Source organism: Macaca fascicularis, chromosome 20 (assembly GCF_037993035.2).
Source record: "Macaca fascicularis isolate 582-1 chromosome 20, T2T-MFA8v1.1".
In the NCBI taxonomy this organism is placed as follows: domain Eukaryota; kingdom Metazoa; phylum Chordata; class Mammalia; order Primates; family Cercopithecidae; genus Macaca; species Macaca fascicularis.
Genome location: NC_088394.1, coordinates 64,333,429 through 64,610,144, shown reverse-complemented (window position 1 = coordinate 64,610,144; position 276,716 = coordinate 64,333,429). Strand labels below are relative to the sequence as shown.

General features: G+C 49.2%; 4 protein-coding genes, 1 long non-coding RNA gene, 3 other non-coding genes and 1 pseudogene across 81 annotated transcripts; 6 read left to right on the top strand and 3 right to left on the bottom strand.

Annotated features, from left to right (window-relative positions):
* Positions 1-38,425: 38,425 nt before the first annotated feature.
* On the bottom strand, positions 38,426-81,756 carry LOC123570520 (uncharacterized). 2 transcript variants are annotated; one of them, XR_012429088.1, is made up of 3 exons: positions 81,388-81,756; positions 60,454-60,657; positions 38,426-43,233 (listed from the first exon to the last, which is right to left on the bottom strand). It is a non-coding gene; the product is annotated as an uncharacterized lncRNA (long non-coding RNA). The 2 variants fall into 2 exon arrangements; XR_010583881.2 differs by having other exon boundaries at positions 81,628-81,756.
* On the top strand, positions 54,234-54,787 carry LOC102140237 (large ribosomal subunit protein eL33 pseudogene; annotated as a pseudogene).
* Positions 81,757-85,399: 3,643 nt separating the features above from the next.
* SMPD3 (sphingomyelin phosphodiesterase 3) lies at positions 85,400-177,184 on the top strand. 2 transcript variants are annotated; one of them, XM_005592346.4, is made up of 9 exons: positions 85,400-85,551; positions 148,592-148,653; positions 163,234-164,769; positions 170,538-170,613; positions 170,723-170,878; positions 171,756-171,845; positions 172,051-172,114; positions 173,841-173,997; positions 174,233-177,184. In XM_005592346.4, exons 3-9 carry the CDS (start codon positions 163,447-163,449, stop codon positions 174,332-174,334), a joined length of 1,968 nt encoding a protein of 655 aa, XP_005592403.3. In that variant the 5' UTR covers positions 85,400-85,551; positions 148,592-148,653; positions 163,234-163,446; the 3' UTR covers positions 174,335-177,184. The 2 variants fall into 2 exon arrangements, with proteins under 2 accessions (XP_005592403.3, XP_045238637.2); XM_045382702.2 differs by lacking the exon at positions 148,592-148,653.
* On the bottom strand, positions 176,935-224,899 carry PRMT7 (protein arginine methyltransferase 7). 20 transcript variants are annotated; one of them, XM_045382700.3, is made up of 20 exons: positions 224,820-224,899; positions 219,679-219,856; positions 214,379-214,415; positions 210,435-210,584; positions 205,839-205,947; positions 198,037-198,149; positions 196,086-196,327; positions 195,681-195,861; positions 189,849-189,976; positions 189,371-189,506; positions 188,370-188,453; positions 187,988-188,035; positions 187,248-187,337; positions 182,994-183,155; positions 181,844-181,918; positions 179,588-179,748; positions 178,670-178,766; positions 178,275-178,423; positions 177,539-177,712; positions 176,935-177,429 (listed from the first exon to the last, which is right to left on the bottom strand). In XM_045382700.3, exons 2-19 carry the CDS (start codon positions 219,771-219,773, stop codon positions 177,628-177,630), a joined length of 2,142 nt encoding a protein of 713 aa, XP_045238635.1. In that variant the 5' UTR covers positions 219,774-219,856; positions 224,820-224,899; the 3' UTR covers positions 176,935-177,429; positions 177,539-177,627. The 20 variants fall into 20 exon arrangements, with proteins under 20 accessions (XP_045238635.1, XP_073883540.1, XP_073883539.1 ...); XM_074027439.1 differs by lacking the exons at positions 176,935-177,429; positions 177,539-177,712 and adding an exon at positions 220,451-220,503 and having other exon boundaries at positions 178,210-178,423; positions 219,679-220,188; XM_074027438.1 differs by lacking the exons at positions 176,935-177,429; positions 177,539-177,712 and adding an exon at positions 220,451-220,503 and having other exon boundaries at positions 178,210-178,423; positions 181,844-182,015; positions 183,088-183,155; positions 219,679-220,188.
* On the top strand, positions 205,484-205,626 carry LOC123570752 (U4 spliceosomal RNA). Its single transcript, XR_006694996.1, has one exon. It is a non-coding gene; the product is annotated as a U4 spliceosomal RNA (small nuclear RNA).
* Positions 222,588-222,690, top strand: LOC123570734 (small nucleolar RNA U13). The gene has a single exon (XR_006694983.1). It is a non-coding gene; the product is annotated as a small nucleolar RNA U13 (small nucleolar RNA).
* Positions 224,900-225,015: 116 nt separating the features above from the next.
* On the top strand, positions 225,016-235,369 carry SLC7A6OS (solute carrier family 7 member 6 opposite strand). 4 transcript variants are annotated; one of them, XR_012429085.1, is made up of 5 exons: positions 225,016-225,227; positions 225,348-225,626; positions 231,777-231,983; positions 233,512-233,640; positions 234,568-235,369. XR_012429085.1 is itself a non-coding variant. In XM_005592345.3 (5 exons), exons 1-5 carry the CDS (start codon positions 225,036-225,038, stop codon positions 234,696-234,698), a joined length of 930 nt encoding a protein of 309 aa, XP_005592402.3. In that variant the 5' UTR covers positions 225,016-225,035; the 3' UTR covers positions 234,699-235,369. The 4 variants fall into 4 exon arrangements, 1 of the variants encoding a protein (XP_005592402.3); XR_012429086.1 differs by having other exon boundaries at positions 225,348-225,805; positions 233,520-233,640; XR_012429087.1 differs by having other exon boundaries at positions 225,348-225,805.
* On the bottom strand, positions 234,178-275,594 carry SLC7A6 (solute carrier family 7 member 6). 50 transcript variants are annotated; one of them, XR_012429055.1, is made up of 15 exons: positions 275,230-275,584; positions 273,379-273,506; positions 269,984-270,057; positions 263,864-263,903; positions 263,687-263,781; positions 262,338-262,896; positions 248,886-249,011; positions 245,883-246,027; positions 245,036-245,159; positions 244,706-244,809; positions 241,168-241,264; positions 239,455-239,604; positions 239,158-239,341; positions 238,490-238,733; positions 234,178-237,738 (listed from the first exon to the last, which is right to left on the bottom strand). XR_012429055.1 is itself a non-coding variant. In XM_065537326.1 (14 exons), the coding sequence occupies exons 2-14, from the start codon at positions 273,398-273,400 to the stop codon at positions 238,639-238,641; spliced, it is 1,833 nt and encodes a 610-aa protein (XP_065393398.1). In that variant the 5' UTR covers positions 273,401-273,506; positions 275,536-275,594; the 3' UTR covers positions 234,178-238,638. The 50 variants fall into 50 exon arrangements, 29 of the variants coding, with proteins under 29 accessions (XP_065393398.1, XP_073883558.1, XP_065393406.1 ...); XR_012429060.1 differs by lacking the exon at positions 263,864-263,903 and having other exon boundaries at positions 234,178-237,473; positions 263,687-263,804; positions 275,536-275,594; XR_012429052.1 differs by lacking the exon at positions 263,864-263,903 and having other exon boundaries at positions 275,536-275,594.
* Positions 252,755-252,858, top strand: LOC123570786 (U6 spliceosomal RNA). Its single transcript, XR_006695026.2, has one exon. It is a non-coding gene; the product is annotated as a U6 spliceosomal RNA (small nuclear RNA).
* Positions 275,595-276,716: the final 1,122 nt, after the last annotated feature.

The window sequence follows — 276,716 nt, the reverse complement described above, 5'->3', positions numbered from 1 at the left end:
GCCTTCCTTGTTGCCTGTTCTAGCTTTCATATCCTCGAGGACCCCATTCTCCATGATGTGCTTATTTCACGTTGCATGTCTGTTATCAAAACCTCTCATAGACCCCATAAATATATACACCTGCTGTGTACCTACAAAAAACAAAAAACAAAAACAAAAACATCCACGAGGGACCGGGCTTGGTGGCTCACACCTGTAATCACAACACTTTGAGAGGCCGAGGCGGGGGAATCGCTTGAGCCCAGGAGTTTGAGACCAGTCTGGGGAACATAGTGAGACTCTCCCGCCCCACCCCTGTCTCTACAACAACAACAACAAAACAAAAACAGAAGCAAACAAAAATTAGCCAGGTGTGGTGGCCCAGCTACTTGTGAGGCTGGGGCAGGAGTATCGCTTGAGTCCAGGAGATCGAGGGTGCAGTGAGCTATGGTCAGAGCGAGACCCTGTCTCTAAAAAAAAACAACAAAAACAAAAAAAACCCCAAAAAACAAAAAACAAAAGAAAACAAAACATTAACATTCACGTGGATTGGACCTCCAGTTCCTCCCTCGGCCCGGAGTGGGTCTCCCCCATAACACAAGAATATCCAACTTTCGGTAACTTAAAACGTTCATTAAAGTGCCCCACCCTCTGGTTTCCATGAAAACCGTGAGAAGAGATGGTACCCGGCGAACGTAGCCAGATCTGCTTCTGTTAAGCCAGAGAACCTGCGATTCCCAGAGCAACAGGGAACCCGGGTGCCCTGACGGGAAAACAGGGCTGAACCGCTAAGTGGGGCCTGGGTAGCTTCTGACCTCCTCTGCGGGGTCTGAGGACGAGATGCGCGCCCACTCACTTTCGACCTCGAGAAAGCGTGTCCCAGCACCCCGGCTACCTTTCCTCTACTGACACCAGGCACCTGCTTTGCCTCGACTTTCTCGGGCGTGCATCTCAAAACTGCTGGGCTCGAGCGCCACCTGCCGTCCTCTGAGACGCAATACTGCTCTAAAGCCAACCGCATAGCAGCAATACCGGCAGGGGACTGGGCGAGGCACTTCACCTGCGTTATCTCAACTGAATTTAACAACCTGTGAGGTAGATATTCTCATCCCCGTTTGACACCTGGGGTAACAGGTTCAGAGAATTTAAGAAACTTGCCAAGCCCACTCTGACACCAAGTGTCACCCAGGATCCAAGAAGCCGCTGTCCTCAGAGCTGTATACCTTCCCATGTCACAGTTGAGCCTCTGTCTTCAAGGGCCCTCCAGGGTCCCTTCTGGCCTGCCTCTGACTCTGTAGGCTCAGCATCGTTCTTCTCCAGGGCTTTCTGCCCCTCTGTGGTTGAGAGGCTGGATGGCGCTGGTCTGATGACCAACACCGTGTGTGCAAGCCACCACACCGGAACCTGAACTGCATTACAAAATAGTTTTTTTGGGTTTTTTTTTGAGACGGAGTCTTGCTCTGTCGCCCAGGCTGGAGTGCAGTGGCGCAATCTCGACTCACTGCAACCTCCGCCTCCTGGGTTCACGCAATTCTCCTGCCTCAGCCTCCCAAGTAGCTGGGACTATAGGCGCTCGCCACTACGCCCGGCTAATTTTTTGTATTCTTTAGTAGAGACGGGGTTTTACCGTGTTAGCCAGGATGGTCTCGATCTCCCGACCTCGTAATCCGCCCGCCTCAGCCTCCTGAAGTGCTGAGATTACAGGCTTGAGCCACCGCGCCCGGCCTGAAAATTGTTTTCTTATAACCAATAGATTTAGGAACTAATTTTCTATTAATCAATATGTACGTTTACCTATTTTATATGTTGTAATGGGATCTCTCCCCTACCCCACCCAGCATCCCTTCCCTCATCTCTCAGTAAGAGCACCCTCTTCCTTTAGGGGCAGTTCTTCCTCCTCCTCTATGAAGTTCTGGTGATGGGGGCAATCACAGACTCCATGTGACCCAAAGCAGGCCAATCAGATGCTTCCCTCTGGATGTTTTATGTAGATGCTCTATAGAAGGAAGCCTTTCCCCCTAGATTGTAGCAGAGCTGTGAGGACTGGAAGCCATTACACAGACAGGAGTCCAGAGTGCAGGCTGAGAGAGACAGAAGGGAGGAAGAGATGAGGGATGGGAGAGGAGATGGGAGAGGGAGATGGGAGGAGGGAAGGGAGAGGAGGCGACAGAGAGAGAGAGAGAGAGGAGTTCTTTTTGTGCCAGTCCCAAGTTAGCTGGCCCTGCGTGCAGCTCTAGCCCTGCTAGTTTGACAGTTTAATTATACGCACCAATAGTTTCTTCCTGTTTTGTTTTGTCCTATGCTAGTTTAAAATGGGTTCTCTGGCCGGGCGTGGTGGCTCACATCTGTAATCCTAGCACTTTGGGAGGCCGAGGCGGGTGGATCACCTGAGGTCAGGAGTTAAGAGACCAGCCTGGCCAACATGGTGAAACCCCATCTCTACTAAAAATACAAAAAATTAGCCGGACATGGTGGTGTGCCCCTGTAATCCCAACTACTCAGGAGGCTGAGGCAGGGGAATCTCTTTGAGAGGCGGAGGCTGCAGTGAGCCGAGATTGTGCCACTGTACTCCAGCCTGGGTGACAGAGGGAGACTCTGTCTTAAATAAATAAATAAATAAATAAAGTCAATAAATAAATAAATAAAGTGGGTTCTTTGCTGCAACCAGAGTCCTAGATAATATTCCATGACACTAGCCACCCCCAAACTCAAAATGTTCAAAACAGAATAAAGCTAGTACAGATTTTGTTACACTTTTGATTTTGAGTTAATGATAGACTCACAAGAAGTGCAAAAGTAGAACGAAGAGGTCCCGTGTACCCATCACCCAGTTTCCTTCCATGGTGGCACCTTACATAGGACATTCTCAAAATCAGGAAATTTATATTGGCACAACATATTTATCTAAAGACCTTACTTGGATTTTTACCTGCTTTGCATATTTTTTTTATGTCTTTGTTTATAATTCTATGGCACCTTATCATATATATATATTAATAGAACCATTGTAAATTTAAGATACAAAACTCCTATTACCACAGAGAGACTCCCTTTGGTCTACTCTCTTTTTTTTTTTTTTTTTTTTTTTTGAGATGGAGTCTTGCCCTGTCGCCCAGGCTGGAGTGCAATGGTGCAATCTTGGCTCACTGCAACCTCTGCCTCCCAGGTTCAAGCGAGTCCCCTGCCTCAGCCTCCCAAATAGGTTGGACTACAGGTGCACGCCACCACGTCTGGCTAATTTTTTGTGTTTTAGTAGAGACGGGGTTTCACCATGTTGGCCAAGATGGTCTCGATCTCTTGACCTCGTGATTTGCCCACCTCAGCCTCCCAAAGTGCTGGGATTACAGGCGTGAGCCACCGTGTCCAGCCTGGGCTACTCTCTTATGGTGATACCCTTTCTAGCTCCTTCTCTAATCCATGACAACCACTGATCTATTCTCCATCTCTACACTTTAAAAATCTCTATTACTTTTAAATGTTATACAAAGGAAATCATGCAGTATATGAGCATTTGAGATTGTATTTACTTTTTACTCAGAATAACGCTCTTGAAATCCATCCAAGTCATCATGCGTATTAATAATTGATTCCCTTTTATTGCTGAAGACTATGCTATTGTATGGAATACAATTGCATTGTATGGAAAACTGTACCACAGTTTGTCATTCGTTCAATCAAATTAAAGTTTCTTATTCAGATATATGTTGGGGAGGGCAGATAACAAAAAAAAACCCGGGCACTCAGTCCCCCAGACCCACACAGTGAGCTGTGAGCATCTGGGGCCTTGTCACAGACACCCTGTGGTGACATCTGATAGGTCTGATCTTAGTCAGGTTACTGACACCTCCACAAGCCCCAGAAAATGACTTTCAGTTCAACAAAAGTTCACCGAGCACCTAGTAGCCCCAGCTGTCTGAGTTCCTCTGGTGTTCTACCACCCTGGACCAATCTGAAGGGCTCTACAAACTCTTTATTTTTTATATATTTTCATTTATATAGAAATGGGGTCTCGTTATGTTGCCCAGGCTTGTCTTGAACTCCTGGGCTCAAGTGATCCTCCGGCCTCTGCCTCCCAAAGTGCTGGGATTACAGGCATGAGTTGCTGTGCCCAACCTTCCACACACTCTTGATTAATCTCAACCGGGGTGACTAAGGCCAGAACCAAGTGGTGTCGTCTCAAGGCGATGTAGTCCCTCCAGGTAACAAGGGTCAGCAGTCAGGAGACCTCACACTGGGCTCCAGTTCAGCCACCTGGCTCTCCCCGAGAGGCCCTGCTCAGGCCAGTCACTTGTCCCTTTGTCAGTTGATGGATGGGCCCCAGGAGTACCCTAGTGAGCGGTGAAGCCAGCTGGACTTCCTGGGTCCAGTGGGGACTTGGAGAACTTTTCTGTCTTACAAGAGGATTGTAAAACACACCAATCAGCACTCTGTAGCTAGGAAGGGGATTGGAAAATGCACCAATCAGTGCTCTGTAGCTAGCAAGAGGATTGTAAAATGCACCAATCAGTACTCTCTAAAATGCACCAATCAGCGCTCTGTAAAATGCACCAATCAGCAGAGTCCTAAAAGTAGCCAATCACAAGGAGGATTGAGAAAAGAGCACTCTGATAGGACAAAAATAGAACATGGGAGAAGACAAATAAGGGACTAAAAGCTGGCCACCCCCTTCAGCCAGCAGCAGCGGTCCCCTTCAACACCATGGAAACTTTGTCCTTTTGCTCTTAACAATAAAGCTTGCTACTGCTCACTCTTTGGGTCCATGCCATCCTTAAGAGCTGTAACACTCACTGTGAAGGTCTGCGGCTCCGTTCTTGAAGTCAGCCAGACCATAAACCCATCAGCAGGAACCAACTCCGAACACCCTAGCATCCCATGTTGGCCCTCACCCTGTGGCCTGGTCTCTTTTACCCCAGGCTTTCCTCATGGACTTGAAGTCATGAATGTCCACCCAGGCAAGGCTTTCCCCAGATACCTCTGCATCCCCAGGACAAGGATATTCAATGACCCTGGGATGTGGCTGGTTGTGGGAAGGGAACTGATCCCACATAGCCATTCAAGATACAGATGGCATCTGAGGGTTTTTGCAGCCAAGCAGAGGACTGTGCTTAGAGACAAGAAAGTGGACAAAGCCGGGCATGGTGGCTTATGTCTGTAATCCCAGCACTTTGAGAAGCCGAGGCGTGCAGATCGCTGAGGCCAGGAGTTCGAGACAAGCCTGGCCAACATGGCGAAAACCCATCTCTACTAAAAATACAAAAAAATAGCCTGCGCTTGTAATCCCAGCACTCTGGGAGGCTGAGGTGGGCGGATCACGAGGTCAGGAGATCGAGACCATCGTGGCTAACATGGTGAAACCCCGTCTTTACTAAAAATACAAAAAATTAGCTGGGCGTGGTGGCGGGCGCCTGTAGTCCCATCTACTCTGGAGGCTGAGGCAGGAGAATGGCGTGAACCTGGGAGGCGGAGCTTGCAGTGAGCCAGGATAGCGCCACTGCACTCCAGCCTGGGTGACAGAGCGAGACTCCGTCTCAAAAAAAAAAAAAAAAAAAAAATAGCCTGGTTCAGTGGCTGTTCGAAATCATGCCACTGCACTCCAGCCTGGGCAACAGAGCAAGACTCCATCGCAAAAAAGAAAGAAAGAAAGTGGACAAAATGAGCCAAGGACAGGATAGAAAAGGAGGGCAGAGAAAGAGTGAGGGACTAGAAATTAAACAAAATTGGGCCAGGTGCAGTGGCTTATGCTTGTAATCCCAGCACTTTGGGAGGCCGAGGCGGGCAGATTGCTTGAGCCCAGGAGTTTGAGATAAACCTGGCCAATATGGTGAAACCCTATCTCTACTAAAACTACAAAAATTAGCCAGGCCTCATGGTATGCACCTGTAGTCCCAGTTACTTGGGAGGCTGAGGCACAAGAATCACTTGAACCTGGGAGGCAGAGGTTGCAGTGAGCTGAGATCGCACCAGTGCACTCCAGCCTGGGCCACAGAGTGAGACCTTGTCTCCAAAAAATAAAAATAAATTAAAAATTAAACAAGATTATTCTTATGCTATATTTATTGAATTATGTTTGTATCTGAATTTATTTATTTATTTCAGGTGGAGTCTTGCTCTGTCGCCAGGCTGGAGTGCAGTGGTGTGATGTGAGCTCACTGCAACCTCCGCTTCCCGGGTTCAATCGATTCCTCTGTCTCAGCCTCCCGAGTAGCTGGGGTGACAGGTGCCCACCACCACAGCTGGCTAATTTTTGTATTTTTAGTAAAGGTGGGGTTTCATCATGTCGGCCAGGTTGGTCTCGAACTCCTGACTTCAAGTAATCCGCCCACCTTGACCTCCCAAAGTGCTGGGATTACAGGCATGAGCCACTGCACCTGTCCTTGTATCTGAATTTTTAAATAAACTTGCAAATTAATTAACTTGCAAATATTATAGCTGAGGTAGTTTTTGTTCATGGCTAATGTCCTCCAACATTACAATCAGATACATGAATCCAAGAACCTGGGTTAGATTGTCCTGAGGCTGGGCCTGCCAGGGGCCCAGTTACAGGGACATTTGACAGTCAAGCAGGTTCTGCCCGTAAGAGGAGCTTATTCACTCGTGTGCCAGGGAATGTGCTGAATTAACTGAGCTAAGCTCATGACGTAAAAGCTTTACTTTATTTATTTATTTATTTAGAGACAGAGTTTTGCTCTTTCACCCAGGTTGGAGTGAAGTGATTCAATCTCAGCTCACTGCAACCTCTGCCTTTTGCTTTCTAGCGATTTTCCTGCCTCAGCCTCCCGAGTAGCTGGAATTACAGGTGCCCACCACCACGCCCAGCTAATTTTTGTATTTTTAGTAGAGATGGGGTTTCACCATGTTGGCGAGGCTGATCTCAAACTCCTGACCTCATGATCCACCCGCCTCGGCCTCCCAAAGTGTAGGACCACAGAAGCCTTTGCTTTATTATAGAGAGTAATGGGTTTTGAGAAGAACTAAGATATCTCCTTCATTGTGTAGATGAAACTAAAGCCCAGAGAGAGAAAGACACTAGTTGGAGGAGGAAGGAAAAGATGCCTGTCATCTGCTGGAGGGATTAAGTTACACTGTAGCATTGTCTTTTTAAATTCAGGTAAAAACTTATGCTTAAAACTATTTAAATTCAAAAGTGGTAATTTAAAAAATAGAATGTCGAGTGAAGTGGCTTGAACCTTTAATCCCAGCACTTTGGGAAGCTGAGTCCGGAGGATCACATGAAGTCAGGAGTTCAAGACCAGCCTGGGCAACAAAGCGAGATCCTGTCTCTACAAAAATACAAAAATTAGCTGGGCATGGTAGCATGAGCCTGTAGTCTCAGCTACAAGAGGAAGGCTAAGGTGAAAGGACAGCTGGAGCCCAGGAGTTTGAGGTTTGAGGCTGCAGTGAGCTGATTGCACCACAGCACTCTAGCCTGGGCGACAGAGTGAGACCCTGTCTCAAAATACTACTACTACTACTAAAGTGAACACATTGCTTGACTGGGCTTTGCTCATTTGCTTTGCTTTCTTCCATTTTGTTCCACTTTCTCTTCGCTGTTTCCAGGTCTGCTGTTGTGTGATCTCCAAGTGCCTTTCCCTCTCTGGGTTGCTATTTTTTTTTTTTTTTTTTTTTTGAGACAGAGTCTTTTTTTTTTTTTGAGACTGTTGCCCAGGCTGGAGTGCAGTGGCCGGATCTCAGCTCACTGCAAGCTCCGCCTCCTGGGTTTACGCCATTCTCCTGCCTCAGCCTCCCGAGTAGCTGGGACTACAGGCGCCCGCCACCTCGCCCGGCTAGTTTTTTGTATTTTTTAGTAGAGACGGGCTTTCACCGTGTTAGCCAGGATGGTCTCGATCTCTTGACCTCGCCTGTCTCGGCCTCCCAAAGTGCTGGGATTACAGGCTTGAGCCACCGCGCCCGGCCTTGGGTTGCTACTTCATCTGTACAATGCAGGAGCTGTTTTGGCTGATCCCAAACACCATTTTAATTTTTTCTCCCACAACTGCTAAGTCCGGTGTGTGAAGGTGTGACCTGACCAGAGGTGAGAAAACACGAAGGTGAAAGTCAGCTGGGTCCTTCCTCTCTGTCTGGACCTGGGTCTGGGCTCACGGCCTGCCTGGGGCTGATGGCCACAGGCCCCTGCCCCCCACTGCCCCAGCGTCTGATACGCTGCGCCTGGGGCGTTCTCGGTACCTCCCCGCCACCTGGGGAGGTGTTGCGCCTGGGGACAACACAGCCGCAGCTCCGCGGTTACCATGGCGACCCAGCTGATGTAGTCTCGGTAGCCCCCTAGCGGACACTTATGGAACCTGAAGTTCTTTCCTTTCCCTCGGACGGCGTATTTCACCTGCAGCCCTGTCCAGAGAGGGGGCGGTTCTCTTACCCGGCCTCTGTATTGCTTCTCACTATCCTGAGCCTGGCCATCGGCCCCTCTCCAGACATTTCGGTTGCTCCGCCAGGGACCAGGTTTCTCTGGCTTTGTCACCCAGACACAACAGCTCTAATTACCCATCCCTTCCAGCTAGGGTCCTGGAGACTTCAGAAGGGCTGTCACCTATGGCACTTCCAAAGTCCCTCTTCAGAGTGTAAAAGTCTGGCTGGGCGCGGTGGCTCACGCCTGTAATCCCAGCACTTTGGGAGGCCGAGGTGGGTGGATCATCTAGCCTGGCCAACATGGTGAAAACCCGTCTCTACTAAAAATACAAAAATTAACCGGGCGTAGTGGCAGGTGCTGTAATACCCGTTACTTGGGAGGCTGAGGCAGGAGAATTGCTTGAACCTAGAAGGCAGAGGCTGCAGTGAGCCGAGACCATGCCACTGCACTCCAGCCTGGGCGACAGAGAGACTCTGTCTCAAAACAAAAACAAAACAAAACGAAAAAAGAAGACAGAGCGGAATTTATTATAATTTTTTTCTGAGACAGAGTCTCGCTCTGTCGCCCAGACTGGAGTGCAGTGGCACTATCTTGGCTCACTGCAACCTCCGCCTCCCGGGTTCAAGCGATTCTCCTGCCTCAGCCTCCACAGTAGCTGGGCTACAGGGGTGCACCAGCAGATCTGGCCAATTTTTGTATTTTCAGTAGAGATGGAGTTTCACCATATTGGCCAGGCTGATCTCGAACTCCTGACCTCAAGTGATCCACCCGCCTCGACCTCCCAAACTGCTGGGATTACAGGCGTGAGCCACTGTGCCTGGCAATGAGTGTAAAAATCTTATGTGATGTGGAATAAAATACACTTCCCTCGGCCAACTCCCCCTGCTCACTCCACCCCCAGCGACCCTCGACTCAGACTCTAGCTTTGGGATCCGCTTTTCTTTATAGGCTTCATGCATCTGCATGATGGAATCCCATAGGCAGCACAGACCGGCCAGAATCCAGGGAGCCATTAGTGCATGGGGTGGGGCAGCATCACCAGAACTGTGCATACAGCCTCAGATGGGAGACTGGCAAGCATACAGACAAGCCAACCCAATACAGGACTGGAGGTGGGCAGTCACAAGGTTGGTGGCACAGTGTGCTGGGAGCACCACATGGAAGGAGGAGGACCGCAGCCTGAGCTGGGCAGAAAGGCTTCCTGGAGGAAGTGATGCATGAGCCTTAAAGGATGAGTAGGCGCTGGGCTGGGGTAGAGATCTCAGTGATGGCTTGAGGGGTAGGGGAGGACTTCTCTTCAGAGTCTGCCTTCCTGAATGTCACTCCTCATCAGGGCCCCTCCTTGCCCTTTTCCTCTTCTTACCCTGGCCCCATTCCCTGGGCAACCTTCCCCAGCCCAACAAATGTAACCAGCATCCCCTTGTTACATGTGATCCTTTTCCCCTTGTTACAGGCAGTCCCTGGATGTACCTCGGACTTACTTGCCTTCCTGGTGAGTTTATTCATCCTTCAAGACCCAGCTAGAAGGCTGGGCGCAGTGGCTTATGTCTATAATCCCAGCAATTTGGGAGGCTGAGGAGGGCAGATCACTTGAGGTCAGGAGTTTTAGACCAGCCTGGCCAACATGGTAAAACCCTGTCTCTACCAAAAATACAAAAATTAGCCAGGTGTGGTGGCGGGTGCCGTAATCCCAGCTACTTGGGAGGCAGAGGCAGGAGAATCACTTGAACCCAGGAGCCGAGGTTGCAGTGAGCAAGATTGTGCCATAGCACTCCAGCCTGAGCAACACAGTGAGGCTCCGTGTCAAAAAGAAAAAGACCCAGCTAGATGTTCACCCTTTCTGGCACCTTCCCAAAACCACCCTTTCAATCCTGTATTTATTCCACAAACTTCTACTGAACACCAGATATTAGGCCCAGGATGTGGCCTTACATTGCAACTTTTTTTTTTTTTTTTTTTTTTTTTTTGAGACAGGGACTTACTCTGTCGCTCAGGCTGTGGTGCAGTAGTGAAATCATAACTCACTGCAGCCTTGAATTCCTGGGCTCGACGAATCCCCTTGCCTCAGCCTCCCACGTAGCTAGGACAACAGGTGTGTCCCACTATGCCTGGTTAATTTTTGTATTTTTTGTAGAGATGGGATCTTGCTTGTTGCCCAGGCTGGTCTTGAACTGGCCTCATATTACCCTCTCACACTGGCCTCCCAAAGTGTTGAGATTACAGATATAAACCACCACATCTGGCCCCTACATTGCAACTGTCTGTTCATTTGTTGGTCTTCTTAGCTGGCCAGTATCTCCTATGAGCCAGGGGAAGCTGAGTTGTGTATTTTATTAATCCTCAGCCTTTAACATTCACGCCCTGAATGAATGGGTTAATGAATGAGTGAATGTAAGTACAGCTTCTCCTTGCAAAAAACAAGTAAGAAACACCTCAGTTCACAGGGCTGGCACTCTCTGATTTCCAGTTCTGTCCCCTGCCACTGTCTCAAAGGTATTTGGTCATATGTTATTAAATTAAAGTGAATTAAAATTTGCTTGAAATAACTACAGACTCCCCCGCTCTCCTGGGCCTGCAATGACCAGATTACATCTCCTCCAGGCACAGAAGTTTGACATTTCATTGCAAAGTCATTTTCTTCTCATTTCCTTATGTTGCTAAAATATTCTATTTCTCTTCACTTCCCCTTTGTGTCCCCATTACTCACGTTTAGTTAAATTTATCTGCTGCCATTTAATCATCTGAGATAATCTTGCTAGTGTGGCTGTTCCTAGGGCACTGCTTCGCCTTCCCAGACCATCTGTCTCCTCCTGGGCCACTTGGAGAATGGGATCCAGACCCCTCCCCCAGGGCACAGGGTGTCTGGGTTACCTTCAGACCCTGGGCTTCTCCCCAAGGCAACTGACTTCAGGGTCCTCCCTGCCCCGAACCCACCCACTGCCTTCCTCCCCAGCCTCCTCCTCTTCTGTTTTCTGGGGTATGGTTTTCATTCTGCCTCCTGATCTGGCACTTCTGTAGCCCCTTTGGTCACACTGAGCAAGTGGCCTCATAACTCTTCTCTCAGTGGGATCAATGAGTAAATCCTTAAAGGGACAAAATACCTAGCAGGGTAGCCAATGTGGGAATCGTTCAGTGCCCGCTTGGGATGCTGCCAGACCTGCCACATTCCCAGGGCTGGCTGGGGCACCTTTCTCCTCTCTGGTCCACCCATTCTCACAATGTAGCCAGGGGAACATTATTCTCCCTGGAGGTAGTTGGTGGAGATCAGAAAGACACATTTTGGCTGGGCGCGGTGGCTCACGCCTGTCATCCCAGCACTTTGGGAGGCTGAGGTGGGCGGATCACTTGAGGTCAGGAGTTCAAGACCAGTCTGGCCAACATGGTGAAATCCTGTCTTTACTAAAAATACAAAAATTAGCCAGGCATTGTGGCAGGCGCCTGTAACCCCAGCTACCTAGGAGGCCGAGGCAGGAAAATTGCTTGAATCCAGAGGCACAGGCTTCAGTGAGCTAACATCGCACCACTACACTCTAGCCTGGGCAATAGAGCAAGAGCAAGACCCTGTCTCCAAAAAAAAAAAAAAAGCCTCCTGGAAGGAACACAAAGACATTGGCAGAAAGAAGTTGAAGGTTACTTCTGGGCCAAGGGGTGAAGAAGAGGTTGTCAGGGGACTTAGCCTAAATTTCACTGTGGGACAAAGGGAAAAGAAACTCCATAGGGTCAGTTTAAAGGACAAAGGGAGACAAATAGAAATTATTTTATAGCTACATTTTATGAGTCATGTTTGTAGGACTATACATATATTATCTCATTTAATTTCTTTCTTTAAATAAATATGCTTTGTTTAATTAATTTATTTTTTGAGACAGGGCCTCACTCTGTTGCCCAGGCTGAGTGAAGTGGCACGATCACAGCTCACTGCAACCCCAGCCTCCTAGGCTCAAGGGATCTTCCCACCTCAGCCTCCTGAGAAGCTGGGACTACAGGTGGGTGCCACCATGCCCAGCTAATCTTTCTTTCTTTCTTTCTCTCTCTTTCTTTCTCTTTCTTTTTCTTTCTTTCTTTTTTTTTTTTTTTTTTTTTGAGACGGAGTCTCGCGCTGTGTCACCCAGGCTGGAGTGCAGTGGCGCGATCTCGGCTCACTGCAAGCTCCGCCTCCCAGGCTCACGCCATTCTCCTGCCTCAGCCTCCGAGTAGCTGGGACTACAGGCGCCCGCCACCACGCCCGGCTAGTTTTTTGTATTTTTAGTAGAGACGGGGTTTCACCATGTTAGCCAGGATGGTCTCGATCTCCTGACCTCGTGATCCACCCGCCTCGGCCTCCCAAAGTGCTGGGATTACAGGCTTGAGCCACCGCGCCTGGCCTTTTTCTTTCTTTCTTTCTTTCTTTTTCTTTTTCTTTTGTTCGTTCATTCTTTCTTTTTTTTTTTTTTTTTTTTTTAAGGTAGAGGGGTGTCCCTCTGTCACCCAGGCTGGAGTGCCGTGGTGCAATCATAGCTCACTGTAGCCTCAAACTCCTGGGCTCAAGTGATCCTCCTGCCTCAGCCTCTTGAGTAGGTGGGACTACGAGTGTGCAACACCACACCTGGCTAATTTTTTAAAAGGATTTTTGTAGAGATGGGATCTCACCATGTTGCCCAGGCTGGTCTTGAACAACTGGTCTCATGTGATCCTCCCACCTCCGCCTCTCAAAGTGTAGGAATTACAGGTGTGAGCCACTGTGCCTGGCCTGAAATATACTTTATTCTTGTGTCAATTCAAAACGTATGCATCTTTCTAGAATAAGATCCTATCTCCAGTCTACATTCATCTATATTTTCTATGATCTCCAATTGCATCTAGGTCAAACAATCTATTATCTTTATCATTTCCCAGTTTATGCTCTTAAACTCTTATTTAATTTAATTTTCACAACAACCCTGAGACAGAAGAGCTCTTGTTCTTTGTGTTCTATGTCTGAGGACCAGAAATTAAGAAAGGGATCCAAAGAGTAAGTGACAGAGTCAAGGTTGATTGGAAAAGTCAGGCCTGGCATTTGGGTGGGGGTGCAGGCACTGGCGGTGCCAATAGGTGGTGTCAAGGGGCTTTAGGAGCAGGCATCAGCAGCTGCCATGGGCTGAACGTCTATGTCCCTCCACAGTTCACCAATGTGATTGTATTAGGAGTGGGTGTCTTTGGGAGGTGATTCAGTCATGCGGTTGGAGCGCGCTCATGATGGGAATTAGCGTCCTTATAAAAAAGGTTCCAGAGAGCTAGCTCACCGCTTCCACCACATGAGGACACAAGGAGAAGTCGTCCTCTATGAACTGGCAAGCAGACCCTCACTAGACACTGACTCTGCTGATACCATGATTGTGGACTTCCCAGCTTCAGAACTATGAGAAATCAATTTTTGTTGCATATAAGCTGCCCAGTTTATGGTATTTTGTTAATAGCAACCAAAACAGACTAAGACAGCAGCCCTCCCTCAGATCTCAGTCACACCTCTATTCTTAAGTACAGACAGTTGCTTAGATGCCCTCTGAGGAGGTTCTGGGTGGGGCCTTTTGATAGATGCCTTTAGGACAGTGGCACTGTGGCAACCAGGACTTCGACAATGGTGCATGAAGCTCTCTGTCTTTCTCTGTGTGTGTGTTTTGTTTGTTTGTTTTGTTTTGCTTTTGTTTGTTTGTTTGTTTTTGAGAGGGGGTCTCGCTCTGTTACCCAGAGGCTGGAGTTGCAATGGTGCGATCTTGGCTCACTGCAACCTTTGCATCCCGGGTTTAAGCAATTTTCCTGCCTCAGCCTCCTGAGTAGCTGGGACTACAGTCACACACCACCATGCCAGGCTAATTTTTGTATTTTTAGTAGAGACAGGGTTTCGCCATGTTGGCCAGGCTGGTCTCAAACTCCTGGCCTCAGGTGATCTACTCACCTTGGTCTCCCAAAGTGCTGGGATTACAGGTGTGTGTGTACCACCACGCCCAGCCTTCTCTCTCTTTTTGAGAAGATTTCTCACTGTGTTGCCCAGGCTGACCTTGAACTCTTGGGTTCAAGTTATTCTCCTGCCTTGGCCTCCTAGGTTAGCTGGGAGTACGGGCATGCACCACACCCAGCTACTCTGTTTCTTGAAGATCCCCACGAACACTGGGTCAAGTGTCATGACCAGAACTGATAAACCCAGAGCCTTGCTTGAGTGAGCTCAAGTTTTGCAGGGAGCAAGAACCAAGAGTCTGTCTGCAGGGAAGAGGGTGCCCAGGCCCAGGAGACAGGTGAGCACTTCCAGGCTCAGTGCCAGGGGGTTGCTACCTGCAACTGGACAGTTCCCAGGAGGCCTGGCAAGGCTCTTACCTCTGATTCCCTCCCAGAGATTCCCCTGGGTCTCTGCAGGGACAGCCTTCCCTTTGTAAACTTGGCTGTGGATGGTTCTGGTTTCACATCAACACATCCCTGACCAAGACAGAAATTCTAAAAACCTAGATTTCTTGAAAAATTTAAAATTTCTTGTATGAACTGGATTCTTCCTTTCTTAATGCCACTTACTTATGGGTACTGTACCTTCAAGAATGCAACAGGCCCCCAAGAAGCCTGGCTTCTGTCCCCAGCCTCCTTTCTACCACTTCGTTCCCTTGGAATAGATGGATGAAAATGGGCAGGCCGGCCTATGAGCACCCGCCTAGTGCAGACACATAGCTGTCGTTTGCAGTAGGGATGGACTGAAGTCCCACGGGGTTTTCTGAGCTCAGCCACAGGTGCCTGGAGGTCAGAAGAGACACCTGCCAGGGGCTTAGATGCAGCTGACATTGGACTATTCCTTTTTTCTTTTTCTTTTTCTTTTTTTTTTGGAGACAGAGTCTTGCTTTGTCACTCAAACTGGAGTGCAGTGGCGCAATCTCGGCTCACTGCAACCCTGCCTCCCGGGTTCAATGTATTCTCCTGCCTCAGCCTCCCAAGTAGCTGGGATTATGGGCATGCACCATCATGCCTGGCTAATTTTTGTAGTTTTAGTAGGGTGGGGTTTTGCCATGTTGGCTAGGCTGGTCTTGAACTCCTGACCTCAAGTGATTCGCTTGCCTCAGCCTCCCAAAGTGCTAGGATTATAGGCATGAGCCACCATGCCCAGCTGACATTGGACTATTTCTGAAGGAAGAGTCTTGCATTTTGCCCTTTAACAAGACTTCACAGGTGATTTAATGTGACTCCAATAGAGGCCACATCTGAGGTGTCCAATGGGTGTTATTTTTTGAAGCTCCTCTTTCATTTTTTCCAGTGAACGAGTTTCAGCAGGTGTTGAGAAGTCTGAGGCGGCACTGGGTGAGCTGCCATGAGACAGTGTATGTCTGGTGTCTAATTTGATTTGACTTGTTTTCATGTCCATGAGAACTTGGAGCCAGGAATAAAAAGCACAAGCGGCAGAGATGACAGCTCCTTGCCACACGTCCTGCCTCTCTCCACTCCAAGGGTTCACTCAGTAGTCACAAAGAGATGGGTCACAAAGGAGTGTGTCAAAGAATTCATGTCAGACACACATAGCATGGGTGATTGTTTTTGATCACTTGTTTTTTTTTTGTGAGACAGAGTCTTGCTCTGTCGCCCAGGTTGAAGTGCAGTGGTGCAATCTCAGCTCACTGCAAGCTCTGCCTCCTGGGTTGAAGCGATTTTCCAGCCTCAGCCTCCCTCGTAGCTGAGATTACAGGTGCGCATTACCACGCCCGGCTAACTTTTGTGCTTTTAGTAGAGACATGGTTCCACCTTGAGGGCCAGGCTTGTCTCGAACTCCTGATCTCAGGTGATCCACCCGCCTCAGCCTCCCAAAGTGCTGGGATTACAGATGCCCGGCCTACTTTTGATTACTTCTGAAAAGCCTCAGAAAAACCTCTTCCCCAAACTAGCCACCATAAGGCAAGAGGGTGATTTATTAAGCATGAGTTGGACTGGCTTAGCTCTCCTGGTTGGCTAAAATTGGCCAGAAAAATAAAGTAATTTGTGGTTGTCAGATTCTAAATTAAATGATTCAAATACTACTGTGGCTGATTAAAAGGCTTTATTCAATTTCCTCCTGACCACATGCTCTCCCGTGAGAGGAGGAGATACAGTTTCTAGAAGAAATGCACTATTTGGAGCCTGTTGATCTAATCTAATGGATGGTGGTTATTAAATACCATCTCCCTACTTTTCTTCTAAATGAAAGGTGAGACTAAAGAAGAAAGAAATGACTTCCTGTTTGTTTAACTATGAATGATTCTCTCTTGCCAGGTTTCTGGGTAGCACCCTCTACAGTGAACCAGGGTGGGTACCTAAGACATTTTTAAGTACGCTTAAAAGACCTCTAGGCAACCATAACAAAGGTCAACAAATGAAACTCAAGCATGAATAAACAGGAAGAAGAGTCTGGGATTGCAGTTGACCATCTAATGGTGCCGTGCATCACCCACGGTACCCGCTGAAGGGACAGTCTCGTGCCAGCCACCTTAGTGCCCTCCCTTCTCGGCCTTGCTGATTAGACCCCGAGGGAACCAGGACCCAAGGCGGCCAATCCAGATGTGTCATGTGCCCTGGCAGAAAACAGATGAGCTGGCTTAGGAACATGAATGAGGAACTCCAGCAATGAGGAGGTTAGCAGCAGCTGATGCAGGCACTGAAAGGGGGAGAGAGAGGTCAGAGAGAGACCGCAGGACTCTGGGAGAGCGCTGGAGTAACCAGATGGCCAGAGTGGGCTTTACTCTGGTCCAGGCTCTGTCCCAGTTTGTTGCACTCATCTTGAAAGCAAGCTCAGCCCTTCTTCTTCTTCTTCTTTTTTTTTTTTTTTGGAGACAGAGTCTCGCTCTGTCGCCCAGGCTGGAGCGCAGTAGCGGGATCTCAGCTCACTGCAAGCTCCGCCTCCCGGGTTCACGCCATTCTCCTGCCTCAGCCTCCCGAGTAGCTGGGACTACAGGCACCCGCCACCTCGCCTGGCTAGCTTTTTGTATTTTTTAGTAGAGACAGGGTTTCACCGTGTTAGCCAGGATGGTCTTGATCTCCTGACCTCACGATCCGCCCGTCTCGGCCTCCCAAAGTGCTGGGATTACAGGCTTGAGCCACCGCACCCAGCCTTTCTTCTTTTTTAAAAAAATTTTATTTACTTATTTTTTTGAGACAGGGTCTTGCTCTGACACTCAGGCTGGAGTGCAGTGGCGCCATCTCCACTCACTGCAACTTCTGCCTCCCAGGCTCAAGTGATTCTCCTGCCTCCCAAGTGAGTAGCTGGAACTTCAGCCACACATGACCACGCCTGGCTAATGTCTGTATTTGTAGTAGAGATGAGGTTTTGCCAAGTTGGCCAGGCTGATCTCAAACTCCTGGTCTCAAGTGATCTTCCCACTTTGGCCTCCCAAAGTGCTAGGATTACAGGTGTGAGCCACCACTCCCAGCCTGCAACCCTTCTTAAGGTGGCCTAAGCAGAACTCAAAGGAGCCCAGCTGAACCCAGGAATCAACAGAAGATTTTCAGCAGGAACCACAGAGCAGTTCACCACCATATGAAACAAAGCGGCTTTTGGAGAGTGAGTTGTGTAATCTACAAGGGATATGATGAGGCCAGACCATGGGGCAGGAAATGGCCCTTTGGCCAAAGCAAGGAGGAGGGTAGCAGGCACTGGGGGAGAATGGGGCTCACCTGCCTGCGGCCACCTCCCACTAACCTCGCCTCTAGGTTTCCGTCTCTGGAGGAAAGGATGCCACAGCCTGGCCCTCCTACCCCAGGCCAACAGACAAGGGGGCTCCCAGAAGGGAAGCTTGCTTTGAACTCCAAGTACCTCCAAGGTCTGGTAAGACAGCATGACCTTGGACCTTGGAAGGGAGCACAAGTGGAAACACACCTAGGCTCTGGCTTGGCCCATCGATAGGTGCAGAATCCCTCATCTGGGATTCCCTCGGTTTACTGGATGAATTTGTTTCCATTTACACTTTGGTTTTTAGCCAATGTATAATTTTCATTATGTTAAGAATTGGTCTCATGTAGTGAATAAGGCCATAGGCCTTGGTGCCAGGCTGTTGGGTGAGCTTCTGGCCCTGCTACTTAATGTGTGGCCTTGACCTAGTCACTTAGCCTCTCTGTGCCTCAGTTTACTCATCTGTAGAATAGGAACAATCTGCCCCTCCCTAGGAGCATTGTCTATGAGATTAAAGGAGCTGTCTGTTCTGTGCCAGGGCTTGTAACAGATCCTGCCAATGTCAATATCAGCTTGACTTTTTTTAATTTTTTTTTTTGGGACAAAGTCTGGCTCTGTTGCCCAGGCTGGAGTGCAGTGGCACGATCTCGGCTCACTGCAACCTCTGCCTCCTGGGTTCACACCATTCTCCTGCCTCAGCCTCCCGAGTAGCTGGGACTACAGGCACCCGCCCCACGCCCGGCTAATTTTTTGTATTTTTGGTAGAAACGGGGTTTCACTGTGTTTGCCAGTATGGTCTCGATCTCCTGACCTTGTGATCCACCCGCCTCGGCCTCCCAAAGTGCTGGGATTACAGGCATGAGCCACTGCGCCCGGCCAGCTTGACATTTTATTGGACATTTGTGTTTCTTTTCTTTCTTTCTTTTTTTTTGTTTTTTTTTTTTTGTTTTTTTTTTTTGAGACTGAGTGTTGCTCTGTCACCCAGGCTGGAGTGCAGTGGCGCGATCTCGGCTCACTGCAAGCTCCGCCTCCCGGGTTCACACCATTCTCCTGCCTCAGCCTCCGGAGTAGCTGGGACTACAGGCGCCCGCCACCTCGCCTGGCTAATTTTTTGTATTTTTAGTAGAGACGGGGTTTCACCGTGTTAGCCAGGATGGTCTCGATCTCCTGACCTCGTGATCCGCCCACCTCGGCCTCCCAAAGTGCTGGGATTACAGGCTTGAGCCACCGCGCCCGGCCTCTTTCTTTTTTTTTTAAGACAGAGTTTTACTATTGTCACCCAGGCTGGAGTGCAATGGTGTGATCTTAGCTCACTGCAACCTCAACCTCCGCCTCCTGGGTTCAAGCGATTCTCCTGCCTCAGTCTCCCGAGTAGCTGGGATTATAGGCTCCCGCCACCACATCCAGCTAATTTTTGTATTTTTAGTAGAGACGGGGTTTTACCATGTTGGCCAGCCTGGTCTCAAACTCCTGACCTCGTGATTTGCCCACCTCAGCTTCTCATAGTACTGGGATTACAGGCATGAGCCACCGCGCCCAGCCCTTGTGTTTCATTTCAAATGCTTCTGTCCTGGCCCTTTGACCGTTTTTTATGGGGGGGTGTTTTTCCAGTTGACCAGCAGGAGTTTTTTTTGTTTTGTTTTTTCGTTTTGTTTTTTGAGGCGCCCGCCACCACGACCAGCTAATTTTTTGTATTTTTAGTAGAGACGGGGTTTCACCGTGTTATCCAGGGTGGTCTCGATTTCCTGACCTCGTGATCCACCCGCCTCGGCTTCCCAAAGTACTGGGATTACAGGTGTGAGCCACCGCGCCCGGCCCAGCAGGAGTTCTTAATAACGCCAGCGCCCTCCTCCGTCTGCGCTGCGTGGCTGAGGCCCATACAACCTCCAGGGGGCGCCCGGGGCTCGCGCTGCCTCGACGCGGTGGCCCGTGGGTGTCCGGTCCGGAGAACTGCAGATCCGAGTGTGTCCTTCCTCTTGGTCCCGGAGCCTCCTCCCTCTCCCTTACCCAAAGACAGTGAGCTGGAGCGCGGGCGGCTGGATGCATAGCGCAGCCTTCGCAACGGGTCTTTTTTCGTCCCACTTTTTATGGGACCTTGGGCTTCCAAACCGACGTTGGATGGTTTGTCAGCGGATACTTTCACCGCCCACCGCAAACTTGCAGAGCCAAGCGGGGCTGCTCTCCGGAGGATCTCGGAGGACGCCCCCTGCCAGCTGCCAGCATCTGGGGGAGAGGGACTGCGTTTGGGGTGGGAAATGAAGTTCTGGTTTTTCACATTTACTGGCCTACACTGGCGTCTCACTGTGACCTAGGAACTGGAGATGGAGGCTAGGGGTGGGAGTTGGGGAGCCACAGGCGGTGGGACGGGGGTTTCCACCGAGATCGGTGGTCACCAGGCAACAGCTCCTCACCAGGCAGAGGCCTTAGACAGCAGCATCATGGGCGACGGATGGAGACCATGGGATTCAGGGGCCTGAGAGGGAGGCAATGGGATGGCCACAGAATCCAGCCAGAAATGAAGGGACAAAAAAATCCTTGGGGCTGCAGACCAGAGGCCTCTGTGGTGGCCAAGGATGAGGGAGACACAGGGTGCTAGGTATGGCAGAGGTGTTACCCTAAAGGCCAAGACTGTACAGGGCTGGACCTGGCAGCTTGGGTGTGGCAGGGAATGGAGAGAGACCAAGGAAGTTTGTGACCTGGACAGTGACATAGGTCGTTGTTACCCATCACAGTTGCCCAAGATGAAGGGAGGTCCTTGAGTTGAGAAAGGGGCTGGGTGCCTGTAATCCCAGTGCTTTGGGGGGGCTGAGGTGGGAGGCCAGGAGTTCAAGACTGCAGTGAGCCATGATCATGCCGCTGTACTCCAGCCTGAGTCACAGAGTGAGACTGTCTCTAAAAAAAAAAAAAAAGAAAAGGAAAAAGACTGGGCGTGGTGGCTCCAGCCTGTAATCCCAACCCTTTGGGAGGCTAAGGCTGGCAGATGGCTTGAGCCCAGGAGTTCAAGATCAGCCTGGGCAACACAGTGAGACTCTGTCTCTACAAAAAATGCAAAAATGAGCCAGGCATAGTGGTGCTCACCTGTGGTCCCAGCTACTTGAGAAGGTGAGGCAGGAGGATGGTTCGAGCCTGTGAGGCAGAGGTTGCAGTGAGCCAAGATCGTGCCATTGCACTCCAGCCTGGGAAAAACGTGGGGAGAGAAAAAGTGAGCCAAGCCCCAAAGCAAGGGCTGGGAAGGGAGAACAGCAAGCAGGAGCCTCAAAAACTGGGGCAGTGGGGACAGGCGGTGTGAAGGGGGTGGGATTGTTCAAAGGCACAGGAGCAATGGTTTCCAGGGATATTGGGGGTTCTGGAGAAGGGACAGCAACTCCCAGGAGATGTGGGGAAGCTGTGGACAGCAGGGGTCACCTGCAAAGCTGGAGATGGAAGGAGAGGCTGAGGTCGTGTCTGTAACAGATGGCCCCGGCTTTCCAGAGCGTGGAGGACAGCACATGGGGAGTGGGTGAGAAGATATGAGACTTCAGTGGGTGGGAGGACAAGATGGGGTGACCAAGAGCATGAGGGTGGGAGTCTGGACAGGACCCTGGGCTCATCACATGGGCTTCTGGGCAGAACCAGGGTAGCAGAGCCTCCACTCACAGCCCGGACACGAGCCTCTCCTTGGAAGGACCCATCTCCTATTAAGAACCCCGTGGCACAGTGGCTCATGTCTGTAATCCCAGCACTTTGGGAGGCTGAGGTGGGCAGATCACCTGAGGTCAGGAGTTCGAAACCAGCCTGGCTAACATGGCAAAACCCCATCTCTACTAAAAATACAAAAATTAGCTGGGTGCGCTGACTCACGCCTGTAATCCCAGCACTTTGGGAGGCCGAGGCGGGCAGATCACGAGGTCAGGAGATCAAGACCATCCTGGCTAACATGGTGAAACCCCATCTCTGCTAAAAAAAATACAAAAAAATTAGCCGGGCGTGGTGGTGGGTGCCTATAGTCCCAGCTACTCTGGAGGCTGAGGCAGGAGAATGGTATGAACCCGTGAGGTGGAGCTTGAAGTGAGCCGGAGCTTGCAGTGAGCTGGAGCTTGCAGTGAGCCGAGATTGTGCCACTGCACTCCAGCCTGGGCAACAGAGCGAGACTCTGTCTCAAAAAAAAAAAAAAAAAATTAGCCAGGCATTGCGGGCGCCTGTAATCCCACCTACACGGGAGGCTGAGGCAGGAGAATCACTTGAACCTGGAACCCGGGAGGTGGAGGTTGCAGTGAGCTAAGATCATTCCATTGCACTCCAGCCTGGTCGACAAGAGCAAAACTCCGTCTCAAAAAAAAAACCCAAAAAACCAAACCAAAACAAAAAACCATGCTGCACCATGACAGGTCCTTAGTGAGTGGGTCATGGGCTCTCACTGCACACCAAGGAGCCCCACATGTAAAAATGCTTCCAGAAACACTGAGTGCTTGTAAAGACCTACTGCTGGGCATATTGGCCCTATTAGAGGGAACATTTTATCACATTGGAGACAGAAGTAGGTTGTTTCGTGGTAATTGCTTTCCTAAACCATAGAGAAAAATGCATCACAAACCCAGCACAATTAACTAAAGTGGTCACATTCCTCTTCTTTGATTTAAAGCTGTTTAGAAATATTAGCAACTGACTTTGCTTCCAGGTTGTTGGTGCTTTTTTTTTTCTCAACTGTAACTTTTTCTTTTGAATCCCATAAAATATCCTGAGGACACCAGGAGGGAGGAATGAAAAGATGCTTGTGTTTCCAGCTCTGCAGCCAACTGCTACTCAGACAATACCCTCAATGTGTAACCTGGGAGTTTAATATTCTCAAATATTTATAATTATGCAGAAATAGCCCTAAGAAATGTTCAGCTTCTTCACAGCTGGATAATTATCTACATTCAACGTTCACAACCTCAGAGCTGCTTCTCAGAGTTTGGGGTGCCTCTCTGCCACTTGGGCATGCAGAGTACATGGGTTCTGTGGGCAGATTCCTAAGGGGGCATAGAGGTGGCATGGGGAGATCCCAGCATGCTCTCTTTCTCAAGAGTCCTGCTCTGTGGCGCACGCTGGAGTGCAGTGGCATGATCATTGCTCACAGTACCTTCGAACTCCTGGGCTCAAGCAGTCCTCCCATCTCAGCCTCCCGAGTAGCTGGGACCACAGACGCATGCCACCACACCTGGTTATTATTATTTTTAAAAACTTCAATAGGTTTTTGGGGAACAGGTAGTGTTTGGTTACAAGGATATGTTCTTTAGTGGTGATTTCTGAGATTTTGACGCAGCCATCACCGAAGCAGTCTACACTGTACCCAATGTATATGTAGTCTTTTATCCCTCACCCCTCTCCTACTGATTTTTTTTTTCTGACTAATTAAAAAAATTTTTTTTTTTTGTTTTTGTAGAGACGGGAATCTCACTTTGTTGCCTAGGCTGGTCTTGAATTCCTGGCCTCAAGCAGTCCTCCCACCTCAGCCTCCCAAAGTGCTGGCATTACAGGGTCAAGACAGGCTCAATCATTCCCAGCAAATCCTGCAGTGGACCCATGAATAAAGTCCTACATTGAAGAGTCCCTGTGGAAGTGTCTCATGGAGCCCCAGGTGCGCCCCACAAAAGGGTGCTGTGGTCAAAGCAGCGCTGCCTCTGTCTGCCTTTGGAGAGGCACCATGCATTCCGCTATTCATACATTTTCTCCTTGCCTGTCATCTCTCCTGCTGCTCCCTCTGTTCCACGCATATTTCCAGAAGAATATCAAGAAAACTATTTTTCCTGCATAATTACCCGCCTCCTCTCCACCCACCTCCACACATCTTTTCAGCTTTGACGTGGCAGCTGCTCTGATTTCTTTAAGTGGACTGCATTCTGCATTTACCAGGCAGGTGGAATTCTATGAAGGGAGCCTCCAGCTGAGCCTGGGAGTGAGGGCCCTGGACGTGATCATCCCTCCCTGCACCAGACCTGCGGCTCCCCTGTCTGCACTGAGGTTCTCCTTCCCACAGCCCCTGGGGCACAAAGCTATTGGTTCCTGAATGAGTGTCACCAACCAACTGCCTGGTCCTCTTTCTCCCAAGCCTAGGCTGCCTCAGTCCTGACCCTGTGACCTGAAAGGAAATTCCTCTATAGTGAGATCAGCTGGCATCTTCTCAGTTGCAGCTTTCTGAACTCTCGACCCAAACTAGCACAAGCTGAAGAGAATGGGCTGTCCCATGGAACCAGTCTTGAAGCCCCAGCTGAGTTTCACTGTCGCTGCTGCTCTGGAATTCTTTCCACCTGCCCGCCTTGGGCTATGGGCTTCATCCCCAGGCTGGCCATGCCCCGCACAGCAAAGGGGTCAAAGGTGTGCCAAACCCTGGTTCACACTCTGACTGCCTGGAAGAGCCAGCAGTTCCTTCTCCAGGTGGCTTCTACAAATTATCAGGAAAGCATCTTCCCTTGCTAGGTGCGGTGGCTCAATCCCAGTATTTTGGGAGGCAGAGGCCGGTGCATCACTTAAGGTCAGGAGTTTGAGACCAGCCTGACCAACATGGCAAAACCCCGTCTCTACTAAACATACACAAATTAGCTAGACTTGGTGGCACGTACCTATAATCCCAGCTACTTGGGAGGCTGAGGCAGGAGAATTGCTTGAACCTGGGAGGTGGAGGTTGCAGTGAGCCGAGATCATGCCACTGCACTCCAGCCTGGGCAACAGAGTGAGACTCTGTCTCTAAATAAATAAATAAATAAATAAGAAAGCATCTTCCCAGGGGCCCATCAAAAGTCCTGTGGGTCCGATTGGTCCCAGTGGGGTCTGGTGCCCGTCCCTTAGCCAACCACTGTGGCCAGGTGGCTGGGACATGCTGATGAGTGTCAGTCTATCAAGGCCTGTCCCTGCAGCTGGGAGAGTGTGAGAAGTCCGTGAGCTGCATGGGGGAAGGACGGACACCCAAGTCAAATGTGGAATACTGGACCAACGAAAGTGGGACTGGATGGCAGAAGATCCCGGAAGTGAATGTTCACTTCTTTGTGTAACTTGCAATTGAGTCTCATCACCTTCTGTCTCTGAGAAGCAAAGACCAACCTCTTTCTTTGTGCACCTCAAGATGTAGTTTTCCAAGCAGGGTCCTTGCCTGTCTCATGGACTTGCTGTGTCCCCAGCACCGAGGACGCTGACTGGCCAATGAGGTGCTCCACCAGGATGAGCAGATGGAAGGAACCCAAGGGAGGAAGAAAGAGGCATGCTTGTGCGCAGGTGGCTTTGGGGCTCTGGATAGATAGAGACAGCCCTGGGATCCATGGAACCGTCTGGATGAGGGGCCCAGGGCCCAGAGTGACGCATCTCTTCTTCCACAGTCCTCACTCTAAGGTGGCCAGGAAGAGAGCTGTTACCAACAGAAGTGTGGATGCCTGTCACTCAAGTGTTTCACTGCACGAGGCTGCGGGAATCATTCAGTAAGATTCTAGAAGCATTCATGGGACATCTATTCATGCCAGGCCCGGGCATAGGCACTGCAGTGCCCACAACAAGTGGACAAGGCACAGCTAGTCTTTGCCCTGCAGGGGCACACTTGGCAAAATCAGGTCCCCACAAAGCCAGGACAAAAACAAAGGGAACCCTGTCATCAGAGGTGGGAAGAGCCACCCCACTGCCCCCTCGGCACCTCTGCCAGCCTTTCTCTCAGCAGCCAGAATGAGCCCCCAGGTGCCGTCACGTAGCTGTGAGGTGTGCCAGACACTTTTCTTTTATATACATATGATTTGTGACAAGTCAACCCCAACTTGCATCATAAGACACTAAAAGGCTTAGAGGGAATTTTTCCCACATGGAAGACTCAGAGATGCCCAGATAGTCTCTCCTTGGTTACCGCTAAGTCTGACATCAGTCATGGTGTTCCATTTGTTTGGTATGTCTATGATAATATGTAAATCATGAGCTTCCCATCACACCAAGGCTTAGAGGGAAGAACCTCTCCCGAATTTTCCTTTTGAGGAAGTTGGTGCCTTGGACACAATGTTCTTCTCCCTTGAGGACTCTTCTTAGTAAGCAGAGTACATTTTTTCTTCACTAAAAAAATCTATTTCTCCAAATTTTTGAAAATTGGTTTAATATCCTGCTTTAACTTCTGTGCCCAATTCCAGAGGCACCAGCCCTCACCAGGACCAGGCTGTGTTTAGCACCCCATGCAGGCGAGCCCCCCAGCAGTGGATGGCACATTCTGGGGGCCTCACCTGAGTGTCGGACACATCTGCAATTTCTCCAGCCACAACGCAGCCTTCGCTGCCTGTGACCCTGAGGTGGTTGCTCGGGTCAGCGTGGTCAGTCTCTCTAGCCACCACCCCTGAGGCCCCTTTCTGGCTTCCAGAAGGGATTCTCTCTGCTTGGGGCCGAGACATCAGTCCTGACAGGGCTTGTTGGCAGATGACAGGGATTTTCAAAGTCAGAGCCCCAGAAATGGCTTGACTTTGGCCACTGTTGTGATCGCCCCTGAGTTGTCACCACCAACCCCTCCCAGCCAACAGCAGCTAACTCTGTTATCTAGTCCCTTGCTCCTTCTGCCTCAGCGTGGACAGCTGGGTCCCCACACTGGAACCACCTGGGTTCCAGTGTAGGGTCGTCCAATGGTCTTGCTTTGCCTGGGTCTGAGCGGTTTCCTGGGATGCAAGACTTTCCATGCTAAAACTTTCAGTGGGGTGGAATCCAGAGGTCTCTCAAGCATCTGCAGAGAGAACAGAAGTCTCTTCCATTACCAGTATCCTCCTTCTGTCCCCAAGAGTAATCACTTCTGAGACAGTTATCTAAGGAAATTATTTGTTTCTGGGGCAACTGCCCCTCAATCATCAAATAATCTGAGAGGAGTCCACATCCTGGCATCTGGGGAACCCCGCTCTGGGCATCACCCTCATTAGAGCTAACGTGAAACCGTCCCTGTTAACAGAGCCTACTGCTGGCAACTCAAGAGGGCGTGAAGTGCCTGGGAAAGACAGGGCGAGGCAGAGCTATTACTGAGCATCTTCTCTGTGTCCAGTGCTGTTCTAGAGCCCACAGGCAAGAGGAGGCTGGTGAACTATGACTCATGCCCTCAGGACTTACAAACCCCAATTCTTGGGAGAGAGTCCCAGTTATTTCCTACTGGGATACCCGGCTTGACTTGAAATCTGAATGTTGGGGTGGATCTTACGAAGGAAGTTAAAACCTAAATTCCACCTGCCCCTTAAGAAGAAGCAACCTTTGTTGCTTCTTCAAGGGAAAGGCTTTCCTGTGAACAACCTCCATTTCTGCATAGAACACTTACTTCCAGAGCCAACTCCTAACCTTATGAAAACACGAGGACATCAGTGAGTGTCAGTTTATCAAGGCCTGTCCCTGCAGCTGGGGAAGAGTGTCTTTGCTTTGCCCCTTAGACCTTGGTTAAAGTTGCCTACAAGCCAAATAAATTCCAGCTCTAGGTCATCAAGATGGACCCATCGAGGTACAAATGAAGTTTCCAATTCAAGCTTCTCCCTGGGCAGGCTGTGTTGCTCGCATATGAGTAGGCTCTGCTTGTCGACACATCCAGCAGGAAAATGCATGCATGGTGCCACCTGCATTCTCACCCTGTGTCCCAGGCTGGAGTGCCGTGGTGTGATCTTGGCTCACTGCAACCTCCGCCTCCAGGGTTCAAGCAATTCTCCTGCCTCAACCTCCTGAGTAGCTGGGACTACAGGCGTGGGTCATCACACCCGCCAATTTTTAGTATTTTTAGTATTTTTAGTAGAGGTGGGGTTTTGCCATGTTGGCCAGGCTGGTCTCAGACACACAGCCTCAAGTGATCCGCCTGCCTCGGCCTCCCAAAGTGCTGGGATTACAGGCGTGAGCCACCGTGCTCGGCCAGAAAACCAAGGTTTAGAGATGTTTGTGACTTGTTTATGGTCTTGTAGCCAGAAAATAGAAGCAGCTTTGGGGACCCAGGAAATTCAACTCCAGAGGCCACCAGCATAACCACCAACTTATAACAGGGACCCTTCCTAAAAGATAAGGAATCTTGCAACATTTGATGTGTGAACAATGTATTTGGGAAACCTTTTTTTTCTGGGAAGAGAGTCTAAAGCACTCAATGGATTTCGAGAACGCACCAGGACACCATACAAGTTGAAGAGAAAGTCTGGGGGTGGTGGACCACCTCCCTTTTACTCTGAAGATAGAAAAGGGCTGAACTGTGACATCAGGACTTGGGTGCAACCCCAGGAACACACGTGGAGGGTGGAACTGTGTGGACTAGAATGGACCCTGAGGAGTTGTGAAATCATCTTCCCTGGAAGCGTTTGTGAAGGGAAGGGTCCCCCACTCGGCTGCGAGGACTCAAGTTTGACCTATGCGAAGCTCTGGGAATGTGACCCCTTGAGGACCCCAACTTAGGGAGGGAGGAAACAGCTTGAGCTTTAGCAGCCCAGCGAGGCCACCTGCTCCCATGCCTGCCTGCCTGATACAGGCCACATACCCAATATCCACTGGGTGCCTACAGTTTGAAGCACTGTGCTTAGTGCTGCATATGAAAGAGCGTCTTCATTTCTCACAATAGCCCCAGGGGATAAATACTATTATCATTCCCATTTTACAGGATGAACTGAGCCTTCAAGACGCTAATGGGCTTGCTGAGGTCACCCAGCTGGTAAGAGCTGGCCCTGGGATTTGAACTCTGGCAATCGGCCAACAGATCCCCTCTATCCAGCACTCGGCTGCTTGCTCCTTCAACCAGGCCAACCTCCGTGGCCTGGATGACTACTCTTGCTCCTTCTTTCGGGCACCAAGGATGTTTGTCTGTGGAGTCCCTCTGGGGACGCTACAGCCATCAGCATGGTGACAGAGATGATCATTCCTACAGTAAGAATGGAAAGTGAGAGGAGAGAGAAGGAAGGAGGCCTCCTCACTCCATACCCTTGTGCCCATCTCCAGGATGAACCTGGCAAGACAAGGATAAAGAGACCACAGCCACCCAGCCCCCTGAGTAGCTGGGATTACAGGTGTGTGCCACCACACCTGCCTAGTTTTTGTAATTTTTTTTAGTAGAGACAGGGTTTCACTATGTTGGCCAGGCTGGTCTCAAACTCCAGACCTCAGGTGATCCGCCCACCTTGGCTTCCCAAAGTGCTGGGTTTACAGGCATGAGCCACCACACCTGGCTCAGAAGTTGCACATCTGCCGTGGAGAAGGCCAGGGTGTCAGATCCCAGCTCCAGTGTCAAGAAAGCCCTTCTCAGGCCCTTGCTTCTCTTTCTCCCTCTCCCCAACTCTAGTCCATCTCTGAAGAGATGGACAGCACTTCAGCTGTCACATGGAGGATGAGTTGCAGCAGGGAAGAAGAGACCCGCCACAACCTCCTGTCGCCACTGCAGGACGTGATTCTTTTTTTTTTTTTTTTTTTTTTTTTTTTTGAGACGGAGTCTCGCTATGTCGCCCAGGGTAGAGTGCAGTGGCCGGATCTCAGCTCACTGCAAGCTCCGCCTCCCGGGTTTTTACGCCATTCTCCTGCCTCAGCCTCCCGAGTAGCCGGGACTACAGGCGCCCACCACCTCGCCCGGCTAGTTTTTTGTATTTTTTAGTAGAGACGGGGTTTCACCGTGTTAGCCAGGATGGTCTCGAACTCCTGACCTCGTGATCCGCCCGTCTCGGCCTCCCAAAGTGCTGGGATTACAGGCTTGAGCCACCGCGCCCGGCCCGTGATTCTAAATAGGATAGATTTTTGATGATGTGATGATGGCTGGAAAAACTATGGAGCCTGCCCGGGAGTTTTTCCAATATGTGGAGATGAGAGTTGGAGGAAGAGCAGGTTTGCAGATGCCAAGCCCAACTTATTCCGTACACTGGGTACAGGAAAGTTGGAGATAGAAGGGTGCAAGGCCTGTCCAAGGAACCAGCCTCTGTGCAGCTCTTAGGTGGAATATGCTGGGGGAGGTTAGAGGGTGATGATGAGTAACTGGCAAGAATGGATCACATTGGCCTTATGGGCCAGGTCAAAGAACCTGGAACTTACCCTGAGGGCAATGGAGAGCCATAGAGGGCTGTAGGCAGGGAGTGTCATGATCCAATTCATGTACTCTAAAAGTTTGTTCCAGCTGTAACTATGGAGAGTGGGGCGGAGAGGCCGGAACAGCCTGGAGAGGCCTGAACTAGGACAGAGGTGACAGAGTTGGCAAAGAGGGGGTGAGCTGGTGCAAAATTAAGGAAATGAAACTGGCAGGCGATGCTATATACTAGTCTCAGGGCCCCTTGCTGCCCCAGTGAGTCACTGAGGCCTAGGGGAGGAGCTGAGCACCTACTGCACACCAGGCCCCATGCTGGGTCTCCCCACTTGTTCTCCCAAATAACCCTCAAATAATCCTTGAGACAGGAATTATCGTCCCCACACAGTCAGTGAGGAGATGGCCTCAGAGAAGCCTAGTTACTTGTCAGAGGCCCCACCCCTCTGGGCAGTGATGCTGCCAGGACTGGAATCCAAGTCTGCCCTGGGGCAGGGGCACAGTCCTGAGTCTACAGACCAACACATCTGCCAATAGCTGGGGCAGCATCTCTTGTGGAGGGCACCGTGTGTGGCTCCATGGTACCCCCTCACCAGGTACACCCTCACCAGGGACGTTCAGAGAAACAGCCAAAGTACCAGAGGATTGCTGGGGGTCCCAAACAACACAGCAGGGCACCAGACATGGTACGCACCGACAAGGACCCTGAGGGCAAAGTCGTGGGGGAAGCTGAGAACTTGGCCAGAGCTCCTTCCTGAGCAGAGGAAAGTGGGCAGGGACGTCAGCAGAAGGTGAGGGGGACTCGAATCCTACACGTGCCCAACACCCTAACCAGGCAGAACCATAGCAGCTGGCAGCCTGCACTGCCTCACTGCCAGTCTCCAGTGCTGGGAGTCTTCCTTCCCTGCCCTTTGTGGTGGAGTTGCAGGTGACTAACTGTCCTTCATCTACTTGCTGAGGAACAGAGCAGGGCCAGCCAGGGCTGGACTACAAGGGGCTGCAAAGTGCCAGGCACGGTTCTGGGCTCATACCTGTAATCCCGGGACTTTGGGAGGCTGAGACATGTGGATTGCTTGAGCCCAGGAGTTTGAGGCCAGCCTGGGCAACATGGTGAACTTTCATACTTAACTCACCCCTCTTAATGATCCTTGGTACAAGTGACTGTTACTATACCCATTTTACAGATGAGCAAATGGAGAAACAGAGAGGTTAAGCAGCCTGCCCAGGGTTATACCACACCTGGGCACTGACCAGGCTGGGGCTTAAACCCAGGCAGTCAGGCTCCAGTATAACCACCGTACACCTGCACCCACCCATTCCTCCCACCTACCCCTCCTCAGCCTTCCCCTCTCTGTACCCCCTCCCCACCTTTCCCATCTCCAGAGATGCTTCCACACCCATGGCACGAGGACCTGGGTACTGACCAGGGCTGAGTGACCTTGACCTAGCCATGGCTTCTGGACGAGACCTTGGCTACTCGCCTAACCCTAGTGTCTGCTCTGCCCTGCCCACCTGGCTTGAGGGGAGTAAGGCCAGATCTCTGGGGTGAAGAATGGGCACCCTGCAGGCACGCTGGCCCACAGGAGGTCAGATGAGGGCTGAGAGCTAGGCCCATGAGTCCCACCCACCACAGCCTCACCATGTGCACAGACCACAAAGACACGGAGCCCTTCCCTTTGTCCCAGCTTAAAATGTCAGGCCACCCTCCTGAAATATGCAAGAAGATCTAGGCATGCAACTTGGTAACCCACTGTGACCACATTAAACCACTTCAGCTGTCCCTCCCTACCTCTCCCGCTACTGGCTTCAGGGTGGCCTCCGTGAGAGGCTTCAGGGTAGCCCCCATCTCAGACACCATTGCTTTTCTCATCTTGGCCTGGTCAGTCCAGGCTCTCCTGCCTCCCAGACCAGTGGTCACTGTTGAACAGAAATGGAAGGAGGGCAGCTGTTCCCTGGACACAAAGAGGCATGAGGATGGGCTCTTGGGCCCAAAGGACAGGCCAGACTGGGTCTCAGCCTCTCCCACTCCTGCTGCTCAACTGTTCTTTGTCATTGCCATGGGGACTCTGCATCCCAGCCCACCAGAGGCTGAGGCAACCCATTCTTCTCGTTTTATTTTATTCTTTATTCATTTTGAGATGAGTCTTGCTCTGTCATTCGTGCTGGAGTGCAGTGGCATGACCATAGCTCACTGCAGCCTCCAACTTCTAAGTTCAAGCAATCCTCCCACCTCAACCTCCTGAGACGTTGGGACTGCAGGTGTGCACCACTACACCTGGCTAATTTTTTGTTATGTCTTTTTTCTTTTCTTTTGAGACAGAGTCTTGCTCTGTCGCCCAGGATGGAGTGCAGTTGCGTGATATCAGCTCACTGCAACCTCCATCTCCCGGGTTCAAGCAATTCTCCTGCCTCAGCCTCCTGAGTAGCTGGGATTACAGGCGCACACCACCATGCCCAGCTAATTTTTGTATTTCTAGTAGAGACCATGTTTAACCATGTTGTTCAGGCTGGCCTCGAACTCCTGACCTCGTGATCCACCTGCCTCAGCCTCCCAAAGTGCTGGGATTACAGGCATGAGCCACCCCATCCAGCCTCATTATTCTCACTTTAAAGACAAGGTTGGTGAAGTCTGGAGAGGTAGGGCCAGCTCAAGGGCACCCAGAGAGCTAGTTGCAAAGCCAGGATTCAGGCTTCAGTCTATTCCTATAGCAGTGGGTGCCCTGCCCTATGAGACCCTCCTAACATGCGCAGGAAAAGCCATTTCAGGTTCCGATGCCCTAGGACACCCTAAACATGCCATCGAAGCAGAGAACACAAAGCCCACTATTCCCCTCGGTAGATTTTCCAAACCACAACACCCATGATTTTCCCTTTCATTTGTTTTCCCACTGATCAACATGAAGACAACATAAAGAAAACATAATGAGAGGCTTCCTGAATTAGAGACGGACCATAATGGCAGAGAAGTTGAACTATAGATAGAAGAATGCTGGCCTTCTCCAAGCTGCCCCCAGGATGGTCTGCTCGGGCAGGGCCAGCACCCTCTCATTAAGCAGCCTCATAGCCCTCCCTTGGGTCCTGGGAGGCAGTTGGGTGGGGTCTGGGGCATGGGTGAGGTTGTTAGCAGGGCTGGATGGGGGGCACTTGCCAGGCACATCACATAAAGTTTTGGGGAGAGAGTTTCAGCATCCTTCTATCGTGGACAACATTTCCTCTGTTGGGGCAGGGGGCAGGGAGCTGGGGGCAGGACTGGGGTCAGGTTGTGGACAGGGGTCACCTGGGCTTTGGCAAAATGCCTGGCTGCCCTCTTAGGACAGATTCTTAGACATGGATGATGGATGTTCTGGGAGATCCAGGGGCAGGCGGTTCAGCATGATCATTAGCTGACCTTAGCTGACCTTCCTTGGCTACTTACTGTACACCAGCCTGATGCTAAGCATTTTCCATCATGGTCCCATTTAATCCTCTTAATAACAATATACAGTAGTATTAGGATTGTCCTTATTGTACAGAGAGGTTAAGCAACTTGCCCAGGGTCACACAGCAGGTAAGAAGCAGAGAGAGACTGAACCTAGAACCTGTCTCTTGTGCCTGTTGGTGTAACCACAACACTACACTGCTTACCCCAGAGGGCTAGGGAAGAGACCTGTGGAGGGAAGTCTCCAGCAGGGAGCCAGCAGGCTCTGGGCTCAGCCCCATCTGGTTTGACAGGTCCTGGATATGGGAAGAGATAGATAATGGCTGGCTATGTTTGAGGAAGACAGGAAGCCAGTAGGGGAAGAGGGAGGGAGGGACAGCTGACATGGAGGACAGTGTTCACGATCTTCAGAGCCTCCTGGCAGAAGTGACTTGTTACATCCACTAAGATGCAGCATACCTAGGGGAAACGGGGACAGCTGGGACTAGTCCCCAGAAACAGGATCCAACATCGGGGAGGCTGCACCGTGTCTTAGCAGTAGTGCACACAACTGGTACCCATCAAAGGGGGTTGGTTAGAAAAGCCAACATACCAGAAGTTGGCCGGGGGGCACAGGCTCCAGGGTCAGTGGGGGTTGGGGACTATGGGTCCCCTGAGTTGAGGACACCCAGAGCCACACATCCTTTGGGCTGCAGATCCTCAAGTTCATGGGCCTCCAGGGTTCCTAAATTGAAGGATCCCCAGGGTTATCGGCCCCAGAGCTGAGGGCACCCAGGGCCACAAATGCTGGCTCCTGGCCCATGTCTCCTTCTAGCTTCTACTCCCCTGGCCAGAGAACCACCCCAGTGGTTACAAATGGGTTTGTGGCTAGTATCCGAGGGCAGCGAGGCTCTGGTTAGAGTGGGAGGGGTTCCACATGGAATCCAGACACTCTTGCCGTCAACAGGGACCCCTGAAGATGGCATGAGATGCTCCTGGGTAGGTGGCTTACAGGATGATGTTGTCTTGTCAGAGGCGTTTGAGCCAGACCAACTCCATTTTGAGTAGGGGCTGGGTAAAATAAGGCTGAGGCCTACTGGGCTGCATTCCCAGATGGTTAAGGCATTCGAAGTCACAGGATGCAGCACAAGATACAGGTCATAAAGACCTTGCTAAAACACGTTGCAGTAAAGAAGTTGGCCAAAACCCACCAAAACCAAGATGGTGACGAGAGTGACCTCTGGCCATCTTTGCTGCTACACTCCCACCAGTGCTATGACAATTTACAAATGCCATGGCAATGTCAGGAAGTTACCCTATTTGGTCTAAAAAGGGGAGACATGAACAATCTACCCCTTGTTTAGCATATCATTAAGAAATAACCATATAAATGGGCAACCAGCCGGAGTCGTCATTCTTTTATTACTTGACTTTCTTTTCTTTTTTTTTTGGATGAAGTGCAGTGGTGCCATCTCGGCTTACTGCAACCTCTGCCTCCCGGGTTCAAGTGATCCTGGTGTCTCAGCCACTGAGGAGCTGGGATTACAGGCATGTGCCACGATGCCTGGCTAATTTTTGTGTTTTTAGTAGAGACAAGGTTTCGCCATATTGGCCAAGCTGGTCTCTAACTCCTGACCTCAGGTGATCCACCCGCCTTGGCGTCCCAAAGTGTTGGGATTACAGGCATGAGCCACCATACCTGGCCATTACTTGCTTTCTGAAAAACTTGCTTTCACTTTACGGACTCGCCCTGAATTCTTTCTTATGTGAGATCCAAGAACCGTCTCTTGGGGTCTGGATCGGGACCCCTTTCCAGGGTCTGAGATGGGGTCTTGGAGGGGTGTCAGAACAAAGGAGAGGGGCTGTGCCCTGTGGCCTGAGGAGAGCAGGATACTTCTGTAGGGGATGTGGGAGAGGGGTGGTTCTTGACCAGAGCAGAAAGGAGGCAGCAGGCAGGAAAGACTGGAGCTCAGGCAAGATGGAACGGCTCCCTGCCCCAGATTGCCCTAGGCTGAGGGGCAGTGTCAGTCCTCCCTGCAGGGCTCCAGAGAGCCTGGTGGTGCTTAGTCTAAGGAGGCACATCTAACACAGGAAGGACCGGCCATCTGGGAAGGTGACAGGTACCCTCACTGGGAGTCCTTCTTTAGGCCTGGAGGGACAATCACCAAGATTGCTGCAGGGGTCTGCCCTGTCATCTCTCCAGATCCCCAAAGTGAAGGTCTTCTACTCACTGTCTACTAAGAGTCCGGCCACGCCTGCTACTCAGGGTGGCTGCCCTGGAGCTCCCGACCCTAGGAGTGGCCTGGAAAGCACGAGAAGGGCCACAACAGCCAGTGGCAGCCTGGCCTGGACTCCCTGGGATCAGCCCCTCCAGGGACCTACGTGAATGACAAGAAGGCTAGCTTCTTTCTCCTGCATAATGCACTGGTGTTAATAAGGCCAGCGTTGTACACATTTACAGAACCTTTGATTTCACAATCACCAAGGGCCTTGCAAGTATTAATTAAGCCTCAAAACCCCTGGAGCCTGGAGCAGATTCTCATTAACCTCGTTCGGCAGAGGCTATGACTCTGCTTCCCTGCCAGAGCCTCATGCATGTAGCATGGCTCCAGCCCTGGGAGCCTGGCTGGCAGAGTTCCCTCCCCACGTTATGGGATGGCGGAGGTCAGGAAGGCTTTGGGGCTTCTAATAACTCCGTGGCGCTCATGACAAAGCCCAGTTCAGAACAGACAGATCACAGTCTTCTATTAGAGTAGCCGACACAGGAAGGATTCCCGCTCCCTTTAGGCTTTATTGAGATCTAAGTTACACACCGCACGCTGCACCTATTGAGCGCGTTCCATCCAGTGGCTTTTAGTGTATTCACAGAGCTGTGCATCCGTCCCCACGATCAATTTTAGAACATTTCATTAACCCAGAAAGAAACCCTACATCCCTTGGCCATTTTCCTGGCATCCTCCCCAGCCCTAGGCAGCCACGGATCTACTTTCTGTCTCTAGAGATTTGCCTATTTTGATTTGTTTTTATTTATTTTTGTTGTGGTAAAATATCCTTAACATACAACTTTCCACTTTAACCATTTGCAAGTGTCCAATTCAGAGGCATTAAGTACATTCACCTTATGGTTCGACCGTCATGACCATTCATCTCCAGAGCTTTTTCATCTCCCCCAGCTGAAACTCTGTGGCATTGAACATCAACTCCCCGTTCCCCCTGCCCCTGGCAACCATAATGCTACTTTCTGTCTTTATGAATTTGACTACTCTAGGACCTCATATTAGTGGAATCATATAGTATTTGTTCTTTTGTGTCTGGCTTATTTCACTTGGCATAATGTGTGTGTGTGTGTGTGTGTGTGTGTGTGTGTGTGTGTGTGTGTGTGTGTGTTTTGAGACAGAGTTTTGCTCTTGTTGTCTAGGCTGGAGTGCAATGGCATGATCTCAGCTCACTGCAATCTCTGCCTCCCGGGTTCAAGCAATTCTCTTGCCTCAGCCTCCTGAGTAGCTGGGACTACAGGCATGCACCACCATGCCCAGCTAATTTTTTTTTTTTTTTTTTTTGAGACAGAGTCTTGCTCTGTCGCCCAGGCTGGAGTGCAGTGGCACAATCTCGGCTCACTGCAAGCTCTTCCTTCCAGATTCACACCATTCTCCTGCCTCAGCTTCCCTAGTAGCTGGGACTACAGGCACCCACCACCACGCCTGGCTAAATTTTTTTTTTTTTGTATTTTTTAGTGGAGACAGGGTTTCACCGTGTTAGCCAGGATGGTCTTGATCTCCTGACCTCATGATCCACCCACCTTGGCCTCCCAAAGTGCTAAGATTAACAGGCATGAGCCACCGCGCCCGGCCTAATTTTTGTATTTTTAGTAGAGATGGGGTTTCACCATGTTGGCCAGGCTGGTCTTGAACTCCTGGCCACAGGTGACCCACCCACCTCGGCCTCCCAAAGTGCTGGGATTATAGGCGTGAGCCACTGTGCCCAGCCTTGTTTTGTTTTTTTTTTTATTTTGTGAGACGGAGTTTGGCTCTTGCTGCCCAGGCTGGAGTGCAATGGCATGATCTTGGCTCACTGCAACCTCCGCCTGCTGGGTTCAATCGATTCTCTTGCCTCAGCCTTCCAAGTAGCTGGGATTACACACTTGGCATAATGTTCTTAAGGTTCATTTTGGCCTGTTTTTAAGATATGAAATACTTCAAGCAAAATTACAGAAAACAATACACAACACATCCCCGTAATTTAACTCAGACATCTCGGACTTAACAAGTGTTAACATTTTGCCATAATATTTGCTTTTTGTTTCTTTTTGTTTGTTTGTTTTGCTAATGCCCTCCCCAGAGCTAACCAAGTTCTAAAGTTAGCGTTTATCTTTCTGTTTTCTTTTTTTAAAAAATTTTTTCTTAGCTACCCTATTAACTGAGAAGTTAGTATGTATGTTTCTTGTTCCTGTTTTTTTGTTTTATAACCTAAGTTTATATCCATAATCCCATACAGTACTATTTTGTGTTTTTAAAACATATACAAATGGTGTCATATATGTTCATCTTATCACTTGTTCTCTTAACATTGTATTTTGAGATATGCCCATCTCGACACACATAGCTCTGGTCTATTTGTTTTTTCTGCAGTACGTGATCTGACTATGTGTGATCAATAATTATATGTCCTATGTAACATGGGATTACACATCCTATGTAATGTGGAATTTATCCTGGGATTTCTCACTTCTGAATTCTCACCAGAAAACCATGGTGATATGGTTTGGCTGTGTCCCCACCCAAATCTCATCTTGAATTATAGTTCTCATAATCCCCATGTGTCATAGGAGAGACCCAGTGGGAGGTAATTGAATCATGGGGGCAGGTTTTTCCTGTGCTATTCTCATGATAGTAAATAAGTCTCACGAGATCTGGTGGTTTTATAAAGGGCAGTTCCCCTGCACACGGTCTCTTGCATGCTGCCATGTAAAATGTGCCTTTGCTCCTCCTTTGTCTTTCACCACAATTGTGAGGCCTCACCAGCCATGTGGAACTGTGAGTCCATTAAACCTCTTTTCCTTTATAAATTACCCAGTCTCAGGTATTTCTTCATAGCAGTATGTCTTTATTAACAGCATGAGAACGGACTAATACACAAGGCGACTCGTGTCTCACCTGGGCAGACACAGACACCTCCTGAGCAGAGGAAGAGCCACCTAGCAAGAAGTTGAACACATAAGTGGGCCCAGGACTTCGACTCGTCCACCACTACCCAGCTCTGTGATCAGAGCTGTGAGGGGCACATCTGGTGTAGGGACAGCACTTCATGGTTTTCATTTCAATTTCCCCAATGACTAATGATGTTGAATGGCTGTGTTTTATTACCAGTTAACCCTGTGGCAAATGGCCCAGATACAGATGCCCATTCCCTGGGATGCTGGGAGCTCCCAGACCACCATGAGACCTCTGTGAGGGAAGGCTGCAGGCCCAGGGCTGTCCCAGGACCCCCACTGTGCTCAGCATGATTGGTGCTTACCACCCCTCCATGCTCAGTCCCTCACCTGTGACAGGCCAGCTGCTGGGTGACACCTGGTTCAAGCAGTACCAGGTGCTGAGAATTCCTCTGACCATCCATAGTGGCCCCTCTTGGGGCACAGATCCACTTGTAGTATCAGGAGTGGGCCTTCCTTTATAGTAAGCCATTGGGTGGAGCTGCCAATGCTAAAAGCCCATGCCAAAGGTGGTGTGCTGCCTCCCACGAGCTCCACTCCAAACTTGTCAGGAGAAGGGTGCTGCCCCATTGAATGGCTGGGGCCTCACAAAGAGGGGGAGTGTCTGCCTCTGCACCTAAAGTGGGCTCCCCAGTGACTCACTATCAGGTCCTGTCACCCTGTCCCACCTCCCAGCTCCTGCTGGCAAGAGCCCCAAGGGAGGTTGCAGGCAGTTGGGCCCCAGTCTTCACCCCACCATCCAGAGAGAGCCACACTCAGGTTTCTCACCCCTCCCCCATTGTCCTGTGTCTGACATTGACCACAACCCCAAGTGGTACCCCAATGAGGCCCCAGCTTCACCCAGGTTTGACGCTGGAAGTGCTTGGTGGCCATCGAGAAGGCCAGGGGCAGTGGCTCATTCAATCTGCTGGGGTTCCCTGACACACTGGAACCCCAGGACACCTTCCCTCCCCTGTGGGCCAGCGGAAGCCCCGGGGGCTGAGGGCCCATCTGTCTGGCCACCTTCCTCTGTAGGGGCATGCAGCCAGGGGTATTGCCACTCCTCCATGCAGGGCCCAGGTAGCACCTGAAAGACACGGAGGAAAGCCCAGAGGATCTTTGAGGGAGTGACTGAGCCTCAGGGCAAGGCCACACCACCCCCAGGCCATGCACCTCACAACTGCAACTCCCAGGTGGTGCCAGGGGGCCTGGGGGAGTGTTTGCTGCACAAATACACACAAAGATCACAGCCTCCCTCCTCAGGGCACACCCCACCCGGTTCCCCCACATTCCTCTGCTCCTGAGGCAAGTGGCAGCCATCCCAGGGGACCTCCCAGCAGGGCTGCAGGAGGCATGAGGGGCACCCCGCAGGCTCCACCTGAGTTGCTGGCAGGACTTTGTGCTCCAGGTGCAGGGATCCCCAGCCTGACCATCTGGCCTGTGGCCAAACACCTCCTCACTGAGCCTCTACCCCAGATTCCTCAGGCTGCACCCCCATTCAGTGCCTGGCTCCAGTCTTCACTGTCTAAGCCCCAGGGGAGTGCCCTGGACTGAGAATAGCAGCTACACCCACAGCTCCCCACCCTGTGCCAGGCACAGCCCAGCTCCTCACAAACCTTATCTCCTGGTACTGGGGCAGAGCCAAGGCCTCTGCCTCCACTCTGGCCTTGGACTCCCCGCCTTTGTTATCTGAGCCTGGACCCCTGCACCAGGACAGTTCCCCCCACTCCAACCCTGTGACTGCTACTGCTGCATTAGCCTGGCTAACATGAAACCAGGCCTGACTGGGCAGGTTCTCTTCTCTCAGGGATTTGATGTGCAAGGGGAGGAGGGCCCCACTGGTGGTGCCACAGGGCAAGGAACAGGCCAAGGCGGTGGCAGTGACCAGGGCAGTGACCACTGGGTGTACCCTGCAGTGCAGCCTAGAAGGCTGAAGCGTTGAGGTCCCTGGGAGCCCTCAGAACCCATGCGGACAAGGTTGACCATTTCTAGCCAGGGCCTCGCTGGCTGTTCCTCCCCTTGGGATCTCCATTTCATATTATATCAAATAAAGGGTTCGGTGGATGTGTCTAAATGCCCTCCCAGCTTTTGGAAACACTGAGACTGAAACCCCGGATGGTCCAAAAGACTCGTGAGTGGCTCACAGGCCAGGAGCCATGGCCAAATAATCACATTCCTCACAATCAAATGAAATTCTCCCAGCTGGCCTGTTGTAGATCTCGGGTCGAGATTCATGCACTGTAAACACTTGGTATCAACTGGCTGACAAGTTGCAGCCTGCACCAGAGAAACAAGAGGGAATGGCTTCCATCTATCTTCCCAAAGCCAACTCAGAGGGTCTGTGCCATGTCTCAACCCTGGCAGGCCCAGACTGAAGGCGTGAGAACATGGATTTACAGTCCCTTGTGATCAGGGTCCAGAATCAGCTCAGCAAGGTGGAGTGAGTCTCGTGGGCCTCCAGCAAGTGGCACAGGGGCTTGGGATCCAGGCCTCCAGGCTTCCCCGCACATCCCCGGTGCTGTCCCCTCCACACCACAGAGACCCACAACCCCTGCCCCACTGCTCCTTCGGCCTCTTCTTCTCTGCCCCCTGGCCTCACATAGTGTTTTGAAGGTGAACTCTGCATACAGTGATACAGTGAATGCCATTTTGAGGTCACCTGTGGACGGAGCCTTCTGTAGATCAGTGTAAATGACAGAAACGTGCCTGGCCAGTGCTATACTCGCCATGCGTAACCAGAAAAAGGTTATAGGATGCAAAGGCTCAGTGATCACAGCTGAGACCCAACTCCTCCTTGGCAGGGATCAAGTTCAGACTTTCAACCTCCTCACCGGGCGGTTTCCTCTCCCCTGCCCTCCTGCCCCTGAGGATGGGGGTCTCCATAAACACCTGAGTCCCTTCCTTCCTAGAAGTTCAAAGTTGTGGTCCCAGGGAGTCCACAGCCCGAGGAATTCAGGGCAAGAAGGGATCATGTGCCCTTGTTTCACAGGTGACTAACAGCCTCCCAGAGCCTGTCCAGGCTGAGAGCCGTCAGACATGAGTCAGTGGTTTCCTGCTGGACAGGGGAGGACAAAGCAGTCCCCACCCGCACCTGGCGGTTCCACACTGGCTGTTCCACAATGGCGGTGGACGGGTGGGCGGGGAGATGCATGCCCTGGCCCCACTGCCACCTCACAGTGCTTGTTCCAAGCTTCGCCCCTGAGCCCAAACACCTATCCCCCATCCCTCCCACCATCCCTCCATCTATTTACGCACACAGTGTATGGTGGGAACTAGTGAGAGCAGCATTGCTGAAGCCATGAGAGGAAAGGGTTGGGGGCACAGGATGTGCTGACTGTCCTCTGCCCTCACCCCACATCTGTCCTTCCCTGTCCTCCTGACACACTGCGCTGGTAGACCCTCCCTCAACTCCTCTGAATAAGCTTCCTGGGCTCTAAACCACTCTCCATATTGCCTGCCAGGGATCTTTCTAAAACACAAACCTTGGTGGGTGTAGGTGGTGGCTCACACCTGTAATCCCAGCCCTGTGGGAGGGCGAGGCAGGAGGATTGCTTGAGGCCAGGAGTTCGAGACCAGCCTGGGCAACATAAGACCCTGTCTCTTAAAAAAAAAGAAAAAATCCTGGACAGGATTTAACAAGTGTCCCTCTTGTTAAATACTGTCTAAATCCCTTGGCAGGGAATGGGAGGCTTCACAACTGGATCCAACCTGCCTGAGTCATATCTGGCTCCTAGGAGACATTGATAATGTTGATGAATGAATGGATGGATAAATGCATAGCACACCCCAAACTCTGGAGGGGCTCACACCCTACAGATTGTACCACCTCCTAACATCAGGGATCCTGAGTCACAAGCAGGGCCAGCTGGAAAGGCCAGGCCCCAGCAGTAATGGGTAGGTACATGGGCGTTGACATTGTCCTGTAGTCCTGGGCACTGGCCCATAGCTCCTTCCAGTGGGGAATGGGCCTAGATCAGTATCCTTCCACCCAGGAGGGTCCTCAGGACTCTAGGGCCCTCAGTTCTGCGGGTCCTTCCTGGGAAGTCTGCTGAGGGACACCTCCCTGGAACAGGTCTCTGAGCCAGTGACCATGACTGCTTCTGGGGGCCCTGGCACCAGCTCAGATACTTAGTTATGCAAAAGCGAGTTTCATGAGAGTTGGGCTGTAATATGGGATGGTGGCCTCTTCAGGTGCAGAGGGATTTTTTTCCAATGCTGCGCTAGAGGGTCCCTCGGGCCCTGCTCAATATTTCCCACCCCTGGGGCATTCCTGGGGCCAAGAAGCTTCCTTAGAGAATGCAGATTCCTGACACTGTCTTCAGGAAGTATTTCTAGGACACCCCTCCCTCTTTGTCCTGGGCCCAGGGAGTGCAGGCCTCAGGGCTTTGGTTGTAGTCACCAGCCCGGTAAACCCAATGGGAGACTCAGTTCTGAAGCTTCCGATGCAGTTTGTAGCCAGCGAAGAAATGCTATGTGGAAGCCTCATACATGCTGATGGGAATGGCAAATGGAATGACGGCTTTAGAAGATACTTCAGCAGTTTCTTTAAAAGTTAAATATTTCCCCCGACATGGTGGTGCACACCTGTAATCCCAGCTACTCAGGAGGCTGAGGCAGGAGAATCACTTGAATCCGGGAAGAGGAGGTTGCGGTGAGCCGAGATCGTGCCATTGCACTCCAACCTGGGCGACAGAGCGAGACTCTATCTCAAAAAAAAAAAAAAGTTAAATATTTCTATTCTGCTGTATTGGCCTAAAGAACAACAACAACAAAACATTAAAAATATAACTATTACATGACGCAGCCTTTCCACCCCTAGGTACTGATTGATTGATTAATTGACTGACTGAGACAGGGTCTTGCTCTGCCACCCAGGCTACAATGCAGTGGTGCAATCATAACTTACTACAGCCTCGAACTCCTGGACTCAAGCAATCCTCCTGCCTCAGCCTCCTGAGGAGCTAGGACTACAGGCTCATGCCACCATGCACAGCTAATTTTTAAATATTTTGTAGAGAAGTGGTCTCACTGTGTTGCCCAGGCTGGTCTGGAACTGCTGGCCTTAAGAGATCCTCCCACTTCTGCCTCCCAAAGTGCTGGGATTATAGGCATGAGCCACCGCTCCCAGCCTTCACTTCTAGGTATTTACCCAAGGGAAATAAAAGCATATATTCACACAGAACCTTGCATACGAACATTCATAGCAACTTTATTTGTAATAACCCCAAACTGGAATCAACCCAAATATCCATCAACAAGTGAAGAGTTAACAAATTGTGGTATAATCTATGCAATGGAATACTACTTAGCAATGAGAAGAAATTAACTATTAACATACACAACAAGGATGAATCTCAAAATAATTACACTGAATGAAAGAACAAACAAAAATAGTACATAGTAGATAATTCCATTTATTTAAAATTCAGAAAATGCTAACTCATCTACAGTAACAGAGAGCAGCAGATGGGTGGTTGCCTGGAGACGGTGGAGATGGGAGGCAGAGATCACAAAGGGACAGGAGGAAACTTCTAGAGCTGATGGATGTGTTCATTATCTTGACGGTGGTAGTGGTTTCACAGGTGTATGCATACATATGTTAAAATTCATCAGATTGTACATTTTAAGTATGTGCAGTTTACATATTTCAACTATACCTTAATAAAGTTGTTTTTGTTTTTGTTTTTAGAGACAGGATCTTGTTCTGTTGCCCAGGCTACAGTGCAGTGGTGTGATCATAGCTCACTGCAACCTCAAACTCCTGAGCTCAAGCAATCCTCTCACCTCAGCATCCTGAGTGGCTGGGACTACAGGTGTGTGCCACCATGCCTACTTTTGTGAAGTTTTGTAGAGAAGAAGTCTCATTTCGTTGCCCAGGCTGGTCTGGAACTCCTGGCCTGATCCTCGCCGCTCAGCCTCCCAAAGTGCTGATATTTCACACATATGACACTGTTCAGGGGTTCTGAGCAGGTCTCTGGCCTGATGACTGTGCAAGGGAGACTCGTTCCCTACCCAGCCCCATGGCCTTGTCCTTCCCATTCAGCTCCAGCCTTACATGAGCTGGTCTTTCTTGGGGGAGCTGGTTCATACAGGCAGGTGAGAACTCCTCCCCTGCCTAGATCAATCAGGGAACAGTGCAGAGGGAACAGTGCAGAGGGAACAGTGCAGAGGACAAATATAGGAAGCCCTGGGGGAATCAGTCTTTGGGGATCAAATCTAGGAGAATAATGCCCCAAAATGATGCCCACCAAGCTGCTATGTTGGTAGCTAGAGACACATGTGTACCAAGGGCCAAAAGTCTTTGCACATAGCAGCATATTTGTGGGGAGGAGCAGCCAAGAGCCAGAGGCACTGTCCCAGGGGAATAGGCCTGAGCTGGAGGTAGAAGCGCTGTCCAGTGATGATCAAATGATTTCCTGATGCCACAGGCAGGCAATCATTTATGCAACAACTCTTTCAAAACCCAAGTGACACCCACGGGGGCTGTTTGCCTTGTTCATCCTTGAGCAGAGGCAGCTGTGAGCTGGTTGTTCTCAGATCTCTTCCCAGCTGGGTTAGTAACTTGTTTTCCACCAAAGGGCTCCTCAAAGTTCAGCCTCTTCTAGAAGGTACCTCTTTGCACCTTTTTGGGGGATAGACCCCCTAATGTCACATTGCCTTAAAATTTCTCAAGGTGGCACCCCAAAGTGAAGTCCTAGAAACTCACTTCGAAGCCCACAGATTTTAGCTTAGGAAAATTGCTAAGGCTCTTGGCATCCTCCATCGCAAAGGATCTAAAATAAAGTCCGTTTTCTTTTTGCATTTCACAGTGTGTTTAAGGTAGCTGCTGCATGCGGAGCCCTGTACTAGACGCCTTGGGGAAGGCAGATGAATACCCTACTAGAGGGAGGCTTGCGCACTTGCTCACTGACTGCCACAGCCTTCAGAGCCAAGCCCAGCAAGGGTCCCTGGGGACATGGAGAGTGGGTGGAGTGGGTGTAAGGAGTGGAAGTCTCGGGACTTCTCTCAAAGAACTCACAATCCCATAGAGGCATGAAGAGGCAAACACAATGCAGGGTGCTTTATGCACTGCTGGAAGAATGTTCCAGAACAGGTGTACAGGAAGAAGGTGGGAATAGCACCTGTTTTATCTCATTCTCATTCATAACTGACTCTTCAGCAGAATTCAATGTGCTGGTCTTTCTGTTGGGAGTGCCAAGTGTCAGGGCAGGCTTTGTTGGGAGGTGCCATTTGAACAGTTTCTTGAATAATAAACAAAGCTTTGCCTGGCTGATAAAGGGAGGAGGGGCAGTCCGGGCCAAAGAAACAACATGAGCGAATCTCAGAAAACATCTTATGATGTAAGATAAGAAGTGCCTTAAAAGAAATACTAACTTTGCTATGGGAACTCAAAGAATTCCAGAGAAATTCCCAGATTACAAAAGATGCAGTGATGTTTGCCTCTTGATACCTGAATGTGTGCCTCTGAGTCTGGCACTGGCCTAATTCTCCTCCCTCCGCCACTGTAGGGAGGAGACAGCTCATGCTAAAAGCCCTTAGAAATGTTTTCCTCCGAAGACACACCGATTTCCCACTGGGTAATTAGGATGTAGTTGAAGCTTCCTAGAATGGTTGCGGTCTCTGAAGGATACAACTGCGGCAGGCCAGGGATTGCGACTTGTTAATTGATATATTTAATCCACATTTGAATCTCATTTTTCATTTGGCAAGGGCACATGCCTTTTTTTGCCATCTGGATGAGCTTGTTTAAAAATTCATCTATGCGGCTGAGGAGGGCGGATCACCTGAGGTCAGGAGTTCAGGACCAGCCTGGCCAACATGGTAAAACCCCATCTCTACTAAAATACAAAAATTAGCCGGGCATGGTGGCCTGCACCTGTAATCCCAGCTACTCAGGAGGCTGAGGCAGGAGGAGAATCACTTTAACCGGAGAGGCAGAGGCTGCAGTAAGCCGAGATTACGCCATTGCACCCCAGCCTGGGTGACAGAGTGAGACTCCATCTCAAAAACAAACAAACAAAGAAAACCCTCTGGTGTCAGGGAGGGCTATGGTGACCCTGGCCAGGTGGTGGGTGGCCAGGTGGGGGACTGTAATGGAGGGGATGGAGAGGTTAGAACTGACTCTGTGAAAAGTCTGCACTGCCCCCAGGAGACACTTATTCTAGCTCCCCACAGTGCAGAGGAGCACCCTAGCTTTCTGGTCTGGGAAGCTGGTCCCTCCAAGATAGGCATGTACCACTGGCTTCTAGATCCAAGTGGGAGAGTTTTCCCTAGAGGCCTGGCTCACAAGCCAGAGGCTACCCCAAGCCACTTGCAGTTAAGCCACCCTCACAAGCCAAATGGCAGCACTCCCAGGGATGCTGCGGTGCAGAGGCCATGAGTCCAGGCTCCCCCAGGGGCCTTTCATGCTCCCCGGCACTGGTACTGGGTCATGTGCCTCCCCTGCCATTGGCATCTGGCCCAGCTTGGTTAAGCTACAGGACTCCCATCTCTAGGAGCAAACATTTAGCTGGTACCTCAGGGGTTGAAAAAGGATGAAGAACTCTGGGCATAGGCACACAAAACTCAGCTGCTGCTGTAACCTAGACCTTAGGCCAGATTGGATGACTAGGCTTCTGTTTTATCCCAAGGACCCAGCCCCACCAGGCAGTAAGAGGGAAGAGAACTCATGTGTATTGAGTACCCTACGTGCCGAGCACTGTGCTAGCCCCTTTACCTTCGTGTTCTCATTTAATCCTCCCAATCATGCCATGGGGTAGGCGAGGTTACACAGCAAGATCTGCCAACTTCTGTTTTACAGGATATAATTGTTGAAAACAAGCAAAAATGCTGGATGAAGCATGAAAAACACTTCGTTAAAAGCAATGAAGAACTGGCAAGAGAAAAAGGAATAAGGTCAGAATCTAAGGAGAGGTAAGAACCTAGACAAGTAGGAAGCACTGAAGTCATTTTGGCTCTGTGGGTGTTTGCTGATATATAAGTTTGCTGATATATATATCAGGTTTTGGTTTTTTTGTTTGTTTTGTTTGTTTGTTTGTTTTGTGTGTGTGTGTATGTGTTTTTTTGATATGGAGTCTTGCTCTGTTGCCCAGGCTGGAGTACAGTGGTGTGATCTCGGCTCACTGCAACCTCTGCCTCCCAGGTTCCAACAATTCTCACGCCTCAGCCTCCTGAGTAGCCGGGATTACAGGCACCTGCCACCACGCCCGGCTAAGTTTTGTATTTTTAGTAGAGATAGGGTTTCACCATGTTGCCCAGGCTGGTCTCAAACTCCTGGCCTCAAGTGATCTGCCCCCTCGGCCTCCCAAAGTGCTGGGATTACAGGCGTGAGCCACCACACCTAGCCAAGAACCTCAGTTTTAATGATCTTGTGGGCCAGTGTGACAAATGTCAAATCTCAAGGCCTGTCCCCAGTGGGGAATCTATCAGGAGGCTCTCCTAGATTAAGCTGGCACCCTAACAGGTCTCCCTGCCTTGGGAATGCAAGAGAAGAGGGGAGGAGATGTCACTGAGATGTTGTAACCACAAGCTGGCCATCACTTAGATTGGCGGCCCAAGTTCACATCATTTGGGTGATTCATAAAACCTCTACTCATGAATTTAAAGTACCCCTGGGGCCAGGTGCGGTGGTTCATGCCTGTAATCCTAGCACTTTGGGAGGCCGAGGCAGGCAGATCATTTGAGGCCAGGAGTTCAAGACCAGCCTGGCCAACATGGTAAAACTCCGTCTTTACCAAAAATATAAAAATTAGTCAGGCGTGATGGCACGTGTCTGTAATCCCAGCTACTTAGGAGGCTGAGGTAGAAGAATTGCTTGAACCCAAGAGGCGGAGGCTGCAGTGAGCTGAGATTGTGCCACTGCACTGTGGCCTGGGTGACAGAGAGAGACTCTGTCTCAAAAAATAAAATAAAATAAAATAAAATAAAATAAAATAAAATAATAAGGTACCCCTGGACTGCTAATGCCCCTGGCACCTGGTAGAGGGACCCATCATCCTTTCTGGAGAGAGGCATATTCATCCTAGGCCTCAGTTAAGTACCCACCAATAAGTTTTCAAATATACTCAGTGGTATATAAGCCCCAAATAAGTCAGCTACAAAAGGAAACCTGAGAACCAGAAGAAACAACAGACAGCAGACAGACCTACAACAACTTGAGATCATGGAATTATCTAGCATCGATTAGAAAACATAGTTACCATGTGTAACAAAATAAAAGACAAGCTTGAAAATACCTGTTGGGAGTAGAAAACTATAAAGAGTGACCTAACAGATTTGAGAAGGAAGCAAATTTTCAGCAGTCTTGAGAAAGGGGTATATTTTTCAGAGGTGAAAAAGATATCATAACTGAAATTTTAAAATGCAGTGGAAAGGACAGTTTGTGAGCTGGCAGATGGTTTAGAAAAAAGCAATGGGGGCCAGGCACGGTAGCTCATGCCTGTAATCCCAGCACTTTGGGAGTCTGAGCTAGGCAGATCACTTGAGGTCAGGAGTTCGAGACCAGCCTGGCCAACGTGGTGAAACTCCGTCTCTACTAAAAATACAAAAATTAGCTGGGTGTAGTGTCAGGCACCTGTAATCCCAGCTTCTCGGAAGGCTGAGGCAGGAGAATGACTTGAACCTGGGAGGTGGTGGTTGCAATGAGCTGAGATCGCACCACTGCACTCCAGCCTGGGTGACAGAGACAGACTTTGTCTCAGAAAAAATAAAAAATAGAAAAAAATAAAAATTGGCCAGGCATGGTGGTGTGGGCTTGTAATTCCAGCTACTAGGGAGGCTGAGGCACGAGAATCACCTGAACCTGGGAGGCAGAGGTTGCAGTGAATCGAGATCATGCCACTGCACTCCAGCCTGGGCAACAGAGCAAGACTCTGTCTCAAAAAGAAAAAAGAAAAAAGCAATGGAAAACAGCACAGAGAGACCAAAAGACAAAATATATGGAAGAAAAATTAAGAGACGTGGAAGAGATTAGCCTATGATTAGTAGGAGTTTTAGGAGAAAAGAAGAAGGAGAATGGAGAGAGGCAATATGTGAAGAGATATTGGCTGAGAATTTTTCCAGAATTGATAAGACACACCATTCATAGATGTTAAGAATCCTAAGGAATTCCTACCAGGATTTTTAAAAAACAAGAAAAGAAAGAAATACATATTTAAACGTGTATCGTAAATTGCAGAATACACACACATCACTCACATATGAGAGAGAGAGAGAGAGAGAAAACCAGAGGGAAAATGTCAGTATACCTTAGACTAACAGCTAATTTGTCAACCTCCACATAGAAAGGTAGGGAGGGATGACCTGACACCCTAGAATTCTTTATCCAGTGAAAATATCTTCCAGAATGAGCACCAAACAAACATATTGTCAGAAAAATGAAAACTGAGTATATATAATTAGTGAACTCTTATTAAATGATATTCTAAAGGATGCACATTAGGTGGAAGGAAAGTGATCCCAGATGGAAGATCTAGGACGCAAGAAGGTATGAGGAGCTATGAAAATGGTAAATACGTGGGTAGAGCTAGGCAAACATGGACTATATAATATAATAATCACTCTAAGGTTTTCTGAAGTTACAACAAAACAAGAGATAATGAAAATATGCAGAGTCAAGATGGGGGGAAACAGTTAAAATGCTTTAAGGTCTTGCAATACCGAAGAGGAAGGTAAAGTGATTGACTAACTTTAGACCTTGATAAGTATGCATGTGGTAATTTCCAGGGCAGCCACTAAAAAGAAAAAGAAAAAGAAAAAGAAACACCATGTATAACTTTCAATTTGTAGAGGAGAAAAAAGACAATAACCAAAAAATTAATGCAAAAGAAAAATAAACAAGAAAAAGAGAGAAAAATGGCAGAAAATAAAACAGTGGATTCAGGATCACGTAGTATGTGTGTGACAGAGCTGGGCCTTGTTCCCTGTTCCACGGAGCTTTGGAAAGTTGTCCCCTACCCCTAGAGTACTCCAACTGTCTCCTACCCCTAGAATACCCCAACTGTCTCCTGACACAGCCCCCAGCACTACTTGTCTACTGCACCTGTCTGAGCACCACCAGGCTTCACACCCACCACTTCCTCTGCTCCCCGCTCAATGCTGGGATCCCTGAGGCCAGAGACTCAGACTATGGCAGGGGCTTATCCTGGGCGATGAGCTAATGACTATGTGTGGCCCTCTTAAGTGTCTGTACTTCTGTCACAGTCACCTGGGTTTTGCCTAACCCTGTCTTGAAGTTTGATACCTGCTAGTACTGTTGACCCACCTCCCCTCTCCTCTTTACCCCAGTTCTACTGGTGCCTGGATTCTGAACTTGTAAGCTCTCACCTGGGCCTTTGCAACAGCCTCACAACTGGTCTTCCTGACGCCACCTGACTCTTCTGATCCACCCTTTAAGAATGCTGAGGCCATGCTTCTCTTTGGCTCAGAAATGATCCATCCTATGAGAAGGCCCAGAGTCTGAACAGACAACATTAACAATGATCATCTGTTGGGCACTTACTGTATGCAGGCACCTACTGTGCACATCACAAGCAATATCTTCACTTACTCCTTACAGCTACCCTTTGAGTTGGTTTTACTGATGAGGAAACTGAGGCTTTGAGAGAGGAACCAACTTGCCCAAGGTTGCCCATCTATGAAGCAGTAAAGCTAGATCTACGTGTCTGACTCAGAGAGGTCATGCCCATAAAGCATTAAGTTGGCTTTCAAGGATGTTGATAAATTGATCCCAAGCCAATATCTTAGCCTCATCATCCCTATATTCACCTATATTAGGCAACACAGGCCATTTGTTGTCCCCTGAGCATGCCCTTGTTGATCTCCACTCCCTACCTTTGCTCACACATGTTCCTCCTCCTGAAATTTCCTTCTCTCGTTTCTATCCTTCCAGAAGTCTTGTCCTAAATGTCTCCTCCCCAGGGAAGATCTCCTTCCTTTAATGATTGTCAGAGCCTTGCATTACACTCAAGCATGTTCATGTGTCACCTTCTCTAGTGGGCAGCAAGTTAATTGGTAGCCGAGACCAAGCCTGATTCATTCTCAGCTCCTCAGAAGTGCCCCGTACTGTGCACGGCACGCATGTTTTCTGAATTCTTTCAATCCAGTTCACGCAGACAGGTAGAAGCTGCACACAAGCAGATCCTTTCCCGAGCAGCACAGCTTAGAGGATGTGGCACGTTTTACGGAGCTTGGCACGTGGGGCATTTGTGCATGTGCTGTGTAATCATCCCAGCCACATACCCTTTCTGTGTATGGTGCAAAGGAGACATTCTTGTGGGCAGAGGCGCTCCCGGGAGGTGTAAGCTCTGAGCTTAGGACCTCCTTTCGGTGGACGCTCTTATTTCTCTTACCTTCAGAAATGAATGCCAGCTTTATTAACCCCAAGCCTCCATCCCTGACAGGGGCATGCATCTCACTGTCAGTGTCCTTCCCAGAACTTATAGGAAAACTGTAAACTGCAGCTTGCAAACCTCCCACCTTCTCCTGCCAAAACTTGGACATGGGCAAATCACACTGAGACAATCCATACTGGCCGGGCGCAGTGGCTCACACCTGTAATCCCAGCATTTTGGGAGGTCAAGGTGGGTGGATTGCCTGAGCTCAGGAGTTCGAGATCAGCCTGGGAAACATGGCGAAATCCCATCTGTACTAAAAATACAAAAAAATTAGCCAGGCGTGGTGGTGCTCACCGGTAGTCCCAGCTACTTAGGAGGCTGAGGCATGAGAATCACTTGAACCCGGGAGGCGGAGGTTGCAGTGAGCCAAGATCACATCACTGCACTCCAGCCTGGGCAACAGAGCAAGACTCTGTCTCAAAAACAACAACAATAACAATCCATATAGATTTGGGCGGTGTGGAGGATGCCAGATGAAGAGGAGATATGATGGAATGAGGAAGAGTCAGACTTGTCTGTGCCCAGGAGTTTACAATTTAAGTGGGAAGATAAGACACATGGGAAAGCTATGCAGAGGGAAATGAGATGATGCTTAATTACCAGTTTCAGGTCACAGGTGAAGAGGTTTTGCAAGACTGAGCCTTGCAGACAGGCTTAGCACATGGAAGGGTGGCCAAGCCTGAGGGGTGACAGGGCAGGAAACAGGCCTGCTCACCTCACAGAAACTGGGATCCAAGCTGGGTCTTGGTCTCCTGAGAGGAAGGGCATTCGCGCATGCAGAGCTGAGGGTTAGGAGAAGGGTATGCACCTAGTAAAGGGTGTGGGTGTCCACCCTGGCTGGGTGGACAGAGACCCGAATGAAAAGGCTGGGAAAAAGTTTGGAAATTGGCCAGGTTGAGAAACTTAGGTCCTGAAGGGGTCAGCAAGGCATTGTGGAGGGCCTGCTGCAAGCAGAACTGAAGGAAGGTACATCCAGGCAGCCTTTACTTCCTCTCCTCCACAGCCTTGGTGCTGTGAACTGACACCCAAACCCTCCAGGAGCACTCCCTTTCTAGACCCAACAAAGGGCAGAAGAAAAAAATAAAGCCTGGATCCATTTGAAAAGGGGCCAACCAGCCCCTCCCAAACCTAGTTCTTTGACTTGCACCCAAGACTTAAATACACCCTTTGAAACTCCTCATCCATTGAAGTTCCTTTCCTTTGAAACCATAAAAGAATGTAGGGCTGCATTTTGCCTTGGTGGTAGGAAAATTCCACATGCAACTTGCAGCATTTACAGGGTGGAGACTTCTGTCCTGGGAGCAGGAGGTCTGAGCCCAGGCCTTTCTACAACAGTGACAGCCAGGGGCCTGGCAGTGCAGCCCAGAGGTCGAGGCATGTTCTGGAGTCAGGTCCTGTGTGATAAGCCAGTTAAGTGACCTTAAGCAGGCCACTGGATCTTGTGAAATCCCAGTTTTCTCACTCCTAAAATGAAGACAACATCTGCCCTCACTCTGGAAGGCTGCATACCTTTCATGCACAGGGGTGTATGCATGTGCCAACAAGGGTATCAGGCCAGCTGACATCTGGTTGTTTTTCTCTCCCTGTGGGAACTTCCATATCCTTTGGCAGTCACTGCTGCAGATGAATACATGGGATGGCAAATTGTCACCAGAAATAAACAGCCATCAAGAGTAGAATGGCCTCAAAGGTATGCCATCTAGTCTTTGCCTCTGTGACCAACACCAAATGAGGCTCCATGACATCCAGAGCAGGGTGAGAGGGATCTCTGTCCCCACCAAGTGCTTAAGTGTACAGCAGGAGGTCAGAGGCTGAAGAATGTATTATAGGAGACCTCAGAGACTGGAATAGATGGCAGCTTCATTAAGAGGTGGAGACAGAGGTGTAGTGGGGAGAGGGCAGAATACTGACTCAGAGCACCAGGAATCTTAAAAAGAAAATGGCTGAACCGAGACCCTTACCTCATACCATAGACAACAATTAACCCAAAATGAATCATGGACCTAAATGTAAGAACTAAAACTATAAAACAACCAGAAGAGAACATAGGAGAAATTCTTTGTGGCTTTGGATTTACAAAGATTTCCTAAAAGTACACAAAAAGCACAAGCTGTAAAGATAAACATCAATACCTTGATCTAAAAATCATCATCATGATTTAAAACTTTTGTGGGCCGAGTACAGTGGCTCATGCCTGTAATCTTAGCATTTTGGGTGGCCGAGTGGGCGGATCACTTGAGGTCAGGAGTTCAAGACCAACCTGGCCAACATGGTGAAACCCTGTCTCTACTAAAAATACAAAAATTAGCTGGGTGTGGTGGCATGCACCTGTAATCCCAGCTACACGGGAAGCTGAAGCACAAGAATTACATGAACTCTGGAGCTGAGATCATGCCACTGCACTCCAGCCTAGGCAACAGAGTAAGAGTCCATCTCAAAAAAATAAAAATAAAAATAGCTTCCTGCCATCTTGGATCATGTGGAAGCCTACTGGGAACAGGACTTCTAAAAGAAAATATGTCTGGAAGGCTGTGGTCCAAGGCCATTTTTGCTGGGTATAAGCGGGGTCTCCAGAACCAAAGGGAGCACACAGCTCTTCTTAAAATTAAAGATGATTATGCCCGAGATGAAACAGAATTCTATTTGGACAAGAGACGCACTTATGTATACAAAGCAAAGAACAACACAGTGACTCCTGGCGGCAAACAAAACAAAACCAGAGTAATCTGGGGAAAGGTAACTCAAGCCCATGGAAACAGTGGCATGTTTCATACCAAGTTCCGAAGGAATCATCCTGCTAAGGCAGGAAGCCTGTCATGGGGACACAGAATCCGAGTGATGCTGTACCCCTCAAGGATTTAAACTAATGAAAAGTCAATAAATAAACATGGATTTGTGCTCTTGTAAAAAATAAATAAAATAAAATAAAAATAAAAAAGATTTAAAACTTTTGTGCTTCAAAATGCACTGCTACAAAAATGAAGAAGTATGGGCCAAGTGCAGTGGCTCACACCTGTAGTCCCAGCACTTTGGGAGGCCGAGGTGGGAGGATCAGTTGAGGTCAGGAGTTCAAGGCCAGCCTGGCCAACATGGTGAAACCTCGTCTCTACTAAAAATACAAAAATTAGCCAGGTGTGGTCGTGGGCACCTGTAATCGCAGGTACTTGGGAGGCTGAGGCATGAGAATGTCTTGAACCCAGAGGCAGAGGTTTCAGTGAGCTGAGATGGTGCCACTGCTCTCCAGCCTGGGAGACAGAGCAAAACTGTCTCAAAATACAAAAACAAAACCAATAAAAAGGGTAAAGAATTTGAAGAGACACTTCACCAAACAAGATGTTTGGATGGCAAGTAAGCATATGAAAAGATGCTCAACATCATTAGTCATTAGAGAAGTACAAATTAAAATTACAATGAGATACTACTACACACCCACTAGAATGGCTAAAATTAAAAAGACTGACCATACCTTGTGTTGACAAGGATATAGAGCAGCTGCAACTCTCATAAACAGCTGGTGTGGATAGAAAATGGTTCAACCACTTTGGAAAACAGTTGGCAGTTTCTTTAAAAGTTGAACATACGGCTGGGTGCAGTGGCTCACGCCTGTAATCCTAGCACTTTGGGAGGCCAAGGTGGGTGGATCACGAGGTCAGGAGATCGAGACCATCCTGGCTAACACGGTGAAACCCTGTCTCTACTAAAAATACAAAAGATTAGCCAGGTGTGGTGGCAGGTGCCTATAGTCCCAGCTACTTGGAAGGCTGAGGCAGGAGAACGGCATGAACCCAGGTGGTGGAGCTTCCAGTGAGCTGAGATCGTGCCACTGCACTCCAGCCTGGGCGACAGAGCAAGACTCGGTTTCAAAAAAAAAAAAAAGTTGAACATACGCCAGTTATTCGATTTCTAGGTACTTTGCCAAGAGAAATAAAAGCATATATTCACATAAATACTTGTGAGTGAACAGTCATAGCAACTTTATTCATAATAGCCCCCAAACTAGAAAGAACTCAAAGTCCACTGACTAATGAATGGATAAACAAATTGTGGTATATTCATATAGTGGAATACTACTCAGCAATAGAAAGGAACAAACTGTTTATGCAATGATATGGATGAGTCTTAAAACAATGACATTGAGTGAAAGAAGACAGACCCAAAAAAGTGTACATACTGCATGATTCTACATACATACAATTCTAGAAAATGTGAACTAATCCATAGTGACTGACAGCAGATCAGTGGTTGACTGGGGGCAGGAGGGCAGCAAGCAAGGATTTCCAGGGGTACAAGGAAATGAGTGATGGAGATAGTCATTGTCCACTGTGGTGCTGGTTTCACAGGGCAGACGTATGTCAAAAATCCATCAAAGTGTGCAGTTTACTGTATATCAATTATGCTCAATAAAACTGTGCAAAAGAAGGAGGACGGGAGGGAGGCAGTAGCTCTTGGCCCCAGGGGGACAACCAGTCACTCCTTAGGGTTTATCTACAGAATCTATGAATTCACTCTCCTCTACCACCCAGGGGTTCTTTACCAACTCAGTTACACCTCCCCAACTTGTCCCAGGTTCTTTGAGGGCAGGGACTGTGCCTTCTGTATCAAGTCTCTCCTGTTGAGAAAGTGGATAATGGCAATGATGAGGCAGCTTCCATGGGTGGTAGGAGAGGGGCCGGTCTATCATTAGGACCAGGGCTGATCACATCTGGATCTTGGGGGAGTCTACCCAACTGTGGGGCAATAACACCACTGTCATTTCTACCTTGTTTGTAGAATTCATGGTGACTCACTCCAGGAAGACTCCCAGCACTGCTGAGGAACAGGATAAGGCAGAGGTGAGATGGTGAGCTACACTTGACTGTGAAGGAACTGAACCCCCAGGGCTCACCCTTCAAGTTGGGGCTGTCGGACAAGATGATCCTTATGTAATCTACAGAGAACCATTTACTTCTGGAGCGAGGAAGCCAATGCTGTGTGCAAGGTGCTCCTCCAAACCTGCTGAACCTAGATTCCAATGTTTACCACACTGACCTGATTGAAGTCTCTGTGGTCTTGGTCACCATCATTCTGGTTGAGGCACCCCGAGGCTGACAACCCTTGCTAAGCCAGAGCTGGAGCTCTCCCTTCTAGAAGCCAGGCCAGAATCCTGTATGGCCACCAAGTCTTGACTTTCGGAGGCCAAACACTTGATTCAACATGATGAAGCTCATTTCTGTTGCATTCAAGCACCATGAGGGCCTTCGGTAGTGATGGTTCCCATAGATTTGTGTAAACCAAAGTATGGACTAGCTTACACATGCAATCCTTCACTTTGATGCTGGTCCTGCCAACCTCTATGATCTGCCCTCACCCCTGTGGATTTTCCTTGATAGCGTTACTCTTACTAAAGAAAAGCTTGATTCAAAAATCCAACCACATGGGCTGGTTCGAAGGTAGTGTGTTATCTCAGTTGATTGCTCACTGTCAGTTACAGGTTGAACTCCTTGTTCTACTCTTTCCCCCTTCTTGCCACTGCACTTGACTAGTTTAAAAAAAAAATCCAACCACAAAATGGACATACGTGTTGGGTTATATGACACTTATGTGACAAAGGAATAAGTCATTTGATGAATAAGTGTCCTGGGTGTTCCTTTAAATCAGACACTTGAGCCAGGCACGGTGGCTTAGGTCTGTAATCCCAGCACTTTGGGAGGCCGAGGCAGCTGTATCACCTGAGGTCAAGAGTTTGAGACCAGCCCAGCCAATATGGTGAAACCACGTCTCTACTAAAAATACAAAAATTAGCTGGGTGTGGTAGCAGCGCCTGTAATCCCAGCTACTTGGGAGGCTGAGGCAGGAGAATCGCTTGAACCTGGGAGGCAGAGAGTGCAGTGAGCCAAGATGGTGCCACTGCACTCCAGCCTGGGCGAAAGAGTGAGACTCCATCTCAAAAAATAATTAATTATAATTAATAATTAATTAATAATTAATTAATTAATCACACAGTCTCTCATGGGCATTCACAAAATAATCTGGTCTGTGGAAACTCCCTGCAGGGGGATTTTCAAATGTGCCTGGGAAGTAAGGTGATACGTCTAGTGAGAGCCATCCTTTCCTCTGGGCCCTGCTAGGGCTCCATTTCCTCAGGAAGTTCCCCTGACTTTGAAAGGGGCCAAGCTGCAGAGGGGGGAGAAGGGCGTGTGTGGCGGAGATCTGCACTTCCTCTCTAGGCCATTCTTGGTGCCCCGCTGACCTCCATTGACTCCACAGAACTTGCCCTGCTCTCTAGCCTGGCACAGTGGCTCCGTAGACTTTGAGCTCACCTCCCATGCTCCCAGGCACTCCTAACCGAGCTCAGCTCCTCAAATGGTGGGAAAGGTCTGTTGTTTAGATCTCTCATCCATTAGACATCAGGTGACACCACTTGGCCAAGTAACCTAGCAAATCCTGCTGATGCATTTTAATTGAAACCATATGCCCAGAATGGCCACCCCAGTGAGCAGGGCAAAATGAAGTGGCCTCTCCCCAGGATGAGCACCTACACAAGGCACAGCACATCGCCACAGCACACGTCTCCCCAGTACAAATGCACTTGTATCTTAACAGAAGAGCTCTCCTGGCCACTGCAACTGGGGACACAAGGGTGTGAAAATGAGCAGGGCACTAAGGCTAACTGCAGAGTCAGATGGAGGAGGACATAGGCATCTGAGATCTAAGACCGATCCTTGGAGCCCTGAGGCAAGCTGTGAATCCCACAATGGTGTGTGCATCTAAGTGGCACCAGGTGGAGGGGAATCACGGTTCTGACCCTGAGACCACCCACCTCCTTGATGGGAGCTCAGGCCCCTATCCAAATAGTTACGGTGTGCCCACTAAGTGCTGACACTGTGGACTCAGTGGTAAACAAGGACAAGCCCTCGCCCTCAAGTTTTCACAGCTTCATCTCTGTGGCATCAGCCCTGAGATATCATGAAGCAAGAGCAGGGCTGGCCAGATCGGGTGCCAAAAGTGGCCCAGGTAGAACTGCAGAACTCCATCTCTTAGTGAAGGGAGAGAGAACTCAGGATAGGACAGGGCAGGGCCAGACATTCTCAGCTGAAGCCACTGAGACCTTGGCCAAAACCAAACAGGGACATGTGTGTGAATTCTGGCCGGGATCAGAAAGCAGCCAAGGCTGGCCAAGCTTCAAGAGGGCCTGAACCAAGTCGCAGGTCACATCAGAGCTTCTTCTAAAAGGGCAGCTCCTATAGCAGCCTGGGGCCAGAGGTGCAGCAGCCTGGGCTGGGAGCAAAGGCTGGGCTTGCAGGGAAGAGCAAGAGTGTACAAATGAGTGGAAAGATTCAGAAGGTGGCCTGATAGGTGGCAGAGGAGGAGCAACCCTAGTGGGCATAGAGGTGACAGCTAAGGATGGGGCCATGCTGTGCATCACAGCCCAGAGGGCAGACCCTAGTCAGAACTATGGCTCCACGCTACCTTCCCACAAGTCCCCATCTGAGATGCTCGGAAGCCAGAGCCCCTCAGCTGCTCCAGCTGGCTTCTGGTTTCTGCTTTTCACTCACCACCTCCCTCCTAGCCACCCTTCATAGGCTTCAGCCTTCTTGACTGTGTTACCTGTGTCCCTGCTGTGGACCCCACATCAGGGTTGGGCTTCCTTGGCTTGGCTCTGGGGTAGCCCCATGTCCAGCTGTCTCTCCCATCTTCTGTCTATTGGGGTCCCACCTGACCCAAGTCTGGCCTCAACCCACACCTACCTGACAAAGTATGAGGTTCGCTGGTGGTTCCTGACAAGGCTTTCCATGATCCCACTTTTTAAATTATTATTTTTATTATTATTTTTGAGACAGAGTCTCGCTCTGTGCCCCAGGCTGGAGTGCAGCGGCATGATTTCAACCCCTGGTTTCAAGCGATTCTCCCACCTCAGTCTCTCAAGTAGCTGGGACTACAGGCGTGCGCCATGCCCGGCTAATTTTTGTATTTTTAGCAGAGACAGGGTTTTGCTATGTTGCCCAGACTGGTCTCGAACTCCTGAGCTCAAGCGATCCATCTGCCTTAGCCGAGTGATCCATCACTCAGCTCAAGTGATCCATAGCTCACTACAGCCTCCACCTCCTGGGCTCAAGCAATCCTCCCACCTCAGCTTCCCTAAGTGCTGGGATTACAGGTAAGAGTCATTGCTCTCGGGCCTCGACCCCACTTGACGTGGGATGGTCCAGACAGGAACAAGGAGTATGTGGCTCTAGAGAAGTGGGCCAAATGCAGGAAATCAGAAGGTTGACACTTCGGTAAGAAACCAGGGACCACTCAGGAGCTGGGTCTGGAGGCGCCCCAGGTCTGCTGGGCAGGCATGAACTAGAAGTAGGTTTGGCTCCAGATTCAAGAGACAGAGTTCTGAGGGCAATCAAAGCTGGGGGCTGGGGAGCCTCCTGGAGACCCCAGGAGCTGAATGAGAGGTGTCGAGAGTGTCTAAGCTGAGGTTGGGGCCAGGAATCTGAAAGACTGCAGGGAACTAGGCAAGTGGCTGGGGACAACTGTCAAATCGGCATCTTTCTCACCTGGGCTTACTGTCTTCCTGTCCCTCGGCATCTCAGAAATGCTGCTGGTCCCTGAAGGGTCGGGGCCACGCAAGCCAGAGAGGTGGAAGAGGCTGGCAGGGTGAAGAGCCACAGTGACCGTGGGAGCTCGCCTTGTAGCCCTGGCTGGACAGGATCATCCCCAGGGCATGTCAGCCCTGGGGTCTTCAGAAAGTCCCTTAGCTCCTACAGGCCAGAGAGACATAGTTAGTAAGTCTTGTTCTAAGGAATTTCAGGTGAACTGCTCCCACCTATTCACCCCAAATCTAGAACAAAGTTGGGGTGAGACATGAGACAAATACTCAAGATCCCAAGATCTCAAATATCAGTGAGTGAATTTAGTTTGGGGAAACATATAATCAATTCCCAAGGAAAATGTGGCTCCAAGGCTCCTAACAAACGAGAATGACGCCAAGATACCAACACCCAGCAGTCCTACAAGTGGCATCTACAACCATTTGCAGCTGCATGGCCCATGCTGACTGGAGCAAAGGCTGCCAGAAGCCCAGTGCGGGAGCCACACTCTGCCACACAGTCTGCTGTGGGGTCCTGGGCAGATCACTTCTCCCTGGCCTCAGGTTCCTGATCAGCAGGACACTCGCAGCTCTTGTCAGGCTGCATGGGGGAGCCTCATCCACTGAATACCGCTCACTCCCCGAGGGCTGAGCTCTGGGGACAGGCTGTCAGGGCCATTCACCTTCTTCCATCAGATAAACTGAACTTCCCCTAAAGCTCTGCAGCTGGGGGAGCCTCAGCCCTCACAGAGCACTCAGGGACTGCCTCCAAAAACTGCCAATTCTCTCCACGTGATCAAGTGGAGTGACCAAGGACAACTGAAAGGAGAACAAAGAAAGGAGAACCAGACTAGAGGCATACATGACCTCAGAGAACACGCAGCTTCCTCCCCCAGACCACAGGGCTCAGTAGCACCCAATTCCCTGCTGTTCTCGAGAGGGACAGAGTGGTGTCAGCTGGACGGGCCCTGCAGCTTCTCCACTTGTGGCATTGGCCAAGTGACTATCCTGCCCTGCACCTCAGCTTCCCCATGTGCCAAGTGGCATGGTTGTGAGGATAAAATAAGAATGTGTATTAAACAAAGGTCACATAACACACACCCTGTGAGTGTAACTTCCAGGCTTCCCTTCTGACCACACCATCACTCCACCTCCAAGCAGGGCCAACAACTGCTCTGTCGCTCTCAGTTTATCAAAACACAAATTAGAAGTCTGTCTCCCCAGGCTGTCAGAGGAAATGGTTCAGAACTGTAAACACGTGTAGCTGCATTTCGAATAACAAAAACGTGGGTGTTCCGTGTTGCTTCCTTTACAATCTATTATTTTTTCTGCAAACGCTACCACTAACAGCACAGAACGTAGCATTTTGGAAAGTTTTAGTGGCTAGGAATAGAAAAAAAAAAAAAACAAAAAAACCCCTATGTCAGCCCCAATTACTTTAAAAGATGAAGAAAAGAAAAAGAAAACAAAACTAACCAAATTTATTTTTAGAAATGCCGTTCTTTGGGCAAATATTGATTTTAAAACAGCAAGAATATTTATACACACATTAACAGGATTTCTCTTACAAAATCTTTAGCTGCTGAATCTCAGGAAATCCTGGAGTTATTTTCAAATTTTTCATTCTGACACAAAGCCAATTTCAGTTCTTGTTAAGAAGAGATTCCATCCTGGCTAACATGGTGAAACCCCGTCTCTACTAAAAATACAAAAAAACTAGCCGGGCGAGGTGGCGGGCGCCTGTAGTCCCAGCTACTCGGGAGGCTGAGGCAGGAGAATGGCGTAAACCCGGGAGGCGGAGCTTGCAGTGAGCTGAGGTCCGGCCACTGCACTCCAGCCTGGGCGACAGAGCGAGACTCCGTCTCAAAAAAAAAAAAAAAAGAAGAGATTGCCTTCTACTCATATGAAACAATGTGAAATTGATTTTTCTATTCTCGATAATATTTGTTGAGAAAATAGTCTTATAGTTTTAAAAACAAATCTGGAAATATTTTGAAAGTAACTTTACACTATTTCTTAATATGACATTATTATTTTGATTGGAATATAGTTTCATTAGTCAAAAATCACCTTTACTTTTACTAGTGGTTATCACGTTCACTTCATGTTTCACTACATTAGACAAGGAGCCACACAATGGATCAGCGAAACAGAGCTTTAGCCAGCTTAGTCTGCAGTGGGATTTCTGTACTTTTCCATCAAATCATTTTAAACGTTATTTTGGTACCCGAAGCCTTAGTGACATGACTGTAACCATCACCAACAAAACTATTATTACACTACAGAAACAAAGAGAAGAATTAGGTTAAGTGGCTGAGGCCACTGAGGAGAAAGGGACAAATACAAACTCCAAATAGACACAAACAATTATTTGGGGATCTTTTTGCAGAAACCATGACATCTGTGCCAGTGAAACTCAATATACACGCACCAGGGCCTCCAGTGAATCCAGGCTATGACAGGCGAGGGGGGTCTTGGGCACTGGGTCTGAGGAGTGAATCAGGCAGCTGCACAGGACCCTGAGCTTGAAGTTTAATGCTCTTCAGTCACCATCTCGAAATCCTTAATAATTCTCTCATTGAGTTTGTGTTTTCTAAGTGATATCTGATGGGACAACACCTAGCAAAGAAAAGGAAGTAGGTATCTGAATTGAGGCAGGTGTGACTTGCGCCTTTTCCTTTGGTTAGAAATACGTTGCATGCTGGTACGAATGTACAGCCTTTAGCAGCAACTTGTTATTAACTAGTAAAATTCACGTGCCAGGAGCTGGGAGCCTCCATTCACTTGAGGTCCTACCTCCCTCCACCTCCCCACCTCCCTGGGACAAGTTCTGGGCCACCTGCCCCTCCACCCAGTGACTGCACCCATCCTGGCATGGGTCTGGGTGCAGATACGGGAAGGATTAGGGTTGGGCGTCTGTGTGAAGTGATGCTTCTCAGCCTTCCTGCCCATCAGCTTCCCTCTGTGAGCTTTTTAGTGAGAGGAGGTGTGAATGTGACCAGTGGCTGCTCAGCAGAGGGCAGAGCCTCAGGCACTGAGAGGATCTGCACTTGAGCTGTAAGGATCTCTTGTGCCCGAGGAAGAGCAGCATTAAATAGCAAATTAAAAAAAACAAAAAAAACAAAAAAAAACAAAACAAAAAAAACACCACCATACAAGTAGAGAGAGACTGGGGGAAAAGGAAAAAGCTTTTTCCTGCTTCGTGAACAAGGGGCGTTACATTTTCATTGGCACTGGGTCCCACATATTATGTAGCTGGCCGTGGAAGCAGGCACTTAGAGAGAAAGTGCCAATCCTAGAAAAAGTAGAAATAGCCTCACTGTAGGGTATGGGGACTTCTCCCAGCAGGGCTCAAGCAAGAAGGCTGATAAACAGCACTGAGGGCCCAAGTGAGGGTGGAACCAGGCATAGGGAGTCTGGTATCTTTTCCACATAGTCATGTGGAAGGTTCAACCATCACCTAGCAACCTGGTAGCAAAGAAAAGGAAGTAGGTATCTGAATTGAGGCAGGCAGGGCTTGTGCCTTTTCCTTTGGCTAGAATGTTGGGGACGATGTTGCATGTCAGTAGGAATGTACAGCCTTTGGGAGCAACATGGCATTAACCAGTAAAATTCAAGATGCACATAGACCCTGGAGAAATCCCTGCATGTGTGCGAGAGGAGACCAGCATGAGAGTGTTATGGCAGCAGTATGGGAAATACCTCAAAACTGGAAATAATCTTAATGTTCATCAAGAGAATGGAGATGGGAGCATATCCATGCAGCAGGAAACCATAGAGCTATGAAGACAAATCAATCAGAGCTCCATGTGTCAGCATGGAAGACTCTGGAATGTAATATGGAGCAGACCTGTGGGCACCCAGCCTTTACAGGCCACAGTTCTATGTCCCCCAAGTTGGCTGAGTCTTGGAGCAGGGAAAGGCCTGGCCTCCTGTGGGGTAATATGGGAGTCATCTACAAGACCTACCTACATCCAGTCCACCAAGGGCCCAATGCCTGAGTTTCCACCATTAGTAATCTGTTCCTTTGAGTCAAGGCTATGTGCTCTGTAGGCAATCAGAGAGACCAGTGGTTTCATTCTGCAGAGCTCTGCTGAGCAGCTATGGGTCACACTCATACCTCCTCTCACTAAAAAGCTAACGGAAGAAAGCTGATGGGCAGGAAGGCTGAGCAGCAGGATCAGGCCTAAATTCAAAGCACAATGGTATTTAGGATGGGTCTGATGACAAGAGGTCAGAGGAGGCAGCTAGAAAGCATCAGGAAACAGAAATGCTAATGAAATTATAAGAATTTTAAGAAGGAGTTGCAGAAACTGGTCAAATATCAGGAGGTAGGTCAATTCAGGAGAAGATCAAAAATATGTCATTTAATAATCCAACAAGAAGTCACTGGTAACCTTAGTGGGGACAGTTTCAGTAGACTGATGGGGATGGAATCCAGACTTAGTGGGTAGTAAAAGAAGCTGAGGAAATAGAGGCACAAAATTCGGGCTCCTTTCAAGAAGTTTGTGAAGGGCAGGGTGGGAACTCTGAGGAGAGAGAAGGTAAAGGTTTTCCAGAATGAGAAAGAATTATGCTTGTGGGGTGAAGGAAAGGAACCACACAAGGGAAGGATTAGAGAATCAGAGAAAGAGGGGTAATTTATTGAACTGGATCCTGGGGGAGGCCAGAGAGTGTGGGAGGGAGAGCTTGAGGGAAGACTGGTCTTGGAAATACCATGTGGATCCTGTTAGAAGCAAAGAAAAGAGCAGTGAACCTGATGTGCTTCACTCTCCCAGGGAAGGAGACATTAAGGTCACTGGAGACAGAGATAGGAGTGGGGTGAACAATTTGAGGAGAGTTGGACACACAGGAAACAGTCATCATGGGGGAATGGAATTAGAGTCTAGCCTAAGGTGTATTAGGTGTAAGTAAAAGGACCAGCAAAGAGCTGGCTGAGTTGGAAACCATGTCTCTGTACTGGTGCTAATTTTCCTCTGTCCCAGTAGAACTTCACAGCCCCGAAGCCCCGCAGAGAAGCTGGAAGACTGGATTATTCCTGACTGGGGTAGGCAGGGAAAGTACAGCTGGACATGGGGCTTATGGCCACTGAGAGCTCTGGTTAGACAACAGCAGCTCAGGGACAGCTGGGATTGACAAACAAAAGAGACTTTGCCAGTTCTCTTTTCTAACAGAGATCACTATCTGTTACAACTTTAAAAACGTTAAATAGAAAAGCATTTAGAATGGCTGGAGTTGATGTTTTCAACATTGAAGTAGCAACCTGCACCCCACCTTGCTCTGAGTCACTGACCAGGGTCAAGTGCCTTCTATCAGCACGCGGCCTTGCCAATCTTCAGCTCTTGGCATAGCATCAGGTCTGCCCTACAAACCCAGAGGTCAGTCATAGCGGGATGAGATTCTTATCTACTTCCACCCCAGCCCCTGCAGGCAACTGCTGCTGCAGGTGCTTAAGAAGAAAAGTTTATAAGTTCCTCAAATGTGGCATTTGGGTTAACCTATTGACCTACTGAAAAATTGACTGGATTGAAAACTATTATGTCCAGCGACTGCTTTTTTTTTTTTTTTTTTGAGGCGGGATCTGGCTCTGTCACCCAGACTGGAGTGCAGTGGCACGATCTCGGCTCACTGCAGCCTCAGCCTCCTGGGTTCAAGCAATTCTCCTGTCTCAGCCTCCCAAGTAGCTGGGACTACAGGCACCTGCCACCATACCCAGCTAATTTTGTATTTTTGGTAGAGATGGGGTTTCACCATACTGTCCAGACTGGTCTCAAACTCCTGACCTCAGATGATCCACTCACTTTGGCCTCCCAAAGTGCTGGGATTACAGGCATGAGACACCACGCCCAGCCTTGCCACTGCTTTTTGAATAGGGAACATGCTGCTGGACACCAGCAGTTTTCTAACCCTGGTAAACACCTTTAAGGAATTTTCAGTTTTTCAGAATTTTGTTTATGGGTCTATTTTTAGTTTGTGTGTTTTATAACTTTTAAGTCATTTTTAGCCAATTATTTCTACTTGGCATGGTTTATACTTATAAAAAGAATTATTTAAATATCCAATGATAGGATCTGTTTACAGTTTCCTTTATTTATTTTTATTTATTTATTATATTTTTTGAGACAGAGTCTCGCTCTGTCGCCCAGGCTGGAGTGCAGTGGCCGGATCTCAGCTCACTGCAAGCTCCGCCTCCCAGGTTCACGCCATTCTCCTGCCTCAGCCTCCCGAGTAGCTGGGACTACAGGCGCCTGCCACCTCGCCCGGCTAGTTTTTTGTATTTTTTAGTAGAGACGGGGTTTCACCATGTTAGCCAGGATGGTCTCGATCTCCTGACCTCGTGATCTACCCGTCTCAGCCTTCCAAAGTGCTGGGATTACAGGCTTGAGCCACCGTGCCCGGCCTCCTTTATTTTTTTCTTACTAGAAAAGCAGAATTTTGGCCAGGTGCGGTGGCTCATACCTACAATCCCAGCACTTTGGGAGCTGAAAGCAGGAGGATCTCTTGAAGCCAGGAGTTTGAGACCAGCCTGGGCAACATAGTGAGATCCTGTCTCAACAAAATATTTTGAAGTTAGCCAGGCATGGTGGTGTGTGCCTGTAGTCCCAGCTACTCAGGAGGCTGAGGTGAGAGGATCGCTTGAGCCCAGGAGGTTGAAGCTACACTGAGCCATGTTCATGCCACTGCACTCCAGCCTGGGTGACAGTGAGACCCTGTCTCTAAAAAAAAGAAAAGGAAAGAAATGCGTATTCATGACAAAAAAAATTAAAAGCAGAGAAGTGGCCGGGCGCAGTGGCTCATGTCTGTAATCCCAGCACTTTGAGAGGTTGAGACAGGTGGATCACTTGAAGTCAGGAGTTCAAGATCAGCCTGGCCAACATGGTGAAACCCAGTCTCTACTAAAAATACAAAAATTAGCTGGGTGTGGTGGCAGGTGTCTGTAATCCCAGCTACTTGGGAGGCTGAGGCAGGAGAATCGCTTGAACCTGGGAGGCAAAGGTTGCAGTGAGCCGAGATCATGCACTGCACGCCAGCCTCGGTGACAGAGCAAGACTCCATCTCAAAAGAAAAAAAAAGCAAAGAAGCAAAAGAAGAAATGAAGGATGCATGTATTACTTCTCAGAGATGACCACTGTTAGTTAACACTGAGAAACACATCTTCTAGCTCCTTTGGTAAGCCTGTATATAATGAATTCACACCATATTTACTTTTTGCAACCATTTATAATTGCTTTAAGGAATCCAGCTCTCCAGAGCTGAAAATTCCCCCCACCCACCCACCTGCTCTGTGCCCTAAGTAAGGGGTGTTGGAAGCAAGAGTTGAGGGTGCTGTGAGGATAGCATAAGACAGAGACAGACATCGTGGGCTCCCTTTGGAAGGTGAAGTGGCAACATCTGCTTCAGGGACTGCAATGCTGTCACTGAATTACCAAGCTAACAACCACTCCTGGACATCTGTGAATAATCTGGAACCTTGTAATTTTGTGTTTTTGGAGAGTTTGACAAAGCTATGGTGGCTCCCTCAACCAGGGTCGCTCAACTTATGGCTGAGTGGAGCTAGTGAAACTTGAACTTGAACCATAAACAGACTAAGAGCAAAGTTTGAAAGATAAAACAAGTGAAAATATCAACAACCATACTAAATGGTTGTTATCCTGTAGTAATATGGTAAGGCCATCCCTTTCCTCACACAGCATGCCAAGGTGCCCCCAGCAGTAACAGTATGGGTGTCCAGTTTCCCCTGAAGTTTCTGGGACAAGAATTGGACAAAGGTCAGTGAAGAACATCTAAACCAGCAGCTGCTCAGCCCACAGGGCTGCACTATGAGTGGGCAGCAGTGAGGAAGAACAGAACCAAGGTGGGCATAGTTGTGGCACTGCAGATTGGGGTCAAATCAGCAGACATGTCTCAAGACCAGTGTACCTTAGGGTCCTGCAGCCCGGAAAACACTGTTTGGGGACAAAAAGTCACGTACCCCTTATACAATGAAAAGTCACGGTCTACTTGGGCTTGGGAGGGACAACATTACACTTTATGCCTACATGCCTAGCTGCAAGGCCTGCTGGGGGAGAAGGGTTGGAAAGTTCTCCAGAAGCAAACTGGAGTTTGGGCCAGAAAAGGGCCAAGACAGAGGCCATGGGAAAGCCAGGCCAGAGGGGGCATGCAAACTGCAGACAGGACCTCAGATTTGGCCTCACAAGGTCCTGGGAACTGGACAGCTTGAAAATTTGAGGATAGGGATCTTAAGAGGTTTCAATGAGCTGTGAGTCCTCCAGGAGAATCTGGTCCACAAATGGGCAAGAAAGATGAGATTTGAGACTTGCAGGAATGAGGATGATGCAGCCCCCACCTCTATCCACTCCTTACTCAACAGATGAAGAAACTCATTGCCCAAGAGATTCAGGGAAAAGGGGGCTGAGGGAGCTCCAGGAAGAGGCATGGGTGGCAGTAGAAGGGAGAGAGCTTCAGCTCCACCAGACCATGATGGGGGTAGGCACTTTAATGGTAAGGTAGGGAGTAATGAAGGCACCTTCCAAAGCTCTGGTTTTCAGGGTAGGAGCTGAGCTCATCACCCCTGATTTGCTGGGCCAACTAGGTGGAGGTCTGCATGTGCCTAGGAGCTTAAGATGCACAGCTGGTGTGTATCTAGGCTGACTCCATCATCCGGGCAGTGCTGGAGGCCAAGGCTCAAAGAGGACAGGCTGATTTCCTGACTTGCAAGGCAGAGGACAATCAGGGCAATCTCAGCCCCAATTCCAGCTTCACTTGAGGTTCCAGTCCACTGGCTTAATCTCCAGCCTCTATGCAGAAAACTTCCTGCCTGAGATGGGGACAGGGCTCTGTCTTAGTCCCATTTTCTATTGCTAAAACTGAATACCTGAAAGTATTCAGTTATACTGAATATTTGGTATAACTGAATACCTGAAAGAATACCTGAATACCTGGGTAACTTATAAAGAAAAGAATGTATTTCTTACAGTTCTGGAGGCTGGGAAGTCCAAGAACAGGAAGCCACATCTGGTCACCTTCTGGTGAGGGCCTTGTGCTGTGTCATAACATGGCAGAAGGCATCACAGGGCAAGAGGGGTGCACTGAGAGCCAAACTGGCTTTTATAGCATTAATCCATTAATCTGTTAACCCATTAATCCAGAGCCCTCATGACCCAATCATCCTTAAAGCCTCCACCTCTTAATATTGCTACATTGGAGATTAAGTTTCAACATGAGTTTTGGAGGGACAACCTACTCTTGCTCACCAGAGTTCATTCCTCTTCCTCTGCCTGCTTGGCCCACTTGGGGAATGAGGAGCTGCTCCAGACCCTCCAAGATACTGCCTTCCTGTGCCCACCATCGAGTCCTACAAACCTTGCCCTTTCAGCCTTCAATAAGGAAGACAGACATGAGGAGTTTCTTTCATGTCCCCAGGACACAGAAGTGGGTCATATTCCCCACGCAGTCTCTAAGAAAATGGTGAGTGAACTGGCCTCGGGGGGCTACATGGTATATAAGGAGAGCAGAGCCTCAGACAGATCAGGAAGGATTCCTATCTTGGTTCTATCCTATTCCAGACCTTAAGAAAGTTCCCTAATTTCTATGATTCTCCCATTTCTTGCTTATAAAATAAGCACCCTTGTAGGGTATAAAGATTAAACTGAGGCTATGTAGGTAACACCTGGCACCTTACCTGGTATATAGGTGGGGCCCACTGAATATTAATGTATTTACCTCTCAGCCTAGTGGGCTCACTATGCCTTTTCAGACCTGCTAGGACCTGAGCAAGGGCATCCTGGAGATGGGGGTGAACAACATTCATTCAACCAACATTTTCATAAAGTCCCTGTGCACTGATCACCCTGGACATCAACTTCACTTAAAGATTTTTCTTGAAAATAATTATTTTGATATTAAGATGAATATTCTGGGCCAGACGTGGTGGCTCACACGTGTAATCCCAGCACTTTGGGAGGCCAAGGTAGGTGGATCATCTGTGGTCAGGACTTTGAGACCAGCCTGGCCAACATGATGAAACCCCATTTCTACTAAAAATACAAAAATTAGCCGGGCGTGGTGGCACAGGCCTGTAATCCCAGCTACTCGGGAGGCTGAGGCAGGAGAATCACTTGAACTTGGGAGGCAGAGTTTGCAGTGAACTGAGATCACATCACTGCACTCCAACCTGAGTGACAGAATGAGATTCTGTCTCAAAAAAAAAAAAAAAAAGAAAAAAAAAAGAAAGAAAAGAAAAAAAAAGTATAAAGACGAAGTTCCTCTTGCCTAGCTGTTTCCTAATGATTTTACATTCTGCATTCAAATTAGAAATTCAAAGCAGAAAGTCAGAATGTCTTTCCATAGGATACAAGGCTAGAAAGCCAATACCTCATGCATATTGCTCTTTATCAGGCTGAATCAAATTCAGATTTATACTTAGTGTTACACAATCAGATGAAATTACTTTAGAGAGCCTGGGTGCAGTGGCTCACACCTGTAGTCCTAGCACTTTGGGAGGCCAAGGCAGGTGGATCACCTGAGGTTAGGAAATCGAGACCAGTCTGACCAATATGATGAAACCCCGTCTCGACTAAAAATACAAAAACTAGCCAGGCGTGGTGGTGCACGCCTGTAATCCCAGCTTGTCAGGAGGCTGAGACAACAGAATCACTTGAACCGGGGAGGCAGAGGTTGCAGTGAGATGAGATCGCACCATTGCACTCCAGCCTGGGCAGCAAGAGGAAAACTCTGTCTCAAAAAAAAAAAAGATTGCTGTAGAGGCAGAGTTATTTATTCACTGTACTTTACATATTGTTAAGGCTATCTTCTTATGAGTCAAAATCACACAAAAATTAGAAAAATTGCTAGTAAGATAAGGGAAAACAAAATTCAAAGCATTGGACTTGGGAGATCACATTATTCCCCCCAAACAATTTAATAACACAAGAAAGTAGCACCAGATGTGGAATTGTACTGTTAATGCATTCAACAAATAGTTCAATATTTACTGTTCTCCAGGCACCATTCTAGGCACTGGGAACTCAGAAGTAACCAAAATTAGCAAAACCTGCTCTCAGGAAGCTTTCATTCTAGTCTGAGGAGCAGACAGAATATTCCTGTTCAGTAATACAATTCTTAGTGTAGTAGTAGTGCTGTTTCTGCTGTTTTGTTTTCTTGCCATTTTTCTTGGGGAAAGAGAACGTTCTACCAATCCGCTTCTAAAGTTTGTGGTCATGTTTATGATTTCTTGCCATGCCCCTGCCAGGAGTAAGACAAACTGAATACCAGAACCTTTGGAGTCAAAGTAAACAAAGAACTGGAGAGCTACCTGCAGTGATTCTTCTAAGAACTTAGCTGATACAAAATGGTTCAGAGGTTCCTAGAGGAAGAACTTGAAGTGCCCCCGGGAACAAATGGGGTAGAGAACTGAGCCAGAAGAATGGGAGACCAGGAGCCGCCATGATGGGCTACTAGCATAAGCAGAAACAGGAGTGGGACTGACAGGGAGAAGCAAAGTTCAGTTCCATGTGAGGAAAAGCATTTCAAAAACTAGAGCCTCCCCTCAGTGGAATGGGCTGATGGAAGGGCAGTTCTCAGTCTCTGGGGGTGGGTAAACAGACATTTCATGGCTATGTGACCTTGGGCTAGTCCTGTAAGCCTCTGGGCATCCGTTTCCTTGGCTGTAAAACGGGGAATTCTTATATAATAGTACCTAGTTCATAGTGTTGTGGCTAAGATTAAATAATAGAAAGCATGTAAAATGTTGGAGCACTGCCTGACACAAAGTAACTTAGGCATTGAAAGCTGTCTAGATCAGATGATGCTTAAGAACGTACACTCTATGTTGATTTTGTAATGGATTTTATTTTAATTGGTATCAAAACAATATTATAGTCATATTTGGCAAGAAAATTAAAATCTGTAGTTGTGATCTTAACATAACAAAAACCAATCAGTCACAAAAACCAAACAGAACCTACAGTTCTCTATATGAGGATCCCTCTGAATGATGCTATCATATTTCTGATACGACTATAGTCCAACCCCAATACATGACCCCTGGCTGCTTTGGACACATGTGATCTCAGGCCTCCTTGAAGGTGTGCCAGGCTACTGGGCAAAGACAGGCATCCGGCCATACCAGTGTCCAGTGTACACTGGGATCAGGGAACACCCTAAGGGAGGAATACCCCCCAGCCCAAACACACGCTCTCCAGCAGGACTGACTTGGCGAAAATCTTCATGATAGGAAGACCCCAGCATCGTGACAATGCTACCGAGAGCCCATTACTCTCCTGAACAGAGCAACAGTGCCAGCCTCAGCCCCAGGGCTGATGGACCCAGGTGTCAGTCTGAGGGCAGCAAAGGATGGAATCCCAACTCACTCATGACGGCTTCTGGGTTCCAAGGGCAGAGGCCAAATCCAAGCAGGTGTCCTCTTCCACCCCCTGTGAGAATGCCCCACAGGCAGCTACAAATCCCCAGGTGACCTGCTTATATCCTAGCCCCACTTCCCAGCCCTGACAGTTGGTAATTGTCCAAGGGTCAGAGAGGCAGGCAGTCAATCTGCTTATGTGTGCCCAGCAAGCCCTCTGGTCTCTGCCATCCCTACGTCAAGCTAGTGTGGCTCTGTTCACACCTGCTTTAGGATCAATGACCAGCCTTTAACTGTCAAGCCAATGTCCAGTCCCCAAGTTCTTTCTATCCCACTCTCCCACCGACCAGCTCTCTGGGCATGCTAGACTTGTCTGAACTCTCAGCAGATACGGAGCTCAGGCATATCCCCTCCCAATGCCCTCACCCCCACAACTTAAGAATGAAAATCTCAAACAACAGTATCTTTTACACGTGCGGTGCTTAGCACTTTTCAATGCACTTTTCATATCCTGTATATATTGAGGATTTGTAGTTGCAAGCAAAAGTAACTACCTTTGGCTGTCATGTACAGCAAAGGAATTTATTTAAAAGATAGTGAGTAGGAAAAAAAAAAAGAAAAAAGAGGAAAAAAAGATAGCGAGTAGCTCATAAGATCTCTAGGAGGCTAGGAGAACCAGGCTTGGAAGCACACAGTCAGGAACAACGCCCCAAATCCCAACTCAGCACTAGTCTAAGAAGACATTATTGTGACCACCGAGGCTGGAATACTGTCCCCGACCCCCACCACAGACGGTAACCCCATGCTGGATGCTGCCCATAAAACTCTTGTCACTGGTAACTGAGATCATGCCCATTGAATCACTAAAAGCGCTGCTAAGCAAGCCCTGCCCCTTTGCTGTCTTTTGCTTCCAATTAAAAATTGATGAAGGGAGCCAATAGTGGGTATGGTTTGTCTGGCCAGAGAAGCCTGAGTCTCAGGCCAGTGCTCATGCCCTAGGTGCAAAGGAATATGGCTCTACCTCATGACACATGGAATTCCTCAAGCACAGAAAGGAGGCTCAGACGTCAGGCAACCAAAATGAGTGACATACATCTAACCCTGCATCTCACAGTCAATCATCACACCTACACGTGAAGTTGTCAGGATGATTCTTATTTCCTTTTCAGATAGGAGGAGTGGGACCAGGGCAGCTTCTCTACAAGCAGGTTGAAATAAAACAGGGAGAAAACCAAACTCTTGCTTTCAGGTTTAAAAAAAATATATATATATATATATACACACACATATATATATACACACACACTGCGGGAGTGTAGGATAAGAGGAACTAGGTTTGGCTGCAGGTCATATAAAGATCTCAGCATCTTAGCTTACCATAAGCTTCACATGAACCCAGCTGGAAAGGTTGCTGACTTGGCCACTGTGAAGACTTATGGCCAGGACAGGGTTCTGGCCTCTGGGCCTGCCAGACTTCACCTGGGGTTGAACATTCTGGTCTGGGCACATATTTGCTGAGATAGGCAGTTATGGTGGAGGAAGTTCTATAACACTTGGTGCATGGGCCCTGCTGTTCCTGAGGGCAGAACTGGGTCACATGAAAGCCACAGGGGTAGGCTGGGTACAGTGGCTCACACCTGTAATGCCAGCACTTTGGGAGGCTGAGGCAGGTGGGTGACCTGAGGTCAGAAGTTTGAGACCAGCCTGGCCAACATGGTGAAACCGTGTCTCTACTAAAAATACAAAAATTAGCCAGGCATGGTGGTGCACGCCTGTAATCCCAGCTACTTGGGAGGCTGAGGCGGGAGAATCACTTGAACCTAGGAGGCAGAGATTGCAGTGAGCAGAGATAGCGCCACTGCACTCCAGCCTGGGCGACAGAGTGAGACTCCGTCTCAAAAAAAAAAAAAAAAGAATGAAAGTCACAGGGGGAAAATGCCAGCTCAACACCTGAAGCGCAGGTCAAAAACTGGACAGGCTGTCCCATGAGGTGGCAAGGTCCTCATTACCAGGGATGTGTAAGCAGAGGACAGAAAGCCATCTGTCCGAAATTTTAGTTGAACTAGATGATGAACGCAGTCCCTTCCAACTCTAAGATGCTATGATAAGCTTCCGCTGTGTGCTAAATATTGGGCACCATCTACAAGGCAGGACATTGGCCCTCCAAGAGCCTCCTGGGGACCTACTGAACTAACCAATTACCAAAAAAAAAAAAAAAAAAAAAAAAAGAAAGAAAGAAAAAGAAAAGCAAAAAGGTGCATCCTTACTAGATATTAATTACACGTAAAAATAAAAGGAAGGATCATTTTATACTCTACATTAGTAAAACCTGAAAGTAATGCCTAATGTTGGTAAGGCTGCAATAAAGCTGAAACATTCATTCATATTGGTGTTTAGGTAAAATGGGTACTACCATTTTTAAAAACAATGTAGCGTGCGATGGCTCACACCTGTAATCCCAGCACTTTGGGAGGCTGAGGTGGGCAGATCACCTGAGGTCAGGAGTTTGAGACCAGCCTGGCTAACATGGTGAAACCCCATCTCTACTAAAAATACAAAAATTAGCCGGGTGTGGTGGCATGCGCCTGTAATCCCAGTTGCTCAGGAGGCTGAGGAAGGAGAATCATTTAAACCCAGGAGGCAGAGGCTGCCGTGAGCTGAGATCATGCCACTGCACTCCAGCCTGGGCAACAGAGCGAGACTCCATCTCAAAAAAAATAAAAAAATAAAAGCAATGTGGCAGATGGTATAAAAAAAAACAAAACCATATTTAATCCTACAACCCAAAAACTGCTTGGGAACTCACCTTAAGAATGATTTGTAAAAGGTAATTGCTATAAACTTGAAGATATTCATTACATTATTATTAATAGACAAAAAGTCCTAACTAGGGGAGAAGTTAAGTGTGGTATGGTAGATGATAGAATACTGGGCCATCATTACAAATGGTGTTTATAAAGAACCACTGTTTCTGAAAGGCAAATCCTGCATCTTGTTCACCACTATAGTCCCAGCACTGTCTAGAACATAGAAACGTTTCATTAAATATTTATTGAATGAATAAATGGACAACTGAACAAATGAATCCAAGCAAAGGAAAATGCTTATTATATGTTATATATTTTCTAAAAGAACCAAAAATTATTCCTAAGCTATGATGTCCAGAATATGAAAGATTATATACACATATGTCCTAGATGTGGACTATAATATGGAAAACTTAAAAAATTAAAAATAGGTCAGGCTTGGTGGCTCACGCCTGTAATCCCAGCATTTTGGGAGGTCAAGGTGGGTGGATCACTTGAGATCAGGAGTTCGAGAGCAGTCTGGCCCAAACGGTGAAACCTGTTTCTACTGAAAATACAAAAGTTAGCTGGGTGCGGTAGTGGGCACCTGTAGTCCCAGCTCCTCGGGAGCTATGATTGCACAAGAACCGCTTGAACCCAGGAGGTGGAGGTTGCCGTGAGCCAAGATAGACTGCTGCACTCCAGCCTGGGCAACAGAGGGAGACTCTGTCTCAAAAAAAAAAAAAAAAGAAAAAAAAGAAAAGTTAGGTTTATGTATTAGGGAGGATATGCTGTTATTCTTATTCATTCAAAGCATTTTGCTGAGTACTTATTATGTACCAGATACTGTTCTACATGCTGAGTATAGCAGTGAACAAAATAGACAAAGTCTCTACCCTGATGGAGAGCTTATTCTACTGGGTCACTGGAGAGTTGAGAGTGGGTATACACAGACAAAAAAAAAAAAAGAAAAGAAAAAGAGAGAGAGAGAGAATGTATATGTCACATGGTGATAAGTGCTATTGACAAAAAAAAAAAAAAAAAAATACCAGGCAAGGGTGATAGTAAGTGTCAAGAGAGAAAAGGGTGCCATTTTATAGGACGACCATGAGCATATTTAGGGAAAGAGCTTCCAAGCGAAGAAAACAGCAAGTACAAAGGCTACAAAGCTGCTGAGGCCACAGTGTTTGGTACAATCAAAGAAGATTAAGGTACTGGAGCAGAGAGTCTACGGGAGGGGTCAATGAGGCTACAGGAGTCAAAGTTCATGCTCTATAGGCTACCATAAGGACTTTAGGGTTTGCTCTCAATGACACAGAAAAGCCTCTAAGAGCAGAGGTGTGACATGATCTGACTTGGGTTTTAAAACAGTCACTCCTCTTGTAAAAATATTTTATGAAAGTTTAGGATAAAAAAGAAGAATTTTAAACATTGGCCAGATTATCATAACATTCATGAACTGATTCACAAAATATATTTTGAGCTGCCCCCAACCCCACTTCGAGGGGCTAGAATGCAGGCCTATTTCAAGATTACAAAGACATATCAACCATACGAAAATGTTTTAATATAACATTCTTTTTTTCAAAGATAGGGATTGCTCAAAGCAATTAACTGATTTTGTCCTTTTTTCTTTAGACATTACGGAGATTGTTTTTCTTAATTAACATTTAGATGCACGTTTCATATTCTATACCAAGTCCTGTAATTGCAAACTGAGCTCCTGCTTGGGAAATCCTAAAGTTGGCTGCTTATTTGACTTGTCTTAAATATCCCACGCACAGCACTTTGGCAACATCACTCACAATCCGGCATTATTGATAGGAGACCCTTGTGGGAAGTCTAAATGTGCTGGCAAGATTATTTGAAAAACTAATAAAATCCTTGTAATCCCTTTCAAAGATGCAGAGAGGAATATGGCTGCATTTCAAATTTGTGGCATTTCAAAGGCATGAATTAAGCTCTAAGCTCTACATTTGGAAAAAAATAAATCAACACAAGTTCTCTAATTTATGTTCTAAACTGAGAAAACAAATCGTTGCTAAGAAATAAAATTTGCAAAAAATATTCAAATTTGTTTCCGAAACACATTTTCTAGTTAATATGCACATACTTAAATCTACAAACTATACCAAAACATAAATTACAGGAATCACTACTGTTGAACTTGGTTGATACAACTTCACCATGAAATCTGGAGTCACTTCTTGGTTTGGTTAATTTTATTCTGATAGTCTGCCTTTTAGGGATGTATAAAACTGATCATGTGTATTGATTTTGACACAAGACTTCTGTGAAAATGTATGAGAGGCCAGACGTGGTGGCTCACGCCTGTAATCTCAGCACTTTGGGAAGGCGAGGCAGGTGGATCACCTGAGGTCAGGAGTTCGAGACCAGCCTGGCCAACATGGTGATTCCCTGTCTCTACTAAAAATACAAAAATTCCATATGAACTTTAAAGCAGTTTTTTCCAATTCTGTGAAGAAACTCATTGGTAGCTTGATGGGGATGGCATTGAATCTATAAATAACCTTGGGCAGTATGGCCATTTTCACGATATTGATTCTTCCTATCCATGAGCATGGTATGTTCTTCCATTTGTTTGTGTCCTCTTTTATTTCACTGAGCAGTGGTTTGTAGTTCTCCTATTAATTCAAGATGGATTAGAGACTTAAATGTTAGACCTAATACCATAAAAACCCTAGAAGAAAACCTAGGTAGTACCATTCAGGACATAGGTATGGGCAAAGACTTCATGTCTAAAACACCAAAAGCAACGGCAGCAAAAGCCAAAATTGACAAATGGGATCTAATTAAACTAAAGAGCTTCTGCACAGCAAAAGGAACTACCATCAGAGTGAACAGGGAACCTACAGAATGGGAGAAAATTTTTGCAATCTACTCATCTGACAAAGGGCTAATATCCAGAACCTACAAAGAACTCAAACAAATTTACAAGAAAAAAACAAACAACCCCATCAAAAAGTGGGCAAAGGATATGAACAGACATTTCTCAAAAGAAGACATTCATACAGCCAACAGACACATGAAAAAATGCTCATCATCACTGGCCATCAGAGAAATGCAAATCAAAACCACAATGAGATACCATCTCACACCAGTTAGAATGGCAATCATTAAAAAGTCAGGAAACAACAGGTGCTGGAGAGGATGTGGAGAAATAGGAACACTTTTACACTGTTGGTGGGATTGTAAACTAGTTCAACCATTATGGAAAACAGTATGCCGATTCCTCAAGGATCTAGAACTAGATGTACCATATGACCCAGCCATCCCATTACTGGGTATATACCCAAAGGATTATAAATCATGCTGCTATAAAGACACATGCACACGTATGTTTATTGCGGCACTATTCACAATAGCAAAGACTTGGAATCACCCAAATGTCCATCAGTGACAGACTGGATTAAGAAAATGTGGCACATATACACCATGGAATACTATGCAGCCATAAAAAAGGATGAGTTTGTGTCCTTTGTAGGGACATGGATGCAGCTGGAAACCATCATTCTTAGCAAACTATCACAAGAACAGAAAACCAAACACCGCATGTTCTCACTCATAGGTGGGAACTGAACAATGAGATCACTTGGACTCGGGAAGGGGAACATCACACACCGGGGCCTATCATGGGGAGAGGGGGATTGCACTGCGAGTTATACCTGATGTAAATGACGAGTTGATGGGTGCTGATGAGTTGATGGGTGCAGCACACCAACATGGCACAAGTATACCTATGTAACAAACCTGCACATTATGCACATGTACCCTAGAACTTAAAGTATAATAATAATAATAAATTTAAAAAAAATACAAAAATTAGCCAGGCATGGTGGCACACGCCTGTAATCCCAGTTGCTTGGGAGGCTGAGGTGGGAGGATTGCTTGAACCCAGGAGGCAGAGGCTGCAGTGAGCTGAGATCGTACCACTGCACTCCAGCCTGGGTGACAGAGCGAGACCCCATCTCAAAAAAAAAAAAAAAAAAAGAAAAAAGAAAAAGAAAGAAAGAAAACAAAGTGTATGAGAAAGCTCATTGCCTTACTTCCTCCTCACCCCACCTATCCCGGGCAAGAGGGCTTCTTCTTAGCACCCAATATCTTGGTTTGTGTGAATCTCATGTCAGAGGGCTCTGTACTCCATCTCTCCACCTTGCCATCATCAAACACGCCACTCACTGTACATTGGCATGGAGCTACCAGGGTTCCTGTCTCCTTCAAACTGGTCATCTTTCCAGGAGACTTGCCAATAACCCATATAACAAACTTGCCTTTCTCTCTGTCCACCCCAGCCACCCTGCCCCCTCATTCCTGCCCAGAGCTCCTCCATCTCTGACCAGCATTGTTTGCCCTCCCTGCTCTTCCCTGCCACCCACAGCATCTGTCCTCTCACTCCACCAAGAACCTCACTACCTGCATCTGCCCTATCCATCCAGGCTTCACCTTCCTCTTAGTTGACCACCATTTCCACCTCTCTTGTCAGTATCTCCAAGTCCCTTGCTTTCTTGTTTCCCTTGTCCAGCAAAGCCCAGTCTGGACCAGCCTCACCAAAGCTATCTCAGGGCCAACAAGATGCTGGAGAAAGCCCACAACCGCATGGATTAGTGCTTCCACACCCATGGTCTCCAACTTCAGCAGGCCCCCACCACTACCCTGCAGCCTCTGTGGATTGCCATTAGCTTTCCCTCCTGTTTTCCACAGCAGCCATCTTGAATCTTTTCTTCTTTCTCCAAGTTTCCCACCCCACTCCACCTCCTCACACTGAGCACATATCCTTGCTTCCAGCATTGGAGAAGAAGTAATGGCCATGGAATATGAACTCCCTCAATTTCCAGAGCCCACCTCTCAACTACCTAACTACATGTTTATTATCGTTAGATGTTCTAATTTCTCCCAACTCAAAACATAATTGTTCCTCAACCTATATTCCTTCTGGTTTTCTCTCTGCTCCCTTTCCAAAGCAATCCATTCCCCCCAGTTGTCTACATGTACTCCCATTCACAGAGACTTCTGTCCCTGCTACTCCCCTGCACCCACTCTCTCCCAGGTCACCAGTGACCTTTTTGTTGCTAATTTGGTATTAGTTTTTTCAGACCTTGGCTTATCTGAAGGTACCACGCCACCCCACTTCCTCCCTGTGGCTTCTGTGGCACCCCACCCTATGATTTTCTTCCAGTCTCTCTGACTGGTCCCACCTTTTCCTCTGGGCTCCTCTTTCTCTACTTGTTCCCTAAATGTTGGCATTTCCCAAGAAATTTTGTTCTTTTCTTTGACCCTCTCTACTGAAGGATTTCATTCATTCCCATGGGTTCAATTATGATCTATATGGTGATAATTCGATAATTTATGACTATCCCTTAACCAGATCCCTCTCATAAGCTCTGAACCACCTCCTAGACACCTTGTTTGGACATACTATACCCAATTCAAACTTACCTACTCCTCTTCCTGCCTAAACTTGCTCCTTTACTGTATCACATCTCAGGGGACAGCACTCCCATCCATCCCCCTAGTTACCCGGGGCAGACACCTGAGCATCGTCTTTGACTTTTACCAGTTTCCTCCATGCCCTCAGCTCTCATTCACAAAGTCCTCGAATATTTACCTTCTTAATATCTCTTTGATGAGCTACTTTAAAAAGATGGGAAATTTGATGAACTATTAATACTTAAAAAACAAACAAACAAACAAATAAAAAAATATCTCTCAGATCTACCCCCTCTTTTCCACTCACCGTGCTGGATCACCGCAGCACGTTCCCGATCCACATCCCAGCCTCATCTTCTCCTGGCCATTCTCCAAACAGCCCCTCGACTTTTTCAAAATGCACATCTCCTTAAAAACCTTCATTAGCTTTAGAATAAAATTATATTCTCAGCCTAGAATACTAAGTTCTTCAGGATCCAGCCCTGGTCAATCACTCTAACCTCTCAGTGTCTGAGATTCAGCATTCTAGTTAATCTCCTCTACTTACTGAGAAGACCCATGGAACTTCACTGAGATCTTTTCTTCCCCAAGAAGAAGGGAGAAGGCCAGCACAGTGTTCCCCTGGAACCTTTCACAGCTCTAGCTTCAAAGCACTTAGAATTCCATTCATTCCTTTAGGTTCTGTGCCCTAAAACCACCCCTTAAAAATGACAAAACAAACATATTCAGCATTTTCTCATATGAGTCAGGCCTTTCATCTCATTTAACCCTCACAATTCTGAAGAACACATCATTTTAATTTCACAAATGAGAAAACTGAGACCCAGAACAATTAAATACTAAATAACCTAATCAAAGTCATACAATTAGTAAGAGAGAGAAGGGGGATTCAAACTCAGATTACCCAAGAAATTATCCCCTGTTTATTCATAGTCAAACCAATTTCTGGTAATCCAAGAATAATGTGAAAACAGACTAACATTTGGTAAGTGCTTAATATTTATAAAGTACTTTACATAAGGAATCTCATTTATCCCTTATGACATTTTCAAATAAACAGACTGCAAATCCAAGAAGGTAGTTTAGGCAAGGTCACACAGCTAGTAAGTAGCTTTGAATTTCCCTACCTCTACGCTTAAAAAAAAATTTCTTTTTTTTTTAAAAAGACCAGCCCAAGCTGGTCTCAAATCCCTGGCCTCAAGCAATCCTCCTGCCTTGGCCTGTCAAACTGCTGAAATTACAGGTGTGAGCCACTGCACCCAGTCCCACCTCCATCCTTATTAGCTGCTACCTAACACCAATAAATAGCATTTTACAACTGAAGAAACAGCTCCAGCCCAGGGTCACACATCTAATCAGAGGCAAAGTCAGGATTAGGATCCAGGTTTCCTAACTCTACTTGGCTGGGCAGATGCTGTTATAGTCTCTGAGTGCTGACAGAATTGTGGAACCCTGACTTTTTCCTATTTATAACAATTTGCCAAAACTGAAATTGGATTCCAGTGGTAGATGGATGGTGGTGCACTACTTCTGAAGGGGTAAACTGACCTCCAAAGGGTTTCAGCTCTGGCTCCAGGTGGACTTCTTTGGTATCCCTCTGCAATACTCGGGTGATACTCTGCTGATGCCCACCTGGTGGCATGATCCTCCCCTGATCCACTTTTCCAACAGCCTCTGCTCTCACTGCATCCACTGAACGAGGCACTCTGCTTTAGCACACGTCCCATTTCCCCCTGCCTCTTTACCATTTTCTCTTCAGTAATAAGTCCCCATCTGTTCAACCAGCTCCAGTTGCCTTCCCTGATGGTTTGGCCAGGATCAAAGCCCCTCTGCCATGCCTCTTAAAGTCCTGTTGGTTCTTCCCTAAATGCCATCTGTTTTACTCACTCCCCCACCTTAGCCTTCCCTTCCTGGATGTTACTAACTCAAGGATGACAGAGCTGCTTTCTCTCAGGCTCTCTCTCTTTGGTTTGAATTAGGTTCAGAGTAAAAGTCCCCTTGGTCATTTCCTTGTTGTCCACAAGTTAATTATTCTCATATATTAAGGCATTCTCCCCAGAATGTATCGGCTGACATACACAAAAAAAATCTGGAGAAGGTGATAAAATGAAATGTGTAGATTAACTAGGCCATCTAGCCAACAACGGAATGTTTAGTGGAGAAATATTCAGGAAAGATGCTACCTAGGATGAAGCCTAAGATGCTGAGCAGACGGTAGAAAGAAGAGCAGGAGGCCAGGCATGGTAGCTCACGCCTGTAATGTCAGCACTTTGGGAGACTGAGGTGGGCCTGGGAGGCAGAGGCTGCAGTGAGCTGAGATCACACCATTGCACTCCAGCCTGGGCAACAAGAGCAAAACTCCATCAAAAGAAAAGAAATAAAATAAAAGAAAATAAAAGAAACAGCAGGAATCTTAGGACGTCTTTGCTTTATAACTGACAGGGCAGATCTTTCTCAGAAAAGGAGTGGGAGGTAGGGCATTTAGGCACAGAAAGGAGTAGGGCCAATAGCTAGAAATAGCGGAACATGAAGAACTGATGACATTTCAGGGAGAACTGACAGCAATAATAGGCATGGGTCTATCAGTCTCTAGCATCAAAGGATTAAAAGGGTACTCAAAGCATTCAGGTAAAATCCCAACCCACTGTACAAATGAAATAAACATTTCTTCAAGGGGGCGGCATCCCTCTGATCGAACACTTCCAGCAATGAGAAATGCCCAACTTTAGGAAATCAGAATTTTGGAGGTGTATGTGAATGAGGTTCCTTTATTTTCTTTTTTAAAATTTTATTCTTTGTTTCTTTGTTTCTTTTTTTTTTTTTTTTTTGAGACAGGGTCTCACTCTGTTACCCAGGCTGGAGTGCAGTGGTGCAATCTCAGCTCACTGCAACCTCCGCCTCCAGGGGTTCAAGCGATCCTCTTGCCTCAGCCTCCTGAATAGCTGGGATTACAGGAACGCGCCACCATGCCTGACTAATTTTCATATTTTTAGTAGAGTCAGGGTTTCACCATGTTGGCCAGACTGGTCTTGAACTCCTGGCCTTAGGTGATCGGCCCGCCTCAGCCTTCCAAAGTGCTGGGATTACAGGTGTGAGCCACCACGCCTGGCCCAATTCATTTTCAATTCAACAAATATCTATATTTATATCTAAATAGCTAGTGAGTGCCTACTACGTGCCAGATACTAGACACTGGACTGTAAGTATGAATAGTATAGACATGGCCCCTCCCCTGTGGATCTTATAATGAGGAAGACGAGTACATAAACATGCAAGTAGAACAGGGGAAGTAGAGGGTGCTGCTCAAACACAGGGTGGGGCACTCAACAGAGAGCCCAGCATCTAGATGTCTTCACAAAACAGGTGGTGTCTAGGTTGGGGCTTGCCGAGGAGTTAGCTGAGGGCAAGGTGGAGGGACCCAAGGGAGTAGGAGACTTCTCAGCTTCCAAAGAAGTTAAGAGTGTTGCAAAAAGGTGGAGTCCAGATCTCGAAGGGGAGAGTGGGCTTAAGTCCCGGGGCATGGGAAGCGCCCTCCATCTGCTGCGTTAGGGGAGATGCTGCGGTATCCGGTAGTGGTGTGAAGGAGGCCAGGACCTGCGATGGGAAGACGGAGACGGGAAGGCCCTGGTAGCCCAAGGGATGACCAAAAGTGAAGCGCTCCTCTATGACAAGATTGAGACAAAAATAAAGGAATAAAGTTCTGAATGCGGTGGGAGAGTCTCCTCCGTCCTCCCTCACCTTTGCTGGGCAGGAACCAAAGCGGCTTGCCCTCGGTTTGCCCCATCACTGACGGGTGTGGTGGGGGCACAGCTCTTCGCCCTTCTTCTCAGATAGGAAAACTGAGGCCCCGGGTCCTGAAGCAGAAATCAAGGTTTTCTCCTCGAAATGGCCTCCCAAGAGGCTGCCCGGGGTCTCACACGATCCTTCGAGGGTCCTGCGGCCTGCCCCACTTCTCTGCCAGCCATCCTCGCCTGGTCGTCTTTGCTATGGAAACGGTCCTCCCGCCCTGCTCCGCGCCTCCGTGTCTTCAGTGCACCCTGGGAAATGCAGTCCCTCTCTGTTTGCCTGCCCGCGGCGTGAGCCCACTCCGCGTCCTTAAAGAACTATAAGTCCCAGAAGGCTGTGTGAAACTCCACCCGTCTCTGGGGGATGTGGTCTTGAAGGAGAGACCCAGGAACCAGAGGGCGGGGCCGGAGGGAGAGGGGACGACGCCCCCAATGGGCAGACTCCTGGGCGGGGTCCGGGTCACCATTGGCTACGGCGGCGCGAAGGAGGCGGGGTCAGAGGAATGAAGCGCGGAGCTGTTCGCCGCTCCAGGTGCTGAGTCTGAGGGAGGCTCCGGACCCGAGAGCCGCGAGAGCAGCCGCCGCTGCAGCCGCCGCCAGATCTGCGGCCGGGAGCCCGGGCTGAGGAGCCGGGAGGAGCAGGGTGCGCTGCCGGGCGCTGACCGCCCTCCCGCCCGCCGTCAGAGGTCGGTGCTGCTGAATTCGCTTTTGTTTTCTTGGGGAGGGGGCGAGCCGAGGCGTGAGGGGCTCGGGGAGTTGACGGGACGTGTTCTCGCTGCTCTCAGGACCGTGGGTCCCGGACAGCCATAGACTGACTAGGGGCCTCCTGTGGCCCGGCGCCGGAGGTCGGAGCAGCTTGGGTTAGTTTTTGTTTTATCGTGGAGAAGGCTTTTGAGTATGAGGGTCGAGGGCTGGGGGACACCACCCCCAATCTCTCCTGGGAGAGCGAGGAGGCTTGGACCCTCCTTCCCACTGTGCCTGGCGACCGGACTGCTCGGATTACTGAGGACGGGAGGAGGGGGTGTTGTGGGATGAGGGGACTGGAGGCAGGGGGACCCCTCCCCGCAACACTTCGGCTGCTCGAGGTTACAAAGGAGTCTGGTGGTGATGGATGAGATCGCGGACCGCTATCCCCAGCCCAGACCCTCCCAGGGTTATTAAAGAAAGGCGTCTTGGGATGCCGGGAAGACCCTTCCCCAGACCCCTTCCTCCACACTCGCCCCCTCCCTATCCCCCCTCCTCCCCAGGCCCTAGGGTTTTGTAAAGAGGAGGATCGAGGATGTGGACGAGACAGAGGACTCTTACCCCTTCCGCTTGGACCCTCCTAGGTTATTGGTGAGGGGTGGAATTGGAATGTGGCAGGGAAAGGCTGGGAGACCCCTCCCCATGCTGCTCGGAGTCGCGGGTGGAGGAAAGCACTGACTCTCGGAATCCCCCGCGCTCGGGCCCGCGCCTAGGGTTGGGTGGCCTGGGTGTGGGAGGTGGTGTAGGGGGATGTAAGAGGAGACGAGGGACCCCTCCCCATCTCTCCCCACCCGGGCCTCATCTCCCAGGCCCTCCCTACCTGGATCCAGGCCTGGGGCTCTAAGTCGAGACGACCCTCACTAGCCCACCACGCCCCGGGGACTGAGCCTCTGGCACCTCAGCTGGGGCCCAACCCCAGATGGGCATGTGCAGAGCGGGACGGGGCGGATCTCCTCTCAAGCACTCAAGAGCTCCAGGTAAATGCTACCCCCAACCTCGTGCCCGCGAATCTTTGGGGGCTGCTCCGCTCAGATGCAGGGCGCACCCCAAACCGAGGCTCGGGGACCTGCTTCTAGGACCCGTGGTGGCTGTTCCCAGGCACGGGGCTTTCGCGCTCGGCCCAGGCATCCTCGAGAGGACAAAGCGGCGGTCGCTGCACTGGCAGGCCTGCGCCGCGGGCTGGGCGGGGGGCGCGGCCTCGGAGGGGGGGCTTCGGGCGCGGCGCGGGCAGCTTCCACAGAAACGTGCTGGGAGCGGGGCGGGAGACAAAGCGCACGGGCTTCTAGCGGGCCAGCGCGAGCCGGGATGGAAAATCCCGAGGGAGGAGGCGGCTGAGCCGGGGCAGGGCACTATGCCCCACATCTTTCTCTTTTCCCATACCCCCTACCCTAAGGCCAGCCAGGCACCCAGGATTCTGTGCACACGATGGTAAACAGGGCCCCTTCGGGGGCCGGTACGGGGGGCGTTCAGGACCTGTGACCTGTGACCACTAGGACAGGGACAGGTGAGGGCTCCACCTTGAGCAAGGGGCCTGGAGTTCACGGGGCATGAGTGGACCAGGATCCAGAGGGACATCCTGACTGGACCCTCCCACGCCCCATCAGCCATGTTAGGTCAAATTTGGTTCTGGGGTGGGGATGTGTTTAAATGTGTGAGGGTTTGCATGGATGATGGTGTGGGTCAGAGTGTGGGTGTGAATGTGTGACCGGTTGAATGTACCCATGTGTGTTTCAGTCTTCATGTGTGTGACACGGCCAGAGCTTGTGCTTCTGGCTGTGTGTGTGTGTGTGTGTGTGTGTGTGTGTGTGTGTATGTAGGTGAACCACTTACTCATTTACTGCTGGACTTGGATGTCGTGGGGGTGGGGAGCAGGGTAGTCACATCTTCAACTCTCAAGCCACAGCAATGGCCTAGGGTCTGAGCGGATGCCCTCAGGGTGAAGGCAGCTTCAGGTTGCTTTGTGCCTAGCCTGCCTGGCCTGCGTAAGGCCCAGTAAGTGGGGAGTTCACAAGTATGTGGAGACTTCTTCAGCCCTTCTGAGGTCTCAGGTCTGACCCTAACATACTCACCAGTGCCCTGTCCTTCCCATTTTATCAGAAGCTTTATCCTACTGTAATAGGCTGCTTCAAAGACCAGAATTCTGCCCCCTCACCACCACCATGTGCTTCCAAGTGAGGCTTAGCAGGGGACTCATCAACAGAGTCACTTATGATGTGGGTGCAAGACTACGTGGCAAGACAACTTTTGCCGCTTTGGCCTCCATGTCTGGAAGGGCATGGCAATGATGTTGCTGGTCAGTCACAGGTGGTGTCTCAGAAATACTAGGTACACTCAGACAAAAAACAAGGGTAACACAGACGTACACTACAAGGTGATACCCCTAGAGGATGAGCATGGCCCTCCCAAACTTGCCCTCCCCAATAAGTTACCCTGATCTCACAGCGCTTGTATAGCAAAGGTACTGTGCAGCTTTGAGATAATCTTCACAGAGATCTACTTCCCATAGGATGAGAGACCAGATGATGGCCAGCAGAACAGCAGAAAGAGCAGGTACCACACAATGTAGCCACCATCTATCTAACCCAGGCTGCCTGGTCCAGTTCCCACAAGTATCCACTCCCAGTGTCCACAGCGACCTCTGCTGGAAAGAGGTTAAACCAGACACAATTTGGCAACTAACACTCCCCCACGGTGTAGAGGCTCAGAGTGGGTGTGAGCGTTGTTAGGTAAAATCACAAACCTTTTTACTGGGGGGCTCCCTCCTACCTTCAGAGTGTCAAGTTGATGTTCTTGTCTGAAGTTCTTTCAAGTTAGTTCAAGCCACGGAATTGCTGCTGTCTTCAGCAATGGAAATGTTTAAAGAGGGCTTGAAGGCCTTTGTTCAAGTTTCTGACCAGTGGAAGGTGGGCATCAAACCCATTTATAAGGATAATGCATGGAAAACACTTACCAAGGTCAAAGAGGTTTAGGCATCTCCTGTCTCTCCCTCTACCTCTACTACTCTCTTCTCCTCTTTTCCTGTTCCACATTTATCCTCTTCTTTCCCTCATTATTAAATTAGTCAATAACATTTTTCAAAAGTAAACCCTCTTTTCCTCAAAAACAATGTAGCCCAGAAAATGAAGGCATCTGGAGGCTATTATCAAATGCAAAAAGCTGCAAATACGGCTCTTCCAGGCCTAATGACAGAAGTGGGGGAGAGAGATGAGACATGCTCAATCCTAAATGCCCATCTGGTGACATGTGTCTCTTCTCCTGGAGTCACTCTGAAGGAATTTCGCACAGTTACAAAATCTTAAGAGCTCCTCAAAGGAAAGAAGGTATTTTAATACCTGGTATTGTTCTTACTTTGGCATCCATGTGATTTGCATTGAACTATGTGACTCAGTATCATAAAGTAAAAATAGGACTTTAATCTCTTCCTTGCCTGTTTGGAAGGTGACTGCATATGGTGTGTTGTGTTCTGCATTGGAGAGTGAAAAGCTAAATTGCCTCATAAATTGAACCACCTGCTTATCCTGATTAGAATGGTGCTTAACATCACCTACAGGCAATAACGTTATTTTATGTTTCTTTTAATTTATACCTGAATCTTTGTCTTGTAAAACATTTCCTCATGCTCATACATTATTACTTTCACTTGAAGTTAATCAAGAATGTTTAATCCTTGTACTGAAGCCAAACAAATTAAATATCAGCAGATTCAGGAAGATGTGGGTGGTGTTTCTGTTCTTTTTGGGCTCAAAAAAAAAATTGGAGTTCATAGAAAAGAAGGAAAAGGCCCTAAGATTTGGTAAATCTTGTGAGCATTTCTGAAAGGCTCCTTAGAAATTTCCAGAAGGGCTGGTCATGTTGAAGAATCTGAACATGCATGCAAGTGGCAGCATGCATGCTGGAAATGAGACTGCAGCCCTGGCATTCCTAAATCACTGCACTAATGCAGCCTTTGGAAAATTTCCCAAGACCCTCCTGTTCCCTGGGGCAGCCGGCTCGATCGCTGTGGAGTAGAGCTGTCCAAGGTTCTGGAGTGCTGGCCTCACCCACCTGGTGGGAAGGGAGGACTTCAGGGTGTGGACTAGAAGCAAGAGCTGAGGGCCATGGCCTCCGAGAGGATTCCCCCAAAGCTGATTACAGAATGGAATAGGAGGAAACAGAGCTGTGGAGGGTATTACTGAATTACTTCGAATGAACTCATCAGCAATCCCTGTTTAAAGAATTATGAGCTAATAAGAGGAGACATTTTCTGACTCAGGCTCTTCACATGTAAGAATGTATTTAATCCTCACAGTCCTATGAGGTAGGTGGTGGCATAATTCCCACTTTCAAGGTGAGGAAACAAAGCTTTGAGGGCTTTCCCAGGGTTGCACAGAAAGGGAAGAGTTTAGGTTCCATCCTGGATCTCAAACTCTGGAAGTTCCTCCTTACCACTGTTTTTCCCTATTGCTATTATAGAAATAAAATTGAACTATTGGATTGTCCTATGTAAGGTTATAACCAAATGCCAGAGGAATAGGATTGGGGGCCAACTAGGATTTAGACACAAATCAGTCTTTTCAAGTTCAGCAAGGATAGTGCCACCTACTTTACATCTTATCCAGGTTTGTTAACTGAACTTGTTTACCAAAGAATGGGGAGAGGGCAGTATAATGACCCTCATGACCAATAGCCCAGGGGTTTCTTTCCAGCGTGGAAAATTTTCATAGGAAGCCAAGCGTAGATGGCAACAAAGTGTTGTCATTGTTTTTCCTTTTTAAGAAAGGAAGGAAAATTTAAAAAAATGAGCTGTTATTATTTGACAAAGAGTACACATAGAGCCAAAGAAATAGAGCTTATCTTTATTTCCTAGCATCCTGTTACAAAGCTGAAGACACTCTTATTGTTAAGAGATTCCTTCCACCTATTCCCACTCTCAGATTTTCATAGCAAAGCCTCTAACACCTAAATAAAATTTTCACTGTGTGGGCCTCAGCCAATCTCAGGGAAGCATTACATTCCTGTCCTTATGCCACCCAACCAAAGCTCTACCTCCATATGTGGCTGCAAGACTCTAGAAGGTGGGAAGGTTTGGGGTTTGGTGAATTTCAGACCACAAGTCTGGTCCTCCTAAAGTGGCAGTTCCAACTGCTCCAATCTTGCAACATACACAGGGACTGGTTTCTGAGAACTCCCCTTTCAGTTTGGGTGTCTAAAGAGGGTAGAAAGGAATGAACTTACATTTTTTCTCCTCTCCCAGGGCCTCAGTCTGTACAACACTCAGATAGGGGGTTAGCCTTTTAAGAAAAATGCTTCATATCCAGCTGAGTCTCCATTACATTTTGAGTGATTTCTTCCCCTTCCAAGTTGGGGCTTTGCAGAGCTCTGATGAAAGGAGCAAAGGCTGCTACTGCTTCTTCCGAGGGCACTTGGAAGCCAAGGACCCGGCACCCCGTCTGGGTCTGCTCTGACTCATATGACTGCAGACAGATTTGATTGTTTTCTTATTTAGAGTCATTAATTAACTCTCCTCAGCATCAGAACAGCATGTAATAAGAAGGAGACCATTTGCGGGGGTCTCTAGGCAGCCATGCCTAGGGCTGAGTACCATCTCCTTTGCACACAGGATCAGGAAATGGTTTCTAATCCTGGCTATAACCCTTCAGAAATCTTAGATTGTTAAGATTTTAGGCCAATATGAGAAAGTGCAATTAATTGCTAAGGCGGTTATGATCATTCTGGCAAAAACTGGGAGGCCTAGGAGTCCCTCAAAGGAGGACTGGATTTCCATTCATTCAACAGACGTTTCTTGTGCCTACAGAAATGTGTCAGGCACAGAGCTGGGCACAGGGAACACAACCACAATGTGGGATAAGTCCTTTCTTACAGAAATCTTGAATGGAACAAGGAAACAGGCACAGAAACCCTGAAAGAATGTGTACTGTAAGCAGAAAGAACTTTAGAAATGGGAAGAATCTTAATAATCATAAACCATCATGTATTTTTTAACATGAGGAAAGAGAGTGAGGGAAGTTGAGGGTTGCTCTGGCCACAGCCCTGGTTAGTGGTTCTAAGATGGGGCTTAGAACCCAGATTTTTTAATGCCTAAAGCATGTTCTTTCCACTGTCCTAAACTGTTGCTCTGTTCATTTAATTATACAAAGGGCACATTTCCATTAATATAGGCTTCTTTGATCCAATACCAATGCAAAACCCAATTTTAAAGTTGAAATAGCCCAGGCACAGTTGCTCATGCCTATAATCCCAACACTTTGGGAGGCTGAGGCGGGAGGCTTGCTTGGGGCCAAGACTTCAAGACTAGCCTGGGTAACATAGTGAGACCCTGTCTCTATAAAAAATGAAAACATTAGCTAGGCATGGTGGTGAATGCTTGTAGTCCCAACTACTTGGGAGGCTGAGATGGGAGGGTTGCTTGAGCCTGAGAGTTCAAGGCTGCAATGAGCTATGATTATACCACCACATCCTAGCCTGGGCAACAGAGCAAGATTCTAAAATTTTTTTTAATTTAAAAATGTTAAAAATAAAGTTGAAATAGAAACAAATAATAGAAAAAATAGGAAAAGTAGAATGTCCTTCTATATATCTGTTGTCCAATATGGGGCCATAAGCACTTGAAATATATCTAGCAGCAATTAAGATGTGCTGTAAGTATAAAACATACACCAGCTTTCAAAAAATTAGTATAAAAAATAATGTAAAATGTTGCATTAGTAATGGTAATATTGATTACAGGTTAAAATAATATTTTAGATATATTAAGTAAAATATATTTAAATTAATTTCACCTGTTTCTTTTTACTTTTGTAATGTAGCCACTAGAAAATTTATATTATATATGTGGCTTGCATTTATAACTCATATTATATTTCTACTGGGCAGTGTTGTTCTAGACTGCTTCCATTTAGGAGGATATTTTCTTTATAAACTGAGGCATTTAGCAAAGTAGGTCTGCAATCAATTAGCCTGGAATTTGAATCCTGGCTCTGCTATTTGGGCTGTGTAACCTTGAGCAAGTTGTGCGTTTGTTTCCTCACCTGTAGAATGAGGTGATAATAAAGCCTGCCTCCTAGATTTCGAGCTAAATCACTTAGAACAGTGACTGACAGGTCCAGAGTGAGTGTTCACTTAATATTAACTATTGTTATTACTATTGGAGGAAGCTTATGAAGTGTTACAAGATAAGGGCTGGGAGGCCGAGACAGGTGGATCACGAGGTCAGGAGATCGAGACCATTCTGGCTAACACGGTGAAACCCCGTCTCTACTAAAAAATACAAAAAACTAGCCGGGTGAGGTGGTGGGTGCCTGTAGTCCCAGCTACTCGGGAGGCTGAGGCAGGAGAATGGCGTAAACCCGGGAGGCGGAGCTTGCAGTGAGCTGAGATCTGGCCACTGCACTCCATCCTGGGTGACACAGCAAGACTCCGTCTCAAAAAAAAAAAAAAAAAAAAAAAAGATAAGGGCAACAGGAAGGAGAGCAAGCAGACAATTTTCAGATAAATCAAGCTAAAGATTTATTACTAGTTAAAACGTGATTGAAAACACTTGCTAAGTATGTGGCCCCTATTTTCTGACAGATAATGATGTTGAGGAAAGATTTCAAGCCATTTACATAAGCATACAATGAATAAACAAATTAGCTAACTGCATTATGCACAGGTCTTGACTTCAGCTAATGAGTTGAGGAAGAGGATGATTGTACCAGATGACTCAAGAGCTCTAAGTCTCTTGGACTCCCAGATTCCTCAGGGAATGACAACCTTCTGCTCTGGGAGAAAAATTCTGGACAGGAATCAGACATACCCAAGGTCAAAGCTACTCTGCCACTTACTGGGCTTGGTCAAGACACTGAGTCTCAGTTTTCTCTTTTGTAAAATGGAAGTAGTATCAACTCTCTCGCAGGTTGTAGTGAGGATTAAATTACATAATACAAATAAAACATCAGGTACATAGTAGGCACTCAACAAATGATAGCTGTGACTAAATGGGATTTCAGGTATTCTTTAATAGAGAACTTTAATTCTTTAATATAGAATTTATATTAAATATAGAATTATATTTGTTCTTTAATATAGAATGTTCTTTAATGTTCTTTAATATAGAATTTGCAGTTCAAGCCAAGCACAGTGGCTCATGCCTATAATCCCAGCACTTTGAGAGGTCGAAGCGAATGGATTTCTTTAGTCCAGGAGTTCAAGACCAGCCTGGGCAACATGGTGAAACCCTGTCTCTACTAAAAATACAAAAAATTAGCCAGGCACGGTGTGTGCACCTGTAGTCCCAGCTACTAAGGAGGAGGCTGAGGTGGGAGGATCACCTGAGCATGAAAGGTAGAGGCTGCAGTGAGCCAACATTGCCCCACTGTACTCCAGCCTGGGCTACTGGAATGAGACCATTTCAAAAAAACAATGAAAAACAAGAGAGAGAATTTGCTGTTCAGAATCTTCAGAGCCTTTCCTACAACTCTACCGTGTCATTCCCTATCCTTATTCAGTCCCTGAGGAGATTGAATGGACAGTTTCACCTGATTAAGTGTGTCTACACCAAAACGTAGGATCTCAGGAACTTTGGGCACACTCTACACAATCTTTCATGTTCTTCTCTGTCTGATTAATGCACATGAGGCTCTTTCCTGGGATAATGAAGCAAGTAGCAAAATGGGCATTGTTCTCTATCATGTTTACTCTGAAGTTCTGACCTCAGTGTTTAGAGCACTTTACATGTAGCTTTGCTTTAAAAAAGAGATAACATAAATATGGAAACCAGAGCCCAGAGCCATTTCTCCCGACCCCTAGGGCAGACCATGGGTCCATTCACTGCGTAGCTCTGAGGGAACACATATTGTTGCTGTTCTCAACCATTGCCTCTTCTTCCAAAAGTTTGCCTTCTGGAGGAAGACGGCCGAAGACATATGTATTAAGCTCAGTGAAGGCTTATGTTAACAGAGCATGTTGAACTGTAAAGAAAATACTCAGATTAGTCCTATAGGAAAAGTGAGGATCCCTTCAAATGTTTTAGCAGGAGAGCAACATAGTTTCTTGACTCAAAGAGTGGTGGGTGAATTGAGGTGGAGGGAGGCTCACCTCTGGTTCTGTTGAGAGGCCCCTGACTTCCAGGTACCAAGTACCAGTGATAAGTTATCTGGGGATAGTCTGGAGTTAATATGCACATTTTCCTACTTATTCTTTCTTTTGTTCATTCAACAAATGCCAAATGATGGATAGCTACAGTGGGGTGTTTTGAGAACCTTCCCAGGAGGAGACCAAGGTCTGGCTGGGGAGAGGAGAGACGCTCATATGCAGATTGAACCAAGGAACAGGGGCTGGAGTAACCATAGGAGGCCTGATTAAGGCTATGGCAGTGGAAAAGCTATGGATGCCAACCAAACTTGAGTCTGAATCACACTTTTACCACCAAATGTGTGGCCTTGGGCAAGTGCTTTAACCTTTCCAAACTTCCTCTTTCTCCTCTGGGGCAATAAAACTAACTTTTCCTGGGCTGCCATGGAAATTACATGGCAATATATATGAAAATGGTTAGAGACAATACTAACCCTCATTCAAGTGTTTACAGTGGGTCAGGCATTGTGCTCAGCAACACATATGTGTAAAAGAATACCATTATTATCCCTACTTTATAGCTGAGGAAAGCAATGCTCAGGGACTTTAAGTAACTTGCTCAAGGTCATGCAGATAGTAAGAGGACCAGGACCCTAACCCAGGCAATCTGACTGCAGAGCCTGTTCTTAACCCCTGAGATCACTGCTTCTCTGGTTCAAGATCAGCAAGAACCCAATAACTATTATTTTGAAGGAGAGAGAGGTGATTTGTGGGTCAGCTTGTGGAGAAGTCTTATGCTTGGTCTTCAAGCATGGGTACAATATGGAGAATCTCTGAGGGGTGAGTGGGATGGGGAAGGAAGGCAAGGGAAAGTTGTGATCAAATGAACAGGGGTAGGAATGAGAATGCTATGTTCTGGGAGCACTGAAACGGAGAAGTTTCCACATGAAATAGATGTTTGGCAGGAAGAGTTGAGAAAGCCTTGAATGTCAGACTAACAAGTGTTAGAGAATCAAAAAAGTTCATAGGCAAAGAAAGAGATATGAAATCTGAAGCCTTCAGTTTGAGGCATCTCACTGAATCTGGGTAATTTGTGGCAGTGTTGAGTGTGCTCACCAAGTATCTGAAAGCCAGAGCTTCTGGAGGGTATTGCCAGGTAGCACCACAGTCGAGCATTCCTACCAGTACTATTTAGTTTTCAAAGAATTTACATGGTCTTTTCTCTCATTTGGTCTTCACAAAAGCCCTGGGCAGGTGAAGGGTAGCAGGTCTGCCACAAGGATTCCTGCCTGTGTCAAGTTGCAGGCAGGAAAGTCTGCCACGAAGCACAGATGCCAAGAACAGCTGCAGTGCCCAAACCTAAGCACAAAGCTTAGAAGAGGCTTTCTCTGTGAGGGAAGAGAGAAGATTTGCTCCCTGTGCTCTGGGAGGCAGGAAATAGTATCCTTTGGTTCATGATTCCCAGTGACACCCCTGAGCAGCTGCCTCCCAAGGTGGCTGCTGGGAGGGCCTGAGTTGGGGTCACTGCAAATTCCACAGCCCTTTTTGGTTGCAGCACCATCAGTCACCTGCTCCCATGCAAACAGCTTGTTTCACAAAAGATTTTTTTAGACCTGCCATCTTGAATTCATTCTGCTTATTTCTCTGTAGGCTGCAGGGGCTGAAAACCAAACCCCATCCTTCTTAGGCTGGTTAGAAGGAAAATCTGTCTTTTCTAATGGCTGCAGTCGCACTCTGCGCCAGATTTCTCTCCATGGCTATGCTTCTAATGACAATGGAAAACAAAGGCAGGAAGGGAGAGGGGCACAGATGCAGCACTTCTTCCAAGAGGCACCAGCAGTTCTATGGAGGATGCAAGGCAGTGAGGAGGTAACTTTCACAGCTATGAGAGAGTCTCTTGATGAGTAAAGAGTTTTGATGTGCCCGATGATAGAGGATGAAAGAGATCACTGTGTTTTGTTTGAAAAGTCATGCTAGAATTCCAGATGCTCTCCACAGTTCTGGAAGGGTGAATACAAGGGTGGGCAAGGCCACAACAATTTTGACAAGTTGTCCAGGGATAAGACCTTAGTGATTATAAACATATAACTAATGAGAAATGACAAACACCTGGAAATGAAATGTTAAGGCTCATCTGGCCATTGACCCCAGTAACAATGTGTGTCAGCACATGCTGAACTCAACAGGGTTGAATGGTGACTTCTGGAAAATAAAATCAAGTTGGGAAATCAGAATGATAATAATACAGGCACAGATGTTTGGAATGGCTGTGCATCCGAAAGTAGGGCTGTTTGGTTACGTCAGAGCAACTTCATCAGCCAGGACCAAGTGTTCACGCCTTGCTCACACACCTGGTTCCTACTCTGGGTTGAACCCTGTGCCAGACATTGGAGAGATGGAAGTGAATGAGACACAGTCCCTGTCCTCAGGGAGGTAGTCAATTCTAAAACAGAACAAGAGATGCAGTGTAGAAAATGTACAAACGAACATGGCCACTTCATGAAGTTCCCTTCTAGGTGCTTCCTCATGCCTCTGAAATTAATGTAGCCCAACAGGTGAGGCAAGTTGGGATCTTATAAATACTGCCAACCTTATCTCACATCAGGTCTATGCAGACCTGGTATGTGGAACCTGAGGTAGCAGAGTAAAGGCAAAGGAGGTAAAGGCTGGTGTATTTCAGAAGCTTGTATACAGTCAGTGAGGATGATTTGCCTTTGTATTCTTTATTTGAAAGACAAGCTCTTGAGACCCTTTGCCTGCAATTAGAGCATGCTGTCACAAGGGGTACCATGAATTAGTGTGGTCCAAGCAGCCATGTGTCCCACAGGCATGGTATGCTGAGCAAAGTACAGTTTTTCCATTGTTAACCTTCAGAAGAATATAATTTTAAATTAATTGACTATAATGGGATTGCACATTTAATAAGATCAAGCCATAGTAACCTATATGTAGTGAGTGGAGGGTTGTGAATTCATCAACATTCATTTAACAAAATCCATTGTGTGCCTACTACTATGTACAGAGAAAAGCACAAAGTCCCTGCTTGGTACTCAAGTCCTAGAAGGAAGACAGAGATAGATAATTACAGTGCAGTGAGATAAGTGGTAATATGGAAGGAGGAGCAGAGAGCACTGGGAACATGGAGGAGTGAATAATTCTACCGGGGAAACACACACCACACACACACATGCACACTGTTTTGTGTTGGGTCCAGACAGTAGCACCTGAGTCAGAGGGTTTATATCAACACACACAGAAGGGGAAAAGCCAATGTATTGGAATCCTTTTAGATGCTATAAGGGATTCAGATTGTTCTATTGCATGAACTTGGACATATCACCTCTGTCTCTTGACCTCAGTTTCCTAATCTGGTGCTCTGAGGGTTTGGCAGTGGCTATCTTGACTATGTGGGTAGAGCAGCATGGAGGTTAGAGTAATGACTTTGATCTCCAGTGACCAAGCCTGGGATTGTCCTTGCCCTGAGACCTCCTCAGCACTTGTATGTTGGGACCCTAGTGATGCCACCACTTGATTCCAGCTGAAATGTTCCAAGGAATCATAGAGGATAAGCTAAGATTCTGGTTCCAGAGGAACTTGGTGTTTGTGGGGTACAGACTTTGGTGTAGAGTGGAAATGGTCTAGATCTCCTGAGGTGCCATTGGCTTCACCACCCTCCCCAGTAGCCAGGCTGGCCCTGCCATAGCACTGACCGCTGCACACACTGCCTGCCCCCTTCTCCCCAGTGGTCTTCTGACCTGTGGCCTGTCCCTGAGGCCACTGTTGGGAAAGCCTTGTCCTAGTCAGGCAGAGGATCGCCGACAGCAGGCCAGTCCCACTCCTGCCCCTCCGGCCCCCCAGAAGATGAGGCCCTTCTTGGCCTGGGACTCCCTCTGGAGAACTTGGGCCCTGGCAGGATGTCCCTCCCACCCCAGCCAGCCCCCACCCTGCCTTTCCCAGGCCCCAGCCCTCCCTGTCTGTGGCCCTCAGCAGAACAGGCACCTCTGTGTTAGGGGATACAGAGGAGCAACCAACTTGAGTAAATGAAAAAAAAAAAAAATGCCAGTGTTTAATTTTAAACAAACCATTTAAAGCTGCTAATTGCCCTATAGAGAGTTTTAATATGCAATATATTAGAGCAATACCTGGTTAAGAGAGCAGACAAATGGAGGCACTGAAAAAGCCCTCACTGAAATTCCATTTACAAGTCTTTAAAAGGACTTTTTAGGTGAATGCCCAGGAAACAATTTGTATGCCCAGGAAATTTCACAGCTGAGACCAATAGGCCTTTACCCACCTGTCTAGGCCAGGGCCAGCTCAAGTCCCCTTCCCCCAACCTACCCTCACTCTGGTCCCTCAGCCCTAGAACCCTCTCTCTGCAGAGTTCATCCCTACCAGCAGGGACCAGATCTGCTCAGGCTGCCTTTCTCAAACAAGGGCCAGTGGAGCCAGAAAGAAGGGCTTCCAAACACAGGTGGTAGTGATGACACTTTCTGCCACGCCTCCTACCCACCACTGCCAAACACACACACCCTGTGGCCTGGACAATCCCTTCATCTTGCAGGAAGCACTGGGGCACCTCCCAGGAGTGGCCTGCCACTCTCCTGCTCCAGGCCTGCAGGACTCCCTTCCTGGAGCTAGCAAACAAAGAAAAACCAACATAGGGCCTTTAAAACCACTCTGCAGAGGATGTCGCCTCCACCAAAGATGAGAAGGGCAGGCTGAGATAAGCAGAGCTGCTTAGAAACCGAACACAGAGTCAAATTAAAACATTCATTGGAGGCAATAGAACGCGGATCAGTGGAGTGAGAAACAAGATGTCTCCCTTCCAAATCACTGCAAAAGAGAAAAGAAATCATCAGCTATGGCTCAAAAGTCAGAAAAGAAAGGAAATGCAGAAAACATAAAACAGATGACAGGGGGCCACCTGGAATGGTTATGACGATAAATCTAAGCATTTAACATTCCCTTGTAAGAAGACAAAGGTTCTAGATTAAATTAATACAGGAGACTCACCTAAAATTAAATGGCTCCAGGGTAGGCAAAGCTATCCCAGGTAAATGCAAACAAAAGAAAAAGCGTGAGTGGCTATATCAGACAAAGCACAATTTAAGGCAATAAGCAGTGTCAAGTAGGATAAAAAGGGTAATTTTATATTCATAGGAGCAATTGTGAAAGCATAACTGTTCTGAACATTTGTACACTGAGTACTTTAGCATCGAAATACATGAGGCAAAATTTGTTACCGTTAGAAATACAAGAAGCTGGCCAAATGACAGTTGTGGGCATAAATTTACATTCTTCTCTCAGTACCTGACCTCAAATAACCAAAACATATATGACAACAGAAAGGAGTAATATAATGAAAATTTAATTAAAAGGTGGGTACTGAACTTTGTACCAGTCTGAATGATGCTTGCCATGTTTTAAAAGCCATAAATTGATGCCTGTGACATGTGTTAAATTTAGTACACATTTATGTATACAACATAATTATAATAGCAGTTTTCAAAATCCTAAACCACTGAAAAGCCACTGAAAGAAAATAGACCAAAATGTTAACATATGGTACGTTTAGAAAGGTTGAAATTTAGGCATTTTTAATTTTTATTTTTTTCACCTTTTCTTCCCCTGTTCTTTAATGATCAAATAAGATTCCATGACCTAAAAAAAAAAAAAAAAAAAAAAAAACGAGAAAAAAAAGAGTAAGACTCATTCTCATAGCACAGGGTTTAGAATTTCCAAGATCTGAGACCATATATTCATGGGGTTTGGGTAAAATCTAACAAGCAAGGGCAGCAGACAAGAATCCCAGCAGGCCCCACACAGCCTGGGTTTCTTTGCTCCTCCAGGTCCTCCTAGGTCATTGCCTACTTGAAATCCTTTGTTTTCCCCAGGGCACTGCATTCTCCTAACTCAGTTCCCACTCCTCCTATCTCGTAGCTAAAACGTGGTTGCCCCAAGACATAGCCCGGTCTCCTTGCATACCCCATCTGCCGTGCCCTGGTGACTTCACCCACTCTTGTACAGGGATATAGCTCCCCATTATGTGCTATGGACTCCTGAATTCATCTCTAGCCCAAAACTCAACACAGAACATCAAGGGTGTACATCAGCCTGCTGACTGGACATCACTCCCTACATGTGGGGAAGGAATGGTAGATGCAGGTAGATGTGCCTGCAGTCAGTCCCTGTGAGCACATGAGGGTGGGGCAAAAGGATTGAGTGTGAGGCAGGGATGCCACAGAGGCTGGTGATGAGAGCATTTAAACATCCACAGTCAGATGTAGTAGAAGGTTCTTACGAAAGAATCAGAATAAATCATCACCTTGGGTACGGCCTACTCTATGCCATCCCAAAATAAAACCAATGGCTCTCTCTGACTTACATGATTATGAACTGTGCTTATTGCAGTAATCAAGAAAAGCAACAGCTGAGAAGGGAGGCTCATGCCCGTAATCCCAGCACTTTAGGAGGCCAAGGCAGGAGAGTCATTTGAGCCCGAGAGTTCAAGACCAACCTGGGCAACATAGTGAGACTTCATCTCTACCAGAACCAAAAACATCAGCTGGGCATGGTGGCACACACCTGTAGTCCCAGCTGCTCTGGAGGCTGAGATGAGAGGATCACTTGAGCCTGGGAGATTGAAACTATAGTGAGCCATGATCGCACCACTGCACTTCAGCCTGGGCGACCCTGTCTCGGAAAAAGAGAAAAAAGAAAAGAAAAACAAAGGCAAATTTTTAAAACCAGACCCAGGCTGCCCTAGCACTTGGAATACTCACTTTGGACCCCTCAGATTTTCTTCTGCCCACCTCATACATCTAGCTGCCAGACAGACTCTGCTCCCCCACTGAGATTTGTTGGTCAGTGGTTTCTGGTCTGTTCTCCTTACTTCTCAGGGCAGAGCAGAAAGTCTGTAAGTTCCCTGAAGTTTTTAATCTAGCAGTAAAACAAGTAAGGATGAGATGAGGTTCTTAGCCCACTGATGTGGTATGTTAATTTAAAGGCTTTTATAACTACAAGGTACTGTCTCTTTTGAAAAAGACAAAAATAAACTTAAGTACTTTTTATAAACATATATTCTTATCAATTTCAGCTCTAAGTGCATACTCTCATTGGAAAGTAAATTACTTTAAGAGAGCTTTCTAAAATTATTACATATAATTTCTCTTATATAAGAATCCTAGGTTTGGATTGCTATCCAGTTACCATTTTATTTTAAAAGACAAACATGCATGAGACCACTCTGGAAAGATGGTTCCATGAAACGCTGCAGCTCTCTGGCTTTGGAGACGGAAGTGAGTCCTCTAACAAGTCACATAACTTTTATAATTTGCAATCTCCTCTTTTCAAAAGTGAAGAAAATAATACCTACCATAAAGGATTATTGTAAAGAAAATCCTGTTTCTTTTTTTTTTTTTCTTTTCTTTTTTTTTTTTTTTCTTGTGAGACAGAGTCTCGCTGTGCCACCCAGACCGGAGTGCAGTGGCACAATCTCAGCTCAGTGCATCTCTGCCTTCTGGGTTTAAGTCATTCTCATGCCTCAGCGTCCCAAGTAGTTGGGATTACAGGCCTGCACCACCACACCCAGCTAATTTTTGGTTTTTGGGTTTTTTTTTTTTTTTTTTTTTGGAGACAGCATCTTGCTCTGTTGCCCAGGCTGGAGTACAGTGGTACAATCTCAGCTCACTGCAACCTCCACCTGCCGGGTTGAAGTCATTCTCCTGCCCCAGCCTCCCAAGTAGCTGGGATTACAGGTGCCCACCACTATGCCTGGCTAATTTTTGTATTTTTAGTAGAGAAAAGTTTTCATCTTGTTGACCAGGCTGGTCTCGAACTCCTGACCTCAAGTGATCTGCCTGCCTTGGCCTCCCAAAGTGTTGGGATTACAGTGTGAGCCACCACACCTGGCCAAAATCCTGTTTCTTAAGTGTCTAGTACAGTCTTGCAGTACAAGCTCAGTAAACATAGCAGTTATTATTATTCTCATGTCAAACAGTGGTTTTCAGGCTCCCCACTCCTGCCCCATGTGCATTATAAATGGGAGTCCATGTGGGAAAAAACCTAGGTCTGATACAATTGCCAGCAGGACAGCTTTAACTCCACATCCCTTCTCCTCTCACTCAAGAAACATCAGAAGGCACTGATTCTGACTGCAACTGAAGCTAATACAGAAAAAGTCCCTAGACTCTTTACTTTTATTTTTAAGTAAATTAGTCCTGGACCTTATTGTCTTATCATTAGTAACAAATTAAAGGGCATGCACTAATGTCTACAAGACAAGTTCCAATTATCTGAGAGCCTGTTTTCTCAGAACCAGGCATGTCATCACTTCCCTGGGAGTCGGCAGCCCCCTTTATTATGTGAGACTTGGTGGCCTAGCTCCTTGCCTCAGTTATAATCTCAAGTAACTGAAAATCTAAGGCCACATTTTCTTACTCCCTCAGTCCCTGTCCTCCCACTGGTATGGTGCCTTGCCTTTAGCCAACAGTTCCTAAATGTTTCATAAAGAAATATATCTGAATTCTGCCCCCACTCCCTGCACAGGGACTAGCGAATATGCATTATGGGCCAAAATCAGGTCAGATGACCTGGCTTCCAGCAACAATGTGCACAGAAGGCAAATGATTCAATAGTGCATGTCTATCCACTTGACACGACATTCTGCAGCCACTGGAAATGATGCTCTCGAAGACTCAAAGGCCACGTGGAGATGGATCTAACATTAATTGAATAAATAGACCATAAAGAGAGTGTCCCGGTTCAGCCATCACATGCATGAATCCAGGCAGAAGAGGAAGGCCAAACAGGATTTGTTGCTATGAGAGGGGCGTGATTCTGCATGATGTGTTTCCAAATTCTCTTCCATGTTTTTTGGCTTTTATAATGAACAGTGGGGTGATGGGGCAGTGGGAGGGAGAAGGCCCCAAGACTTGAAATTAGCTCAGGGCTTCTTCATAGGCACGTAGCCAAACTCAGCGGGCTGAACTCAGAATGAAGGGTAAGGAGCCAGACCAGGGGAAAGGATGGGTAAGCTAGAGTCCATTTAGGGATGAAATGTGGACTTGACCCAAAATAGCCGTCATGCTCAGCCTCGGAGTCTAAATTAATCCTCCTCTTAGTTTATTGACATCTATGAAATTGATTCTCACAACAGAATCACAACCCCTGGCCCTAGCATTGCAGTCGATAAAGCATGACTGGGGAGGAGGTAGGAAGCATCTGCACCCAATATTCACAGAGGGGCACCATGGTGGGCTTTTCTAAGGCCTGTGTGTTATCCTATGCATTACTAGGGAGAAAGAGAAACTTTGGTGGAGGGAGGGAGCGTAGAGGGGAGATGGGAGTATGTTAGTGGCTGGGGGAGGCAGGGCAGCTTTTGCTGCTGTCAGGTCAAAGCTGACCTTGGGTACCACCTCCTCTACACTCATGCTGGAAGCCTGGACCCACTTTAATTGAATGTGCTCCTAACCCCACTCCAACCCCACCCTGCAGATTTGGGGGGTAACAGGTGCAGCAGCAGAAGGGCCTGGATGTCTTGCTCCAGAGGGGACTCTTCATCCTAAACTTTCTAAGAGGGGAGTGGGTTTATCCCTTTGTCCTCATACTGTCTTGAGTCTGGACTTCAAAGGGCAGGAGGTAAATAGCAGAACTGGTCTCAGGGAGAAAAGGGCTTTCCAGGAAGTCATGCTGGGAATTGAAACATCTAACCCCTTCCCTTCCTTGCTGCTGACCCAGACTTCACTACCCTCTCCTAAGAAAGGACACAATGCTTGGTCCCAGGAACAGGTCCCTCCCTTCGTCCTCAAGTCCTTCATTTTGAAAAGCACAGAGAAGGGGACAGCCCAAAGGGCTCATACTCATTGCTGACAAGAGTAACTAGGACAGGCCAGTATCAGCCCTGGGCTACACAGCCCCACCTCTCCCCAGCTGGGCTGCAACTGATCACGCTACCCTGCAGGAGTAAGGACCTGTGGTGCCCATTGCATGCACCCCAAGCTCCTTTTTTCTCCCCCAAGCTCTTGCTGAGAGCAGAAACAATTATCCTCCTGGAATCAATACAGGAGCCTTGAAGCCCTGTGCCCCCAAACCTACCCAGATCCCTCTCAGGAAATCCAGCCCAGCCCCAACGTTTCCAGAATAGTCAGAGTGCCCTGATCACTGGGCACAGAGACTAACTGAGATTTTCAGAACAACCCTTCTCAAGCACAGAGCACTAACCAGCCCTCATGCAGCACTGACTGTTGCCTGGCTCTGGCAGCCCCTATTACACCGAGCTTTACAGGATCTGGCAGACAGCTAGACTGGAATGGAGCCCACTGTATCCAGCAAGAAAGCAGGCAGGCCTTGGCTTTGCCCACAATGGAGCCTAGACCACTAGCAATCCATCCCTGGGGCTTCCATGCACCCCACCTCAGGGTACCTGGTAGGCTGGGGCCAACTCTGAGTCTATAACCCTGCAATGGCCTAGCCCATAGCCCATGTCTGCCCTGTCTATGGCACCCAATGTATAGCCAGCAGAGAGGGGTTATCTCCTACAGGGCAGCCAGATATAATTACATCACTGAGATTGACTTTCCTCTGGCTTGACTAGGCCGACCTGCTCTGACCACAGTCACCATTGTCTGCTGGGATTTTTTTATGTGACCATATTTCCTAGACAGCAGAACCCAACTGGGCCTGGTCTCCTCTGGGCTCTCCACACACACTGCTGTGCATGACCATCTGTGTCCAGGTCTGCCTCCCTTCTCTAGGGCAGGGACCAAGTGTGACCTCCTCCAGCCCCTAGTTCAGGTATCAATGGAGGGTTCTGTGATGTGGGGACCTTAGGGACTGTCTCTTGCAAACCTCCCAAGCTCACTTTTTCTCTTTCTTTGTCAGATATGGAAAAGAAGGGGTTAGATATTCCAGTTCCCAGCATGACTTCCTGGGAAGCCCTTTTCTCTCTGTGACCAGTTCTGCTATTTACCTCCTATGTTTTGAAGTCCGGACTCAAGACAGTATGAGAACAAAGGGATAAACCCACCCTCCCCTTCGAAAATCCAGGATGAGGAGTCCCTTCTGGAGCAAGCTGCCCAGGCCCTTCTGCTGCTGCTCCTGCTCCCCGCAAATCTGCAGAATGGGGTGGGAGCAGGGTGAAGGATGCATTCAATTTGTAAACCAGGGTGGAGTGGCTGTTTGAGGCAGCCTGTGTTTCTCCTCTGTTCAAAGCATTGCCTCTGGCACACTAGTCAAGGATTTGTCCTACTCTTTCTGATCATACACCGTTTATTGCCCTCTGCTTCCTAATGTCTTTTTTACCATGGCCAGATCTTCTTGGGAGATGCTCACAGGGCCTTTGAGCTGGAAAATCTTGGGCCGTTAGCCACTGTAAGTGAAGTCAAGTGAGTTTGTCTCCATGACGTTTATTTCCCTGATCCAAGGATGAGGCCTTGGCCTACTCACATACTCCAAAGCAACATAGAAATTGGGCGTGGATGAAGGTGGACATAGCTCATGGGAAGTCTAGGACTCCGACAGAGGCACAGGAAGATGCTTCCCTGTGGGTAGATCCACTAAGTGGCATGGGACCCTCCCCTCTCTGAAGTCTTCATCGTTCCTTTGCATTTCTGGGTCTCAAGCACAGGGAACAAGGGACTGGATCCTCAGGTGAACCTGTCTTGTATCTGCCCCCGCTTGCAAAGCTCCTCCCGTCCCCTCTGTCCTGCCCACTCCCTTCTTCCTTCCTTTCTCTGATTCGATGTCTCAGCTCCCACATTTGGAGGTGACTGCTCACAATGCATCAGCACCCCCCCAGTCATTTTTAACTCCCCATCCCACTCCTGTGACCCAAATGTTAGATGTTACACAGATCTCAACCCAGAATCATCCTGTTGACTTCTGCCCATAGCACTAGGGTTGTGCTGTCCAGTATGGGAGCCTCTAGCAACGTGTAACTATTTAAATATAAATAAATAAGATTAAATTAAAAATTCAGTTTCTCGGTCACCCAAGCCACATTTCAAGTACCTGATAACCATGTGTGGCTACAGGCTACCATATTTGACAATGTCGAAACAAAACATTTCCATCATTGCAGAAAGTTCTATTGGACAGTTGCTACCAGAGCCTCCAGATACCTTAGGGTCCCAATTCTTTCACTAAATGCATTCAGTATTCCTCCCAGTTCTTCTTGCAGTCTGGCAAGTCTGACGATACAGAAAAGTGGAAAGATCATCTTTGAAATCAGATAGACCTTAGTTTAAGGCTGGGCATGGTGGCTCATGCCTTAATCTCAGCACTTTGGGAGGCTGAGGCAGGTGAATCACTTGAGGTCAGGAGTTTGAGACAAGCCTGGCCAACGTGGTGGAACCCTGTCTCTACTGAAAATACAAAAATTAGCCAGGCATGGTGGCACACTCCTGTAATCCCAGCTACTTGGGAGGCTGAGGCAGGAGAATCGCCTGAGCCCTGGAGGTGGAGGTTGCAGTGAGCTGAGATCTCACCACTGCACTCCAGCCTGGGTAACAGAGCAAAACTCTGTCTCAAAAAAAAAAAAAAAAAAAACAAAAACAAAAAACAAAACAAAAAAAACAAAAAACCTCTGATTTTATTTATTTATATTTTAAATCTCTAATTTAAAATAGGCTGTTGAGTGGACCTAGGAAGCCTTAGCCTCCTCGTCTGTGAAATGGGAATAACCATATTGACCTACGTGGATTGATGGGAGGGTTAAATGAGTAAATTTACAGTAGCTGGCAGAAAGAAGCACTCCACAAATGAGGTTATTATTGTTCTTGTTATTAATAAAAAGTTGAAGAGCCCAGTGTGAGGCTGAGTCCGTATGAAATATTTACAAGTGTACACACAGTCAGGGTTGGAAAATGAGTGCAGTAACAGAAACAGCAATGACGAATGTACATCTATCCCTTGGCCTCTTGGGGATATTTCTATTTTGGGTGCTATTTCCACACCATATTGATTTTAAATCAATTGTTAAGAGCTTTTCATTGTTTCACAGTTTTCAGAAGCATGTCTCTCCCTCAGATATTCAGTAGCTCCCCCTGGCAACTTTCATCAATGAGTCACTTGTATGGAGGCCAAGCAGTAGGGACAAGCTAGTAGGTCAGCCAGGAGTCAGCTCCAGGCTGCTGTGGGGAGACCCACAGAAGCTTCTTGACATAGTCATGAACTGGTTGTCAGTGTGACCAGGGTCAGCCAGCTCACCACTCTTTGTTTCCTCTTCTTCCAGTCTCCAGTCCCCAAAATGACATAATAAATGGGGTTGTCAAAGATCAAATAAGGTTATTGAATCAACATTCATTTCCTTGTGGGTACACCTGTGTCTGACATCCGTGGGGCTTGGTTCTGCATTAAGCCTTAGTAGATTCTCTGTTCTAATGTTGACTAGATACCTGATCATATAAATGTTCTATTTAGAACTATGCTATGCATCTTGCAAAAGTGGAACAGGATTATTGATACTGGAGTGGATAAGATGGTCTAAAATAGAGCCTCTATTTTATTTTCACCTTTGTTGTGTCTTAAGTCTGAGGTTTATTTTCCTTGAGGAAAATCTAGCCCATCATCAGCACTAGGGATCCCTGCTTCTTTTTAAGCAAATCCACTGTCAGTGCTCCCTTAGCATCCTCCACATGGAAGCCTCTGTGCTGGGGGTACCTTGTTACTTCAGAGACACACATGTGATTGACTTCCCCGCAGCAGAGTACAAGGGAGGAGGGCTGGCAAACCCAGGTGTCCTTCCTTCTGGGTGGCACACCTCTCCCTCTCTTTCAGCAGAGAGGGCTTGTTCTCCAGATCCTCACCACCCAGCCCCAGCCTGGGCTGGGCCAAGGCCAGATATCTTGCTGAGTATCCCACCAGCCTTCCAGCCTGTAGGTTCATGCATCCTCATTGCCTCACAGTGCTAACAACAATCTGAAGAGCTTAGGGTCAGCATTGATGCATCCCATGGGGCTGCCACCTTCCTGCCCCTGTCACCACAGCCTCCTTGGTTTCTGCCCATCCTTCTTCTGACTCTGGCTCCTTAGGGCCTCCCCCTTGTCCTCATGACATCCAATAGAGTTTGCCTCCCGTGGCTGTCACTCTGCAGAAGCCAAAGACCCTCTCCAAGAGATGAGGAAGCTAGGCTCCTTCGCTCCCTCCCACTGATTATTCATGTGGAACTTTGGAACCATCCAGCTGGAGGAGACCCTCTTGGCATGCAAGCCTCTTGGCCCCCCCTTCACCCACCCCAAGCAGTCTATTTCTTTTGAATAGGAAAGATTCTCCCTCACCAGTTCCAGCCTTGACTTCAGAGCACCTCCAGAGACATCCATGCAGTTCCCTTTTGATTTCCCATATGCACAGAATTGACAATAAAAGGTCTAAAGCCATAGATTCTAATTCTGGCCCTTGTAAGCCCTACTATCTGATAAGCAGGAGTGGGTGCTATGACTACCAACCCACAGGCACCATCCCATCAGCTGAGGCCCAGGCCTCTCTTCCACATCTTCCTGGGAGGAGATTTCTGCATCTTTTATTAGGGACTGTTTTCTTAAGAACGTTCTTCTCGTTTATAATACAGCCAGGCACAGTGGCTCAAACCTGCAATCCCAGCATTTTGGGAGGCCAAGGCGGGCAGATCACTTGAGACCAGGGGTTCGAGACCAGCCTAAGCAACTTGGTGAAACACTGTCTGTACCAAAAATACAAAAAATTAGCCAGGCATGGTGATATGCACCTGTAATCCCAGCTACTCAGGAGGCTGAGGTGGGAGGATCACTTAAGCCCAGGAGGCAGAGGTTGCAGTGAACCGAGATCGTGCCACTGCACTCCAGCCTAGGTCGCAGAGTAAGACCTGATCTCAAAAAAAAGAGAGAACATTCTTCTGGTTTATAATAGAGTCATCAAGACAATAGCTTTGCAGGAGAATGCCACAGCATCTATTGAGCATGCTGATGCCTGGCATGGGGCTGAACCATTCTGTGTGGATTCTCCCATTTCATCCCCTCAGCTGTCGTATGACGCAGCTACTCTGATTACCTCCATTTTACAGATGTGAGAATTGGGGTTCAGAAGTAAAATTACTTTTCCCAGGTCACTGTGGAGTCAGGCCTAACATGACTTGAGGGCCTGACTGTTTGACCATTATCCACAGGCCCTTGCACACAGGACCAAAGCTCTGCAGGCAGTGCCCAGGAGTCACAAGGGTCTCTGCTGATGCTCATTCCCCCTGCGGCACCTGCAGCCCCATTGTGGAGGGACAGGTGAAGAAGGCAGAAAGGCAGACTTAATGCTGGGGCTGGGAGTTCAGGATTCAAAGCTTCAAGATGGTATCTTTAGGATAATTATATCCTGCCATGTATACACAGGAGTAAGGACACGGCAGTACTCCTGGCCAAAGAGAGGATCCAGGAGAGACTGCTGTCCCCACAGCCAATGACCAGGGCAGGCTTAGCCAGGGGGCTTAGGACCCTCTGGCCCCCCTGGCTAAGCCTGCCCTGGCCATTGGCTAACTCCTTGGACTTTGTGCAGGGAGGGCCTAGACTGGGCAGGTGACCTCCCCAGGCCAAGCCTTTGGTCACCTTGGGCCATGTCCACCCTCAGTGTGGACTGCTTACCCCCACTGAGGCCTCCAGACCTTCCATCTCCCGAGCACTGCTCTGCTAGGTGACATCACTCCCTCCTCAGCCACTGCTGGGGTCCAGAACCACCTACATCGGCCTCCATAACTTGCTTCACTTGTGCCAGTCTGTTCTTTCATGCTCAGAGTGCCCCATGGGGTCTGGAATAATGCCAGGCTTAGGAAGTACCTGCTGGTGGGTAAAAAATGAGGTGGTCCTAGGCTACCTGGCTAAGCCTGAAGCAGAGATCTGGGGTGCAGGAACAAGACCACTAGGAAGAAAAAGACTCAACCCAGTCTTAGTTCATTTTCTGTTGCTGTAACAGAACACCTGAGACTGGGTAATTTAGAAAGACAAGAAATGTATTTTTCTTACAGTTCTGGAGGCTGGGAAGTCCAAGGTCAAGGGGTCACATCTGGTGAGGGTCTTCTTGCTGTGTCATAATATGGTGGAAGATGGAGAGAGATGGAGAGTATGCCAGCTCAGATCTCTCTTCCTCTTATAAAGCCGCCAGTCCCATCATGGAGCCCCACCCTAACTACCTTAACTAATCCTAATTACTACCCAAAGGCCTCACCTCCAAATGCCATCAATATATGAATTTGGAGATTAGGTTTCTAACACATGAAATTTGGGGGACACGTTAAAACCATAGCAGCTAGTAAGTCTCTGAGGAATCCCAGGAAGCATCTTCAGCTACTCAGAGCAAGGTCACAAGATGGGAATGATCTCTGAGATCCCTTTTGTGCCATAAAGGAGGTGACAAAGAGTCCAGAAAACCTGGGTCAAAATCCTGACTCTGATGCTAACTTGAACCAATTACTTCACCTCTTTGAGCCTTAGTTTCCTCAACTGTAAAATAAGGTGATACAAGTGCATGTCTCTTAGGTTGTTGTGAAGATCAATGAGCTAATAACTTTGAAAATGACTGTGAAGCCCCCACTGAGGACTGTGTGAAGGTTTACCATTACAACTAAAATCCTCTAAATCAGGTTGGGGCTGTATATATGTACAATGGTTAAGGAAACTGGTGCTTTTCAAGGAGACTCCAACATTTTAGCTGAAAAGGACCTCAGAGATCCTCACATTAACCTCCTCACTTTAACGAAGGAACCAGTGCAGCCCAGCCCAGAATCTCCCAGCAGCCTACACGCCACCTCTTTCTCTGCAGCAGGTACACCCAGGGGAGGCAGAGACTCGCCCACAGTTCCCTGGAGGTTAAAATAAGGAGACTGCATGGGAAGCTATTTGCAGTCATCTCAGATCTGTGGCTAAGGAGAAAATTCCCTCCCCTTTTCTCCAAACCTTCAGCATCATCAAACTAAACAACCCCTCAAGTGGGAGGTGGAATTCTTCACCACCAGTTCTCACCTGACTGGAGGCCTCCAAGCAGCTGGGCCTGTACTTTTTTTATTTCAGCAACAGCAAAATGTTCTTTTCCTCCTCTGAGTGCTTTACTATACTCTGTTTCCTGCACATTCTTCCAGCTCCTTTCTCGGGGGCTTTATACGTCTGTCTTGTCCAAGCACCTGCCCAGATCACAGGTCAAATGAGAACCAGGTCCAACATCCATGACTTTCCCAGTTCTGGGCAAGGGAAGAAGTTAATTCAAATTCTGCGAGGGCCTCTGCCGAATCATAATAGTTCCTCACTTAGGATAAATTCCACTTCTTTCTGAGGATTTCTGCTGTAGTTTGGTGATGCTGAGGAATATGTTTTCTTACAGTTTTGGAGGTCAGAAACCCAAAATCAATTTCACTGAGCTAAAATCAAAGCGTCAGCAGGCTGGCGTTCCTTCGGGAAGCTCTAGGGGAGAATCTGTTTCCTTCTAACTTCTAGAGCCTGCCTATATTCCTTGGCTCCTGGCTCCTTCCTCCATCTTCAAAGCTTCAGCCTCTGCTTCCTTGTCAAACTCTTCCGCCTTCAGCGGTCTTGCTTCCCTCTCATAGGGATCCTTGTTGTTACATTGGGCCCATCTGGATAATCCAGGCTTCTCTCCCCATCTCGAGATGCTTGACCTTATCACACCTGCAAAGTTCCTTTTGCCACATAGAGTAGCATATTCACCAGTTCTGGAGATTAGGGTATGGACATCTTTCAGGATCTAATATCAATCCTACCATAGGCAGGTCACTGGACCCCTAAGCCTTGGTTTCATCAAATACGTAGGGAAGAAAACAATTGCCCACCCCTAGACTCTTTAATGGGTCTAACTCAATGGTGCCCTGGAATGTCAATGGCTAGGAATGGAGGCCGAGCTATGAGTATCAGGCCTCATTCCCTAGTCATGCCAGAGAGATGTGTCTGGGAGGTGGTAGGGTGAAGGAGTGGGGCTTGGACGTAATTGTTTTACCAGACATGGCTTCTTCAGGTATACTGGGGGTGTGGTTTGCACAAACACTACCAGGTTGGTCATAAGTCTGTCCCCCGAGCTCATTGCCATGCCGGCTTTGGCCCCATTGCCTCTGGCCTCTTCATCCCCCACCCCACATACCTATCTTCCTGTGCTGTCATTCCAAAGCACACATATAACCACCACGTCTCTCCCTTTTGTGGCTCCGCTCATCCTTGGGTGGAGGTCCAGTCTCTTTACCTTGAATTACACAGTCTCTGCCATTCCCCACAAGCACCAGACAGAGCCACAGCAAGCAGGTGGCAGATGTGGGAAGGCAGAGCTGGGAATGGGGGTGAAGCAGATGAGGGAGGATGAGGATACTGTGCAGATGGTGTTGCAGGAACGGGCCTGACTCCAGGGGCCCCTGTGTACAGAGGCATTTGGTGCCAACATGCTGGTGGTCTCTGGCTGTGAACCCAGGTGGGCCAGTGAATGAGTATCAGGTAGAGCCCAGCCCATCAGAGCTGTTGGCCTGGTCCTTACTCAAATGGGAGTGGCTTCTGAGTGCTGGTTGTTATTCTGAAGTCTGGAAGGATGAGAGGGGAAGTCTTTTCTCTGCAAATGATTTTGGCCAAACCCCAGGGATGGAGAATGCCCACTAGGACCTGGCTGAGCTGAAGGCCATAGCTTGCTGAGGGAGTAATTTGGTCTCTCTCTGCATTAGCTGAAGACATGTTGAAGTGGGTTCAGGGCCCCCACCTACCTGAATCACCACCATGAAGCTTAATTAATGCTTACAAAGTGCTCTGAGGCCTTGAGTGAGAGGCCTCATGTGAACACAGAATGTCCTTATTAATCACTGTGACAGCACCAAGTGAGGTGGCCTATGGGGCAGCTGCCTCCACACACAGAACAATGGATGCAGCCGAACAGTTAAATTGCGATTTTGAAGAGTAGTCCTGATCAGCTGGTTCAAAAGCAGCTTAGCTGGAGGAGGCAGGCCTGCCTAGGAGCCACTTAACTCACCTGGCCCTTATCTCCCATGCATTCAGTTGAGGCAATAAAACACCCCTCCCTGCTGGGCAGGGATAATAGGAGGACTGTCAGGTAATGGTGAAGCATCCTTTTGAAACCTGGGTAACCAGGCTGTTAGTCTTGCCAGAGGGAGCCAACTGGAAGATCATATAGGCTCTGTACCAGGCTGAGTGTCTTTGGACAAGTCCCTCAACATCTCTGAACCTCAATTTCGTCATCTGCAAAGTGGGACGATAACAATCACACCTTTTTCCTTATAGGATTGCAAGGTTCAAATGAAATGGATATGAAAGGTGCCTATAGTAATGACATCAGTAATAAGAATAATGGCCAGGCATGGTGGCTTACACCTATAATCCCAGCACTTTGGGAGGCTGAGGCGGGTGGATCACTTGAGGTCAGGAATTCGGTACCAGCCTGGCCAACATGGCAAAACCCCATCTCTACTAAAAATACAAAAATTACCCAGAAGCAGTGGCACGTGCCTGTAATCCCAGCTACTCAGGAGACTGAGGCAGGAGAATCACTTGAACCTGGAAGGTGGAGGTTGCAGTGAGCTGCGATCGAGGCACTGCACTCCAGCCTGGGCAACAGAGCTAGACTCTGTCTTAAAAATAAATAATAAATAAATAAAACAGGAAAAGAGAAAAGTAATAATAATAATGGTATCAGTAATAAGAAAAATAATATTAGTAGCAATAGGCTGGGTACAGTGGTGTATACCTGTGGTCTCAGCTACTTGGGAGACAGGTTGGAGGACTGCTTGAGCCCAGGAGGCTGATGCTGCAGTAAGCCAAGATCACACCACTGCACTCCCGGCTGTGTGAAAAGCAAGATCCTGTCTCTTAAAAAAAAAAAAAAAAAAAAAAAGAATAGCTATTCAGGATACTACATGTTCCAATAATCAGTTACTCTGATCCCCATTTTACAGATGAGGAAGCCCAGGAACAAAGTGACCTCCAAGTTCCCACAATTAGCAAGAGGTGGAGCTGGAACTCAGGCAGTCTGGCTTCAAAGTCTGTCTCTCTCCTACTCTCTGATGCTGCCTTTATCATTAGTGTCATTATACTCATTTTAGGAGTAAGGCTTCATTATAGTTGTCATCTTCATCATCATCATTTCATGGGGTTCATGGAAGCTGGGCCCTGGGGCATCTGTGCTATGTTGGAGGTGGGGAGGGTTCTCTCTATTCTCCATAGGAAGGGAAGAAAGTTATTGTTGTCAAGATAGAGGTTAAGTACATGGATTTTCTCACTCACCAAAACTCTGGAAATGCAAGGAAATGTGTAGGTAACAGGATGTGAGGAAAAACAGTCAACAGATCCTGGATGCTCCATCCCCATCCTGCCCCACCCCTCAGGCTAGGCATTGAGGGGGACATTGTCCCCACATGTGATAGACAATGGGCTGCCTGTGGGTGACAGGGCAGTAGATTCCTGGTCACCCAGCCATCACCTGTTTCTCTTGCACTGGCTGATCTCCCAAAGGAAGGTTCCAGAGACCTGACCCAAAATCCTCAGTCTTGTTAATGTGCTCAATCCTTGTTCCAGAACTTCAGCCAGTCCCTGCAGTGGGACCCTGGCTCAAGGGCCATCAACCTTGACTTCTTCCTGTCTCATTGGTGGCCATAGCTGCTCTGGGGCAACTTCCTCCAAGACACACCTGACCCTCCTAAACCAGCCTCAGAGGTTATGGTCCAGCATCCCTCACCCCTCCAGGACTAGACAGCCCAGCCAGATACTAGCTGGGGCTGCTAGCCACTACTTCTTCATCCTTCTCACCCCTCCTGAGGCCTATTTCTACAAATAGATAATACTGGGGCCTGCCCTGTACCCAGCTTTGCCCTCATGCCACACTCTCTACATCCAGCCCTTGTTCCCCTTCCTCAGCATCCTGCATTCACACCATCCCTCTCTCCCCTTTAAGAGGATACACCTAGCAGACCCATTCTAGACCCAGCATACAGAAGGTTCCCTGCTCTGGCCTTCTCATCCCCGAAAAGGACAAGGAAGTCCAGACCCATCTTTAGACAAGCTCAAGACTATGGTTCAGGCCCACCTGACATTTACAAGGAGACAGAGCCAGGGGCAGGCTTACTTTAGAAATGAACAAAAGACTTTCCCAAGCTATCTCCCCTTTGAAATGGGCTTCTCTGTTCTCATATGAGATCCAAACTGGTTTGCAAGGTACGTGTGGTATATGGGGTGCTCGTGTAGACTATAAAATGCACTGAATCCTCCTCTGCTGCCTGCAGGGGGATGTGATGTTAACATGGATGTTGTTCTTTGCCTTCCCCATTTGCCTTTTGGGGAACATGTCCCTATCAGGAAAGTGAGTCTCTCACCCTAGGAAAGCTCTCTACTTTAAAAAATTTAGTGCAATTCTTTTTATATCAGATGGTTATATTTAAAGTATTCAAAGGCCTAGATTTGCATCGTCTTAGTTAAATTACTCATCACCCATCTCTCATCTACAACCTTTTTTTTTTTTTTTTCATTTTATGAAGGCTTCATTTACATAAAGAGTCTAGTTTTCCTCCAGCCAAGTAGGTGCTCATTTCTCTTGTGGGTATTTGAGTCATGTATCTACCTGCATGGAGGAACTCAGTGGGCATCTACATGGGACCTTCTGCTGCTGCACACTGTCTGCTGTGAGCTGCAGGTGCCTGGGTAGGCATCTTTCTCCCATGAGAAAGTGAAACCCAACAAGCCAGAAATGCATCTTGGCTGACAGCCTGCACACAACAGGAAGGGGTGGGGGAGGATCCAGCAACATGATAGGGCACTTTCTTGAGAGCATGTGATTTTATAAAAAGTTGTTATGAATGTGTACCATTTATTGAGCATTTGATATGTACCAGGCATGTGCTTGTTGTATTTTTCTTCAGAATAATTATGTGATGCAGGCATCAGGCCCACTCCTTGGCTGAATAAACTAGGGCTTAGAGAAGTTGTGACTTGGCAAATGTCCCAGAGCTGGTAACCGGCAGACAGGTCTGTCTGACACCACACCCCCATGGCTGTATGCATGTGTTTACTCATTTATACCCTACTTCATTCCACGCAGCATTTGAGGCAGCTCAGAGGGAGCTGTGTGATATAGCAAAACAACACAAAGAACAATAGCAAGGAAGGCATGTTAAGGGAACTCTGAAAGTACCAGCACCTTTGTCTAGTAGCACATAGGTCTAGGACTGGGCTCCAAGCTTCCTCGCAGCCAAAGCAAAGAAAGCCCAATCTCTTCCCCAGTTGTTGGTGTTTGTACCATAAACACAATCCAAACAGACCAAAGGCCTAAAGAAGCACAATGTTTCCTAAATCCAAGTTCAAAAATAAACAAATGTCTCTCAAGTGACTCCTTAGGGAGGCTTGAACGCAATAAAAGAGTAACAGTAGGACAATCGAGGGGGCTTTGTCAGCAGCCCCAGCACAGCAGGGCCAGAGTGGCTCTGGAATGGGGTAAGAGGCTATCAATCAACCCAGCCCCTCTTAGCTGAACCGGGACAGCTGTCATTGCCTGGGTTCCCTGAGTGTATGAAGATTTGTTGATGAGTTCAGGGAAGTGAAGAAGGCAGTATCAGGCAGATGGAGAAACAGACCCAGACTGTGGGTGCAACTGAGGCTTCGGCAGTTCTACAGGGAACTCAGGAGCTGAGATAGCCCCTCAGAGTTGTCCCAGATGGGGGCCAAGGGGCCTGGCCTTGGTACCCCCTTCCCATCTGCCAGTCATTTGGAAACGGCTTAATTTTGAGTGAGGCAGTTTCCCTCGGCTGAGGGCAATGCCCAGGGAGGGACACAGCTGTGAGATGCACTAGGGGATGGGTGCACCAGCCCTGCACCAGCCCTGAAGACAGGGTGTAAGTGGAAACCACAGCAGCCGCCCCAAAGAGCCTTTGGGTACAGCTTTTGTGACTGAGTGCCCTGGCAATCAGGAAGCAGCTTTCCAGCCACAGGGCTTTCCTGGGGACTGAGGCATCCTCCAGCGACACAGGCCTCCCGGACTTGACAGGCCTCGGGACCAGCCAAGTTGCCCCTGGAATATAGCACGGCCTATGCTCTGACACACCTGTGCTCTGACCCACCAGACAGATAGGGCTTGAAGCCCCAGGGTCTGCATGGGTGACAATAACTTCAGCCTGGAAACTATTAAACACTCACCTAAGGCACACCTACCTATATTCACACAACTTCAGAAATAAAAGCGCCACAAAGCACCTGGCTTTTGCAGTATTGTTACTTCCTGGTGAACCTGCCAAGGTAAACTGTTTGCTGAGCATACAAGGACAAGCTAGAATAAGGGGACGAGTTTGATGTTGCTGTTAAGAGGGAAACTGCCAAGGTTAGAAGACAACAACGGCCTTAGATTATGTAAGGTTTGCCAGTAACATTCTGGACAGGAGGGTCAGGAGGGATTAGGGACAAACCCAGCTGGGCGGTGGCAATGATTTGTGGAGGGAAGAGTGGGATGGGGAGTAGAAGCCTGGGACAACGCAGGGTCTGAGGCCCCAGAGAGTGGGATATGGGAAGGGGCTGACAGGGAACAATGGGGAGACTAGGGAAGAGGGCGAGGCCTAGAGCAAGAGAAAGGGTTGGGCTCTGAGCCATGACCCATGTCAGTTTTCATTCACAGGAGTTCTCCCTGACCTGGGCCCAGCAGGAAGTGCTGGCACACACCTGATTATGGGCACAGTGGCAGCAGCAACCTGTTACTGTCCTTCATAGAGGTCTGGTCTCAGAGTCTTGTAGAAGGCAGAATCCACAGTTCCATCCAGGTTCCATTTGGTTCTGCCCGGGTCTCCTAGCAGCCCTTGCAGCACAGATGTTGTCGGTTTGAATCTGATGTGATGAACTCTTTAAATAGCTACCCTAATGGATAATCAATCATTTCAGAGCTTTAATACTAAATCAGGCCGTTGGACACATTTGGGGGCAAAGCTGTTTGTAATGGAGCCAAAAACTGCCCTTACTCTTTTACTTTGTGAAGCAGAGTATGTCACATTAAATACCTAAGGGTCTAGGGCAAGTCTCTTGTGACCTAAAAAAAAAAAAAGCTGAAGAGGTAGACTCTTGAAGAGTCTGCAAATTACATATTTGTAGATCTTTTGAAATTAGATTCTTCATCTGAAGAGTATAATGAATAGTAAAATAGAACCTCATGTTAACATTTAAAATAAGCATCTGCTATATATATTTTTGCTATATTTTTAAAAGTCAATATTAAAATAATACAAACACAGTAGTCATGGTTACACTTTTCAGGTTACCTAAATTAAAAAGGTACTGGAAGAAAGAAATTTTAAGCCGTAGGTTAACGTTTCCGTAGACAGATCTCGTGAAAATGCCTGGGAAGCCTGCTTTGAACCTTCTGTCCAGGAAAACAAACCATCTGCAAAGCTGCAGAGTTGGCTCAAACTGCAGCTAGACCCTCAGCATTGCTGACCGGGCAGAATTCCCCACAGCTTGACCCAGTGATGAGCCCGGCCTCTCAGACATCCCCCTACTGCCTGACCCCTGTGGACTCTTGCCTCAGGGACCCACTCCATGCTCTCTAGCCACCCCTCTGCCGAATCCTTGGGTTTCTCCACAAACCCAAATGTCAGTGACTCCAGGAGCTTCTTCCTGGCCCTCTTTAGGTCTCACTTTGAACTCTCCCCATGGGATTTTATCCACTCTCTGGGCATTAATTACCAACTACCTGTGGGGTGCCCTTGCCTACTTTTCAGTCTCTGGTTTGAGTTTCTTCCTAATGGCACAGTTTATGGCCCATGTTCTCATGGATCCACCTGGATGTTCTCCAGCCACCTTAGTTGTCCCCTGCCCATCTATGACTCATCATAGATGCCCAAACCCACACCACCCATTCCATCTCAAATGAGGCCTCAGCATCCACCCAATGCATAGGCCAGAGGCCTGAAAGACCCCTTGCTAGGCCCACTCCCTCTCACTGTCACTGTCACACAGGTCATTGGTCCATCAGTCTTCCAGATTCATCATCTCCTGCTTTCTGTCATCATGTCCCTGGGTGACCAAGGCCGCCTCCTACCTGGCCCTGCTGCCTCTGAGCCTTCCCCTCCCGGCAGCCCACGTGGCCTGTGTAGAACACAAATCAGAGCATGTCACTCAATCTGATGTCTGCAGGATCTGGCTGCTGCCAGCCTTCCTCATCTCATGCCATACCCTGTTGGCCAGAGCCAAGAGCCAGCACTTTCCCTTACAAGTCTTTGTGCATTTTGCCATTCCTTCTGTTTCTGCTTGGACACAAACCAGGACATGAAGACTGGCTCCTACCTGTGGGGCTTAGAGGCCTCTCAGGCCCAGAGTCTCCCACCAGGAAATCTGACTGCCAGACCTAGCATTAGGACTGACTCCATCTCCCAAACTCCCTCCTCTATCCACCAGTGGGTGGCCCAATGTGGGAGAGACCAGGCTGAGCCTACCCTACAGGTGGGACTGCACATAATTGAGCCTGGGTCAAGTCTTGCTAAAGAAGAGTCACAGACATTTCTTATATTCCCAAAGTTACTTTCACAGATTTCCTCCAAGTTCTGAATTAATAAAGAGGAAAGTGAGGCTTTTACTGACCAGGCTGTTTTCAAAATATTCTATTGTCCTCCCTTTTCTTGTTCACTTCACAAAAGCAGTGAAATTCCAAGTGCCCTTTTAAAATGTCGTCGAAATAGCCATCTTGAAGTTATTTATCTTCCAGCTGGAAGGACTTCACAGGTCACCCAAGCCCATACTCAGCCTAGCCCTGTTAGACTATGGGAACAGAGTTGAGTGGCTGAGGTGGGGACAGAGACCAGAGCAGGGAATCTGTCTCTACGATAGCCTGGCAGCGCCGTCCTCAGATTCTGTATAGCCAGCAGGCCAACCCTTATCTGTCCACACCTCAGGTGGAAAGTCACAGCTAGGATGGTGAGAAGGTTCTGAGGGTCCACCCACCCAGACCTTGACAGGAAGTGCCCCAGGCCCTTCAGGAGAGCACCAGAACAGCACCAGAGCATGCCAGGCTTTATACTTGGTGTGTAGCAGCTGGTCAGGGATTCTGATCCAGGACTCCTGCTCTGCACAGCCCATGCTCTACCCACTAAAAATCACTGACTTTGTGTCCTTGAACATACAAGCAGGAATTTAACACACGGAGGGGAGAGTGGAGAGGGGATTATTATGAGCTGTTTCCAGAGGAGGATTAAACCATTTTTTGGATCCATTTCAATGCACTGCCACGTTTTCATGACTAGCCTGGAGTTCTGAGTCCATGTATCTTTTTATAGTTTGACCTTTACACAGGAAAAAACCTCAATGATTTTCCACTATTTTGAATAAACTGAATGATTTTCTGTGTTTTCTGAATGATTAAGGAATGAAAAAACAGAGCCTCTCATCATCAAAGGCCTTCAGGGATAATTTTCTCTGGAGGACAGAGTTCACAAAACTCCCTTCCAGGTAAGCCAATCCCTTCCTCATGATGGAGACCTCCTGTTGGATAGAGCAGCTATTGGACTATCTTTCAGCTGCAAAGGCTTCACAGCTCATGCTTTCCCATGTGGAGAGCGGAGCTTTATCCTGGAGCAGAGGCAGAAGCAGGGCTGGTCCTTCACCTCTCAGAGTGGCCAAAGCTATGGAGGCCAGGGCAGGAACATCGGTCCCCACAGTGAACTGATGGGACAGTGACAACCATCACCACCACCCTGGAAAGCATCACCCAAACTCAGGCCCTGTGCATCCAGCAAAGCCTCATTCACTTGGTGTCAAAGAGCAGGCATTCCAGATAGGCCCCAGGCCAAGGACTTGAGCCACGCCAAGGGTGAAAAGAAAAAAGCATTAGCAGCATGAGCTGGGATACATCACTTCAGCTCTCTAAGTCTGTTTTCTTTTCCATAAAATGGCATAGATAATAGTTACTTGTAGGATTGTTAGGAGATTAACGTGTTTAAGAAGGTGTGTATGTAGTAGGTACTCAAAAAATGTGCTTTCATCCCCTCTTCAAATGCCTAACTTTTAAAAGCACAGCATATTCCTCTAACATCTACCATACACTACCCTGCCTTCTTAAGCAATGAAGATGGAATATTATTTTACAATGTCTTGATAATTTGGGGAGCCTCATTATGAAAATATGGGAATCATAGAATCTCCAACTTGAGTGGGAATTGGGAGCCTGTCCAGGCTGATTCCTCACTGTGATGATCTCGCACGTTCAAGATTTGCAGAGCCTCATAGTTTTTCTTTTGGGCTTGATTTTCTTTGTAATTGAAACCAGGTACCAATGTCTGTCAGAACTATGTGTTAAATGAAGCAGGTAGGCTCTGAGTGAGGGCCTCTGCCTACAGGTGAGCGTGCAGGGACTGGGGGTGCTGCGGCCACCATTTTGACTCTTCAGAGCTGCTTTCTACTTACTCCTGGATTTATCAGCTATGTTTGGGAAGATAGGTGTGGCTGGAAATCTGTTGGATTTCCTGATCTGAACCCTTTATATGTTTGATGTTAGGTGGTTTGGTCATTTGTGGGTCTTGGGGGCTATCATCCTGGCTGTGGGTTTCCTCCCTGCCCACTCCCAAGGGTTGTATCTGGCAACCAAGAATGGCAGTGTGTGTTGGCACAGGGCTTAGGCCGCTGTGGGCGTACCATGGCAGGCAGTGAGATTTTCTTCTGAGTCCCCACCAACCCCTCATTCTTTGTCATCTTCATGCCCTCCCCTCCTTAGGCTTTTCCTAGGAAGTTGCCCCAGGCCTCCCTCAGCCTCCTCTGGCCTGCTGGGCACAGCTCTGCCTAGCAACTGCCTCTGCTTCCCTGGCCCATGCACTGCACTTTCCCAGAGCACATCCTGCCTCTTTCTTCCTTCTCCCATGCCCTCATTTCTGTTCCAGGCATGCTGGCCTCCCAGACACCATGTCTCAAAACTCCCCAACCCCAGCCTCTCCCCTCTGGCCCAGGGGGTGGCCAGGTGCTGATTCAGACTCCTGGATTTCTCATGTCTATCATTTTCATTCCTGCTCCCAATTCTGAGCTGCCTCCCAGTCTTTGGCACTTTTTGATGCTGTCCCACTGCCCTAGCATCCCCAAGATATCACAGTCACTTCCTCTGGCTGCTACCCGGGCAAGGCAGAGAAGGTATTAGGAGCTCCACTTTACGGACTAAAACATCAAGGTTAATGCATGGGACTTGCTTGAGTGACCCAGCTTGTTCTACAAGGATGCTCTACATGGCTGCTGTTCCTCCACTGCTGGGTGTAGGCCTCATCTTTGATTGTTATCCATTATCACTTCCACCTGCCCAGTCTCAAGTCCTGTGGCAGCCCTGCTGGCCATCAGCTCATGCTCAGTCTCTCCTCCCTCCATCACCCTCCCATCCCTCACTCCCCAGCCTCCACCCACGCCTGCAGTGAGAGGGTGGGAGAGGCCCTAAGCAGGAATCAAGATGGGTAGGTGTTCATTTGGGCCCTGCAAGACCAGGTCTGTAGCCTGAACTATCGTGGTGACCTTGTAGGTGATGGTGGTTGTCCTCAGACACCAGAGAGTTGTCCTCAGATACCAGCTCTGGGCTCCTATCTAACCAGGCAGTGTGGCCGCCACACCTGGAGCTCCCCACTCCAACACTGCAACAGCACCCAGGTGCCAAGAGCCCAAGGAGTTTGTGCCCCCTCTATGGTCACTGGACTGAGGTGGTCCTGGCAGAAGAACAGGCCTGGGCCTGAGGCTGGGGGAGGGCACTGTGCTGACACTCCCCGAAGATCTCTCCTGACCCAGGCCTGCTTTGCCTGGAGGCTGCCCTCCCTCACGCCCACAGGGACATTCTGGTCGTAGAGGAGTGCAGCCACATGGCCTCTTCCTGCTGGCTCCTTAACTCTGGCCTCCTCTCTCACCAAGCTGTGGCCACCCCCACACTCCAACACTGGCAGCTGATGATGCCCGCCCCTCCCTGCTTAGGCAGAACCCACTGGCATCTGCTGTGAAGTCTGAGCGATTCCTGACCTCACTGTGCAGATGCCACAGCCCATCATTAGGAGTCTTCACTCTGCCCGAATTCACAGATGCAGGGTGCCTTAATACTGCAGGCATTCCTATTACTCTTTATTTTACCTAAATGACTTGTAACAGGAACATTGGGCCCTTCAGTTGGCCTACGATTTAAGTCCTTCTCTGTGTCTGGGAAACTTTTGAATTAAAAACAAACAAACCAAAAAACTCAGGGTGCTGGAGTATTTCCATCTGTGATGGTTGAGAAACAGATAAAATGACTCTCAGTCCAACTCTGCAAGAAAGTGAGGATTTATAGTCAGGAAGGCTCTGCGCTTACAGCTTTTTAATGAGCCTTAGGTGTCCAAAGTAGGGCTGATTTAAATCCAGTAGTATCTACTATGATTTTTAACCCCTTGGGTGGCCAGATTTAGCACATATAAATAGAGGACACTCCTAGCCCCACTGCCCAAATAGCCTGAGGCTGGGGGTGACAGTGCTGATGCCTGGCGGAATGGGGAGGAGATTCATGTGTGTTTGTGCCTGGACCTCAGAGTGGCATCCAAGATGACAACACCAACGATGTTCATGTTAGTGGGGCCACCCTAGTCTGTGGATGGCATGGCCCCTTGCCTCTGTCCTCACCTCCTCCCTCCCCCGGGAGCATCTGGGGTCTGAGCCCTGTGCTTCCTGACACCTGCAGGGTAACCACAGTTTGTGACACCAGCCCCAGCACCCACGGTGCACTCGTGTGTGCCGGGTGCTGGCTGCAGGTCCTCTGAGTACTGTCTTCAGTCCTCTTGTGGTGGAGTTGGGGGCAAGGAACTGCCCCACCAGGGCCTGCACTTGATTCTTACAGTCCTCAGGGTACAGGCAGGACTTGTCTCTGCCTCATTAGGGTCAGAGAGGCCACGGAGCTTGCCCACATGGGTGACTAACCTCAGCCTCCTCTCCCATGAGGTATAAAACCTCTGTCAGGTAGGTGACGGTCTGAGGGAGGGAGCTGGTGGCTCTTCCTACCTCCAGGACAGGATAATAACCAATCATCATGACCACGTACCAAGCACGTCTGAGTCGGACACTGGGACAGGATTTTGTGTGCAGTTTATCCTCATGACACCTTCACCTCGTGTTACTTAGGTACTGTTAAAACTCCCACTTCAGAGATGAAAAAAACGGAATCCTAGAGAGGAAACCTGACTTACCCAAATCCCCCCAACTCCAGCAGGCGTTAGAGCTGCTGCCCACAACACAGACCCAACCTGAGTCAGGCATGTAAGACTCACACTACTCTGCCATGACCACAGGTGTGTCCTGCTTACAGATATGCCCCTCCCCTGGGGGCTCCATGTCCAAGCTATGGCCCTCTTCCCTCACTGCACCCCCTCCCCGCATCCCCAACCTCTCAGGAAAGGCATTCTCTGCTGGGGCCAAAGTGAGCCCTCCGGGCAAGGTTTCAAGCAAGATGATGAAACACAAAAGAGCTTTAGAGCCGCAAAGGAATGAGCACTGAGTAACTGAGTACAAAAGGTGACCGAAAAGCAGCTGGGAAAATGCAGTGCCTGCCGGAATTCCACCCTTAAAGCCTGCTGGGAGAACAGATAGAGACAGTTCAGCATTGTCAGCGAGGGCTCTCCCCCGGCCACACACACACCCCAGTCACCTGCAGTGCAGGACCCTTGTGAGACCTAGGTGACCTAGGCAGAGCCTCTTGGTGTGCACTCCATAGCAGCAGGAGTAGGGGTGCAAAACAGATCCTTCTAAAACAAAGCCCACTTTGGGATTGTGCCCACTCATCCAACACTTCATAACTGCCCAGCTGCCACTGGGCAGGCCCACTGAGGTGTTCTCCATGGCGAAAAACTGGCAAGTTTGATTGTTGTCATCAAGAGCTCCAAAAAGTGCCCACTATTGCAAATGACATTTGCCGTTTTATGGACACCTTTCCCTTTTTTTTTTTTTTTTTTTTTTTTGAGGCGGAGTTTTGCTCTTCTCGCCCAGGCTGGAGTGCAGTGGCACAATCTCAGCCCACGGCAACCTCTGCCTCCCGGGTTCAAGCAATTCTCCTGCCTCAGTCTCCTGAGTAGCTGAGATTACAGGCACCCCAGATAATTTTTTGTATTACACCACACCCAGATAATTACACCACACCCAGATAAGTTTTTGTATTTTTAGTAGAGATGGGGTTTCACCATGTTGGCCAGACAGACCTCGGGTGATCTGCCCACCTCAGCCTTCCAAAGTGCTGGGATTACAGGTGTGAGCCACTACACTGGGCCCACCTTTCCTGTTTTTAGTTTGTGAGCTATTATCTTCCAACACTAGCAGTACTGGTGTCAGCTACCAGTACCAGGCAGAAACCTCAGGGATGCTGGGAATGTGTCTTTGCCCTCCTAGAGTTCTCAACCCAGGAGAGACAGAACCATGGTTGAGTTATTTAAGTGCAAAATGTACCAGGCACTGTCTGGGCAGACCAGAGAAATAGAACACAGCCTCTACCTAAGGATAGGCGACAGACTGCCAAATGCCTAGGTCTAGGTCCATGGCCTTGACCTTGGGAAATGATTCATTCAGCAATACGCTGATTGAATGGGAGCCATCCCAGAGTCACCCAGATCTTCGCGGGCATGTCTGTCAGCATTGCCCAGGCTTTGCTTCTCACCAAAAAAATTTCTAAATCAATCTTTTCTTTTCTAAATATTCTTAAAATATTTCCCCCATTTTCCCAGAAGTTGCCCCTGACTCTCTTACTTGTATAAATTCATGAATAATTAAATACCCGTGTGGGCAGAATATTCCTCACAGCTCAAAGGTAACAGTGGTCACATTAATTTCATAGGCAGCTTTATGTGTGGCTACAACAAATTTTACTAGCTTTTTCATTATCTTTCCACGAAATGAAGTTGAGAAAATAATTTTCCCTTTGCAGATTGAAGTTTTGTTTATGCAATTATCTTTTATTTAATAATAAAAATGTTTTAAAAATCCATGAATTGGCATACTTTGTTCATTTTAGTAGCTGGGGCTATGTAATGAATTATGTTTCCCTTTTTCCTTGGATTCTAGGAAGCGCAAAGATAAATTTGGAGCTTAGTCACAGAAGTAAGACAAGCCACTGGTGGTTAGAAAATTTGTATTCTTTTCTGCCTGGGTTCCAATTTCCTGTTTCTATCTTAATAAACTCTCCGTTATATCTTCTGTTGTAAGCTTCACCAATTCTTTTTTGGTAAGAGGGAAATAAATGAAGTTGATTTTTAAAAGAAAGTACTTTTTTAAACACTTCTTTTTCCTCTGCCAGTAGAAACTATTATTTTCACTGTTTTTTATAAGTAGGCAAACACATATTGCAATATTATCAATACCAGAACTTCACATTCAGCAAGTTAGAGTTCGCACACCAGCCCAAACAATAAGGCATAAGAAGTATTTAAGATCACAGGTTAAAAATACAACAATATGCTACACATTCTAAGAGGTGATAATAAAGATTTTAGAATAAAAATTTAAAACAATTTTTAAAAATACAACAAAAGGCTGCTGTAGTAGTTCACACCTGTAATCCCAGCACTTTGGGAGGCTGAAGCGGGAGGATCCTTTGAGGGCTGGAGTTTGAGACCAACTTGGCCAACATAGCAAAGACCCCGTCTCTTAAAAAAAAATAAAATTAAAAATACAACAATAGACTCGAAAGTCAAACATTAAAGTTGAATGTAATTTTGAATACCTACCAATCAGGAATTTTAAATTACATAAAACAAAAAAATACTCTTAAAATAGTATTTCAAAAGAGGTTACTGGTCATTTAATGTATTCTTTTCCAGGAAAGATAGCTTTAATTTATGCCTAAGAGCAGGGTTGTCTGCCCTTCCATGATGCTGTCTCAGACATGAATGTTATAAATTGACGGAGACAGTTCTCCTCGCCTACGTTTGGTTTTCCCTAAATGCCCTTAGCAACCTATGTATAAATCCATGCATCTTGCCAAGCTACACTTATGGTTAAGCAGTAATTATAGTGTGCCTGGACAGAGCCCTCAAATGTTCACCTCAAGCAAGACGAATCTCCCTTCAATATTCTCCTGATCAAGTTTCTGCCCTATTTCTGGCCCCCACGTCCCAATCTTACTGGGCAGGAATCTAAAGACCACATTAATGAGCAAACAGCCCAGAACAGCCATCCGATTTTACAAGACTCCCCCAGGCAAGCATTAAATCCTCTGTCCCTACTGCCCTACCCCCATGCCCTGATGTGCTGCTGAGAGTGGATTTTTCATTCCTGCCAGCTGATTGTGTTCAGCAAATGTTTGTAAATGTCTGTGGCTGTGTCTCCTCCACGCTACGGTGAGCTTCCGCCCCCTGAAACTGTGTTTTCTGAGTCTTTTGTGTCTCCTAATGGTGCCTGGAACATTTTGCACATGATAAAGAACTCAAATAAAATGAACAATAAGCGTCCCCAACCAGCTAGAGCTTTTACGAGCTCTCAGTGAAAACTCTGAACCACATCAGCGTCTGATAAAGGCAAACATCTGGAGATGCCAGTGGCAGATGCCCAATTATGCTGAGTCTGATGAATGGGCACGGAGTTATTTGGGGCTCAGCAGCAATCCTCAGCTGGACCTGTTGGTACTGAGGGCGACAGGCTTCCCTCTTTCCAGCCACCATCCTGGCCTTCAAAGGGCTGGGAACTTCTGCTCATCTACCACCAGCCCCAGCCATCCCAACCAACCACTGCCACAAGATCTGCTGCCCCATCCCCAAGGAAGAGGATGGCCAGGTTAAATTGATTTTTTCATTCACTTTTTTATTTCACAGAAATATCATATTTTCTACAAGAAAGTGTTAATTATACCACAGACACCATCAAATGGTACTAAGTGATAACTAAATGTTCAGAAGGTTGACATGTATATTATTTCAAGTAGCTTCATGATTTATTATCTAATTTAGATAAATGGCAAATAGTGATATCATAATAGCCCCCTTTTATTCTGGTTTATGCCTCATTGTCTCTGGGTATAGAATAAAATGAATCATCAAACAGCCCCACAGGAAAGACTGGCAGACTGGTTAAGAGCATAGGCTCTAGCATCAGACCCTTGGGGGTTCAACTCCCTGCCCTGCTATTGACCAAGGGCAAAAGTAGGCAGTACTAAGGGTGTCTCAGAGGGGACAAGGTTGATGATCAAGTGAGATAAACCACTTGACACTGTTCCGCATCAAGAATGTGCTCCACGTGTGTTAGCTGGAACTAAGTCTGGGGTTGAAGGCAGACTTAGTTGAAGGATTTCCACTCCAGGGCTCAGGCCCAGCTGAGAGGTGCATGCACCCATATCTGTCTCTGAATTGTACCCAGTGAGGATGGGGCTTCACTGTGAAGAGGCAGTAACTGTGGCATGCCATCCTGTGGCCAGGCGGGCATTTCTTCAGGGCCCAAGCTATGTTAACTTACATTTCTGAAAGAGGAAAAGGACTTTCAGACTGAGACTTTTACACCAAGAAGTCACCATTTTCATGAGTGTAGTTAGGCCCATGATGGGGGCAGAACACAAGGCCTCCCAGCCAAAGTTATTCTCTCTTTGTCTTTTTTTTTTTTTTTTTTTTTTTGAGACAGGGTCTTGCTCTGTCACCCAGGCTGGAGTGCAGGGGCACTATCATGGCTTCCTGCAGCCTCAACCCTTAGGGCTCAAGCAATCCTCCTACCTCAGCCTCCTGAGTAGCTGGGACCACAGGTGTGTGCCACCACATGGGCTAATTTTTGAGTATTTTGTAGAGATGGGGTTTTGCTATGTTGCCCAGGCTGGTCCAAACTGCTGGGATTATAGGTGTGAGCCACCACGTCCGGCCTGTGCATATCTCTTAGTGAAACCTGCCAAGGAAGCTGGCAAAGTAACGGAACCGTGTGGTCCAGGCCAGCAGGATGGAAGATACAGAGCAGTCATGAGTCCTGAGGCTGTGACCCCAAGTCCTCATCAAAACATCTGCCTTGGGGGAAGAAACTCTGCTGGTAGAATAGGTGTCTACAAGCAGTCCCAAAAGCTATAGGTCCTAGAGGGCAGATGCCACAAATGACAAGTCCCCAAAGTTAAAAACAAAAACAGCAGAAGAGGAAAAGTTCATTTTCCTCGAGTTACCAAATTCCCAGATAAGAGCCAGGTCCTACATCTGCTAGGCCCACAGGGCCGGGCAAGTGTGTACACATGTGCCTGGGGTTACAGAGAGAAAGTTCAGAACCGCCCCGTTTCTGCTGCTGCCAAGGACAAGTCTCCCACACAGTGTTCCAAGTCACTGGAGTAGATCTGTCAAGCACCAGGGGCTTTTCATTTCCAATTTGGATGGAAAGACTTCTTTTCTATGCTGTGTTCCTGTGTTTCAGCCTGTGTTTCAGGTTGTCCTGATGCCCCCAGCATCTATACAAAGATGACAGCCTCTCCGGTCTAGCACCTCAATGGCAGGCGGGCTGGGGGCACAGGTAACCCCTATTTCCTACCTGGTGAACCCCTGACAAGTCCCTTCAGACCTGCTTCTAAAGGTTGCTTGCCAGCCCGTCCTCAAGCCCCACCCCCTGCACACCCACTCTCAAAATTGCTAAGCTGAGGCCCATGGAGATTCCAGGAGAAAACAGAGCAGCTGGGTGTGGTGGCTCATGCCTGGGAGGCCAAGGCAAACAAGAATCCCTTGAGTCCAGGAGTTCAAGACCAGCCGGGCAACGCGATGAAACCCTGTCCCTACAAAAAATACAAAGGTTAGCCAGGCCGGGCGTGGAGGCTCACGCCTATAATCCCAGCACTTTGGGAGGCTGAGGTGGGCAGATCACTTGAGGTTGGGAGTTCAAGACCAGCCTGACCAACATGGAGAAACCCCATCTCTACTAAAATACAAAATTAGCCGGGCATGGTGGCGCATGCCTGTAATCTCAGCTACTCAGGAGTCTGAGACAGGAGAATCGCTTGAACCCGGAAGGTGGAGGTTGTGGTGAGCTGACATCGTGCCATTGCACTCCAGCCTGGGCAACAAGAGTGAAACTCCGTCTCAAAAAAAAAAGGTTAGCCGGGCGTGATGGTGTGCACAGAGTAGTCCCAGCTACTCAGGAGGCTGAGGTGGGAGGATTGCTTGAGCCCAAGAGGCAGAGGCTGCAGTGAGCCATGATGGTACCACTGCAGAGAATGAGACCCTGTCAAAAAAAAAAAAAAAAAAAGAAAAAAAGAAAACAGAGAAACAATGGCAGGTTGTCATCCTGCCCAGCATCCCAGCTGCACCTCAGCCTCCCTGGGACCTGGTGTTCCTGCAAAAGAAAGTGCATGGGACTTCTGACAGCTGGCCCCTCTGACTCCTGTGTGTGTGGTCACCCCTCTAGTCACAGGCACTCAGTAAGTGCTGTCACACAAGAGTGGGGAGCTGTTCCCCTTCATTATGGAATATTTGTCAGGGTATCCTTCAAGGCATGAGGCCCAGCCCTGGTTTTTAAATGAGCTGGGGTAAAATTATTGTGCAAACAATCAAACCTCAGCAAATCCATTCTAATTCATTTCATTTAAAACTTTTGTTTTCCATAAAGGATTAGGCTAGGAAAGAATTTAATCACATCAAATCCACTTCTAAAATGGTTACAGATCCCGGGATCAAGAGTAATGATTACAAAAAAAGAATAAAAATCCCTGGATATAGAGAACTCATGTTTGGTACTGAATTGGTCAAACCAGCCTTCCTGACGTCAAGAAGTAGCCTTTTTCCGGGACTAGGAAAACTGTATTTGTTGTTTTCAGTCATGAATGAAGGCAGAAATAGAGGTGAGGCCAGGTCAGCTCACTTCTCTCTTTACGCAAAGGTCAGTTCTGACCTGTAACAAATTTGTATTGGCATCTACTCTGAGCCTGGCACTGTTCTGGGTGTCACAGATCCAACAGTGAACACAACAGACAGAATCCCTGTCCTCAGGGAGCTCGTGTTTCAGTGGAAGAAGAAAGACAACATAGAAATGCATAATGAGTTAAGTGGTGATGTTTTGGAAAGAAAAATGAAGCAGGGAAGGGAATAGAGGGGAGGGTGACAGGAGGCATTATTTGTCCGAGATGGTCAGAGAAAGCTATCCCAAGGGGGTGATGTTTGAAACAGGGACCTGAACAAAGTGTAGGAGGGAGCCACATCACATCTAAAATCAGAGCTGTAGGAACAAAGGCCCTGGGGCCAGAGGGAGCATGACACTCTGTGCTGCACCCTGACACAGTGTCTACAAATCCATTCTACATACTCCAGAGGCAAGACTAGCTCATCATCATTATAGAAACAAAGCCTCCCCTCCAGCAAGTCAGCAGAGCACATCTCAGGCCCAACAAGCCCTTCTCAGCATCTTCCTGGAAGTCTCCTAACTCAGCATACACTGGTTTTCCAGGGGAATGACATTCCAGTTGGAGGCTGCATTCCTAAGAATTCCTAACTATTGAATGCATTCCAGCATCCAATCAGGAAAGGCACTGACCTGCCGTCACCTTGAACACTCAGGCATAGCACTCCCCATGCTATATAGCCAATCACTACCGAACAGACCGCTGGAAGGAGTCACCACGCCCTCCACCACCAGCATAAATGTACCCACTGACCTCACGTGGGCCCTGCTCTGTGGGGCTGCTACAGCTTGTGCAAGATGAAAAGCCACACTGAGTTGAGTCATGACTCTGGCTTATTGCTTGTCCTCAGATTATGACGAATATGCACACAGAATCAATCCCTGCCTCCTGGCCCTCAGCACCCAGCTGCAGCCCCCTTCCTAGGGTGGTATGTCACATGTCACATACCATCTCCATTTTATAGAGGAGAGAAATGGAGGCCTGCAGAGGTGAGGTGCTGTATCACTCAGGGTTCAATCAGGGAGGCAGAATACTACAAGTATAATGGAATCAGAGATTTATTCTAAGAATTAGACCTTATTAATTGGAGGAAGAGTCAGGGAAATGACGGTCTAAAAGGGAGAGAGACGTGACTCAGAGGAAGGTCACTAGCCAGCCGTGGCGTGGGTGAAGGAGAGTCAGCGCTTGCAGGGAGGTCCTGCTAAGGAAGGCTGGGTAGGATTCTGTAGCACCTTGTTGCCTTTTTGTGGCTACCGCCTCTTTGAGTTTTCAGAGAATTGGCTGGTGTGGGCCTGGGGTCGCTATTGGTCATCTAGGCTGGCAGACGGGAAAGAGAGCTGAACACAAAGCCATGACAAGTGAGGATAAACTGGAAGCTGCTGTCCTCTTAGCCATTTGGCATGTTGGCCTTGCTGGGATTCTAAAGATCTGAGAGGAAGGCATTTATAAGGTCCTAGGTGCTTTAAGAAGGCTTCCAGGCCAGGCGCGGTGGCTCACGCCTGTAATCCCAGCACCTTGGGAGGCCGAGGCTGGTGGCTCACGAGGTCGGGAGATCGAGACCATCCTGGCTAACACGGTGAAACCCCATCTCTACTAAAAATACAAAAAAAACTAGCCGGGCGTGGTGGCGGGTGCCTGTAGTCCCAGCTACTCGGGAGGCTGAGGCAGGAGAATGGTGTGAACCCAGGAGGCGGAGCTTGCAGTGAGCCGAGATCCCGCCACTGCACTCCAGCCTGGGCGACAGAGCGAGACTCTGTCTCAAAAAAAAAAAAAAAAAAAGAAGGCTTCCAGAAAACTGGTATGACAGCCTGCCTTGTACCTATGAAATTCTCCTGTCCTGGCCAGCACACTGCCCTGAAACTTCCCCTTGCAATAAGAAGACTGAAGTTCCTGGCACCAGGCTACTGGTGTGGGGATCTCAGACAATTACCATTTAGGCGAGGCCAGGATCAGGGAGATTCTTGGACAGATGCCCTATCCCACCTCCACCCTGACTCTAAAGCATGCTCCAAAGACAGGGCCCTGTCTTCAAACTCACCCCCCATAACATCCCACTTACCCCCCAGCCCCTGCTGCCTCCTATACGCCATCACCCCCAATTCCACTTCCAGCCCCAACTGCCCAAACTCAAGTATTGCATTTTCTACTCCCTCCTGGATATCACCACTGAGCCGGGCAGCAAAAACCTGAAAAATTGGCTCAGAAAACCACCACTGCCAGTGACATCAGGTCCAAATGTGTCAGCTACATGTTGAAGTGCTCCCTGCAACAGGATATGGCATGCCGCTCCCCTCAGCCCGTTCTTCCGTCAGGTGGACTGGGACAGAAAAAGGGTGAGACCCAGGGATGCTGTGAAAAATGCCCAGACTTTGGAGCATGACAAATCGGAGCTCAAGTCCCAGTTCTGACACTCACTGATGCTGGCCTGGGTAGTTCATTCAAGACTCTGTACTTCTGTTTCACTGTCTGAGTTCTGAGGCCAGCACCTCACAGAGGGTGGCACTGGCAGTACTCTGAAGGCGATGGGTGGGAGTCAGGAGAAAAAAGTTCAATCCAGTGTAAAACTAACAGATCCAATCACAAGCATCCAATAATCTGATTATTATTTGGCCTCTGTGATCCCACAAACCACCACTTAGAAGAGAAATCCTCTCTCACTCAGAGCTGGCCAGAAGTTGCCATGTACCTGAACCCAGTTACACTCCTCAGCCACAGACGGGGCTGGTATGGCCAGCCCTGCACACTGGGTGATTGCCCAGGTTTGGTTTTGAACAGAGCAGTGTTCCAGGTGTCTAGGCACCTTTGTCGGTGCTTGAGAGGCACAACCATGGTAGATCAAGACTGCAGGGACTCATGGCCAGTCTGAAAGATGCCCCCATCTGTGTGTGGGACATACAAGTCTGCGTACTTATAGCATATAGTACTAAAAAAGTTCATCTCTTCCATTTAATTTTTAGAAAACTGTCAGAAAGTGCAAGTTGAGGATTCTTGTCTGAATCTAATCCAACCACTACTGTAGTCTAACCCATGGGCCAGCTTCTGTCCCTTGATAAATGTGACTTAGAACAACCATATTGAATTAGGAGCTGATTATATCTGATTTGCCCTGTAACAGGGTTAGGTCCATTTCCTGGGATGTAGCAGAAGGGCCTGATGGTCACCAGGCTAATCCATAATTATCGTTTAAAATTACAGACCAAATGGGTCATGCTGGCAAGGTCAGGGGGACACCCTAGCAGAGCTGGGCTGGACTTTCCAGCACCTCCACAAAGCCCTTGACCCTTACCCAGGACCACATCACCCCTGACACGTATTTGAGGTGGTTCCTTCTAGAGAGGCCACTTGGCAGAGGCAGGAGGTGGGACTAGGAGGTTCTGTGGCAGGGTGGATTGAGAAGAGCACTGGTTTTAGAGTCAGACAGACCTGGGTTCAAATCCCAGCTCCTCCACTGTGATCTTGGTAGCATGCTTTACCCCTCTAGGCCTCAGTTTCCTCATCTGTAAAATGGTGACTACAATAGTAGCTACCCTGCTATGGCGTAGAGTGGAGAGGTGTGGTGACATCCACATTGGTGCCTGGGGAGGCATGAGGCTATGGAGAGAAGTTGGGCCCAGGCCAACTTGGCCTTAGCCCTGAGACAAGGCAGGGCTTTGGGTTTATCGTGGATGTCACTGATGTACTGTGTTTATAACAAGGGGCTCCTTTCTGGACATGGTCACTACAAAGCAAAGTCCATACCTGGCCACTGGTGCAGTCTTCCAAATGAAGAGGACAAGGCAACCTGGCAGTCTAGGCAAGCAGCAGCTGATTGGGTTCTAAGTCATCCAGGAAGAATGGCCAGTGGGGGGTCTGACCACCATTCTTCCTTCCTCCCCACCCACCCGCCCCTACATTGTATCAGCTGCCTCTAGGGAGCCTGGGCCTCAAGGCTCCTTCTTTGTGGGTGTCTACAAGATGGGATGGATGGCACTTGGCTCTTAAAGGGGACCCCACAGCCCTAGAAGGGGTTCCTACTTCCCTCCATTCCAGGCAGCAGATGCACTGGGGGCGTGGGGACAGCAGAGTTTTTCTCTTTACATCCAAGGCCTGTGGGACCAGGGGCTGACACTCATAAATGAAGGATAGTGGTGAGTGGACATGCTATGGGGCACCAGACCATGGGGCAGTGGGGTAAGATGGTGGCTCCTCCTTCTCACCTCCTGACCTTCACCTTGAACCCAGAACAGGAGCCAGGTAATAGGAGAAGCCAGAAGTCCCCATGTGGGGAAAATGGGGCCTCACTGCACAGCCTAGCCAGTCTTGATTTTGAATCCTGAAGTGACCTCCCCTCAAGCCCACCCAGAGGGACATTTTCTGGCTTCAGCATTTGAATGAGAGTCTGAGAACCCAGAGGTATAGGCAGAGGCTGGGCGGGCCTGAGGAGGCCAGGAGGATTTGCTCTCTTTGTTCAGAGCCAACAACTACAGGCTCAGTGTTTTTAAACATTTGAATCAACAGAGAGACTGTTTATCACTATTTTAAATAAGAAATGTAATTAGAGGTTAGTGAGCCCCCAGAGCTCCTGGCCACAATGTCAAAGGCTTCCTTGACCCGGAGTGGGGAACAGAATGAAAAGTGACCACAGACACACTCCGCTTCGGCGTGCTCTGCCACAAATCCCGCCTGATGGGTGCTCCCACCAAGGCCCATAAGAGATTCTGTGGCTAATGGAATGGCATTTCACATAGGTCCACGTTTTTCTCATTCCTAGGTGGCTTTTCTTTCTAAACTTGGGAACATGGAGATTCTATTTTAAAAGCATGAATTACTGTCCAATTTTAATGTAACTAATGCCAACCAAAAACCAACTTTGAACTGAGGAAAGGAAACAAAAGCAATTTATGGGATAATTTTGTGTTCACATCCCTCAAGATTACTTGAGAACACTTGTCTGATGCATTTATTTCTGGTCAAGAAAAGTGAATAGCCAGCTTTTTGGTGGTTTCTGGAGAACAAGGTGAAGGTTGGCCACATCAGCCTGGAAGACTCCAGCTCGGCCACCTCAGGCCAGGATCCTCCTCGGGGCTCAAAGAGGTAGTGTCAGGAGGGTAAAAATAGCGCGAGGGATTCGGCACCAGCTTTCTGACACATGGTTTTCTCATCCCAGGGACTGCCACGTAGGGCCCTCCTTTTCCAGCTATTCTAAGTGAAAAAGAAAAAAGTCAGATTATTTGAGAACGAAATAAAAACAGTGCTATATTTTAACCACCTTTTCTGTGATCTGCCTCTTCTCCCAAGTGCTCTTTTTGGCTCTTCTTTCCTCACCAAGCCAAAAATGGGATGAGCCCCAAGCTTCTGTCCTTGACCCTCTTTTTCCCTCCGCCTGTTCTCCCTGAGAACAACATCCACAGCTGCAGCTCCAGCAGGGGCCCAGGTGGTCACAGCCCTAGCACGTTCCGGACGCCCACCCACCTCTTGGACTCCCTTCCTCCCTGACGAAGCCCCAACATCCCAGAACTAGATTCTGCATCTCCCTCTGAAAGGCTGCCTTTGGGGCATATTCCTCCCTATGGTTGTCATCCCCTGGCCTTGCCTGTCTGCAGGAGGCCAGGACTGTTTGACATGTGACCCAGGTCTCAGGCCCTCTAGAGGCCACCTCTGGGGTGGTGCCAGGAGCAATGGGGGCTCACTGTAGGAGGCCCTAAGACGAAGCACTGCCACCAGGGGAGGGGGGAAGGCTTCCTGAAGAGACCCCCCCCGCAAAAGGCAAGAAGATGAGGAGGAGCTAACCAGACGAGGCGTGGAATTCCAGTTTGGGGAAAGGCCCTGCTGGAGAGAGACTGGGACCAAGGAGGAAAGAGGATAGCTCTGAGGACAAGCTTGGCAAGAAGTGTGACAGGAGAGGAGGCAGGCGTGGGGCATGGATTTTATCCTGGGGGCCATGAAAGAGTTCTCAGCTGGGAGGGTGCCCAGATATGTACCTAGAAAGATCACTCTGGCTTCTGTATGGAGAACAAATGGAGGGCACGAGGCTGAAGGACACTAGGGAGAGACAATGGGCTTGACCGGGTGTTCCCCATCATCCCTCAGCCCCAGAGCAGAACACTACCTGGTTCCTGCTGGGTTTGTACCTCCCAATCCCCGCCAGTTTTCTGACCATTCAGATGTCCAGGACAACAGCTGATGGATGAATTCACACTCAAGTGTTAAGAACAAATCGTGGCAGCATCCACCTTGAATCCCTCTGGGACAGAGGAGGAGGCAGGTAAGAGGGGAAGGCGGCGGCTAGCAAGACTTCCCAACCCCTGGGGTGTTCCTCCCTTACCTATGGGTGCTCCTGTCTATTAGAGAGCCCCATTGGTCAAAATGCTAACCAGGATGGGGTCATAGATAAGTCTTGCTCACAGAATCTGTGCCACCCTCTAGCTGTGTGACTGAGCAAGTCACTTATGCCCCTCCGAGCCTGTTTTCATCTCTGAGTACGGGATCGATAAGACCTACCCCCCCCCAGGCTGCTTAGGGGGTGAAACAAGACATTGTGCATGGAATGCTCTGAACACAGTGCCTGGCACACAGTGGGTGCCCCAAAACATTTTTGATATAATCATATTGATGAAGATGATGATTCCAGTAAGCTATAGGCACTCACGACATACACATGAGTTCACACAGTTTTTAGATTTCAAGTCTCCATGTTGCATTTTCGTTTTGTTTTCTTTTGTTTTATGAGAAAGTAGCCTCATTGAGGCACTAATTCAAACAATTGGGAGTAGCTCTCACAGCTCCTGCTGTGCCCCCTGGTGTGTACAAAGGGAATCGAAGCTTCTGGTGATGGACATGCCCGCCTGGCTAGAAATCACTTTATTGATTCCACCAAGGTTCCCGGAAGGCTTCTATCAGGGACTGGGCCCTGTGCTTGGAGCTGAGGGGGCTCTAGGCTGCCTGGAGTACAAAGCCCTGGGGTGTGAGACTGAGGGGAGGGGGTTGGAAGCTTTAAAGCTGAGCCTTGGAGGAGCTGGACCACCAGGGTGTTCCAGACACAGGGTACAGCATGTGCAAAGGCATGGAGGCGTGAAAGAGCATGGTATGTTCCAGGAACAGTGAACGCTAGAGGTCAGGGCCATCAGATCAAATCAGTAGGAGAAAGGGAGGGGCACAAATGAGGCTGGGGAGGGTGGGGCCTGGTCACTGGGGGCCCTCAAGCCAGGCCGGGTAGAAGGATTGATCCTGGGGGTAGAGGGAGATCTGGAGATGCTCGACAAGGGCAGAATGAGCTCAGAGCTGCTGGTGGTAGGGATCACGGACTTCAGCCCGATTGGGAGGGAAGGGGCTCAATGCAGGCAAGACAGGAGGAGGCCCTGGTGGAGATGACAGCCAGGGAAAGGTTGGGAGTAGGGACTAGAAATGGACTCAGGAACTAGGAGTAATTGGCCTTGACTCTGGACAGGACACTTGGGGCTGAGGGAGGGGCCAAGGACAGAGTAGACAACTAGGAGCTGCACCCGCTGAGGCTGGAAGGGCAGGGCTGGGCTGCCCAGGCTAGGCACACTGAGCTGAGGCACCCATGAGACAGGACTCTGCTCCCTGCCTTCCCTCAACCACTTTCAGTCTGTTTGTCTCTCTTCTTTAACTGCCACAATAGGAAACCAAAGTCTTTTTCATTGTTTGATATATTCCTCATTTTTAATTTAAAAAAAAGAGTTAGTGAAATGTTTTCTATTTCCTTCTCAACAGAAAAGCAACATTACCTATATACATAGTCTCTCATATATAGGAATGTCTAGATTTTACTTTTCCCTTGATGTATTTTTTTAAGACAGTTTAGACACTGGGATGAAATTTAGAGCTGTCTGTCACCTTGGTGCTCAGCTAGCTGCCACTCAGGGTCACCCCCTAAGTGGGCCCAGACTAGGGCAGCCACAGGCCTGAGCTCACCTGCCCCATCTCAGGCTCATTGCTCAATGACTTGAGGTAAACTGGGACATGACAGCTATGGGACTCACCTATGGGACTGAGATCTTCCCTCAAAGCCAGAGGGCACACTTTAAACCCTGGAGATGATGACATTTTGATAAAGTTTAAAAAACTATTTAACTTTGCAAGACAAACAGCTAATAAAATAGAATCTTTTTTGGTAACCACCCATACACCAATCAATCTGTCACTCGAAAAACTAGTTCCCAAGAAGTGTGAAATGAGGCCACTCTCGAGTTCTGTGGGAACAGAGAGCCCCTGAAAAGCCTTCCTCTCGACCAGATTACAGTTGCCACCCAACACAAGGAAAATCTCTGATTCTGAGCACAGGAAATACACAGCTAATGAGTAGCTCAATCAATACTGAGTTTTGGAAGGTGAACCATGAGGTTAGGGGTCACTGTTACAGTGTTTATGTGCCCCCAGCCCACATATGACCTATAATCCTGCCTCTTTTTTTTTTTTTTTTTTTCCTTTTCAATTCCGTCCCCCTTGGGAAAGATATATATAAGCATTTCCCACCCCAGGGGGGGCTAGCCAAGGGAGTGATGCCATGGGGGCCTCTTCTGCACTGCAGCCATTCAAGCAAGAATTTAAAACAAAGGGTCATTCAACACCACCAACAAAAATCAATAGGACAAGCCTCAGTCATAAAACACATCTCTGTGCCCACCTGAGGCCACCATTGGAATGAGACTTCACTTCACTCACTCTCTCTGTATCTCTAGCTCTGCCTGATTGCCTCTTGTTTTTTGTTTTCCCTTAGCTCTAATTCCCTATTTAAACAAACAAACAAACAAACAAAGTCTCATACTGTGCATAGGATACAGTTTAAGCTATCTTAAATATTTTGGGGAACAAGAGAAAATGAATTAATTAATCAGAACCTGCCCAAAGCAGCTGTGACTGAAGAATTCTGAATCCTGCTGTACTAAGAAGGAAAGCAGAGTTACAAGTGCTAAATGACGAGCAGCAGTGTCTGCATGCAGTAGGCACCCAATAAATGTCAATTAATTTGTTTTTTAAATGATGGAATCTGAAGGAACAAAGGAGATGAACTGGATTATAACTACTTTGAAAGAAATAAATGACAACAACAACAAAATACTAACAGAAACAGATCAGAAAAAACAATAGCCTTAATTCCATGGTGAAAATGATAAAAGAATTGGAAAACACCTGGAAGTAGTAATTGGCATTAACAGAAACAAATAGAACAAAGAAATTAGTTATGTTGAGGATAAGGTAAGACATGAAACCTAAAATGTAGACAAAGAAAACAGAGGAGCAAATAACTGATTTGGAAAATGGAAAAATTGTATCACAGCCCTAAAGTAGTCCTAGAAAAGAGAGATGAATGGATGAGGAACACATAAAGGAGACATCAGGAAAGAAATAATATAAGTTTCCAGAAATGAAAAAACAGCTCAGCCTAGAACTAAAGAAAACACACTGTGCCTTTCAAGTTCAACTCTGAGGGAAAGAAATAAGCATTTGCTAGTTTAAATTTTGCATTATAAATTATCCAATAAGCTGAAGTGAGAGGAGATATGTTCTTCTGATATTGTGTAAGAATGACAGGAGAACTGACATCACAAATATTGAAGACAAAATGAGCCTCAAAAAAATGTGCAATTCTAACTGCACAAGTAGATTCTAACCACATCAGTTATGCTCCTAAACAAGACTTGTTCTCTACAAGTAGGGGAAAACAAAGTCATGTAAAAATTGGGGAAAGTTGTGCACAACTGTACTTTTTTAAAGCAAAGGAGAATATCTGATTTTTACAAAAATATAAAAGACAAAATCTATCTTACATAACAAGAAATTAGAATTAGAATGGACCAATTGAAGAAGAAAGAAAGAGTAAGTGATCTGATAAAATGTAGTCACTCCCAAGAGTCCACCTACACACGAATAATTCTCAAACCTGCTCCAATCTGGACCTCAACTCTGAGTTCTGGGTCTGAATATCCCACTTCTGTCTGGATATGTCTATGCAAATGTCATTCAACACCACAAACCCTGCCTTCACTCATTCACCCACCCCCACTGCCAGCAAACAACTTCACTAGCCATACAGTTACCTGAACCAGGAGACCTCTGAATAAATTCCTGGTTCATTTTCCTTTTTGTTTTTTTTGTTTTTGTTTTTTTTGTTTATTTGAGACACAGTCTCACGCTCCATCGCCCAGGCTGGAGTGCAGTGGTGCCATCTCAGCTCACTGCAACCTTGACCTCCTGGGTTCAAGCAATTCCCCTGGCTTTGCCTCCCGAATAGCTGGGACTACAGGGTCATACCACCACACCCAGCTAATTTCTATATTTTTACTAGAGATGGGGTTTTACCATGTTGGCCACGGTGGTCTTGAACTCCTGACCTCAAGTGATCTGCCTGCCTCGGCCTCCCAAAGTTCTGGGATTATAAGCATGAGCCACCATGCCCAGCCTCCTGGTCCATTTTCATGTTACCCAGGTACCCCTTGGTCCCCATCCATTTGTATAAGTCTGCTTGGGCTACCATAACAAAATATCACAGACTGGGTGGGTTAAACAACTGAAATTTAATTTCTTACAGGTTAGAGGCTAGAAATCTGAGTTCAATGTTCTGGTTGATTCAGTTTCTGGTAAGGGCTCTCTTCTGGGCTTGTAGACAGCCGCCTTCTCACTAAGTCCACATATGGCTTTTCCTTGGTTCATGTGAGCACTTTGGCATCTCTCTTTTTTTTTTTTTTTTTTTTCCAGACAGCGTCTCATTCTGTCACACAATCTGAGCTCACTGCAACCTCCGCCTCCCATGTTCAAGTGTGCCTCAGCCTCCCAAGTAACTGGGACTACAGGCGCACACCACCATACCCAGCTAATTTTTGTCTTTTTAGTAGAGACAGGGTTTCGTATGTTGGCCAGGCTGGTCTCTAACTCTTGGCCTCAAGTGATCCTCCTACCTTGGCCTCCCAAAGTGCTAGGATTACAGGTGTGAGCCACCGCACCTGGCCTGGCATCTCTTCTTATAAGAACACTAATCTTATCAGATCAGGGGCCCATCCTTATGACCACTTTAAAACTTAATTACAAATACTCCTCAACTTATCATGGGGTTACATCCCTATATACCCATCTTTTGTTGAAAATACAGTTCCTTGAAAATACATTTAATACACCTAAACTAGAAAACATTATAGCTTAACCTAGCCTATATTAAACATGTTCAAAACACTCACATTAGCTTACGGTTGGGCAAAATCATCCAACAAAGTCTATTTTATAATAATAACTAACATTTTATAATAAAAAATTAAAATAATAAAAAGAAAAGGTCAAAATTCAAAGTACAATTTCTATGGAATGTCTCTTACTTTTGCACCATTGAAAAGTTGAAATATCTTGGCCAGGCACAGTGGCTTATGCTTGTAATCCCAGCACTCTGGAAGGCCAAGGTGGGCAGATCACCTGAGGTCAGAAGTTTGAGTCCAGCCTGGACCACATGGTGAAACCCTGTCTCTACTAAAAATACAAAAACTAGCTGGATGTGGTGGTGGGCACCTGTAATCTCAGCTACTTGGGAGGCTAAGGCATGAGAATCACTTGAATCTGGGAGGTGGAGGTTGCAGTGAGCCAAGATGGCACCACTGCACTCCAGTATGGGTAACAGAGTGAGACTCTGTCTCAAAAAAGAAAAAAGGAAAAGTAGAAAATTCTTAAGTCACACCATCGTAAGTCAGAGACCATCTATACTTCCTTAAAGCCTCCATCTGCAAATGCAGCCATGCAGTGGGTTTAGGGCTTCAACATATAAATTTGTTGGGGACACAAACATTCAGTCCATAACACCATTCTATCCTCTTAGATGTCCCCCAGATATGTGACCCTTCTCTCTTCCCACTGCCTTGGCCCTTCCATCTCCCTGCTTTGCCTACTGCACTGGCCTTCCTGCTTGTCTCCCCTCCTGCCTACCCCATGCTCCCTGCAGAATTATCTTTCCAAATGGATAACTGATCACTGAATGCTTACAAAGAGTCGTCACCAATATCATCTCATCTAATTCTCCCAACAGCCTTGCAAAGTAGTAGAAACCCAAGGCTCACAGAGACTAAGCGAAGGCCCAGTGTTGCCCAGGGCCAGGTTTGAACCTAGATGGGTCTCTGAAGTGCACAGTCTTTCCAAGTGTGTCTCTCACCTTTGTAATCCAAACTTCTGAAAGGGTGTCAGGTCCACAATATACATAACAATTAATGACTGGCAGATGAATGGGCTTCATATGTAATCATAACTTCAACTTCATCTTCTTCAGTATTTATAGGCAAGTTGATCTCCCTACTGAGTCCAACTAACAGATCCAGGCCCTCTGTTTTGCTGCTTCTTTGAGGGAAATGAGGGGTTAACATTTTGTTAATCAAAATGAAAATGTGTACTTCTCCTGTTAAAGACAGCTCCCTCATGTGACTTCAATTATTTACTAGCAGATTTATTTGCACCGTTAAAGGCAGACCTTTTTCAAGCATAAAATGACAAACTACTGCTTTGTGTTAATTCCCCATTAGCTTATGTCCTAATCTTTGTTCACTGAGGTGGGGGCACTGTCCCACTCACTGGAAGATCAAGTTGAACAAACCAGGTGAGACACTCCCCACCCTAGAGTGTTACTCGGAGACCTAGGAGGTTTGAAGGGCAGCTCCTCTCACCAACCATCCCTAGCAGCTACTCTGGGATACTTCTACACCTCTCCCCCAGGGTCTCACCCAAATGTAGACAGGATGCCTGACCATACCTGTTCAACCATGCCACCCCCCTTGCCTTGGTGTTGGCGTCAGAGGTGTTTGAACCAGGGCAACTCCATCTTGAATAGGTGCTGGGTAAAATGAGGCTGAGACATACTGGGCTGCATTCCCAGAAGGTTAGGAATTCTTATTCTTTGTTTATTTTGAGACAGGGTCTCACTTTGTCACCCATGCTGGAGTGCACTGGCGCCATCACAGCTCACTGCAGCCTCGAACTCCTGGGCTCCAGCGATCTTCCCACTTCAGCAGTGCAAGTAGCTGGGACTACGGGCACACACCACCACACTCAGCTAGTTTTTGTATATTTTTTAGAAACAGAGTTGCACCGTGTTGCCCGGGCTGGTCTCAAACTCCTGAGCTCAAGAGATCTGTCTGCCTAAGCCTCCAAAGTGCTGTGATTATAGTGTCAGCCACCACATCCAGCCTAGGTTAGGCATTCTTAGTCACCGGATGAGATAGGTCAGCACAAGATACAGGTCACAAAGACTCTGCTGATAAAACAGGATGCAGTAAAGAAGCTAGCCAAAACCTGCCAAAAGCAAGATTGTGACCAAAACCACCTCTGGTTGTCCTCACTGCTCATTATATGCTAATTCTAGTGCATTAGTATGGCAAAAGAGACTCCCACCAGCGCCATGACAGTTTACAAATGCCAGGGCAATGTTCCAGAAGTCATACTTGGTTTTATATGGTCTAAAAAGGAGAGGGGCCGGGCGCGGTGGCTCAAACCTGTAATCCCAGCACTTTGGGAGGCCGAGGCGGGTGGATCACGAGGTCAGGAGATCGAGACCATCCTGGCTAACATGGTGAAACCCCGTCTCTACTAAAAATACAAAAAACTAGCCGGGCGTGGTGGTGGGCGCCTGTAGTCCCAGCTACTCGGAGGCTGAGGCAGGAGAATGGCGTAAAACCCGGGAGGCGGAGCTTGCAGTGAGCTGAGATCCGGCCACTGCACTCCAGCCTGGGTGACACAGCGAGACTCCGTCTCAAAAAAAATAAATAAATAAAAAGGAGAGGAACCCTCAGTTTCAGGAACTGCCCACCCCTTTCCTGGAAGAGTCATAAATAATCCACCCCTCGTTTAACACACTATCAAGAAATAACCACAAAAATAGCCAACCAGCACCCTCAGGGCTGCTCTGTGAAGCAGCCATTCTTTTGTTTCTTCTCTAATGAACTTGCTTTCACTTTACTATGTGGACTCACCCTGAACTCTTTCCTGTGCCAGGTCCCAGAGCCCTTTCTTGAGGTCTGGATCAGGACCCTCTTCCCATAACACTGGGGGCTTAAAAGTAACCCCTTCACTAGGGTTCAATCAAGATTTTTCCCCAAGGTGAGCAGCTGCTCTTCACCCTCACTCACGCCAAACTTCAACTGTAGCATGAGGCTGGGAGGCCCCAGGTCTGTATGAGGTCTGACACTGACAGTCAGATGGAAGGCTGTGTGACTTTGGGTACATTACTAAACCTCTAGGCTCCAGCCTCATCAAAGGTACCTGGCCCCAGTATCACCATGTGGGTAAATAAATCAACCTCCTAGGTGCCAGGCGCTTTGCAAACATTATTTCTGGACCTATAAAGTCAGTGTTATCCTCATTTTAAGAAGGCAGAAACTGAGGCTTGGAGAGAGGCCCTGGGGAACAGGTCCATCCATCTCCACAGCCGGTTCTGCTACAGAGGAGAGGTGGAAGTATCCAGGAACCTGACCAAGCTCAGTGCATCTAGGGACATCTCCCTTGGAGCTGCACATCCATCGGGGTCACCCCAGGTGCTGGTCTGCGGTCTTGGGGCCTGTGGGCTTGAGGCCTCCTGGTGGACAGGCAGGCAGGCAGGCGCGTGCTTGGGACCACTGCTGGCTCCAGACACTGCCTTGCTGTGCTAGGTAAACGGCCCACTTTCCACACCCACCCTCTAGGCCCTCCCTGCTCTGCTCCCACTGCCTATTTAAACCAGAGGCCTGACTCGGCCCAGGCACAAGCCAGCTGCCGGAGCCAGGAGAGCAGCACTGCAGGCCCTGCTCAGCCGGGGTGAAAGGTTCTTCTGTTTCACCATTTCCTACCGGTGCGTTTTGAATGATGATGCTGAGCAGGTTTGGAGCAGGAGCTGATTCTGCTTACCTGGGAGTATATTGAGATGGGTAGCTGGCTAAGGGAGGCTCTGATTGAATTTTTCCCATTTCTAATCCCTACCTTGATGTGATCTTATTTTCAAAGAGGGAAAAAGTCCGTGGTTCGTGAAAGGATAGGGGGAGAGCATATTTCAAAACAAGGCCTGGCTCAGAATATCAATGATCTGACGTGTTTCTCTTTTCTTTGAGAAAAGAGAAGGGCCTATAATTTCAAGGTTGTCGAGATTCCATTTCCCCTCAGGAACCCCTCCCTAAATAGTCAGTTCTTGTTATTTAATTCTATTTTGAAAAAAACATGCAGGGAGTTTTCAGAAGAGTTGGTAGGGCATGGGAGGTGGGGTGGAGAGTGGGGAGGGGCTGTGCAGCTGTGCAGCTGGTGGGGGACAGTTTGGGAAATGTCGGAGGCCAAAGATCCTGCTTGACAAACTTCTCACTCAGGGATGAGAGGTGAGCTCCTCCCCACTTAGAGAGAGGGCAGTGGGGGCTGGGAGTCACACAGGCCCAAATGGCTAGGAGTGGCCTGCCTCCTTTATGTCTAATGCCAGATGCTTGCAAGCCTGTGACCTGGGTCAGGTCAGTCCAGCAAGAGGGTGAAGGACAGAGGTGCATGCAGGTTGTCAGCCAACTGTGAGTAAAGAGGCAGGAGTCCCAGGGACAGAGGACAGACTGGGACAGCAGGTCAGCCTCCGCTTCCCAGCAGGCTGGACTCCCCAGGCTATGGGTGGGGAGGGATCCTGCCAGGTACTTGGCTCTGAAGGCAAAAGCCAGGGTGTCCACATGAACATAAGATCTCCTGGGGAAGCCAGGTCACCACATGCAGAGCGTAGACCTGGGGGGCTCTGGCTTCCTTCTTCCCACTCTGATCTGGCACCAAATGCCGGTGCTCATTTGGTCCTGGCCATGGCCATCCAAGATCTTGTAGTGGCCCCTAATGTTACAGAGGAGGGAGCCTCTGGGGCTCAGAGGTTAAACGACTTGCCCAAGACCAATGGCCTAGACCAGAACCGGGTCTCATTGGAGCCAGAGGCTTTTCTGCGCAAATTCCTAGTCAGAAGGGAGCCAACTGTTTGCCGTGGAGGAGACGCTCCTGCCAGCACTGCTGCAACATCTTCGGCTAGGGGACAGAGAATGGACGGGGCCTCGGCTTTCAGATTCTTCTGAAACACTCAGTTTGGGTGATTTGCAAAATAAGTATACATAAGGGATGGGGTGTGAAGAGTAATGGGTCACCCTACTCTGGATGGAGGGGTGGTAAGAGGGCTTTGGGCCGGGCCATGGGACTGGCTTAAGAAGGTGGAGCACACAAGGACAGCCCTGGCTGCACTAGGCGTTGGGCCGGGGGTGCTGAACTTGAAAGTAGAGACTGGGCCTGAGAAGCGGCAGGCCCTGGAGCCAAGGATTCGGCAGGTTAGTAGGAATGAGGCCTAGAACTGGGCCAGGGCTCAGGGAGCTGCCCGGGGCCAGGGATCAGGGGCGGGACTAGCGGGCAAGGGTGGGGACTACGAACTGGGACTGGGGCCCAAGTGTGGAGGGCAGCGTCCCTAGAGCATAGTGCCAGGATCCTTCACCTCTGTCAGCAAGGGGTGCAGGGAGCCAGTGACATTATGTCCAAAGCCCTAGGGTCACATGAATTCCCTCCTAGCTGTCCCCTTCAAAGACCCCTCTGGGTTCACCAAGTGTCCCGCTGAGCCTCCCTTCCACTGATCTGCTCCCCCTTATCTGCCACCAAATCCCTCTGGTTCCTCTCAGTGTTGCTCTTCCTCCCCTAATCCACCCCATCCCCGTGGCCACTGTCCCTCTTCCCTGGCCTGGGTTCTGCTGTCCCCTACCCTCAGTATCTTAGGGAAACAGAGATTGCACAAAGCTCCCAAAGCTCTGATTGTTCTGGTTCTCCTATTAGATTAAACCTGGGCCCTGAGGCTGGAGCTTTTGAATTCACCTCTTCCCCACCCTCCACCTTCACCCCTGCAACCCCTGGGCCCGGCCTGGGTCCCGGTGTCCACGTGGAGGGCTCATCCATCCCACCCTCAGAGTTCTCTCCTCTTGGCAACCGTCCTCCCTGAAAATCCGTCACACAAACCTCAGGCCCCACCCACTGGGGCTGCACTTCGTCCACTGGAACTGCCGGGCACACACCCGCGCCCTGGCGACGTGGAGGGTGTGGCAGTGCCTCTGGGCGCAGGTGGGGCCCCTTGGTCTTTGTACCTGGCTCACCTGTTCTGGGCTGCTTGGTGGCTGTTAGGGGAGCTCTGGAGATTGTTCCGGGCACCCCTGTGAACTGCTCATCTCCTTTCAGGTCTGCGGTGACAGCTTTTCTTCAGAGAGAAGGACAACGAGGTCCCAGTGGCCCCTCCTCAGGTAAAACCAAGGCTTCTGGAACCAGAGGGGTGGGGTGGGGGTGGGCAAGGGAGGGCTCCAAGCCTTTCCTCACGGGCTACTTGTTAGTGTTTTTATAAAGAGATGCTGTGTGAGATTAAGAAAAGGCTCTCCGTGGCTCAAGCCTGTAATCCCAGCACTTTGGGAGGCCGAGACGGGCGGATCACGAGGTCAGGAGATCGAGACCATCCTGACTAACCCGGTGAAACCCCGTCTCTACTAAAAATATACAAAAAAAAAAAACTAGCCGGGCGGGGTGGCGGGCGCCTGTAGTCCCAGCTACTCGGGAGGCTGAGGCAGGAGAATGGCGTAAACCCAGGAGGCGGAGCTTGCAGTGAGCTGAGATCTGGCTACTGCACTCCAGCCTGGGTGACAGAGCGAGACTCCGTCTCAAAAAAAAAAAAGAAAAAAGAAAAGGCTCTCCTGCTTTTTAAAATGTTTGAAAACCACCACTCTGGGGTAAGTGATTTGGAGCTGACCGTCTGGGTCCCATCCCGAACCTGACTCAAGTGGAGTGCACCCAATCTATGGAGAAAATACTAACTCCTTCAATATATGGGAAAAGGATTTGAAGCAGCACTTCATAAAAGGAATACAAATTAAGCATTCTGAAAAATGTAACCGGATACCACTGCCCACTAAACCATCAAAAAACTTTTTTTTTTTTTTTTTGAGACCTGTCTCACTGTCTCTGGAGCTGGAGTGCAGTGGTGCGATCTCAGCTCACTGCAACCTCTGCTTCCTAGGCTCAAGTGTTCCTCTCACCTTAGCCTCCTGATTAGCTGGAACAACAAGTACATGCCACCACACCTGGCTAATTTTTGCGTTTTTTGCAGAGACTGGGTTTCGCCATGTTGCCTTAGCTGGTCTCCAACTCCTGGGCTCAAGCAGTCTGCCCACCTTGGCCTCCCAATGTGCTAGGATTACAGGCATGAGCCACTGTGCCCGGCCAAAATCACATTTTTTAATGTTAAAACCCAGAGTTGGTAAGGATGTTGTGAAACACATATTCTCAAACAATCAGTAAATTGACAGAACCTTGGTAGAAAGAAGTTTGGCAATATGTATCAGAAGCTTTAAAATTTACTGAGTAATTCTACTCCTGAATCCATCCCAAAGAAGTAATTCAGACTACTGGACCATTCTCAGGAATAAAAGCAGAAACTAGTGACCCCTGACAGTCAGGAACCTCAGACTGGGAGTCAAAACAAGACCACTGTTAAGAACCCACGCTTTCCCAAATATTGACAAATTAAGTGTTTTCAGGGTTGCCAGGGTGGTCACCAGGCTGGGGGCAGGGAGATTTGGGGATCCAAGGTGGTGGTGACTGGATGGAAGAAAAAAAGCGGAAACAGATGACACCAGCAGCTCGCAGGGAGGGAGGAAGATCATTGGAGTTTTCACCAATGGCTCAGTGGGGGTAGGTGACAAATGTAACCTTCAGGGGACTGAAAAAAGAGGCAAAGGTCTTGTTTTGTGGGAATTGAGGGGAAAGGACAAAGACAGTGTAGGGAATGTTACTCTTCCCCCAGAACTTGTCCTGGAAGTAAGGGTGGTGCTTGATGCTGCTCATTTACATGTTTCTGGGTATGTTTACATATCTTTTATATTCAGCCTTGGCAAGAAAAGTAGGGAGAAAAAGGAAATTGGAGTCAGGTGACTTGGCTGCACCTCTCAGGGACTGCCATTTACCTCTCTGAGTCTCCATTTCATCTGTAAGTGGGGCCAGCTGTACCCATTTGGAGTAGTTATGTGGGGTAGTTGTGCAGTGTAGCTGAACCCCCAGTGTGAAAAACATATTCTCTGAGGTATGTGCTGGGCAGCGCCTTCTCCGATGTCCCCAAGAGGCGGCTCCGTTACTCCTGCCTTTCTGATGCTCATGTCTAATCTCCCTCTTGTCTTTTTGCCATGGACTGGTTCATAGCTGTGTCCCCGCTACAGCAGGGAGAGAGAAAGGAAGGCAGGGAGGGAATGAGTTTGAGGTCCCAAGCAGGCCGCAGGTGGCCTCAGATGAGCTCACACTGGCTGCAGCTCCAGGTCAGCAGGGGGCAGGGCTGCCACTTGTTCTCAGTTGGCAGGGGTTCCTATTATCTGCCTACTCTACACACAGCTAGGGTCAGGTGGTGGAATAAAATACTGAGTGCTTGCGGGGGGAGTGGGGGGCACAAGCTTTGTTCTCCTCATGTGGCCTCAGAGTTAGAAAACAGAACCCTCATTTGCTGGGACTGGAAGTTGGGATGGGTGGGCAAGCACCTTGCCCCCCAACCCCAGGGCTCCACATGGGCAGGGTCCCTGGTCCTGTAGAGACAACCCACAGAGCCACACACACAAGGCCGTCCCTCCTTCTGCTTTGAAGGATGGAATTTGCTGACATAGCTTGAGCCTCCTGTCTCTCGGTTCTGTTTCTAGCTTGATAGATCTGAAGGTGTCAGATCTATCAGGGGCTGGTTACCTACCTCTCTAGTATGCAGACTGCAAGCTTGAGCAATACATTCTCAGAAACACTCAGCTATCAAGACAGAAAGGGCCTGTTTGACCTCAGCCTAAGGTCCTCTAGTCATCCCAGGGGCCATGGGATGGCTGGCTGAGTTTTGACAAAGGGATCATCTCTGTGAATCTTGAACCCTGAGCTCCTCGGCTGAGTCCACATTCCTTCACACAGATGACAGCTGTCAGGGAACAGCCCCGACAGAAGTGTGGAGGCCTGGAAGGGCAGAGTTGGGGATTGCTCGTGTCAGGGTCCCTGGAGCTCCAGGAGCAAGAGGAAACAGAGCAATCAGGCCACCTGCCCTTCCCTGCCTAGGTGCCTGGGCAACCTCCTGGAGTCAGCAGGCACTACTGAAGGGCCACAGGTGAACAGTGTGGTATGACGTGTAGTTTAGAAAGACCCCACCAGCTGCCGGGTGGGCCAGACCAGGGAGATCAGGTGGAATCTGTTGCAGTGTCTAGGTTGAAGAGGGCGAGGCCTGAACTGGGATATGGCTATGGGAATGGATCCAGGGGACTAGAGGGCAGAGTTGTAAGCTGGGAAGAGGAGACAGGGTATGGAGGAGATCCAGGGCCCAGAACTACTTGGGAGACAGAACTGTATGTGGGGAAGTGGGGGGAGGAGGAGTAATAAACTTCTAGAGGAAGATGTAGAGTTGTCAATCAAATACATGTGGACAGAGATCAGGAGATACCTGGGCTGGCTGTCCCCTGGAAAGAGGTGACCCACAAGGGATCAGCCAAGAAGGGAGGGAAGAGGCAAGAGAAAGTCCAGCCCCTAAGGAGCGGGCAGGGGAGGGGCTCTGAGGGATCCTCCAAGGGCCCTCAGAAGGAGCAGTCCCATGGTGCGGGGACATATCCAGCCCTTCTGGAGTGCAGGATACAGATGCAGCCGGCATGCTCTGAGCAGAAGGGATGACTTGAGCCAGCTTGCTCTGCACGGTGTAGGTGGGATACTATCCGGACAGGCTAAGCATTTAAGTTAAACAAACCTGGCTGGGCGCAGTGGCTCAAGCCTGTAATCCCAGCACTTTGGGAGGCTGAGACAGGTAGATCACCTGAGGTCAGGAATTCGAGACCAGCCTAACCAACATGGTGAAACCTCATCTCTACTAAAAATACAAAAAAAAAAAAAAAAATTAGCTGACACATGCCTGTAATCACAGATACTTGGGAGGCTGAGGCAGGAGAATCGCTTGAGCCTGGGAGGCAGAGGTTGCAGTGAGCAGAGATTGCACCATTGCACTCCAGCCTGGGTGACAGAGCAAGACTCCCTCTCCAAAACAAAAAACAAAACAAAAAAACAAAACAAAAAAAACCTAACTGGGGGCAAACTAAGTGAATGCAGGGGATCCTCCCCTCGGGCCCATGTTCCCCAGCTGCCCCTCCTGGAGGACGCCTCCTTGTCTGCAGTCAGTGATCCGGTAGTCATTATAGTCCTCAAAGGCATGGCCCTGGCAAGGCAGGATTCCCTAAGTGGCTCCACCTCCCTGAATCCACCCTCAGTTCCCTTTCTGTCCCACCACCACACCTGTTTCTCCCTTGCGCATGGCTTGCTCCACCCAATACCCACAACCTTCCTATCTCCACACCCTCCCTAGGAGACACCCCACCCTCAACTATACACATCTAATAGGCAAAGTCTCTGCTGCCAGAAACCCTAGGCCCTTTCCGTGCAATACTCTGAGCAGCCACGGTGCTGCATCTGACTCGCCCAGTGCCCCCAGCCTCCCTGCTTACCAGCTGCTGCCCAGCACTGCCCCTGCCAGCCCTGGGTACACTGTCAGCCAGTCAGACCTGGCAGTGTCTCGCCAAGCCGGGCCTCTGGGCTCTGACACTATCTGAGCCCACCTCAAAGGACCCCCAGTGCTGCCTCCTGCCCCTTCCCTGCAGGGCTCACTTGGCCCCTGTGACCAACCCATACCCTGACCCCTGGCAGAGGTTTCTGGTGGATTTACTTCTCCACGTCTATGGATTTACTGTGCTACCTGTGTCACCAAAGCAACCGCTTCTCTGAGCAGAAAGAGTTTCCACTACAAATTAAAAGATTAAGACTCAGCTCACCTGATGTTTTGTGGTGCTAGAGGAACTTGGGTAGGTAGGAATGGACTTTTTTAGGCCACATTGTGGGGGTGTGGAGTGAGTCTTCTGCCTGGCCTGGATTCAGGACAAAGGAACATCATTATTGCTTCATTATCCTTGAGAGCAGGAAGAGTTGGATTGGATTGGAGGGTAGATCTGGCTGCATTCTTGGGAAACTGCGAGCTGTCCATAATGAGGCTTGTTTTCAGCATCAAGTAAATTGACTAATTACACAGCCAATCAGAAGCTGTCCTCTGTTGGTCAGGATGGGATGGGTCACGCGGTGGTTATAATCTAAGGTTTTCTTCTTGCCCACATTACATGTGGGTTAGCTAGGGCCCTGCTCGTGTCTCTTCACCCTGGACTGAGGCTGACGGAGCAGCCACCATCTCCAACACTGCAGGTCAATGTGGCAGAGGGAGAGAGCTCTGGAAGTTTCCACATCTACTATTTAAGTACTTAAGCGCAGCAATACCCGATATCACGTTCACTCACAGCTCATTGGTCAGAACTCATCACATGATCCCACCCAACCACCAGGGGACCAGGAAGTGCAGTCCTACCTCTTGGCTGGACATCAGGTTCCAGGTGCTCCAGGGGCCAGAGGAAGTGAGGCAAGAGTCCCGTCCCCGGCTTGGAAGTACAGGTAAACTAAAGGGAAAAGAGCTTTGGCCTCCCCTTTCAGATGTACAGCAGCCCTTGGTTGGGCCTGAGCTGGGGCATCCTCTCTCAAAGGGGAGGGTGTTCTGGCTGGTTCTCTTGGAGCCAAAGGCTTTCATGGTGCCGTGTGCAGAGGGAGGGTCTTTCATGGTGCCATGTGTAGAGCAGTGGCCTGGGGTCAGAGGTCTCCAAAAGGGCTCAGGATGGGGCCTCAACCCTCAGCAGTGAGGCCTTGCTTCAGTTCGGAAAGCCCAGCCGCCTGGGAGGGTGAGTGAAATGCTGACACCTGATTTTATTTACTCATTCTCACTCACTTGCTTTTTAAGCTCTGCATAAATTTTCCTCTAGGACTCAGTTTGTTAAATGTTCTTTGCATAGAAAACTTTAGGCTGAATGTGAAATGATTCTGTTCCGAAGAATGTTAGCCCGTCTGTTCTGTTTTAGGAAGGTTTGTCGTCTTAATCTGTGTTCTCTGGTGCCTTGAAATGCCTACACATCGTGCAGTCGGCCAATCCGTTCCAGAAGGAAATGCTGTACTTGAAATGCAGGCGACACAGGGTCTACCTAAATCCTAGCATTTGTGTGGACTTGTGTTTAAAATTCTACTCCCACAGAAAGTATGCTGTCATTCCCTCTTAAGTATATTCCAAGCCTTGTTTGGCTCATGAACCATTAACATCAGCCTTTGTGTCAGGGAAGTAGGGACTTGACTGGGACAGAAACCTCAACAGCAGAACCTGAGAGAAGCAAGGCCCTCCTGGTCTCCTTCCTGTGAAAGGCAGAGGTGGCGCTGAGGGCAGAGGGCCTCCTGAGGATGGAGGTGGTGCTGGTCAGCCAGGAACAGGTGACGTGACCTGCTTTGGTAGGATCCCTTGCTTTGGCGACTTGCAAGGCCCAGCCCAGGCACAGGCCTCAGCACTCAGGCAGGCCCAGAGCACTTGAGGTTGGAGGCCTTGTCTGGCTAGATGCTCAGCTGTGGCCTGCAGCCTCCTGACTCAGGACTGCTCTAGTTCAGCCCTGGAGCTGCCCCAGTTGGAGGAGGTTCCCCATCTTCATCCTGAAGCAAGCTTTTGCCCCTGGCCTCCTCTCTGTCTTGGGCTCAGCCTCCATGAGGGCATAGGACTGGTGGGAGCCCTGCGGGCTTCTGCCCTTGCAAACACTGGCAGATAAGTCTGGTCACCAGGCGGGTTCGTGAGCAGAACACAGGAATGAGAGGAGGTGCTGCCTGGTGTGGCTCAGATGTGGGTCTAGGTGTCAGCCTCCATCCAGTCATCTCCTTGCTGGCACCCTTTGTGGTCACCAATAGATGACTTTGGAGTGGCAGGTGGTAGAGAGTGGGCAGTCAGGTCTTCAAACTCAGCTGTCCCCCTAGGATGGGGTCCATGCCTTCAGGGCAACTGCCCATGTCACCGTGGCACAAGGTCCTGGACCCAGGGGTACTGCTGTTTGAATCATCACGTTGGCTGTTGCGCCTCTAGGGCATGCACCACACTCACCTGGCTTGAGATTTGCTTTCCAATCACGCCCGAGTTGGCTTCATCTGGGCTTTCTGACTTCACCAGGGAAATGCCGAGGCTGGCTGATTGAAGGAAGGCCCCAGAGCTGCTCACAGCCTGTTCCTATTCTCAGAAATCACACAGTGCAGTAATACCTCCTGTGGGAAGTTTCTTTTTGAAAATTGTATGGCCCCTTTGCCTGCACCTGGCTTCTGCAGAAGCCCGTGCCTCGGGCTTGCACAAGCAGCCCACAACAGATGGCTCTGATCACCTCCTGCGAGGAGATGGAGGCCCTGACGTCGTCCCCCGTACTGTCCTCGCCATGCACCTGGGAAAGCAGAGAACCCTCTTTGTAAGGCAAACCAGCCTCACGAGGAGGAGACTTTGAAGGCTCCGGCTGTATCTTCAGGCCTTTGCAGCAAGGGAATTAACAGTGATAGCAAAATGATAAAAGTAAGCATCCTAGAGATGAGGCAGGCACCACACTCGGTGCTGCATGTGCACCATCTGCAACTACCCTGAGACGGTTATTACCAAGGCTTAACACGTGAGGAAACTAAGGCACAGTCAGTTGAGCAGCCTGTCCAATATCCAGGAGGACGACCTGGCCCTGCTTGTCCAACACCAGAGTTTGCGCTCCCAGTGTCTGCTCCGCTGTGGTCTCCCAAGGGATGCTGATAAGGCACAGGCCAGAGGCACCAGGTTCTGCAGGGCCTCCCGGGACTCAGGGGAGCCTCCACTTTGCCCAGTGGGACGTCAAGGGGGAGCCACAGGAGGTTTGCACAGGAGAGGAGCTGATAGAATCGCATTTCAGAAAGATCACAGAGCTGGCATATCTGAGACAGGATCCCTTCAGTGGGAAATGCCAGAAACCAACTCAAAGGGACTAGAGCAAAGACAAGGGGAACTGCTGAATCATTCATTGGAAAGTGTGCGGGTTGTGCTGGCTTCGGCTGCAGGGAGATCAGAGCTCAATGATGTCTCTAGGACTTGGTCTCTTTCCTTCCAGCCCTAAGGTCTGTTTTCCTCTGAACTAGATTCATTCTCAAAGAAGGTTCCAGAAGCTTCAGGTTCCTAGTCTTCCATCTCAGATAAAATGCAGGCCTCTTTCCTCAAGGGCCCAATAAGAGTTTCAGGGAGAGCTTAGGGTAGTCTAGCTGGGTTTTGTTACCTTCCAGGTCAGGAGGGCTGGTGCTGAGTGGCCTGACTGGCTCACTGCCCTCGCTGTGGAGTGCAGCAGGGTGGGCTTTGGCCTTGTGGTGGTGCCAAGACTTGGAGCTCCATCCAGGACGTGCAAACAGACACGTGCCTGATTAGAGTGACAGACGTTGGGGGTGGGGGCATGGCTGTGTGCACGTGCGTGGGGTGTGCAGGTCACGGAGGACTGCAGGGAGAAGGAGGCAGGTGCTTTGGATCTAGATGGATGAACAGGCATTTACCTGGCACACCTGTGTCTGTAGGAGCCGCTGCCACAGCACACGTGTTCTTGCTGGACCCCAGACCCCAATTCTGCCTGGGATGTGGCTCTCAGGAGTTAGCGTGGATGTGTCCGACCTGCATCACTCAGAAAGGCATCCGCTTCTGTCTTTCTGTCCTCCCAGCCATGAGTTGACTTAAGTTTCAGCAGCTCAGAGCTCATGTTGCCATGCCAACTCCTCTGCAGCAGGCATCCAGGCAGAAATGGCCCGGCCTGAGCTCAGTGCCGCAGGCGGATGCAGGCACCTTGGGTAATTGGATTGGAGCAATCCACGTGGCTTTTCCTGCGGAAACCAGGGGCCTGGCGCAGCTCCTGTTTAGACATGAGCTTGTGGACACAACAGGGACTCAGAGGAGGCCTGTCTGCTCTGGGACTCCCAGCCCTGCTGCCGGGAAGAGCGGTGTCAGCAAGCATACGAGCCAGAGGAAAGGGCAGTGGAGGGGAGACAGGCCTCACCCTAGTGCGAAGGTGGGGCAATTCCCAAACCTCCTCAATTTTCCAGAAGCCCCCCAGACTCAGAGATCCCTAGAAAATGATGTAGGCTTCCTCATAGAGGCCAGGGCTTGCCTTACCAGCAGAACTGGTCTGGTTTGTTCACTTTCCCACCACCAGAGAAATTCAAATTCAAAGCCAAGATCCACCTAGGACCCTTTGCACCACTGTGCAGGCAGAGCCTGTGTGCCATTACACCTGCAAGTCTGTTGCCAGGGAGCTGGCGAGTGGGATGGCTGTCTTGGTGCTGGTGGTATTTGACGTCCAGTAGCAGAGCTCCTGGCCACCATGGCTTGTCCAGACGGGACCAGCCTGGCCAGGCCTTATTCCTGGGATCACCCTTCGCTGGTGATGGCAGATCAGCTGCCCTCTGAGCCCTCAGGCCAGCATCTAGGGAGAGGGGCTCTGGCTCAGTGCAGGCCTCTGAGCAGCCATAGTCTCCCACCGTTCGTGTCGTGATGCCTCAGCTCACATGTCAGCAACAGGGGTCTCAGGGCTGCAGACTGACTGCAGATCATCAGTCGCTCACAGGAGCAGCCGCAGTGTGTGGCTGCCTGCTGTCAATGCCACACACCCACCAGGGGTGGCTGGGGCTGTGGCCTCTTGGGTCCTGCCCAGGACTTGTTCACTTCTTCCCCTCACATATGGACTTGGGGTTGTCTGGGCTCCCAAACTCCCAGGGCAAGTTCCCCTCCTACTTGGGTCAACCTGCAAACCATGGAGTTCTCTGCTCCCTGAAGCCCAGTCCCCTTGTCACAGTCAGGCCCAGTCCAGTCCCCACTGCAGGGAACAGCAACAAGCTAGTGAAGTCCAGCAGCTCCAGCCTCAGCAGTGTGACTGATGTCTCTGAGGCTCCTGAAGGCGCTCTGAGAGTTCTGTGGGTGGGCTCCAGTGACCCCCAGAACCGCGCCCAGGACCACAGGCTGGGGAGAGCAAACAGGGCACACAGGGGCCAACCTCAGGGGAGGAGTGATTGGGAGGTCCTACCAGGAGGGGCACAGCAGGCAGGGAAGGAAGCAGGGCCTGGCCAGGTCACCAGCCTGGTCCCTTTCTGTCCTCATGATCGTCCTGGGAGGTGGGAAGTCCTGACTAGTGCAGGGTTGCACTCAGGTCACCCTGAGTCCCAAGCCCAAGCTAAGCAGTGGCCAGTGAGGCTGAGGGCCAGAGGCAGGTCTAAAGTCTCATTTTCTAGGTCAGGGTTGACTCCCAGGAGCCCGGCCTTGGGGTGCCGTGTGGCCTCCTACACTGACCCCAGGGCTCAAGAGTGACCATGGGGCCTGCCAGGACCCATGACAACCTGGAGGCATCGGGACTCCAACTCAGGCCTGGAGAGCATGGTGTCGGGGATGTCATTCTGGGCAACCTCGGAAGCCACACACACCAGGATTCACAAAGGGGACAAACCCACAGATGACTGTGGACTTCAAAATAAGGAACCCTGGGGGAACAATGCAGTCTGAGGTTGAGCTGCAAAAACTCAGCCCACAAGGCCTTTGGGGGTCCTGCCAGTCCCCTCAGAGGGGTCCACAGTGGACTCTGCTTGGCAAAGTTGCCAGTCCAGGGACATGGAAGCAGAGAGCGGGGGCACGGAGTCCCCCACGTGGAGATAGAACCTGCACCGGGCCCACTCTGTGGCCCAACTAGGCCAAAGGAGTGCAGGCAACAGGGAGGGGACAGGCACCGGTGCGGCTGAGCACCGCCACACAGCGGGCCCGGGCCGGGGAGCGCATCCTGCCTTGGCCACCTCTCTGAGGACTCGGGGTTTCTCTGAAAAGTTGCCAGCCTCTAACGGTTAACTCTAGTTCTCCTCTTTCATGGGAAAGTGTAGATCAGACTAATTAATGTGTTGTTGCTTATTTACCCTCCTTTCATTTCCCTGAGACAAGATAATTAACCACAGAGCCTTAGAAACCAGCTCCAGGGTGGCGATCCCTTTTGTGTCTCCTGCACCAGCAGCTTCTGTGCAGAGGCAGGGGCCACACACAGGAGCAGGGCAGGGGCCAGCAGCTGGGAGGCTGCGAGGGGCTGTGGATGGGGGACCTGGAGTCACTAGAAGGGGCCTGGAAGGGCAGCAGGAAGGGCTGACGTGCTTGGGTCTGCCACTTCCTAGAGGAATGCTCGTGGGCCACTCCTGGCCACCAGCTGCCAGTCACCTCAAATCCCATCAATTCCTGAATAAGGACCAAAGACATTCCTCTGGCCGGCCCAGGAGAAGCATAAAGATCAGGACTGGCCGCTCACTACCATTGCTGGCAGGGCCATGGGGAGCTTGCCCAGAGGGTTTCTGGGGTCACAGCAGGAGAAAGGGGGGCCCAGGGCAGCTGAGGAGAGAGTCTGTCTCTTCTACACACTCCATAGCCCCATCTCAGCCACTAGCAGATCCCAACCCTGATGGACCAGTGTCAGGGATGCGCCACACGGGAGAGCAGGTTTGTGGAATTCCCTTAGGAACCTTTTGATGAAGTGAGTCTGCACCCTCCTCTGACCCATAAGGGAGCTCTGGCCACACTGTGGAATACCAGCCAGTTCTGCCAGGAGGGCAGCATGGTGCAGACAGGATAGACCTTCTCCTCCCAAATCCTTCTGCAAAAGTGTCCTCGGCCGGGCGCGGTAGCTGAAGCCTGTAGTCCCAGCACTTTGGGAGGCCGAGATGGGTGGATCACGAGGTCAGGAGATCAAGACCATCCTGGCTAACACGGTGAAACCCCATCTCTACTAAAAAAAAAAAAAAAATACAAAAAACTAGCCAGGTGAGGTGGCGGGCACCTGTAGTCCCAGCTACTCGGGAGGCTGAAGCAGGCAGGAGAATGGGGTAAACCTGGGAGGCGGAGCTTGCAGTGAGCCGAGATCCAGCCACTGCACTCTAGCCTGGGCGACAGAGCGAGACTCCGTCTCAAAAAAAAAAAAAAAAAGTGTCCTCATGCCAGAGCTCAGCCTGCACAGCCCTTCCTGCTGGTGGAGCCCAGGGTGGGGGTGGATGAGGGAAGAGCTGGTGGGGGCAGAAGCATAAAGGGCCCCTAGACAGAGACTGGGAGACTGGACTTTGTCCCCCAAGACAATGAGACCACCAAGGGGAGAGAGAGGATCAGCTGTGTCTAGGAAGACCCTCTGCACACTGGTGGTGAGCTTGGGGCTGTGGCTGAGGCTGAGGACAGTAGGACAGTAGCAGGAACTCAGGTGAGGATGGTGCTGGCCAGGCTGGGCTGGTGACCTCAGGTCACAGAGATGAGGGAGATTCAGGAACGGCCCTGCTTCATGACACTGGGGTGACTTCCAGGTGGCCCCAAGAATCTGGGCTGGACCCCTACCCTGAGGCCTTAGTGCCAACTACAGGGACTACTGGTGGCTGGAGAGCCTTGGGAGACCCCATCCTACCCCCATTGTCCCCAGAGACAGGACCTGCAAGCTCTCCCTCTGGCCCCAGCTGGTCCAACAGAGACAGGTGCCTGTGGGTGGCTCCGTGTCCCCTCCTGTGGCTGTCAGTCCAGCCAGTGTGAAGGCAGCCAGCTCCACACAATGAGGGCTGCAGGTTTGCAGGGGGGAACCCTCCAGCTTGGTGAGGGAGAGCGAGTGGGCTGTCGCTCCCTCTGCAGGTTTGATTTATCTTGCAGCAATTGCTGGGATTTTAAAGAAAGAATGAGGGAGTACGTCCTGGAGTCTCCCAAGCCAGATGGCAGGTGGGGGCGGACCTGGACACCCACCAGTCCCGCTGAGCACTGAGCCACAAGCACTGGCCGCAGAGTGAGATGCCCATGTCCCAGATTTCACTGAGGCCCAACGTAGAGCTGGTTTCCCAAGGCTCCGGGTTGCCCGGCTGTGGTCTGCATAGACACATGTGCTGTTCCGAACTGCACCCTTCCAGTGTTGGCTTCAAAGGCATTTCCCCTGAGGAGAGTGACAGCCTTGTGAAGCTGCTTATCAGAACCAGATACAGACCCAGCTCAAGTTCACCTTTAGACACTAAGCCCTAGAGATGGTGGCTGCAGGCTTGTCCTGGGCTGACATGCCCCACAGAAACCCCGTCTGCAGGCGGGAAAACAGCTGCCCCCACTCTGGCTGGAGGCATCCAGGTGAACCTCCCCTCATCCCCCATCTCCTGCATACCTGCCAGGGCAAGCCTGGGACTCTAGGGCGCCCCTGTGCAGCCTGTTCTTTCCTGAAGCTTGCGGTCTGCTGGGCAGGTGGCCACATCCCATAGCATTTGTGATATAGAACTGCAGAGACCAGGCCACACGTGGTGGGGATGGGAGCCACCAGTGGAGACACCTAAGCCACCGGGGCAAGGGGTCCAAAGGTCTTCTAGGGAGGGAATTTCTAAGTTGAGTCTTAAAAGAGAAAGGGTGAGTGAGGCGAGGGGCAGAGGGATGGGGAATGGCAGGCAGGGACGGGACACGAGTGAGAGGCAGGCGTCCAGGGGAGGGGGCTGCAGAGACCTGCAGGCCTGACGGAGGGGCTGGGCTCCCCACTAAGGGCTGAGGGAGCTCCAGTAGGTGTGAGGCAGCTGTGACACAGCAGACTACATGGAGAACGTCCCTGCAGCCCTTGTGGAGGCTGATAAAGTTGGGGAACCGTGATGCAGTCCCGGGCCAGCACAGGGGGTTCAGCAGGAGTGGCAGGGACTGATGGGGACTGAAGGAAGGCAGAGTCTGGTGACACCTAGGTCCCTGGCTTGGGTGACCATGGATTCAGGAGGAGGTGAAGGTGTGGGGCCAGGACAGATGGCACCATGGGCTCAGACCCCCCAAAGTGCCAGGGCAGGAGCTGGGCTGAGTCAGCAAGAGAGTGGGTGGAGAAAGAGTGGCCCAACTGCTCTAGTTATGAAAAGTCTGGGTTACACTTCTACAGGCTCCCGGACGGGGTGATGACACGTGGGTCCCTGGAGGCTGGGCAAACACTCCAGATGCTTGTCTTTATTGATTTTACATTCAGCACAATAGATGTACCTGGCAGCCTTGCCCAGGCAGAGCTCTGAGTCTGCTCCGAGACCCACTGTGGCTCCCACAGAGGACCCAGGGTGGGCTTATTCAGGTGGCTATGGGTCTCGACTGGGCTGCATCTTGGAGGACATGAGGGACAGCGGTTAAAGCTTAGGCCAGACCTATACAGCCCCAGGGAGCTTCTCCAAAAGTCACAGGGACTGTCGGGAACTCTGATGGTTCTGGAAGTTGGTAAGACCCAGGCTGTGCTGGGATCGTCATTGCTGGGGGGTTTCTCCCATGTTCAGTGGAGTGGAAACACCAGGCTTGGTGTGATCCTGCAGGCTGGGGCCACAGTGAGAGCCCAGTTGTGCACGGAGGGGGACCGCCCTTCCCTGTGGCCCTGCCAGCCATACTGCCCTCTGCTCCAGGCGTCTCTGGCCCCTTTGCTCTGCCGTTTGTTCCTGCTCTGTCCTTACCTGGCAGGCACTCCGTGACGAGTGGCCATGTTTGTGGCTCCTCTGACCCAAGGTTACTGCTCTCCCGTTCTAAAAACCGCCCTGGCTCCTGAAGGGCTTCCAGCGGCCCCCGGCTAGGGTGGGCCCAGGCGTCCTCTAGGATGCCCTGCCTGCTCCCTTTGCACCCACAGATCTGTACCTCTCTGGAAACCAGGGCTATTTTCAAGCAATTGGGTTACAAGGTCAAGAAGATTAGTTAGGGGCAGTCATGTCACCAAGCTATTCGCTCCAAGAGAACAGCACGGATGGAGGAAGTGGTGTGCTGGGGCTGTCTCCCAGCCACCTGCTGAGCCTGCCGGCTCCAGCCTGGTTCTCAGAACTGTCCTGCTCACACCAGGGGAAGCAGGAGTGGGATGAGCTGGGGCGACGGCCCCATATCTGACCCGCTCCCTTAAGATCACTAAAAACAGTCCCCCTACTTTCTGTTTCTGCAGGGTCTGCAGTAGGTAGGCCTTGGCATGGCCCACCGAGGTGAACCATGACCGACTGGCCAATACTCACCATTGACCAGCCAGAGTTGCATCTCGCCAGGAGGTGACCCCTCCTTCAGCTGCCCCCAACTCCTCGCCCACCCTCGCCCAGGAAAGTGCCCGCGGCTGCCACGGACACCATGTAGTAGGGCCGGCTGCGGCGCCCAGTGAGCTGCGATGGTTTTGTACACGACCCCCTTTCCTAACAGCTGTCTGTCTGCCCTGCACTGTGTGTCCTGGGCCCTCATCTTCCCATGCTACTGGCTGGTGGACCGGCTTGCTGCCTCCTTCATACCCACCACCTACGAGAAGCGCCAGCGGGCGGACGACCCGTGCTGCCTGCAACTGCTCTGCACCGCCCTCTTCACGCCCATCTACCTGGCCCTCCTGGTGGCCTCGCTGCCCTTTGCGTTTCTCGGCTTCCTCTTCTGGTCCCCGCTGCAGTCGGCCCGCCGGCCCTACATCTATTCACGACTGGAAGACAAGGGCCTGGCCGGTGGGGCAGCCCTGCTCAGTGAATGGAAGGGCACAGGGCCTGGCAAAAGCTTCTGCTTCGCCACTGCCAACGTCTGCCTCCTGCCCGACTCACTCGCCAGGATCAACAACCTTTTTAACACCCAAGCGCGGGCCAAGGAGATCGGGCAGAGGATCCGCAATGGGGCCGCCCGGCCCCAGATCAAAATCTACATCGACTCCCCCACCAACACCTCCATCAGCGCCGCTAGCTTCAGCAGCCTGGTGTCACCACAGGGCGGCGATGGGGTGGCCCGCGCCGTCCCCGGGAGCATTAAGAGGACAGCCTCTGTGGAGTACAAGGGTGACGGCGGGCGGCACCCTGGTGATGAGGCTGCCAACGGCCCAGCCTCTGGGGACCCTGTCGACGGCAGCAGCCCGGAGGATGCCTGCATCGTGCGCATCGGTGGCGAGGAGGGCAGCCGGCCACCCGAAGCTGACGACCCTGCGCCCGGGGGCCAGGCCAGGAACGGAGCTGGCGGGGGCCCGAGGGGCCAGACGCCCAATCACAATCAGCAGGACGGGGATTCGGGGAGCCTGGGCAGCCCTTCGGCCTCCAGGGAGTCCCTGGTGAAGGGGCGAGCTGGGCCAGACACCAGTGCCAGCGGGGAACCAGGTGCCAACAGCAAGCTCCTGTACAAGGCCTCGGTGGTGAAGAAGGCGGCCGCGCGTAGGAGGCGGCACCCCGACGAGGCCTTCGACCATGAGGTCTCTGCCTTCTTCCCCGCCAACCTGGACTTCCTGTGCCTGCAGGAGGTGTTTGACAAGCGGGCAGCCACCAAATTGAAAGAGCAGCTGCACGGCTACTTTGAGTACATCCTGTACGACGTTGGGGTCTACGGCTGCCAGGGCTGCTGCAGCTTCAAGTGTCTCAACAGCGGCCTCCTCTTTGCCAGCCGCTACCCCATCATGGACGTGGCCTATCACTGTTACCCCAACAAGTGTAATGACGACGCCCTGGCCTCTAAGGGAGCTCTGTTTCTCAAGGTAGGAGGCCTCGGCCCCGCCCGAGGACCATGCGCCCGCCGGTCCTAGAGCCACGCGGGCAGGGGGGCTGCAGTGGGGAGTCGTCATTGTGGGGGCTGGAGTGGGAGGTTGGAGTGGGAGGCAGACGCGGTCTTTCCTGGAGCTGAACCACAGGGCCCTGGCTCGGGGACACAGTCAACAAGAATGCAGGGATGAGCACCGAGGCTCTGGGCTCAGAAAGACCCATCTGAGTGATCCTGGGCCCGTTCCTCAGATCTCTGAGCCACCATTTCCCCAACTGTAAAGTGAGGAGACGGTGGGAGTGGACCAGAGCAGTAAGACCTGGGAAGGGTTCCAAGCTGGCGCAAGAGTGGCGATGGTGGTCGTGGAGATGGTGGCAGTGATAAAGCGAGGAAGAGCAGGAGGCAGGGCCCCTGTCTGTTCATATGAGGCAGAGAGACCAGCCCAGACCAAGCGCACCAGGCAGGCAGATGGGACCCTCATGTCTCCAGGCCCTGACACCGCCTGGCTCACTGAGGTCACTAGCTTCCCTGGCCTGGACAGCCCTCCCTCCTGGCTGTCGTGCAGCTGCCCTGCCAGGCTGTCTGCCCACCAGCCATGGTTTCGCTTCCATAGTCACTAATTAAAGTGAATCATAATTATTTCTGCTAATTTGGATTCGATTGGAGGAGTTTTTAGGCCGTGGTAATTTGGTCATTATACATTATCTTCCACTGCGCCTGAGACGCTCAGAGTGTTGACTTTTGTTCTCTATCCAAAAGCCGCTCATGGTGCTTCCAGAGTTTTCTGAAGCATCATTTGGCCAGTGGATGCAGCACAGGGCTTTCTGCCCCGAGAGGCAGCAGCCGCTTCAGATGTGGGTTCTGTCCCTTTAGGGTGAGACATGAAAAAGTGGCAGCTCTGCAGGGAGGGCTGTGGCTCAGAGGCCTGCCCAGGGCAGGTTTCCTCACTTCGCAGTTCCCCTCCAAAAGCAACCACGCTCTGCCTGCCCAGGGAAACACTGGTGCACGACCTGGTGCCTGCCAGGAGTGGCGGTGCTTGTCTCCAAGCCCTGAGGGAGCCAGGCAGACAGCAAGGGCCCTGGCCCCCACTTCTGGTTCCTCGATGGCTCTTGTGTGGCTGTGCCAGGCCCAGAGTTTGGGTCCTCTGCTCTTCATTAACTGCAAGGGATGCTGAAATTGAAGCAGCTCCTGACAGATAGATCCAGCGTTCCCATTTTGGCATATGGTTCGTTGGTGTTCTGTTCTCTGGATATATTTTTGTCTCAGCAGCTAGTGTGACTTTCTGGGGAAGAAGGGGATGTGTTGTCAGGCCCAGGGTGGGAGGGTGTGCCCCTCACTCCCACCCTACTACAGGTGGCTCAGAGGCCGGGGCCTCCCCTGCCCCCTACCCCAGCCCACTTCTGCACAGATCAATCCACACATCCTCTCCCCACCTCCCACTTCCCTCCTCCATGGGGCACCCTCACAGTTCCCACCGAGGTCAACAATGTCTCCCTGGGACAGCCCCTCCTCCCAGGTTCTGTCCTGAAAGTTCTTTTCATCTTCCTGTACCTCCTGGGTCTCAAACTGTAACCTGATCTATGACATTCAAAAAATTTTTTGTATTGACCTTTTTTTTTTTTTTTTTTTTTTTTTTTTTTTTTGAGACGGAGTTTCACTCTCATTGCCCAGGCTGGAGTGCAATGGCACAATCTCGGCTCACCACAGCCTCCGCCTCCCGGGTTCAAGCAATTCTCCTGCCTCAGCCTCCCAAGTAGCTGGGATTACAGGCATGCACCACCATGCCCGGCTAATTTTGTATTTTTAGTAGAGATGGGGTTTCACCATGCTGGTCAGGCTGGTCTCAAACTCTCGACCTCAGGTGATCCGCCCGCCTCGGCCTTCCAAAGTGCTGGGATTACAGGCGTTTTCCACCACACCCAACCTTGACCAATATTTTAAAATCAAGATATTTCACAGACTTTGCAGGTTCTCTCAGCAGCCCCAGGCCCGCCACATTCCACACCCCACGTGACTGCAGTGAGCTGGAGCCGTGGTTGGCTGCTCTGCAGTGGGGTTTCCCAGAGACCACCATGGTATCTGCCTGGGAGTGGGACTCTGCAGCTTCCATTTCTGTCCTTTCTAAGGCCCCTCTGCTTTGAACTGGCCCAGACCTCTCCCCCAAGCCCCCAGCCCCACATTTGGCTGCCTCCAGGACACATCTCCATTCACTCGCAAACCAGACTCAGCCTCTGCCCCAGTCTGCCCCTTTTCCAGGTTCTGCCATCCTGAAGCCAGAAGGACCACTTTGGCTGCTCTGTCCTGTGACCGATCCATACATCCCCGGCCCCTAGCTCACTTTCCAGATGGCCCTGGGTGCACCCCACATCTCCAGCTCCCTTGGCCCAGGCCCCCTCCTCTGCATCAGCCCTGCTGTGGTTTCGGTCACCCTCCCCTCCAGCTGTCCCCCGTCCTCCTTGTCCAAGGCCAGGTGTGACTCCTCTTATGCCCTCTACTGCCTCAGGAAAAGTCTGACCTTCACTTTGTACCACCTCCCCACCGCCCACCCCCCCGCCACCCTTAGCTCCAGCCCTGCCCCAGCCACAAACCCCACGAGGGGTCCCTACACTCCTTGCCCCTGCCTGTCTTGGTCCCATACTGGATGTGGCCACACCACCTCATGGAGCTCCCTCAGCGGCCGCCCGCACAATCCACTCTTCCCTTCATGGGCTCCTCTGCCCTCATGCCCAGGGTCTTGTCTGTCCATCAGACAGAGCAGCAGGACAGCAGAGCTGTGGTGTGCCCGCCACACGAGGACCCCAGGGCGGCGAAGTGAAGTACATGGGGCTGCCTCAGGGAGGGGCCCAGCCGGAGAGGGGCCGGGATGCCGGAGGGACTCGCTGCAGAAGCCAGCGGTCCCCTCCTCCCCGGAAGGCCCTCGTGGTTTCCCGTGTGGGACTTCGGAGCCTTCAGGGAAATGTGGCTCTGTGAAGGAAGGGACTGGAATCCCTTTTTCCTCACCTACAATAGAGCCTCATTCTGGATGCCTCTCCTGTTGACAGTCTTTGCCCACCAGGACTCAAAGGCACAGCCCCTCGTGTGATTGTTTGTTTTTGCAAGAGAAACACAAGGCTCTGTGGCTCCCAAGGCCACGGGCCAGGAATCAATAAGGCCCAGCAAATAATCAAGTGGGTCTTGGCAAGATCACATAGCCGATGAGGAGGGAGAAGCGGGGTGGGAGGCAGCAGGGCCTCGCCACTCCTCCCTCCAGTGGGTTCTCGTCGTGCAGGCCAAGTCTGAGGCCTCCCTGCGGGTGTCCGACCCTGCCCGGGATGCAGCATGGGGCAGGTGACACCAAGTGCTGGGTGAGTGAGAGGCTTACGCCTAAGACCAACAAACGGGCTGCTGAGGAGACACCTGGCAAAGACACTAGTCCCTCAGAAAGCAGCGCAGAGCAGCTCCGACCAACAGATCCCACTGGAAGCTGCCTAGACCACGTGAGCCTGTGACCCCGGCCCACGACGCAACTTCTGGCCTCAGTGTGTTCAACGGTAAAAGTGGCATCGCTTTACCACGTGCCTGAGCCGTTATAAGGACCCAGCAAAGTAATATCCATGCGCCGCCCCACCCCAGCACAAGCACGCCCGGCCTGAGATGATCCTCACGGAGGAGGAGCAGTAGTTGCCTGGAGATGGCGCCCCCGTGTGGCCATTTATTTATTTAGAGACTCGTTCTGTCGCCCAGGCCAGAGTGGTCCAACGGGGGATCTTGGCTCACTGCAACCTCCGCCCCGCAGGTCCAAGGGATTCTCTGGCCTCCTCAGCCTCCCGGATAGCTGGGATTACAGGCATGCACGCCCAGCTAATTTTTTTTTTTTTTTTTTTTTGGAGACAGTCTCACTCTGTCGCCCAGGCTAGAGTACAGTAGCATGATCTTGGCTCACTGTAACTTTAACCTCCCAGATTCAAGTGATTCTCCTGCCTCACCCTCCTGAGTAGCTGGGATTACAGGCACGTACCACCACACCTGGCTAATTTTTGTATTTTTAGTAGAGGGTTTCGCCATGTTGGTCAGGCTGGTCTCGAACTCCTGACCTTGTGATCTGCCCGCCTCGGCCTCCCAAAGTGCTGGGATTACAGGCGTGAGCCACTGTGCCTGGCATGCCTGCTAATTTTTGTATTCTTAGTAAAGATGGGGTTTCACCACGTTGGCCAGGCTGGTCTCGAACTCCTGAACTCAGGTGATCCACCCACCTCGGTCTCCCAAATTACTGGGATTACAGGCATGAGCCACCGTGCCCAGCCTCATGTGGGCTTTTGAGCATGGCAGCTTCATAAATATTTTGTTTTTGTAGCAGAACCATCAATGCTGCGTGATCTCACAGCCATTCCGGGGGCAGGGATGCTGTTAGGCTAAGGTTTGGGTCTGTCTGTGAGCAAGAAGTGAATGGTGAACCTATGGGGCCGAACAGCCAGACGTTCCATACCCCTGGGTGCCGGGGAAGGAAGGCTGTGCATGTTAGGGCTGGGAAGGGGATGGAGAGCTGTAGAAGGCCGGGAGCACCTGCTGCTGAGGACCTCCAGAGGGAGGAGATAATACCAGCCCGACTGACCGCAGCAGCAAAGGAAGGACAGAGCCAATCGAAGCTGTCGGAGCAGATAGGCTGTGATGTTCGCGCTGCTGTGAGCTCCACAGATGCGGGGCACCCACCCTGCAGCCCTCAGCCCTCAGCCAACTGGGAGAGGCTGCGTGTCCTGCCCAGCTACCTCCCTGGAGTGCTTTTTGGGTCTGGGGTCTCCTCATCTTGGGAAACCCAGTCTGGAATGGATTTGCACAGCTCGGGGAGGGCACAGAGGCACAAGAGGGAGGCAATCCCAGGGGTAGGGGATGAGGAGCCGGCGAGCAACCTCTCTGTGTGGGGTGTCTCCATGGCCATCCCTCACCTCTCCTGGGCCGGGCACTGACGAGGGTCCCATCTCGCCCCCACCTGGGGTAGGGCAGTTACGAGTTGCCTGTGGGGTACAGTGGAGATGCTCATTTGTATTAAGCCCGTCTTTGGGGGCCTGCCAGGGTCACCAGCCACCTGGCGGGTGGAAGGCTCTGTCTTGGGTAAAGGAGGTAAGCAGGAGGTTGGGGCAGAGGGGAGGCCTGAAGAGGCTGCCACCACAGTGGGCTCAGGATGGAGCCAGGGGTGTGCAGGGGCCAGCCTAGGACACGGACCAGCGAGCTCTCATCCAAGACTGGGGACGACAGGACCACGGCCTATAAAGCAGATGACTCACTATGTAGCCAGAAGGCGACGAGGCCAGGAGGGGCAGGGTCTGGGCCTCTTACCATGTGGGGTGGGCTCTGAGGCCACACCATGGCACAGGGGCAACCCCCTGAGATTTCAGAGGGAGAGAGCACCAGGGTGTGACTGAGGGAGGGAGGAAAGAGCCACAGGCAGGAGTGGACAAGGAACTAAGAGCCGTGGCCATGCTGGTCACTGGGAGATGGCAGGACCTGGGCCTTGGGGGAGCCTTGGTGCGGTTCGGCACTTCCCCCACGCTTTGCACAGATGGCCACCGGCTCTCCCCACGCCACAGGCCGAGAGTTTCAGCATCCGCCTCCAGCCCAGATCCGTAAGCTCTTAGAAGCAGGACGCGTCCTGTCCTTACTCGGGCCCTAGAATCTAGCCAGGAGCCTGGCTTGTGAGGGTCTGACCTCATGGGTGGGCACTGCCAGCGTCCTGTGCTCTCAGGGCCACGGCAACTGGCAGGTGGCAGCACTGACCCCCTCCTCCCCCAGGTGCAGGTGGGAAGCACACCTCAGGACCAAAGAATCGTCGGGTACATCGCCTGCACACACCTGCACGCCCCGCAAGGTAGGGCTGCCACCCGCCTGTGCTTTTCTAGGGATGGGATCAGCGCCTGGTGCCTAGCTGGGGTCTGGGGCCAGCTTCATCATCCAGTCTCTGTACTTCTGCCCTGCAGAGGACAGCGCCATCCGGTGTGGGCAGCTGGACCTGCTTCAGGACTGGCTGGCTGATTTCCGAAAATCTACCTCCTCGTCCAGCACAGCCAACCCCGAGGAGCTGGTGGCATTTGATGTCGTCTGCGGAGATTTCAACTTTGACAACTGCTCCTCTGGTGAGGCTGGGCTCCTCCCCACTCGGGTCTCCAGCTCTGGGGAGGCTGTGGGCTCAGTCACAGCGAGACAGACTTCATTACCAGCTCAGAGAATTCCTGCTCCTCGAGAGCGTGTGGGTGGGGTATTTAGCAAGACTGATTTCTCTGCCCCCTGGAAATCCTAGAACAGGAAGAGCCCACGCTCTGCCTAGAAAGCTGGAAACAGAGATGCCCTAAAAATGAACCTCTGACAAGGAAGGCTGGGGGCCTCTGAAGCAGACGCAGGACGAGTCCACTAGTAACACTCATCAACGGGGTGCCGCGCTCTCACTTTGAGCCAGCTGCCATTCTAATTGCTGTTTCACTTAAGTCTCTTAACAACCCTGAGAGGGAAGCATTGCATGTCTCCATGTGGTGTGGTGGAGAAGCTGAGACTCAGAGAGGCTGCAGAACCAGCCCAAGGTCACACAGCCAGGCAGTGATTGCACAGGGATCTGAACCCTGGGAATTGCACCTTAAACCATTAGGGTAAAAGACTCATCATCAGTGAAACAGCAAACACTTGCTGTAAATAACTGATCTGTGGATCCGATGACCATACGGACCTTGTGGGGACCTTCTTTCCTCTGTCCAAGGATAGTGGTCACTGTCACTGTCCTCAGAGGGAAGGCCGAAGACCAGGGCCTGTGCTCGGGGAGGTGTTCTCAAGGACACAGAAAAGCAGTGACAAATGAAGCATGGGGGCACCTGACTGGGACCGAGATCCCACTCAGGGGCAGTGGCCTAAAGGACGGGGACCTGGCAGCATGTGGGGAGTAACTGATGGGAAGCAGGGGCGCAGGTCGTGTGGGACAGCAAAGCCCCCTGATGCCTCAGTGTTTCCTCCCTCCCCGCACAGACGACAAACTGGAGCAGCAGCACTCCCTGTTCACCCACTACAGGGATCCCTGCCGCCTGGGGCCTGGGGAGGAGAAGCCATGGGCCATCGGTGAGCTGGGACTGGGGGAGGAAGATGGAGACTGGGCACACCACAGGCTTCCCTCAAAGACCACTAGGACCTGCCCCCAAGACCTCACTGCTGGGAAGGGCCCCACTCTGCTGCCCCTGGCTAGCCCGTGCCCACAGAGACCACGCCCTAGAGGCTGCCTGGGCCCCACCTGCAGCAACTGCTGTCGTCCCCTTTTCCCCCACAGGTACTCTGCTGGACACGAATGGCCTGTATGATGAGGACGTGTGCACCCCCGACAACCTGCAGAAGTAAGCACTGCACTCCCAGGCTGGGGACAAGGCACTGACGCCCTGACTCAGGTGGAGACAGGGACTGGGCAGGACCCACTCGGGAGAGCTCAGCTTGGGCTCATGAGGGCTTTTGTTTGGCGGAAACCTGTCCCTCATCCCACCTTTGATAGCTTTTGGGAGCTGGGAGCTGGGCCAGGCAGGTGGATGTCAGGCCCTTACGCCCAGGGGGACTGGCCTTGCTAAATCTCTAGGGGTGTTTCCTAAACCTGTTTTCAGGAGCTGGGCCTCGGCCTGCTGGGTACAGGAGAGGGCCTGGAATTTCTCAGGCCCAGGCCACAGGTCGACTCCTGTGAAAGAGTTGCTGGGTATGGCGTCTGCTGCAGGCAGCCTGGTAGCTTGCAGTGCCAATCAGGCAAATAGACACCAGCAGCAATAACACACCGACCATTTTCAAAGTAGACACAGTTCCATCCCAGCCAACATTCATTCTTGAGCCCAGTGAGATGTCCATAAAGAACACATCTGAGAGGCCAACAGCAGAACCAATTTATAATTCACAGCCTGAGACTGCAGTCATGGCGATGGTTCCTTGCAGCTAATTTAAGCCAATTAATTAGATTATAGACTAAATTTGAAACATCATCCTATGCTGAGAAAATTCTTTTTATGAGATGATGATTTAAAAATGACTACCAGTAACTCTCAGATCATTGACGCTGGAATTAATTATCAAAGGCAAAGGACAGTGACGGATTCCATTTCTGAGCTGGAACAATGTTCTGAATGTCATTAGTGTATTTATCTTAAGGCTGAAAAAAACCTTGTGGAAGCCCATGTTTGCAGGCCCTGCCTCACCGGGTGCCCCTTTTCCATCCGTCCAGGCACTCATCGACCTGGCGGCCTGTGCAGGGTCTCTCACCACTGCACTTCCCATCCCAGGCCCTGGCCCAAGCCTGCCCTCTGCGGTGGGGGCTCCCAGGAGGGGGTCCTAGGTCTCTGGCCCAGTGGTGCTGAGGCCCCAGGGGACAGGCTGACAGGAAGGAGACGGGCACACTGCTTGTCTCAGGGCAACAGTGCCAGAAAGGGATTCCAGATGTCACATCCCCCCGCTCCAGCGTCCTGCCCTCCCTGTGGATCCCCTAGCACCATCATGGGTTTCCTCACTCAGAAGCGGGATGACAGCCTGTTCCCTGAAGTGTCTTGGGGCCCACAGCAACCACTCTCGTTTCAGAGGAGGAAACGGAGGCTTGGAGGCTCGGTGACATAAGCAGAGTCACACAGCCACGTAGGGACAGCCCCACATGAGACTCCTCGGAGGTGCTCTCCTGGTTCCCTCAGCCCAGTCAACCTGGGAACAACAGTCACAGGGGTCCCCAAGATTCACGGCAAAGACCAAGCTCCCCAAAACAGCCCCCCTATTGGCTCAGGGCAGAAGCCCATTCTGCGGAACGGGTGGGATCAGTTTTGTCCGAGTTCAGAAAGGGAAAGGGAGTGCTGGCCAGGCTGGGGTGGACGGGACACCTCGACAGGCTCCGGAGCCCCGATTCAGCCAGGAACCCGCAGGCGACTGGGCCTGCCCCCAGCTGAGGCCCTTTTTGGGCCTGCAGGAGAGACAGATCTTAAACCCAGAGCTTTGGTGCCACCACCCGCTCCCACACTGGGGGAGACCATGGCTCCGCAAACAGCCCCTGCCAGGCCCAGGGGCGGGCATGGGGGCTCACCTGCCTCCTGCGTGTGTGGACAGGGTCCTGGAGAGCGAGGAGGGCCGCAGGGAGTACCTGGCGTTTCCCACCAGCAAGAGCTCGGGCCAGAAGGGGCGGAAGGAGCTGCTGAAGGGCAACGGCCGGCGCATCGACTACATGCTGCACGCAGAGGAGGGGCTGTGCCCGGACTGGAAGGCCGTGAGTAGGGCGGGCCCATGCAAAGACAGAGTGGGGCCTGGGCCCTGCAGCTCTCGACAGCTGACTCCCTGAGACCCCACGCCCCGTCACTCCCTCAAACCCTTACGGCCCCAGGTCCTCCAGGTCCCAGCCCACCCCAGCCAGGGGCCTCACTTCGGGGATCCCCAGCCCGCTCCCTGCAGGATGCCCTCGGAATCTGACCAAGGCTGTTTCTCCCCTCTCCCACTCGCCCCAGGAGGTGGAAGAATTCAGTTTTATCACCCAGCTGTCCGGCCTGACGGACCACCTGCCAGTAGCCATGCGACTGACTGTGTCTTCAGGGGAGGAGGAGGCATAGACCGTCTGGAGCAGCGGGGCCTCTGCCAGCCCTTGGAGCCGCAGCCCATCCCTGGGCCATGTCCCCTCCATCGAGCTCCTGGTGCTTGGGGGAGGAGGACAGGAACAGGGAGGGAGCCACAGTCAGTGCCCGGGAACCTGGAAGCTGCGCTGCTCTGCACCTCTGGGCCTCACCGCAGACAGACAGAGAAGTCAGGCCCGCCCCGGGAGCCTCCAGCTGCCTAACCAGTGCCATTCTTTCACAACGTGATTTTCTACAAATCTACAGCACAACCGAGTTTGTAACCCGTGGGTTAGTATGAGGACCGGGTTCATGTACTCTCTGTATCTCTTCTTAAGCTTCGTCCAGGGTTCTTTATTTTTGTCTGCTGCCAATGTCGTCTCGCATGCCTGCACCCTCGCATGCACGCTGCTTGCATGCCACGTGCCACGCTGTAGCCACAGACCCCTTGCTCGGGCCTCACCCAAGGCCAAACTCCAAACACAATCAGAACCAGCCAAAGAAGCACTTCCTGGGCACGGCCGCCAGCTCTCCCGCCTCCAGTGTGGGCTGGCTCCCGCAGGGTCCCAGGGCTGCGTCTCTACCAGCCAGCCAGGGCTCTTCCCAGGGTCTCCCATTCAAGGGCGATTACATTTTAAAAAGAAAAATAGAAAAAGGTTAATCGCAAAACCAACCCTCACTTCACAGGGTCTGTAAGTCACTCACAGAACTTTGCTCTTCCCGAGACAGGGTCCCTTCGCCAGCCCAGGCACAACAGGGTCCGGCAGGCTCTGGCGCCCCGGGCTTCCTCTGGGGGCCTTCCATCTGGGCAGTGGAGCCATAAACCGGGAATCCGAGAAGACAGCATCCACTTTTTTTTTTTTTTTACAGGAAGAAGGGACTCACAGCATAAAGGGGGGTGGGGGGATCCTGATTTTGAAAATAACCTATTTGTAGCTTCTCTTCTATCAAAACCAACACATCCTCTTCTTTCTGCCAATCCTCTCTCCCCTCCGGACACCTCTCTGGTTCGGGACCAATCCCTCCCTGGGGACGTGCCCCACCCGCGTGCCGGCTGAGCTCAGGAACCCCTGCCTGCCCCCTGGGTCTGCGGTTCTGGTCTCCCAGGCCCATCCTCAACAGCTACCCCAGCCAACACCAAGGCCACAAGGGGACCCCGGCCTAGGAGGCAGGAAGCCAAGGTGCAGACAGCAGCCTGGCCCTCACCAGTGCACGGGCTGGGGCAGCGAGGCTGACAGTTGCCGCATGCCCAGGGCAGGGTGTGGTACTGGCACCCAGGTTCAGCATGGCAGAGCTGGCCAACAGCCTGTGGTCCCCGATCTGCCTCCAGCCCCCAGGCCCCTTCCGCAGCACTGCCTCTGCCCACCTGCCTTTAACAGACGCCAGGGCTGCTCCTGTCATGCCGCGAAGGTTTTGTCTGTTTCATAGTTTGAGACTCAACTTGAGGGACTTTTTGACAATCCCCGCTGACCTCAGCTCCTCGTGGTGCCCTGGCCCTGTACCTAGCCTGGCCCAGGGCTGGCTTTGCCTGGCGAGGCTGGAGGGAGCACCAGGACCTGCTGTCTGTTGTCAGCCCCTCCTGGTGCTGGTGCCCTGATGCTGTGCCTTGTCACCCATTGAGCTGCAAGAGGGACCAAGAGGAGGCCACGCAGCCAGCCAGACACCCAGCCCTCTGCTGGGGCAGACAACGCCGCGGAGCCCGGGGAGCCTGGCGCTAGGACGTGCGTCCTTGTGACACTGGCCTGTCTGAACTCACCTGGCCTGGGAAGCACCGTCTGTGCCCGGATCCAAGCCCTGCCACCTAGAGTCCAGAGCCAGGAAGGGGCTGCTGAGGGAGGGCATCCTGCTGGGCTCTCTACTCGGCCCGCCCCTCCAAGGGTCTGGCCTGTGAGCCTTGACTGGGCTTCATGCTGTGGAGGCCCCCCCACTCCCTGAAGCAGCTGGGACTCTGCTCACACAAGCGACTGGGCTGGCCCTGGACCCTAAACTCCAAGCCCGTGCTGGCTGCCTGCACACAGAGAGCAGCTGAGGCCCAGGCAGGGCCCCCACACCAGACCCCAGCATAGCTTCCCCACCCAGGCACCCCCTTCCCAGGGCAGCAGGTGTGGGAGTCAGGGCCGCACGCTCCTCCCCTCCCACCTCACAGGCAGCCTTAGGCGAGTCATTTTCTGTCATCACAAGGTTGCCTCTGCCTAGTCAGGTCCTGGTGTCCAGAGTAAGGACGTGTGGCCCCCAGGCCCCTGCACACCTCCCTCAGCGCCAAGGCAGGGATCCCCTACCCACGTGTCCCATAGTGGCTGCCTGTGGATTCCCGGGCTTCGTGTACAGGCCAGGCCCTTCCACTGATTAAGTGAAACATTGCTGAATCTCAGATTCTGTGGCATCTAAGGCCTAGCAGGGGTGGGCACACGGGTCACCCGAGGCCCGCACCAAGGCTCTGTGCCTGCCCCAGGCCCAGTCTCAAAGGAAGCCACGAGGCACGGGGGCCGCTGAGGAAGGAAATGTTCATTTTCATTCATCCATAACCACCTTAAGTTTTAAGTATATCAATCTTGATGCTTTTTAACTATTGCTTTTTAACTTGCTGAGATTTAGAAATACTGTTATAAAAAAACTTTTTTAATTTCTGTATTTTTTCTGTATTGTATCTTCACGGGACATTAGGGGTTTTCTATGGTAAGCACACCTACGGTTTTGGTAACATTATCAAATATATATCCAGACGGTTCTTCCCTAGAAGAAAAATCTTTACACCTGATAAGATATTTTGAAAAGAGAGGTGTTCTTTTTCCTTATTGGTGCTGAAAGGAAGGATGGATAACGAGGAGAAAATAAAACTGTGAGGCTCAAGGCTGGTGTTCTCCACTTATTTCAGCGACAAGCTGGGGCCAGGCCTCAGGGGCATGCCTGGGGGCAGGGGATGGAATTCCTGCCTCCAACTGCAGGACAGGAGCTGCCCAAGTCTGCCTAAATCCGAGGACACCGGAACTCTGCTCATACAGGCGGCTCGGCTGGCCTGGCACAAGCCTCACCTCCTGAGCTGGGAGCCAGAGGCCACTGGGTTCTCTCACTTGGTGTCTGCTGTTACCTGAGAGCTGGGACATAACCAAGGGGGGTTAGTGTGTGAGAGAAGCAAGGCCACGGCACCTCTGGCCTCTCAGGTGAAGTGGGGCTGGGCAGGGGCTGCTCCCCGCTGTACCCCACCTGCAGGAGGGGCTTTCCAATCCGAGGGCGGTACAGGGAACAGGGCTGCCTCGCGGCTCCTCTGATAGCCACTTTCCTGGGTCTGCATCTCAGTAACTGCTCTGGAACAGCTGCCTTGTGTCCAGTCTCAGGTCCTGGCAGGCTACCAGCTGGTGCAGCACTGAGGCCAGACACCTATGGATGTGGCTTGAAGTTACCTGGCAGATGAAAGGGCCAGAACCCAGGCCCAGCCAGGGTCTTCAAGCCCCAGAGACCCAGCCACATTCAGTGTCTCCACCCTCCCAGCAGAAGCCAGAGGAGCAGAGACCCGGAGATCCCCGAGCGGGACGGGCAGGACAGGCTGCCATGGGGACTGCTCGCCAAGGGTGGCGTGGACAACCGCACCCGCCAGCCCCACAAGCCCCCTGTGGTTCCACTTCCTCCCCAGCTGGGGAGAGATGTCTCCACACTGGAGCTTTCTCAGCACCTCGGAAGCACAAGCAGGGGGGTCTCCCCCGCCCCTCCAGGGCTCCAAATTCAGTCACCCTCTCATGCTCCCTGCCACAGCTGGAGCCAGAGGCCAGCAGTGCAAAGATACAACATGGCGCAGTCTTTCCCATCCCCGAGGCCGAGCAGCTCCCGGAAAGGAGAGGAGAGCCTTCAGCCTTCCCCACTAGAAAGCCATGAGCCACTCAGAACCCACAGCCCTCAGGCCACTTTATTGCCCAGGAGTGGTGAGTCTGGGGTGTCTGCAAGCCTGAACTCCATGGTGATGTCGCCTGTGCCGGGGTGAAACTCCACCACATAGCTGACCGTCTGCGGGCCACCCAGCGGTGCTCTGGGATCCAGGACAGGGCTGAAGAAGTAGACAGCCTGCTTGCAGTGGGGGTTCCAACAGCAGCCTCCCTGTAGGATGAAGAGCAGGAAGACGGTGAGAGCTCCCTGGCACCGTAGCCTCCTTCCTGGCCAGCCTCCAGCCCAAGCAGCTCGCAGCAGAGAGAAGCTGCGCAGGGGCCAGATGTCCCAGGGGGTCATCATCTGGCCCAAAGAACTTGTGAGACACACCCGGAGCACAGGGGCAGGGAGGCCTCCCCAGGCGGCGCCTGCTCTCAGGGTCTGCACGCACACTGGGGCTCGGCGCGCAGGCACTACCTCGGGGTCTGCAGGCTCCAGGAGGCCAGTGCTGAGCGTGCACTCCGGTGTCAGGTGGTACTCCATCCACAGCACTGCTGCGTGGCTCCTCCCAGGCCTGCCAAGGAGAGGGGGGACCCAGCAGAAGCAGTCACACAAGAGGCAGGGGGGCACGGCTGCAGCTCCTGCTGCTTTCCAGAAACCTGTGGTCTTCCCCATTTCCTTCCTGCCCCTCCGGGAGCTCCTAGTGCCACATCCAACTGAATGTTCCTCAGAAAAACCCCAGCCAGAACAGCCGCAGCCGAGCCCCGACGTGAGCCAACCCGAGCCCTGCAGCCAGGCTACACATGGGGCAGGGCCAGTGTGGTTGCAGGGTCCGGGGGGCTTGAGGCACAGCCTGGCACTGAAGGCTGGAAAGCCCCTCTGATAGCCCAGACAGCAACCCTGGGAGCTCAGGTGGCGGCGCCCACCCTGCCTGGCTGCCTGTCCCAAGTTGGGAGGCGCTTCCGGGGAAGAAGTCACTCCTCGGGCGAGGTGGGGTGAGGGCCGGAGTGGGACAGGGCTGCCCGTGCCTGGACGCCAGCAGCACTCCCTGACCCTGACCTGCTTCAGCTCCCAGGAGGGTTCAGGAAAATGGTGCATCGGTGACCACAGGAACTAAGCTCCCATCTTCCTGAGGTGTGATCCAACAAGAGAGCCTCAGCTGTGGGAAGTGAGCAGCGCCCTCCCTGGCTCCCCCGGCCGACTGGCACACACGGGACCGTGGGAACCACCACACACGTAGGGCCGCTCTGACAGGGAAGGGCAAGGTCATGGGAAGGACGAATACCCCATCCACGTGTCAGCGTCTCCCAGGCCAGCTGTGCTCACCATGGGGGTGAGAACTCCAAGGGCAAGCAGCAGCCCCTCCCTGCCCCCCGGGGCCCTCCCTACACCCACCTCCTGAGCTCCATGGTGCCCTCGGCACACAGGGGCCGTGGGGGCACCAGCTGCCGGAAGTCAAAGGCCAGGATCTGCCGGGGCTCGGAGAGGCTGCGGCACGGGTACTCCCACAGTGGGTGGGGCTCAGCCTCCCTGCTCTCCCTGAAGTCCAGGGCACGCTGCGAACAGAAAGGGGCCTGGGGGCTGCAGAGACAGGCCGGCAGCCAGACAGAGGCACCCCTCCCCGGCTTGGCTCTCACTGACTGCAGTCACAAGGGGTGTGTGTTCTCCCATAAAGATGCTGAGTGCCCAGCAGACCAGCGGCTCCCCAGGCACCGCTGGCTCTGAGCCCTCGCTCTCCGGATTTTTAAGATGGGGTGGTGTCGCCTGTCTCAAGCTGTTCTGAGGACCACATGTCTACGTCACTGGTGAGAACACCCAGCACCTAGAAACCTGGCGACCACGAAAGCTGTGTGGCCCTGACAGGTGGGCCCCAGGCCATGGGGAGGGATAAATGCGTGACAGTACAGCCCCGGTGCCTGGCGGCAGGTTGGGGGCACCTGCATCCAGGAGGGATGCAGAAAGCTGCCTGGAGGAGGGGAGCTGACAGTCAAATGGGAGCCGGCAGAAGGGCCAGAGGGGGCCTTGAGGATAGAGGTAAGCCAGGAGAGCAGGCCAGGGCATCCAGGCCAGCTGGGCCACTCTGCAGGGGTGGCGTGCGGGAGCTATCCAGGGCATTCCTGCAGTGGGGATGTGGCCAGACTCAGATCTACAAGTTCATGTGGGCTCCTTGTGGAGGACGGCCAGAGCAGGAGGGGCTCAAACCAGGACGGCAGCAGTCGGGGGACAGCCTGGGTTGGAGGCTCACTGGGAGCATGAAGACCAATGGCAGGGGACGGGAGGACTCTCGAGGGAGGATGCCCAGGGCCCTGGGCCTGGCTGGTGGTGTGAAGTGGTGCCAGGTCTAAGACAGGGCACTGGAAAGGCCAGGCTGAGGGTGGGGAAGGGCAGGTGGATTTGGAAAGCGTAAAAAAATGCCTGGCGCCCCACTGTGGGATACCCACCACTCTCGGCCATCTGCCTGAGCACACAAGAGACAGACACTGGCCCAGGACCAGAGTGGCAGAACCGTATCAGCAAGAGGGGACAGGGACAGCCAGGGTGGGCAGGCCGAGAGCAGGGGCCCAAGGGAGCACATGGATCCAGAGCATGTAGGGCTCAGCACGAAGGAGATTTCTAGAAGCATGGAACAGTCAGTGATCTGCTGTGAGGGGCAGGCAAGATGCAAACTGAAAATATCCACTAGGTTTAATTTACTTAAAAGTGTTCACACACAGGCAATCCATGTTCACTGTGGGAAAATGTCAACAGAAGGGTGAGCAGAGGCAGAAAAGCCCCACCTCCCGATGCACGGCCGCCACTGCTTCCCGCCAATCTGGTGTCCATGAGATTTTTTTCTTGAGACAGGGTCTTCCTCTCTCACCCAGCCTGGAGGCAGTGGCGCAAACGCAGCTCACTGCAGCCTCGACCTCCCAGGCTAAAGCCATCCTCCCACCTTAGCCTCCTGAGTAGCTGGTAATACAGGTGTACACTACCATGCCTGGCTTTTTTGTAGACACAGGATCTTGCTATATTGCCCAGGCGGGTCTCGAACTTCTGGGCTCAAGCAATCCACCTGCCTCAGCTTCCCAGAGTGCTGGGATGACAAGCAGGAGCCACGTGCATTTCCTTAATACACAGCACGGCCCATGCTCCTCACCCCGCCCCTCTCACATGGATGGAACAGGACTCTCAGCTTCAGTCCCCATGAATCCAAGAACCACTGGCACTGTCAGGACGGCCCATGGTTCTGGGGAACGTGGGCTCAGTTACTACTGTTCAGGGCGCTGCCAACCCCTACACCATGTAAATAACCTGTGGGACACTCCTCAGGTACCCCTCCCTGGGAATGGAGCCCCCACCGTGGAAATGACTAAGAAGGTTCCCAGACTGTTTTTGGAAAGGCTGCCCCAATAGGAAACAAGCTGCGGGCACTGGCGGGGGCAATTCCAATGACGGGACATGTGGGCCCAGTGAAGATTCTGACTCAGGGTGACAGCACGGAGCCAAGAACAGGGCTGGTACCAAGCAATGCTCATGGTGAACCACACAAAATGGCAGCACCTGACCTCACTGCCCCCAACAGAAGAGCCTGTGCTGCCCAAGCCAGGACCCTGTCAGAGGCCTGTGCCACAGGAGCAGGTGGGCGGGACTGCGCAGTGTGGCCCTGCTTACCTTAATCATGTCGTCCATGATGTGCACGTCGAAGCCTTCGCAGTCACCACAGGGGCTCCGGATCCGCCACAGGTCCTGTGAGGAAGGAGCAGCCCCGTCCACACCCGCCCGCCAGGGCACAGGGAAGTGTGGCAGCAAGAACAAGAGGCACATCTTGCTGTTCCCTGCACACCTGAAAGAGACCCCCAAGCATGAAGGGGCTCAGAGAGAACAAAGATCCACAGCGGTTTCTGTAACAGACTGGGCTGGGCGGGAACCTGCAAGCTCTGACATGACACCTGAGTCCTCTCCTATAAGGGACAGTCAGCCAAAGCTACCAGGCTGGGGGCTGCACACTCCTATCCGGGCCATCCTCAACACCATTTCTTCAGGAAGAAATCTGTAAGCCAGTTCTCTCCCCAGCATCACCTCCAGTTCACGAGGATGCCGGGGAAAGAAAAAGGCCCTGCCCAGAGGAATCCAGAGGACACTCAGGCCACACGGCCTTCCCTCCCTTCCTCCTGGTCACACGCATGGATCATGACATCCCCTCTTTGGCCACGAAAACCAGTATTCATGTGGAAATCTGATTAGGTAAACAAGTAACACAGGAGAAACGCCCAGAATGTGTGATGGAGCCACTCAGCTGAGAGAGAAAACCACTCTCATCAAATGAGATGCGCTCTCCATCCAGGGCAAAGCTTTTCGAAATCCTTTTAATAAAACTGCCCTTCCCAAAATGACTTTGTGACTGTGGTTCTGCTTTGATGAGAAAATTAAAAGGAAGCTTTTCCATTTTTTCTTGCATAAAGCAGCTGACTCTCCCATCTCAAAATGCTTTTAACAACTAAAGCCTCGGCTCTTAACGAGAGCAGAGCAGGCCACACGGCGTGGCTTCTGAAACGCTTAATTTATATTTTTTAATTATTCTGATAAGCCACAATTGTAAAATGACAACACTCAGCCATTTCCATTTCGTATGTCAAATTATCGCATTTCTAAAAAGGCAAGCATCTTCTATTCAACCCCACAGTGTGCTGACACAGAAAGAAAACAAGCTCCAATCATCAAGGCCCGAGTTGCTCTACAGGTGCCCAAGGTTCCTGCAAGAAAACAAGGTTCCCCACTCGCCGCCTCTGCTTTTTTCTGCAGCACCCCCTGGGTGGCCTACCCTGAACTCCACAACCACAGCGTGCAGCGAGGCTGCCTGGGGCATCACCACGGCGCCTGGCCCCAGGTGCTGGTCCACAGCGGTCCGCACGTACCAGAAGTAGAGGCTGTGCCACGGCAGCAGGCTGGTAGTGAAGAACGGCTCGCCCAGGAGGAGAGAGACCTGCTGAGCAGGGCGAGAAGCAGGGCCCAGGTGTCAGGAGGTGTCAGGAGCGTTCACAGGAACAGGGAGCAATAGGCCACTCAGTCACTCAAGTTACTCCCTCGCTCCCTCCCTCCCTCAGTCACTCACTCATTCAGTCACTCATTCCCTCCCTCCCTCCTCAGTCCCTCTCTCCCTCAGTCAAAAAGCAAGGCAGCAAGGCACTCTGTACCTGCCCTGGAGGCTTTAAAGACTACAACCAGATACGAGTCCCCTGCTCAGGAGAGCAGAGTGGAAGAGGGAAGCAGACAAAGTGCAGCTGACCCCATGCGACAGAAAAAAGCAAGGAAGGGGGTCATGGCGGGACCCCAGAAATAAATGTGCCAGAGGGGGCTTCCAGAGTGGCATCCTGCCAACCCTCACTGGACACTTTATCTCAGGACTTACTCCATCTCCCTCCCCAGGCTCTGAGCACCACAAGAGCAGGGACTGGCAGCCCAGCATCCCCAGCAGTGGGCCAGTGCCGTGACCAGATGTTCCGTGAACATTTGTGAGTAAATGAACAAATGCATGGCAAGGAGCCTGAACGGCCAAGGGAGGAGCAGCAGAGGCAAGAGTGAGGCCAGGAGACAGCAAGGTCCCCCAAGGTGAGGGTGTGGAGCTGGACAGGAGCCAGGACAAGATAAGGGGCTGGACTCATCCCGGAGGCGGCAGCGGCGGGGGTGGTGGGTGTCACTAAAAGCTTTCAAGAGGGGTTCAAAATCAGAAGGAATGTGATTTAGAAGATCCTGCTGAGGACCATGAAGTGTGGAAGGGAATCTGCAGGTGCTCGGGACGGAGGCGACCTGGGAGAGTGCAGAAACAGTCCAGGCAAGAAATGGAGACTGCAGGGTGGGAGGGGTGGGAGGAGAGGAAGGGGTGGCAGAGGGTGAGGCAGCCGACCCCGGGCAGGCCCAAGCAAACAGGCACCAAAGCGGGGCCAGTCAGAGATGAGGGAGATGCAGCGGGAAATGCTGGGAGACAGAAAGGGCTGCCCTGAGTGCTTCCTGGCCTCCCCCCGACAGCATCAGGAACAAGGCAAGAACGCCCACTCCCACCACTCCAATTCAACATGACCCGGTCTACCGGTACACCACACAATGGCTTTCAGAATCATCTCCTATGCCCTCATCTATGACGGAGAAAAAGGGTGACTTGTGGATGAATATTTATAGCAGCATTACTCACAACAGCCTCAAAGTAGGAGCCACCCAAATGTCCATCAGCTGATGAACAGATAAATAACATGGTCTATCCACACAATGGAATCTTATTGAGCAAGAAAGAGAAATAAGGTATTGATTCAGGCTACAACATGGATGAGCCCTGAAAACATGAAGCCATATGAGAGGCCAGCCACGAAAGACCACACACTGTCTAATTCCACTCACACGAGACGCCCAGAATGGGCGAGCTGAAGACAGAAAGGAGGAGAATGGGTGCCCTGGGCTGGGGACTGCAGACAAATGGTGTGTGACTGCCAATGGGTAACGAAAGGGTTCTTAAACTGATGTGGCGATGGTTACACAACCTTATGAATACACAAAAATCACTGAGTGAATCATAAGGTATGTGAATTATATCTCAATAAAACTGTTATTTTTAAAATGGGCAAAAGGCTTGAATAGACATTTCACCAAGCAAGACAAAAGCACATGAAATTATGCTCACCATCATCAGTCATTAGGCAAACACAAATTAAAACTATGCGGAGATATCACCACACTCCCACTAAAATGGTTATAAACAAGCGAATACCAAGTGCTGGTGAGGATCCGAGAACCTGGACCCTCAGACGTTATCGATGGGGATGTCAAATGGACAGCCACTTCGAACAACAGTTCAGCAGCTTCTTAAAAAGTTGACCGTAACTACCACATGACCCAGCAATCCACACCAAGGCACCTGCGTAAGAGAACTGAGGACTCATATCCTCACTAAGACCGGTGAACCCATGTTCACAGAAGCCTTATTCAAAGTGGCCAGAAACTGGACACAATCCAACTGTCGATAAGCAGGTGAAAGGACAGCCACACCGCGGAATGCCATGCAGCCTTAAAAAGAATGAAATGGGTGAACTTCAAAGACATGATGCTCAGTGAAAGAAGCCAGACTCGCAAGACCACACACTGTGTACCTCACTTTTCAGAAAAGCCAGAAGAGGCACACACTGGAGACAGAAACCAGACCAGTGGCTGCCAGGCCTGGGGCACGAGCATGCTGATTATCAACAGGCTCCCGGGAATTTGGGAGGTAACAGAAATGTTCTCTTTTCATTCCAATTTTTTTTTAGAGACAAGGTATCACTCTGTCAGCCACGCTGTAGTGCTCTGCCATAAGAATGGCTCACTGCGGCCTCCAACTCCTGGGCTCAGGCGATCCTCCCACCTCACCTTCCTGGGACTACAGGCACATGCCACCACTCTGGGTTAATTTTTCTTTCTTTCTTTTTTTTTTTTTTTTCAATAGAGACAGGATCTCCCTATGTTGTCCAGATTGGTCTTGAACTCCTGGGTCCAAGCGATCCTCCCACCTTGGCCTCCCAAAGTTCTGGGATTACAGGCATGTGCCACCATGCCTGGCCTGGAAATGTTCTAAATGAGACTGGGTGATGGTTGTTTAACTCCATACATTTACTTAAAAAATCACTCAACTGTATACTTGAAATGCATTAATTTTGTGGTATGTCAACTACATCTCAATAAAGCGGTTTTTTTGTTTTTTTTGAGACGGAGTCTCACTCTGTCGCCCAGGCTGGAGTGCAGCGGCCGGATCTCAGCTCACTGCAAGCTCTGCCTCCTGGGTTTACGCCATTCTCCTGCCTCAGCCTCCTGAGTAGCTGGGATTATAGGCGCCCACCACCTCGCCCGGCTAGTTTTTTTTTTTTTTTTTTTTTTGTATTTTTTAGTAGAGATGGGGTTTCACCGGGTTAGCCAGGATGGTCTCGATCTCCTGACCTTGTGATCCACCCGTCTCGGCCTCCCAAAGTGCTGGGATTACAGGCTTGAGCCACCGCACCCGGCCTAAAGCTGTTATTTAAAAAAAAGACTGGCAGGAAAGATGAAAGATGACAGCTCTGCTTTGGATAAGTCTGGTTTGTGGGATATCCAAGGAAAGGTGACAGGATAGCAGCTGGACATGAGATTTGAATCCAAAATTGCAACGAGTGAAGGCCGGCTCTTATGGTCACTGACTCACACATGAGAAGGAACAGGATTACCAGAAAGGATGCAGTAGGGAGAAGTGGGGGACACGGGGAGACTGCCACGGAGCAGCGCGAGGGAAGGACAGCCAGGAAGGTGAGCGGAAAGAGACTTCCCCAGCACAGGAAGAAGTCCCAGGTCACAAGGACAAGCGGGTAGAGTAGATGAAGCCTGCAAGGAGACCATGGGAGTAACGACCAGGTTGCTGGCAGAAGCAGTTTCAGGGCCTGGAAGCCTGACTGCAGCAGGAAGCCATGGACGGGGAGTGAAGACAGGAGTGCGGTGGAGAGGAAAGGACACTCTCTGCTCCTAGGAAAGCTAAGAGAGAGGCTCTGTCCTGACCGGAAGGAGCAGAGATGAGGCTGAGCTAAGAGCAGTACAGCCAGGTGTGGTGGCTCACGCCTGTAATCCCAGCACTTTGGGATGCTGAGGCTGGCAGATCGCATGAGCCCAGGAGTTTAAGATCAGCCTGGGCCACATGATGAAACCCTGACTCTACGAAAAATACAAAGATTAGCCGGGCGTAATGGCATATGCCTATAGTCCCAGATTCTCGGGAGAGGTGGGAGGATCGCTTAAGGCTGGAAGGTCAAGGCTGCAGTGAGCCAAGATCGTGCCACTGCGCTCCAGCCTGGGCGATAGTGCCAGACTCCGTTTTCAAAAAAAAAAAAAAGAGCAGTGCAACCATCTGCTCACCAGGCAGCCTCATGAAAGCCTCACTACATCCTTGACAGTGGGAGCTCCTAGGAGGTAAGGTTACATGGAGGATCCACTGTGAGACCCCAAGGATGGGGTGGGGCCTGGGCTACTTCAGTGCCGTGCTGCCTACCCTAACACAGCCCAGCGCAGCCAGAAGGCTCCCGCTACTCACCTTTCTGCTCTTCAGGTCCTCACTTGTTAATAATTCCGGCCGTTTCTCTATGATGTTAATTTTATCTTCCAAGTGGTTAGCCTTGAAGATCTTAGAAAGAAAATCATAAAATTACTGTATTCATACTATTGTTTTCGTCAGGAAAAAAAACCTCTCCAAGTTGCATTCTCCGCTTTGAATTTTCTGGCAAATAGTTCTGGAGCACCACTTTTATCTGCTTTGTGGAAATTCTCTCCTTGGGGGTCATCCTATAGACCACAGACGAGATCAGGAGCAGAATGTGATGAAAGCAGAAGAAATTTCTCCCGTAGGCGCACACCAGGACTCAGTGCGGGCCTGGAGTTCTGGTGACGGGGGTTCCCCTTTGGAGAGGAACTGAAACCAGTTACTGGCCAGGGAGAGAAATGGCGTCTCCCATCAGGCTGTGAGCACTGGCTCCCTCAGCACGGATGTCCCAGAAACACGCCTACACTCGGTTCTACCCCAACAGTAGCTTTATGTGAAGTGAGGAGAAAAGCCTCAACTTCAGACACAAAACAACAAAGCAGAGTGCAAATTCCTGCCTCTACTTCAGTGACAGCCCCCAAGGCCTTTGGCTGCTCTCCAGGCAGCAGCCAAGACAACACAGGGGTGCAAGTGAGCTGCCACTCCTTCGTTCCCCCGGGCCAATGCCACTTCAAAGCCATCAACCCAGACCCCACAGGTCCTCTCCTATTTCAGCAACAACAATTCTCACTTACTTTTCTCAACAGTTTGTGAGAAGCTGCTGAGCTCTCCACTGTGAATACCTAAAGGGAACACCATGCTATTAGTTGTAAGATATTCACTTAACAGAGAAGAAATTAAAGATTAAAATGCGACAAGACCATCCCAAGGCAGAGGACACACCTGAATAACCCTCCCTGCACTCATTCCCTCCCTGGGGCAGCTTGAGCACCAGCTCAGCAGCCTGACGCCTGCCTGCACGCACAGGCAATAAACCCCAGCCCCTAACCCGAGCATGCTGCACCCACGACAGTGGCCCTTGCAAAGAGCCTTGATCACAGAATTGTGCACCCGGACCACACAATGCCCTAACTCACGAGCCCACCTCAGGAGGCTGACAAGGGTGCACGTCTGTACCTGCTCCACCCCCAGGTGATGGGCCAGCACGGAGAGCAGGCTGCCATCGCTGACACACAGGCACACGCTGTCTGGCTTCAGCACCTGCGGGGAACGGGCACCCTCAGCACAGGGCTTCCTCCAGTTTGCCAGAAGATTCCTGCTGGTAAGCTGTCAGAAACGCGACCCTTCTCACCCCGCTTGCCCAGACCTCAGACCATGCCCCTGTGTCCTCATGCAGTAACCACCCCCAGCCTCAAACACGCCCGCCTCGCTCACATCTCCCCACTTGTCCCCACTGTCAGAAAAGACACTCCTCAACCCAGCCTAGAGGCCCCGCTGAAGGCTGCCCCACGTGCAGGCCACCTCCCAGGCCATGACAACAGGCTTCTTCCCTGTCTGGTGACAGTACAGACAGCTAAGGGCCTCCAAGGCTCGAGGGTTCACAACTGACTTCCCAAAGGCAGGGATGCCTTTCTGGGTGACAGATCCCTCTGAGAGAAACTCAGGATGGCTTGGATCCTCCCCCATCCTCCAAAATGCACACGTGCACACTTATTTCTGTACACACCCCCAAGAGCCTCAAGAGACCCTCCCTCTAAGCCCCATCTATAATCCCCAGGCCGAGTCCCCTGCTACAGGTAGCAGGGAGCAAAGGTTTTCAGGCAGGAGAGTCCCATGATCAGATCTACATTTAGAAAACTGGAGAAATGTGGCAACTCATGAAAAGAGGAGAGGGGTGGCCGAATCCACTGCGACCACCCACAGTAACGACTGTGCCTGACAAGGCGAAGGCATCCAGCAGGAGCCCAGCCAGAGGCTCTCCCAGTACAGCAGAGAGTAGCCCCAGGTCTCCAGCTTTCTGCTGCAGTGCCCGCCCCAGAAGGCGCTCGCTGAAGCCATTCAGAGACAAGAGGACACAGGAAAGAAACTTAGCAAATCATAAGCAGAGTGCTGGGGCTCATGGGACAAACTTCTTTTTCCCTTATCCCCTACAACCAGCCAAGGGGCTGGACACTTACGGTGCTCAGAGCCTGGATGTATCGATCAGTTCTGTCCTGATCATTGATCTCTCCAAACCGAGGCCGGTTCCAGAGCAGGTGAGCCTGGCAGTCGCACACGGGGCGCATCTGGTGGACTCTCTCATTCTTTTCAGGGCTAGGCCAGGAGATGAACAAACAGACGTGGGCTGTGAGCGCCTCCACAGGTCTCTAGAGGGCATGAATCTGGACACTGGTCTCCAGCTGGCATGAGAAGTTACAGCACCCGCTAATTCCAGACTTTTCCTACGCATCTGCTCTAAACAGATTCCAGCAACCCATGACAGCCTCTCCTGGGTACACACGAATGGACACTGACACATCGGTCACAAATATTTGTTCTTATATTATTCTGTCCAGACACAAATCAACCCACTGGCGCCTCCAGAGGGTCTGTAAATGGGGACTTTACATTCAAGTTTCAGAGGCTCATCCTCCACCCCGACGACGCTCGGCGTACCTGGTCCTCTGCAGGCTGTACCACACGCAGTAGTCATCGTGGTGGGCTACCAGGCAGAGCGCTGAGCCCTGCACCACAGGCTCCTCTTGTGGTAGGAAGTACACACACTGCATCCAGTGGTCCCGCCACTGAAACGGGGAACAGAGTCAGCTGTCACGAGCAATGCTTCTAATCCAGGAGCCAAATGCCAGAGAACTGCCAGTTTTCAGGCGTCCACAATGTAGACTGCAGCTGGCTATTGTGGCCAAGGAGATAAAGAAACAAACTCTAAACTCAGAGACCAGTGGCCCAAAGTTTGTGGGAACCCTGCTGGCTTTAGGAAGACACAATGTGGCCAAGGGCAGCGATCTGCCAGAGTGGCTCAGGGGAGGGGACAAGTGCAGGCTCCAGTCCCCACCCCATCAGAGGAGCACCAAAGCTCTCTCTTCAACACGCAGGGCTGTGCCAAATGTTTCATTTGAAGGAAAAAACAACGGTTTAAACCTCGTGGTTTGAGGGGAACCTTTTCGGAATAGTCCCATGGCGCACACCCCAAAGGCTTTAACATACTCAGAATTTACAGAACAGTCAAATGCAATGCACTACACCTAACTGGATTGTAGACTGAGGAAACAAAAGCTATCAAGGACTTTTGGAGACAGAGAAATTTTATTTTGAACCATATGTTAGATGATACTATGGAACCACTGTTTTTCTTAGGTGTGATCATGTGTTTCGTTTATGTTGCAGACTGTTTTCATTCTTGGGAGATATGTGTTGAGGTATTTAAAAGTAAAGTGTCAGATGTCTGCAACTTATTTTCAAATGATTTTGCAAAAAACTCCGCGAGCGTGTGCGTGTGTGTGTGTCTGCGTGTGTGTACTGAGAGATGCAGGGAGAGAGGCAGAAGACAGACAAAGCAGGTGTGGCAACGTTAACAACTGGTCAATTTACATTAATAAAGGGACTATCAGTGTTCATTTTCACTTATTCTGTGGATTGATAATTTTTCAAAATAAAAAGTTGGGAAAATACAAAAAGGTTTTGGCTTATTCTTTGAATTAAATTGCAGTATTTAAATAACCGAAGATTCTAAATTGTGAAACATGGTTGACAATGATCCAGAGTCAATTTTTAATAGGCTGTGCTAGTCCTTACTACAAAGCCCACATACAGGATTTTATCCTTAAAAAACCCAAACAACAACAAAAAAAAAAACAAAGAAAAGAGTTATATTCCCATAAAAATGCAAACCACAGAATTATTTATACCAGCAAAAACTGGAACCCACCCAAATGGCCAGGGCTCAGAACGGGATATAAGCCCTCGTGCAGAACACGGACAGACATCTTAAACGCTGCTGCTGAAGGCCCGGAACACAGATGAGCACCGACGACACCCACGCATTTGGAGAGGGACCAAAGAAAGGGAGCTATTTTGAGTGAAAGGGAGGACCATGAGTGATATTTTTATTTTATATAATGAGGTTTATTTCTCTCATAATTGTTAAGCTTCTTTTTGAAAAAGGAAGAACTGTCCTAAAAAGTAGATGCCAGCTGGACGCGGTGGCTCATGCCTGTAAATCCAACACTTTGGGAGGCCAAGACTGGCGAATCGCTTGAGGCCAGGCGTATGGGACCAGCCTGGGTAACATACCGGTGACCCCCACTTCTACAAAAAACATGAAATTAACCAGGCATGGTGGCACATGCCTGTAGTCCCAGTTACTCAGGAGGCTGAGGTGGGAGGATCGCTTGTGCCCAGGAGTTCACAGCTGCAGTGAGCTAAGAGGTGCCACTACAATCCAACCTGAGCAATAGAGCAAGACCCTGTCTCTAACGAACAAAAACAGGAGATGCCTGGCTCGACTCTGATGAGACAACTGCCTGCTCATTCTGTTACCTTCAGGAACTAAGAAAAACTTTGCCCTGTGGGACTCCAAGAGCACAGGTAAGGAACGTACCCACCCGCCTGGTCTTGAATTTAACAAAAAGGCAGAGAATGACATTCCCACACACTTAAGACGCCTACTTGAACATAAAAACTAGAAAATGAAAATCTGACCAGATATGTTCTGGAAAAATAAACAGTAACAGGAATAATACAGGTTCTTTTAAACCTTTTATTCATTCCCACACTATGCAAATGTATGTGAAGAAGACAGGAGAACCCTTTCCCAAGCCCTCCTAGGCTCCCATGGCACTGCCCTGTCATCATGTCCTTCCCATGTTCCCACCACAGGGACCTCCTGGGTCCTAACGCCGAACAGCTGGTGACAGAACCCACTGTGCCAAGGTGGGACAGGCTAAGTATACTTAGGATCAAAGCAGTTTGATGAATTCATGAGGAAGATTCATTAGCAGCTTTCAAATTTCCAATCCAAAAGTCAACGCTGGTAGAGAAACGACACAAGACCCACAGTCAAGAGACCAGGGGCAGGACCCGCTCTACTGCTCCCGGACACAAGGTCCTGCTCTAATCCCTGGAGCCTGCTGAGTCCCGGGCTGGCTACGGTTGTGGTTACCTGGTTTGTCTACTAAGAGGATTCAAGGAGAAAAAATACATAGTAGTGTTCTGAAGATATGCAAACTAAAAGTACTCACTTTTTTTTTTGAGACGGAGTTTCGCTCTTGTTGCCCAGGCTGGAGTGCAATGGTGCAGTCTCAGCTTACTGCAACCTCCACCTCCCGGGTTCAAGCGATTCTCCTGCCTCAGCCTCCCAAGTAGCTGGGATTATAGGTGCCTGTCACCATGCCCAACTAAGTTTTTTGTATTTTTAGTACAGACGGGGTTTCACCATGTTGGCCAGGCTGGTCTTGAACTCCTGACCTCAGATGATCCACCCACCTTGGCCTCCCAAAGTGCTGGGATTACAGGAGCAAGCCACCGGCCAAAAGTCCTAACATTTTAACACTATTCTCATGCTAATTCTGCAACACAGTCTTAGGAAGAATGTGGTGCAGTGCCAATCTCAACTCTGTGGGTGAATTCAGAGTGACACACACATACAGCCTGCAGAGGGAAGCTGGCACGCCCTGGCTGGACGCACGCCCACCTGAGGCCAGGCACCTGGAAGGTGGAGGGGAGACTAAGAAGCTCACATACTTCTAAAGCTCACATACTTCTTAGTCTCACATGCTGCTGTCGGTACGGGTATGCTGATTGACAGCAATCCCCCAGCAGTCACGACCCTTCGGCCTACACAGTAATTCTGGGAATGGGGTAGGGGAAGCTGCTAAAGCCTTCCAGGAAGTCAATGTTGTGGCCACCTAGAACCAGCAGGTGGGCATTTAAAACAAAGCCAGCGGTTAAGGCCAGGCAGGCTGAACCATGAACAAAGGATGGTGCCTAAGGCGCTCCTGGGTAGAGACAGGTTCTATTTCTTGGCCCTGAAACCAAAACTGCCTTTGCAAAAAACAGTGAGAGAATTATGACAGTGAAAGAGATCTCAACCAACCAACCCCATCTCGCTTTAACGTCCAAACTGCCCTTAATCATTCCTGGGTCTGGGCCAAGCTAACTTTGGGAGACATTTGGTTAATAGTTTATTTTTTATTCGTCTCACTCTGCCACCCAGGTATGAGGGCAGTGGCATGATCTCAGCTCACTTCAACCTCCCATCTCATGGGTTCAAGCAATTCTCCTGCCTCAGCCTCCTGAGTAGCTGGGATTATAGCCACGCACCACCACATCTGGCTAATTTTTGTATTTTTAGTAGAAGTGGGGTTTCTCCATGTTGGTCAGGATGGTCTCGAACTCCTGACATCAAATGATCCACCCACCTGGGCCTCCCAAAGTGTTGGGATTACAGGCGTCAGCCACCAAGCCCAGTCGATTAATACTTTAAATGATAACCGTCCTTCCCCAAAATTAAACTAAAACTTAATGAAAGATCATCAGGTTACGAGGATGAGAGGAGGTTGAATTCTGCTAGGGTGAAGCCATTATTAGGTCACAAGATCTGCAACCTTCCCTGACTCCTCCTGCAGATAACACCACCCTTGTAGAACCTAAGATTGACCCTTTGAAATGTCTTTTTGGGTTTTTACATTTCTGTCTGATGACTCCACCCAGAAGTGGACTCCCTGGCCTTCCAAACTGTCCTTGAAAAACCCTAGCCTGGGCCGGGCGCGGTGGCTTACACCTGTAATCCCAGGACCTTGGGAGGCTGGGTGGGGGCGGATCACCTGAGGTCAGGAGTTTGAGACCAGCCTGGCCAACATGGAGAAACCCCATCTCTACTAAAAATACAAAATTAGGCAGGCGTGGTGGCGCATGCCTGTAATTCCAGCTACTTGGAAGGCTGAGGCAGGAGAATCGCTTGAACCCAGGAGGTGGAGGTTGCAGTGAGCTGAGATCGCACCACTGCACTCCAGCCTGGGCGACAAGAATGAAACTCTGTCTCAAAACAAACAAAAAACTCTAGCCTGTGAATTTTCAGGGAGACTGATTTGAGTAATAACTCTGTCTTCCACGTGGTGTGGCTGGCTTCATGTCAGTTAAACTCTTTATTGCAAAGCCATGGTGTCAGCGAATTGGTTTTGTCTAACGGTGGGTGGGAAGAACCCATCAGGCAATGACGACAAATCTTTCCCACTTTCTTCTCCTTTGAGTGTGAGAGGGAGGGAGGGTGGATAGGGGTGTAAATAACACAAGCACATAACAGAAAATTCAAAAGATATACAAGGACGCATAGTGAAAAATATGTTTCCTTTCTACCCCTTAACCTCCAGTCCCCATTCCCAGATGCAGTCAGTTTTACCAATTTCTGGGAATTCTTCCAAAGATATCCTTATATGTACACCAGACAACTAACCACTCATAAACACACATATTCCTAATTTTACCAACACCAGTGCTACCACACGACACACCATTCTGCACCTTTATTTTTGTGCCAGGTAATAATCCACCCTGAAGCTTGTCCCACATCAGTGCACAGAGAGCTACCTCACCCACTGAGAGGATAACAGACTTGATCCCTGCTAGTGGCCTTTAGGTTGGCCTTTTTCTACTAAACCAGGTCTGGACACAACTATTCTGCACAGACGCAAATCCAGCCACAGCCCCACGTTTGGAAGCAGCATTGCTTTCTACCTGAGACATTCTGACGACTGGCTTTCCTGCTTTTTCCCTGAGCTTCACCAACAGTGTGCCTGCAAACTGTTTAAACTTTATTCACTAATAGGTGAAAATGATATATCATTGCAGTTGAAAGTTGCATTTCTCTCTTTTTTTTTTTTTTAGAGACAGGGTCTCATCTTATTGCCCAGGCTGGAGTGCAGTAATGCAATCACGACTCACTGCAGCCTCGACTTTCTGGGTTCAAGCAATCCTCCTGTCTCAGTCTCCTGAGAGGCTGGGAGCACAGGTGCTGTGAACAGCTAATACTGCATTTCTCTTATTATGAGGGAGAGTGGGCAACTATCGCCGTCATCTCTATTTCCTTTTCTGTCTTTCATGTCCTCTGCCTACTTTCTATCGGGGTGGAGAAAGTAGATTTCGAGGCCACAGAAGGTGAGGCCGTAGTTCTCTATTCCAAGCTGATGGGAGCCCCCTGGGACTACTCAGGGGCTGAGCGGTGGTATCTAAGGAGAGCTGCATCATGATGAGGGGGAGAGAACAGCCAACTTCTCTGTTGCCCACTGTGTCCATGGGTGCTGACCATGAGCTCACCCTGGAAAGGCTACCTCACTACAGCTAGCCTTTGCTTGCGTTTTAAAAACTTTTGTCTTTGATTCTGACACAGTCCTCCTGTCTCTAAATTCTCATGGGTCTAAGGTCCAACTGCTACTTTCCCATGAACAGCAGTGGACAAGTTTCCTGACAGGGCACATGCTCGGCTGCTCTTACCTGCATCTCCTCTGGGTCTGAGTGTGCCCAGAAGGGGGCCGTAGTGCACCTGATCTTCCCCTCAGGGTCCATTTCAATGTCCCACCACGAGAGAACCACCTGAGCTCGGCCAGATGTCAGAGGTTCAAATTGCCTGCTATAGCAGGCTGCTGAGCTACTGACTTGCTTGCTGAAGTCTATGCTGAGGAATAATATTCAAGAATGTAAGCAGAGTTTAACCTCACACACTCCCATTTTTTAAGCTTTTACAGTGACCTCACTGGCAATGACATTTGGCTGCAAAGACTCTTGCCTTCGAGGCAGGTGACAGCAGCTAGGTTTCCTTCCCACGCAAAAAGAACTTCCTAAGACCCAACTTCCATCAAATGTCTTAAAGTGCCATCACCTATGGTGGCTCCTTGGTACCTGAACATGGGCAGCACATCGCTGAGGACTGTAAAGTCGGCTGGTGACACCTGGTTCAGCTGAATGTCACAGACAGAGGGTGCGCCAGGGCAGTTCTCCAGGTCCACAGGAGGGACGATGACCTGCTCTCCGAGGCTGGTCTGCAGGTGGATGGGAAACAGCTTGTTCCACGACCACATCCTCCTGGACTCCACCAGCTGTGCATAGATGGTGGCTCTGTGGGGCACGGCCTCACAATTTTCCTAAGTTTGTATTAAAAAACAAAACCAAACAAAAATCAGGTGCTCAGACCCACAGTAATTCCCACTGATCAAAAGAGGTTTATTCCTTAACATGAGGTTGGTTCAGTAATGCCCAACACCTTATACTATTAGAAGAGTGAACTGTTTTCAGCCCTATGCCCTTGGAAAAGGAAAAAAAAAAGGTACTAGATTTCAAAAAGAATACACACTGTGCCTAAAATGACTTATGTCAGCTAAGTTCCTGGCTACCTGGCATTCTTAAATGCTTTAAGTCCTGCTGCTGGCCAGTGATCCTGGCTCTGGGCTCAGCATCCCTTCAGTGCCACTCTTGCCCAGCACCAAAACAAGAGCCTCCTTGTGGCAAAGCCCTATGGACCATGGTGCCCACTCAGCTGCCCAGCCTTCTGGCGCCGCTGGGCATTGCTGTGCACTCAGCCCCCACGGCTGCGGCTCTCGCTCCTTGTCCAGCTTTCCTCCTAGCTCATGCATCCACTCCACATCCTCCATGCACCAGGCAACAGGGATCCGACAAGAGCACACTCACAGCTGCTACCCACGTGGCTTTCACCGCATGACACCACTAGCCTCTTGGACCAAATGATTCTCTGCTGTGGGGGTTGCTCCGGACATGGTAAAAGGTTAGCAGCACAAATGGCCTCCCCGTGAGGCGTCTCCCAACCTTGGTCTGGTAGAGAAATGCCACTCTAACTGGACTCGCTCCCGCCTCCTTCACCAGGCTGTGCTTCCTTTGCCCCACCTCACAAGGGGACTCCCTGGTCTGGACCTTCTCCCTCCACACTCTCCAGTGACCTCAACCACGCCCTCTTCACTGACTAAATCCATGCATCTCTGGGCTTCTTGGGCTTCTCTACTTGGCTGACCTTTAGAGAGCTCAAACTGTCTAAACCATTTAAGAATCGCCCTCACCACTTTCCAACCTTCCCAAGGCTACCCCTCTTCCTGTGCTCTGAGGTGCCCAAACCCTGGCATCAATACCTCTACATCTAAGGGACCACCAACTCCTGGGACCACCCATCAGGCCCTTGGCTGAGGCCCACTGCACCACAGTGTCTGGATGACTCCACAGCCTTTTAACCCACCCGCAACCTCCAGCCCTATACCCCAACTGCCCTGCACATGTCTACCTGCATAAATCTGCTATCAATCCTCTGCTTCAAATCCTCCTACGACGCCACCTCACCTTCTAGATGACAGCTACCCTCTGGGCATGGCCCCCAAGCCCCGCTCCATCTAGCCCCTGCCCAGCTCTCTAACCTCAGTTGCTAAGCCCATCTCTCCTGCCTCCCACACAGCACAAAATCCAAAGCAGGCTCCGGAGCCACCGCACCGATTCAGCCTCACGTCTAGCGCATGCTGCTCTCCTCTACCAGAAATATTCCATCTGCCAGGCCAACACCTGATCACTTCTCAGGATTGACAGCTCAAGCATCGCCTTCCTGAGAATATTTGCTGAACTGAACTGAATTTGAAAATAGTTTCTGGCTTTTCAACTCTAACCTATTAAGATTTGGCATTCAAGGGACATGAAAGTCACAAGTGAGGAGAACCACAGCTCCCCAGGAATAGAGGGGTGTCCCAGGTGCATGAGAGGTGCTGAGAGCTTGGACTGTGTGGAGCACGGTGCATGAGTGAGTGCTGTGTGAGCTGGCTGAGACCAGACACGTCTGAGGAAGCCCTCTGTCCACTACCTCCACGAGATGCCTGTGTGCGTGCTCATAGGAGGGCAGCGCCCCCTCCCCTATCAGCTCTGTGTCAAACAACTCTGTGACCAGGATGTTGGCACGGCACGGCATGTCACCCTCTGAAAAACATAAGAAAACAGAGTCGGACGTAAGCAACAGACTAGGAAAAATATTTACAGCAAATATGGGAAAAATAAGTGGTTAAGGGGTCATCACACTAAAAGCACATACACATGCTGAGGTATTCAGAAGCGTCAGGATGTCTGCGACTGATCTGCCAATGGTTCAGCAAAGAAAAAAAAAAATCCGTATGTAAAATGTATGACCAAATGCTAACTGCTAAATCTAGGGTAAAGGATCATGGGTGTTTACTGTACCGCTCTTTCAACTATTCTGTATGTTTAATATTGGGAGGGAGACCTGGAAAAAATGATAAGAAAACTATAAATACCCAATGGATTGCTTGAGCTCAGGAGTTTGCAATCAGCCTGGGCAACATGACGAAACCCCATTTCCACAAAAGATACAAAAATTGGCCAGGCGCGGTGGCTCACACCTGTAATCCTAGCACTTTGGGAGGCCAAGGCATGAGGATCACTTGAGGCCAGGAGTTCAAGACCAGCTTGGCCATCATGGCGAAACTCCATCTCTACCAAAAATACAAAAATTAGCCAGGTGTGGTGGCACACGCCACCCCAGTTACCCAGGAGGCTAAGGCATAAGAATCACTTGAACCTGGGAGGCAGAGGTTGCAGTGAGCCAAGATCGTGCCACTGTACTTCAGCCTGGGCGACAGAGTGAGACTCTGTCTCAAAGAAAAAAAGAAAAAAATACACACGCAAAAAGAAACCAGGTAAAAATATAAACATACAATTCAAAACAGAAATCAAACATATGGAAATTTTTTCATCCCTATTAGCAATTAGAGAGATATAAATTAACAAACTATTAACCACTAAATTAGAAAAATTATTTGAAAAGCAAAAACCAAATGCTGGTACTTCAAATACTTTTAGGTTGCAGGGAGACGGAGGGAAAGCCAAAGCAAGACAGCAAGTTTCTTTGATGATCTTCCAGCTACTGTGAGTACAGCTCTGGCAGCCAAAATTGAGATCCATGACTTAGAATCCCCAGATCACTATGGTAAATCCCCTTAATGAACTTAGCACCTTGTCACCAAACAATCTCTTAAATAACAGTTGTTTTAGGACAGTAGGATTTTAGAGGAGGGTAGGATTTGGGAGGGTTCTTCTGTTAACTGTTTTCTAAATCTCAGTAACGTACTGCTACTTCTACAATTATAATTTTTAATGAGCCAAGAGCCAAAACAGACTTTGGAAGGGGCTATTCATCAGGAAGAATTAACTGTAAACACTTTTAATGCCTCGTGAATTACAATCTGACAAAGCCCACTCATCTCCCCTGAACAGAGCACAAGTCTCACAGATGACACAAGATAAAGAGAAACATGAAAGCAGCTGACGGGGGCCAGGCACGGTGGCTCCCGCCTGTAATCCCAGCACTTTGGGAGGTCGAGATGGGCAGATCACCTGAGGTCAGAAGTTTGAAACCAGCCTGGCCAACATGGTGAAATGCTGTCTCTACTAAAAATACAAAAATTAACCAGGCGTGGTGATGGGTGCCTATAATCCTAGCTACTTGAGAGGCTGAGGCAGGAGAATCACTTCAACCTGGGAGGCAGAGGTTGCGGTAAGCTGAGATCGCGCCATTGCACTCTAATCTGGGCCAAAGTGAGACTCCATTTCAAAAAAAAAAAAAGAAATGAGCTGATAGAAGAGCACAACAGAGACAGTGTGAACCTCGAGCTCGAGGCTGGAGCCTGGCCTGGATCTCACTTCCTATCCCTGAGCCCTTAGTTCTGACCATCAGTTGCCTCACCAGTCAAGTGGGTGAATGGGCTGTCTCATGTGGTGGTGGTTGGGATGATGAAGATTAAAAAAAACACGCACACTTCCTATGAAGCTCACCTGTGCTCCATGACAGTATCAGTGGAGGAGCTTAAGAAAAAACTTCTGTCTTCTGCCACAGAGACCACCCTCCCGAGTAGCCCTGCCCATCCTCTCTGATGTCATGCCAAACTCCAACTGGAATACACTGTCCAAAACTCATCCAACCCACCCCACCTAACACACCTGCTCATCCCTCCAGGGTTTCTGCCTCAATGAGTCACACAGTCCAGGAACCTAGGCATCATTTACTAGCTCCAGGACAGCAGGACCGCTGACTGCCTGTCCACTACTGTACCCCAGTGCCCACAACAAGGTCTAGTGCCCCGTAAGTGAACACACACTAGATAAATTCTTGATTTCTGTCACCCTACAACCCACTGATCACCTACTCTGCCAATTTTATCTCCTAAATGTTTAAACCAATTATATAACTTAAAATGCTTTACAGTCCAAATTGCTTCATTAAAATAAAAATCAAGAGCCAGGCACAGTGACTCACACCCATAATTCCAGCAGTTTGAGAGGCCAAGGTGGGCAGATCACTTGAGGCCAGGAGTTCGATACCAGCCTGGCCAATGTGGTGAAACCTTGTCTCTACTAAAAATACAAAAATTAGCCAGGTGTGGCAGCACATGCCTGTAGTCCCAGCTACTCAGGAGGCTGAGGCATGAGAATTGCCTGAACCCAGGAGGCAGAAGCTGTACTGAGCTGAGACTGCCCCACCACACTCCATCTTGGGCAATACAGTGAGACTGTCTCAAGAAGCGGGTAGCCACCGCAGGAGCTTCCTAAGCCCTTACCAAATGAATGAAACAGACGGATGAACACACGCTGCTCCCTGGGTTGGCTCTCCGCAAGCCTCAGCACGTAATCCAGCTCTAGGGAACAGGACACTTCAGATGCCACTTTTAAAAAGGGCTGAGAGCAGAACCTTGGAAAGCACACATTTGGAGCAGAAAGAAAGCAACACAGGAGAACCAAGATGAAGAGATGTCACTAAGGTCCAGGGAGAGTTTCAAGAAGGAAGGAATGGCAGAAGTACCAAAGCCACAGTGATTAGAGAGGAAAAGCAGAGGAAAGGCCACCCAACCTGGCAATGAGGAAGTCACTTATCACGCTACAGGATCGGAAACAAAGTCGCATTTACAAGGGATTATGGATGAAGCACGACTGACGATCTACTCACTTAACAAAAATAACTGAACTCCTTGACAGGCCCTGAGCAAATAACAGAATGGAATAGTTAATACAACCCACGCAGTGCATGACCTCAGGATGCCTCAGCTGGGTGGGGGACAGACATTAAATACATAACTACATAATGATTTAATGATTGCAGTGGTAAGTGTTATGAAGAAAAAGTATTAAGAAATTGGCCAGGCGTGGTGGTCCACGCCTGTAATCCCAGCATTTTGGGAGGCTGAAGCAGGCGGATTGCTTGAGGTCAGGAGTTCAAGACCAGCCTGGCCAACACAGTGAAACCCCATCTCTACTAAAAATACAAAAATTAGCCGGGTGGTGGTGCATGCCTGTAATATCAGCTACCTAGGAGGCTGAGGTGGAAGGTTCACTTGAATCCAGGAGGTGGAGGTTGCAGTGAGCCAAGGTCATGCCACTGTACTCCAGCCTGGGCAACAGAGCCACTCCGTCTAAAAAAAATTTTTTTTTTTTTTAAATAAGAAATCATATGTGAGGTCTGGCCTAAGCTGAGGTGCGTGTGAACAATGCTGCCTGGAGGCAGAGTCAGCACACTGCACGGCCAACCTTGCCGTCAAAATGGATGGATTTTCAAGAATAAATGATCTCAGCAGATGCAGTGGCTCCCATCTGTAATCCCAGCACTTTGGGAGGCTGAGGCAGGAGGACTGCTCGAAGCCTGGCACTCAAGACCAGCCTGGGCAACAAAGCGAGACCTAGTTTTTCTTTTCTTTTTTTTTTTTTTTTGAGACAGAGTTTCGCTCTTGTTGCCCAGGCTGGAGTGCCATAGCGCAATCTCGGCTTACCGCAACCTTTGCCTCCCAGATTCAAGCAATTCTGCTGCCTCAGCCTCCCGAGTAGCTGGGATTACAGGCATGCGCCACCACGCCTGGCTAATTTTGTATTTTTAGTAGAGACAGGGTTTCTCCGTGTTGGTCAGGCTGGTTGCGAACTCCCAACCTCAGGTGATCTGCCTGCCTTGGCCTCCCAAAGTGCTGGGATTACAGGCATGAGCCACCACACCCAGCTACAAGACTTAGTTTCTAATAAAAATTTTAAAAAAACAAAAAAAACTAGTTGGGTGTAGTGGCGCCTGCCTGTGGGAAACAAACCAAGTAACCCTTACCCTGCTCTGGCTATCAGCCAGGAGACCCTTTCCAGACCACAGTACAGGGTAAGAGGTCACGCAGAGCACGGCAGTCTTGCTGAGTTAGACAGGAAATAAGTTCAGGGAATGGAAGCAGCTGGAACTTGCCAGGCAGGGAATCAGAGAGGAAGTTACACAGAAAAAAAGCCTTCAGAATGCTGCACAGGGGTCCTCTAGGGTCTGTGTTAATACATTCACACACACAGAGGGTAACACTCTGTAAAGCCGAGCAAAGGGTGCATGAGTGATAACAATCTCCAGAACTCTCAGAGGCCTGGGAAACATTCAAGTTCTGATCAGTCAGACAATGGAATCCCTGCTGAACACCTAGGAGCTCTCAGGAGACACCCCAGAAAGGTTGCAGTAACTGTCTGGCTAAATAGCCTTAGAGCAGTGGTTCTCAACAGGTGATAATTTTACACACTCGAGACCAAGGAAGACATGTGGCAATCTGGAGACATCTTTAGTTGGCAAGAATGGTGGGAGGAGGGAGTGCTACTGACATCCACTGGAAAGAGGCCAGGGATGCCGCAAACCACCTACAATGCAAAGGACAGGGTCCACAACAAAGAATTATCAAAATGGCACTTAGTTGGAGAATGCCAAAATGTCACAACGCTATTGTTGAAAAGGCCTAACTTAAAGCTACTCTAACCCTGCCCCAAAGAAAGCTTAAACAAGCCCTGAAAGGATCAATCTGAACTGCAAGTAACCCAACTGCATGCCAAAGCTTAAAAAGCAAAAACAAAGTCTAGCACTCAACAATGGGGAAATCCCAATAGCCACAGCATCCAAACAAAAATGATTAGACATGTGAAGAAGGAAAATGTGACCCAGAACAGGGATAAAAATGAGTCAAGAGAACAACCCAGAAAAAATAAAGATGGTGGGAACAGAAGATAAGGATGTTCGAAAAGCTAAAATAAATGTGCTTACAGGAAACTATGAACATGAGAAAAAATGGAAGTTATGAAAAATAATCAAGTGGAACTTTCAGAGATAAAAAATACAGTATCAAAAATGAGACCAGGCACAGCAGCTCACACCTATAATTCTAGGACTTCGGAAGGTGGGAGAATTGCTTGAGTCCAGGAGTTTGAGACCAGCTTAGACAACAAACTGAGACCCCATCTCTACCAAAAAAAATTTTTTTAGGCTAGCCAGGCATGGTGGCATGAGCCTGTGGTCCCAGCTACACAGGAGGCTGAAGCAGGAGGACTGCTTGAGCCCAGGAGGTCAAGGCTGCAATGAGCTGTGCTCACACCTCTGCACTCCAGCCTGGGGGACAGGTCAAGACCCTGTCTCCAAAAAAAAAAAAAAAAGAAAGAAAGAAAGAGAAATGAAGAGCTTACTAGATATACTTAACATTAACAGCATATTAGACACTGCAAAAAAAAGATCAGTGAATCTAAAGTCCTATCCAAGAAATCCCTGTCCATCAACAGGTGGAGGGATAAACAAGCTATGGTTCATGTATCTAATAGAGTGCTGCTCGGTAATACAAAAGAACGAAACCCCAAGACACGAACGGTGTGGAAGAGCCTTATCAGCATCACGCTATATAAAAGAGAACACACACAAGAGTCCACACTTCTATGATTCCACTTCCTTGAAATCCTAGAGAAGCAAATCTAATCTACAATGAAGAAGTCTATGAGTGGATGCCTAGGACCAGGATATGGGGGGACTGACTAGAAAGGGTCATGAAGAATCTCTTTGAGCACGATGGAGATATTCTATTACCTTAATCATGGTGGTTACAAGTGTGTTTATATTTGTCGAAACTCATCAAACTAATGAAAATGGATATTCATTTAATGTAAATCATACTTCAATAATGTTGATTGTAAATGGAATGACTTGTAAACTTGTTTGTATGTTTTAAAGATAAAAAAGGCCGGGCGCGGTGGTTCACATCTGTAATCCCAGCACTTTCAGAGGCCAAGGCAGGCGGGTCACCTGAGGTCGGGAGTTTGAGACTAGCCTGGCCAACATGGTGAAACCTCGTCTCCACTAAAAATACAAAAATTAGCTGGGCATGGTGGTATATCCCAGCTACTCGGGAGGCTGAGGCAGGAGAATCGCCTGAACATGGGAGACAGAGGTTGCAGTGAGCTGAGATCCTGCCATTGTACTCCAGCCTGGACAACAAGAGTGAGACTCTGTCTCAAATAAATACATAAGATAGTATCTACTTCTTTTGTACGTTTCAGATTCTCCATTTAAAAAAAAAAATTGTTAAATGGGAGAATAATGTTGACCTTAGGTAGAAGCTTTAATTCAGAATGATACTGCATTCTTCAAAACCGTGGTGAAAAAGTCAGGCGCAGTGGTGCACACCCGTAGTCCCAGGTACTTGCGTGGCTGAGATGGGAGGATCACTTTAGCATAAGAGTTAGAGTTCAGCCTGAGCAACATAGTAAGACCCTATCGCCACAAAAAATTAGAAAAAACCCATGGTGTTATCTATAACTTCACCACGGAAGTTTTTCCTTTGCAAATCTTTCAACTATGTTTTCTAAGTGTCAGTGGCATGTGAAATTTTCAATGACTGAAACAAAGTTCTAGACTATAAAAAATATTCTGGGCTGGGTGCGGTGGCTCAAGCCTGTAATCCCAGCACTTTGGGAGGCCGAGGCAGATGGATAACTTAAGGTCAGTAGTTAAAGACCAGCCTGGCCAACATGGTGAAACCCTGTCTCTACTAAAAATACAAAAATTAGCCAGGCATGGTGGCAGGCACCTGTAATCCCAGCTACCTGGGAGGCTGAGGCAGGAGAATCACTTGAACCTGGGAGGTGGAGGATGCAGTAAGCCAAGACTGCACCATTGCAACGCAGCCTGGGTGACACAGTGAGATTCCGTCTCAAAAAAAAAATATATATATATATAAAATATATATAGATATAAAATATATATAGATATAAAATATATATAGATATAAAATATATAGATATAAAATATATATAGATATAAAATATATATATATAAAATATATATATATATGTGTGTGTGTATGTGTACATACACACATTCTGGAAACCTTAAGAGACAATGTAATACAGGAAAATCGTTCATGTTGTATGCAGAGGCAGGACGTCAGAACTAAGTACTCTCTACCTGATGAAACTCAGAGTTGAGCTTTGCACAGTGGCAGTATCACAGCCAATGAGGTTTATCGAAGGCATGATTATTGGTAGTTGAAACTCTAGAGTTGAGCCCCATAAGAATTCCAACTTGCTTAAAGCAAATGCAGGCTTTGTTTGCGTCTCCACTGCTGGACCTGACTAGCTCTAGTCTACTCCTTGCTGGCTAGTTTTAACTAGCAGGAAAATAAACATCAAGAGAAACCAAGTCCTTATTGAAGGGAGCTCCACACAGAGAGGCCCCATTTCTATGCTCTGACCTGGATTTGTTCCAGGTAACTGGAATAACCTTTTCCTCTCTCACACAAGGGCAAGCAAAGCTTTCAACACAGGATGTGTAGATCTCACCTGGACCTACAGTCACCTCGGTGGAATGCTTGTTGATAACCAAAATCTTATCACTAAAGCCATTTTTCTCCACAATCTTCACAGCAGCATCAGCCATAGGCTTGAAAACCTAGAAAACAGAGCCAAAACCCAAGGAAAAGTGAGCAATAAATTAAACAGTAGTCTGACCTTTAAGGTGAGCAAGCTATTGCTTGATTCTGGTCCTAAGATACGTAACTCAAATACTTTACTCTCCAAATATGCATCATGAAAAAGGGCTGAGAGTCAGCTGGCTTTAACTTGTGGTTAGGGCCTCCCATTCTGCGCCAGGCACAGCGGGGTTGCCGGGGATCCCGAGGAGGCTGCACTACTTAGCAAGAGCAGTAGGTGTCAGTGCCACACCAAGGGGACGCCAAAAAGTCAGGAAAGGGACTTGCCTTGTAAACCTGGGAGACGTGCTGTGCCCTCCAGAGGAGAGCAAGACTGCAGGTGTGAGTAAGCAGGTCATCCTCTAGGCTCAAAATTGTCCCAAATCCCCAATGTTGGCAGAACACAGCCTACATTTTCTTACAATGCAGCAGTGCCTCTTGTCCATGGGGGATATATTTTAAGACCCTTGGTGGATGCTTGAAACCTCAGATAGTACTGACCCCTATATATACCTTAATTTTTTTTTTTTTTTTTTGCTATGCATACACACATACTGTTCCGTGGTGGGCAGCTCTATGTAAACCTACCCCAAGAGGTCATGGGAGCCGAGAGGTTGAGGAAAGAGACTGGCAAATCCAGCTTCTCAGAAAGACACATTTTATAGGAATGTACAAACATAAGCCTTGTCTCGGGCAGTGAGACACTGGGCCCCCACACTGTTATGGCTCAGATGCAGGACTTACATACCACAGCAAATTTGACTAAGGGCAGGATTTATGGCAAGTATGTATTTATGATAACATCAAAGTTGTTCTGACCTGAGGGCAGGATTTACATCAAAGTGCATGAGAGTGGAAATTTTAGAGGCATTCCTGAAGCCGGGGTTGGTCAGAAGTCAGCGTGGAGGATTAGCATTCATGGTGGAACTGCTCCAGCCTCCAAGCTTACCTATGACCAGGTTTAATTTAAAAATTAGGCACAATAAGAGATTAATAACTAAAAATAGAACAATTACGTAATAATACTCAGAATGGCACACAATTTACAACTTACAAATAATTTCTGGAAGGCCGGGCGCGGTGGCTCAAGCCTGTAATCCCAGCACTTTGGGAGGCCGAGACGGGCGGATCACGAGGTCAGGAGATCGAGACCATCCTGGGTAACACAGTGAAACCCCATCTCTACTAAAAATACAAAAACTTAGCCGGGCGAGGTGGCAGGCGCCTGTAGTCCCAGCTACTGGGGAGGCTGAGGCAGGAGAATGGCGTGAACCCGGGAGGCGGAGCTTGCAGTGAGCTGAGATCCGGCCACTGCACTCCAGCCTGGGTGACAGAGCGAGACTCCGTCTCAAAAAAAAAAAAAAAAAAAAAAAAAAAAAAAAAAAAAACCCACAAATAATTTCTGGAATTTTCCATTTAATTTTCTTTTTTTGAGAAGGGTCTCGCTCTGTTGTCCAGGCTGGAGTGCAGTGGCATGATCACAGTTCACCGCAGCTTCCACCTCCCAGGCTCAGGCAATTTCCCGCCTCAACGTCCCGAGTAGCTGGGATTACAGGCATAGACCACCATGCCCAGCAACTTTTTGTAGAGGCGGGGTTTCACCATGTTGCCCAGGCTGGTCTCCAACTCTGGGACTCAAGGGTTCCACCTGTTTCAGCCACCCAAAGTACTGGGATTGCAGGCTGAGCCACCGCATCTGGCTCCATTTAATATTTTTGGACCTCAGTTGACCACAGATAACTGAAATCACGAAAAGTGAAACCATAGATAAGAAGGAACTACTGCTTTGGAGGCCCTCCCTTACCTTCCCAGCCTTCCTTCCCCTTTCCCCCAACAACCAACGCTCCAGCCACACTGATCTCATGATCACTAGGCAAGCCTGAGCCTTCCCTGTCCCAGCCCCACCTGCCAAATCAAACCCCACTTCCCAGGGCAGCATGAATCCCCAGTACAGAAATCCTTCCTGAACTCTTCGTCTCCCTGAACATAAATAAGCACCTCCAACTCTTTGTTTTCAATTTATCCAGTTTAGATTCCACAGCCCCAAGAGCTCTAGCACGTAAAACACACAGACTCACATGTGGCCCCTCACACGGAGTGGAAACAACAAAATGATAACGAGACTGATCCTGATAAGATTTTCATGTTTTCAAAATCCTTTTCTGTATTTCCCATTTTCTACCATGAATACCTATGTTTTTGACTACAATCGAGGGACAGATGCTGTATCCTTTCGTAAAGAGTACAAGTACATACATGAGCAGCTCCAGTTTCACAACTGATTAGCGTGCAGTACTTACATGGAATACACACATACGTTCTGCTAGAAAAATCATCATTATCTAGTTCAAATCATTTCTAGGATTTGCCTTGATGTTTTTAGATGTGGTTTGAGGGCCTTAAACCCTGATTCCCACCAATCACTTTGCCTCCACCCTGACAATATCCAAAGCCAGTGTCATCCCTCATCCCTGCTGCCTTCTGACTCATCAGTCACCTCTCCCTGAACCTGCAGGCTGGTACCTTCACACCTCCTCCTCAGCCGCTCAGGATCTCACCCAAAACACTACCAGGAGTGGACACTGAAGATGACTTCCCGACATCCACTCTGTCCTCCCTCTCCCCTGAAAACAGGTGAGGCTACAGTGTGGGGAACTGACCTTTGCAGTGGTGCACTTGTCTGAGCTAAGAGTAACTGAATCCCTGAATAAGATTTAACCTCATTCTAGCCGATGGTACCCCAGCAGAGGTTTGCTATAATAGAAATTCCTGGGAAAGTTAGTCTTCCTTTTAAAAAAGAAACAAGGCAGGGCGCAGTAGTTCACACCTGTAATCCCAGCACTTTGGGAGGCCAAGGTGGGAGGATCACCTGAGGTCAGGGGTTCAAGATCAGCCTGGCCAACACGGTGAAACCCTATCTCTACTAAAAATACAAAAATTAGCCAGGTGCAGTGGTACACACCTGTAATCCCAGCTATTTGGGAGGCTGAGACAAAAGAACTGCTTGAACCCAGGAGGCGGAGGTTGCAGTGAGTAGAGATCACGCCACTAAAAAGCAAAAAACTACCTTGTTTAAGTCACTGTAATTTTGAGGCTTTATTTCCAACTCAATCACTACAGGAACCCAGTTTTGTAGGGAAAGTATTTATATCATGCTCCCTGCCTGCCCCCAAAACTCAGAAGAATATACATAAAAATGTTAACGGTACTTAACTTTGAGTCAACATACTATTTTTATTTGGTATTTGCCAACTTTCCTACAATAATATGCATTATTTGTTTGAGAAAAATAACATGTTTAATTTTTAATTTTGGTTTTTAATTTTTCTCGCTCTGTGGGCTCAAACTGCTTCATGTTTTATTAAAGAGATGACAAATTGGTAAACATAAGAGAGCTGGCTCTGCAGGGACATTGAAGGTAGTGGTCCTCAACCTTGCTGCACATTCCAAAGTCCCAAGGCTCAGGCCTCGCCCCAGAAAAGTTAAATCAAAATCTGTTAGGGGTGGGGACTAGGCATAAGATTGCTTTGTTTTGTTTTGAGATGGAGTCTCACTGTGTCACCCAGGCTGGAGTGCAGTGGCACGATCTTGGCTCATTGTAACCTCTGCCTCCTGGGTTCAAGCGATTCTCCTGCCTCAGCCTCTTAAGTAGCTAGGATTACAGGTGTGCACCACCACGCCCGGATAATTTTTATATTTTTAGTAGAGATGGGGTTTCACCATGTTGGTCAGGCTGGTCTTGAACTCCTGACCTCATGATCCACTCGCCTCAGCCTCCCAAAGTGCTGGGATTACAGGGGTGAGACACTGTGCCTAGACTTTGTTTTGTTTTGATTTTTTTGAGATAAAGTCTCACTCTGTCACCCAGGCTGGAGTGTGGTGGTGTGGGGGCATGTATTTAAATACTTTCCCCTACAAAACTGAGTTCATATACTGATTCGTTGGAATCAACAAAGTCCCACAATAACTGGCTTAAACACGGTAGAAGTAATTTTTTGCTTTCTCACATAAAGTCCAAATCGTGGCTCACTGCAGCCTTGCCTTTCTGGGCTCAGCCTCAAGAATAGCTGGAACACAGGCACGTGCCACCATGCCCAGCTAATATTTAAAAGTTTTTCTGTGGAGATGGGATCTCACATGTTGCCCAGGCTGGTCTCAAACTCCTGGGGTCAAGGAATTCTCTTGCCTCAGCCATCCAAAGTGCTAGGATTACAGATGTGAGCCACTGTGCCCAGCCTGTAAGTATTTTCCAAGGCTCCTAGTGATTCTGATGTGCAGCCTAGGCTGACAGAGGAGAAAACTAGCCACTGGAGGAAGGAACTGTGTCTAACTCATCTCTATACACTCTGTGCTTGGCACAAAGAGAGCACTCCACGAATGTCTGTGAAGGAACAGATAGGTAAAGTCCAAGAGCATAGGAGATTTCCCATGCAAGATGCAGGACACACATCTGAAGGGGGTGACTTACCTCGATGGCATAGCAGAAGTCGGCGCCTGCTGTGACCGCCATCATTGACAAGAGTCCCGTGCCAGTGCCAATGTCGAGAACCAAGGCCTTCTGTCCTCTGTCCTTCACCCTGCTCACGGCAGCCCGGATACCTTGGTAGTATTTTATATTCTAAGGAAGACATGGCCGTCACTTACTGCCAGTTACTGTAAGTGGAAAGGTGCTTTGCAAAGTTCTAGAGTCACAGCTGGCAGCAGCCGTGCAAGTCAGGGCCCTGTGGCCTTTCTGGCCCCTGGCAGAACAGCACTGGCTGAGTTGGGCAGGCCTTGTGAGTCAGCCCTTTGCCCTTTATTAAGCGACTGTCCCTGCTCCTCACTCACTCTTCTATCCTCTACTAAGTGATGCCAGAGCCCTGTAAACCATGTTCTCCTTTTTCCAACTGTTAGGTTCAGCCAAGAGGAGGACCAAGAGGGCGACTGGAAGGCAGGAGGACAGAGTAGGCTTGCTCCTTTCTGCATGCTGCTGCTCTCATCAGGGTCCTCTCGGTAGGGGCAGTTAATTGCAGACTCCAGCTTCTCCCAGTGATCCCATAACCAGCTCCTTGGGTCCCTCAGAGCTGCAGCCGTACTTGGACAGTGGTCCACAGGATCTCTCCTCAATGCTTGTGGCTTCTGGAAACCCTAATCTTCTCATTTAGTTTCTCAGTCCTAGGCAAGGTAACTGTTCCCTACAGTCTCTACTGCTAGGTTACTCAGCGTTCCCATTTGCTTTCTAGCCCTCCGACAGCTGGGTAACCAGCTCCTTGCATTAAAGTCCCTCTGTTGCATATGTAATGTGGCTTCTATTTTCCTTTACCGACTCTTTTTTTTTTTTTTTTTTGAGACGGAGTCTTGCTCTGTCACCCAGGCTGGAGTGCAGTGGCGTGATCTCGGCTCACTGTAACCTCCACCTCCCAGGTTCATGTCATTCTCCTGCCTCAGCCTCCTGAGTAGCTGGGACTACAGGCGTCCGCCACCACGCCCGGCTAATTTTGTATTTTTTTTTATTAGAGACTGGGTTTCACTGTGTTAGCCAGGATGGTCTCGATCTCCTGACCTCATGATCCGCCTGCCTTGGCCTCCCAAAGTGCTGGGATTACAGGCGTGAGCCACCACGCCCGGCCCCTTTACCGACTCTTAACTCAGAGAGCTTGACTAAAAAGTATTTTCCCCATCAGAAAATAACTTCTTTGCATCTTGAAGATTTTTAGTTCTTCTTTAGTAATGTAAACAGATACATCTTTCATCTATAACAGTCTGACTCAATAGGCACAGTGACCCTTCTGTTGAAAATAGCTAAAGATGATGGAAAAAATATGTGCAAATCTTTTAAATAGACTGATGACCTGCCAAATTAGTAAGAAATATTAAGAGGCTATTAAAATTTAAGGTAATTTGTTAAATAACAGTAGACAGCTAATACAGAACTGGCATCAAAAGGGCGATATTCTCTGACCACAATGCAAAACAAATTAGAAATCTTAGTATCAGAAACACAACTAAAGAAAAAAAAATTTTCGAACATTAAGAAACACACTTCTAAGATAGGCAAAAGACTAAATCAGAGAGGAATTAGAAAATATCTAGAACTGAATATTCTTTAGAATTACCAGGCAAGGCCGGGCGCGGTGGCTCAAGCCTGTAATCCCAGCACTTTGGGAGGCCGAGACGGGCGGATCACGAGGTCAGGAGATCGAGACCATCCTGGCTAACACGGTGAAACCCCGTCTCTACTAAAAAATACAAAAAACTAGCTGGGCGCGGTGGCGGGCGCCTGTAGTCCCAACTACTCGGGAGGCTGAGGCAGGAGAATGGCGTGAACCCGGGAGGCGGAGCTTGCAGTGAGCTGAGATCCGGCCACTGCACTTCAGCCTGGGTGGCAGAGCGAGACTCCGTCTCAAAAAAAAAAAAAAAAAAAAAAGAATTACCAGGCATGGTGCGGTGACTCACAACTGTAATCCCAGCACTTTGGGAGGCTGAGGCAGGTGGATCACCTGAGGTCAGGAGTTGGAGACCAGCCTGGCCAACATGGTGAAACCCCGTCTCTACTAAAGATACAAAAAATTAGCCAGGTGTGGTGGCACACGCCTGTAAGCCCAGCTACTCGGGAGGCTGAGGCAGGAGAATCACTTGAACTCGGGAGGTGGAGGTTGCAGTGAGCTGAGATTGCACCACTGCACTCCAGCCTGGCAACAGAGGGAGACTCATTCTCATTTAAAAAAAAAAAAAAGAGAAGAAGAAGAAATGATGTTGCCTCTGAAGTAAAGCACAAAAATGTTTAGTCTGGGTGAAATATTTTTCACAGAAATATCTTATAGAACTATTTCACTGTTAAAGCATGTGCATTTATGTCTTGGATACCATCAGTATGGTACATTTATGTTACGTGTTTTTACCACAATTTTTTTTTTTTGAGACGGAGTCTCCCTCTGTCACCCAGGCTGGAGTGCAGTGGCAGCATCTCTACTCCCTGCAAGCTCCGCCTCCCGGGTTCACACCGTTCTCCTGCCTCTGCCTCCCAAGTAGCTGGGACTACAGGCCCTGCTCGCCACCACGCCTGGCTAATTTTTTTTTGTATTTTTAGTAGAGATGGGGTTTCACCGTGTTAGCCAGGATAGTCTCGATCTCCTGACCTCATGATCCGCCCACCTCGGCCTCCCAAAGTGCTGGGATTACAAGTATGAGTCACCGTGCCAGGCCTTGTTTTATTTATTTTTTAAGTTAAAAAAAAAATTGATGAACAGTATCCTCAATTGCAAACCAGGGATGGCACAGCTGTCACTTTAACGATGCCATTAAATTAGCTGTCACTTTTTAATGACCCAGTTTTGAAGATTCTACAGTGAAACTGGAACCCTTTTTGAAGGCAATGTGGCAGTGTCTATCAAGAATCACACCTATGTTCATAACCCTAGACTATGCCAAAGATATACGCATGGTAAATAAGCACATGAAAAGGTATTTGATGGCCGGGCACGGTGGCTCATGCCCATAATCCCAGCACTTTGGGAGGCCGAGGCGGGTGGATCACTTGACCTCAAGAGTTCAAGACCAGCCTGGGCAACATGGCGAAACTCCATCTCTACAAAACATATAAAAATTAGCCGGGCGTGGTGGTGTGCCTGTAGTCCCAGCTACCGGGGAGGCTGAGGTTGAGGGCTCGCTTAAGCCCGGGAAGTCGAGGCTGCAGTGAAGCCAAGCTCACACCACTGCACTGGGCAACAGAGGCCCTGTCTCAAAAAATAAAATTAAAATTAAAAATGGCAATTAAAACTACAGTGAAGGCCAGGTGTCGTGGCACACACCTGTAATCCCAGCTACTAGGCAGGCTGAGGCAGGAGAATCGTTTGAACCCAGGAGACTGAGGTTGCAGTGAGCTGAGATCTCACCACTGCACTCTAGCCTGGGTGACAGTAAGAATCTGACTCAAAAAAAAAAAAAGTTGAACTCACAGAAACCCAGAGAATGGTACCCGCTGAGGGAAAGGATCTGATGTTTCAGTTAGACAGGATGAATAAGGTCTGGATATCTGCTGTACGGCATGGTGAACTATAGTTAATAATGTACACTTAAAAATTACTAAGCGAGTAGATCTTAAATGTTCTCACCACACACAAAAAAGTATGAGGTGGTAGACATGTTCATTAGCTTGATTTAATCACTTCATACCATACACATACATTCATCACATTGTATACCATAAACATAGACAATTTTCATCTTGATAAAGCTGGGAGATTAAACAACAACAACAAAAAAAACAGAGCCAGAAGCAGGACCCAGCCTCTCCACAGATTTCCTGACCACTACACCTTACTGCCTCTCAGTGTCATTTAACATCATGACCCCCAGGGATTTTTAACCTTCTTGTAATCCAAGACTTCAAAACACCCCCACATCAAGATAATAGTTTCCTTTTACACTTACTCTGTCTTTGTCATGTAGCATATCTGCATAGGAGGACCTAAAAAACAAAAAAGACAGGTCAGCAACCTTTGCATGATACACATCAACACACAAGAGTATTCACATATATAAACACATTCCTAAACAGATAGAACAAACCTGTCATCTATTTTAAACTACTTTTTGTTGTCTTTTTTTTTTTGGGGGGCGGGGGAGGGTCTCACCCAGGCTGGAGTGCAGTGGCGCAATCTCAGCTCACTGCAACCTGCCTCCCAAGTTCAAGCGATTCTCATGCCTCAGCCTCCCAGGGAGCTGGGATTACAGGCACTCACCACCATGCCTGGCTAATTTTTGTATTTTCATTAGAGATGGGGTTTCACCATGTTGGCCAGGCTGGTCTTGAACTCCTGACCTCGAATGATCCGCCAGCCTCGGCCTCCTAAAGTGCTGGGATTACAGGTGTGAGCCACCGCGCCTGGCCTATTTTTTTGTTTATTTTTAAAAACAGGGTCTTGCTATGTCACCCACACTGGAGTATAATGGCTATGAACAGTCTCAATCATTGGGCACTGCAGTCTTGAACTCCTTAGCTCAAGAGATCCTCTTGCCTCAGCAGAACTACAAGCATCCATCACTGTACCTGGCCACTTTATTTTAATAGAGTTTTAAGTTGTTGTTCTCTAGTGCTGCAGAAAAAAGTCTCAGAGAAAGATGATCTCAGACCTAAAAATGCTCCAGTAGTTAGCTGTTGGGAACAGGCCCCAAAACTGGCCATTAACAAAATCTCTGCAGCACTGTGACATGCTCTTGATGGCTACCATACCCACACTGAAGGTTGTGGGTTTACCGGAATGAGGACAAGGGACACCTGGCCCACCCAGGGCGGTTTTCGATTAAGGTGTTTCTCAACTACAAACAATAGCATGAGCGGTCTGTGCCTCAAGGACATGTGCCTGCTGCAGATAACTAGCCAGACCTATCCCTTTGTTCCCCTGTTTTAATCTATAATCTATAGGAACAATGTTTATCACTGGCTTGCTGTCAATAAATGAGTAGGTAAAACTCTGTGGCTCTCCGCTCTGAAGGCTGTCAGCCCCGATTCCCACTCCACACCCTATATGTGTGTGTGTGTCTTTAATTCCTCTAGCACCGCTGGGTTAGGGTCTCCACTACTGAGCTGGTCTCAGCAGTTAGCCCTGTCACAGTAATTCCACAGCCACTAGCGTCCTGATCTTGTTATATGCTATACATTTTCCTCCTCAGGAAAAACTCAGACTCAATCTTCCTAATACTTGACCTAACCTTGCGTACATGTGTGCCTGGGGATAACCATTGATGTAATATTAGGGAGAGCAGCTGGGGAAAGAGAAGTACTCACATACACCCACTGTATATGTAACAGGTACCCCACTGGGTATGTTCACTTAACATCATCAGGGAAAACTAAGAGTTCACCAATACCGTTCTAAGGGGAGGAGAGTCACTTCTCCATATTTCCTATTGCAGTAATTCACACATTGAAACTCAGGCGGGGTCGGGATGAGCACCCAAAACTAGGCAGGCCCTCCCACGCTTTCTGGGAATTCTAGGGGACAGCTAAGGAGCTCACACTAAAACAGAGGCCCTCCCGCCTTGGGTCAACACCAGAATCACCAGAAAGCTTACTTGAAATGCAGAGTCCCCCACCCCCTGCCCCCCCTCCCCCCCCCCCCACACACACTCTCTCTCATTGAGAAGGCTGGGCTAACGTGCTCCAGGCAATTGTGTCACAGGCGGCCCACATTCCACACTTTGAGGAGCGGTGCACCGAAAGAAGGGGGATTTTTTTTTAAATGGCATGTCAAGGTTTTATATCTGAAGTCAGCTATGGATGCTTAACTGGAATGTAGTCATTTCTACCTCTGCTCACTATTTAAAAGGCATCTCACTCACCACCTTCCTGGTCTCTTCACACACTTGCTGCCCATCATTCCACTGACATCACTCTCGGTAACCGCCACCAGCTCACTCCTGCAGCTGATGTCAGTCATCAGGATCTGGGACTTCCCAGTGCCTCTGACCCTGCTAGACATTCCCTCTTTCTTCCTTTCCACGCTGGCCATCTCCCTCGCCCTTCTCCTTTTGCCTCCTCAGCTATTCCGGGATTCCTTCTTCAACCCTCTACCTTTCGTATTTCACACCCCCTTGAGAGACAGCAACCTCTCCCAGTTTCAATTCTAACAACTAGAAATTCTGTCTCTAGACCCAAAATTCTACCTGCCACTGGCATCTCTATGTGGATGTCCAAACTTAAACACCTGATCTCTATCGTGTTCCTCTCCCCCACGCCACCCATTCCTCCTGGGTTCTCCCTTGCAGTCCCATCCACTTTGTCATTCTAACCAGAAGTCGTTGTACTTCTTGAATCTTCTCTCTCCCTCCATCATATGCAGTGAGTTACCAAACTCAAGCTCCCCTGAGCTGTCTCCTCTGGGACTATGCAGCTCTGGGACTGTAATATCCCCAAATGCTCTCCTCTCCATGCTGCTCTCAGTGAGTGTTCCAAAATGCAATCCAATCCTCTTTCTCTCCTGTTTAATATATCACTTAGAAAATAATGTCCAGGCCAGCTGTAGTGGCTCACACCTGTAATCCCAGCACTATGGGAGGCAGAAGCAGGTGGATCACCTGAGGTCAGGAGATCAAGACCAGGCTGGCCAAGAGGTAAAACTCCCATTTCTACTAAAAATGGAAAAATTAGCCAAGTGTGGTGGCAGGTGCCTGTAATCCCAGCTACCTAGGAGGCTGAGGCAAGAGAATCGCTTGAACCTGGGAGGCAGAGATTGCAAGAAGCCGAGATTGCGCCACTGCATTCCAGCCCAGGCAACAGAGCAAGACTCCGTCTCAACAACAAAACAAGAAAATGTCCAAAATGTTTAGAAATATTTTAAGCTCTGGCCAGGTGCAGTGGCTCACACCTGTAATCCCAGGACTTTGGGAGGCCGAGGTAGGCGGATCATGAGGTCAGGAGATGGAGACCATCCTGGCTAACACAGTGAAACCCCGTCTCTATTAAAAATACAAAAAATTAGCCAGGCATGGCGGCAGGCGCCTGTAGTCCCAGCTACTCGGGAGGCTGAGGCAGGAGAATGGCGTGAACCTGGGAGGCGGAGCTTGCAGTGAGCCGAGATCACGCCACTGCACTCCAGCCTGGGCGACAGAGCAAGATTCCGTCTCAAAAAAAAAAAATTTTAAGCCCTAATTCTGCACCAGACACTGTATTACACTTAATCATCAAACAATTCTAAGATAATTGTATTACACTATGAGACAATGTATTATCATATTGAAGTATATATTATGTTAGATTAAGGCTCAGAGAAGTAACTTGGCCAAGAGAGTAGAGAAGTGGCAGAGCTCGGACTTAAACTCGTGTTCCTCTTCCTGCATTTTGCTACCATCCTTTACAGAATGACCCCGCCTATGCTCTCAGCAGCCTCTCTTACCATAGTACTTTTGCACCACACTCCAAACACGCTAAACTGCTAGCTGCTCCCCAAATTAGCCCATCTGTTTTTTTGTGGGTTTTTTTTTTTTTTTTTGAGACAGTTTCGCTCTTGTTGCCCAGGCTGGAGTGCAATGGCACGATCTCAGCTCACGGCAACCTCTGCCTCCCCGGTTCAAGTGATTCTCCTGCCTCAGCCTCCCGAGCAGCTGGGATTATAGGCGTGTGCCACCACGCCCAGCTAATTTTGTATTTTTAATAGAGACTGGGTTTCTCCATGTTGGTCAGGCTGTTCTTGAACTCCCGACCTCAGGACGGACCTCAACCTCGAACTCCCGCTCACCTTGGCCTCCCAAAGTGCTGGGATTACAGGCGTGAGCCACAGTGTCCGGCCTGTTTTTGGTCTTTTTTTTCCTGTTTGTGAGACAGAGTTTTACTATGTTGCCCATGCTGGACTTGAACTCGTGGGCACAAGCAATCCTCCTGCCTTGGCCTCCCAAGTAGCTGGGACCACAGGTGTGGGCCACTGCACCCAGTCACAAACTGGCCCATCTGAAAGCTTACATGTAATCCCTACAGCTCAGACTTCAGCTTCTCTTCCTTTAGAACTGAGAAATTATTCAAACATTACCTCCCACCCCAAGTCCAGCTGGTTCTTGTTGCTTCCATGACCTTTTGTGCCTTTATCTCACCGTGCTGTAATCTTTTTTTTTTTTTTTTTTTTGAGACAGAATCTCACTCTGTTACCCAGGCTGGGGTGCAGTGGCACAACCTCGGCTCACTGCAACCTGCACCTCTCGAGTTCAAGTGATTTTCCTGCCTCAGCCTCCCAAGTAGCTGGAAATTACAGGCACCCACCACCACTCCCAGCTAATTTTTTTTGTGTAGAGACGGGGTTTCACCATGTTGGCCAGGCTGGTCTCGAACTGCTGACCGTCAAGTGATCCCAAAGTGCTAGGATTACAGGCATGACCCACCGTGCCGGCCTTTGTGCTATAATTTTTTACGTGCCCGTCTCTTCCACAAAACTGCATAGTCCTTGAAGATGAGAACGGGATCTTCCTCATCTGGTATCCACAGCCTTAGCACAATGCTGGCACACCGAATGCACTTAACGATTGCTACATAACAACTCACATACTTTTTTTTTGAGACAGAGTTTTGCTCTTGTTGCCCAGGCTGGAGTGCAATGGTGCGATCTTGGCTCAACACAACCTCTGCCTCCCAGGTTCAAGCAATTCTCCTGTCTCAGCCTCCCAAGTAAGCTGGGATCACAGGCATGAGCCACAATGCCCGGCTAATTTTGTATTTTTAGTAGAGACTGGGTTTCTCCATGTTGGCCAGGCTGGTCTCAAACTCCTGATCTCAGGTGATCTGCCCACCTCAGCCTCCAAAGTGCTAGAATTACAGGCATGAGCCACTGTGCCTGGCCAACAACTCACATACTTTTAAATATTTCTTCTAAGGGAAAAAAAAATCTCATTTTTTTTCATTCAAAAGAATTTAACCATATGATGAACACTGTCACCATTTCAGTAAGGCAAGTAAATGATTCAACTTCATCAACACTACTGAGGCTTGGGTTTTCTTTGCTCCACTAAACAGATGCTGAGGCTCTGCTAAGGCTGCTACATAATGTCTGACACTCCAAACAAGCATGACTTTGCCTAACTGCCACATATACCTACCTGGCTGAGCAGACCTGCTCAGCACCAACACCAGCACTCATCATAAGCACTGGGTGACACTCTAGCCCACGCTCAGACTGGATCCCAAGGCATCTGCTTTGAGATCAGTGCCCCACCCAGCTGCAGCCTGCTATAAACCAAGCCAGTACCTTGCAATCTCCTGGTGGTAATCATAGTGTTCGTCCTCCTCCAGCCACTCCACAGACCCCGTGGTCGGATTGGCCCGACTGCAGAAGATCTTCATGGTGCCCACCAGCTCCCCAGTTTTAGCACAGAAAAGCAGCCTTGCCAGTTGAGTTCTTGTGGACAAGTCTGACTGTCAGAAACCTATTAACATCAGAAGGAAACAGGAGGTGTATAAACAAACGAACAGAAAAAAACCTATTAACAGCATAATGCCCCAAAATGTGGAGGAGGGGAGGGGAGACAAAAAGTGGGGGGAAAATCAAGAAACTGACAAAAATGTCAAAGCCACTGACAGTATTTGTTAATCAATATTGTAAATGTTTCCAGCAGGAGTTACTTGGTTTTATATCCAGCGTATAACATTTAAAAAATTACAACAGATTTATACAGATGTCTGGAAACTTCAGCAGGCTTCGGTGCTTCCAAAAGGGTCAAATGAGCCTCATAGGTTCATCCAGGTGCAGCCCTCAAGGCTAGGAGGAGAAGAGATGGGGTGCTGGTAAAGAAGTGCCACCAATACCGCCTTTGTATCCTGAACCCTTAGCTTAAGGAAAAATATGAAGATAGAGCAAGTCAAACCAGGAAAACTTTCATCTAAACAATAAATCACAGCAACACATAAACCTAAAAATGGATAACGCCAGGAATATGACGAGCAAAAACAGCAAATCACACAACACATGCAATACGACTCCATTGCTATAAAATTTATAACTATGCAAAATGGAATGATACCTTCTTCAGGAATCACACTAAAAAGCATAGCAGGGAATCAGGACAGTTCACTTCTAAAAGAGAAGGGAGAGATGGGATCAAGGAGGGGTACACAGCACACTTCAAAAGTATTGTTCTTTTTCTTAAACTGGGTGGCGGGAACATAAATGTTCATGATATTACCATTCTTCTTAAGACGGGGTCTCGTTATATTGCCCAGGCTGGACTCAAACTCCTGGGCTCAAGCATTCCTCCTGCCTCAGCCTCTCCAGTAGCTCGAACTACAAGTGAGTGCCCTACTTCCAGCTAATACTAGCAAGTAAAAAAGTTTACTAGTAAGTAAACATGGAATTCTTACACAAATAGATGAGAAACAGGTTGGGCTCGGTGGCTCACACCTATAATCCCAGCACTTTGGGAGGCCAAAGCAGGCGGATCACCTGAGGTCAGGAGTTCAAGACCAGCCTGGCCAACATGGTAAAACCCCGTCTCTACTAAAACTACAAAAATTAGCCAGGTATGGTGGCGCACATCTGTAATCCCAGCTACTCGGGAGGCTGAGGCAGGAGAATCGCTTGAACCCGGGAGGCAGAGGTTGCAGTGAGCCGAGACCGTGCCACCGCACTCCAGCCTGGGCGAGAGAGTAAGACTCCGTCCCCAAAACAAACAAACAAAAAAGCAGCCGGGCGCAGTGGCTCAAGCCTGTAATCCCAGCACTTTGGGAGGCCGAGACGGGTGGATCACGAGGTCAGGAGATCGAGACCATCCTGGCTAACACGGTGAAACCCCGTCTCTACTAAAAAATACAAAAAACTAGCCGGGCGAGGTGGCGGGCGCCTGTAGTCCCAGCTACTCGGGAGGCTGAGGCAGGAGAATGGCATAAACCCGGGAGGCGGAGCTTGCAGTGAGCTGAGATCCGGCCACTGCACTCCAGCCTGGGCGACAGAGCAAGACTCCGTCTCAAAAAAAAAAAAAAAGCAAATAGATTAGAAACAACCTTCCCTGAACAAACACAGTCAGACAGTCAGGTTCAAAGTAGACAATTTGTCCAGGTAAAACTCTACTTTTAAAATCCCAGCATACCTATCTCCAGTCTAATGGCCTTCAAACTTTCTGATAACCCCAGTAAGAAATATACTTTACAATGAGCCTCAATACACACACCTGCATATACGCATGTAACTAAAAGTTCCACGAAACAATACTGACTTCCTACGAACAAGGCCCTCTGATACGCTCTATTTCATTTCCGTTTTTTTTTTGACGCGGAGTCTTGCTCTGTGCCCCAGGCTGGAGTGCAGTGGCGCGATCGCGGCTCAGTGCAAGCTCCGCTCCCCCGGGTTCACGCCATTCTCCTGCCTCAGCCTCCCGAGTAGCTGGGACTACAGGCGCCCGCCACCTCGCCCGGCTAATTTTCTTGTATTTTTAGTAGAGACGGGGTTTCACCGTGTTAGCCAGGATGGTCTCGATCTCCTGACCTCATGATCCGCCCGTCTCGGCCTCCCAAAGTGCTGGGATTACAGGCTTGAGCCACCGCGCCCGGCCTCATTTCCGCTGTTTTTAAGAGATGGGATCTCCCCGCTGTCCAGGCTGTAGTGCAGTGGCTATTCACAGGCATGATATTATACTCTACAGCCTTGAACTCCCGGACTCAAGGTCCTCCTACATCAGCCTCCCAAGTAGCTAGTCTACCGGCATGCACCACAGCACCCAGCTGCACTTTTACTTGCTGGTCAGGACCCATCAATGGGTTGCAACCAGCAGTTTAACAGCATTGCTATAATCCACTTTATCTCATACTAATACTTATTTTACAGATAGAATATTTAGAACTATCAGAATCTGTAATGTGCATTGGAAAACTGTGTCCAACAAATGCTAGAGAAAGAAATGGCCATACCTAGCTGAATGTTCAGGGAAGGCTTAAAAGGTGGATTCAGCTGAGGCACGAGGAGAAGGTGGGGTATGTGGAGGGAGAAGGCATTTCATCCAATTAGAAAGGCTTGGACAATCACACACATTAAATCAATCAGTTTGGTGAAGTAAAACTGGACCAGGTGTCAAACATTGTCAATAGGCTCCACATGGTAGAGTCCTGAAATACTAATCCTGTGGTCCACGTGGAATCAATTCTGAAGTTACTTAAAGGTTAAGAGTGATCCTTTTGTAACTCACAAGCGTGATGACTGGATGTTCATGGGCCTGTGTCAGACGTGCCTCCCCTCAAACCTTTACTACACTGGCACATTACCTATCTGAAGTGGAGGAAAAAAAAAAACGTATAGTAAAGAACTTTAATCCATAGGATTCCTTTCCTGTCTGTGATGTTGCTGAGTCGAACACCAGGACCACAGTGTTTTCAAAACCTGGAAGAGCCCAGGCGCGGTGACTCACGCCTATAATCCCAGCACTTTGGGAGACCAAGGCAGGTGGATCACCTGAGGTCAGGAGTTTGAGACCAGTCTGGCCAGCATGGCGAAATCCTATCTCTACTAAAAATAAAAAAAATTAGTGGGCGTGGTGGCAGGTGCCTGCAATCCCTGCTACTTGGGAGGCTGAGGCAGGAGAATTGCTTAAACCTGGGAGGCAGAGGTTGCAGTGAGCCAAGATCACGCCACTGCACTCCAGCCTGGGCAACAGAGCAAGACTGTATCTCAAAAAAAAACCAACCAACCTGGAACCTTGTCTTGTGTTAACAATTTTATGAAGGCACGAACCTCTTCTGGTGGGCACTACACACCTTCTCTGGCTAAATGCCCTCATCCATTATTATTTGTCCTCTCCCAGAAGAAGTCTACACTACAGATTGAGGAGATATTCTCTGACCCCCTCCTCATTCTCCAAGAGTTGTAAACTCGCATGGCCATTTACAAGGAGGAAATAGAAACCACCATGCCAAGCCCTAATTGTATTACCCGTCAAACTGCAGAGCAGATGGTCCTTAACATTCATTCAAAATGTATTTGCTAGGGTGTGGTGGCTCACACCTGTGATCCCAGCACTTTGGGAGGCCGAGGCGCAAGGATATCGGATCTGGGAGTTCCAGACCAGCCTGCGCAACATAGTGAGACCCCGTTCTCTACAAAAAATTTTTTTTAAAAATTAGCCGGGCGCGGTGACCTGTGCCTGTAGTCCCAGTTACTCGGGAGGCTGAGGTAGGAGAATCACTTGAGCCCCGGAGGCGGAGGTTGCAGTGAGCCGAGATGGCGCCACTGAACTCCAGCCTGGGTGACAGAGTGAGACCCTGTCTTGAAAATATATATGTATACATTAAATATACATATACTAAAATTAAAAATTAGCCGAGTATAGTGGCGCATGCCTGTAGTCCCAGCTACTCTGGAGGCTGAGGTGAGAGGATCGCCTGAGCCCAGGAGGTCAAGGCTGCAGTGCGCCTTGATCATACCACTGCACTCAGCCTAGGCAGCAGAGTGAGGCTCTCTCTCGAAAAAATAAAATAACAAACTTGACTGAATACCTTCTACGTGCCAGGCACTATATTAGGGACTGGAGCCACCACCATAAGCTAGAGAAAACCCTTGCCCTCCAAGAGCTTAGACTAATGAGAGAGTAATACAAATTACAGACTACATGAATGCAAGAAATACACAGAGCGTTGTAGAAAGAGAAAACCAAGGTTACAGAAGGACTCTTTGAGGAAGGTAGCATTTGAGATCTACAAGACAAACCAGGATAAAAGTTGGGGAAGAGTTTTTACAGGTCAGGAATCCTTACCCCAACTTTCCCAAGAAAAGGCCCTAAGGTAGAAAGAACTAGGTGCACAAGCAAAATGTGCCAAAAGCCTGAGCGACCGAAGCACTTTTGCAGAAGCCCCCATTCCTCATCTCCTATCACATCTTCTGCTCAATCAAGCTGGGCCTTGTCGACTTTGGAAAGGCGTTTGGATCTTGTTCCAAAAGCAGTGGGAGCCACTCAAGAGCTTTAAGCAGAAGCATATCTACACTGGACGTACGCTTTTACAGAACCACTCTGGCTGGCATGTAGTGAATACATGACTCTCCAATTACTCAGAACACAGTGAACGGGGAAGACATCAGCAGGTCAATCAGAGAACTCGTGGCCCAGTGAGGGATGCGATGGTTGGAGCTACTGCGGTCTCTAAGGGGAGGCTCCAGGCACCAGTACTGCGACCCAGCCCCGCGAGCAGCAGGCACCCGGCTGGACTGCAGAGCCGGGGCCAGCCTGGAACCCCGCTCTCCTGCAGGCCAGGGTGCTCCGAGCTGCCCCACGCGGACTCTAGAAAGGTCCCCGGAGTCCAAGTACGCCCACGCCAGGCTCCTCTGCCGAGGCCCTGGTGCTAAGGACATGATGCTGGCTGCACCCCGAACCCCAAAGCGACCCCACCTTCCCCGCATACCCAGCGCCTCACCTGCCACGGGAAACGCTTCGCTCGCCTCCTCTGCTACCACCATTTTGCCGCGTCCAGCACGCGGGGCGGGATCTATCTGCGCCGAGGAGCGTGCGGGGGGCGGGGGGCGGGGGGCGGGGGACGGGGGGCGGGGGGCGGGGGGCGGGTCCCAAGGCAGAACTAGAAGGCTATCCCATCACACCCCGCGCGTTCCCACAATGCTCAGCGGCAGCCACTATGGAGGCCGGCAGGACAGCTGTGCTGCGGGTGAAGCGGAAGCGCAGTGCGGAGCCGGCCGAGGCTCTTGTGCTCGCTTGTAAACGCCTCCGGAGCGACGAGGTCGAGTCGGCGGCACAGAAGACGTCGGCGAGTTTGGAGAGAGCAGCGGAGAATAATGTCTTCCACTTGGTGGCCACTGTGTGCTCCCAGGTATTGGGCGTGGTGCAGTGATGTGGAGGGCATCTTAGGGTGCAGCCGTTAGGAAACCCGATCCCTGACCCGCTAGCGAACTCCTGCTTACGCTGGCCTCCCTCCCCTGTTGCCCCCTAGGAGGAACCAGTCCAGCCTCTCCTGCGGGCAGTTCTGCGCCCGTCACGGGACAGCCAGCAGCGTGTCCGCTGCAATCTCCGCGCCTCGGCTCGGGAGATCCGGCAGGAGGGCCGCTACCGGGTGGTTTCCAGCCGCCGATCCTTGGGGACCACCTCGAGCGGCCAGGAGTCCGAGTACACGCCGGGGAACCCAGAAGCCGCCGGGGACTCGGGCTTTCAGTTGTTAGACCTTGTCCACGAGGAGGGAGAACCTGAAGCCGCCGCTGCAGGCTCCTGCAAAGTGAGTACGCCTCGGAAGGTGGTGCTGGGCTTCTCAGGAAGGTAATGCCAGAAGACTGGGCCCAGTAGCAGCACAGTTTCATCTTAAGGGGATGCATGATCCATCCGGCGTGACGGCCTCATTTTACAGTTTTGGTTATTCATCCAACATGTGTTTACTACGTGCCTACTAAATGCCAGGTATTTTTTTTAGATTCTGTGGATACAGCAGTGTGAACCTAACATGCAGGTAAACAGAAACAGTAAACAAGTCAATTCAGTGTCAGATGATGATAAGGGATGTAAGGAGGCGGGGAGACAAAGCAGAAAGAGTTGTGCCACTTCAGTGAGAGTGTCACTGAGAAAATGACATTTGAGTGAAGACTTGCAGAAGGTGAATGGCACGGCATTCCACATATGGAGAGGACTTCTAGGCAGAGAACCTGAAAGTAAAGAGGCTCTGAAGCCGAGTTTCCCTGCTCCTTGCAAGGTGCCTGGAGCCGGGTGAGCTAGAGGAGACCAGTAAGGAATTTGAGGGGAGGAGTGCCTGCTAGACACTCTAGGTACTTGTAAGGAAATGTCTTTACAAGTCCTTTCAGCCTGACTGAGATGGGGTCACTGGAGCAAAGCAGAGAGAGAGCAGGTAGGAAAATTGATCAAAGAGAGCTTAAAGGAATAGTTCTGGGTAGCATACCCAGTTTGAGGTAGATTGAGGTCTAGAATGCAAGTCTTCTAACATTTAATCCAGTGCTTTTCTTTATATTACATTTGCTAAATTCATTTGCACTCACTTCCAGAAGAATTCTATTACATGCAGCGAAACTACAGAAATGGAAAATTTTCCTCGAGGCTGGGCACAGTAGCTGACGCCAGTAGTCCTAGCACGTAGGGAGGCCCAGGCGGGAGGATCACCTGAGCCTAGAGCGGCCAAGGCTACGGTGAGCCATGATTGTGTGGCAGTGGCATTTCAGCCTAGGTGACAGAGTGAGGCCCTGTCTCAAAAAAAAATAAAATAAAATTCTTCTTGTAATCCCAGCGCTTTGAGAGGCTGAGGCAGGAGGGTCGCTTGAGACCAGCCTGGGCAATAAAGCAAGACCTTGTCACTACAAAAAGAAAAAGGAAATTAGCTGGGCATGGTGGCATGCGCTTGTAGTGCTAGCTACTGGGGAGGCTGGGGTAGGAGGATCATTTAAACTCAGGAATTAGAGATTGCAGTGAGCTGTGATCAAGTCACTGCCCTCTGGTTTGGGCAACAGAGCAAGATACTGTCTCTAAAAAAAACAGAAAACTCTCAACATAAGGTGTGCCTTTTTTTTTTTGAGTTGGACTCTCACTCTGTGGCCCAGGCTGGAGTGCATTGGCATGATCCCGGCTCACTGCAACCTCCAACTCCCGGGTTCAAGCAATTCTCCTGCCTCAGCCTCCCAAATAGCTGGGATTACAAGTGTGAGCCACCACATCCGGCTAACTTTTGTATTTTTAGTAGAGACGGGATTTCGCGATGTTGGCCAGGCTGGTTTCAAACTCCTGGCCTCAAGTGATCCGCCCACCTCAACCTCCCAAAGTGCTGGGATTACAGGCATGAGCCACTGCGCCCAGCCAATGTGCCCTCTCTTGATAAACATTTTTATAGAACTCAATCATTTTTGAAACTTAAAAAAATTACAATTCAAAATGAATCCACAAGCAACAAGCAAATGGTACTACTGTAATTGTTTATTGTTGTTGTGTTTGTTTTGTTTGAGATGGAGTCTCGCCCTTGTCGCCCAGGCTGTAGTGCAGTGGCGCGATCTTGGCTCACTGCAGCCTCCACCTCCTGGGGGTTCAAGTCGTTCTCATGCCTCAGCCTCCCGAGTAGCTGGGATTACAGGCGTGAGCCACCACATCCAGCTAATTTTGTATTTTTAGTTAGAGACAGGGTTTCACTATGTTGACCAGGCTGGTCTTGAACTCCTGACCTCAGGTGATCCACCCACCTTGGCCTCCCAAAATGCTAGGATTACAGGCGTGCGCCACCACGCCTGGCTGGTGCTAGTGTAACTGATAGCAATTTGTGTATGATGTCCATAGCAACATCTTTCACCAAAACATTCCAGACTAATGCATGACTTATAAAATGTGTAAAGTAAACTAATGCTCAGTGGAATTGAATCAAGTAAATAGTTCATTAGGCCGGGCACAGTGGCTCACGTCTATAATCCCAGCACTTTGGGAGGCCGAGGCAGGTAGATCACTTGAGGTCAGGAGTTCAAGACCAGCCTGGCCAATATGGCGAAACCCTGTTTCTACTAAAAATACAAAAATTAGCCGGGCGTGGTGGTATGTGCCTGTAATCCCAGCTACTTGGGAGGCTGAGGCAGGAGAATCACCTGAACGCAGGAGGCGGAGGTTGCAGTAAGCCAAGATTGCACCACTGCACTCCAGCTTGGGCAAGAAGAACAAAACTCCATCTCAAAAAAAAAGAGTAAATGGCTAATTTAATTTTAATAAAGAAAACTAGGAGATAAACTGATGATGGATATGAACAGAGATTTTTCCAGTAAAGCAATACCGACTCTAAGCATACCAAAAATGTTTGCATAGAGTAATTATAGGGGGAAAAATGAATTTAAGCTTAAAGCATGCTTGAGGTTTTATGCATACTAGACTAGCAGGAAAAAAGTAGTTGATAGCACTGCTGGCAAGGCAGTGATTAAAAGTGTATACAATTGTAGGAATAAAATTGATGCAGGCCTTTTGGAAAACAGCATGGCTTTACGGGGGTGGGAGCCATATTTTTACATATGTAAACTTATTGTTTGGATCTAAAGTCATGCATAATCTAGGAAAATTTTAAAATTAAAAATTTCTAAGGAAATTTTAAAATGACAGCATTTCTGTTATGTTACAATGAATTTCTCCTTAAATTGACAAAATTTACATTTTAAGCAAATAAATTCCTATTAGATAAATTTAATAGGAAATTTAAAAATTAAAGGACTTCAGTTCCTTTTAACTAGTAGTCTCACCTCCAAGATTTATCCTAGGGAAATAATTCAGCAGAAGCAAATAGCTAAGCTATGATATTAACGAAAGCTACCATTGATTGACTAAGTGATTATGTCAAATAGTGTGTTAGGTACTTGTTATATTTTCTTTTAATTAACTCATTTAATCCTCACAAAACCCTTATGAGTTAGATACTTACATCTCCATTTTCAAATGCAGGAAATGGCACATTCATTGCAACACTATACATGGAGGTTAAAAATTGTATCCAAGAGATTGACACATGTAACTGTCTGGACCCTTAGAACTGATAACCGTGAAGACTGGTTGTAGGGGAAAATATATATGTTTAACAGTACAAAATGCTGTGTGTAGCGTAACTGAAAATACGGGCTGGGCTCAGTGGTTCATACCTGTAGTCCCAACACTTTGGGAGGCCAAGAAAGGAACACTTGAGCCCAGGAATTCAAGGCTGCAGTGAGCCATGATCATACTGCCGCCTTCCAGCCTGGGCGACAGAGCAAGACCCTGATTCTGAGTGAATGAATGAAGGAATGAATACACATAGACATAGACTTTAAAATAATTTTCAGCAAGGGGCACGGTGGGTTACTCCTATAATCCTAGCACTTTGGGAGGCTAAGGCAGGAGGATTGAGGCCTGAAGTTCGAGACCATCCTGAGCAACACAGCAAGACTCCATCTCTGCAGAAATAATAATAATTATTTTTCTTCTAGCTAAGAGCAGTGGTGCACACCTTTAGTCCCAGCTACTCAGGAGGGTGAAATAGAAAGATCACCTAAGGCTCAGAGTTAAAAGCCAGTGTGGGCAACATAGTGAAAACCGCCTCTTTAAGCAATAATAGGCCGGGCACGGTGGCTTATGCCTGTGATACCAACACTTTGGGAGGCCAAGGTGGGTGGATCATGAGGTCAGGAGTTTGAGACCAGCCTGACCAACATGGTGAAACCCTGTCTCTACTAAAAATACAAAAATTGGCCAGGCATGGTGGTGCGCACCTGTAATCGCAGCTACTCAGGAGGCTGAGGCAGGAGAATTGCTTGAACCTGGGAGGCAGAGGTTGCAGTGAGCCGAGATTGCGCCGTTGCACTCAAGCCTGGGCGACAAGAGCGAAACTCCATCTCAAAAAAGAAAAAGAAAATAATTTATACTCATTATAGGAAATTTGAAAAAATACAACAAAGGAGAAAATCTCCCATTTTACTACCAACCCAAAAGTAGGTAGAATAGAACTGGTTTCTTTCCTTGTACAAAATTCTGTATCTGTCATTTTTCTGTATTGCTACTCTTGTACTTTTTTTTGAGACAGCATCTCGCTCTGTTGCCCAGGCTGGAGTGCAGTGGCATGATCACAGCTCGGTGCAGCCTCCACCTCCTGGGCTCATGTGATCCTCCTGCCTCAGCCTCTTGAGTAGCTGGAACCACAGGCCTGTGCCATCACACCCAACTAATTTTTGTATTTTTTGTAGAGACTGGGTTTTGCCATGTTGCCCAGGCTAGTCTCAAACTCCTGGGCTCCAACATTCCTCCCACCTTGGCTTCCCAAAGTGCTGTGATTACAGGCATGAGCCACTGTGCCCAGCAATCTTGTATTTTAATGGCTGCATAATTTGACTGAGTGGAGGGACTTGTGGATTGGAGCCAGAACTTTTTTAATAGGTAGCTTTAAGTTTGCTCAAAAGCCTGCAGAAAAACTGGCATCTCTAGTTTTTGACTTAGGAGCAAGGAAGAATTCCTTAGTCTGTAAATTATAGCATTGGTCTCCCCTTATATGCCTCGGTCGTGGGATCCTCCCCATTTTCCTGCATGGTGTCTGCTTGGAGCTGTGTGCAGTGTCCTCTGATGAACCTATCAAGAGGAGCCATCTGCAGCATGTCCCTGTGGTTAACAAACTGACCCATGCCACCAGGCCCCTGGATGACACAGCCTGTCAGCACTGGAGCACATCTTACCTGGGCCATTTCTGTTCAAGGGCATTGCATTTCAAACTGTTCTTTCCAGTAGAAAGACTATAGGTGAGCCCATTCCCAATTTGTAGTTAAAAGTGGGATGTAAATATATGGCAAGCCAAATGATGGGCAATGGTAGAGGTCACCAGGAAACACCTGTTGGCTTCCACAGGAGGCCACACAGAGACTCATTTCAGGTTCAGCCATAGGGGTGCTACTGTGTGCCTACTGATCCCCAAAGAGAGAACATTGTGTATTACCAAAGGATCTCAGAAGACCTATAGAAGCAGGTCTGACTCAGAGCTTGGGGTCAAGACTGGCCAGGTCTTCTGTCTTTCCCCTCTCCTTAGGTCAGTCTTCCCATATTTTTTTTTTCTTTCATTGTTTTGAGACAGGTCTCACTCTGTCACCCAGGATGGAGTACAGTGGCATGATCACAGCTCTCTGCAGCCTCAACCTCCCGAGTACCTGGGACTACAGGTGCACACCACCACACCCAGCTAATTTTTGTATTTCTTTGTAGAGGCGGGGGTTTTGCCATGTTGCCCAGGCTGTTCTTGAGCTTCTGGCCTCAAGCAATTTGTCCACCTTGGGTTCCTGAAGTGTTGGGATTATAGGTGTGAGAGCCGAGCACAAAAGAGCAGGAGGCTATTTTGTAGGTTTCTATCTTAAAATAAGAACTACACAGTAATTTTACAGAGATTCTTGATTATTTAATGTAATAACTAGTTAAAAGACTAGGAATTCATGGGGATAAGAATCTTGACCACAACACTATGGAACTGTGGCTGGGCAAGGTGGCTCACGCCTGTAATCCCAGCACTTTGAGAGGCCGGGGTGCGCAGATTTCTTGAGGTCAGGAGATCAAAACCATCCTGGCTAATACGGTGAAACCCCATCTCTACTAAAAACACAAAAAATTAGCCGGGTGTGGTGGCACATGCCTGTAGTCCCAGCTACTTGGGAAGCTGAGGCAGGAGAAACACTTGAACCCGGGAGGCAGAGGTTGCAGTGAGCCAAGATCATGCCACTGCACTCCAACCTGGGCGACAGAGCAGAGTGAGACTCCCGCTCAAAAAAAAACACACACACACACACACACACACACACAACTGTAGGGAGCCTTCCTTCACCCAACTTATAGGTTCCTCCTCATGGAACATCATGTTTTGGGTCATGCATGTGTGTGTGTGTGATCTGTGGTTTCTTTACAGACATCTGACCCAGATGTGATCCTCTGCAATTCTGTAGAGTTGATCCGTGAGCGATTGACTGTGTCTGAGGATGGACCTGGAGTCAGGCACCAGGAAGAACAAAAACACGATGACTATGTGTATGACATTTACTACTTGGAGACGGCCACTCCAGGCTGGATTGAGAACATCCTCTCTGTGCAGCCCTACAGCCAAGAGTGGGAGCTGGTAAGGGGGCCCATGAGGAGAGGGGGCTTGAGGCATCCTAGCTCTTTCTCTAATCAGAATGCTTTGCTTCCCTGGGCTCCACTCCTGATCAACATTGTCCTTAGTTCTTTTCCTCCTTAAAAAGAAAAATTTATTCTAAGTGCCTTTTAGGAACCTGACTTTATAGTACAGGGAATTTTGGGAAAGATCATCTTAGATTGATAATTTTTACATTAACGAACATTTTAGAAGGTTTGCAACATCATCTTTATTGTTTATAGCTATCCATTCTTGGGGGGAAATATGTATATAGGATTTATGAGTAAGATAAAGACAAGATAAAACCAGAAATTCTTAATGTGAATGACAACAAAACCTATTTTTTAATTCGTACCTTAGAAGTAGAGAAAACTTTGCATGAACGAAGCTAACATCCTGACATTATTATTTTTTTTCTTTTTTGAGACAAGGTCTCACACTGTCACCCAAGCTGGACTGCAGTGTTGCTATCTGAGCTCACTGCAGCCTCTGTCTCCCAGGCTCAAGCCATCCTCCCATCTCAGCCTCCCAAGCAGCCAGCCAGGAGTACAGGCATGCACCATAATGCCCAATTTTTGTTGATTTTTTTGTAGAGGCAGGGTCTCACTGTGTTGTCCAGGCTGGTCTTGTGGTCTTGAACTCCTGGGCTCAAGTGATCCTCCCACCTTGGCCTCCCAAAGTGCTGGGATTACAGCTATGAGCCACCACACCTAGCTGACACCATTATCTTTTTTTTTTTTTTTTTTTTTTTGAGATGGAGTCTTGCTCTGTCACCCAGGCCGGAGTGCAGTGGCACCATCTTGGCTCATTGCAACCTCCCCCTCCTGGGTTCAAGCGATTCTCCTGCTTCAGCCTCCCGAGTAGCTGGGATTACAGGTGCATGCCACCACACCTAGCTAGTTCTTGTATTTTTAGTAGAGACAAGGTTTTACCACGTTGCCTAGGCTGGTCTCAAACTTCTGACCTCAAGTGATCCGCCCACCTCAGCCTCCCAGAGTCCTGGGATTACAGGCGTGAGCCACTGCGCCTGGCCTATTCTTAAATTCTAAAATGATTAACAAGAAAACTTAAGGTGGCACCTAACTGTCATGCTTAGACTGTAATCAAGAAGCACTGTATCCTGCACCTGCGTTAGGACAGAGAGTGGCAGTCAGGTACCCACCTTGGACCACTGCATGGCCCTTCCTCCTGCCTTTCTGCACCTCTTATGCTTGGGTTTTGGTTTTGACCTTTGGAATTTAAAGGAATCGCTCAGAGCCATCACTTCTCTTTTCCCTGTGTTCCCTTCTCATGGAGTTCAGCGTGTCCTATCATTCTGGAGCTGGACTCTGGGTGGAAGGAGGCTATTATCTCCCTCTCATAGCCTCTTGTGCAACGAAGTCAAACTAACTCCTAGTCTGCAGTTTTTTCACATGGCACTTTTACATGACATCCCTCCAACTGGTATGCTAACAACTTCCCCCTGAGCATAACCTTAGAGGTTTTGATTTGGACTCATGTTTGTGTTGAGATGTGTAGGTGAATGAAGATCAAGAACCAGAGGACATTTACGACGATGAAGATGATGAGAACAGTGAGAATAACTGGCGCAATGAGTACCCAGAGGAGGAGAGCAGTGATGGAGATGAGGATTCCAGAGGTGGGTGGCAGCCCCAGACGGGGAGGGACTGGTAGGATCTGAGACTGAGGTGCAGGCATAGTTGACAGGTGCATCTTAACTGCCTTTCCTTCTCTGCCATTGAGCAATTCGTGCTGTAGGAGACCCAAAGACCAGTGTTTCGCAGGGGCCTCCTGGGGGTGTAATAATCCGTCAGGCCTGGGTTCAAATCTGTAGTTGTCATTACTTTGCTGTGGCTCTTGGGCAGTTAGTTCACCTCACTGAGCCTCATTTTCTCTGCAGATGAGATGGTTCTATATGAATTTTGGTGGTTGAGATTGTGTAAAATATGTAGCTCATTGTTTCCCTGCCCCAGTCAAGAAACCAAGGAAGAGAGAGGTTTGCCAGTAGGAATAAGCCCAGAGTTTTCACAAATCAGTTATCTAACTTCTCAAAAAACTGCTGCATGTACACCTGTTTTGAGAAAGATGCAACACAGACATAATACCTGGGGGAAGAAAGAAAGATGACCTGACAACATAATTCCTGTGGTAACTATGTTAAAGAAGGTAGAAGAAGGCCCAAAAAAAGAATTTATTGGTGTCTGACAACAGAGAAATGAAACAAACAATTGAATATTCTATTGGGGAGGTTTGTCAATAACACGTTAAAAGGAGAAAGGTACAAAAATATTTACAATATGACTACAACTGTTACAACAACAAAAAAAATACTATACGGAGGGGAGAAGTGACAGAATACTCCAGTGTGAAGGAACTTGTTTTAGATGATAGGAAAGTGATTGCTTCTTTAAAAAAAAAAAAAATTCTATATGCTTTATTTTCTTTATTGAGCAAGCATTTTGCATTACAATCGGGAACAAAAACAGACCTTTCTGAGAAGAGAAGGGGTTCCTGCAGTAGCCTAGGAAAATCACATTTAGAATCCATTCCCGGAATCTCATTCTAGGCTCTGCTGACTACAACAGCCTGAGTGAGGAGGAAAGAGGCAGCAGCAGACAACGGATGTGGAGCAAATACCCTCTGGATGTGCAGAAGGAGTTTGGCTATGACAGCCCCCACGACCTGGATTCAGACTGATCGTCTTGTGATGTCCAGCCATGAGGTTCTGTCACAAGCCCTTGAGGGCTCTGAGTCCAGGGTTAACTGCCCTGCTGACATCCTTTTAGGTTTCCTAGCTTAACACGTGCAAGGAAAAGCATATCAAGCATGTCAGGCAGCACCATCCTACCACAGTGAAAACTTATGTTAAAGGAGTGAGTCTTTTCCACTTATAGTAGGGCCCCTTTGCCTCAATCAAAAGTGACCCTACAGTTTGAAAGAAAAAAAAAATGTGTAAAAAGGAAGGTTTCTTTAGCTTTAGCTTCTTGGCCCAGGAATTTTTCCTGGCATTCAGGTGCTGTGCTGAAACCACAAGGGAAGGAGAGGTTCCTGTTTCATTAGCAGTAAGTTTCTGCTCTGCCATACCACCAGGCTGCCTGCCTCTGGGAAAACCCTGTTCCTTTTGATCGAATCTAAAAGGGGGACTGTGGGTCCCTTGTAGCAACACAGACTGGATAGTAATGGCCATTAGGGCAGAAAGCAGTCTGTGTGAGCTGTGGGAGATTTCAGTTAACAGCTATTTCGGCTTCCAAACTCTGGTAATAGTTGTGAAATGACTGACTGACTTCCATTGGCAGTGGGGCCAAGAAACAATGTGTATGAATGTGATACATGTGTTTAGTAAAGTCTAGCTTTGAACATGGAAGAAAGTAATTCTTTTAAAGCCTTTTAAATCTGAATATCTAAAACGGAGTGGTAGTGAGACCGAAGTTTCAGCATTGATTATAAATACCAAGGACTTAAAGCAAAGGAGGAAAAACAAAGCACATTCTGAACTTAGCTTTCCACTGAGTAACGTTTACTCTTCACAGCACTCACCACAAAAACAAACTACTATCAGCAGGATCAGTTTTATTACCACAACTTGTATCTCTTCTAAGCACACTCTGTTCCTATGCCTTTCCAAACCATAGCTGCCTTAACTGACTGCCTTGGTGTTTATTCTAGTGTAACATTGTCCAGTAGAACTATCTGCAGTGACGCTGTGTTCTGTGTCTGCGCTGTGTAGTAGTAGACACAGGTGGCTGCTGAGCACTTGAAATGTGATTAGCGCAACTGAAGCGAAACTGAGCTTTAGTTTTATTTCATTTTAATGTAATTCGCTACATGTGGCTAGTAGCTATTTCGGACAACAGAACATTCAGCTAGGGCTGTGCCCTCATAGCCTGTGAGTGTCTCTGACTCACTGTCATGGGGGAAGGGAATTTACACAGGGAGATGCCTTCTTGCCGCCTCTTTTAGGATTTCCTAAGTATCTCTCCTTCATCCTACCTGCCATCACTTTGACTTTATGTCCATTTTCTAAACGTTTACCTACACTAGCTCTTATCTACATGGAGTTGTTCAACCTGCCGAAGTGATTAAATTCTGTGTACACAGGCCCTATATATTGCAGCTAATTAAAACAACAAACATCCTAGGTATGCACAAATTCAACATTATAACAGGCAGCAACTTGTATGTCTAATATTAGACATCTCGTTTTCTGTCTGTAGACATAGAAACAAAGGATTGAAAGCCATTCTTGGACTCACAGCAACCAGGTGAAAAAACAAAACACTGCTGTTACAGGGTGCTCCCTGCCATTTATACTCATTAAGTTTCCCCAATATTAAAGGGCTGATAACTTAATAAACCGTACTCACTGCAAAAGGGATAAGCACACCAGGAGAAGGATTTAAGGAGACAGACAACAAAGAGCTGGCAGGAATTAATTCCACCCTGAAGCTTGAGTGCTGTAGGGATTGTCTGGCTTTGCTCCCAAAAAAGGGATCCTGGGAGAAGTCTGTATCCAGCACAAAGGGGAAGAATGCTGTCACCATCCAAAAATGAAAGGAGGATGACACAGCTCACTGAGCAAGTACTAGGGCACCTGGCATGTGAGGTCCTTGCTTTCCCTAGAAGCCACTGGGGGCGGGGGCGGGGGGCAGTAAATTCCTGGGATTAGCTGGTTATCTGGTGGAGAAAGCTAAAGCTGGGGTCAGGGATCTTTCAAAGATCTTTAAAAGGCAAGCACATTTTGCTTAAAGGATTAGCTCCAGAGGAGCCCTGGGATGGGTGCCAGCTTGGCTCAGACAAAAGTCATGTTCTTAGAGTTCAGGCAAGTCAGCCTTTGCACAAGACACCCTGTCTTCGGGCAGGAATTTGCCGTACAAATCCCAAACCCATGACAGTAAGAATGTCACCCCATGCTTCACATATGCATTATGCTCTGAACCCAAGGCAACTGTGACCATGCTTTCTTCAATCTTTATTGAGCAAATATATGGCCAAGGTTATTCCCTTATCTGTGAGTGGGTGAAGAATGGTCAGAAAGGGAGACTGCCTCACTGTTCACCAATTCCAAAACCTAAGAATAAGAAGCCCATGGGGTATGTCAAGCTAGCAGGTTTTTCTGGGCCCAGGATGACAGTGTCCGGGGGCATCACAAAACAGTTGTACAATCCAGTGCAGCCGTCCTGCTCACAGTAAGATCCATTAGGCCAGAGCAGGCCTAACTTGGGTGGAGAACCCAGCCTGAGCACCAGAATTAGTTGCTTCCACTTGTGCAGCCTGCTGAAGAGCCCAACTCAGGTTGAAGCAGCTTTCCTCCCAGTCGTCACTGATCTCCACAGGGAGCAAACAGAAGTCCCCACAAGTACCAAGCTCTTCCTGAGACTGCAGCCACCACACCTTGGGGAAGGGGAGGCTGGCAGGAGAGGAGTACACTGTCCTGGTGACCCACACCAAGGCGGCTCCAAGTGTAAACAAAGCCTGGTGCCAGGGACAGAAGGGGATGCAGTCTGATGTGAGGTTTTCAGAAAAAGTGAAATGACCTCTTCTAGCACCAGGGTGGGTTTGCTTGGGTCTGCGCAGCAGTCCCTCACCCTTCCCTTACGGAGAGGTTATTTGATGACTTGGGCCCTTGAGATGTTCTCCAAGCCACTGACAGCTGAGAGAATTCAGGTGATCCACCTGAATTTCAGAAGTTTCAGTCCTCTTAAGAGTTCATAACAGAAACCCAGAGATTTACTGTCAGCTAGAACAAAGATGCAAGGTCTCAAGTAAAATAAAGGATTATCCTTCAAAACAGCCATATTAACAGACTTCTGACTTATGAATTTGTTCATCTGTCCTTGCTGGACCTGAGCCAAGTGCTTATAACATGATCTATCTATATGCTAAAGTGTAACAGGTACGTGAGTAAAAAAATCTGTAAGGTTCATTGTTGCAGGTAAGACTCAATAGAAGATTGTGCTAAACAGCATAAAATCTGTGGTCAGAGTCTGACCCGATACCACAGACATTCCTGAGCCCAGAGGGACTCAGTTTTGGGTACTCTGAATTTTAAATACAATCAAGCCTATTGCATCCTGTAGATGAAGAGACACTCATGCTTCGTTAGAACTGGTGTTCTGGACTAAATATCAATAAATAAGGAACTATAACTCTCTCCCCAGGGAAGAATTTTGAGCTAGAGGAAGAAACGGTAGCATTTCAGGCCTTTAAAGTCAGGTGTTGGACCTGGTCAGAGGAAAACTTCCCATAGAGCAGCCCCTCTATAGGGACTCCTAGTTCAAATCTCAAATACCAAATTCAGAAGTCACCAGCCCTATCAACCTAGTATTCTCTCTTCCCCACTGCCCCTTGCCAAGTAAATATCTGTAAGAGCTGCCTCTACCTATCAGGAGTAAAACTAAATGACCATGCCCCTGTTCCCCAATCTTCCCCCCACCCTCTGAAGCCTCCACCTTGAGGTTGGCCCAGATCCTGAGTCTCCTATAGCTTACCAAGAAGAGTGAGCACTGGCCCTGAGCCCCGTTATATGATGTGGGTCAAAAGGCTCCTTTAATTCAGGAGAGTTGGGCCCATAGAGTCTTGTTACCAGGATTTCGCTGTGTGGCCAGCCTTCCAGGCCTAGGAAAGCCACCTCTGACCTCTAGTCAGTTTTCATCTCATCCTTTTTCTCTTCGGTTACATCAAGCTCAGTCAGGACACAAAAGCAAAGGTGCTGGATGCCTCTGGTGATAGCAGCTGAATGAAAATAGAGCAAGCACAGGATTTAGTAAGTATCTAGCTACAGCCCTAACCTGAACACAAGGCTGACTGGTAACATCTATGGCTCCCTCCCCACCTGCCCCTTGAGTACTCTATATCAGGCTTTGCCCCTGTCTCCCAACAAGCCTCATCATCCTCTGCCCCATTCCCAGCCAGAGTCTGATGCATGACTTCTTCCCAGGTGATTTGTGTTGTCAGAAGGTAATGTTTTAGCCCCAAAATAGGACACGAAAATTAGAACTAAAGTGATCATGTCAAAATCAAAAGGGAAGTCGTCGACAGCTGGGTCTCATGGCCTCCAGCAAATTCTGAGTATGGGGAAGCTATTAGCCACCCCCCCACCTCTGCATGCGCATGCACACACAGCCGCCAGTGAGTAATGGGGCGCAGAGAAGCTCACCCAGGACATTCCGAATAAACAGTGGCCTCTGCGACTCCGGCAGGTAAACACCCATGAAGTAGAAAGGGACTCCAGAAAGGGCAATCGCGATGCCAATGAGGGAATTAATGGTGTCAGTGAAGAGGGGCACTATCACCAGAAACACGGAGCATATGCAGAACACGATGGGGAAAAACACGCTCAGCTGAAATAGAAGGGGTGAGATACTAAGTAACGTGGGGAGAGGAAACAGCTCATGGGCAAAAAGCCACCTGAGGGAGATGGCCCACCCCTCCTAGTCTGCCCAGAGCTGCTGACCTTGAGAGGCCGGGGCCTTTCGGGCTCCTTCCAGCGGAGGTAGAGCTGTCCAACAACAGACAGGCCCACGAAGAACCAGTAGCTGAAGCTGAAGTAGTTGATGAGCTGGAAAACATCCTCCACGATGAGGTAGATGAGCGTCATGGTGCACTGTGGGAAAGCAGTGGGGAGACAGGTGAGCATCGTCACCACCTGCACCCCCAGGAGACTCCCCCACCCAGCAGTCAGTACTAGATCTGATGCCACTTCACCAGATTACCTCCAGCTCTTTTCATTGACCCCTTGGCATCAGATAGGTCCATCCTTGATGTACCCTGAGGTACATTAACCCTCAGGGTAGCAGCTTTCCCTCTTCTGTTGCAGCCATTCCTGCACGCAGTGCCTTCCCCTTGTTGTAAGCACTTTAGAAAAAGGCAGACGCTAAGGCCTTCCTCACTTCAGTGCACCAACCTTAACATGGATTACACAGTGTCCTAGAGAAGGCTCAGACCTGGGTCCCAACTACCTGGCATACAAATGGGGGAAACGCCTTCAGAACCATCTCACTGTCCTGGGGCCTGAGAAATGCTAACTAGCAAAATGGATCCCTACCTATCTGGACTAAATAATGTCAATAAATAATGGAATATAACTCTCTCCCCATGGACAAATTTTGAGCCACAGGAAGAACTGGTAGCATTTCAGGCCTCTGAAGTCAGGTGTTGGACCTGGAAACTAGCAAAATGGATCCATCCAGACATATAACAGCATTAGCATCTGGAACAAAAGAATCCTAGAAGACAAGGATCAGGGCCTAGAGTCCTGGGACAAGGTCAAATGTGTTTAAATTTCAATAATCTTTTCATTACAAATTATCAACAAAGGATTTAAAACAAAATAGCTCATTCTATGGAGATAAGGGAGAACCCTGTATTAAGAAGAGAAGGCTGGGCATGGTGGCTTGTGCCTATAATCCCAGCACTTTGGGAGACCGAAGTGGCAGCTCACTGGAGCCTAGGAGCTCAAGACCAGCCTGGGCAAATAGTGAGACCTCATCTCTACAAAAAATAAATTAACCAGGCTTAGTGGTATGTGCCTGTAGTCAGATAACTTCCTAAATTTATAAATTCAATGCTGACCCTGTCAAAATATCAAGAGGATTTTTCTATTATTTTGATGAATTGATAGAAAAGTTCATCAAGACAAATAAACGAATGTGAGAATTGCTAGGAAAATTCTAAGGGTGGGGGACTAAAGAAGTACGCTTGGTCCCTCTTTAGTTTTCAGATAGTCAGTATGAAGCTAAACTAAGGAGGCTTGGCACTGATGGGGAGGATGAGTTGAGATGGCACATTTAAGGGGCAGACAGTAATAACTGGCACATATTAAGGACCCTAAAAAATTAGCTATTATTACTTCTCTATGATAAAAGTTTGAAAACTGTGGAAAAATTGATTGTTCAGTAAACAATATTGGTGTAGCTGGCTGCCATTTGAGAAAAAATTAAGTGAATCCCCACCTTTCTCAACACTATGCTATAATATAAATTCCAGATTAATCCAAAATTTAAACTTAGTAAAACTATAAAAGAACTAAATGACAACAAAAAATGACCTGTTTTTCAAATCTTAGAGCAAGACCTTTCTCAGGGTCCCTCTTATTTAACAACTTAGCACAAATCAGAAGGAGCAATGCACAGATCCGCCCAAGCCCCGTGGTCCCGGCAAAACTTACATTGAACAGTAAAGCAGGGATAGGTGTAAAACGCTCAATGTGGATCATGGACAGAAGGTCTGGGAGATGGCCCTCCCGGGAGCCCACGAAGAACAACCTAGAAGGATGAGAAATGTGTCAGCGGGATCCTTTTACTCCTTTTACTCAGCGATACAACCACACTCCTCACTCAGACAAACTCAGCTCAGAGCCCCCCAGGAAAGCAGGACGCAGCCTCCCAGGAGCATCCCAGGTCCTTGGTGCATCACCAGTCCAACCTCCCCGCTCCTTGCTTCCTTACAGACTTTGCCTCCCGCTTCATCCCCGGGCACCTCACCACTACCCAGATGCCCCATCCACCATTGTCCACTGACCAACCGCCCAAGGCCCTCAGCTATGAAACCCACCATCACCCAGACACCCCCTCTTCTCTCAGCCACAGATACCTCACCAACATCCAATAGATGCCTCACCCTGCTGTCACCCACTAACAGACTCACCCAATCCATGCCACAGATTCATAGCTAACATAATGGCTTTTGAAGGGCAGCCAGATTTCTGTTTATGCCTTACATATATTTTCCCTGAGCTGATGTATGATACGCCAAGGCAAGACTGAGGGTCAAAGAGAAAACCCAGGCTGCCTTTCTACACCTAAAGAGCTCCACCAACTGGGAAAAAGACTGGCACAGTGGCCGGGCATGGGGGCTTACACCTGTAATCCCAGCACTCAGAGGCTGAGGCAGGCAGATCACCTGAGGTCGGGAGTTTGAGACCAGCCTGACCAACATGGAGAAACCCCATCTCTACTAAAAATACAAAATTAGCCAGGAGAGGCCAGGCGCGGTGGCTCATGCCTATAATCCCAGCACTCTGAGAGGCCGAGGTGGGCAGATCACCTGAGGTCAGAAGTTCAAGACCAGTCTGGCCATGGTGAAACCCCGTCTCTACTAAAAATATAAAAAATTAGCCGGGCGTGGTGGTACACGCCTGTAATCCCAGCTACTCAGGAGGCTGAGGCAGGAGAATTGCTTGAACTCAGGAGGCAGAGGTTGCAGTGAGCCGAGATCGCACCGTTGTGCTCCAGCCTGGGCAACAAGAGCGAAACTCTGTCTCAAAAAAAAAAAAAAAAAAAAATTAGCCAGGTGTGGTAGCACATGCCTGTAATCCCAGCTACTCAGGAGGCTGAGGCGAGAATCACTTTAATCCGGGAGGCGGAGGTTGCAGTGAGCCGAGATTACACCATTGGACTCCAGCCTGGGCAACAAGAGCTAAACTCTGTCTCAAAAACAAACAAAAAAAGACTGGCACAGAAATGAACTGCCCCTTAGCATGGTCAGCATCACCTTGGAGTACACGACACTCACTCGCTAGGCTAGAGGCTTGTGCCAAAACGCTTTGCAAGAGAAGAGATGCAAAGAAGAGTTTCCAGAAGCAAGTTGGTAGGTGGAGAAAACAAGCATGTGCAAAGGCAAAATGTGTGGAGGCATGAAAGAGCGTGGCCTTTTTGGAGGTTGATGTAGAATGCCTAGAGCCTCAGGACAAGCTGTGTGAGAAGAGGGTGCTGGGAAGAATCTGCATGCAAGGCCACACTGTGGAGTCTGAACAAACACAGAGTCAGCTGTGGCTTTAAGGTAAGGGCCTGACAGGATTTGACACCAGTCTGGAGGGCAAACTAGAGGAGGGGAGGCTAGGGTGTCAGGGAAAAGCTAGACAAGAAGTCCATCTATCAAAACGAGGCTGAGCAAAGGGAAGATGACACTACTTTTCTTTTTTTTTTTTGAGTCAGAGTCTCGCTCTGTCGCCCAGGCTGGAGTGCAATGGTACAATCTCAGCTCACTGCAACCTCCGCCTCCTGGGTTCAAGCAATTCTCCTGCCTCAGCCTCCCGAGTGGCTGGGACTACAAGCACATGCCACCATGCCCAGCTAATTTTTTTTTGTATTTTTAGTAGAGACAGGGTTTCACCATATTGGTCAGGCTGGTCTCGAACTCCTGACCTCAGGTGATCTTCCCACCTCAGCCTCCCAAAGTGCTGGGATTACAGGCGTGAGCCCTGTGCCCAGCTGGACACTATGTTCTTTTATAAGGCCTTGACTTCTCTAATTCTTCGGTTGCCCCAGGGAGGCACAATACATGGACTGGTGTGTGAAAACCAGTAAAAAGAATGAACAGGACAAAACTCTTTTATTTTTCATCCTTCTCTGTGTTCATGTGGCAAATATTATTGGATGACTATTATACCCCCGGCCCTGGGGACAACACCAGTTATAGGGTGAGTGGAAGAGAAATCAGGATACTTTCTTCTCAGGTATTTTATGTCATAGAAGCCATGGAGATCGTTTGAAAATTGGCAAGTGGTCAGCGTCACTTGCTTCAGAGGTCCAATAGGATGAGGACTACAGACAGGCTAAGAAAGAGATAGCCTTAATAAGAATAGTTTTCAGGTAGTAGAAGCCAAACTGTAACAGGTAGGAAAATGAATGAAAGTTGAAGCACAGACTGCTGTCTCACAAGCGCATCCAGGGCCAGGCATGGTGGCGCACGCCTTTAATCCCAGCTACTCAGGAGGCTAAGGTGGGAAGATCACTTGAGACCAGGAGTTTGAGACCAGCCTGGGCAACATAGTGAGACCCCAATCTCTCAAAAAAAAATTAATTTAAAAACAAAAAGAAGTACATCCAGTAAGTGGGAAGAGGGCAGATGTGAAATGCTATTTTGTGACTCACCTAAGTGGAGAGGAGAGAAGCTCATGGAGAGCTGGTCTCCAAGTGAGCACCCACCAAAGAGAAGGGCCAACTGATGAAGCAAACTGCTGAAGAGGGGAAGCGCTGGAACCCTGAGCCCAGGTAGGGTCTGCCAGGAAAGGCACACCTGCTCCTTCCTCTGCAACAACAGGAAGGACCAGCGCGCTTACTGATGTCTGCACAGAGAGGAGATCAGGAGACCTGATGGCCTCGGCATTTTCTGGGAAGTGAGGGGAAAAGTCTTTCTGCACACAGCACCAATACCTGGTACACAGCAAGTGGTATTATGATTTACTGAAGAAATGAATCCCGGGGCTACAGCATAACCCACAAGGAGCCTAGAATCTGGTCCCTGCCTGAGTCACCACTCCAAGCTGTTGCCTTTCTCCCCTATACCTTTCATCAATCTGTCCTCATCTCAGATGGAAACATGAGCTACCAGTACATAAACATGAGCTACCAGCACATAAAACATGAGCTACCAGCACATAAACATGAGCTACCAGCACACAAAATATGAGCTACCAGCACATAAACATGAGCTATCAGCACATAACATGAGCTATCAGCACACAATCTGTCCTCATCTCAGATGGAAACATGAGCTACCAGCACACAGATGTGCTACTTGCACAAAGGCAAGTACATGCCCACATATCAAACACACACAAACACACACACACAAACACACACACACACACACACACACACACCCCGTATGCCCATGAGAAGAAGGGGAAAAAGAACTCTTACCCCGAAGCCCCAGAGAATGAAATATTGTGGTCTACTATCAGTGACACAGAGACACAGTACCTTGATGAAGCAAAGATGGATGCATTGAGGCCCCCAAAGCAGGACAGGGCAACAGCAATGGGGATGGTCCAGCTGAACATGCCAAACGTCTGGTCAGCAAATGTCTGGGGGCAGGGCACAGAAGAGGCACTTAAACAGGACAGGGTTTCATAATCCTCCAGCATCTACGATCTCGTAACAAATGCAATCACTGCTCAGCAGCCCACCCTCTGGCCTAGACTCATGACCTCATCCTGCAGAGCTGAGGAGAGTGCAGTAAGAGAGACTGAGCTGTGCAGGGTGGCCCAGCATCATGAGATGATGAACAAATGGGGATCCCAAGAGACTCACCACAGCCACGGCATCACTGCTAAGGACATCTGAAATGTTCAGCACTGTGTAATAGGCCACATTTGTCAGGATGTAGATGAGCGTCACAATTGGCATAGAAATCCCAATGGCCAAGGGCAAATTTCTGTCAGGACAAGTGAGAAAGGACTACCTAGAACCAACTTCTCCTTGGGAACAAAGTTTATCAAGTCTCCACTAGGATTTTCCTAACATTTCACAGTTCACTGGCCTCTGAGTCTTTGAGGTAGGGTCACCTTCCCCTTGACCCTGGGCTCTTTCTACTGAAAAAGAGAGCTTTCTCTGTGAAGATAGCTCATGATCAATATTTGATCTTCGTCACAGTAGGGCCAGTGGGTCCCACTGGGTTTCATAATCGTCCTGCATCTATGATCTCAGAGGAACAGTGCAAGGAACAGTGTCTTGGGGACTAGATGCCAGGCTGGGGACCCAGCTGGCCAGAATAAGTTTTGGTTCTGTGGGCTGTAGTGTCAGCACTACAGTGCAAGGTCTAATTCCTTTGCCCCAGCTGGGCCTGCTGCTCCCCACTGAAGGTTCAAGGTCCTAATTCCTTAGCCCCAGCTCGGCCTGCTGCTCCCCACTGAAGGGCCTCTCCTCTAGGAAGGACCCTATGTATCCTCCAGTGTGAACATAAGGACAGGGAGCCGAAGGCTTTCCCACCTTCACTCACTCCCATTCTAGCCCTCAGCCCCTCCTAGCTGGAGAAGGGGGAGTAGGGAGAAGAGGGGAGGAGAGTCGGAGGGAGGAGGAGAAGGATGAGGGCAGCCACGCCCACTATCAGCAGGAGTTCCAGCCAAGCTGGGGAGTGAGAGTGTGATCCCGCCTTTACCTTTCTGGGTTTTTGATTTCTTCTGTTACAAAATTAAGGGTGTCCCAACCTGAGTAAGAGAAGAGGGCAGAGTAGAGGGCAAGAGAAAGGTTTCCCATGTCCCAGGAGGAACCCTCAAAGGCGTCCTGAAAGTGCTCAGAGTGTCCTGTGGGGGCAAAGGCAGGTGAGGGGTTCAGAGAGAAGGAACAGGCCAAAGAAGAAAGGAGGAGATGGCAGGTGTAAGAGAAAGATACGAAAGGAGAATAGGGAAGAGGAAGGGAAGATGAAAAAAAGGAGGAATGGGGAGGAACAAGAAAGAAGAAACAAGAAGGTAGGGGAAAGAAAAAAAAAACAAAACATAATTTAACACCAAAAGATCAGCAACCACTAGCTCCCTACACTTTACCACACCACCCACTTCCTCAGGAAAGCTCCATTCCTCTAATAAAACTAGACAATAAAAAACCAAAGACATTCCTGGCTGCCCTCTGATGTGACAATACTTCTTCCAAAACCCTAAAGAATTTCCATTTCCTGCAAGTGATCTCACAGCAAGCCCCAGCTCTTCTACCTATTTATGTCAAGAACCCCGTTTCACAGGAAGGAGTCATTTTTCATCGAAAATTAGACCTTCCTGTGAACTACCTCTCCTGGGCCAGACTACTGCAGAATTTGGTCAAATGGGTTTATCAGCCTCATGGGAAGGACTCTCTGCTGCTCTACTTGCGGTGGCTATGGTTGCATGGGGGAGATCACATGCTATAGAGGAACTGAGACCTTATCTTTCACTAGGCCTGGGCCACCCCTACCCTTTGGGGAGCCGTGGCCCAGGCCCAGATGCCTGTCATTCTCCTCAGAGGTCTCAGAGACTGCAGACACAAAAGCCCAGGGGACAGCACCCAGCTACCCAGGACAGAGACCCTCTGGACACACTGGGGTTTTTAACAAGACCCAGACTTCTAAGGAACCCCATTGTCATACCCTGAAGAAAGCCTAGACCCAGCTCTCATGTGGTAAAATGAGCTGGTTATGCAGCAAGAGAAGAGAAAATAGAAACCCCTGTCCTCAGGGGTGTCCATCCTCATACACAGCAGTGGTTCCCTAAGGAACAGATCTTCAGGGGAGGATTACTCAAAATGCAATTTGACCCCAGGATGCTCCCGAGCCTCCAGGAACATCCACGTGGCTAGCTCTACTAACTTAATAAAAGTACACAGGCTAGACCAGCAGCCCGAGAATCAACAAAGGCAATTCTGTTTTTCTTTTTCTTTTTTTTTTGAGATGGAGTTTTGCTCTTGTTGCCCAGGCTGGAGTGCAATGGCAAGATCTCGGCTCACTGCAACCTCCGCCTCCCGGGGTTCAAATGATTATCCTGCCTCAGCTTCCCAAGTATCTGGGATTACAGGCATCTGCCACCACGCCCAGCTAATTTTTTGTATTTTTAGTAGAGACAGGGTTTCTCCATGTTGGCGAGGCTGGTCTCGAACTCCTGACCTCAGGTGATCCACCTGCCTCAGCCTCCCGGCCTCCCAGAGTGCTGAGATTACAGGCGTGAGCCACCGCAGCCAGCCCAACAAGGGCAATTCTTTTTTTTTTTTTTTTTTTGAGACTGAGTCTTGCTCTGTCACCCAGGCTGGAGGACAGTGGCACAATCTTGGCTTACTGCAACTTCTACCTCTTGGTTTCAAGCCATTCTCCTCCCTCAGCCTCCCTAACTAGCTGGGATTACAGGCGCGCACCACCACGCCCGGCTAATGTTTTTATTTTTAGTAAGGATGGGGTTTCTCCATGTTGGCCAGGCCAAGGGCAACTCCTCACCCGCTGATTCACCCGCCTTAGCCTCCCAAAGTGCTGGGATTACAGGCGTGAGCCACCGCGCCCGGCCAAGGGCAATTCTTAAATGCACAGCTTCTTAGACTCCAAACCAACCAGAATGTGATCCAATAGATTTGAGATTAGGGTCTCAGCTCCCCAGGTGATTGTAAACAGCCGGGGAGCTGTGTACAATCACTAGGACTGATGACCTAGAGAACTAGGCTGTGAGATGATTGAGATATCTGTGACTAAATACACCTCAAGACCTCTCCAGGGCTCATGAGATCTTGGTAGGCCTATTACCCTCACTGCCAGTCCTCTCTGATCCAGGAACGAAAAGCTTTCTAAAGCCAACATGCAGGAAAGACACTGCCAATTTCACATTTTAATATTTTTCTGAGAGCTGACTTGGGGAGGGATTGTTGAATACAAGTTCAGATGAAAAGTAAAGGCTGGCCGGGCGCGGTGGCTCAAGCCTGTAATCCCAGCACTTTGGGAGGCCGAGACGGGCGGATCACGAGGTCAGGAGATCGAGACCATCCTGGCGAACACGGTGAAACCCCGTCTCTACTAAAAAATACAAAAAACTAGCCGGGCGAGGCGGCGGGCGCCTGTAGTCCCAGCTACTCGGGAGGCTGAGGCAGGAGAATGGCATAAACCCGGGGGGCGGAGCTTGCAGTGAGCTGAGATCTGGCCACTGCACTCCAGCCCGGGCGACAGAGCCAGACTCCGTCTCAAAAAAAAAAAAAAAAAAAGAAAAGTAAAGGCTGCAAAATAACCACCCATTTCCATACCCCACTTTCAACTCCATATCCCCTGCCACCTGTCTCAAGGAGGGCCCAGTCTTCCTGCTTGTAGCTTGGCAGTCACAGACCACAAATAGGAGCCACTGTATCCCCACAGATCACTTTTATGACCCAATCATGACCCAAGCTTCAGTAGCTCCTAGGCCCTTGGCTGGCTTCCTGCAATGCTCCCAGCCTCCACCAAAGGAAACCAGCCCTGAGGGAGAGGCTGACTCATGTCCACTTGGCCAAGCCAGCCTGGCCCAGAAAGCCCAGAAAGAAATCTACTCCCATCTCTTGCACTCACTGACACATGCTAGCATGTACATAGAAACAGCTGAGCAGTGAAGCTAACAGAGTCCCCATGTCCTCCTCAGGGAATCCAGAGGAACTCTTGGTGGTACCGCCCCTTCCCACCACTTACCCTGGCACAGTTTAACAAGGCCCATGACAATGATGGCAATGAGCGCTACGACCTTGGCGTAAGTGAACGTGTCCTGCACACGTGTGCCCCACTTGACATAGGCACAGTTCACAAATGTCAGCAGGCCTAGGAAGAAAACCACAAAGTCACTGGTAGGCTTGAGTTGAGGGCACAGGGACCCAACCCCTCTTTACAGAGAGCACCACTTTCTGCCCTTCCTGCCTAAGGCAGAGGGACCAATAGACCAGTCAGAACAAGGTGAACTGGCAAGCGAGGGGACACCCTGCACCCGCCCCAGCTGACAGCACACAGGCACGTCCATCACTACTGGCACTCAAGGATACGAAGGCATGCGCGAATACATAGTTATGCATCCTGATGGCCAGCACCATTTCTGGGAATCCCCCCCAGGCCCAGGGATGGGTGATTTCACCCACTCTTTCCCACCCAGACTCCCAAGGTTGCAAACCACAGGAGACATAAGACCTCTTCATGGCCAAAAGAAACACATCAGTAAGTGAGGTAAATTTGAATGCAGATGGCAGGTTACCTAAGAAATTAGAGAGACAGTGTTTTGCATGTAAGTGTAAAAATGAGGCCAGGTGCAGTGGCTCACACCTATAATCCCAGCACTTTGGGAAACTGAGGTAGATGGATCCTGTGAGCCCAGGAGTTAGAGACCAGCCTGGGCAACATGGAGAAACCCTGTCACTACAAAAAATACAAAAATTAGCTGGGTGTAGTGGTGCACACCTGTAGTCCCAGCTACTCAGGAGGCTGAGGCGGGAGGGTCGCCTGAGCCTAGGAGGTTGAGGCTGCAGTGAGCTGTGCACTCCAGCCTGGATGACAGAGTAAGACCCTGTCTCAAAAAAAAAAAAATAAAAAAAAAAAGAAAGAAAGAAAGAAAAAAAGTCTGTTATATGCCTGAAAATTTCACATACACCTCTGCATCAATTCTCATGACTCCAAAATACAGATATTCCTATTCCCATTTTATGGATGAGGAAACTGAGGCTGAGAGAAGCTAACTACCATTTCTAAGTTCACATTCCCAAGCCCACTGATGACTTCCACCCTCATTCCTACCCATACCTCCCAATTCTCAATGAAGTCCATGGAGAAGCGCACCCACTAGGGTACTCCCTAGGCTTAAGTTCTAGCTCCTCACACACCTCAGTGACATCTGGGCCCTGTGCTGAGGGCCCTGGCACTTTGCTCCTGCTAAACAATGACTGCTCTGATCCATAGGGAGGACATAAGAGCAATATCCAGCAGGAAGGAACGCAGTGACATCTGTAAGTACTGCCTCTAGCATCCAAAAATAGAACTTTTATGTGCACCTCAAATCTTATTACAAAATCTTTTGGGCCCATCTCTAGGCCAACTCCACTTACTCCTACCCACTTTGCACTCTCTCCTTCAGCCAGACTCTCTCTCTTATTCGTACCAGACATACACATAAAAAGAAATGTCCTCCCCTCCTCTTCCTGCCATAGCTAACAGCAACTCCCACTTTCAAGGTCTAGTTCAGCCCCCGCTTCCTCTTCCTCTGTAAAACCTTCTCTAAATACACCAGCCAGCCCCTCTCTGAGCTCTTTGTCTCCTGAACCACATGGCATTCCTGCTTCTTAGCACAGCTTAGTGTCTATGCTATCGTCACGTAGACACCTGTCTCAAATCTCTCCCTCAGGTGACTGGGTCATGCTTCTCCCAAGATCACAAATTCTCAGAAGGCAACAGCAGTATATCACTTTATTTTCTTTCTTCCTCCTTTTTTTTTTTTTTTTTTTTTTTTTTTTGAGACAGGGTCTTGCTTTGTCACCCAGGCTGGAATGGGCACAATCACAGCTCACTGCAGCCTCGCTCTCCAGGGCTCAAGTGACCCTCAGCCTCCTATTAGCTGGGACCACAGGTGCACACAACCACACCCAGCTAATTAAAAAAAAAAAAATTAGGCCGGGCGCGGTGGCTCAAGCCTGTAATCCCAGCACTTTGGGAGGCCGAGATGGGCGGATCACGAGGTCAGGAGATCGAGACCATCCTGGCTAACACGGTGAAACCCCCGTCTCTACTAAGAAATACAAAAAATAGCCGGGCGAGGTGGCAGCACCTGTAGTCCCAGCTACTCGGGAGGCTGAGGCAGGAGAATGGCGTAAACCCAGGAGGCGGAGCTTGCAGTGAGCTGAGATCTGGCCACTGCACTCCAGCCTGGGCTACAGAGCGAGACTCCGTCTCAAAAAAAAAAAAAAAAATTAGAGACAGGGGTCTCGCTATGTTCCCCAGGCTGGTCTGGAACTCCTGGGCTCAAGCAGTCTTCCTGCCTCAGCCTCCCAAAGTATTAGGATTACAGGCATGAGCCACTGTTGTTTTCTTAAGCTCATCACCAAGCAAAGAGGGGTACTGATAAACTCTGGTTGGAACCAAGGTGGTAAGATTTTCACTCTAACTTCCAATTCCCTGGGGCAAGGCAAATTGTCAGAAAGTTGGATATTCTTCCATTCAAATGGAGAGAAGTACCTATGGCCAGCCTGTGAAAATGAACACAGGTGGCAGGTGGCAGGCTCGATGGCTTCAAAGAGCTTTCACTCAGTACACTGGGAAGTAACACAGGTGCTTACTAGTCAATCATGATGTGGAAGTAGGGGGACAGTGGTCAAATGGGAGGGGAGAAAAAGCCCAAAGAAATGCATGCTGCTGGCAGGTCTTCCCAGGCCCCTACCCTGATGATCAAAGCTACCGGTATGGGGTTAAGCCTCAATCAGCTAACATACGGATTACCTAGTTAATAGGCATCAGTAATCCATAGGCCCCTGTACAGTACAGTAGCCATGTTTTGAAGTACCTGCCCAGCTCCTTCTTGGGAATTGCTCCCCCTTCCCTATCATGACTGATGGAGCCAGACACTGGACCCAAGTTGACTCTGTTATATTGCCTCTCCCAGAAACACAGAATTGGAATACCAAGAAACTGAATCTAATAGCAATGGACAGAAGGGTCAGGAGCTACAGCAAGTCAAAGTCACATACAAGCCCTTAGTAACAAAGGGACAGAAACCATAAGTAAGTAGAGGAAGGAAGCAGGACCACAAAAAGAAGCAGAAGTGGGAGGGCATGCAGCTTAGACAAAAAGACTGACGGGGTCGGGGCAGCGTTGCACACCTGGAGTCCCAACTGTGTGGGAGGCTGAGGTGGGAGAACTGCTGAACCCAGGAGTCCGGGCCTATAGTGCACTGTAATAGCATCTGTGAATAGTCACTGCACTCCAGCCAGGGCAACAGAGTGAGAACTTGTCTCTAAAAAAAAAAAAAACAAAAAAAGAAAGACAAGAAAACACACAGAAGACAGAGACAGAGGGGTGAGAGATAAGAGACAAGGAGGCAGAGACAGAGAGAAGAGGACAAAAGGAGAAAGACACAAAAAGGTAGAAATACAGATGGAGAAAGAGACTGACAGTATCCTGGCAGTGCTAACTGTGCTTCTTGTTTGCAGCTGCAAGGGGAAGAGAAGCTGATGCACTCCTCAGACCCACTAACAGGCAGTGGGTCTCACTTCTGATCCTTCTCCTTCCCTCTATCTTGCCGTAAATGTCCTACAGGTTTGGTCTCTCTGCACACAGGTAAATATTACACACAGTGGAAATTCAACAACTATGTGCTAAACTAATGAATGAAGGCAGCTGTTTGTGGAAATGCCTGCAGAGTCCATTCCAGTAGACCAGCTGGAAGGATACAAAAGCACCTGGTGAGAGTGGCTTCTCTGGGGAGAAAGACTAAAGCTGTGGAGAGGGAGGGAGACTTTTTCCACTGTGTGCCCTTATGACTGGTTTACCATGAACATACGCCTCTTTCTAGATAAAAATAAAAATAGTTCGTGCTCACTTCAGCAGCACATATACTAAAATTGGAATGATGCAAAGATTAGCATGGCCCCTGAAAAATTTTAAAAGAATTTGTTTAAAAATAAAAATTGTTCATTAGCAACAATGTAGCACCAGAAGGCAGAGCCAGGGCAGTGTGAAGCTAGGAGGCACCTAGAGCACAGAATTTAAGGAGGCACTCATTCTCAGGGGACCACATGCAGGAACCTGAGAGTGAGAACGCCCTTCAACGCTGGCCCAAGGCATCTCGCTTGCCTCACCCTATTCTCAGCCCTGCCAGAGAACAGAGAGCTCCTAGAACAGTCTGTCAAGCAGAAGCCAAGTCCCTTGACTGTTCTCCTGTTTCTAATTAAGAAACAAAATTTCACCATCTGATCCTTGCTCCTTTATTGCTTCCTAGAACTCCCAGCCCCTCTAGCCTTACCATAAACTATCAGAGTTCAAACAAAGTCAACAGCTGGGCCTTAAAGCCAGATGCTAAGATTCAGCTACCACAATTAAAACCTTCCCTCTTCTCCTGATCTCATTTCCTTGCTGGACAAGCCTGCACCAATGAGCGTGGGACCCACATGAGGGTCTTCAAGGCTCTCTAGGAGCTTATTGCTGAGAAAGGAGAACTCAAATGGCAGATCCAGACTGAAAGCCAAAGCAGAAACAAATCTCCAAAGTCTCTGTGGCACAGATGGCTAGTTATCTTCCTCTATCTGTTCTTCCCTTTTTCCTTCGTAATAGAAATTTTAGCTGAAGTCATGTCTGTCCAAAATAAAGCTGACGTGTCCTAGCCTCTCCTGCAGGTAGGCATGGCTGTGCAACCAGGTTTTCTCCCGGGATGTACGCAAACATTTCATATAAGACCTCAGAAAGTGTCTTTAAATGAGGGAGGCAGTGTCTTTGTCCTTCCTGTCAGTTACAATGCAGACATGACAGCTAGAGCTTCAGTAACCATCCTGGACCATCCTGGACCACCGGCTAGAAGTCACAGGCTGAGGATGGCAGAGCAGGAAGACAGAAGGAATGAACCTGACTCCCTGAAGAACTGAAGTCATCCAACCCACACTGCCTCCTTTTAACATGTGAGAGAAACAAACATCAACATGTTTGAGCCATGCTGCTAAAGGTTTTCTGTTGTCTGAAACCCAAGTTAATAGTGAATAACATACGCACCCTCTGGCAGAACTGTGCCTTTCATACTCTCTTTCTGATGAGGAGATGGCCTGGCAATCTGAAGCTGTACTCCCAGCTACGCTGACAGTAGTCACAACTCTCTTTTCCCACAGGCAACAGAAAGCGGAGGGAAACCTTCCAATTCCTCCCAGACAGGCTGAGTGTTATAAAGCGGCATTCAAGGACAAAGGATTGCAACCCTAAACAAAAAATAATTTTAAAAATGTGGAAGAAAGGCCAGGCGCCGTGGCTCATGTCTGTAATCCCAGCACTTTGGGAGGCCAAGGCGGGTACATCACAAGGTCAAGAGTTCGAGACGAGCCTGGCCAGTATGGTGAAACCCCGTCTCTACTAAAAATACACAATAATTAGCTGGACATAGTGGCGTGTGCTAATTAGTCCCAGCTAATCGGCAGACTAAGGCAGAAGAATCGCTTGAACCCAGGTGGCAGAGGTTGCAGTGAGCCAAGATCACGCCACTGGACTCCAGCCTGGGCAACAGAGTGAGACTCCGTCTAAAAAAAGAAAAAATGTGGAAGGAAGAAAGGCAGGGTAGGAAGGGGACAACTACAAGACATTCAGGAGTGAAATGTTCTCCAACACTCTAGGGAAGGTAAACCCTTCCAAATGGGGATCCCAGAATCAGTAGCTACCTCCTGGGATGTATATAAATATGTAATGTATGTATCTTTTTTAAAAGTATTCTTGCCCGGCGCAGTGGCTCATGCCTGTAATCCCAGCACTTTGGGAGGCTGAGGTGGGCAGATCACGAGGTCAGGAGATCGAGACCATCCTGGCTAACACAGTGAAACCCCATCTCTATTAAAAATACAAAAAATTAGCCGGGCGTGGTGGTTGGCACCTGTAGTCCCAGCTACTTGGGAGGCTGAGGCAGGAGAATGGCATGAACCCGGGAGGCGGAGATGGCAGTGAGCAGAGATCATGCCACATAACTCCAGCCTGGTCAACAGTGCCAGACTCCGTCTCAAAAAAAGTAAAATAATACAAATAAATAAAAGTATCCTTGTTTTTTTGTGTGGTTTTTTGTTTTATTTTGTTTTTTAAGAGACGAGTTCTTGCTATGTTGCCCAGGCTGGTCAGGAACTCCTGGGCTCAAGTGATCCTTCTGCCTTGGCCTCCCAAACTGCTGAGATTACAGGCATGAGCCACTGAGCCTGGCCAGTGTCTTTGTTTTTTTTTTTTGAGACGGAGTCTCGCTCTGTCACCCAGGCTGGAGTGCAGTGGCCGGATCTCAGCTCACTGCAAGCTCCGCCTCCCGGGTTCACGCCATTCTCCTGCCTCAGCCTCCCGAGTAGCTGGGACTACAGGCGCCTGCCACCTCGCCTGGCTAAGTTTTTGTATTTTTAGTAGAGATGGGGTTTCACTGTGTTAGCCAGGATGGTCTCGATCTCCTGACCTCGTGATCCGCCCGTCTCGGCCTCCCAAAGTGCTGGGATTACAGGCTTGAGCCACCGCACCCGGCCGTGTCTTTGTTTTTAATTATACAAATACATTTAGTCCTATATATATAGGGTTGGAGTCTTGAAGCAACTATGATCAAGACCCAGTCCTCCCTAGGTCCGTTATCACTCTCAGAACATGAAAGCTGTCTGTCCATAGCAACTAGCCAAAATGAGGAGTGTATCCTTTCTACTGAGAACTCTGACCAGGCCTGGGTCCAAGACAGCAAGAAACCATGGAAACAATGGATACTCAGGGATCATACAGTGTTTCTTCTTCCCTCCAGTCTCATCCTTCCCAGTCTCCCTCCTTCTCTTCCTCCTGCTCACTGTCACCCTTGCCAAACAAACCCCGCTGAGCTTTGATGCTGCTGTGTCAGCAATGAACTACTTCCATGTTGAAATCTTCAAAGCAAATACTTTCCATTGATGTGTATGAGCCTACACAAGAGGGAGGATCCTGAGGTCAAAGCCCACAAAGATAAATGGGCTGAGAATACCTAAGCCAGAAACATCACCCTTCTGCAGCCAAATCAAGTACTCATAATACTTGGCACCTGGGTTACTGTGAATCCTGCTGGTCACCTAGGCAAAGAGGAGACCCTGTGTACCTACCTCAAGAACGAATATTTCTCCCCATTCGTCCCACAAGTGAGTATAAGCCCCTAAACTTCCTGAGTTCAGTCAGCAGCCTGCGGCCCTGCCTCACCACATTCCAAAACCCCAGAACACATATGAACAGAGTGCACCCTTAAGACAGAGTTTCTCAACCTCAGCACTATTGACATTTTAGGCCAGGTAAGTCTTTATTGTGAGAAGCTGTTCTATGCATGGCGGTATGTTCAGCAGCCCCCGTGACCTCTGTCATTAGAAGCAAAAAGCACCTCCTCCCAGGAGCTGTGACAACCAAGTGTCTCCAGATATTGCTAAATGTCTCCTGGAAGACAAACTTCCCTCTGGCTGAGAACCACTGTTCTAGGATAATTAGTAGGTAAAATAAAATAGCCTGAAATCCGCAAAAAGTTGCTTGGATCTCCTTGCCAGTATAACCTGGGAATGGGATGGGGTACAGTCAGAAAGCCAGGATCTGAAAGTGCAGTGCCTTCAGGGGCCAGGAAACTAACACGAGTGAGCAAAGGCAAGAAAGTCTGGGTATAATACAAGAAGTGGAGGACTACAGTGGATTGGGGAGTCCATACTCCTTTAAAAGGAGCCATAGCCGGCCGGGCGCAGTGGCTCACACCTGTAATCCCAGCACTTTGGGAGGCTGAGGCAGGCGGATCACGAGGTCAGGAGATAGAGACCATCCTGGCTAACATGGTGAAACCCCATCTCTACTAAAAATACAAAAAATTAGCCGGACGTGGTGGCGGGCACCTGTTGTCCCAGCTACTCGGGAGGCTGAGGCAGGAGAATGGCATGAACCTGGGAGGCGGAGCTTGCAGTGAGCCGAGATGGTGCCACTGCACTCCAGCCTGGGTGGCAGAGCAAGACTCCATCTCAAAAAAAAAGAAAGAAAAAGGAGCCACAGCCCTCCACAGCAGCTCACACCTGTAATCCCAACACTTGTAGAGGCTGAGGCGGGAGCATCACTTGAGCCAGGAGTTTGAGACCAGCCTGGGCAACATAGGGATACTCCTTTTAAATAAACAAAAACAAAAACAAAAACAAAATTTTTTAAAGGAGCTACAACTACTCAAATCCAGCTCATTGTATCAGGCAGGAATTTGGGTCCAACAATGCCAGAACTTTTGATTTTTCAAGAGAAAAGGCAAGTCCTGATTTTAAATTGTTGGCAAATAATTCAAAATTATTTACAACACCACAAACCAAACAGATCTATCTCTGGGGCCCAAGTCTGGCTCACAGGCCACCAGCTTACAGCCTCTGCCCTAGAGTTGGTTATATACAGACTTCCTGGGCCCTCCCTTCTAGGATGGAACTTTTAAGTGTCTAGAATGGCGTGGCTATAACTTGTTTAGGCAGTCTCCCAACCAACGAGCCGGACCCCTCTCATGCCTCAATTTCAAGACTAACTTAATTCTCCTATCCTATCGAAGTCTTACCCTAGATTCAGTGCAGACCTTTGGTTTTTTCCCCCTAAATAACCTAATTGGTTTTGTGCAATTTATGTCTCCTGAAACCATGTTGTTCCCACTGCTGCCTTTACTCAAGGAAACTCTCTCAGCATATCCTAGCTCTGTAGAAAGCCTGATACTGCAACCTAAGTTCCAAGAAGGTAAGTAAGCTGAACCCTAAAGCCTACCCTTGTCGGAAGAGGATATGGTTTTATGACTTGGCCATTACTATGGCAAGCAAGTTCTTGCCCTCAGGCCTGGATTCTGGAAAAGCCAGTGCTTCTAGGAGAGAAAGCTTGCAGGAATTCAGATCCCCAGGAATCTGGATGAAAGTACACATTGAATGAAACAGGCTGGCCTGCCCGACTTACAGGTTCACACTTATGATCCCAGCACTCTGGGAGGCCAAGGTGGGTAGATCACTTGAGCTCAGGAATTTGAGACCAGTGTGGCCAATATGGTGAAACCCCCTCTCTACTAAAAATATAAAAATTAGCCAGGAGCTCGCACCTGTAATCCCAGCACTTGGGAGGCTGAGGCAGAAGAATCACTTGAACCTGGGAGGCGGAGGTGGCAGTGAGCCAAGATTGAGCCACTGCCCTCCAGCCTGGGCAACAAAGCAAGACTCTGTCTCAAAAAATAAAAATAAAAGAGGAAATTGAGGTAGCAATTAGTTAACTCCCCAAGATCAACAGTTGGTCAATGATAAAGCTGAAAATTAAATCCAGTCTGGTATGGGGGCCTGCAATCCTAACCACTATACTATACTGCCTGGAAATTGCTTATGTGTCTTCAAACCATGTTTTCTAAGAGTATTTGATGAAAGAGATTAAATATTAATTTTTTTTGAGACAAAGTCTCATTCTGTCACCTAGGCTGGAGTGCAGTGGCATGATCATAGCTCACTGCAACCTTGAATTTCTGGGCTCAAGGGATCCTCCCTCCTCAGGCTCCCGAGTAGCTAGGATTACAGATACACATCAGTGCCACTGCCACCACGCCTGATTTTTTTTTTTTTTTTAGAGGTAGGGTCTTGCTTTGTTGCCCAGGCTGGTCTCAAACTCCTGTGCTCAAGTGATCCTCCCTCCTCAGCCTCCCAAAGTGCTAGAATTATAAGGCATGAGCTACCATGCCCAGCCAATATTAGTTTTTAAAAATTTTTATAAAGCAGTATACAACCTACAAGAAAAGATGACTTCAAAAGGTACTTATGACTGGGCATGGTGGCTCACGCCTGTAATCCTAGCATTTTGGGAGGCCAAAGCAGGCAGATCACGAGGTCAAGAGATCAAGACCATCCTGACCAATATGGTGAAGCCCCGTCTCTACCAAAAATACAAAAATTAGCTGGGTGTGGTGGCATGCACCTGTAGTCCCAGCTACTCAGGAGGCTGCGGCAGGAGAATCTCTTGAACCCGGGAGGCGGAGGTTGCAGTGAGGAGAGATCGTGTGCCACTGCACTCCAGCCTGGGTGACAGAGCAAGACTCCGTCTCAAAAAAGAAAAAAATGATAATAATAATAGATAGGCTGGGTGTGGGGGCTCACACCTATAATCCCATCACTTTGGGAGGCTGGGGTGGGCAGATCACCTGAGGTCAGGAGTTCAAGACCAGCCTGACCAACATGGAGAAACCCTGTCTCTACTAAAAATACAAAATTAGCCAGGTGTGGTGGCGAATGCCTGAAATCCCAGTTATTTGGGAGGCTGAGTCAGGAGAATCGCTTGAACCCAGTAGGCGGAGGTTCCAATGAGCCGAGATCATGCCATTATACTCTAGCCTGGGCAGCAAAAGCAAAACTTCATCTCAAAAAAAATTTTTTTTAATTTAAAAATAATACATATTTACACAAAAAATACTAGAAAGTATTTCACCCAAATAGTAACAAGAGTACTGTAGGAGGTAAAATCATGGGTGATTCTTAATTTTCTTTTTTCTATTTTTCTGTATTTTTAAAATTATGTATAAAATCTATGTTTTACCTTTTAATTAAAAAATACTAGGCTGGGTGCGGTGGCTCACACCTGTAATCCCAGCACTTTGGGAGGCCGAGGCAGGTGGATCATCTGAGGTCAGGAGTTCGAGACCAGCCTGGCTAACACGGTGAAACCCTGTTTCTACTAAAAATACAAAAAATTAGCCGGGTGTGGTAGAGCATGCCTGTAATCCCAGCTACTTGGGAGGCTGAGGCAGGAGAATTGCTTGAATCCAGGAGGCAGAAGTTGCAGTGAGCCAAAATCATGCCATTGTACTCTGGCTTGGGCAACAAGAGCAAAACTCCATCTCAAGGAAAAAAAAAAAAAACACTAAAAAGTGTTGATTTTGAAGAGCATTTTATGAAATGGGGAAAAGCTTGTGATACACTAAGTTTAAAAAGCAGAATATAAAATTAAAAGCAAAGTATGGTGCCAAGTCTACAAACAAAAGAAAGACACTATCAAACTATTAAAAGTACTCTTCTTGGCTGGGCGCGGTGGCTCACACCTGTAATCCCAGCACTTTGGGAGGCCAAGGAGGGCGGATCATGAGGTTATGAGATCGAGACCATCCTAGCTAACATGGTGAAACCCCATCTCTACTAAAAAAGTACAAAAAAATTAGCTGGGCATGGTGGTGGGTGCCTGTAGTAGTCCTAGCTACTTGGGAGGCTGAGGCAGGAGAATGGCGTGAACCCGGGAGGTGGAGCTTGCAGTGAGCTGAGATCACCCCACTGCATTCCAGCCTGGGCGACAGAGCTAGACTCCATTTCAAAAAAAATTAAAAATAAATAAATAAATAAAAGTACTCTTCTCGACCAGCCTGACCAACATGGTGAAGCCCCCTCTCTACTAAAAATACAAAAATTAGCTGGGCGTGGTGGCGGGCGCCTGTAATCCCAGCTACTCGGGAGGCTGAGGCAGGAAAATCGTTTGAACCCAGGAAGCGGAGGTTGCAGTGAGCCGAGATTGTGCCATTGTACTCCAGCCTGGGCAACAGAGCAAGATTCCATCTCAAAAAAAAAAGTACTCTTCTTTTGGTGGTAGATTTTGGATGACTTAAGAGTAATTTAATTTTTTAAATAAACATGCTTTGTGAGGCTTTTTTGTTTTGATTTGTTTTGTTTTGTTTTGTTTTGTTTTGTTGGAGACAGGGTCTTGCTCTGTCTTGTTGGAGACAGGGTCAGGCTGGAGTGCAGTGGCGTGAACACAGCTCACCGCAGTCTCGACCTCCCAGGCTCAAGAGATCTTCCCATCTCAGCCTCCTGAATTGCTGGGACCACAGGCACACACCAACATGCCCAGCTAATTTGATTTTTTGTAGAGACAGGGTCTTACCATCTTGCCCAGGATGGTCTCAAATTCCTGAGCTCAAGCAATCCTCCTACCTCAGCCTCCCAAAGTGCTGGGATTACAGGTGTGACCCACCATGCCTGCCCTAATAAATATATTTTATAATCAGAAAATTACTCCCTTTTTGAGAAAGCTCAGTCAGACCAGAGTCTCCCTAGCCAAAGCCTATCAGACATATAGCTGAGCAGCTGCCTTCCCTAATCCTAAGGGTATCTGTTTCCCTCTCACTATCCTAAGGAATATGGAGCGTTTTCCCTTTAATTTGTCTTTAGCAAGTTTTATAAAGTCAAGAGGCATGGGTATTCTACAGTCCTTTATTGCTAACTCCAAGGTACTCTCGGGCTATTTTTAATACTGGATAAACTGCATATACTGCCAATGCTTTTGCAAGCGGAGATGTGGAAAGAACAGAATATTATTAAGTACCTCTGGCAGTACCGTGCTAAGGAACATAGAATTCTGGGCCTTTTTCATTTAAAACACTAGTTCTGCAAGGCTGGGTAAATTCACAGCAATCTTTTCTCCTTACTACCCCGTAAGAGAAAAAGGAAAATAAAGAGGGGTCAACTGGGATCTCTCAGTTCTATCTGCAGAAACTCAAATGTGGCTGCAGGCAGAGCTTGTTTACGAAGTCAGTGTAAAGAAGTCTGGTACAGTAGGAAGAAAAGGTGTTTCGTTGTCGTACCTGCTGCTCAGAGCAAGCCACAAAGAGCAGCAGTGGCAGACAGGAAAGGGTCCTGTGGGCCTCAGGTTTAACACCATAGGACTCCCAGTGTCTAGTGAAGCCTATTTTCTCACTGATGCCTTTAACTGGTTTAAGATAAAAATCTGGGAAATAAAATAATTCTTTTTTTTTTTTTTCCTTCAGCAACAGAATAAAGGCCTCAACACTGGTGGGGTTTTTTCTGGGCTTACAACTAGCGATGTTGACTTCAACCAAAACAGCTGTCAAGACAAAAGACATGCCCCAACCTGTCACACAGACCACAAAACAGAACAAGGGCAGCCAAGAGAGGAGGAATATGAGGCACCAAAAACCATGAACAGATTCAAACTTCTCCCGTCCCCATCCTTTATGCTTGCTTATCTTTCAGGACCAAATGACTGGTAAAATTACTTCCTCAAAAGGTAAGAAGCCTCCCTCCCCTCCAAAATGCAAAATATGCTATTCAAATATAAAGTATCTTTTTATTTTTTTGGAGACAGAGTTTTGCTCTTGTTGCCCAGGCTGGAGTACAATGGCATGATAACTGCTCACTGCAACCTCCACCTCCCGGGTTCAAGCAATTCTCCTGCCTCAGCCTCCCGAGTAGCTGGGATTACGGGCATGCACCACCACGCCCAGCTAATTTTGTATTTTAAGTAGAGATGGGGTTTCTCCATGTTGGTCAGGCTGGTCTTGAACTCCCAGCCTCAGGTGATTCGCCCACCTCAGCCTCCCAAAGTGCTGGGATTACAGGCATGAGCCACCACACCCGGCCTAAAGTACCATTATTATAGTACCCACCACCCCCCAACATCCTCCCAATCTCAGCCCCCACTTACATATGCAAGCAGCAGCGAGGAGACGGCAGGCCAGGTATGGGGGATCACAGCTGGGGAAGGACGGCTGGATGATGTAGTTGGCGAAGGTGATGGCGATGATGGCCTGACTGGTGGGTTCAACAACTAGCAGCGAGACCCACAGGCGGATGAAGGCAATGAAGCCCCCAAAGGCCTCTAGAATATAAGCATAGCTGGCTCCCGACTTGGTGATGGTCGTCCCCAGCTCTGCATAACAAAGGGCACCCACAACAGAGAAGAGCCCACCAATGGCCCACACAATCAGCGACATCCCATAGGAGGCAGTGTGTACCAGCACACCCTTGGGTGAGACGAAGATCCCTGAGCCGATCATGTTGCCCACCACCAGGCTGACCCCATTCAGCAGGGAGATCTCCTTTTTCAGCTGCATACTTTCGGAGGACCTTTGAGGTGGCGAGCTGACATCTTCTTCCACCTGGGACTGGCTGGTGTTAGGGACAAGATGGTAGGTGGGTGTGGGCCTCCCAGGCTCCCTGGCTTCCATGACAAACAGTTCCTGCACACCTGTGTTTACTGTGGCCTGGCAAAGAATACAAGTATGTCAGTCTAGGGCAGGAGCTGGTGAGGCTCTATTTAGACCAGATTTCCCTGCCCACTTCCTATTTAGGGACAGCATGCCATGCACACAGCCCTAACTACAATACGCCTGTCTCAGTTCCTACCACAGGACACAGGGAAACAGAAGTGGGCAGACCTTCACTGCTCCCAAGAAAGACACCAGGAGAGCTCACGCATGATGTGATGACGACTTCCAATGACAAATACCTGTCTTGCAGCCCAGAGTAGGCTGGCATTAAATTTGTCCAATGATTGGATTCTCCCTGAGTTACAGATTTTTGCTCTGTTCTCACCAGCTTAAAACCCACAAACCTGCCCTGCAGAGAAGACCAGAGTCCCTGCACCTGGTACACAGTCGTCACCAGCCTGAAAGGCTTCTCACTGTCCATACCCAGGTAATCCTGCCCACTCACCTCCACCCAAACATAAACTGGGACTTCTGCAGCATCCAGCGAGACATGGAGACGTCTGCAGCTACTCTCAGGCCAGTACAGAACGTGAGGAGGTGGTGGGAAGGGTGAGGAAGACGCTAAGACAGGCGCATATCATCACTGTAGTGACTAGACCAAGGGGAAGTCCCTCATGAAAATACACGCCTGGCCGGGCGCAGTGGCTCCCACCTGTAATCTCAGAATGTTGGGAGGCCGAGGCAGGCAGATCACAGGTCAGGAGATCGAGACCATCCTAGCCAAAATGGTGAAACCCCGTCTCTACTGAAAATACAAAAATTAGCTGGGCATGGTGACACATACCTGTAATCCCCACTCGGGAGGCTGAGGCAGGAGAATCGCTTGAACCAGGGAGTCGGAGGTTGCAGTGAGCCAAGGTCGCACCACTGCACCATAGCCTGGTGACAGAGCAAGACTCGGTCTCAAAAAAAAAAAAAAAAAAAATACATGCCTATGTATCACTGTGTCTGCAACACCTACCTTACTCTCCCATGTTGCTGCTTGCCCATTCAACATCTTTCTTTTTCCAAAGTACCCAAAAGAGAGGGGTTACATAATAAGACAGGGTGGAGAAAGGACATCCAGGGGCATCCCAACCCAGGGCTAATTTGCCATTGGCGTATTTGCTTTCTTCCCCAGCATGCTCCTCGTGTTGGATTCCACATTAACCTACCTAGGAAGGACCCAGAATCTATCAAAGGAAAATCAGCACCTTCCTGACCCTGCACCCAAGCGTCACCTTCTCCCTCCCTCAACTCCTATGCCAGTCACACTTCCGATCCCTTGATCCCATCTCATCTTCAGAAGAAATCTGGTGGGCCATTTGATTCCCACCCACGAATTAGTCCTTTAAGGTCACGGAGATAACCTCCAAGAATCAGCAGTAGGAACAGGATTGGCAAGCACATCATCTTTCCAGAAGCCTCTTATCTATTCAACAAACGTGTATGTGATGTGCCGAACCTGGCCTCATGGAGCTCAGAGCAAGGAAACCACAGTCAAGAGTGAGTAGTTCTTAGGGAAAATGCTGATCTCCACAGCTGCCACCCAAAACTCCTGCCTTCCCTATCCCAAACCCCATCAAGTCTGGACCTGAGCCCAAGTAAAAAAGCTCCTCCCAGGCCCCAGTCAAGCCTTCCCCCAGTCCCAGGAGTGCCCACCTCTGCTTCAGTGAGGCTGAGCTTTAAGGCAGCACCACTTTTGCTCTCATTCTGGCACCAAGTCATGCAGGTTTCCCTACACAGGCACGTGGAAACATACTTGTTTTCATGTGCCTGTCAGGTGAGCCCCAGCATCCATTAGAACAAAACCAGTAAACAACTGGGGAGCCTATAGTCTCACATAAGAGTCAGGTGCAAAGAGACCTAGGATGCCTTTTCTACCCAAGTCAACATAGAGACCAGGAGAGAAATCTGACCCCAGTGACCAATACAGCTCCCCCTATTCCATCGCACTCTAGCTGGGAGGAGGGATTGGGGTTACTAGGTATTCCCTTTGTATTCATAAAACCTGGCACTGGTGATGCTGATATGGCTTTATCAGGTTCGTCAGATACACGGGTGAAACTACCCAGTGGCCTTATTTGGAGAGGTGGGGCACAGTCACAGCCCCACAAGACCTCATGCCTAGGATTTCAGTCGCAGCACCTGAATGAAAGACAAGGTTCCTGCTGGAAGGTTAAGGACTCCTTCTGCCAAGGAGAGTAGCAGAATCACACATAACTGAAGGCAGATAAGACTTCTTTCTCTTTCAATCTCTCTCTCTCTCTCTTTTTTATTCAAGAGACAGGGTCTCACTTTGTCACCCAGGCTGGAGTGCAATCATGCAATCGTAGCTCACTGCAGCCTCCAACTCCTAGGCTCAAGCAGTCCTCTATCTCGGCCTCCTGAGTAGCTAGGACTACAGTTGCTCGCCACCATGCCCAGCTGTTTTTTTTTTTTTAATTTGTTTGTAGAGACAGTGTTTCACTATGTTGCCCAGGCTGGTCTTGAACTCCTGGCCTCAATTGATCCTCCTACCTTGGCCTTCTGAAGTGCACAAATTACAGGTGTGAGCCACCATGCCAGGCTTCGTTCTCTTCATTCAGTAACAAAATGCATGCTGGGTGCAGTGGCTCACACCTGTAATCCCAGCACTTTGGGAGGCTGAGGCAGGTGGATCACAAGTCTAAGAGATTGAGACCATCCTGGTCAACATGGTGAAACCCCGTCTCTACTAAAAATACAAAAAAAATTTAGCTGGGCGTGATGGCATGCACTTGTAGTCCCAGCTACTCAGGAGGCTGAGGCAGGAGAATCACCTGAACCTGCGAGGCAGAAGTTGCAGTGAGCCGAGATAGCACCACTGCACTCCAGTCTGGTGACAGAGCAAGACTCTGTCTCAAAAAGAAAGAAAGAGAGAGAGCGAGCGGGGGGGGGCAAGAGAAAGAAAAGAAAAATGCAGTTGTTATCAAGAGCCTGTCCTTGGCAAAAGTAATTAAAGTTCCTACCTGTTTGCTAAACACCCAAGAGCAAAATTGTAATGTAACCCTAGCAGCTCCCAAGAGCACGTGACTAAGTCCTAGGCTGGCTTGGCCATACATACAACCTCAAGGCCATCCCTTACCTCCTCCCCATATCTAAACTTCACCTTGGCAGGGCACAGTGGTGCACACCTGTAATCCCAGCACTTTGGGAGGCCAAAGCAGGTGGATCACTTGAGCCCAGGAGACCAGCCTGGGCAATGGCAAAACCCTGTCTACACCACAAAACTACAAAAGTTAGCTGGGCATGGTGGCACACACCTGTAGTCTTAGTTACTCAGGAGGCTGAAGTGGGAGGATCACCTGAGCCCAAGAAGGTTGAGGCTGTAGTGAGCCATGATCACACCCATGATCACACCACTGCACTCCCGCCTGGGTGACAGAGAGAGACCCTGTCTCAAAAAACAAACAACAAAAGTTACAAATAAAATGGGGCCAGACATGATGGCTCACGCCTGTAATCCTAGTACTTTGGGAGACCAAGGCCGGAGGATCGCCTGAAGCCAGGAGTTCAAGAGTAGCCTGGGCAACATAGGGAGGCTCCGTCTCTACAAAAAAATGAAATAAGAAAAAACTAGGCCAGGGACAGTGGTCCACACCTGTAATCCAGCACTTTGGGAGGCTGAGGCAAGAGGATTGCTTGAGCCCGGGAGTCCGAGACCAGCCTAGACAACATGGCAAGACTCCATCTCTACAAAAATACAAAAATTAGCTGGGCACAGTGGCACATGCCAGCTACTTGGGAGGCCAAGGTGGGAGTATCTCTTGAGCCAAAGAAGTCAGGGCTGCGGTGAGCCATTATCACGCCACTGCATTCCAGCCTGGGCGACAGAGCAAGACTCTGTTTCAAAAAACAAAAAAATCTAGTATAAAATGGAAAGTCCTCAACTTCCACCTTCCACTCAGGATGCATAGCACCATTCCCACTCCAGTGACAAACAACACTTTTTCTTGGAGCCATCAGAAAGCTGAAGTTACAAGGCAACCAACTAGATTGAAACTCATGGGGCTGGGCGCAGTGGCTCACACCTGTAATCCCAGCACTTTGGGAGGCTGAGGCGGGTGGATCATGAGGTCAGGAGATCAAGACCATCCTAACTAACACAGTGAAACCCCGTCTCTACTAAAAATACAAAAAATTAGCTGAGCATGGTGGCGGGCGCCTGTAGTCCCAGCTACTCAGGAGGCTGAGGCAGGAGAATGGCGTGAACCCGGGAGGCGGAGCTTGCAGTGAGCTGAGATCACGCCACTGCACTCCAGCCTGGGCGACAGAGCGAGACTCCATCTCAAAAAAAAAAAAGAAAGAAAGAAACTGATGGAAAGACGGCCACCTCCAAGGAGATAGAGAGATACAAGGTCTGGCTCACCTGTGGCAGTGGGAGAAAGATGAGACAACCATTTAGGTGAGTCAGAAGAATTCAGGTAAATTTTTTAAAAAATTACCAAATGTCAATTGTGGGTTAGGAAGAGCCACAGACACTCAGGTTATTTCCATAGACCTCAGTGGGTACTCAAAAGAAATACTGGGCAGGTAACCTGAGAAAACCTCTCTTGGTAGTGCTGGCTTATGGGAGGGAAAATACAAAGGCCAACCTATACCCTTCTTCTCTAAAGAATAAATACCATAAACCCCTGGGAAAGGGCAGCAAACTCTGTCACTCCTGAGGCAGCTGGGGCAGGATAAAAACAAAAACAAAAACAAAATAAAACAAAACAAAACTCTATGCCTGGAGGAGGGCTAGGAAATTCTGGGCAAGACCACTGGAGGTGCTTTCTCCTGGGAAACGGGCAGGAGCACCCAGAAAGATCCACTCCCAAGACCCAGGGAAACAAACAGGGCCTGCCTAAGACTGAGGCTGAACCAGGACAACAGAGAAATCCCCACTCCCTACCACCAGGTTAGCAAGCACCCAGGAACAAGCAACAGTATTCTACCACTGAGACTGTACTGAGGCATAGGTGCACAGAGAAATCCTAAAGCTGAGGGTGGCTGGACGCAGTGGCTTACACCTGTAATCTCCAGGGGCTAAGGCTGGAGGAACTTGAGGTCAAGAGTTCGAGACCAGCCTGGGTAACATAGCAAGACCCCGTCTCTAAAAAAAAAAATTAAAAAGTAGCCAGGCATGATGGCACACGCCTGTAGCCCCAGCTATTTACTCAGAAGGCTAAGAGGTAAGTTTGATCTCAGGAGTTGGAGGCTGCAGTGAACCATGATGGCACTACTGGCATTCCAGTCTGGGTGACAGAGTGAGACGACTGAGTGAGACCTTATTTTTCTTTCTTTTTTTTTTTTTTTTTGAGACAGAGTCTTGCTTTGTCACGCAGGCTGGAGTGCAGTGGTACGATCTCGGCTCACTGTAACCTCTGCCTCCTGAGTTCGAGGGATTCTCTCGCCTCAGCCTCCAGAGTAGCTGGGACTACAGGGGTGCACTACCACGCCTGGCTAATAAGCTGAGGGTATGGATGGAGGATAACCACTGAGAAAAAGCCTCCCTCAGGCAAACCAACCATAAGCTGGCAAGGAAACACGAGAAGAATTTGAAGCCACTGGTGCACCTAACGTAACCATAGCAACAATAACACCCAAACACAACTGTCTCCTGACTAGGAGTTCAAACTCCCAAACAGTCTAGCAAAGAAAAGCTGTACCCAGTTCCCAAAATAAATGCTATGTACCTCAGTCTCTACTGCTCCACGTACCATATCTAGCAATCAATAACAAGTTACAAGCAACATTAAAAAAGCAAGAAAAACAACCCATTATCAAGAGGTAAAGTAATCAATAGGACCAGACTTAGAGATGACCCAGATAATGGAAACATCAAACAATGAATTTAAAATAATTGTGTTTGATACATTAAAGACTCTACTGAAAAAGTTGAACAGCATGAGGAAACAAATGTGGAACTTTAGCAGTGAGATGAAAACCAAAAGGGTTAAAATGGAAAAAGTAAAAAAATAGAACAGAACATCAAGTTATGGGGCAATACCAAATAGCCTAGGTAAATATTTTTTAAATACATATTTTTGGGTTTTTGGGTTTTTTTTTTTGAGACAAAGTCTTGCTTTGTCGCCCAGGTTGGAGTGCTGTGGCGCAATCTCAGCTCACTGCAATCTCTGTCTCCCGGGTTCAAGCAATTCTCCTGCCGCAGCCTCCTAAGTAGCTGGGATTATAGGCGTGTGCCACCACACCCAGCTAATTTTTGTATCTTTAGTAGAGACGGGGTTTCACTATGTTGATCAGGCTGGTCTCAAACTCCTGACCTCATGATCTGCCCGCCTCGGCCTCCCAGAGTGCTGGGATTACAGGCGTGAGCCACTGCGCCCAACCACATTTTTGCTCATTTTTAATAACTTTAGAATATAACTGACCACCCAAAACAAAAATAGTAGTAATGTATTATGGGATTATAGCATATTTAAATGTAAAAATGTCAAGCTGGGCACAGTGGCCCACACCTATAATCCTTGCACTTTGGGAGGCTGAGGCAGGGGGAATCATTTGAGCCCAGGAGTTTGAGACCAGCTGGGCAACACAGCAAGACCCTATCTCTACAAAAAATACAAAAATTAGCCAGGCATGGTGACACACACCTGTAGTCCCAGCTACTCAGGAGGCTAAGACAGGATGATCCCTTGAACCCGGGAGTCAGAGGTTGCACTGAGCTGAGAGATCGCATCACTGCACTCCAGCCTGGGCAGTTGAGTGAGACTTGGTCTCCAAAAAAACAAGTGAAATATCTGGCCAGTCAGTGGGAAGCCAAAAAAGAGAGGGAGGATCACTTGAGGCCGAGTTCAAGACCAGCCTGGGCCACATAGGGAGACCTCTGTCTCTACAAAAGGAAGGAAAGAAAGAAGGAGGGAAGAGGGAAGGAGGGAAGAAGGGAGGAAGGGAGGAAGGAAGGTGAACTGGCTGTATTAACATCAGACATTTTCTGTCACGGTACTTATTCTTCAGGTAACAATTGATAAAAAAGAATAAATAATGGCAAAAAGCTACTAAGACTTGATTTTGAAGGAATTTGCATTTAATTAATCACAACAGTAGCTACATACATTCCAAAAACAGCAGTGCCTACCTGTGTGAGACACGTTGTCTATCCTGTCCCCAGAGTAGATCTGCAGACCCTCTGTAACAATGGACTGAAAATCGCTGATTCAAAAGGCCAATAATTAAGACATTACCTCCAGCTAGGCATTATGACAGAGTCATCAAAATTCTACCAGATCACCCTCCTGAATTAGCTATCCTTTCCCTCAATTTTTATCCATTTCATAAGAGAAATTGCTACTTCCAATTAGTTACAGGTGCAATGAAAAAAAAGAGAGAAATTGGTATGTAAGGATCATACACAATATCAATCTCTCTTAGCCTGGGTAACATGGCAAAATCCCATCTCTACAAAAAAAAAAAAAAACACGGCCGGGCGCGGTGGCTCAAGCCTGTAATCCCAGCACTTCGGGAGGGCGAGACGGGCGGATCACAAGGTCAGCAGATCGAGACCATCCTGGCTAACCCAATGAAACCCCGTCTCTACTAAAAATACAAAAAAATTAGCCGGGCGAGGTGGCGGGCGCCTGTAGTCCCAGCTACTCGGGAGGCTGAGGCAGGAGAATGGCGTAAACCCGGGAGGCGGAGCTTGCAGTGAGCCGAGATAGTGCCACTGCACTCCAGCCTGGGCGACAGAGCGAGACTCCGTCTCAAAAAAAAAAAAACAAAAAAAAAAAACACAAAATTAGGCTGGGTACAGTAGCTCAAGTCTGTAATCCCAGCACTTTGAGAGGCCAAGGTAAGAGGATGGCTTGAGGCCAGAAGTTTGAGACCAACCTGGGCAACACAGCAAAAACAAAAAAAATTTTTTTTTTTTGAGACAGAGTTCTGCTCTTGTTGCCCAGGCTGGAGTGCAATGACACGATCTTGGCTCACTGCAACCTCCGCCTCCTGGGTTCAAGCGATTCTCCTGCCTCAGCCTTCTGAGTAGCTGGGATTACAGGCCTGCGCCACCATGCCTGGCTAATTTTTTATATTTAGTAGAGACGGGGTTTCACCATGTTGGTCAGGCTGGTCTCGGACTCCTGGGACCTCAGGAGATCCGCCTGCCTTGGCTTCCCAAAGTGCTAGGATTACAGGTGTGAGCCACCGCGCCCAGCCAACAAAAAAAATTAAAATTTTTTTTTTTAAATTCCTGCAGTCTCCTGCAGCAGGTAATAAAGGAATTTAACAGACTACTAAAATTTCCCCATGAAAATTAACCACGAAACTGCCACAAGCAATTTTTGGAATAAATGAATTTATCACAATTCAATTACATCAGAAAACGATGGGATGAAATGGGGGAAGCTCAATTACAAAGGAAGTTTTATAAACTGGATTTGAAACCAAAATTTCTGTAATGAATAAAGGAAAAAATGCTATTGAGAATGTTTGGAAAAACTCAAAACCATTTTTACTGTGTACTCTCACACCACAACAATCAACACAGAAGAGTTCTGTGAGCAAATGTTGGGGGGAGGGTTCCCCACTAACAAGCAATCATTTCTCCCCAGGGACACCAGCTGAGTGTCCTCCAGTTCAATCTCAACACTATCTACCTGGAAACAGCATCAGATCCCACAGCGGAAGGGCTCAGTCCCACAGACTGCCCCTCCCCCACAGGATACCTGGCACAAATCCAGGCCTCCTGAACTTCTGACCGAACTGTTTGAAGTTGGGGCTTCCAAGACCCCTCTTTCAGTTCAATTATTTTGCTAGAATGGCTCACAGAACTCAGAGAAACACTTACTTACATTTACTGGTATATTATAAAGGGTGTTACAAAGGATACAGATGAAGAGCTTTGCAGAGCCAGGAAGGGGGAAGGGTCACAGACTTTTCTTGTCCTCCTAGGGAGAAGTACCATCCAGGAACCTCCACGTGTCCAGCTATCCGGAAGCTCCCTAAACCCCCGGCCTCTTGGGTTTTTATGCAGGCTTCATTACATAGGCATGAGTGATTAAGCCACTGGCCATTGGTGATCAACTTAACCTCACCCTCCTCCTTCTCCCCTCCCCCGAGGTTGGGGGTAGGGCTCAAAGTCCCAACCCTCTAATCCTGACTTGGTCTTTCCAGTGACCAGTCCCCATCCTGAAGCTCTCTAGGGGCTGCCAGCCACCAGTCATCAGCATACAAAAATACATTACTTTGGTCTTTCTAAGTATTTTAGGAGTTGTATGCTAGGAAATGGGCTGAAGACCAAAAAATAGTTTGCTGTATCACAGAGAAATACATCAAAATATTTTTATTTCCCCCTCTGGTTGAATCAAAATCTTAACTGTGGTGAAAACACAGAAGACTTTTTCTTATAAAACTCTGAGTTTATGGTTGGGCGCAGTGTCTCACGCCTGTAATCCCAGCATTTTGGGAGGCTGAGGCGGGTGGATCGCCTGAGGTCAGGAGTTCAGGACCAGCCTGGCCAACACAGTGAAACCCCATCTGTGCTAGAAATATAAAAAATTGTCCAGGCATGATGGCGGGCGCCTATAATCCCAGCTATTCGGGAGGCTGAGGCAGGAGAATCACTTGAACCCGGGAGGTGGAGGTTGCAGTGATCCGAGATTGCGCCATTGCACTCCAGCCTGGGCAACAAGAGCAAAACTCCGTCTCAAAAAAAAAAAAAAAAAATCCACCACAATTGGGAGGCCAAGGCGGGCAGATTACCTGAGCTCAGGAGTTCGTGACCAGCCTGGCCAAGATGGTGAAGCCCCGTCTCTACTAAAAATACAATAATTAAGGCCAGGCGCGGTGGCTCACGCCTGTAATCCCAGCACTTTGGGAGGCCGAGACGGGCGGATCACGAGGTCAGGAGATCGAGACCATCCTGGCTAACACGGTGAAATCCCGTCTCTACTAAAAAATACAAAAAACTAGCCGGGCGAGGTGGCGGGCGCCTGTAGTCCCAGCTACTCGGGAGGCTGAGGCAGGAGAATGGCGTGAACCCGGGAGGCGGAGCTTGCAGTGAGCTGAGATCCGGCCACCGCACTCCAGCCTGGGTGACAGAGCGAGACTCCGTCTCAAAAAAAAAAAAAAAAAAAAAAAAAAAACAATAATTAGCTGGGCATGGTGGCAGGTGCCTGTAATCCCAGCTGCTTGGGAGGCTGAGGCAGAAGAATCACTTGAACTCGGGAGGCGGAGGTTGCAGTGAGCAGAGATCACACCACTGCACCCCAGCCTGGGTGACAGAATGATACTCTGTCTCCAAAAAGAAAAATAAGAAAAAACCCACCCAATTACTCTTCAGAAAGAGTTGTAATATAAATAAATATATAATTTATTTTTATAATAAATTACAGTGTTATTTAACATGTAATACTAAAGAATTGTTAATTATGTGTAAGCCATTCTCTTTACTAGTATTGTGTTCATACTGTATACAAATAAGTAAAAACTCTTTGTAAATCACACAAACAAAAGAAAAGACAGCGCAACAATATTCACCTGTCAAGAAATACGTGAACATCACACTTTCATAAGCCACCTCCTCATAAATGGGTCCAGTACTGAGAAGGAAATGAAGTCCCTGCAGCAAGGCCTAATTTCACTTGTCTGCCTCGGCCACATAAACTCTGCAACAAAGAGTGGGAGGGAACTGATCAAAAAATGAACCCTTTTAACCTGAGAAAGCTGATTTTAAAAAATATGTATATATATATTTACGTAATTTTTAAAAATTAACCAAGAAAGCAGCAGAATGATATTTCCTTGTAAAATCTAAATTTTACATGCCCGGCAGGGGCAGTCCTAATTACTGGCAGGTTCCAAGACACCCACAGGGTGGGTATAACTGAAGCAGTCAGTCCAAACCTGTCAGAGAACTGGCCTTGTCACATTAAATCATGCATGTCTAGGCAGCTCTGGGGCCCCAGGTCCCGTGGGCACCGTTTGCATAACTTTTTTCTTTTTTTTTGGAGACGGAGACTCACTCTGTCGCCCAGGCTACAGTGCAATGGCACACTCTTGGTTCACTGCAACCTCTGCCTCTCGGGTTCAAGCCATTCTCCTGCCTCAGCCTCCCGAGTAGCTGGGACTACAGGCACCCGCCACCACGCCTGGCTCATCTTTTGTATTTTTAGTACAGACGGGATTTCACCATGTTAGCCAGAATGGTCTCGATCTCCTGACCTCGTGATCTGCCCACCTCAGCCTCCCAAAGTGCTGGGATTACAGGCCTGAGCCACTGTGCCCGGCCTGCATAACTTTTTTAGAAACTAATCTACATCCAAGAGATTACAGCAGGAAACACAAAGGTCAGCAAATTTCTTCTACTAAGAAGTTCCAGGGAGATGGGGATCATAAAAGCGGTATATGCCATAAAAATACATCCATGGCCAAATAGGGAAGGAGGACAAGGAGAGGAAGAGAGGAGAAAATCAGGCTGGTGGTTTTCCACACACTTGCCAGGAAAATAAACTCCAGTATAATGACTTGAATGACGATCTGAGATCAAAGTTGGGAAGCAAAAGCCATCTGCACAGCACACACAGGACCCGAGTAATGCAGGTGGCCTGGGCAGGTCCCCAAAGGGCCTCACCGCCACCAAAAAGAGGTGGAACTGATATCAGGAAGCAGTCACAGCCTTTCAAGTCTGCTCCTCCCAGATCTGAAATCTGGGAGCAGCTCTGAGAGATAAGCTCCCGATGGCTGGGCACTGAACTGCCGCCCTGCGAGCTGAGCTGGCCCTGGCTTTTTCCCCCATCAAGGGCAGAGACTGAATTCTTTTTAACTGTGTCACCAAGCCCAGGGCATACAAGAGGTACTCAAAAACGTGTTCGCCGACACCCTGATTCCTATTTATACTGACCATTACACAACATGTTTGCTTAGAGCCCAGCAAAGAATTTTCAGAATGTTTCACGTCTATCTCCCCACATTCAGGACGAGAGATAGTCACACAAGATGACAGGCTATGGGGACGCTCAAAAGAGCCATAATCACCGGGGCCACGTGGGTTCCCCAGCGCCAGCAGCCCAACGCTCCAGGCCCCAACACGCCGCAAAACCTTGCGGCATTCTCTAAAGTAAATGGACTGATTTTAAAATGATAATCGTCATTCTTGCGAAAGCCCCAGGAAGCCTGGCTCCTGCAGTCCTGAGCCCGCATCTTTCTCCGCCCCACCGCGGCCACCACACAGCACAGGTTCTCTGTCCTGCAGTCGGAAGCGAAGTCACAGTCCCACTCTGGGTCACCGTCGCACAGTCTCACGCTCGCAGCGCGGCCCGCACACACAGAGTCCCGGTCACCCTGGTACCTGGGGTTTCCCTCTCCACACACACCCCCGGTCTCCCTCACACTCGCCGCGTCGCCAGCACACTCCAAGACTGGCTCCCTCGCGGTCACCATCAGCCTCCGGGGCTCGCACCCATACAGCATTTCTCCCACACTCGGCCCTCACGCTCGAGGTCCCTCGCTCCTCGTGTAGCCACCCCTCAGCCGCAGCGCCTCTCGCGCGGCCCCGACCGGCCAGCCCCGCGCCGTTTCTGGGCCGCATCCCGCTCCCGACGGCGGTGGCCAAGACCCAGAGGGTTCCGCTCCCACAGAACGCGGCCCGGCCCCGGCCCCTCTCCCCGCGCGCCCGCCCATGGCCCGGCCCGTTACCTCCCGGTGGCCCGGCGCCGCCAGGATGCTCGGTCGCGCCGCCGTCGCCGCGGCCGCTCAGGCCCCGCCCCGCCACGTCACCCGCCACCGGATCGCGATAGCGCGCGCCGCGTCGGGACACAGTTCCGTGCGGGGCCAGCTGGCGGCGGCGCTTCCAGGCCCCCGTGGCCGCCACGGCCTGGCCGGTACGGGGTCCTCTGGCCCAGACCGTGAGCGTGGACGCCCGACAGCCCCCGGTGGCCTCGCCAGGGCCGGCGCAGCCCGTGACCTGGGCCCGGCCACCCTCGCCACCCTGGAGTTAGATGGGGCCTCCGAGGGCGTCCACACCGGGACATTCCCGCGGGGAGCTCTCATCGGCCCCCGCACCCCGTTCCTATCTCGCCCTTGACCTGGGCCCGGCGCCCCCTACAGCTCACACAGGGATCCAAACGGCCTCCGCCACCGCCGGGCCACTGCCACCCTGCGTCTAGGAACCCCGAGAAGACACTCTGGGGACTTGTCCAAACACACGCACAGCTCAGATTCCCATCCCTTGAGGCCCCCGCACCCACAAAGAAACTGCAGGCTCCCTTGGCCAACCCCAGACCTCCCTGGGGCTCTGTCCTCATCTTCCCAAGAGAGCTGCCACCCCTCTTGGGGGAGCTGCACCTCCTGCCCACTTCCCCTCCCTCTGTTTGCTCCTCCATCTTCCTCTCGAGTTCCTTTTCCTCTGGTGTCTCTGGGGCTCTCTTGTCTAGAGCCTCCTGACTTCATGGGCCCCTGAGCCCTCCACCGAAATTTCCTGTCAACACCTCAAGCACTGACTTGGTCCAGGGCCCTGGGGTCTTTTCCCCCAGCCTTATGACCACAAGTGCATGTCCTCTGGTTCCAGACCATACCCAAGACCCTGCTCCCTGCCACCCAGTGACAGGGACCCAGCCAGAGATGGGCAGCACTTCAGACCCTTCCTCCCCACTCCTTCCACGGCCTACACCCTGCTTTCTTCTCCCCAGCCACAGTGGCTTCCCAATCCCTTTCCTGCTCCCCTTAACCCATCTCCACAGAGTAGGGGATGCTCCTAAATTACAGATTGCGATGACTTTGTATCTCCCCTGCCTAAAAACCCTTCCATTCTCCTCTCTGCAGGCCTGGATGACAATGCTTGAGGAGCCCTCGCTGGTGCTGCCCTCCTGCCCTCTGCT

Coding starts and splice junctions, on each gene's coding strand:
- SMPD3 (XM_045382702.2), top strand. CDS start 163,447: ATGGTTTTGTACACGACCCCCTTTCCTAACAGCTGTCTGTCTGCCCTG. Junction 164,770..170,537: donor AGGGAGCTCTGTTTCTCAAG/GTAGGAGGCCTC, acceptor CTCCTCCCCCAG/GTGCAGGTGGGAAGCACACC. Junction 171,846..172,050: donor GGAGAAGCCATGGGCCATCG/GTGAGCTGGGAC, acceptor TTTCCCCCACAG/GTACTCTGCTGGACACGAAT.
- PRMT7 (XM_065537324.1), bottom strand. CDS start 219,773: ATGAAGATCTTCTGCAGTCGGGCCAATCCGACCACGGGGTCTGTGGAG. Junction 188,036..188,369: donor ATCACCTGGGGGTGGAGCAG/GTACAGACGTGC, acceptor TGTTCCCTTTAG/GTATTCACAGTGGAGAGCTC. Junction 187,338..187,987: donor CTCACAAACTGTTGAGAAAA/GTAAGTGAGAAT, acceptor TTTCTTTCTAAG/ATCTTCAAGGCTAACCACTT.
- SLC7A6OS (XM_005592345.3), top strand. CDS start 225,036: ATGGAGGCCGGCAGGACAGCTGTGCTGCGGGTGAAGCGGAAGCGCAGT. Junction 231,984..233,519: donor ACAGCCAAGAGTGGGAGCTG/GTAAGGGGGCCC, acceptor TGAGATGTGTAG/GTGAATGAAGATCAAGAACC. Junction 233,641..234,567: donor TGGAGATGAGGATTCCAGAG/GTGGGTGGCAGC, acceptor ATCTCATTCTAG/GCTCTGCTGACTACAACAGC.
- SLC7A6 (XM_065537326.1), bottom strand. CDS start 273,400: ATGTTCACGTATTTCTTGACAG. Junction 244,810..245,035: donor GCAGTGATGCCGTGGCTGTG/GTGAGTCTCTTG, acceptor CCCTGCCCCCAG/ACATTTGCTGACCAGACGTT. Junction 239,342..239,454: donor AAAGGCCCCGGCCTCTCAAG/GTCAGCAGCTCT, acceptor CTTCTATTTCAG/CTGAGCGTGTTTTTCCCCAT.